General features: G+C 42.9%; 2 protein-coding genes across 3 annotated transcripts; one reads left to right on the top strand and one right to left on the bottom strand.

Annotated features, from left to right (window-relative positions):
• Positions 1–68,675: 68,675 nt before the first annotated feature.
• RPH3AL (rabphilin 3A like (without C2 domains)) lies at positions 68,676–232,170 on the bottom strand. Of its 2 annotated transcripts, XM_012549845.3 has the most exons (9): positions 232,097–232,170; positions 196,801–196,912; positions 188,378–188,521; positions 185,176–185,305; positions 157,280–157,366; positions 127,874–128,048; positions 76,176–76,277; positions 74,993–75,166; positions 68,676–70,261 (listed from the first exon to the last, which is right to left on the bottom strand). In XM_012549845.3, exons 2-9 carry the CDS (start codon positions 196,875–196,877, stop codon positions 70,227–70,229), a joined length of 924 nt encoding a protein of 307 aa, XP_012405299.1. In that variant the 5' UTR covers positions 196,878–196,912; positions 232,097–232,170; the 3' UTR covers positions 68,676–70,226. The 2 variants fall into 2 exon arrangements, with proteins under 2 accessions (XP_012405299.1, XP_012405301.1); XM_012549847.3 differs by lacking the exon at positions 157,280–157,366.
• LOC116423661 (basic proline-rich protein-like) lies at positions 231,624–275,068 on the top strand. The gene is made up of 4 exons (XM_031968739.1): positions 231,624–232,099; positions 273,075–273,308; positions 273,771–273,922; positions 274,080–275,068. Exons 1-4 carry the CDS (start codon positions 231,624–231,626, stop codon positions 275,066–275,068), a joined length of 1,851 nt encoding a protein of 616 aa, XP_031824599.1.
• Positions 275,069–288,358: the final 13,290 nt, after the last annotated feature.

The raw sequence follows: 288,358 nt of genomic DNA, 5'->3' as shown, positions 1-288,358 counted from the left end.
GCTGTCCATGGTCACACAGGTAGCAAGCAGCAGGGTCAATATTCAAATGAAGGTTATATATCTACAGGGATCTTTCTAGCATACTCTTAGACTCATCGATCATTGATAGGATGTTGTTTCAGGTGACTAGACAAGAGCAGATCTGTCAATGACTAGTGTATATTCATTGCCTTTCTGTCTTTCTTTGTCTTCGATGAGACAAGTTCACTATCCTTTCTAACACTCGAAGATTGCCTTCCAGTCAATGAATTTTGTAAATAGCTTCCCAAGAAGATAAGATATTTTCATTTTGATCTTTCTGTGCTTCCAGTGCCTCGTATACAGTAAGCACATAGTAAATGGTAGAAGAATTCAGTGGCCAACTTAGTCTGCCTCAACCTAAAGCAAAGAATTTGTCTTTAGTTACCATCCCCATTTGCCTGTCCTCTCCTGTCATCACTTCCTTTTCCCCATTCCTCTTCACTCCAATTACCCAATACCCTCCATAGTGGTGAGTCACTCAGACTTGTATCTTCCTGGGCAATGTCCCATTTTCCGGTTCTGCCCCTTTAACTTTCAGTGAATATTTAGTACAAGGAGATCCCCATTATCTTATTTAAATTCAAAGTATTCAAAGTTATAATTATGCAAAAGACGGTAACTTCTTCCAACCCAAAGGAAATAAACTGTGAATGCTAATAATGGGACTATTTCAGGGGATTCTTCCTTCTCACCAATCAAGACCTGGTCTCCCAACATCTTGTTCTCTTTTTTCCCAGGTGACAGAGGACCTCATCTGACAACTTCATCTATGCTGATGTTATTGTTCCTAACAAGGTAATGTGCCATAGTAGAAAGTTTCAGGCTCTGGAGCCAGAAGACCCATGTTCAAATCCCATCTCAGACAGTTACTGTGTATGAGACATAGAACCTTTCCTCCTCTGTAAAGTGAGGGGGTTGGACTAGGGGGATCAGCCAGTAACATATTTATGTCTCAAAAGGAGCCTTCTAGAGATGCAGGGTCATCATCAAAAAGAGGAAGTGACCAATCATAAGAATGGATTTCATTTGTGAAGGTAGATTATAGAAAAGAAAGGTTTTGGGGACAAGTGGGCCTTTCAGGATATGTGCCGATGACTTTACATGTTGCTGTATGGATCTACCATAGAGGTGGGACCAATATAGGTGATGGATATAATACTGAGGTGGATTGCTATAAAGATAGCACTGAAACATAACACTAATATTCTCAGCACTTTCAAGAAATCCTAGCTTTTGTATTCTGAGTGGACTATTTGCCCATCAATGATGATTCGATAGATTATATATAGATGAAAGTCGAAGGAGATGTTAGACAATTAGAGACAATAGTGGGGGCTTCCTTCCTTAACTGAGGGGAATTAAGAAACATCAGCTTAGGAAGAAAGGAAAATGGTAGTATATGGAGTATGGAAAGAGTACTGTAGCACTGAAAAAACAAGATTTCTTTCCTTTCAATAGAGAAGTGATGAGCTATGGGAATAAGATGCTGAACATGCTGTCAAACATGAATGATGTGTCTTTGGATTCCGTTTGTTAGAAAGACTTGTTTTTGTAGGTAGATTGTTGGATGTAATAAAACCTCCACATAAATCATTAATAAAACATATTTGTTTTTAATTTAAAGGAAGAGTGCTGATCTTGGATTCAGAACATCTGAGTTCAGGTTTCATTTTTTTCAAACTTTGGGCAAGTCATTTTCCCTCCATTTGAGAGCCAAGGACCAGTGCAGATCCAGAGGAAAGAGCCAACTTGAAATGATAGGATATGAATTCAAATTCTGTCTTTGTTCTTTCTGATTGTGTGTTCTGAAGGGAAATTCCCCCCTCTATAAAACAGAGGTGTTTTATTAGATGCCTCTGAGGTCTGTTGCAGTTCTAAATCTTTAAGGCTCCTTTTAGGACTAGAGAATTTGAATTAACCAAATGATGTTAAGTCTCTTGCTAGGTTGGGGCTGACTCTCAAGACTGAAGATCCCCTAGCAGGATCAGTGAGCTAAAGAAGCCCAGGATGGCCCTTAGCTTCACCAAAGCCAGGAGTCACCTTGTGTCCCCCCTTTTAAAACCTTACTTAGAACAACCCAGCAATAAAACCCCAAGGAGCGCAAGGGGATATTTGCTCGGGAAGTTGTTTCAGATCATCCTCTAGATGACAGGTAGTCCCATAAATGTTTAATGTGTTAAAGTATATGTTAAATGCAATATATGTATACATATTTATACAGTTTCTTGTTGCACAAGAAAGATTGGATTTAGAAAGAAGGTAAAAATAACCTGGGAAGAAAAACAAAAATGCAAGCAAACAATAACAGAAAGAGTAGAAATGCTATGTTGTGGTTCACACTCATTTCCCAGTGTTCTTTCGCTGGGTGTAGCCGTTTCTGTTCATTACTGATCAATTGGAACTGATAGGACCCTTTCCATAGGGGGACTAGAATGTGTGGAACCTCAAGAGACAGTGTGGTATGGTAGAGAGGAAACAGAAGGTAGAATTAGGAAGACCTTGTTTCAGATCCTGCCTCTGATACGTTGAGTGACCTCAGTAAATCACTTCATCTCTGTGTCTCACATTGGCCAAGGAAGGCCTTGGATTACACGACCCCCGTGGTTTCTTTCAGATCTAAATGGATGAGGCTCACTGTAGGATTGACAGAAAATGATCATCAAATCTGATGTCACCTCCCCACCCCACCCTCACTCCTACCAGAATGGGATAAAGCATTTGGATGAGATGTTCCATGGTCCCTGGGCTTTGTCTTTATGGATAACTGGCAGCTGATTGCAGTGCAGAGAAGAGACACACACACACACACGGTTTGGGGGATTATTGGTTCTGTGGCCTCCTATTTTACCTTTGTGGATAACCGGGAGCTGACTGAAAGCCCTCCCTGCCCTCTGCCACTATCAGCACGTGCTCGGATTAGAGGCTGAGGCTAGATCTTTACCTGCTGGGGAACGAGTCAGGCCTGGATTAGCTTGTCTCTTGCTGCGGATCAGATGCCAGGAGCAGATGATGCTGAACCCATGGGATGGAAGCAGCCAGAAATAACCTGGAGGCGGGCAGATGAGGACCCTGGCTGCTCACAGAGACGGAGGTGTACGGGCAAAAGGGGCCAAGCGGAGCCCGAGACACGGCCTCTGCCCTCAGTGGGGATCACAAAAAGGCAGCCTCGCCCCCTTCCCTAACACGCTGGGACTCACTGGTGTGGGGGAGCACGGGACAAAGCTCCAGATCTGTACACCCGGGAGCATGTCACAGCTCTGTTTCTCCTGCCCTGGAGAGGCTCCCCTACCCCTGCAACGTCCCCTCCGACCAGCACCTTGGACAGAGCCCTGGAGAAGACGGGCTGCATTGGATGCTGAGTACTGGACCCTGAGCAGAAGAACCGTGGACATCGTGGCCACAATAACAGAAAGGAAAAGCCTCGGCACTCTGACCAAGGCAGCTACCAGTGGAGCCTGGGGAGGGGCTGGATGTGGACTGGAAGGGACCCCAGAGCCTCCTTGTATAGGCAGAAGGCTGAGTTATTTGCCCATTTACAACTAGTACAAGTGTGTGAGGCAAGGTACGACCCCGGCCTTTCCTGACTCCAAAGTCTAGCACTCCACTCACTATGTGATGCTTCCTCTCAGATGGTAAAAATTTGTTAGAGAGAATTTCTACTTTGGGGCAGAAAAGGGCACGTGTTGTCAGGCAAGGACAAAATACTGGTTTGATGAGAGAGAGAGAGAGAGAGAGAGAGCGAGAGCGAGAGAGAGAGAGAGAGACTGACAAAAAGAGACAGAGAGAGAAGCTTTTGAGTAGTTACAGGGAAGGGATAACATTTTAAATAAATCAATAAAAGATTTTGAAAATGTAAAGAACTCTGGACTGAGAGAGCTAAGCTCCAGACCTTGCTTTGTCACCAACTAACTAGCCATGTGACACTGGACAAGTCATTTCCCAGTCTGAACCACGGTTTAATCCTCTGTACACTGAAAGATTAGAATAGAGTCTCGAAGGGCTCTTCTTACTTTGGAGCTCTGACCTCATTAATCTCAAGGCCTCTAGAAAGAAATAATGTATGAACCTTAATTTTTGTACAACCTTTTCTGCCTTCCTATCCTCAAATCCTCTCTTCTGAGCCACGTATATACCCAAACCACCATCATTTAAATAACCCACAAATTTCTCCCCATTCCAGGAGGTTTTCCAAGGCTGAGGAAAAAGGGGCATCCCCTTTCCCTCAGTTGGTGCTTCTCTCATATAGAAGAGAGGAAATTGTGTGTGGGAAAGGGGGCTGGATTTGGGGCCAGGAGTCCTGGTTTTTGATCTTGATGCTGCTATTAACTTTCAGTGTGACCTTGGATAAATACTTTAAGATCTCTGGGCCTGTTTCCCCAGTAAAAAAAAAAAAAAGGATTGGACTGGAGGGTCTCTAAATACCCTTGTCCTTCCCAATCCAACAATCTCCATACAATCTCTGTAAAGAGTGTCCAGCCCCGGATGTTCACCCTAAGGGAAGGGCAATCACGGGCTAGGAAGGGAGCAAAGCTATTAGTATTATATTCTTCACTTAGGGTCAAGTTTACTCACAGTCAGTCTGCTAAAAGCATCCTTTTGTTTAAAGCTGGGTCTCCAGAGAATCCTGCACTGGAGCGGGCCTGTGAGGCCAGCGTAGCCTTGCAATGATTCCCGGACAATGAGGGAGAATGAGCTCGGTTATCACCTCTGTCTCTACTGTGCTCCCTCCATATTCAGACAGGGGCCCAGCCTTACTCAGCAGTTGATCCTCCCAAGGGCAGTGCTCAGGGCCTTAGGGAAGCTGACAGAAGGAGTTCTTTCCCCCTATATTGGAACCTCTGAGGCTGGAAAAGGGTTTCTTTGATTGGCTCCCATTTTCCCTTTAACACTGTTTCTTTACCTCCTACCTCCCTCCTCTATCATGTGTCCTGTGCTGATCTGGCACAGAATCCTCACGAAATATTAATTTATACCAACCCACTTGGCTTTACTTGTCTTGGGGGTGCGATGGTCTTGCATTTTAGTTGAGTACTCCCAAAGATCCAAAGGAATGAAGCTCTCATGGTCAAATTCAGGTGTGGGTAGGAACAGGTGGGGAGATATTGAAGGGGAGGGGCTAGGTCCTACAGCTCCACTCACCATACCCAGATGGGGCCATCTACATTAGGCCCTGCCTCCCTGCCCAAATAGGATCTCCATTCTAGCCTCTCCTTCCTTGCCAATGCCCTCTTCCCCTTTCCTCTCTTGGCCAGATGTTGATCTCCTTTCCCCTTCCCCTTCATACCTGTTTCTTCTAGAGGAAAGCCAGAATCTTTTCTCTACTTCAACTCATGGCCCCACTCTCCTGTTCCCAATGATGAGGGCCAGTTCCCCTCTAGCCCTCCTTCACGCTGCAGGGCAAACATCTATGCACCTTAAGGATCTTTAGGGAGTTCATCTTCCCTGCATCTGCATCATAACCCTCCTAAATATGTTTTCCCCTTCCCATTAGAGTATAAACTCCTTGGGAGCAGGGACTGTCTCTCCCTCTCCATATTTATCTCTAACACTTATCACAGTGCTTGGTAAACATTAAGAACATAATAAATGCCTTTTCTTTCTTCACAAAACACAATCTAAGCATGGGCTATTATGTGGCAGACAGACCAGTCATCTTTGGTTTACTTTTTCTTCTGTTGCCCCACCTGTATTTAGACTGTAAGGTCTCTGAGGGCAGGAATTGTTTGCTTTAATCTCTGTATCTTCCCAGGGCTTTGCACACACAAGTGCACATAAATATTGGCGACAATCGATACTCCCTGAAATCAAGGATTCTGTTTTTAGGATTCTCTCCAATAGGGCTTGGTCAAAGTAGGTACTTAATCAGAGCTAGGAAAGATAACTAGGACAGAGCAACCAGGGATTTGTACCAGGCGCTGACATCTGGGTGGGGGTGTGGGGTGTGGGAAGCTTCCTCTCTGCAGTGGTTCAGAGACCATCTCTGTGGCTTAGTCTGCTAATATCTCATGAAGGAAGATGGGGGAAAGTGGGCCCTGGGTGAGATGGCAGGAAAGGGGGCTGAGGGATCAGCAGGTACCATTGGGATAGGAAGGGGACGAGCTATTGTGTGTATGCCCTTGGATTAAACATTTCTACCAGAATAGGTTGTCAATCCCACCCCCAGCTGAATCTGCCCTGACTGCTGGGCTTCCTAGTTACAGCTCTGCATTTAATTCTAGAGTTTCATTTTTAAAAGTCAGTGACAAATTTGAATGAATATATGAGCCAGGGAAAGGCAGGGACTGCAAGGATTATTTTTTAGGAAAAAACAACAACCGGACTTTAAGGAAAGGGCTGAATGATAGGAGGGCTTCAGAATGATGAAGGAAAATGGGGGTGTGAAGAGCGCTGGGGAGAGGATCTAGGTTGGGGAGGCTCAGGAGTCCCATCCCACCCCACGGTTATCTTTTTTATCATCCTCTCCAGCAGCATCATCAGCAACAGCAGCAGCCTCTGAGTTTCGACATTTAAAAGGCAGAGGAACTGGTGATCAATCAAACCCACACAGTGCCTCATCAGAGCATCCAGGGAGCTCAGGATGATGGTGGCCCCAGCTTCCATGTGCTGCCTCCTTTGTTGGCGGCCCCTCACTCAGGCAGGGAAGAACAGGAGCTGCATCTGGGAAATCTTCAGCTCTGGGGCTCTTCAGAGAGAAGCGGTGGCTGCTTCAGTAGCCGTTCAAACCTAATTTATTTCCACAATTGTTAAGCACCTATAAAATGGGCTAGACACAATGAGAAATTTCCTTTCAGAATTGACCCACGACTTCATTGATTTAGGGAACTTCCAGGTGGGAAAACTCCCTCTTCTAATACAGATGAATACGCTTGTATAATCTCTAGTTTTAGAGAGTTCTCCAGTTCATCGAATTCATTAAGTATCGTCCGATTTGAACCCGGCTCTTTCTGGTTCTGAGACTCTCTAGTCCTAATGTTATACTGTCTTTCAGAACTGAGGGAAACAGAAAAAAAGAATAAATAGTTGCTCTTTTCATTCAATTCAACAAGTATGCATGAAGTGCTTACTATGAAGCAGCTAGCTGGTGTGGTAGATAGAACACAAAACCTGCATCAGGGAAGTCTGGAGTTTAAATCTAGCTTCAGACGCTTACTAGCTGTGGGATCTTGTCACTTAATTTCTGTCTTCCTCAGTTTCCATAACTGTAAAATGGGAATGATAATAACAGCACCTACTTCCCAGCATTGTTGTGAGGATCAGATGAAATAATAATTGCAAAGAGCTCAAAGGATATAGACTTGGCAGAGAGAGTGCTATAGAAATGTTCTTTACTCCCATATAGCTATGCTCAATGCTGGGAATACGAAGTCAGCAATCACACGCTTTGGGTGGTTGTCTTTTATGTTGAAATAATCCCTGCCTTCAAAGGGTTTATATTCTACGGAGGGATACAATAATTTCCCCTCATAACTGAGATGAGCCCTTGCTGGGCTGTGGCCCTGTGGCTCTATACAGGTTCCCTAGACAAACGTTCTAGGGGAAGAAACAAATCATTTATTCACAGACATCATGGAGGTTGGCCATGCTCTGCTGTTTGTTCATTCATGCATTTTATAAGCATTTATTAAGCACCTACTGTGTTCCAGATACTGTGGTAGGTTCTGAGTATACAGAGACAAAGACAAAACATCTCCTACTCACAAAAGCTCACTTTCTATTCAAGATAATAACATACATACACACACGCATCCCTTACTTCAATATGGAGCATATACAAAGTAATTTCTGATACAATGGGGCGGACATTATCCAGGAAAGGCTTTCTGAAAGATGCTACTTGAGTTTTAATTGAGTTTTGAAGTAAGTTAGGGATTCTAAGAAGCCACAGTGAGGAGGGGGTATATTCTAACTGGGGAATGGGAAATGTAATGTTAGGCGTGGGGAAAATCAAATATATCAGTTCAGCTGGACTGCAGAGAATATGGAAGAGAGTAACGTGAAATAAATCTGGAAGGCTGGGCCGGAGCTAGAGCAAAACAGAGGAATTTGTCAATTCTCCCAGGGCCAAGAGGGAACCATGACGACTTCTTGAGTAGAGGAATGACACGATCAGCTCTAGACTTTAGGAAAATTATCCTGATGGTTCTTTGGAGAATGGATTGAAGGGGAGAGGGATTGTATGAATGGGAGTTCAACCTGAAGGGTTTTGTCCAGGCAAAAGGAAGAGAGCTTGAACCAGGGTGATAGTGTGAGTTGAGAGAAGGAGGTGAATGTGAGAATGGATGGGATTCAGAAGCTGATTAAATGTGAGTGTGAAGGAGAGGGAAGAAACACCAATGATGCCAGAGCTGCAAAGGTGGGAGGTTAGTGCTACCCTGGACAGAGCTAAGGAAATGAGGTGTGGGGCCATGGAGAAAGAATTCGTTCTGTTTTGGATAAGTTGAGTTTAAGAGGCTTGAGGGACATATAGAAAGAAAAAATAGAGGTGACATGGTCCTCACGGTCAGGAATCATGTTTGGGCTGGACAGCTCCAAGAGTAATCTCAGCAAGGCTGACCCAAGTGTGCTGATGAGCCGATGAGGAAAACATTGTTGTTTGTCCTTCATTTTTGAAGAGGATCAGTGACATCATGGGTGACATCTTGGCTTGCTCCAGAATTGGATGTAAGTGAGCAGAACTGCAATCATTAGTCTCACTCTCTCTTCCCGAGTCATCCAAGTCCAGTGGTCCAAGAAAGATGTCGTGGATGACCTTGACATCTTCAATGTCTGACCGAGTTTTAAGGGCTCCTTGGCAACCGCTTCAGCAGCTCCCACGGCTTTTGGAATAAATTGTTCTCATCTGTCTATTCCCTTGCAGAAAGTCTTCAAGTGCTGGGGGTAGACATCCCACTAACTCATTGATGGGTTTGAAGTCTATTGACTTCCTTCAACCTGCCAAGATAATTATTGGGAATGGCCACTGATCATGCTACAACTTCTTGGAGTCACCAAAGTGGCCCCCAAAGATTGAACAGTCCCAAAAAGGGCTCAGCCAGTCCTCAAACCAGAGGGGCTAGTTCTCCCAGGACACCCCAGGAGGAACCTTGAGTTACCTCCCCATCCAGGGGCAGCAGGGTGGCTGGGCAGCACAGGGAATAAATAGAATACTGGCCATGCAGTCAGGAGGACCTGAGTTCCAACTCAGCCTCAGACCCTTATTAGCTGTGTAAACTGGGCAGGTCCCTTATCCCTGGTGGCCCCATCTGCCAAATGAGCAGGAAGGAAATGGCAAGCCACTCAAGTATCCTTGACGAGAGAACCTCAAATAGGATCATAGAGAGTCGAATACAACTGAAATCACTCAACAATGGCTCAAGGAAGGACATGGATGATGATATAGCCAAGGAGGCTAGATAGGGAGGAGGGAAACGGGAGAGGGCAAGGTCATGAAAAAAGGCAAGAGAGAATAGAGACGCAGGGACTAGCCAGGCCATTGAGCATGGCTAACAGTGTAGCTTCAATGGAATAGTGGGATTGGAAGCCAAATCTCAAGGAGTCGAGAAGGGGGTGGTAGATGAGAAAATGGGGGCAATAAGTCTAGACAGAATTTTCTAAGGGTTTTTCTGTAAAAGGGAAGAGGGGTGTTTGGTTTTGTCTCCAGGACCCTGCAGTTCTCTCCTTTGTAAAATGGGGAGACTGGACTAGAGTGACTCTAAGATGGCTCCCATCTCTGACATTCTACAGTTCTAGATGTGTGTGTTTGTACAAGAAAGGGAATTGTGGGGAGAATCTGGTAAATGAGCAAGTAACTAAAAGTTCCTATTTCTTGCTTGTCAAACTAGAAGGTTTTCCAAACTAATCCCAGGAGCAAGGGGAGAGGTGGGCTTACAGGGTTTTCTGAAAAAACACCACCCTCTAGACAACAAGCATTTTTAAAAGATCTATCATGTGCCAGACACTGTGCTAAATGCATTGCAAATATTATCTCATTTGACTCTTACAACAACCCTTGGAGGTAGGAGCCATTATTATCATCTTCACTTTACAGGTGAAGAAACTGAGGCAAAGTGTAAGTGACTTGTTCAAGGTTACAAGATTAATAAACGTGTAAGGCCAAAATTGAATTCAGGCTTTCTGACTCTAGGCCTTAGTATTCTATCCACTTTACTACTTGTCTTAAATCTAGAGTCCTCCTGTTCTGAAAAGATGGGAGAGCTGAGCTTCACTCCTTCCCTGGGAAGTATTCCCAGCAGAAAACAAGAGGGAGAGGAGAAAAGAAAGGAAGGAGATGGGAAATAGGGGAAGAAGAGCCATGGCTTAACTCAGGGTCTTGATCATATATCTGTAAATAAGTATTATCGATGGAAAAATAAAAGAAATGAGTATAGTAGAGAAAGGGACAATATTATTTAATTCATCAAACAAATATTTAAATTGCATTTATAGAACTCCCCCTATTAGAAGCTGAAGGAGACATAATATGGAATAAGCCAGGATTTCTAACTTCAAGGAGCTTACCAGTCTAATGGGGCAGGTGGGAGAAGATGATCTATATTTATATTTACACAGACAAAGAGAAGTAAATGGTATCCCAGAGCATTCACGAGATAACCTGTTTCGAGCAAGCCCAACCAGACTTGGCCCCTGGTTCCTTCTTTTAGGTGTTGGGGAGTCTCTCAGGGCAGAGGATTGTGTGTGGAAGGGGTGGGGATGGGGGGAGACCAGCTGGGGACACTGAGGAAGAGGAGGGGAGGTTGGAGCGCTGGGTATTATCTGCCCCACAAACCCTTCTCTTACTAAACATCTTCATATCCTGTGCTAAATTAAGTCACATAAAATGGAAAATATGATTAACTGTAATCTCTAAGGGTTTGAATGAAACAAAACTATTTCAGGCTGTGGAGCAGCCCATTCCCATCCAGTCTAGCCCAAGTCAGTCCAGGTTAGCCCAGTCTAGTCCAGCCTGGTCCAACCCAGCCTAGCCCAGCCCAGCCTGGTCCAGGTCAGTCCACAAACACAAAAAGGAAGCCAGTCTCTGGGCCGTAACCATTGTTGTCCCCAGATCCTGCAATGTATCTCTGTGCTTTAGGCAGAGAGATGGGGGACTAAAGAGACAGAATGTTGGACGCTTTATTAGCTTCGGCTACTCTAGCAGATGCTGCTTTTGCTCAACTCTTTTTCTTTGTTAGAAGAAAAAGTTCAATGTTGGTAGAGGGATAGAAGAGATTAAAGGGCAGGAGCAGGGAGGAGGTTTACATCTGGCCATGGATGTGATGAAAAAGCCAACAGCATCAATAAAATGCACTTAGAAATAAAACAGAGCCAGAATTTTGAATTGTCCTTTCTGTCTGGTCCCATCCTCCCCTGTACTCCTGGCTCTCCTAAACCCCTGCCATCCCCCCTTTTCCTCCTCCCCCCTGCTGCCCTCCTTTCCTCTTCTCCCTGGGCCTTTACTATGTCTTCTCATCTCCTTCATCTCCTTCCCTCTGCTGTACTAAGTTAAATTATGCGATGCTACTCCGAGTATATCTCAGAAGTGTCCTCAGAGGTCTAAGGTCAGCTCATTGGGAAAGAATATGTCGCCAGAGGCTAAAGTCATGAGTTGGAGCACCTTGTGGACCAATTAGTCACAGCCGCTGATGATACCCTCAATCTCAGCAAGTCCTTAAAAATATTGAGAAAAGGGGTGAGGGAGAGAGAGAGGGAAGGATGGGGAGAGAGAGAGAGAAACAGAGACAGAGACTTAGAGATAGAGAGACAAAGAAAAAAGGGAAAAGAGAGACAGAGAGATAGTCATGGGAGAGGAGAGGAGAGGAAAGGAGAAGAGAGAAGAGGAAAGGGGGATGAGAAAGGGAAAGGGGAGAGATAGAGACAGAGACAGAAACAGATACCCAGAGAGAAACAGATACAGAGAAGGGGAGAGAGGGAGAGACAGAGAGGGAGAAGGAGACAGAGAGACAGAGAGAGAGAGAGATGGTTCAATATAGCCCATTCCCATGGCTAGAAATTCAAAGAGCAGCATCCTTTTGATGGTGGGTCAGAGTGTGACCTTCAGCTAAGAGTAGCAGCAGGGCCTGCTGTGTGCGAGGCCGTTCAGAGGCCGTTCAGATGAGGAAATCAAATCTTCCAGCCCTGCCAGAGCCCCAGGTTCCCCTTGGCCCCAAGTGCCATCTTGGAAACTCAGTGCACATAATGGACTCATTCTTCTCATCTGACACTCGCTTGGACACCGAGAGTGTCCCCCAGGATTGCTACGTTTCCTTATCCAAATCAGGAAAATCATTCTTTCCCCGGAATAATTTATCTTCTTGTTATTTCCATTAGCTGACCCTGATATAAGGATGTGAAGTGCCGAGCTGTTTTAATTCTCAGTTTGTTAGCATAGAGCCGGAGCTGAATAGCAAACGTTGCTCTCCCATGTGTGGATTTGGAGCAGGAATCAATTTGCTGGGAGAGTGGGGAAAGATGGCCCTCCCACAGGTGAGCCTCTCTCCAGCCCTTCCTCCCTCCTCCAGGCCTGCGTGAGCTCCTCTGACTGGGGAGGGTTTGGCTCTTTTCTAGAAAGGAGTTCTTTGCCTGAGGCTGGATACTTGGGAAAAACACTGCGGTTTCTGGATCCTGGGTGACTTTGGGTGACCCGCTCCTTCCTGGATCTCCATGTCCCCCTTTTATAAAAAGAGGGGGCTACTTTGACCAGGCAGTATGGGGCAGTGATAGCAAAAGATGGCTGTGTTTGGAGGCAGAGGACCTGGACTTCAGTCCAAGCTCCAGGACTTGCTCCTTGTGTGACCATGGGCAAGTCATTTCCATTATTTATCTGCAAAATTTGGGGGTTGGTCTAGAGGCTTCTTTGGTCAAAGGCAGCTCTAAGAAGACACTCTAATGCCTGCTAATGTCCCTTGGAGCATGAATTCTATTGTCTTTGAATACATAGCTTGGTTCAATGGTGTAAGGGATTATTCTTTTTCATCACTGATTCCCCAGAAGGGCTAGCGGGTTATGGACAATTTTGTCCCCAACAGCTCCTACTAGAGAGAGGTTTCCTTAGGCTGGTCCTCCAGGAAGCTCTAACTATGAATTACCCATCAGTATTTGTGGACCCTCTCCCCCATACCATTGAAATCACACGTCCAGACCCACAGGACAAAGCCCAGCATCCTCACCACTGTTACCTGGGTGTCCCAAAAGTCTTAGGGCACTCAATGCCTTAGTAAACCTAAAGATTTGCAAAATGTTTGTCTCCTTGCTCTTCCCCACGACTCTGGGAGGAAGGGGGCGTTACACCCTTGTGAAGTTCATACTCAACCTCAGCTCAGGCCAGGTCAGTTCCCAGAGCCCCTGGTCTCAGAGCTCAGTCCTTGGCTCTAAGCTGCACAGATGGAGATCTGGGCCAAGGTCTTTCTTTGTGCTTTGTTCAGAAGTGTTGTTCTTCTTGTTGTTGCTGTTTGTCCTTTATTTTTTATTTTATTTTATTTTTTTTCTCAGGCAATTGGGGTTAAGTGACTTACCCAGGTTCAGCTAGGAAATGTTAAGTGTCTGAGGTCAGATTCGAACTCGGGTCCTCCTGACTTCAGGGGCTGGTGCTCTATCCACTGCACCCCCAGCTGCCCCTTGTCCTTCATTCTTGAAGAAAATTATGACGTCAGGGAGGTGATGTCAGGATATGCAAGGAGTTGGATTGAAGTGAGGGGGGGCTGAGCCAGTCTCATTCTCACCCCCAGAATCCTCTGGGTCCAGGGGCCAGATAGAGATCAGGACAACTGGAGATGGCCCAGGATGCAATGGGAAACCTTGACCTTTTTAATTAAGTCTTTAATGGGTCCCAGTTTGACTGAGGCTTGGTAGAACAGCAAACATCTGTGGGGGAATTTTGTGGGTTGTTAATGCCAACAGATGCACCTTCCTCTGCCCCCTGACTCAGTGCTAAAGCCCTGCCTCTGGGTTCTTAGTTTTCCCTCCTACAAAATCCTATCTCAGGGAGGGAGGTGAGTATGAGAGGCTGCTACTTACTCTGCTGTCAGAGAGTTTCAGGGTAGATTCTGCAGAAGGGCTGGTCATGGTTTTACATCATTCTGAGCTAGAAGGGTAAGAGACCTCAGAGGATTTCCTCATGTTATATATGGGGAAACTGAGGCACAGGGAGAGGGCTTGCCCGAGGTCACACAGCTGCTACGTGTCTGAAGCAGAATTTGAACACAGATCCTCCTGACCCCACGTCTAGTGACCTCTCTATTCCTGTGTACTGGAATAATTTGGTGCCTTTGGTTTTACAAAAGGGGAAACTGAGACTCAAAGAAGATAGAAGCTTTGTTAGGATTTATGATCCTTTGGTATCTAGGGAACTTCTCACCAGGGGAGGTTGGCCCCTTACTCTAAATTACTCCAGGACTGAAGAAATATGTAGCGAAGGTCAGGGTGTTCCAGGAGACCAACTCCCGCTGCTCCTCTGGGCCCGTGGGATCCATTCTGGGCAGGGGACCCTCTCGGAGGGGGCTCTCTGCAGCTCCGGTCAGTGCTGGCCCTGCCTGGCTGGGCCACAGGCCGGGCTAACAGCCCATTGCTCAGGCGGTGGGGGGTTGTGGAGCCTCTCCCAACTGGCAGGGGCTCAGAAGGAAGGGCGCTTCCTTCCCCTGGTCTGTCACATGCTCGGCTTCTTCAACAAGAGGCAGAGCAAAGAATAAGAGCAGCCAGATGGCGTCCAGCCACAGCTCAGGACTCGGCCTCCTTGGGAAGGTGATAGGGAACATTGGAGGTCAGAGTGTTCTTTGGGGCACCCCTGCAGCTGCACCCCACTCTGGGAAGTCTCTTTGCTTAGGATTGCAGGAGGGTAGATTTAGAGCTCAGCCAGCCCCACCCACTCATTTTACAGAGAAGGCAACTGAGGCACAGAGAAGCCATGTGAATTAAGACTATAGGTCTGGAGATGGGGGAGACCAGCTAGCCCTCCCTCTCCCTGGAGTAAGTGACAAAAGCAGGATTCACCCAGAACTTCAGCTGCAGTCCACTGCCTCTCCTCCAGCTCCGGGCTTCCCAGATGCCCAAGGGTCAGAGAGCATGGGGCAAGTCCCTGAGGGAGAATCTTGACTCTGATTCACCTGAAGAATCTCCTCACTGGCTTCCCTGACTATGGATTTCCCATTTAAGTTCAACTTTAAATTTAATTCAAGTCCTAACAAACACAACTTAAAATTAAATGCTACTCAAAAGGGGGACAACTCTTTTGACAAAACTTTTTTTAGAGGATAATGAAAAATACAAAAACATTGGGGGGACTCAGTTTTCTCATTTGTAAAATGGATGACTTCTGAGATTGCATCAAGGGCTAGATCCATGATGCCAAATCTCTCTCTTCTCAACCCATTCTGCAAAGAGCTGCTAGCCAAAGGGTGTGACAATGTAGCTCCCCAATTCGAGAAGCTCCTCTAGGATCATATCTGGTCTCAGTGTAGAGTATTCCCAATCCCCTTCGTGTTCTTTTAGCCTCGGGATGGCTGTTCCTTCTGTCCCTTAGCTCCCCCAAGATAGTCCTGGTTTGTTTTTTCCAGAACTTCACTAGTAATTAAGACAACAGGAAACAAATTTACTGGAGGCCAGGATAATCAAATGAAAAAGCGTTGGGTTCACAGGATGATGGGTAGCGCTGGAAGGGACCTCAAGTTTAACTTCTTCATTTTACAAATGGGGAAACTGAGATCCAACCGTTCTGGAGAACAATCTGGAACCATGCTCAAGGGGCTATAAAACTTTGTATACCTTTTGACCCAGCAGCGTCTTTTCTGGACCTGTATCCCAAAGAGATCTTAAAGGAGGGAAAAGGACCCACGTGTGCAAAATGTTTGTGGCGGCCCTTTTTGTGGTGGCAAAGAACTGGAAAATGAGTGGACGCCCATCCGTTGGGAATGGCTGAACAAGTGGTGGTATATGAAGGTAATGGGATACAAAAAATGTTCTATAAAATATAGTATTCTATAAAATAGTTTATTCTATATTTATATAATATATGTATAAATTTTTATATAAAGTAGGTAATTCTATAAAAACAGAACAAGCTGATTTTAGAAAGACCTGGAAAGATTTACATGAACTGATGCTGAGTGAAACCAACAGAATCAGAGACACAGTGTACACAATAACAGCAAGGATGTGCTATGATCACCTGGGCATAATTGGTTCTTCTCAGTGGCTCAGTGATCCAGAGCAATCCCAATAGACTCTGGACAGAAAAGGCCATCTGCATTCAGGAAAAAAAAATTTGGAGATCAAATGTAAATCAACACATGGTATGTTCACTTCTTTTCTTCTGTTTTTTTTCTCTCCCATGGTTTTTGTTCAGATTTTCTCTCCCAACATGATTTATAAAACCATGTGTATTAGAAATAAATAAATTAAAAAGACAAATAGGGAAACTGAGGCCCAGGAAGGTGAACAGCTTTTCGGGATATACCTTTGGCCTCTCATCTCAGTCTTCCCTTTCCGAGGACCCTACCATTGGTGGAATGGGGAGTGGAGAGGGGCTGGTGGTAGGCAGTCAGGGAAGAAAAATCCTAGGACTGACTAGATCTAACCGGCCTTTTCCTGGCTGGGCTTGTGTACCTATTCTGTGCCAGAGTCCAAGAATACAATAGGTCTTTTTTTAAGTTCCCCCAAAGGCGGAAAAGGGTAGAGCTTCTGGACTCCGTCCCACCAGGCTGTCCTTCCAACCTTGGATGTCAGCTCTAGAAACAGGATTTCCTGGTGCAGGGAAAGTCAGCTCTACCAGGATGGGATTTACAGCAGAGTCACAGGCCCTTGGAGGGTAGGGGGAGCCTCCTGGAGAAGATGCTTGGCATCCTGGGGAGGTCTGATCTTGAAACTTCCAACTTCTCACAGCACTTTTTCCAGTGTGCAAAAGTTGGGTGTGTGGGGTGGAATCTGTTTTTATTTTTGTTTTGCATTTTGACAATTTAATATTGAAATAAGCTTATGCACAGGTGACCAGGCCAATTTATAAGTAATTTAGGCAACAAATAAGCAATTTGGATTCTAATCATCCCATATATAGAGAGGAAGGTTTGGAAGGTCAGGGGAAGAAGACTGAGTTTAAGTTTCTGCTTTAGTTTTGTTACAACCTTGAGCTAAATGAATCCTTTCTCTCCCTGCCTCAGTTTCCTCAACTGTGAAATAAGGCCATTGGGCTCGGTGATCTCTAAGGTTCTCCCAGTTCTGACATTCTCAGGACTTTCCCAGCTTTCATTCTGAGTGCTAAAATCCTTTGTAACTCTGAATTTTCATCTGACATGCCCTAAAGTAAGTCTTTTCCTATGACTCAGCAGTGTTTCTACTGGGCTTGTATCCCTAAGAGATTCGGAAGGAGGGAAAAGGACCCACATGTGCTAAAATGTTTGTGGCAGCCCTCTTTGTGGTGGCTAGAAACTGGAAACTAAGAGGAAACTCATCAGTTGGAGAATGGCTGAATAAATTGTGGTATATGAATATTATGGAATATTATTGTTCTGTAAGAAATGACCAACAGGATGAATACAGAGAGGCCTGGAGAGACTGACAGGAACTGATGCTATGTGAAATGAGTAGAACCAGGAGATCATTGTACATGGCAACAGTAAGATTATATGATGATCAATTCTGATGGATGTGACTCTTCTCAACAATGAGATGATTCAGGCCAGTTCCAATGATCTTGTGATGGAGAGAGCCATCTACACTCAGAGAGAGGACTGTGGGAACTGAGTGTGGACCACAACATAGCATTTTTACTGTTTTTGTTGTTCTCTTGCATTTTGTTTTCTTTCTCAATTTTTTCCTTTTTGATCTGATTTTTCTCGTGAAGTACAATAATTGTAGAAATATATATATAGAAGAATTGCCCAAGTTTAACATAGATTACTTACCATCTAGGAGAGGGGGTGGAGGGAAGGGGGGAAATCTGGAACAAAAGGTTTTTCAACAGTCAATGTTGAAAAATTATCCATGCATATGTTTTGAAAATAAAAAGCTTTTAATAAAAAAAAAATCAAGAAAGTTCTTTTTAGTCCTGATATTCTATATTCAAAATCCTCCCCAGATCTGACAGTCCACATTCTAAGGAGCTTTTCAGTTCTGGCATTTTATGTTTAATTCCAATTTCAACATCCTATTTTCTAAAGACCCTCCCAACTCTGACATTTAATGTTCTAAGTTCCCTTTTTGTTTTAAGGCCTCTTTCAGCTCGGAAATTCTATGATCTTTATTCCGTGACAGACATTTATTAAGTATGTATGGTATACATAATACTGGACTGGAACTTGGGGGAAATACTAAACATGTATTTTCTGGTCTAGTCTGGTCTGTTTTACATTCATGTGGTGTGTGTGTGTGTGTGTGTGTGTGTGTGTGTGTTGGGGGGGAGATGTGGTACATGAAAATTCAAAATGACAGATGCCTATGTAAGGGAAAGGCAAGCCAACTGTTTTGGGGACGGGGGTGTTGCTTCACAATAAGCATTCAGATATCAATGTCGACTTATGCCTTTGTTCCCTCTGATGGAAAAGGGCAGGGTATTAGAGTTTGGAGTGAACTGAAATTTTCAATTTAAAAAAATTTTAAATTTTATAATATTTAAATCTATTTTAAAAAATTTTTAATTGTATCTTTTGCTTTTCCATCACTTAGATTTCCTCTCTATCTCCCTCCCTGCTCCCCTTCCCAGAAAGCCGGACAACTTTTTGGAGGGGATAACATTTGAGTTGGTCTTCACAGGGTGGGTGCATTAGAGTGGGAAAGACATAGATAGTAGCATGGTGGGAAATACACAGATAGCTATATATGAGGGGGTGGTATTGTATCTATAAATCTCTATAACTATGTAAATATATTGAAACATATGTACATAGCTCCTATGCCTTTTTTTTTTAGCTTTGCAATATTTTCTATAGATTCTCCCCTTCCATAGTTTCCATGTTTGTATCCTTGTTGATAGCGCCACGTTTCCATTGCATCGTCAGGTCACGTCCATATGGCTGTTCCCCAGCACCAGGAAACTGGCTGGATTCTCTTTTTTCCCTCTTATCCCATAGGATAGCTCTATATCGCTTTGTGCGAAGGGTGTTTTTCCTTTTCAGTATTTCCTTGGGCTACATTCCCAGCAATGGGATCACAGAGGCGAAGGGCACGACCTGTTTTATGGGTCTGGTTGGGCTCCGCCAGATTGTCCTCCATCAGGATCCCATAGCAGTAGTGTGAGCGAGCGAGGGGTGCGTGTTTCCCTCCAGTCTTGCCAACGAGGACTTTTTCCTTGATTCTATTTATTATTGCCAATTTAATGTGTGTGAGATGGCACTTCAGAGTGATTTTAATTTGCATCTCTTTAATTACCAGTACCTCTAAAGGAAGCACATTGACAAGCTGGAGTGTATTCAGAGGAAGGGCAGCCAGGATGTCAAGGGGCTTCGATACCATTCAGACAAAGGCCGATTCAAGGAATTGGAGATGTTTATCTTGGAGAAGAGAAGCCTCCAGGGACGTGGTGGGAATCTGAAGGGCTCTCATGTGGAAGAAGGGCTAGTTTTGTTTTGTTTGGCTCCAGAGAGGAGAAACAAGAGTAAAGGACAGAATGAGAGCTGTCCAACATAGATCAGGATATTTGGGGAGGGAGCAGATTACTTCTCCCTCAAGGTCTTCAAGAGAAAGCCGGGTGATGGGTTGCTGGGAGTATTGTTAAGGGAGAGTCCCTGCACAGCTGAGATGATCCAATGATTAAGAGCTTGGACTCCAAATCCAGAAGATCTGGGTTCAAATTCAGCCTTAGATATTCACGGTCTGAGAGAGAGAGAGACAAAGAGACAGAGACAGACAGAGACAAAGACAGATGGAGGAGAGAGACTGAGAGACAGAGAGAGACAGAGAGATAATGACAGAAAAGACAGAGAGACAGAGACAAAGACAAAGACTGAGGAGAGAGACAGAGAGAGACACACACACAGAGACATACATACACAGACAAAGCTAGAGAGACACACAGAGAGACAGAGACATATATATATATATATATATATATATATATATATATATATATATATATATAAAAGATCCTTTATAGCATCAATCCTATAGATTAGAAGAAAGAACACTACATTTGGAATCAGAACCAGGATAAAATTCTTGCTCTTTTGCTGCTACTTCTGAAAGTCCAGGCAAATTACTTAACCTATGGACCTCCACTTCCTCCTTTATAGAATGAGGGGTTGGACCCTTTTAATTTTGGAGGTTCCTTCTAACTTTGACATTCATCTGATGATTCTAGGTCTTGGTAAATACCTCAAGAATGAGAAAAAATGCATTCAGAAAGCATATTTTGCTCTCAGCTTGTAGGCAAGAGAACTGTTCCAAGAAATATGGTGCCAAGTGATTAGGAGGTGGGAGTATTGGGATCAAAATGAAGAAGGCTTGGAATGGTGGTAGCTGAAACTTGGACTCCCATCCTCACACAGAGTGGCCCAAGTTTCCGAACACGCAAATAGAATATATGAGCCAGAAGGACTGGGACAGCGCTCTACCCAGGATTTAATAATTACAATCATAATAATAGTTAGCATTTACATAACACTGTAAGGTTTGCCATCTCTGTTATCTCATTTGATCTAAAATGATTTGGTGATTTAAAAAAGCATTATAAGAAATCAGACCCAGGAATATCACTCAGTTTCGGTCTGTTTATAGACAGTAGCAGGACTCCATACCAAGAGTAACCCTCTGCCATTCATAATGAGTCCGTGTGTGTCAATTGTCCCATTCTTTCTCTATAGTTCACCTTTTTGTTCAGTTACCTTGGCTTACACGGTGGGGGAGGAGGGAGAGGAGGGAGGAACTTAGTAGAAAGCTGTGAAATTCTCTCTGGTCAAAAGAAAGAAAATGGTTAATAAGGAACCTTGGGAGTAGAAGAGGTATTAGAATATTTTTCAAAGTTAGGTTGGAATAGAAAGAAATAAGGACAAAGGTTGATTACATATATTTCTACTCTGGGGAAGCAGATGGCCCTACTTGGTCAACAGAGTGGATAGAGTGGTGGAGAGGAGAGAGTACTGGTCTTTGAGTCAGGAAAATGGGTCAAAATTCTGCCTCTGCAGTTATTAGTTGTATGATTTGGGTGGATTATTTAAACTCTCTGAAAAGCAGTTTCCTCTTGGAAAATAAGAATGATTTTTTTCATTTCCCCCTTTTAAAAACTGTAAATCTTATTTTTTCTAATTGCAGACAAAAACATTTGTTTCTTTTAAAAATTAAATGCAAAATGAGAAAAAAAAGTAGAAAAAGAAAGACAAAAAACTCCTCAAAACATTATCATGTGCCCAGCAGAACATCAGGGAGTATTCAAAATATGTAATTATAAATTTCCACTTCAAGAAGGCATGAATAATAGTATTCACAACTGCCCATCTTTTCTTTGCTTCCGTGTAGGCTGTTCTTTTGTTCTCTGCTGTATATTTTTTACTTTATTCTTTTTCTCCCTTTCGCAATCTCTCCCACTTCCCCAAGCAGGCTACATTTAAACATGGATATGTTTATATATACATATACATATAAACACACACACAAATCCCTACACATATAAATATATCTATAAATACAATACATACACCAACATGCATACATACACATGTAGACATGTATCTAAAATAATATTAATATGGTTGATATAATAATATAGATTTTTTCTCTTGATTGAATCTTTAAGTTTGACTTTGACTCAGATCAATGATTACTAGTCCTACTAACCCTTTATTTTTTAAAATGTTGAGTTTCAAATTCTCTTCCTCCCTCCTTTCCCCCACCCTCCTTGAGAAGGCCAGAAATTTGATATATGTCGTGTTTTCTGCAAAACATATTTCCCATATCAGCCATATTGTTAAAGAAAACACAGACCAAAAAAAAAAAAAAAAAAGATAAATCCAAGGGGGAAAAACAGTTTAAAAAACTCTTGCTTCCATCTATATTCAGACTCCATCAATTCTTTCTCTGGAGGCAGATAGCATTTTTCATCATAAATCCCTCAGAATTGTCTTGGATCATTGAATGATTGGGAAGAACTAAGTCATTCACAGTTGAACATGACACAATGCTGCTGTCACTGTATACAGTGTTTTACTGTTTCTGCTCACTTCACTTTGCATCAGTTCATGTATGTCTTCCCCAGATTTTCCTGAAGTAATTATGTTTGTCTTTTTTTCTTTTTTAAAATAATAGCTTTTTATTTTCAAAATATATGCAAAGATAGTTTTCAACATTCACCCTTGCAAAACCTTGTGTTCCAAGTTTTTCCACCCCTTCTCCTCACTCCTCCTCTAGATAATCCAATCTATGTTAAATGTGTGCAATTCTTCTATACATATGTCCACATTTATCATGCCACACAAGAAAAATCAGATCAAAAAGGAAAAAAAGTGGGGGCAATTAGGTGGTGCAGTGGATAGAGCAAAGCTCTGAAATCAGGAGGATCTGAGTTCAAATCTGGTCTCAGAAACCTAATACTTCTTAACTGTATGACTCTGGGCAAGTCACTTAACCTCAATTGCCTCAACAAAAAAACAAACAAAAAAGGAAAAAAGGGAGAAAGAAAAAAAAAAAGCAAGCAAATAACAAAAAGATGCAAATACTATGTTATGATCCACATTCAGTCCCCACAGTCTTCTTTTTGGATGGAGATGATTCTTTCCATCCTTGTCATTTCTTATAATACAATAATATTCCAACCCAATTATAGACCACAACTTGTTTAGTCATTCCCCAATTGATTGGCATCCTCCAATTTCCAATTCTTTGCCATCACAAAAAGAGCTAATCTAAATATTTTTGTATACATAGATTCTTTACATTTAAAAAAAATCTCTTTGGCATGCACACCTAGTATTGGTTTTGCTGGGTCAAATGGTATGCAGTTTAATTGCCCTTTGGACAATTGCTCTCCAGGATGGTTGGATCAATTCATAACTTTTTATTATTTGTTATTAATATTAATATCATTATTAATATGTATAATATTGTATTAATACAGGTATTATTTTCTTTTTCTAAAAATTTCTGTTCATATCCTTTGACTATTTATCAATTGGGGAATGATTTGTATTCTTATTGATTTGATTCTGATCTCTATTTGAGAAATGAAAGCCTTTCTTAGAGAAACTTGTTGTAAAATTTTGGAAAATAAGAATAATAATGCTTGTAGTATTAATTCTCAGGGTTGTCCTGAGAGGCCAATAAGATAATCTAAGCTTTGCAAGCTTTAAAGTTTTATATTTATTAGTATGATCTAAATGGCAGGGATCCTAGAGAGAATCTAGTTCATTTTGTAAACAAAGAAATTGAGACCTGGGAGACAAAAAGACTTCCCTAAGACCACAGAATTTATAAATGGAAGAATCAGGATTTGAAATCTCCAACTCCAAAATCAGCTCTCTTTCTACTATTCCATTTCTTTTATTTAAAAACAACAAACATAATTATTTTTTGTTTTTATATCTTATAGCTTATAATGGAAGAATTGTTTTTATATTTGATAGCTTATAAATAGAAGAATCTGGATTTGAACTCTCCACCTCCAAAATCAGCTCTCTTTCTGTTCTTCTACTTTTTATTTAAAGACAAACACAAATAACAAACATATTTATTGATAGCTTTTGTTTTTATGTCTTATAGCTTATTTTGTAGTTTATAATGGAAGAATCAGGATTTGAATCCTCCACTTCCAAAATCAGCTCTCTTTCTGCTATTCCATTTCTTTTATTTAAAAACAAACAACACATTTATTGATAGTTTTTGTTTTTATATCATTTTTTTCCCAATAAATTCTTCTTTCCTGATTCACTTATCTATCTCTTGGAATAATGAATGAAAAAGTAATAAGAGACTTCTTAAAAATAAGATCATGGATTTGGGGATGAAATGAATCTTTGAAAGCCACTGAGTACACCTTTTTTTATTTTGCAGATCTGGAAACTGAGGTATAGAGAGGTGAAATTACATACCCTGAGTCACTGAGACAGGAATTGCACTAAGATTTTCCTGACTCCAAGTATAATTTGAGGGACTGGGAGGATGACTTGTGCCTAGGTAGAGTCTGGGATCTGGAAAACACCCAGTATGAGTGATTAGTAATGGATAGGAACTCAGGAACATCCATCCTTTCCTACTTATGGTGAGAGAGCTAATAGAATTTAACCAAGTTTCCTGGCTGGGCACCTACAATTCCTCCAGCCTCTCTTTTCAGGCTTCTTATACATTAATCCAGACAAATTGGTTTGGTCAATGTTTCCCGATCTAGGTGCCCCAGACTTCTTTTCCCCTTCTCCTCTTACAGTAGAATGCTCAGCTTTCCTCAAGACTCAGTTCATGGACTACTTCCTTTGGACAGCCTTTCCTGATTCTTGTGTCTTTCTCTCCTCTAATAACCATCTGTCCAATTCTCTTTGTATCTTTCCAGCAAAATGCAGCCCCCTGATGGGCAAGGACAGCTTTTACCTTTGTTTTTACATCACTGACATCTGGAAGGAACCTTTTTGTCATCTTCGTGCTTATGAAATAAACACTGGTTAGACTGGTTTTTTGATTGGATTCTGTGGCAGCTGGGGATGGCTCACTCAGAACCTTGCTCTCATTAGTTTAACAAAGGTCTAACTGGGCATCCAAAGGAGAAGGTGGGTTGCGGAGACTTTAAAGCAAATTTATGCTGTCTTGGAAAGAGTTGAGCCTAGGAATCTGAAAATCTGGATTCCTCTTGAGCTGTACAGTGACAAGGCATGTGGCCAGAAGTAGTTCATTATAAGGTTGGTCATCTTCTCTCTCTCCCCTTTACTTCTTTCCTTCCTTCTGGTTGTGCCACAGTTTCCTTGTATTGTTCTGCCTCAGTCTCCCTAAATTGTACTGCCTCAGTTTCCCTAAATTGTCCTGCCTCAATTCTTCTACTTTCAAATGAGTGCAAACAGGTTAAGAAGTCAAAAACCACAAGCAATTTTTTTATGCTAAACACATTTGCAACATTGAAATGACCGATTGTCAAATTTCTTAATCATTGTTCTTAAAACTTAACAAAGCTCTTAAATCAACAAAACAGATGGACAATTCACACAGAGTAGGGAACACTAATCACTCAAACATTTAACATATACAAGCTAAGAGCAAGCTCCTGAGACTTCAGAAATGCCCATGAGGGAAGTTTTCAGCTCGACACTCTTCCCTCCCAGAAACCCAAACGGAGCCTTTTTAAATAAGCTTCCAAACTTCACTTTGGTGCATTCTCTGCCTTCACAGAGAATGCCCAGAGGTAACCAAATAGTGCCAACAGGCACCCAGAACCGGATAGTGCTTAAAAACACTCGGATTTATTATCCAAAGACATTCAGACCAGATCTGTGTCTTAAAGGACACTCAGAAGAGATAGCATCACACAGCGTCCTGCTGATGGATCCCAGAAATTAACTCCTGTCGGCATCTTATTCTCTCTGGGGATCAAATGCTAGCACAAACAGACAGACGGACAGACAGACCAAATTGTGTCCTAAGAGACCCAGACGTATTTTCCTGTGGCCGAAATGGAGATGTCCTCAATGAGCCTTGCTGTGGCTGAAGACAGCTGTCCTTAGTGGGAATTCTGAAACAAACCAGGCCAGCCTCTCTAACAAAGAGCCCAGAGCTCAGCTGCCCCAAGGCCCAAGGCGGAGACCTGAAGGTCTCTAATCTCTAACCCTGTTCTCATATCTCGCTGGGAAGCCTCCAAAATGTAATGCTGGAGAAACTGAGGCAAGATAGAGATTTGAGGGTTTTTAATATTTTATTTGAATTTCTGAGAGGGAGAGATTTTCTGGGGACAGATCAGAATCCATTTTTCCCCCAGGGCTGAATTGGACTTTTGTCTCAAAGAATTCAGCATCGCATGTGAGATTCCAATGATTTTTATATGGGATAAAGGCAAGGGGTGAAGTCTGAACACTGGTGAGCCCGGGAATTTCCAGGAAGGGACCATCAATTTGGTTCTGACAGGTTGGGGGTAGAATCATAAATTCTGGTACATTGGGACTGAAGGGGGCAGTCAAACTAGAGACAGAAAGATTGGAACAAGAGATATACTTAAGTATCTCTAAGTAACTTATTTGCAATTTATGGCTCTATGGAATGCTAATGGTCAGAGTTCCCACGTCCTAATTATCTCAGTCCTAATGGTCAGGAAGTGGGGTTGCAACCAGGGGTACTGAGGCAGAACAATTCAAGGAACTGAGGCAGAACAATAAAAGGAAACTGTGGCATAACACTTCTCTCTCCCTTTCTCTCCTTCCTTTCCTCCTTCCTCTATTCTCCCCCCCCCCCCCCCCCCCCCCCCCCCCCCGGCTTTCTCTTTCTTCTTTTCCAACTCTTGAGGATTTTCTAAGTTACAGGGGGTTACAACCTACTTGAATGAAGGAAAAACTCATACCTATGGAATCACAGATTCAATCATAAGATCATAAATCTAGAGCTTCAAGGGACCCTTAGAGGTCACCAAGTGCTGGGCCTTCCTTCTCATTCTTTCCAGATGAGGAAACAGATCTGAGTGACGTATCCAGAGGTACTCAGGCACAAAGGGGCAGAGCTAGGATTCGAACCTAGGATCTCTAATGGTAGAGAAGAATGACTTGTGTCTCAGAGGATCCAGATGCAAATCCCAATTCCAACACTTCTCACGTGGCTTTGGGGAAGTCAGCACCTTTCTGGGTCTTGTTTTCCTTCTCTGTAAAATGAAGGGATTGGACACTATGGCCTCTGAGGTCCTTTTCTGCTCCACATTTGGATCTTAGACTTCAGATCCAAAGTATTGAAGTGAAAGATCCCAAGGAGACTATCTCAGGGTTGTGAGCTCTAGTTCCTCAGCTGTGAGAGCTCACCATAGGGCTACCGACCCTTAGGCTGCTTCTGCAAAGCACTTTTATGGCCTTGAAGCCCATAGATCATTTAATTTCCATCCCTGGGACCATAACCTCCTGGAAGGCAGGCTCTGCCCCCTCCACATTAGGCAGCATCTACACCTAGGAGGGGCTGGGCCCATTATCGGGGAATTGTTCAGTGCAGAGAATTTAAGATTCTGCTCTAGAATTCCCACCTTGTTTAGCAAACAATAAAAGGGTAATTAAAGGCCTGACAGGCCCCATTTGTGCAGATTAAATTACAAACCTCTTTGCCAAAGTAATTAACCTCCTCATTTCCTCCTACCAGGAAGTCAGTGCGAACTGGGTGGTGTTGAGGAGCCAGACTCCTTCAGGGCTGAGTCAGCCCCATGAGTCACACCAAGGTACAGACTCCCCCTCTTTCTCACCCCAAATGTCAAATGGGGAAGCTAAACATTGGACAGCTTTGCCACTTTTATCTGGTAGACTGGGAATTTGGAGACCCCGGGGGCTGCTGAGAATCATTTTGCCCCTTGGTCTCTCTGGCCTCAGTTTCCCTATCTGTAAAGTGGGGTTGGGGTGGGATTAGCTGAATTAAGAGTTTCTCTCAGCTCTGATGTTTGGTTTGGGTCTTTTCTAGGACACTTTGGGAAAAGGAGCTCTTTAAAGGAACTTGCCTTAAGTCAGGGGTCCTAGTTTTCATTTCTGGCTCCGCCCTTGTGTGACTCAGTTACTTCACAGTCCCAGGTCTCAGCTTCCTCATCTGTAAAATGAAGGGTGGGACTAGATCACCTTTGAGATCTAAATTTATGGTTTTTAGACCTAGCTGATCCCAGTCCCAGGCTGGGGCACTGATTCCCAAGGATTTGCCTTTAGATCACAGGATTTGGAGATGAAGGGAGTCATTCAGTCCAAACCCATCATGAGGCCCAAGTGACAAGGGGAGCCCCGAAACTCTCTCACTCTCTCTTGGACTTTGGGGGGAACTTGAGAAACTCCCTCAGGGAAGCTCTCCCAGAGAGACCCTCCCTAGGGAATCAAGATAAAGTGCTTTCATTCTGTTATCTGGGTGGGACTAGTTGAGTCCAGGACCACTCCTACTTAGCCCAAGCTGGAGATCTAGCTATCTCTATTGAGTTGGAAATTAGCCCAGAGACACTCATTCAATTGGAAGATGCTCTATTCTGATTTCAACTCAAATCGCTCCCAGTCCCCACCAAGAGCTGCCCATATAACAAGCTTCCTTCAGCTCATTCCTTGCAGAGGACCAAAAGCAGGAACCATGCCAGGCCAAGGGACCTCCCTTGGCACAGCTGCCTGTGAGGGACTCTCTGCCTGCTGAAAGACATTCTCTTTTCAGCGTTAACTCCCCTCTATCTCTCTCACCTATTTCCCTAACAGGACCTTACCCCTCTTTACCTTTCTGTCAGGACTTCTCTGCTAGACCTTTACTTCTCTGTCAGGACCTTGCCATTAAGGAAGTCAGCCTCCTAGCAAAAGCTGACTTCCCAGTGCCAATAAACATCTTTTGCCAGTCTAACTTTTCAGGTTCGTAATTCATTTACGCAGGACCTGCGCTGACCAGAAGGGGTTCCCACAACTCTCTGCCCTGTGCCAAACCTCATCGTTTTTGGCTCCCTGACCGGGAATTGAGGGGCGCCAAACCTCATCACAAGGAGGAGAATGGGCCTGACCAAAGTCACCCAAGATCACTCATGGCTAGAAATGGATGCTCCGAGGTTCTCTGTGGTCTCTTGGACTGAAACTAGGTAGAGCAATATTGAATCCTTCAAAAGTCTCTTGTCTCTCTGTCTTTCTCTGTCTCTTTCAACCCCAGTGGTCACACACTAAATATTACAATAGTTTATTTATAAAGGAAAATAGGACCATGCATCTGAAACTGGAAAGAAACCAAAATCCATGTAAAGGAACCTTTTTGTTTAACAAATGAGGAAACTGAACCATAACAAGGTTAAGTCATTTATAGGATCCTGACACTAGAGCTAGAAGAGACCTCAGAGGTCAGAGATCCAATACCTTCATTTTACAAATAGGGAAACTGAGGCTCAAGGAGGTAGTGTGGCCCATGGTCATACAGCAAAATTCAGATTCGAATCCAGGTTCCTTGACTAAAAAATCCAGCCTCTTTCCACTGCAGCAGGCAAAGATAATTTGCTTGGGACCCTGAGTCCCAACTCTAGACCAAGATGGGAGAACCTTCTGATAGAATTAACCTTAGAGGATAGTAAATAATTTGAATTATAACATGAAACTAATCGGATTTATATTTACAAAAATCTAAATTTAAAGACTTTTCAGAGAGAATAATTTAGAGTTAGGAGTAGATCTTGAAGGAGCAGATTTGACAACATGGCTATGGAATCCCAGTTTTCTCTTTTACAGAAAACAAAGCATATCTTCATATTCTCTCTGTATGTGTCTCTCTCCCTTTATATCTCTCCTTCCTCCCTTTCTCTCTCTTTCTTTCTCTGTCTCTTTCTCTCTCTCCCTTTCTCTTTCTCTTTCCATCTTTCTCCCCCTACTTTTCTTCCTTTATCTCCTCCTCTCCCTTTCCCTATATCTTCCCCCTTTTTATATCTCATTGATCAGCCCAAGTCTTTTGCTTTTCTTGTTGATTGAGAGTAATGACAACCCAAGTCACACAGGAGCGTGGCTTATCATCGAATACACAATGCACAAATTCAGAAATAATAGGTCCCAAGGTCAGACAGGTTATCCTACCTCACTATAGTTTTGTAGCTGATACTCCTCCATCTAGGCTGTTCACTTCTTGGGAGGCCTCTTTCAAAGCAAACCCTACTACCCCAAGTTGGGATTGGTTCTCCTGAGTGCTTTAGCTCAAGGTCATCGGTCCATTCTCCAATCCTAGAGTGAGCCTTACTGAGTACTTGTGGACTGACTCTCTAATCTCAACAACCGAGTACAGAAACAGGTCCTTCCATCATAAAGCCCCACTTACCCGTAACCACTGAAACGAATTCATTTCCAAGTGTTGTTCAGGCTCATTCAGAAAGTGGTGAACGGAAGGATGCTGGGAAGGTCCCTGCAGCCCCTCACGCATCTACATTACTCATTCCTTCCACAAACACTTCCGGAGCCTTTCCTCTGTATGAGGTACTGCTCGCCTGCTCTCGCTACAAAGATGAATAAGGCAGTGTCTCTACTCTCTGGGAGTTTGCAGGCTAATTGGGATTTATTTCCAATCTAGGCAATGTTCTGATAGATAGTGTGGCCGAAAAATAAAAACTTCTACCCTTTGAAGACTGGAGGCTTTATTTTTTCAGCTTTTAAGAGCTCCCTATTTTGTTACTTGCCTATGCCCCTAAAATAAGGCATTGGGGAATCATGGATGAAGAAATGGCCTTGGAGTAAGAGAGACTTGGGTTTGACTCTCCCCTCTGATAAGTCATGGTGGTGTGATGTTGGGTGAGTCATTTGCTTCCTCAGCATCCCAGGTCTAAAGTTTATCAGCTGCAGAATTCAGCTGACTTGGTAGAGAAAATCCATTATCTGGGGCTCTCTAGAAAGATGATCTCATAGCTCTTCTTCGTAAAAATATATTCCTCTTGGGAGATAGGTTGTATCAAAATTCAGATATTCCGACCTCATTCTTCTTGTTTTCATTTGACTAGGTGGGGCTGAAAATAGGATTCTAGATCTAGAGCTGGGATAGTCTTAGAGGCTGGTTCATTCACCTGCCTTGTTTTTCTTTTTCTTTTTCTTTTTTTTTTATGGTTGAGGAAGCAGAGACCCAGAGAAGCTAAAGCCTAGGATCACATGGGTAGTGAGTAAAATTTGAATCCGAGTCCTGTGACTGTATATCTCAGAACCTTTCTACAGTATCATTCTCTCTTCCAGGGAAAGAAGGAGGCGGAAGGGGAAACAACAGCCCACATTCCCACAGTTCATTTTTCCATAGTGTTCAATTCTATGAGGTAGTATAAGGGTATTTGTACCCATTTTACAGATGAGGACTCATGCCTTGAGTTTTGTGGCAGTCCTGGCTTCAAACCCAGATGCCAAAGACTCCCCCCACATGGGAGAAAGTGCCTGCTTAAGGCTTCCTCTGGGCTTTCCCAGTGAGGTAAGAGTCCTGGAGCAGGGAGCTGGACCCAGCTGTGGCAGCTTGCATAGATGCCAATGAGGATTGGTCTGTGAGCCTCCTGGGGCACCTGTGCCAGGACTTGCCAGCTTCTATCTGAGCCCTTAAGCCATTTTCTGCCAACACCTGAGTCAGACTTAATTGTCAGATATTTTCCATCAGAGCCAGGCCCCTTAGGATTGGGTCTTTGGATAGAGGGCAGACTGGAAAGAGGGAGAAGAGGAGGAGGAGCATTGAGGGATGATGATGGAGAATGGGTGGGCTTCCCCTTTGCAGGAGGCAATATGCTTTCTCTAGTCCCCTGCTAGTGTTCTTTTTTTTATTTAATAGCCTTTTATTTACAGGATATATGCATGGGTAACTTTACAGCATTAACAATTGCCAAACCTCTTGTTCCAATTTTTCACCTCTTACCCCCCCACCCCCTCCCCTAGATGGCAGGATGACCAGTAGAGGGTTAAATATATTAAAATATAAATTAGATACACAATAAGTATACCTGACCAAAACGTTATTTTGCTGTACAAAAAGAATCAGACTCTGAAATATTGTACAATTAGCTTGTGAAGGAAATCAAAAATGCAGGTGGGCATAAATATAGGGATTGGGAATTCAATGTAATGGTTTTTAGTCATCTCCCAGAGTTCTTTTTCTGGGCATAGCTGGTTCAGTTCATTACTGCTCCATTGGAAATGATTTGGTTGATCTCGTTGCTGAGGATGGCCTGGTCCATCAGAACTGGTCATCATATAGTATTGTTGTTGAAGTATATAATGATCTCCTGGTCCTGCTCATTTCACTCAGCATCAGTTCATGTAAGTCTCTCCAGGCCTTTCTGAAATCATCCTGTTGGTCATTTCTTACAGAACAGTAATATTCCATAATATTCATATACCACAATTTATTCAGCCATTCTCCAACTGATGGACATCCATTCAGTTTCCAGTTTTTAGCCACTACAAAAAGGGCCCCTGCTAGTGTTCTTACCTCTGAGATTGCCTTCTATCCACTCTCTGCCGACTAGGGTACTTACATGTTTCCTCATCCATTAGCCTGGAAGCCCCTTGAGGACAGAGACTTTGCATTTGCCTTTCTTTGTACCCAGAGTCCTGCCCATTGTTGTAATTGTTCAGCCATTTCAATTCTGCTCAACTCTTTGTAATGCCATTTGGGGTTTTCTAGGCAAAGACATTGGAGAGATTTGCCATTTCCTTCTCTAGCTCACCTTACAGATGAGGAAACAGAGGCAGCCAAGGTTGAATGACTCTTCCAGGGTCACACAGCAAGTGAGTGTTTGAGGCCAGATTTGAACTCGGGTTTCTTGACTGCAGGCCAGGTGCTCTATCAGGTCAGTGACGTGGGGTAAGGCTGGCAGGGGGCAGGGCTGGAGGAGGTGAGCAAATCTTCTAGCCAAACACTAAGCCAGACTACCCTCCCTGCTGGGCAGGACAGGTCGATCAAACTTTCCAGACTCAGTAGGCACTTAATAAATCTTTGCTAATTGATTCCTATTTCTTTCTCCTTCCTCAGATAATCTCTGAGATTCCCTCCCATTTACTCTAAATCTATCCAGTTATTTTACATGTTGTCTTCCCCATTCAACTGGAAGGCACTTGAGGGCAGGCAGGGACTGTGTATTTGCCTTCTGTGTCCCCACCCCTTGGTGCTGCCCCCAGCACACATGGAAACCCATAATAAACACTTGATATATATGGCTGTCACCCAGATGCTGAGGACATTGAAGAGGCTGAGGGAGGGTAGCCTGAAGAGCAATAATGATGGAGAAAAGATCCTCCATCCAGAGCTGGGAAGGACCATTTTACAGATAAGGAAACTGAGGGCCAAGAAGGTTAAGGGTCTTTGCCAAGGTTGATAAGACCCTAGCTCCAGAAGGAAGCTTAGAGGCCATAGAATCCAAATCCCTCATTTTACAGAGGGGGAAACTGAGTCTCTGGGAAGAGAAGAGACTTGCTCTTGAACCAGAAGAGAAATTCAAGGTCATCTAATCGAAGGAAAGTCAGGTCATAATTTGTTCAAGTTCACAGAGACAATCTACTGATTTCAGCATCTGATTTCAGATGCTCTTTCCAACGCAGGCCATCATCTCCCTCCCATCACGTGGGCTCCTCAGATTGCAGGGGCTGCTGAGGAAGGCTCTGGGAACAGCACATCCTTGAGTAGCTTTCCTTGCACCAGGCCAGGATCCCCTCCCTTGTCTTCCCTTCAAGCCTTCTCCAGTCGGCTTGAAACTTCCCAGCAGTCTGGGAGCTGTCCAGCGCTGAGCGAGCTGCTTTGGTGGCTAGTGAGGCCCCCCTCTTGGAGGTCTTCAAGCAGAGGCTAGAGGCTATTGTAGGGGAGGCTTGCTCAGAGAGGGGCTAGATTAGCTGGCCTTTGAGATTTGGGGGTTCCAGGGGACAGTGATGCTGGGAGTACCTGTGTAAGAGAAGTTACCTTTGTTACTTGGGGAAAAAAGAGGCGGATGTTACTTCAAGGAGGTCTTAGAGACCATACATTCTAATTCCCTCTTTTTATAGGGGATCAGGAAAGGACTTCATCACATTTGGTGAAAGGCAGAAAGTAGGGCCCACTCTTTCTGCTCCCACTGCACAGACCGTGGGGAGGGGCTGGTGTGTGTGTGTGTGTGTGTGTGTGTGTGTGTGTGTGTGTGAGGGGAGTTTGGACTAGCCACGTCAGCAGCGGGGATTAGCTGGCTCTCACCTGGGGAAGCGGTGAGCAAGGCCCTCGGGGATGGCTCATAAGACCCTATATTTAGAACTGGATGGCAACTCTGAGATTCAGTTCTAGGGTGAATAAATTGTGTTGGGTGGAGGCCGAGGGGGTGAGCCAGAGCTTGGGGTGCTGACTGGGCAGGACAGGGAGGTGGGGAAGAAGGCCAGAGCTGGAGGGAGAAGCCTCAGCAGGTCCTGGCTCCCAGCAAGAGGAGTCCGGACCCAGCTTTAATGACCTGGATGCCCAGGAGGGAAGGGACTCTGCCTTGGATTTGGCTGAAGGTCTTGCCCACGTCTTCCTGCTCCCTGCCAGGCTTAGCCCACTTCCCCAAGCCCAAGCTCCCGCACTCAGGACTGCTTTATTGCTGGCTCAGGAACCCAGTGGGGCCTCAGGCCCCAGAACACCCAGGAGCTGGGGCCGATTTAGACAGTAAGTAGGTTATGGATGGTGTGGCTGGAATTTTAATCCATTTGGTCTATTGGGGAGGGCCTCGGGCCAAACTGGGAAGCTGAGGGAGCCTGACCTCCCTCTCCTTGGCTTTCATCCTCCTCGGCTTCCCTCACACTCAGTCTTCCACTCCCCACCCCCAGCTTCAGCCTGCTCTCTCCCAGGCTGAGAGCTTGCTTCCCTATATCCCAGGACAGAGCTCTCCCCAGACTCCAAACTTAGCCTCTCTTCCAGGGAAGCTGGGAGATGGACTCAAAGTCACACAGGTAATGAGAGTCAGGGTGACATTAGAACCTGGTTCTCCTGATTCCAAAGTCAGTGTGGCTCAACCTACAAAGTGGGGGCTCAGAGGCAGGAGCACACAAGATGCAGAGTGTTAAAACTGCTGGAATGGTCACATGAGGAGCAACTGAAGGGACTGAAGCGTAAAAAAACTACAGGGAAGAAGGAATAGGACAACTGGTTTTTTAATATCTCAGGCAGCTGGTAGTGCAGTGGTTACAGCACTGGTTCTGGAGTCAGGAATATCTGAATTCAAATCCAGATCCAAGGCAATGCATAAACCTCTATCTGCCTCAGTTTTCTCAGCTATAAAAATGGATATAATAATATTATCTACCTCCCAGGAATATCTTTTCTTCCTTCCTTCCTTCCTTCCTTCCTTCCTTCCTTCCTTCCTTCCTTCCTTCCTTTCCTCTCTCCCTCCTTCCCTCCTTCTTTCATTCCCTTTCTCCCTTCTTTCCTTCCTTCCTTCCTTCCTTCCTTCCTTCCTTCCTTCCTTCCTTCCTTCCTTCTTTTTTTCCTTCCTTCTGTCTCCTCTCCTCCTTCCTTCCCTTTTTATTCCTTTCTGCCCTCTCTCTGTCTTTTCTTTCTTCTTTCCTTCCATCCTGCCTTCCATCTTTCCATTCATCCTTCCTTCCCTACTTTCCTCTTTCCTTCTTTCCACTTTTTCTTCTTTCTCTCCCCTTTCCCTCCTTCCTTCCTTTTTTCTTTCCTCCCTTTCTCCCTTCTTCCTCTCTTCCTTTCTTTTTTTCTTTCCTTACTCCTTCATTTTTTCTACATCATATGGAGAAGAATTCTGTTATCTGGTCCTAGGGGGCAGAACCAGCAGTAATGGAAGGAAGTTGCAAAAAGCACTGTTAGGTTCAATATCAGCCACAGCTTTCTAGCAATTCCAGTGGTCCCAGAGTGAGCTGGCTGGATGCGCCTTCATTGCAGTTCTTCAAAAAGTGGCTGAATGTCCATTTGTCAGCTGAATGGTAGTGAGGGTAGACTAGAGGCACAACAGAACATAAACCAAATCTCTAAGGTTCAATGAATTGGAAGGAGTCTGAGATCTGAGCTAGTCTGTCGTCATTTTATAAAGAAGGAAATTAGGGCTTAGAGAAGGGAAGGGAAGGGATTTATCCAGGGTTGCACAGCATCTTAGAGGAAGTGTCAGAACTCAAATCCAGATCCTCAGCTCTTCCACACCCAATCAGGTGTAGTTGTGCCAAAGGTAAAAACTCTGAACTAGTATAGTGCAGAGGAGAAAGCAAGGAGTCTAGGCTTGAGGTCACTGGTGATTTCAAATGATCCATCCTCATAAATTACTGAAATGTCCCCGAAATGCCAATATTCTGGTAAATAGTAACCGAGAATCAAGTCAATGAACATTACAGTATAAATACACTTAAATCCATGGTGTACTGGAGCTAGCTTTATAAACTTAGGTGGTTAAATTTTCACTGTGGGCATCTGTACCTTGACAACGAGCAAATGCTTCAAATCAAGGCTTGATTTATTGTTTTGTTGATTACCTAGACATAAGGTATGGAGAAAATATTAATGATGCAGACTAAAGGCAAAGATGCATTTTGTGGTTAGTTTTTCTTTTGGAGAAGTAGTTTTAAACATTTACCACAAATGTCTGAATCACAAAAGATTGAGATACACAAGGTGAACCTCAGATTCACGGCCTAAGCCTATAATCATTTAAAACCTCCATAATCAGGCTCCCACTTAGTTATTTTCATCTTATTTCAAATGACTCCCCCTTTCACATTCTCTATCCCAATCAGATCAGCATGAAAGCTGTTTTCTGTATTCTATAGTCAGTATCCCACCTCCAGCTCTTTGTATCTTCCTCCTTGACTGGAATGGACTTCCTCCTTTCCCCTATCCAGTAGTAGTTTCCCTCAAAGCATAATTCAGGTGACATCTCCTATGCGAGACCTTTCCTGATCCTCCCAGTTGTCAGTACTCTCTTTTGTAATCTATATGGTATTTTACCATATAAATCCATATAAATACCAAATAAATTTGAATTTATTTATTTATTTATATACAAAGAATTCTAGCTTCGAGAGCTAGGTGACCTTCAGGGGCTATTTAATTCAGCTTTCTCATCTTGCAAGGGAAGAAATTGGTTTTATTCCCCACTGGAACATCAGCTTCTTGAGGGCAGGGACGGTTTCATTTTTTGTTTTGTTTTGTCTTTATACTTTTAGCTCCTAGAATGGTTCCTGGAACTTAATAAGTACTTTATATGCTTAGTAAGTACTCTCTCTCTCTCTCTCTCTCTATATATATATATATTTATACTATATGTACTTATAAAGTACGTACATACATATTATATATATACTACATATATTTACATAATAAGTACATATATTATATATATATGTATATGTATATATATATATATATGTATGTATGTATGTATACTCATGTCTGGAAAAACCTGCCAACAGAGACAATCCACCCTAGTCTTTATCCTAAAATAGCCCAGAGCACTTTTATTCCTTACAGATGAATAGTTTTCTATTCACTAAGCTCTGCTGCCTTTTTAAGGGAATATTTTTATAAAAATATACATATAATATATATTATATTTTAAAATTATATTTTATACATATCTTTTAAAATTATTAGGATAGATTAGTTCAGCTTTAAGATCCACTCTAGTTCACAGAATCTTAGAGCCGGGGACCTCAGTGGACATCTGTTTAATGTGTGTATATGTATATATATGTTTATTTATACATATATACATATGCATACATGTATATATGCACACACATATGTGTGTGTGTGTGTATGTAATTTAACAAGAAGGGGCAGTGTATCACAATTGACAGAGAGCTGGGTCTCAGAGCCAAAAAGACGTAACTTGAAGTTTCATTAGGCTGTGTGACCCTGAGCAAGTTATTGACAGTGTCCATTTTAGAACAGGGCCACATTCACCTACAATTAGGAAGCAATAGACATAAAAGAGGTCGCCCAAGCCCAGGGTCAGGCTGGCTGAGGTTAAGGATATCACACAGATGAGTGCTTGGAAGCCAGGCGGGGACCAGGCCCAACCAACTCATCCTCAAGCTCTATGGAAGGAGCTCCACAGTTCTGGTCTGAGTCATAGAAAGAAAGGGAGACCTGAAGGGGCCCCCCTCATTTACATATACACGGAGTCATCAGCTCTACGGCCAATGAGGGGGCTCTTTGTCTTCCCAAAGATCAAGCCCTTCAGCCCAGAGTCCCACACACCCAGAAGCTGATCCCCCACAATTGCCGCCAGAACTAGGAATGGCGTCCCTGAGCTAACTCCGGGGGACGTCTCTCACCGAGCAAATACGAACTCTCAGGGAGGTGGCTAAGTACCAGTCACTGGGAAAGGCCATCAGGACTGGCCCAGCTCATGGGAGAGGTGGCCCTGGAGCTCAGCTCTGAAGGGAGCTGGGACTGTTAGAGGCGGCGCTCAGGAGGGACAACATCCTGGGTCTCAGGGATAGTTTCTGCAAAGGCAAAAGGAGGGAGTGTTATGGGGTTAACAGCAAGCGGGACTGTTTGGTTGCAACACAGAACATGTAAGGGGGAGTCCTCGTTATGTTCTGAAAATAACCATAGAACAGTATTATTAATGGTTTATTTTGAAATTTCAGTTTTAAAATGTGAATTAAAATGTTCAAAACAATCTCAGGAAGTTAATTTAATTAAAACTATTGTATTACTGAAAAACATGCAAAGCAGCTGGGGGAGATAATAAGTAGACTGTATGATAACTCCTCTCCTATTAAGAACAAAAGCTTATTGAGGAAGGGGATGATTTCTCCTTCTTTTCTTCCTTCCTTCCTTCCTTGCTCCCTCCCTCCCTTCCTTCCTCCCTCCTTTCTTTCCTTCCTTCCTTCTTTCTTTCCTTCCCTCCCTCCTCCCTCCTTCCCTTCCTTCCTTCCTTCCTTCCTTCCTTCCTTCCTTCCTTCCTTCCTTCCTTCCTTCCTTCCTTCCTTCCTTCCTTCCTTCCTTCCTTCCTTCCTTCCCCTTTCTCCCTCCCTCCTTCCCTTTTGCCCTCCCTCCTTCATTTTTCTTTCTTTCTCCTCCCCTTTCCTGTGTCAGTAGGCACTTAAGAAATGTCTATTGAACCAAACCCTGCTCTAGTCCCTTAGGGGTGATTCTCACAGGCTCTGTTGAGAAAGCACAAACTCCTGCGGTTCTTCCCTGAGATGTACCAGTTTTGAGAACAGACATTTTGTGCATCTGTCATTCAAGGACCTTGCTAGCTAAATCCTCGGGGCTCATCACCAGACGCTTGGCCCCCAAGGAATGGCTTTTTGTTTGTTTTTGGCTCTAACAGTTAGCAAAAACAATGTAGGAAAAGAGGAGGCTGAGATCTAATCCTCTTGGGTGAGGGATCCCAAGGCTCCCTCTTTCTAGTCTGAGGACTTTGCTTCTCTCAATGTAGCCTCAGCGGATGCCGTGTCACTACTGACACTCGGTCAGTCTCACTGTAGTCCTCTTAAAACTCGAATTCTTCATGCTTCTGGCCCTTGACTTAGTACCTAGCATGCAGTGAGTGCCTAATAAATGCTTGTTGACTTGGTTTGCTGACCCCCTTTTCCTGAGCCAGCCTTTTTGGCTGTTATCTGACAATGGTGTCTTTACCTCCTTATTTCCCACCAAACTTTTCCTCTTTGCTTGTTTCACCCATGAATAGGGGAATAAGTTCTACCGTCTCCCAAGAAGCTGAGGGGTTATTTGCCTTCTCTCCTAAAAGGCTTTAATGATATCTTAGGGAAGAGAAAGTGCAACAACTGCTGATCTTCAGACAAAGATTCCTCTTTCGATGGGCAGCATGGTTCAGGAAAAAGGACTGGATTGGGGGTCCGAGGACCTGAGTTCAAATTCCACCTTTACCACCTGCCACTTTGTGTGACTTTGGACAAGTCATTTAATCCTGCCTGGCCCTTGGTTTTCTTATGAGGGGTTGGATTTTATGCCTTTGGAGGACCTTTCCAGTCCAGTCCAATGATGTAATAGTATTTATTTGTTTTTTAAGTTTGTAAAGGAATCAAGAGAGCTTGGTGATGTCAATGGACTCTTGACTTAGAGTTAGAAAATGTCATGAATATATCCATATTCCGACAGCTAGGGGGTGGCATAGAGCACCAAGCTTGGAGTCAGGAGGACTCATCTTCCTGAGTTCAAATCCAGCCTCAGACACTTAGTAGCTGTGTGACTCCAGGCCAGTCACTTCCCCCTACTGGTCTCAGTTTCTCATCTATAAAATGAGTTGGAGAAGGGAATGGCCAACCATTCCAGCATCTTTGTCATGAAAACCTCAAATGGCGTGTCCATGTCCTCTGCCTGGTGAGAATAAGAGCTCCTTGAGCACAGGAAATCCACTTGTTTTTGTATCTCCAGTGCTGAGTACAATGCTTAGTAGGTGCTTAATTATGCTTATAAATTGATTGATTCAAAGACTTGCCTCAGACACATATTGGCTGCCTAGCTGTGGTGATCACTTACCCTCTCAGTGCCCCAGGCAATCCCCTAAGCTAAATGATTGGGTCTCTATCTGGGAGGGACAGTTTTCCCATTGGGAATTCAGCACACCGATAAAACTCCCAGTCCAGCAGGTATCCCTACATTTTCCAAACCTATTATCAAGATCCTCAAAACATTTTTTTTTTATTAGCTTTTTATTTACAAAACATATGCATGGGTAATTTTCCACCACTGACACTTGCAAAAAAACCTTCTGTTCCAACTTTTCCCCTCCTTCCTCCCACCCCTCCCCCAAATAGCAGATAGACCCATACATGTTAAATATATTAAAGTATATGTTACATACAATATATGCATACATATTTATATAGTTATCTTGTTGCACAAGAAAAATTGGCTCAAGAAGAGAAAAAACTGAGAAAGAAAACAAAATGCAAGCAAACAATAACAGAAAGAGTGAGAATATTATGTTGTGATCCACACTTAGCTCCCATAGTCCTCTCTCTGAGAGTAGATGACTCTCTTCGTCACTGAACAATTGGAATTTGCTTGAATCATTCATTGTTGAGGAGAGCCACGTCCATCAGAATTGATCATCGTAGTCTTGCTATTTCCATGTACAATGATCTCCAGGTTCTGTTCATTTCTCTCAGCATCAGTTCATGTCAGTCTCTCCAGGCCGCTCTGAAATCATCCTCCTGATCATTTCTTACAGAACAATAATTTTCCATAACATTCATAGACCACTTATTCAGCCATTCTTCACTGATGGGCATCCACTCAGTTTCCAGTTTCTGGCCACTACAAACAGGGCTGCCACAAACACTTTTGCAGATGTGGGTCCCCTTCCCTTCTTTAAAATCTCTTTGGGATATAAGCCCAGTAGAAACACTGCTGGGTCAAAGGGTATGCACAGTTTGATAACTTTTTGAGCATAGTTCCAAACTGCTCTCCAGAATGGCTGGATGTATTCACAACTCCATCAACAATGGATCAGTGTCCCAGTTTTCCCACATCCCCTCCAACATTCATCATTATCTTTTCCTGTCATCTTAGCCAATCTGGCAGGTGTGTAGTGGTATCTCAGAGTTATCTTAATTTGCATTTCTCTGATCAGTAATGATCCCAAAACATTTTAAAAAATCATATCGATGTATCTTATATTGATTCTTTATTAATCACTTCTCACTAAACAATCCACCTAGTACCTTTCCTAAAGCCAAATAAAACTTATCAATCAATCAATCAATAAGCATTCATTAAGGGCTGATTGTATGCCAGGTTCTGTGCTAGACACAGACGTTATGGTATGGCATGGGACAGTAGAATATGGTTGTTCACCATTCAAAGAGGGCCAAGATAACATCACTATGTGGAATCAAGGTAGTGTGTCCCATTGGGACTGATCTGACTGACATGAGCTTGGAAGGCTCTACCACAGGTTGGGCACAGATAGCCCACAAGAACATTTGGAACAGAGATGTCCCTAATTTTGTGCACCTCACATTTCTTTTGATCTCCTGCAATTCTACTTTGCTCACAGAGAACGCACCTTCTTTGATGTAGGCCTGCCATGGTGGGCGGTCCTTTGCCAGCATCTCCTCCATCTCACAACCAATTCCAAGTTCTTCAGGGAGACCCTGGGAATATCCTTGTGTGGCTTCTCCTGACCCCGACATGAGCGCTTCCTGAGGGAGCTCTTTCTAAAAGTCTCTTAGGCGTCAGACACATGTTTGGCACCCTAACCCCTAACGCATCTGAGTTGGGCTCTCTGAAGTAGAGTTGCAATGCTTGGTAGTTCAGCTGGAGAACATCCGGTACCTTCGTCTACCAGGCGATCCTCAGAAGCTGTCTAAGACAATCCAAGTGGAAGCGATTCAGTTTCCTGCATGGCCCTGTACACTGTCCACTTTTACGGGTCAGTACAAGACCTCCTCAGACCTTCAGTTTGGCAGTAGATCTCATATCTCTCCTCTCCCACACGTTCCCTCGGAGCTCCCCGAACACCGAGTTAGTTCTAGCCTCGTTGTCAATGTACATGTCCCTGGAAAGCGTCCTGCCAAAGTAAGAAAATTATCCCTAGCATTCAAAATTTTACCATTTGATCTGACCAGTGGTTATACACGTGGTCTGGTGCTGGCTTGTGGAGGACCCATGTTTTCTTGATGTTGAGTATTAGGTCAAAATTAGCACAAGCAGCAGAGAATTGATCCATATTTTGTCAAAGTCAAGGGTAGCAACAGTTCACACCCAATTCAAGATTGTTTTCTGGAAAATTTGAACCCCAGAAGATTTTTTAAAAAGTGATTTATTATAAACTTAGTATTGAACATCAATATAAGTAAATAAACTTTAAATTAATGGCTTCAGAGGAGCTTAATCCATCCCTATTAATAGTCCCCCATTATGCTTTGGGGGTTATCCCTAGGCAAGCTTGGCAAGCCACTGAGACTGCTTCCAGGCTGGATTGGGGCTAGCATAGCTGGGGCAAAGCTCCAGCGCACAGTGGGTTGGTTTTGTGGGGGGCCCTGTTGGTTTGCTCATTAGCTGCATGATTCTGGGCAAGTTACTTTAGATCCTACTTTTCTCATCTGAAAAATGAAGAGTTGGGGACTAGACCTTTTAGAACTCTTGTCCATGATCCTATAGTAAAAATCAATCAGCAAACATTTATTAAGCGCCCATGATGTTCCAGGCACTCTGCTAGGCTCTGGGCATGGGAATAGGAAGTAGACCTTGGATTGCTTTGGTATATGGACCTAGGTGAGAAAATTCCTGGATGTGGGTTGGGGATGAGGAGCTGAACAGGATGGTACCTGGGGGCGGTGCTGAGGAGGTGCAGTAAATGAGACTTGGCAGTTCCTTGAACATGTGGAGTGAGAAATAAAAGATGACCCTAAGACCACCTGGAAGGAAAGATGCACGGATGGAACTATTTCTGCCACTGTTTTATGATACTAGAAATATTTTAGCATAAACCCTAGGCTGAGGTTCAGAATCTGGTCAATGGCAGTTTCTTAACTTGTCCCTCTGTTCCATGACTCGATTGAGGAAGAGGAGGCTCTCCTGTGCAGGTGACAGAGAGACCTTGGTGAGACCTCCAGACCAGTGGCCCGGGCATAGCAACTCCTGGCAGGAAAATCACACAACCCACTCTCTTGCCGGCTAATTAAATTTAAAATGACCACACCTGTCGGCTATCCTGAGGGACACAGAGTCAGAATGCCTACCAAGTGCACCCGTGGGCTGAGTGCTGAGCATCTGCTCAAGGCCCTCCATGGAGTGTTCTTGATCTCTATGATGGACCCACCTTCTATCCCCAGCAGCCACATGCTCTTTCTCACAGACTCACACGGGGATCATGACTACATGGGGGGTGTGGATCCTGCCTGTCCTGACCCCTTGTGTTGTGGAAAAGGCTCAGGTTTGCCACCTTCCTCCCAGCCTGGTGCTGGCGTAGATCCAAACTTTGATGTTAAAATTAATCAGCTTTCCCCCAAAGGTTTCTCTGACTTTCTAAATCTAATTCTAATCCAGGGGAATCTATACATTTTTTTGTGTGTGTTTTTAAACCACGATAGGTTTAAAATTGTTTTTACATATAATTGAGAAAAATAAATTTAATTTTTTAACATTGTGAAAATTGTATTTGAATAGAATAATTTCCCTTTGTAATTATATTTATTTTATTTTGCCCATTTAAAACATTATTCTGAGAAGGGGTCCGTAGACTTCATCAGACTTCTGCCAGAGGGATTCAGGACTCCCAAAAGTTTAAGATGGATGAATAAGACAGTTTACTAGGGAAGAAATTTACTCACATCCCAGATCATAGGAAATCAATCAATAAACATTTATTAAGTGCCTATTATGTACCAGGCACAATGCTCAGTGCTGGGGATACAGGAAGAGGCAAAAGACAGTTCTTACCTTCAAGAAGCTTACAGTCTAATGGGAGAGACAACAACTAAATATATAAAAAGCAAACTATATAGAGGATAAATAGGAAATAATCAGCAGAGGGAAGGCATCAGGATTAAGAAGCTTCCTCTAAAAGATGGGATTTCAGTGGGACTTAAAAGGAAGCAGGGAGGTCAGTAGTCAGAGCAGATAAAGGAGAGCACTTCAGGAATGGGGCCACAGAACACGCTCAGAGCTGATAGATGGAAAGGCTTGTTTGTGGATCAGCTGAGAGGCCAGTGTCCCCCTGGATCTAGGAGTAAGAAGACTGGAAAGGTAGGAGACCTGCCAAAATGTAGACATGAAATGATCTTATCAATCATCTATCCCCCTCATTGCCCCTGTTGCCCTCCACCCATTTTGTAGATAAGATACATGGGGCCTGGAAGGATGGAACTCCCAAGATTAGAAGCTGAGCTCTCCTGATTCCCAAATCAGGGCCTTTTGGGTAGCCTTCCCTGCACTGTCAAAAGCCTGAACTCTGCAGGGTCTCCCTCCCACCCTTTGGCTCATCCCCGAGCCCAGGTCTCCTGAGACCTGGCAGGGGTTGCTTTAATCCAGACACCATTAGTGCCCTCCTTCTCAATCCCGGCAGAGGCTGGACACACACACACCTCAGTTCCTGCTTCCTCAATAAAGGACTGATCTGTGCATTTGGATTGGTTTTCTGCATGGGGAAGGTAGAGATTTAATCTCTTTCTGCCCAGCCCTGGGCAGATCTGGCTGTAGAGGTGCAGGGATGACCAGTGCACCTCGTGCCCGCCCTTGCTCAGCCGGCCTCGTGCCCGCCTGCCTGGCTCCCCGCCAGACCCACCAAACGCCCGCCTGCTACCGAAATCAAGCTGTAATTGAGACACCAAAAGGTTGGTTACTTAGCAGCTGGGTCTTGGCTCCAGTACCGGCTTCTCCTGTGGATTTTGTTTTCAGAATTCTGTCTGAGAACCCCCCTCTTGGGAGAAAAATTGCTAGCTAAAGGCAGACTCGGAGAATAGCATATTACAGAAGAAAAGCAAAGAAGCAGAAGGCATTTTTTTATACAACAGTCTCAGTTGTTAGGGGGCTGGTTGCTGGATGAAGTTATATGTCATTCTGCTCTCTTGTCCCAATGGTGTAATGGTGTCTTGAGGGGGTCAGGGCAAGGAACGGAGCATCCAGCCCCGTCAACCCCTTGCCGTCTCTCTTGTTCTCTCCCACCGTCTTTCTCCATTCAATTCAACTCTAAGAGATTCAAAGAATCACAGAATTTCAAGGCTGGAAGGACATAAAAGCCATCCAGTCCACCTAAGTAAGAGGTCCACCTTCAATATGGGACCATGGGATTGTGCGCTCTAAAAGGACCTTGGAGGTCATCATTTAGGCCAACTTTCCTCAAATCCAACCTCAGGCACTAGTTGTGTGACCTTGGGGAAGTCACTTAATCCTGTTTGCCTCAGTTTCCTTCTCTGTAAAATAAGCTAGAGAAGGAAATGGCAAATCACTCTGTGTCTCTTCCAAGAAAACCAAAAAGCCAAACCCAAGCTCAGACAGTGATTACCCAGCCTTTGTTTGAAGACCTCCAATAGGAGGGAAACCAAGGTAACAAATCCCACTTTGAGGTGGGTCTTTTTCTTAGAATGTTTCCTTCTGGAATTTGTCAAGGACTAATGTTGAGCCCTGGATAATAAGTCATAGCCACCCCGCCCCTTCCTTGCAATTAGGACTGGGAAAATTGAGTTTAGAAAAGAACCCAGGAAAACCTTGACGCTCCGACCCCCCTTTACTACCATTGTGCCATACATCCAGGTGCATTATCTCTATCCTCACTAGGGTAATTCACCCTCCTTTTGAGTGTTGCCCCTTGTCTTGCTGTCTCCTGTCCTTGACCTCCTTAGCTTGACCCCTATCCTGTCAGTTATGATCCTTTCCTGGAATTATGGCTTGTCCATCCTCCCAGTGTCCTTCCCCCCGACCTCCCCACCTTTGTTTCCCCTATAAGATTATATACTCAGGTTTTGTATTCTGTTTGCAAACCCTAGTTAGCTAAAACCCTATATAAGCTCTCTGCCTCTATTTATCTGCACTGAGTGCTTTGGACTGTAGTCCCATTTGGTCAGTTAGCTTTAACTCTTCACATTAAAATTAAAAACCAAAATCTATTTGCCTCAGTTTCTCTGGTATTATGCTAACAGCAAATCTAATCTCGCCTGTCCACAACAGCCTTTCAAATGCCCAATGAGGATGATCATTGTCTCTGAGTCTTCCGTCCTCCAGGCTACCCATCCCAGGTCCTTCAGCAGACCCTCATTCTTCTTGGGCCCTCCTCTTCAATGTCCTCCTCTAGCACAGTCTCCAACTCATGACCGTCTTTCCCTGCAGTGTCCGGAGTTGGTCCCAATCCCCTGGGTGGTCTGACCAGGGCTGAGGGCAACAGACCATCATTAACTCCTTCTTCCCAGAAGCTATGTCCCTTTTAATACGGCCCAAGTTTTCTTGGCTATGAGTCTTGTAGCCCGCTGCACATTTGTCAGACAAGCTAACATAACCCTGGAAAGGCAGGTAGGAGTTGAATTGTGGAGAGCCCTAAATGCAATGATGATGATTTTGTATTTTAAGAACCAGAGAGACTTTGAGTAGGAGGTGGTTGGAACCTGAGCTAAGCCTAGAGAGAAGGTAAGACTGAAAAGAAGTGGGGGTGGGGAGAGGGGGAAGAGAGGGAATTACTGATGTGGGAACAATAAATGGCAATGAGTTCTCACCTTGGGAAACTGTCAATGAAGCAGGTTCTCCCCCGGGAATTTGGGATTCTGGGAAGAAAAGGTGACAAATGACTAAAGACAATATGGCGATGTGGATGGATGACTGGCTTTGGGGTCAGGAGAAGGTAACATGGAGCATTAAAGAGTGTGCTGATTGAAGGCAGAGGGCTTGAATTCGAATCTCTCCTCTGATCCTCACTGTCTGGATACCTTGGGGAAAGCATCTTACTTTCTTGATTTCATTTTTCTTCTCTGTAAAATAAGAAGGCTTGGGCTGGATGGGGTCTGGAAACCCTTCTAATTCTATGTTCCCAAGTTCCCTAAGTTCAAGGCCTGCCTAGGTAAATATTGGTGGATTCTGTGCTTGGTGTGAGGGACCAAAGAGGTTCTCCTCGTGAGGCAACATCAATATGTGGTAGTTATTAGGAGAACCCCTATCTCAGTTGGAGAACTATGGTCTCTGGAGGTAGAGGGAGGAGAGTCTAAATCAAAAGGTGATCAAGTGCTGGAGTCAACACAAAGAGCTGATTGGTAAATTTTCTTTTTTTTTTAAAATTAAATCTTTTATTTTCAAAACCTCTGCATGGATAAATTTCCAACATTAACCTTTGCAAAACCTTGTGTTCCAATTTCCCCAGCTTTCCCCCTACTCCCTCCCCTAGATGGCAAATAATCCAAAATATGTTAAACATGGTAAAATATATGTTAAATCCAATATATTCATATATATTTATACAATTATCTTAATGCATGGGAAAAAAGCTCAAAAAGGACAAAAAATGAGAAAGAAAATAAAATGCAAGCAAACAACAAAAAGAGTGGACTGGTAAATTTTCAGCAGGAGCATTTAGACCCTGGCACTTGGAAAAGATCAGGGCTTCATTTATTGTTTTGTTGGTTGTCTAGACTTAATATGGAGAAGTAATGGAGAAAATATAGATGAAATTTAAAACTATGTAGATTAAAATGAAAATTATATTGTATTTTTTGGAGACTCAGTTGTTAACATTTACCAGCATACCACTGAAATCAATCAGCCAGCTGCTGGAGCAGAGAGTAAAGCTTCCGGTGCTAGAGCAGGGCTTCCAATGCAGAGGGTTCCAGGAAGCTAATTATTAAGTTCAATTTATCACTCCAAAATTTTACTTTTTTCCCCGATATAACAATATCATTAGTTCATGGCCTCTAATTACTCTGGCGGGTTTAGGGCACATAGGAGAAGCAGAGGGCTGAGGCGCTGGGCCATATTCCCCAAAGACAGGTCCTTTAGAACAAGACTTCTCAAATTTTTCCACTTTTTTTTGCCCAAGAAATTTTTACACCATCCTGGATCTATGGGTATATATGATAGGTATACAGAACAAACATGTACTGATAATAAATCATAAAGAAATTTATTTTAAAGCAATCCCTTGGTATACATATGATTTTACCATTTATTAAAAATGAAAAGCAAATTTGCACACTAATGAGATGGCTGTGCTTGTTCATTTTTACAGGAAGAATTAAATGCTGGTGGAATATTTGATATTACAGGACGTAGCATAGTCAGAAACCTTTTACTGTTGCCCATTCAGTTATGTGAATCAGAGTTTAAGCAGCTTTGCTTTAGCATTTGCTCCCTTGAATGGGAAGTCCTATCACTCTGAGGTCGGCATATTCAGGGTGGGACTTGTGAACCCGGTGGGGCCAGTGTGATTTTTTTATTTTTTGCTGTGGCAATTGGGGTTAAGTGACTTGCCCAGGGTCACACAGCCAGGAAGTGTTTAAGTGTCTGAGACCAGATTTGAACTCACGTCCTCCTGACTTCAGGCCGTTGCTCTATCCACTGCACCACCTAGCTACCCTGGCCAACATGATTTTGGGATTTTTCTGGACCTTTTCTGGGTTATTTTCAGAATTCCATCTTTCCTCTCAATTCTGTCCCTATTAGTAGTATCACTATTCCGCCATCACTGAGGCTGAAGCCCTTGGGAATCATCTTCACTGAGCTGTCTTTGCTTTCCACCTGGGTTACTTGGTCTATTAAGAGCTGGAGACATCAGATCTGAGTTTGGCTCATCTCAGCATAAACCCAAGAGATCTACAACAGTGGGGATGTTCTTTTGCTGAGAGAGACCCTTCCCTAGGGGCCCAGAAGATGCTACTTAGCCAGACAAAAGTGGGAAGCCTCGTTAATCCAAATGACTCTAGTGACTTGAATCGGCTGCTAGTTTCTTCCAGGATGAAGTCATTTTCTTTAAAACAAATTTAAAGCACATTTATTGACATATTTTATTCCTATATCAGCTTCATTTCAAATCTATTTCTCCCTTCTTGCCTCCCTGGAGAGCCATTCCCTGTAACAGAGTAAAAAAGAGGAGAAAAAAGATAATTCAGCAAAACTAATCCTCACATCAATTTAATCTGATCAATTTAATCAACATATACCATTTTCTACAGTTATGGTCCCCCATCTGTGAAAAGAAAAGAGAGATCCATATTTTCTCAATTCTTCTGGGGCTTAGTACAATGCCAGCCACACAGTAGATGTTTAATAAATGCTTGCTGACTTTTTCAGAGTCAAGCGTGATCATTATAATCATGTAGCATTTAGTTTCAGGGTTTTCATTTTTTGTTGTTGTTCTTGCTCACAGTCCCACTCATTGTCTATATCATTTTCCTGCTTTTTCTTCCTTTATTCTGTATCAGGGTAAAGAAATCTTCCCATGTGTCTCTGAATTCTTCATATTCTTCATAAACACAATTTGTTTAGCAGTTCCCTAATTTCTTGGTATCGATCTTGTTTTCATTTCTTTTCCATGGCAGAGAGTGTGGCTGTAGATATTTTGGTGTTTGGGGCCTTTCTTTGACCTCCTCAGAATATATACCCCAGCAGTGTGAGCTCTAGGTTAAAGTAATTTCCAGAGATTGCCCACTCGCAAAGTTGGGGTAAAATCATTTCTGGTGGGAAACAAAAGTCACTGGGCCAGCTTCAGGGGCACCCAATGAAGCCAGCAGAAGGGAGCGGTTGCACTGTGTCTCTGAGTTCCAGGGAACTCAACCCTGGAAACAGTTGACTTACTCTACCCGTCTCACTTCACCTTACCTTATTTACCTTTCTTTCTTTCTTTCTCCTGTAATCATAGTCAGTGTCTTCTGGGTTGGTTCAGCCCAGGAGGAAGCTCTAGGGCATGTAAATAAAGAGAAGGCACCTGGATGCTTTTTAAAATTATGAACTACAGCAGAGAAAGAAAGACAGGATGGAAGGGCCAGATGAGACTAAAGGTTTTCCAGATCAGCTGTTCCCCCCCCCCCCCCCCCCCCCAGCCAGGGAGAGGTGAAGAGGACTCTGGGATATATTTTATAAAGTGCTATCATGTATAACACTTCCATACGTTTGCTTGCATTTTGTTTTCTTTCTCCTTCTCCCCCTTTTTAACCTGATATTTCTTGTGCAGCACGATAATTGTGGAAATATGTCCAGAAGAATTGCACTTGTTTAACATATATTGGATTACTTGCTGTCTAGGGGGAGGGAAAAGGAAGAAAAAATTTGGAACACAAGGTTTTGCAAGGGTCAATGTTAAAATTATCCATGAATATGTTTTGAAAATAAAAGGTTTTAATAAAAAAACATTTCCATACTAGTAACAGTAATGAAAGAAGAAACAAATCAGAAAGAAAAAAAACACAAGAAAGAAATTGGAACAGGGACAATTAAGAATAAATGCAGCATTTATTAAGCCCTTACTAGGTGTGAAGCACTGTGCTGAGGGCTAGGGATGCAATTAGAGCTCCTCTTCCTAAGACACTGGATTCTTAGAGAAGAATTGCAAAGATGACAGGGAGCGGGAATTCTCAATGGCCCTCATCCTACAGGTTCCAACACTTGGGACCATCTTTGACTTCTTTCTCACCTTCAGTGCTATATCTTCAGCCCACCCAAAGCAGACACTTCCTTTGCCTTCCTTCCTCTCTCCTCCCACAAGGATGCTTATCCCCTGATAATTTGATCACCATAGCAGCCTCTGGCTGGGCCCTCCGGTTCTGGGCTCTCTCCTCTAATTAATCTCCACATCTCTGCAGGGCTGTCCTAGCAATGTTGACACCTGGGCAAGCAGCTTGAAATGGCCCTCGATCTGGGTGATGGAGTGGCTAGTGCTGGAGGCCACAGGACACCGTAGAGGGGAAGCAGGGGAGGGGTGGGCTAGGAGGGAGCAGCTGAGGTGTGGCTGCCACAGGAGGAAGTGTGCGCCATATGGTGGTTTCCTGTTTTAACTAATTATTCCTGCTAATTAGATGCTGAGTTATTTTGATGCTGCTGAAGGACTATAGCTTGGTATCATGGAAAGTGCTTTGGATTTGAAGTCCAAGGACTAGGTTGAGTTTTCCACCATTGCCATTTAATGTCTGTGTGCGATGTGACCTTTTGTCATCTGTAGGAGGGGATGAGATGACACATTTTAGGATTAGATGGTTTCTGGGGCTTCCTCTGGTTTTGAATCTATGATCCCATGACTCAATGACACAACTTTCCAAGCAGTATATACAAAGGTTCAAAGCCCCTCTGAGGGCAGAACTATAAGTAGGGGGTGTTGATCAGGGCTTTGTTCCAGATGCTAAGATTTAGAGGGGGCTGATAGCACTTCCCTATCTTTAGCAGTATAGAAACAACTGAACTTGGCCCCTGGTTGGCAAGAATCATTAGTTAAAATAGGAAACTACCAGGTTGTGCTCTTCTTTTCTGTCTCCACTGCATCCAAATCTCTTCCTATGGGACTTGGGATTGTGAAGTTCAAGGTCTTTCCCCAAAGCATTCTTCCCTTCCACATCTGAATTATGTTTTTAAAAGTTATTTTAGGAGCAGCTGGGTAGTGCAGTGGATAGAACACCAGCCCTGAATTCAGGAGGATCTGAGTTCAAATTTGACCTCGGACACTTTACACTTTCTAGCTGTGTGACCCTGGGCAAGTCACTTAACCCCAATTGTCTCAGCAAAAAAAAAAAAAAAAAAGTTATTTATACCATTTGTGCTGCAGTTATTGCCAGTTGTAGCTCTGCATACAGATATACCTCATGTCATTGTGCTTCACAGATACTGCATTTTATATTAATTGAAGGTATGTGGCAATTCTGCTTCTCTCTGTACATTTCCCCCAGAGCATGTGCTTATGTCTGACTCACATTTTGGTAATTCTTGCAACATTTCAAACTTCACCATTATTATTTTATCTCTTATTCTGATCTGTGGCCAGTGATCTTTGCTGTTGCTATTGTGTTTGTTCTGGGGCGCCCCATGAGTCCACCCACTTAATAAAGTGAACTTAATTGATAAATGTTGGGGTTCTGACTCCTCCACTCACTGGCAGTTCCTGTCTGACTCCCTCTTCTCAGGCCTCCCTATTTCCTGAGATACAACCATATGGAAATCAGGCCAATTAAAAACCCTTCAATGGCCTCTAAGCATTCAAGTGAAAGAAAGAATCGATCAATGCAGCAAATTTCATTATTGTCTTATTTTTAAGAAATTGCCACAGCCCCAGCTGTACCTGATCTAAAATTATATTATAAAGTAGCAGTCACCAAAACCATTTGGTATTGGCTAAGAAATAGATCAGTTGATCAGTGGAATAGGTTAGGTTCACAAGACACAATAGTCAATAACTATAGCAATTTAGTGTTTGACAAGCCCAAAGATCCCAACTTTTGGGATAAGAATTCATTATCTGACAAAAACTGCTGGAAAAATTGGAAATTAGTATGGCAGAAACTAGGTATTGACCCACACTTAACACCATACACCAAGATAAGGTCAAAATGGGTTCATGACCTAGGCATAAAGAACAAGATTATAAATAAATTGAAGAACATAGGATAGTTTACCTCTCAGACCAGTTGGAGGAAGAAGGAATTTATGACCAAAGAAGAACTAGAGATCATTACTGATCACAAAATAGAAAATTTTGATTATATCAAATTGAAAAGCTTTTGTACAAACAAAACTAATGCAGACAAGATTAGAAGGAAAGCAACAAACTGGGAAAACATTTTTACAGTCAAAGGTTCTGATAAAGGCCTCATTTCCAAAATATATAGAGAATTGACTCTTATTTATAAGAAATCAAGCCATTCTCCAATTGATAAATGGTCAAGGGATATCAACAGACAATTCTCAGACAAATAAATGGAAACTATTTCTAGTCATATGAAAGAGTGCTCCAAATCACTTTTGATCAGAGAAATGCACATTAAGACAACTCTGAGATACCACTACACACCTCTCAGATTGGCTAGCATGACAGGGAAAGATAATGATGAATGTTGGAGGGGATGTGGGAAAACTGGGACACTGGCACATTGTTGGTGGAATTGTGAATACATCCAGCCATTCTGGAGAGCAATTTGGACCTATGCTCAAATAGTTATCAAAGTGTGCATACCCTTTGATCCAGCAGTGTTACTACTGGGCTTATATCCCAAAGAGATTTTAAAGATGGGAAAGGGACCCACATCTGCAAAAATGTTTGTGGCAGCTCTTTTTGTAGTGGCAAGAAACTGGAAACTGATTGGATGCCCATCAATTGGAGAATGGTTGGGTAAATTGTGGTATATGAATGTTATGGAATATTATTGTTCTATAAGAAATGACCAACAGGATGATTTCAGAAAGGCCTGGAGAGACTTATGTGAACTGATGCTGAGTGAAATGAGCAGGACCAGGAGATCATTATATACTTCAACAACAATACTATATGATGATCAATTCTGATGGACGTGGCCCTCTTCAGCAATGAGATGAACCAAATCCGTTCCATTTGTTCAATAATGAAGAGAACCAGCCACACCCAGCGAAAGAACTCTAGGAGATGAGTGTGAACCACTACATAGCATTTCCAATCCCTCTGTTTTTGTCCACTTGATTTTTTGTTTTCCTTCTCAAGTTAATTTTTCCTTATTTCAAAGTCCGATTCTTCTTGTGCAGCAAAATAACTGTATGGACATATATACATATATTGTAATTAATATATACTTTAACATATTTAACATGTATGGGACTACTTGCCATCTGGGGGAGGGGGTGGGGAAAAGGAGGGGAAAAATTGAAACAGAAGGTTTTGCAAGGGTCAGTGCTGAAAAATTACCCATGCATATACTTGTAAATAAAAAGCTATAATTAAAAAAAAGAATACACAGTGAAAAAAAAAAGAAATTGCCTCAGCCACCCCGACCATCAGCAAACACCAACCTGATCAGTCAGTAGCCACAGCATCAAGACAAGATCCTCCACCAGCAAAAGATTATGACTTGCTGAAAGTTCAGATGACAGTATTTTTAGCAATACACACACACACACACACACACACACACACACACACACACACACAAATACACACACATACTTGGGAGGGAGGGATTAAGTGACTTGCCCAAGGTCACACAGCTAAGAAGAGTGAAGTACCTGAAGCTCAATTTGAACTCAAGTCCTCCTGACTTCAGGGCTAGTGCTCTATCCACTGCATCACTTAGCTGCCCTGCAATAAATATTTTTAATCAAAATATGTATATTGATTTTTAGACAATGCATTTGCATGCGTAATAGATAATAATGCTTAATTATAACAATAATAATAGTATGGTGTTTGTGCTTCAGTTTGGACGAGGACCAGTGATCTCACAGAGTGATGTCTTGATTTGTGTGGGAATTGGATTAAATGAGGTAGCCTCCCTCCCTCTCCTAGAATTATCAAAGTTCAGTAGCAAGACAAAAAGCAAGACAACTGGTGATGGCCCAAGATCTGGTGGACCACCTCTGATTTCTGACTGAGCTCTAAGCACTCCACAGCAGCTGCTGCAGCCCCTTTCATGGTCTTGGAACAAACTGTTCTCACCCTCCAGTCTGCCAGGGGAAGTCTTCACGTGCTTAGGGGAGACACTCCCTAACTCACCAGATGGTTTAAGTACCATCAGTTACCCCCAACCAGGTTTAGTCCATCTGCCAAAGTAGTTTACCGGCACGTGCATGGAGTCCCTTCTTGGGACGGCCAGTGAGAGTTGGGTGAATAAGCAGCCCTGAAAAGGTTCAGAAGCCTTTACCCCAGAAGTGCCGGTCCTCCTGAACACCCCGTACGCCCCATGGTGTAGTGTTAACATAACTTTTATATGCACTGAGAAGTCAAAAAAATTCATATGAGTCACTTTATTGTGATATTTGCTTTATGGCAGTCATCTGGAATGGAATCTGAGGGATGCCTTTATGTATAGACTGGGGATTCCCATGAATGATGAGCCATATGAGGGAGGCCCTCTGCTGAAAGGATCTAAACTTATCCCCATCCTCTTTTCCAGTCTACCAAAGGCTAGGAAAGCAAGAGACCTCCCGGAGGAGACGGTGTGACACTATGAAAAGAGTCTCCCCTCTGGAGCCAAAGAACCTGGATTCAAATCCCACTCTGACACCATTCATATGACCCCCAACAAATCATTTAATCTCCTTTGGGCTTCCATTTCTTCATCTGAAAAATACGTTCTTTCCAGCTCTAGATTTATGGAGATTGAATACTGCTCAGCCCCCCTCTATCCCTCCGACATGCAGCAGAACTCAGGGTTGGGCTGGCCAGCTCCTGGGGAGGTGGTTGGAGTTATAGCCTGTGGGGCGTCACCTCTGAACCCTTTGTCAGAAGGCAGAGTAAGATCATGGAAAGAGTCCCAGATTTGGTGTCAGAAGAGATGTGGGTTCAATTCCTACCTATGATACTTACTATTTTTTGTATGGCTTTGGGCAAGTCACTCCCACTTCTCTGAGTCTCAGTTTTGTCATCTGTAAAATGGGAAGCTGCCCTTCCATTATGAAGTTTTTGGGAGGAGGAAAGTGTTTGGTAAGTCTCATCTTGCTGGAGAAATTCACATTAATATTACTATATGTAATATAACCTGGGTGTTGGGATGAAGGGAGAAGGGAAACAAAATCTTTGAGGAGCCTGCCTTTTAATTAGGCAGATCAGGCTTCTCTTTCTTGTACTTTGACTCCAATGTTCTGGGTATGATATTAATTAAGTCTAGAGAGTCTCTGCTCGATACACTCCATGAATTGGTATAAGACAGATAATTTATTCTCCTTCATAAAAAGGAATGTTAAATAGAAAAAGAACCACATCATGTATTAAGCCAAGAAGTATTTATTAAGTGCCTACTATGTGCCAGTTACTGGGCTAAAAAAAGGCAGAACAATTCTTTCCTCCAAGGAGTTTTACAATCTCATGCAAACAGTCAAGTATAAATAAAATATATCCAATGTAGATGGACGGTAATCCCTGAGGGAAGGCACTAGCATTAATGGGGATCAGGAAAAGCTTCTTTTGGAAGGTGGGTTTTGAGCTAAGGCTCGAAGGAAGCTGGGAGGTGATGGAGAGGAAGCACATTCTGGCCTGGGGGATAGCAAGGGAGCTGGAAGAAGATGGAGTGAATGTATGGTTTGCAGAAAAGCAAGGAGGCTAATATCACTGGGCAGTAATGATACTGGAAAAGTAGGAGGGGAGCAGGTGATGAGAGACTTTGACAGCTAAGGAAGGGAGTTTGCATTTGTTCCTGCAGATAATAGAGAGCCAGAGGAGATTATTGAATGGCGGCGGACATGTGCTTTAGAAAGATCTCTTTGACAGGTAAGGAAAGGATGGATTGGAATGAGGAGAGAATTGAAGCTGGGAGACCCAAGAGCAGACAGTTGCAGAAGTCTGGGCAAAAAGGGATGAGGATCGGTGCCACAGCAGTCAGAGAAAAGATGGGGATGTATTTAAGAGAAGCTGAGAGAATGGACAAATCTTGGCAAGAAATCGGACTGGATGTAGGAGGGGAGAGAGAATGAGGAATCAAGGATGATCCCCTAGATTGTGAACTGGAGAGACTGGGGGAAGTTGGTGCTCTCTATAGACATAGCAAAGTGAAGAGGGGAGGAGTGGGGCGGGGGACAAAACACAAGAATTAGAAAAGAATTCAATGACCTCATATACAATTACGGTGTAATTGGTTGGAAGATTTTAATTAATTAATTAATAATCAAATTAATATTTAATATTTAAGCCTCATCAAAACATAAGATTTTTTCAAGACTGTTAACTTATATTTGACCTCTCTAGTGCTCTGAAACCACTCTGGGCCAAGTAAAATTGGGCCAGGGTTGGGTCAGTCCTTTTGTAAAAGACCATCTTCTCCAATGAAGCTTTCCCTGCTGTCAGCCATGGTTCTTGGGCTTCTTTGCCCTGCCATATTTAGTTCCCACCGGCTTACAACTTCCTAAAGTTTTCCCACTCTCGTGTGGGAGAGGCAAATTAGAGAGATCCCACCATTTGCCTTGCTCAAGAATCACAGCATAGAGACTGAGCCAGAAGCAGCCTATTCCCCAGCTGTTGCCAAGGCACCAGAAAAGACCAGAAGTTTGGCAAATCACTTTAAAATGCCGCTCCTTTTTAACAGTGGGTAACCAGATGGCTGGAAGCCATTTCAAAGCTCACAGGTGGTCAGATGAAGGCAAATCCAAGTATTCTATGCTCTTTACATGTAAATGAGCTGGGCCCGGACTAAATGGCCCCCTTCCAGCTCTATAATCTATGGTCTTACGAATATGTGTTCTGTTTCATGTCTGTTGTATCCCTGTTCTCCCCACTGTGCCAATACAGAGGGGTGAGCAGATACTCGATAGGATCCCAAACCTATAGGGGACATCAGAAGCCATTTAGACTTGACCTTTTCTCATTTTAAGATAAGTTAAGTGACTGGCTGGTCTATTCGTAAGCTAGTGCTTGGCACTGTGCTTAATAAATGCTTATACCTTGTTTTATTGCCCAAAGTAGAAACTACCTGAGTTGAGATTTGAACCCAGGTCTGTTGGCTCCAGAGCCACTCTACTCTCCATGATGCTTCCCAGAAGATGTTTGGCTCATCCACTCTATAACTCAGATGAATTCTGTTAAGATTCAAGCTCCCCATCTGGAGCCTAGCAGCAGTACCTTGGAGAGCAGCTGCCTTCCATGGCCAGTGGCCAGCGGCAAACCCTCTCTGCTCTCTCTGGCACCCTTATTGTGGAGAGGATAACTTCCCCAGCAGCCCTCCCATCTGCACACCTTCTGCTGGTGGATGTGCTCCCCTCCCGTGCTTTTCTTATTGGAGAGAAGGTGAGAAGTCATCCGTCTCTGCCAGACTCCAGGCTAGAGCTTCCAGCTCTTTGTGGATGCTGTGGATGCTGCTGGTGGCTTTTTATTCTTAAAGAAATACCTGCATGTTTCCTCCATCCCTCACTGCTCTTAACCTTCTTGAGTTGAATAGTTGATAGTCAAGGTCATGGCTTTGCTAGAAGGGACCTGGAGCTGAAAAGGTTTTGAATCTAACCCTCTTTTGGGGAAAACTAAGACTCAGGGAGAATTAATGGCTTATGGGATTGTGGGATCTCAGATATGGAGCTAGAAAGAACATCAGAAGCCAATTCACCCATTTTACATATGAGGAAACTGAGCTCTGGAGAAGTTAAGTGATTTATTCAAGGTTATTTGGGTATCCAGTCACAGAGTTAAGATCTATATTCAATTCCTAACTCCAGAGCCGGGTGCTACACTGTCTCAGTTTTCTCCATCGGGCTATGATCCTCTTTCAGCCAACTATTTCACATATATGTCTCTTGGACTGAATGAGAGAATGGGGATGGTTCACTGCAATCTAGGCTCATTCTGGAGAAAATGACACAATAAATAAGATCTTTCAAATAAAGGCAGAAGTATTGTTCTCTGCACATGTAATGTTAGGATAATAGTTCCCAGGCAAGTCCCATCTTTCACTCTTCTTATGGGTCACAATTTGGGTCAAGTTTACCCTTTTATTTTTCATTAAAATTATCTTTATTGATGACTTTTATTTGTTAATCACTACGATATCCCTTTAACCTTAACCCTCTCTGAAAACCATCCCATATGAGAAATAGTATTTTTTAGAGAGGAAAAAAAGTCAGCATGGATGATCAAACTGAGGCAAAGAGCTAGTCGGGGCACCTGTCCAGTTCTGGGGGCAAGAAATCTGACCTCCTGACTCCTAGTCCAAAGCTTTCTCCATACTCTGCTTTTTAACTAGTGAATAGGACATAGAATTAGGTACCTTAATCACCTTTCATCTCTTTCCTCTTCTGCTCTTCCTCCCTTTCTTCCTTCCTTCCTCCCTCCCTCCCTCCCTGCCTCCCTTCCTTTCTTTTTCTTTCTTTCTTTCTTTCTTTCTTTCTTTCTTTCTTTCTTTCTTTCTTTCTTTCTTTCTTTCTTCCTTCCTTCTTTCCTTCCTTCTTTCCTTCCTTCCTTCCCTTCTTCTTCTCTTCCTCCTCTTCCTCCTCCTTGTCATCCTCCTCCTCATCCTTTTTCCTTTCTCCTCTTCCTCCTCCGCTTCTCCTCCTCCTTCTCCCTCTTCCTCCTTCTCCTTCCTCTTCTTTCTCCTTCTCTTTGCTCCTTCTTTTCTCTCTTTCTCCCCCCCCCCCCCAACAAGTGACCACTATCTGGCCTAGCAAATAGAGAGCAGACATAAAAAAGATCTGGGTTCAGTTCCTGCTTCTGATATCTACTGACTGTATGACCTTGGGAAAGTCAGTCTGTTTCTCAGCTCCCAGTTGAGGCAATTCTCTAAGGCATCAATTGCTGCGAAGGTGCCAGACTGCAATGGCAGGAGAAGATTCCTCATCTGGGAGTTGTCTGTATCAATGAAATCCCTGGTGCAAGCTCTATCCCTAATAATAGCTTACATTCATATGATAATAATAAGAGCTAATATTTATATAACACTTTAAGGTTTTCAGAGTTCTGTACAAATATTAATTCTTTTGGTCCTCACAACTGCTGGAGGAGGTAGGTGCTGTTACTAGCTCCATTTTAGAGATGAGGACGTCGAAACTGAGAGAGATTAAGGGATTTGCCCAGGATCACAAGGTAGTAAATGTCTGAAGTAGAATTTGAACTTACGACTTCCGATACAGGGCTCTATTCTCTACGCCGCCAGCTGCCTCAAATGTATATCTGTCTTAACAGGCATTATAACACATAATCATCTGTTGAATTATGGCTTATTGACATTATTTCCTCATTTTACAGATAAGGAAACTGAGGTCAAGAGAAGCTAATGCCTTGCCATGGCCCCATAGCTACAGTAAAAGACAGGATTCAAATTCAGGTCTTTCCTGACTACAAGTTCATGGAACTATAGCGTGTTTTCATAAAACTGACAGGTGCTGGGTACGAGATGGCAGGGGCCCTCTAATTGTCAATCCCAAATCATTAGATTAAAGGACTGGGAAGTGTCAGGTACCTTAGAGATGACTTAGTCCAACTCTTCATTTCCCAGATGAAGAAAGTGAAATCTTAAAGGGGGGATCCTGAATTTGATCCTGGAGGACCTGGATTCAAATCTCACTATATTTCTTTACCACCTGTAAAGCCTCAGACACATCGTCTATTCCTCAGTTTTTTATCTGTAAAAATGAGTCTTCTTCCAATTCTAAATCTACAATCTGACAAAATGACTTGTTTAAAGTCACACAGTCAAAATAGTAGATTGGAATTTCAGTGTGTCTTTGGAGTCCAGGTCCAATAGCTTATCCATCACACATTTCCTAAAGGGAGGGTTCTTTTAAAGGCTCCTATTTGAATTTTTTTCATCATTCCCAGTGATGAGCTGCACTGGGTGCTGGGGAGAGGAGAGGGATGGGGAATGAGACAGACTGACAGCAGCCTGATTAAAAAAGGGAGAGGAGCTGCAAGACGGAGCTCGTGGGAAGATAAAGACAATTGCTGGAGTGTTGAGATGTGGAAGGGGGTGGTGGGCTGATGGAGGAGCAGGTTTCCTTCTCTCAAAGTTCAAGCTCCACTTTGATTCTGTACAGTTCACACTGCCCAGGGAAGGAGCAATGGCTTCAGATCCCAAATTGAATTCCACTCATTAAGTACCTACTGGGGGCAAAGCCTGGGTTGTTTCCAACAATCCTTTAAAAAAGGGTTTGTTGAACTGTTTCTTCTTTCACAACATGACTAATAATATAGAAATAGGTTTTACATGATTGCACATATATAACCTATATCAAATTGCTCACCATCATGGGGAGGTGGGAGGAAAAGGAGAAAGGAGAAAATTTGGAACTCAAAATTTTGTTTAAAATGATTACTAAAAATTGTCTTTCCACGTGATTGGAAAGAATAAAATACTGGCGATTGGTGAAAAGGGGAATTTCCTGGTTTTATGATCACAAAGAGATGGTTTATGGGTTATGGTTATGGGATGGATTAACCCCTGCCATAGTTTGGGGCTACAGTTCCAGGAAGCCCCTCCTTGCTTGTATCCTTGCTTAATCTCTCATAAACCACTTTGTAATCTATAGTTCTCCTATTCTTGTACCCTGAAGATGAGTAAGTTAGGGACAGCTGGGACCCATGATGTAATAAAGTTTTAGGACATAAAAAAACTATTCTGTTGCTTGTCCTTTGTCTCCATTAGACTAAGCCAATGGAGGCGATGCCCTTTTTCTGCAGAAATTGAATCAATTGCTTTCTGCTCTGGCTCTGAGAAACAGCTATTTGAATTATTTTGGGTCAGGGGCCGCTGTCCCACACTTAAGTTTTTATTTTATCCAAGGATACTGGGGATCTGCCAGTCTAATGATCCAGATCCAGTTGAATTTTGCAGGCATTTATTAAGCACCATCTATGCGCAAGACCCCGTTTTCAGGGCCTCAGATGCAAAGGTGGGGAAGAACAGTCTGTGTGCCCTGAGAGGCAGCAGAAGGGATGGAAAACCAGCTTCAGAGCCAGGAAGACCTGGGTTCAAGCCCCATCTCTGACACATTGTGATGCAACTCTGGGCAAGTCAATGCTCAGCTTCTCAATGCTTTATTTAGGTTTAAGTCATGGTCCTTTAAAAAGAAATTTGATCTATAAACTCCAAGATATCCCAAATCATTCTGATGCTCAATTGGCCACCAGTAGATCTCCCGCCCATCCCTCACTTGCTTATCTTTTGAGTCATTTCTTCCTTAGCTTTAATCACTAATGGGTGTTACCTCAGGCAAATGGAGACCTGGGAAATACCTTAGTTTAAAAAAGCCAAAGCTTTTCAAGACATCCAGGAGCTTGTTATCAGAAATGGTTCTCACCTGCAAGGTGCTTCCTAGACGCAGTGTCCTTATCTATTCCCTCTCCCTTTGCCTCCTTATCTCTGCATCCAGGGCCAGCGTCCTGATTCATACCATGTCACTGGACCCAAGTGGCTCTGGAGGAGAACATGGAGCTTGTGCCTGTGCAAAGCCCTCCCTTGCTTCCATCTAATTCATTTGATTGTCGTGGTATTACCTCCTTGATGTCATGATCCTCTTGAAGAACGAAAGACGAACAAGAAACAAAGAAAGAACAAAAATGCTTCATGCAGCTCCAAGACTCTTGCAAAGAAGCTGCTAATGGTATTGCTAGAGGAAGTTTTCTCATCTGGGAGTTCTCTTACCAATAAAATCATCCTGATTTCTTCTGTATTTTTATGGGTAGCCACAAAATCAGTGAATAAGGGGTGAATCAATCAAAAGCTCCAGCAGCAAGCACCTAGTGAGCCCCCTAATTGGCAGGCGCTGTGTTGGGTGCTGGTACAGAAATAAAAGTGACAAGGGCCTGCCATGATTAGACCTTCTTTATATGGATCATATGGATCATGGGAAAATGTCTGCCAGTCTCCTACCTTCCCAAGAGACTTAGAGTACATCAGGCAGACCATCCCATGGAGCATTTGGAGGGTGTCGACAGTAGTCACATGGAATGGAAAGGCACCAATGGGTTGCGACCTGTACTGTTGAAGGGAATGCCTATCTCAGTGAAATCATAGAACTATTGGTGGAAACGAGTGGGCATGGTCTGGGCACTGGGATGCAAAGAAAACCAACAGGATGGTTCTTGCCCATCAATCCTTATTTTTTAGAAAAGGCAATGTAATGCAGAGGCAAGAAGGGTGGACTTGGGGTCAGACTTCAAGGACTGGGGAGCAGCTAGGTGGTGCAGTGGATAGAGCACCGAGCCTGGAGTCCGGAGGATCTGAGTTCAAATCCGACCTCAGACACTTAACACTTTTTAGCTGTCTGACCCTGGGCAAGTAACTGGACCCCAATTGCCTCATAACCCTCCTCCTCAAAACAAAGAGACTTCAAGGATTGATCCCCTATCTTCCTTCTAATGAACCTCAATTTCCTCAACTGTAAAAAGAGAGGATTGGTTAGAAAGGCAAGTGCTGAGGCTCCCTTCAGCTCTCATTGTCAGTGCTATGATGCTATGAGCAGGGCTTAAATTCCATCTGGGATAAGTCACTTTCCGTCTCTGGCCCTCGTTTTCTTGTCTGTAAAATCTTCATTTTACAGACATTTTTCATTTTAACTAGATGGTTTTGAAGGTATGTTCTAAATCTAGACTACCATGACACAGAAGAGTTTTCAATATGCAAACCAGTAAGTAAATACAAGGGGACAGACAGAGAAACAAGATAGAAACACACAGGCAGAGACAGACAAACACCGAGAGAGACAGACACACACACAGAGACAGAGAAAGGGAGAAAGAGACTGAGATACAAAGATAGGAAGAGACAGAGACAGGGCAGACAAAGGGAGAAGGAGGAGAGAGAGAAACAGCAAGAGGCAAAGAATGAAAGAGAAAGAAAGAAGAAAGAAGAGAGGGTAAGAGGGAAATGGAGAGGGAGGAGGGAAGAAGGAAGAAAGGAAAGAAAAGAGGAAGGAAAAAAGAAAGAAGAAAAGATAGAAAGTCAAATTAATCATGGAGAATCGGGGAAGATTATTTACAGGAAATGGCTCCTGAACTGAACCTGGAAAAAAGTGAAGAGCTCCCAGGTGGCTCTGAGCAGGGAAGGCTTTCCAGGACACACAGTCCCAGCTTTCATGAAAGCAAGGAGACAGGAGATGCAATGTAGAGTTAGGGGCAAAAGCTGCCAGTCCATCTTGGGAGGCCCATGGAGCATCTGGAGGATTGCCAAAGGGACTAGGACCTGCCATTCCTAGCTATAGGGAACTTCCCGATGAAGAAAATATGGGTACCAGTGCAGATCCTCCTCTGTAAACTGCTATCTTAGAGTTTCAGAAAGCAGAGAGAGCTCGAGTGTCGCCCTCAGGGTTGCACAGCTAGTCTGGGTCAGACATGAGGCTAGAACTCTGTCTTCCCAGCTTTGAGACCAATCCCTCCTCCTCTGTGCCAGGCCACAGCTAGTATTTGGGGCATGATGTGAGGTCAGGCTGGCCTGTGAGGGCCAGCCTCGGAATGACATAAATGTTGGACTGAAATGTTTGTATTTTGTCCTAGAGGCGAGAGAGAAGCTCCAAGGGTTTATATTTATTTTATTTAGTTACACTGTGGGATCTGTGCCCTCAGAAGGTTATTTTGGCAGCTACATGAAGGATGGATTGGAAATGGAGGAAAGAGGGAAGACAAGGAGACCACTGAGTGTCCAAGCCAGAACTGGTGTGGTTGCTGAGGAGGAAGGACAATGATAATGACAATACTGATTACTCAGATTTCTATTAGATTTTTAAAAATGCTTTCCCATGGTAATCCTGGGAGATACTGTTGAAAATGGAATTATTAAAAAAAAAAAACAAAAAAAAAACAAAAAATGGAAGGATCCCCATTTGGCAGATGAGAAAATGGAGATTCAGAAAAAAATAAGTGACTCTCCCCAAACTAGTAAGTATCAGAGACAAATACAATCCTAAAGCTTTCTTATAAGGACTGACTGGAAATATGAGCTGAGGAAAATGGCAGCATCCAGATCCCATTCAAGGTCATGACTGTGGGCCATCAGGAGGATGGAAGGGTCTTGATGGGCATAGGGATGTTTGGAGGAGGGATGACATCAGGGAAAGGATCTCTCTCCATCAGGTGGACATGGGACATCTAACACTGTTGTTGCTTTGAGATAAACTCCATCTTGTGCAGGCTGGAAGAGCAAGGATACCCCAGTCCTGAGCAATGTTGACCCTCTCTGCCCTTCTAGCCCGGGCAAGATAGGGAGAACTGATGTCAAAGCAAACACAGGCATCCCTCTCCCTCTCCCGGGGCTCACCATACTGGTGCCAGACTCAGTGTGGGCACTTGGTGGGCTTTCCCCTTCCTCAGCTTTAGGCCTGCTGCAGCCCAGAGATCGCGAACCACCGGCCACTATCTCCCCACCATGGGTGGTGCGCCATTGCTGCTCAGGCTCCCAGGAAGATGTCTTCATTCATCTGAGCCCTTAATCTGAGCACAGCTCCCTCCTGTCTTGCACAGCTCACAAGGTCTTGGTTTTGTTGGAGCCAGACAAAGCCAAGTGGGAGGAAAAGGAGGAGGAGAAGGAAGAAGCTCGGCTGTTAGGCCTTGACAGCCTCCTTTAAATAAACAAGCCCATTTGCTCAGCCCTAAAGCAACTTGACCTTAAGGAAAGACTAGAAGGCAATTAATGGAGAAGAGTCAAAAGCTATCTCTCAGATAATAGACAAGTCTGGGGACCTTGAAATTCAAAGAAAGAACCCAGACTTGCGAATGTGTTTTGTAAATTGGGAAAAATAACAAGTTTTCATTGGTGGATAAACTGGTGATAAAAGGAGTACGCTGCTGAAAATGTGTTCATCATAAATGCTTTGGAAAAGAGAGAAGATAAGGAGGGGGGGGGGAGGAGGGATGCAGGAGTTCACATTTGGCAAGGAGGTCAGCGTAATGAGAGGCTTGGGCTTGGAAGAGACCTCAAGAGTCATCAAATTCACTTCCAACAGGAGGGAGGATTCCAACAGGTGATTGTCCAGTCTCTACCTGAGTATTGTCAGAGATGGGGAGCTCATTCCCTTTAGAGGAAGCCTCTTCCCTCATCAGATAGCCTCAACTGCTAGGAAATTTTTCCCAAATTGAGTCAAGAACTGACTCCCTGTAACCTGGATCTGAAATACTAGACAGAGATAGAAAGGGCTTTAGAGGCCAACTAGGAGGAGGCATTGTGGTCTAATGGAAAGAGCACTGGCATTGGAGTGGAGGACTTGGGTTCAAATCTCACCTCTGACATTCCCTATGTGGCCCGGGGCTGGTCACTTCATCTATTTGGTCAATTACTTTGTGTATAAATTGTGTGTGGAGGGTCTGAATAGATGGCTCTGAAGTCCCTAATAGCCTCTGAATCTGATGTCAAATCCTAGTTTCTTAGTAGGCTTGTGACTTGTGAGCAAGTTACAACCATCATCGGTGTGTTTTCTTCTCTGCAAAAGAGAAGTTTGGGCTAAATGGCTTTGAAGGTCTTTTCTAGCTGCAGAACCAACATCCCACAAATCCCTTCATTTTACAGAAGAAAACCCTGGTGCCTGGGGAGGCTAAGGGACTTACTCATGAACACAGTTAATAAGTGTGGGATTTGAATGCTGGTTCTCTCTAGTACCATTTCCACCCATTAATTCTGCCCTTCATATGACATACTTGAAACCATTTGTTATGGTCTCTCTTAAGCAGGGGCATGCTGGTAAAATGTTTAACAAGTGGCTCTCTGTTTTACATATTATCTGATACTTTAAAGAAAAGATGTTTAAAATTTTTAGATAAACTTTTATTTAAACATATTAAACATATTAAATCTATTTTAAAAAAATTTCAAAATAATGCCCTTAATAAGGCTCCCAAATTTTCAAGTCATCCTTCTGCAGGGGCTATACTAATCTCTAGCATTCTGACACACTTTTTAGCTTATTCTGTGTTATTAACATTTTTCTCCATCACTTTCTTAAGCATAGATAACCAACAGAATAAAAAAACAAACCCTGATTCATATATTCACCATCTTTCTGATGCGTAAATGCTTACACTGAAAATTTAACAATCAATTCTGATTTGCCCATTTCCAGTTTTTTTTCTTTTCCATTTCCTGTAACTCATGCTCATGGCGCATGGTTCACCACCCCAATCTCAGCCCTTCTCTGCTGCCACGTATCAAAGTATTTCTTAAAATAAGGTACCCCAATGCCTAAGTCCATAGGGAGCTGTCCAAGGTAGAGCACAGCAGGATCCTTTCCCTTGTCCTTGTTATCTATTAATACAGTTTAAAATCACGTTAATGTTTGCTTGGTAAGGGTGGGGTGGAGGATGTAACACTATTGCCTCACGTGGAGCTCACATCTACCAACCCCCCAAATCCTCCCCCCCACACACAAATTATCAGTTAGCCACATCTCAACACCCAATGACATATTGTCTCCCAAGCATTTCACAAACCTTCCATTCCGATTGGTGCTCTGTAGCATTTCATTCTTTCCATCCTTGGAGTTCAGGTAGAAACAGCCCCCGAAGAGTCTGCTATTTTGCAATCATCTTATTCTTTTGTGTCCCATGTTTTGCAGACCATTCACAGGGGGATGGAATGATCTCATTCACATCGGTTTCAATGGACTTACTATTATTATCATCTCCCCCATCTTGTGCTTAGCCAGGAGATTTTTCCTCTCCACGTGGAGAACCTTGCATTTATCTCTAATAAAAACCACCTCATCAGATCGAAACTATCTTGTCAAGCTCATTTTTGGAATCCGTTTGGGATCTTTTCACAGGAAGAGACCCGTGAGCCCTTACTGGAGAACATTACTGGAGAGACTGGTTAGTTCTGAAGGTCTGACCAAACCTGAGCTCTCGATCTTATTTGCTTCTGGACTAATTTTGATTAATCACCCCCTCCTGCCTCCGCTAATTTTCTAGATTTCATAATCATGCCTCAGCTGTGGCTTCGCACTGAAATTTCTCTCAGCACCTGGTGCCTTCTCAGCCTGGATCATCCCTCTGCTGTGCTGGCCCCTTCTTCCCTCTGGAGGGTCCTAAGCTGCCCAACCCTTATTCTCCACATGGATGCATGGATGCCATACTATGTGCCCTCATGTTCAAGCACTTACATCCCCTTTTTCTGCTCCGTTTTGTCTCATTGAGACTTTAAGCTCCTCGAGGGATGGGGACTCGCTTTCTTCTTGTGTTTGTATGTCTTAGCACAGGACCTGACACCCAGTTTATGGTTGTTCAGTCGTTTCAGTCATGTCTGATTCTTCATGACCTCATCTGAGGTTTTCCTGGCAAAAATACTGGAGTGCTTGGCCATTTCCTTCTCCAGTCCATTTGACAGATGAGGAAACTGAGGCAAAGAGGGTAAAGTGACGTGTCCAAGGTCACACAGCTAGTAAGTGTCTGAGATTGGATCTGAAGACGTTTCCCAGAAGATGAATTCTCCTAACTTCGGGCTCTGCACTCTGCACTATGGCGCCCCCTAGTCGCCCTTGGTGTGAAGATGAAGGTCCAGTAACCAAGAGACTAGTGAGATGAGAATCTGGCAGGCTCATTACCCTTTTAGGCGGTATAGTGCATAGAATGCTGGATCCGGAAATCCTGGGTTCAAATCCCAACTCAGTCATTTACTAGGTGAGTGAACCCGGACGAATCCCTTTCCCTCTGAGCCTCAGTTTGTTCATCTATTTAATGAGTGTGCTGGACCCAACAGCCTCTGCCAGCTCTAAGTCTATGATTCTATGGCTACATCAACGGAGTGTAAACCCTGATTAATTCCAAGCTGAATCTGCACTCAGAGGAACCGAGTTCCAATTCTGACGCAGTCTGTGTGATCAATTTATTGAAACTTTCTGGGCTTCAGCTTCCTTGTCTACAGAATGAGTCTCCTCAGGTTTCTGGTACTCAAAATCTGAGATCCTATGCTCTATAAACAGGGAGGCGTATGCTCTGAAAACAGGGGCGGGTGATCTTGTTTTTAAAAATATTTTGGTGACCACAATTTAATAGAGTTGAATCTATAGTCCCATTTTACACATTTAAAAATATGATTCTAAGAAAGAGCCCATAGGCTCCCCAGTCTGTCTGCCCAAGAGTCCAGGACACAGAAAAGATGGGGCAGCCTTGATTCAAGCCCAGGGCATCCAGCAGCAGCTGCCACATCTGTCTTGCAACTCGGGGAAATCAACTTTCTCCTTTTAGAGAGACACCAAGTGGCCTGATGCAAATTCTATTTTTTTTATTGTTTTCTTCTTGAAAGATACCTCGTCACAGGGAAACAGCAGGTTTCTGTCCCCAGATCTATTGTTCCAACAAGAGGAGAGCTCAGGTCCCCTGAGACCAGTCCGTAGCTAGGGTGGCAAGCCTCGAACCCGGGGAAATCAGAGGGGACGAGAGGAAACAGACAACGAACTGACATTAATTCAAACAAAGAAGGGGAAAAACACAAACCACCCACCCCCAAAGGCGTCTCGTTGGGGTGGATTTTTCCAAAAGAGTCTGCCAGCCCCTGTGAATCTGGTATTTTCCATGCCAAGCTGAAGCTTCTGAAGAAAATGAACCGATGGCTTCTGGGACCCACGTGTCTTGGCAAGAGAATAAGCCCCAAACTGGCTACTGAGGAGGAGAAATCTCTGCTATTCATTCCTGAGCGCTGTCAGACACCCAATGGTTGTCTTTGACTCTGGCTGAAGTGAGACTAATCAGGAAACCCGAGGCAGGAAAGGGGAGCTGAGGAATTTTAATCAGGCTGACCAAGGATGGGGAGGGAGCTTCAGAGAGAGCTCTCAATGGTGGCCCAGAGAGCAGGGGAGAGGAGGAGTGGGGGAGAGCAGCCTCTGGCAGGGGAGAGGAGGAGTGGGGGAGACAGCCTGGAGCAGGGAGAAGGGGTGGGGGAGAGCAGCCTCTTAAAGAATTTCTCCCTCTGCCTCCGAGTCTCTCTCTGGGTTTCTCTATTTATGTATCTCTTTGTCTCTGTCTGTGAATCTAAGTCTCACCTGGACTCTCCGCTCATTCTTTGGCCCAAGTTCATTAACTTCATCACTAGCGCTCAGATATGTTTTCCTTACCCTAAAGAGGCAGGTGTTGCCCTTGGCCCCCCTCCAAAACCAGTGGGTAGATCCCCCCACTGTTAGTTTGAAAGTCTCTCCATTCTGGGCAGCGACTTTGAGGGCTCATTCAGGGGTAGAAATAGGAGAACTGAATAAAAAAGAATAGAAAGAGACAGAATCTTCAGGCAGTGCTCCCTTCCCAAGTGGGGTAGAGACAGAAGGGTGATGAAGGCAGAACACTAGCTTTACCCCGTTCCTATTAATCCCCCACCCCTGGAGATCCAGCATCAACATCTGGCTGGGAGCCCTTCAGACAAAGGGTGATCCAGGTCCCAGTGTCCAGGAGGAAAGAGGAGGAGGCCAAGGGCGGCTGTCGCTCTCCTCTTCGAGCCATCCATCCTTGAAATCGGCTCACTTTCCCCGGGAGTGGGCAGTAGCTCTCTGAACTGAGTACAGGAATGGCCCAGTTACTGTTATAAAAGGACCACCAGGGTCTGTGGGGGCTGCAGGAAAGGCTGATCCTGTTCCAGCTCAGAGCGAATCCTCAAGGAAGCTTGGTAAACAAAAAGTTCCCAGGGTCTGGAACAGTATGTGAGTGTGAGTGTGTGTGTGTGTGTGTGTGTGTGTGTGTGTGTGTGTGTGTGTGTGTGTTTGTGTGTATTCCACAGGAAAGTCCAGTTTGTGTGAGCCTGTGACAAAAGCCAAGACGGGTTCCTTTGCCTGCATCAGCAACGGGGACTCATCCAGGTGTGCCTCTTGCCTTTGGGAACAAGAAAAAGACCATGAAAAAGTCAATAGGAAAAAAAACTCCAACATTAATCCTGTCCCCTGGCCGGTGGCAGGAGGCAGAAAGTGCCCTTCCTGAACCCGAATTCAAAATCTGGTTTTGCTGCTCAGTCCCAGCCAGCTCATCTGCAGAATGAGGGGAGTTGGATTGGGGCAGAATGGGATAGCGGGCTGGGGGCCCCACTCAGGCTCAGAAAGTCTTGCTTTTCTGCTCCTGCTTCAGGTTTCATCAGTTAGCTTGGTCAGCCTGGGCAAGAAACTTCCCCTGCTCAGTTTCTTCATCTGTAAAATGAAGTGGGTTGGACTTGATGGTCTCAGAGCTGCCTTCCAGCCCTGGCAACCTACAGGGTTGGTCTACGCAGCCTTTGAGGTCATGCCTTCTGGCTTTAGATTCTGTGAGCAAGGACCCTGCCACACTGACTATCCTGGATGCCCCCAGGGTTGGGCTGCACCCCACATGCCAGAATGGGAACAGAATTGTTCTTAGAAGTACCCATCTCCTGCACCGGCTCCTGCTACAGAAATGAACCTGTCAGAGCTTGGGAAGAGTTCTATGAAGGCAAGCAGAGTTCCTTGTTTCTGAAGATGGAGTCTCTGTCTCTGTTTCTGCATCTCAATTTCCCTCTGACTCTCTTTGTTTCTGTGTCTCTGTCTATATCTCTCTCTGCCTCTGTCTTCTGTGTGTCTCTCTGTCTGTTTCTATATCTCTGTCTCTGTCTCTCTTTGACTCCTGCCTCTCTTTGTCTCTTTGTCTAACTCTGTCTGTCTCTGTTTCTGTCTCTCTCTGCCTCTGTCTCTGTGTATCTGTTTCTCTGTGTGTGTGTGTTTCTCTCTCTCTCTCTCTCCCTCTCTCCCTCTCTCCCTCTCTCCCTCCCTCCCTCTCTCGTCTTCAATAAGAAAAGAGAAAAAATGGCCTTTGGATAGAAGGGTTTCTGTTGTCAGACCTTCAGGGCTACGACTGCTTTACAAACCTGCCTGCAGGGAAAAGGGTCCCTTGGGAAATGCCAAGGAAACAGGAGCTCCCCTTGAATTTTCAGATCTTTGACATCAATGACAACAGGAGCCCAGACAGTCACCAGTTAATAGTATCCTCCCAGCCAGTCAAGGTGGCCAACTTTTGAGATGGTTCCATGATCTTTGGGTTAGGGTTCTAGTCCTGTCCAACCACATCCTACTGTTACTTGTGGGACAGGGGGAAAGTCACCTATCTTCTCTGGGCCTCAATTTCTCACTTGTAAAATGAAGCTGTTGGACTAGAGATGGCCACCATGACACTTTCTGCTTCTAAATCTATGCTACCATGACTTGCCATTCTCTTAGATTCTGCACCTCATTTCCCATCTCCTTGCTTTACTCTGGCTGTATCCCATGCCTGGAGTGCACTGCCTTCTCACCTCTTCCTCCTATGGGAAACCTTTCCTGATCCCTCCAGTTGGTTCCTGTTGTATTCCTCTTAAGTAAATGTAATCTTTCTGGGCGTCAACTTTCCCATCTGTAATCAAAGGGTTGGACTGGATGAATTCTGAGATATCTCCTAATTCTAAATTTATGATCCTATGATCAATTAGTTAATTGCAAACATTAATTTTAATTTAATATTAATTAATTGCACTTGTGTACAAGGCACTGTGCTAAGCATTGGGATCAAGGGTTGTCTCTGGCCTTCTTTTGCATCCCTAGTGCTTAGCACAGAACCTGGAATATAGTAGGAGTTTAATAAATGCATTTAATAAAATGAAGCCACTGACAGGAGGTCCCTCTACTCTCATCCTCTCTACTTCGGACCTCTGCTGATCCCCATTCTTTCCTCTTTTCTGGCCTCAGGGACCCTGCTCTTGGAGGTGACAATTTTGCTGGAGGCTCTCAGTCCCTTTCCTCCCAGTACTGGCCAGCTGGGTCCTTAGTGGTCAATGAATATTGTCCCCTCAGGCTTTTAGAGGTAACACTGGAAGCAGGTTTTGGAATTGTATAGTATAGGTATTTGATAAATGCTTCTTCTATTCCACACAAAAGGAAAGGTATTGGGGTACACATAGTAAGCATTTGGTAAGTGCTTCTTATATTACACATAAAAGGAAGATATTGGGGTAATACAGTAAGATTTTGATAACTTCTTATATTCCTCATAAGAGGAAGGTATTGGGGTGCATATAGTAGGCATTTGATAGATGTTTTTAATATTCCTCACAAAAGGAAGGTATTGGGGTGCATACAGTAGGCATTTGGTTGATGTTTCTAATATTCCACATAAAAAGAAAAATATTGGGGGTACATACAGTAGGCATTTGATAAATGCTTCTTATAATCCAAATAAAAGGAAAGGACTAATAGATCCTAAGGTTCCTTATCCCTTTCAATTATAGGACTGCAATTTAAAATGGGAATAAAAATGGCACCTACCTTCCATCATGGGGACCAAATGAGATGATAATTATAAAGTGCTTAGTCTAGTACCCAGCACAGAATAAGTGTTCTATAAATGTTAGCTCTCATTTTTTTGTGAGGATAAAATAAGATAACATATGGGCAGTATGCTGTAATTCGTAAAGCTCCATATGAAGCATAGATCAATAATTATCAACAATTAAATATTATCAGTGGCTAATTAGTAACTAATATGGCAATTGCTGATTAGTCATCAATAATTTTTAATTGTTATCAGGTAGCCAACAATAATACTTAATTAGCTTCATAAAGATATTAAGTGTAGCAAGGACAGTTGCCACAAAAGAATTCCCCCCAAACCTGGAGGGATGCTTCTTTCCCAAGCTCTCTGTGGAGAGTGAGCTCAAACTTGGAGAAGCACAAAGACGTGGATGGCAAAGGGCTGACAGACTTATGGCTCAGTCACTGGGAGCCCTTTTTTTCCCACTGTAGAGTTACAGGGTTTCCGTTAATTACTTGCTTGTCTGTAAGAATTGGAGCCTTTGTAAAGCCCGACTTCTCTCTTCCTTGAAGGGTCTCTTCCTGTAAAGCTGCCTTTCCTTGGGGAGGGGTCTCATTTGTCCTCTGCCTCTCAGTCCCAGCTCTGCTGAATGGGGCCTCCAAATATTCTGATCTTTTCATGTTCATCAGGTTCTAAGCCTCTGGACACTCCTTTCCCGCTTCTTTCAACTTCTAGCTGGACGTATTGTCTCCTACTATCCCAATGTCCTCCACAGCACCATCAGGGGCTTAGAAAAGTCCTCCCTACTAGGCTAGCTTATGATTTTTATACGTTAGCCTAAGAGGATCCATCTGACTTTTTTCTTTTTCTTTGCAGCATCTTCTATCTTTATCCAATGGACCCCTCACCCCTATCCTTTCAAATTTGTTAAGGATTTATTCACACTAAGTTTACTTTTGATTGCTTGGCTGATTAAAGCGAGATGCCTGGACTTTCTGTAATTAATTACAGCCCGTGAATTAAAGCTTAAGCAAGACTCTTTTTGTTGTTGTTGTTGTTTCCCCCAGGTAGAATATAAAACCCTTGAAAGTAGTAATTTGGGGGGGGGGGATGTTATCCCAGAACTTAGCACAATACCTGGCATACAGTAAGTGTCTAATAAATGCTTTTTCCATTCCATGTAAAATGAAAGATTTAAAAATGATGACTCCTAAGTAAGATGACGCCTACTTTTAACCTACAATCAGATCAATCAGACTAATCAACAAGCATTTATTAAGCACCTACTATGATCCACCGTACTGGGAACTAGGGTTATAAATATTTTCTACTCTCAGAGAACTTAGAGACAGTGAATAGTTCACTGGACTTGGAACCAGAAAGACTCATCTTTATGGGTTCAAGTCCAGCCTCAGACACTTACTGGCTGTGTGATCCTGGGCAAATTACCTGAGTGCAAATTGCCTCAGCTTCTCATTTGTCAAATGAATTAAAGAAGACAATGGCAAAGCTTTCCCAAGAAAACCCCAGATGGAGTCACAGTTAGACCAGACTGAAATGACTCCATAACAACAAAAGTAGATAAGGAATAAATTTAGGGCCTCCCAACAGTCTTAAATATGATTTAACCTTAAAACAGCATTAAGGCTGTTGGGACACCCTGTACGAGGAGAACAAAATGCAGACAAATACAATGTGGTTAAATAGAGGGGGTTGGAAGGGAGGGCACTAGCAGCTGGTTGGTTGGTTGCTGTCCTTTGTTCTCGGAGAGGACCAAAATGACATCGATCTATTAGACTCAAATTAGGGTGGGTCCGACTGTGGCTGCAGGGGATCAGGAAAAGCTTCATGTTGACGGTGAAGCTTGAGCCGTGCCTTTAAGGCATGGAGGGATTCTGGCAGGTAGAGCGCTTTCTGAGAGGTAGAGTGCATTCTGGGAGGCAGAGCATATTCCTAGCATGGGCACACAGCCAGTGTAATGGCGCAGTTATGGCAGCTGGCGTGCTGAGCATGGAGAACAGAGGGAAGGCCATTTTGGCTGCAGAATGTGGGAAGGAGAGAGTGGATGACAAGGCTGGAAAGAGAGGCTGGGGCAGGTTGTGAGTGCCCCATTCCTTCCCCGCCTGTTTGAGGCTGGATCAACATGGATTTCGGGGATGATGGGAAATTCTCTGTTGGGAAGCAGTGGACTCTGAGGAAGAGTTGGTGGGAAAGCTCAGCTTCTGAGAAGGCCCTTTATATAAAGAGAGAAGAGGAGGTGAGGACCCTGAGCTGGGTCAGGGAGATGCTCCAAAGGGGAGAGAAACACTTTCCACTTACTGGGAGCCTTGTGAGTGTCGCTGTCGGAAGCGTCCCCCTGCCGGTCTCCCGGGCCACTCTCTGGGCCACTGTGCACTCCCCCAGCCTCGCTGCTGAGGCTGGTCCCACTCTCTGAGGGATGGCTGGGAGGCAGAGCCTGGCCTTGGGCTGCTCTGGGAAGGTCGCTGCTGCCACCTAGAAGAGACCCGACACCAATTACCCCTTCAGAGCTTAACGTGTTCTTCTACCCCCTTCCTGAGATTCCTGTCATCAGGGTCTTGCTGGTTCCATCAGTCAACAAGCATTAACTAAGCACTCACTGTGTGCCAGGAATTGTGCTAAGTACCAGAGATACAAAAAAATGGCGAAATCTTTGCCTTCGTGGAGCTTATTTTCTGACAGGGGAGTCAACTGGCCCACCAAGAAGTACCTATGAGATAAGTTAGCCTAAGAGGGTAGAGACACTAGTATCTGCAGGGAGGGAGTGGCGCAGGAAGTGGGTCCAAACCCTCCACTCTTAAACCTCAGAGGAGAATTGAGCCCATACATAGGAGCCCTTCCTCCTCTTGCATTTTGACCCATGTGGGTCCTGATGAAGCTTCTGTGTCTTCTCCTTTTTTGTTAAATCAAGGGGGATGAGCCAGAAAGCCTCTAAGGTCCAACTCTAGAGTAAGGGTCCCATCTTACCCCCTTTTCTGCACTGCCTCCCTGTAGAAGGGTTATAATGATCAAATGAAGAAACATGTGCATTTTTGAAACTCCAAAGTGCCAAGAAAAATGTCTGCTTAATGTGGTTAAGTCAGGCTCTAGCCCTTTCAACGAAGACCTGGCTGAGTGCCCTGGGAAGGGGGAGGCTACCCTAGGTCCTCTGACTCCAAACAAGGCATTCTTTCCAGGGGGTGATTCCCCATCACTGGAAGTCTTCAAGCGCAGACTGGATGACCCCTTGTCTGGGATATTGCAGAGAGAATCAATAGTCTGGACCAGTTCAGGTTGAATTGGATGGCCTCTGGGGTCCCTTACACTTTGAGCTTTGCCTTCCTACACTGTTCCCGGCCCTGAGTTAATGGTGCATGGATATTCACTGAAGTGTCCCCTAGAGAGTTATGTTCAATTCAAGGATACTCTTCTGTAGTCTGCCCCTCCCAGCCCTGGGGCTTCTCAAAGCTCAGCCTCTTGGCAGGGGCGACCGCCACCTCCTTACCTGATTCTGTTCTGCATTTGCTATCTTTGGAGCTCTTGGCCCCCAACTCTTCCAGGCTGGAAGAGCTCAAGGTTGAGTCACTGTCGCTGTCACTAGAAACCACTAGAAGAGAAAAACACAGGCTGAGAATGTTTATTCTTGTACCCGTTGGCTCACACCGGGCAGGGGACCAGCCTACTCACTGGGCGCCCATCTAAGAAGGAAGGGATTCTGCATGGGGGAAGGGGAAGTAGTTGCTCTTGACATCCCCAGGGGACCGAGCAAGAGGCAAAGATCAGCTCCAATTAGAGGCGAGAGAGATTGTGATCTCGGTGAAGGAAAAACATCCTCAGTGTCAAAGGGATAATAGGCTGGGATGGGTGAGGTGGGGAGAGTGCTGAGGCTGTGTCTCTGGGGACCTTCTGGGAGCAGCCCTGCTTATAAACATTTGTTGATGCCAGTCATTGTGACACTCCATCACATCCTGCCTTATGTGATGCCTTAGTTCCTTTCCTCGCTGTCAGGCCTGTCTCCCCAACTCAATGATACCACTGGATATTTGTAAAAGGCTTACAGGTTACAAAGTGTTCAAGTGACACCATCTCCTTGGATACTCTAAAAACAGGCAGAACGAGGAAGGGGCTAATCAATCAATCAACACCCATTTCCTAGGCACCAGGCATTGAAGGGATACAAAAAAATCAAGAAGCATTTATTAATCACCTCCTGAAACTATGCCCCAAGGCTATTAAACTGGGCAGTCCCTTCGATCCAGCAGTGTTTCTACTGGGCCTAAAGGAGGGAAAGCAATCTACATGTGCAGAAATGTTTGTGGCAGCCCTCTTTGTAGTGGCAAGAAACTGGAAACTGAGCGAATGCCCATCAGTTGGAAAATGGCTGAATAAATTGTGGTATATGGATGTTATGGAATATTATTGTTCTGTAAGAAACGACCAACAGGATGATTTCAGAGACGCCTAGAGAGACTTACAGGAACTGATGCTCAGTGAAGAGAACATTGTACACAACAAGATTATGTGATGATTAAGTCTGATGGTCATGGCTCTCCAACAATGAAATGATTCGGGCTAGTTCCAATGATCTTATGATGAAGAGAGCCATCTACACCCAGAGAGGACTGTGGGGATCACAACATAGTGTTTTCACTCTTTTTGTTGTTGTTTGCTTGCATTTTGTTTTCTTTCTCATTTTTTTCTTTTTGATCTGATTTTTCTTGTGCAGCAAGATATTTGTGGGAATATGTGTAGAAGAATTGCACCATGTTTAACATATATTGGATCACTTGCTGTGTAGGGGAGGGGATGAGGGAAAAGGAGGGAAAAATTAGAACACAGGGTTTTGTAAAAGTGAATTTTGAAAATTATCTATGTATATATTTTGAAAATAAAAAGCTTTAATTAAAAAAATATCTCCTAAGCTTTCAACACTACAGTAAGTACTGAGAATACAGAGGAGACAATAAATAATTTCTGCCCCCGGGAAGCTTAAGTTCCACTGCTATTTGGCCCAAATGTTTAAGAGAGGGGGAAGAACGAGTCCATTGTCTGTTCCATTCGCCCCAAATCTCACTTTGTAACCCTTCATTTTAAGTAAATATTATTATTGATAACTTTTGGTATCCCTGTCCCTAGAAAGACATCTCCTATGAGACTTTTTTGAAAGAAAAAAAGAGAAAAACTCAGCAAAACCATCAAAACTTAGAAAAACACAACCTGATAAGGCATGTCATGTTCTTTACCCACAAACCTCTATCTCTCCAAAGAAGTGGACGTACTCTCTTCTCATATGTCTTTTTTTCGGAGGGGGGCATGTTTGTTCTTTGTCATTTTGTTCCTTTCATCTCTGATGGTTTTGTGACATTCCCTTGCATTCTGAATTTTGCCAAATTAGGAGGCAACTTATCAATTTTCATCCTCAATCTTTTCAGCATATATTCTTACCCCAACCCACCCTAGAGCTGCCCCCTCAGTCATTCCATCTGTGTTGTCAGAAAGAGACCAGGGCTGGAAGGATCTAGTCCAAACACACCAGAAAAGGGACCTTCTCTACTACCCTGCCAGCTTTAATTTTAATAAACCTATGATTTGCTCAATTAGATTTCAAAATACACTAGAAAACAATAATTACAAAAAAACCTGATTGGTACATTCATTCGATTCAACTTATTAATTCACTCATTCAAACAATCTATTATTAAAAGCACCTACTATCCATCAGGTATCCTGCAATTCACTAGTGATAAAAAGGCATAAATGAATCAGTCCCTGACCTCACAGAGATTACATTCTATATACACAGTTAGCTCTTTCTTTGAGAATGTAGATGGAATCTTAGAGAAACTCTGGGTCCTCACCAGGGGTATCAGACCCTGCTGTAAGAACCGTAACTATTAATTTGGGCAGTTGGAGCAAGTGACAGGAAATGTTCCCAAGGCAATGTGAAAAACATCTCAAACCAACTTTTTAGAACAGTCACTCCAGCAAGGGGATGTTGGAATACAATTCCCTGCTGTGAGGAGGCAAAGATCCTGGCAGAAACCACAGGACAAAGGAAGATCATCATGAAGAGGAGAAGGAATAGGGTCAGGGATGGGAGGAACTTAATTAGAGGGGAAGCAGATGTTATGTGGTCCTTTCCTAATTTTTAAAATAATAGCTTTTTGTTTTCAAAATACATGTAAAGATAGTTTTCAACAGTCAGTGTTGCAAAACCTTGTGTTTCATATTTTTTCTCCCTCCCTTCCCCTTTCCCTAATCCAATATAGGTTAAATATGAGCAATTTTTCTATACATATTTCCACATTTATTATGCTGCACAAGAAAAATCAGATTAAAAAGGAAAAGAATGAGAAAGAAAAAAGCAAGCAAATAACAAAAATGTTATTTGTTGTGATTCACATTCAGTCTCCATAGTCCTCCCTCTGTATGGAGATGGCTCTCTTCATCACAAGTCTCTTGGAATCGCCCTGAATCACCTCATTGTTAAAAAGAGCCATATTCATCAGAGTTGATCATCACATAAACTTGTTGTTGCTGGGTACAATGTATTCCTGGTTGTACTTGTTTTGTTCAATACCAGTTCATGTAAATCTTCCCAGGCCTTTCTATAATCAGCTTGTTCATCATTTTTTATAGAACAATAATATTCCATTACTTTCATGTACCACAACTTGTTCAGCCATTTCCCAAGTGATGGGCAGCCACTCATTTTTCCAATTCTTTGCTATCACAAAAAGAGCCACTACAAACATTTTTGCACATGTGGGTCCTTTCCCCTTTTTAATGATCCCTTTGGGACATAGGCCTAATAGTGACACTGATGAATTAAAGGGTTTGCACAGTTTGATAGCCCTTTGGACATAGTTCCAAATTGCTCTCCAGAATGGATGGCTCTGTTCACCGTTCCACCAACAATGTATTAGTGTCCCAGTCCTCCCACATCTCCTTTAACATTTATCATTATCTTTTCCTGTCATCTTAGTCAATCTGAGAGGTAGGTATCTTCCTATTTTAACTAATTATTCTTTCTAACTCCATCCTAGGCTCAGTTGTTTTGATTAACTGAAGAAATACAAGTATAATTGCACCCTCCACATTTCTATGTCCTGAGGAAAAGCTCTGATTGCTCCACCCTAGTTATAGCTCTTCGTAAAAAAATACCCTAGTAGTCCAAGCATCTGTGATTTTATCAGGATAGATACTCCTTTTACTAGAACAAATCTTAAGCCTTCTGTGGCTTAATAGATGGTCTTTGAGAGAACCATGATAAAAAAAGAAAAAAATCCTAACCCTATGGGCAACGTGATGATGAATTTCTCTAGGTTTTAGCTGGGTTGGTCTATAGACAACAGATACTGGTTCATAATTGAAAGTTTAGGACCTGCAGGTGCCTCTGAGAGTCTGTGTTCCTTTGCCCATCATGAGAAGGCTTTGGGGAGAGACCTTGATATTTTCTTAAAAATTCTTATTTCTTTTGCTCAAGAGAATCAGTGAATTGCTCATTTCTTTAAAACAAAAAAGAGCCCCCAGGAGTTAGTCTGACTGCCTCATTTCATAAGGATTTTCCATTTTCCACAAAGGTTCTCATCTGATTTTCACAACTGCCCTGGGAGTTAGGCGGGCACAATATTTCACAGATAATAATGATAAGAGGAAGCAGAAGGTGGGAGACTGAAAGCTGATCTTTTAGCCAGGAAGATCTAGATTCATTTTCTGCCTCGGACATATAACAACTTCAACCTCCCTTTTCAAATTTATTTCACATTGCTTCCCCAAACATGAGGCAGTATGTCACACCGGGGTGAACTGGTTTCAGAGACAGGAAAATCTGGGTTCCAGTTCCAACTTTGACACCTACCATTGGGGTGACTCTGGGCAAGTCCTTTAACCTGTCTGTCCCTCAGGCAACCCCCTAGTAAAAAGCTGCAGAGAAGATGCTAATCTGCCTTGATGGAGAGTTTCCTTACTTGGGAGCTCTCCATATGCATACATGTGCACACATAAATATCGGTTCATGTCCATGACTGTCCTACAGTTAAGTGTCTGAGGCTGGATTTGAAGTCAGGGCTTCCTGGATTCAAGTTCCGGGCTCTATCTACTTCCCCATCTAGTAGCCACATTGCTCTCAAGTAAATCTAATTCTCCTCTGTGAGACAAATCACATATCTGCATTTCCCAAATAGTGAGTTCCCACATACTGATGAAATCATAAGTCAGAACAAAAATAAAAATATAAGATGTGAAGAGTATGGTGAAGGAGGCCAGGATCACTGAACCATAGTTGTGTTTACATAGAAAGTATTGATCAGTTTTGATTTGAACTGAAATTCATAATGGGAGAAGATTACTTATTATTATTTTTTAAAACAAAAGGCAGAGAACAGAGTCCAGTGGGGGCAGTCTGGCTTCCACTGATGCCCCTGGATCATGCAGGTGCTTTTGCCTCCAGGGATCATTTCACTCACAAAGGTCACAGAGAGAAGGGTACCCAGCTGTCAGAAAAGGTTCTTGCTTTCCCAGCAGCTCCCCCTCTACCACATCTTCTCTCATTGTGTCAGAGATTTCAAGCTGGGATCAGGCTAGAGCTTAAAGGGCTTTGCAGCAAGGGCCCCCAAATCCCATTTCTAATCTACTCTAATAAATTCTGCTAAAGAAACAAACTGAAAAAAGAAAAAGGAAAGGCAAGGAAAGTTTGCAGTATCTATGCCCAATGCTGAGGCGTCAGTGTCAGTGGGGAAAAAGATGCTTATGATCTGCCAGAGGGATGGGAGTTCCTGGATACAAGCCCAATGCACACAGTTCCCCAAATACTCCTGGCTTCCTTTAGGGAGGGGGCTGGGGGGAACCCGTGTTCCAGAAACATCCCCATGAAACCCACGCCTGTCTCATCTGCCATTATTGTGCCTCCCTCCCTCTGCAGTCCAGCTCATAAATCTTCTAGGTCTATTAAACAAAGCTTTTAGGCTCATAAATCTTTCGGTCCCTGTTTTTCCATTCTTCCATCCTCAACAAATGATATTCATTTTCTCCCTCCTTCTCTCTCTGTCTCTTTCTCTCTTTTTCCTCCTTTCTCCATTTATTTTTTGTATCCTTTGCTGTTTCTGTCTCTCTCCATCTATGTCTCTGTCTCTCTATCCCCCTCCCCTTCTTCTTCCTCATCCTCTCTCCTTTTCTTTCTCTGTCTCTTCCTCCCTCCTCCCCTCTGTTTCTATCTGTCTACCTCTGCATCTCTTTCTCCCATTCCCCAAATGATCACACTGGGATTACAAAGCAATGAGACCTTGGGTGGGGTCCACATTTATTTTTTGGATTGAAAAAGAGAAGGAATGGCCCCTAGTGCCTTCTAAATAAGACAGTTTGGGTTACTGGATAGCGAAATCTATCTGATGAATTAATCTAGTCTGAACTAGATTAAAATGTAATTGTAATTAAAATGTAATTGGAAAATATTTAACAACATAAATAAAACGACACAGAATTTAAGTAATGCTAACATTTGGTTTTCTGAGTCAATATGCCTCCAGCAGAGATCCTTATCCATGGTCCCCCTCCCAATTTGTATTTGAAACCCCCTAGGATACTGGGCTGGAAGACCTGGCCAAGAGGACCTGGATTTGAATTCCACTTCAGATTCCTATTACCTGTGTGGTTCTGGGCAAGACACTTAATTTCCCTTGCCCTTAGCTTCCTTATCTATAAAATAAAGTTGGACTGGGTGTCCTCTAAGGTCCCTTTTAATTCTCTATCTGTAATTTTATGTAATAGGTCCCTGAGCCTTAGTTTTTCTCATTTGTAAATGAGAATCGAAGGAAACTGATCCCATCTCTGCCAGTACCCCTCGAGACATTTTCCTTTTTTTCTATTTTATACCCACCTATTTGTAATCAGGTGATTTCCCTCAGATTGTAAATTTCTTGGGGAGGAGCTGTTTCATTTTTGTTTTTATAGGCTCCTTGTCCAATGGTACTTGGTGCAATAGCTAGTGCTCAATAAATACTTGTTGATTGATTAGATGTCCAGTGTCAAATACTGTGTCGTGCATAAATAAAATACTATGAATATTTTGAAAATATTCTTACTCTTACAGCACTATGTAAATTCACTTTGTGGTGGAGATGTCACTCAAAAGAACCTACCCTACTGCCCACCTGGACTTACAGGTGATAGGAGGAGATAGTGGGCGGGGGCAGAAGAGATAGGGAACTCTGCCCAAGGTTCTCCACAACTTGGAGTAAGAGACAGTGCTACCCCAGTGACTGCTGGCTAGCTGCTGAAAACAGAAGCCCAGGATTCAGAGCTAGTTGGTAACCCCTCCGTCCCATTAATCACCACCCTGTACTTTCTCCTGCCCAGGCTTTCTCATGGTATTAGCTAGGAAAGCACCACCTGGGCCAAGCAGCAACAGTCCCTTTTTTGGGGCCAGGCCAGTTCTGTGTGCCTGGTTTGCTCTTAAATGGATTATCAGCTTGACTGTCACCATGGAAACTCTGAGTCTTAGTACTCAGAGGGGGAGAAAAAAATCTCTCTTTTTAAAAAGAAAGTCGCTCCTGACTGCTTCAAACAAAGAACAGGGACAACAGGGATAGAATGCAATCATTGGATTTGGAACTTGAAGGGACTTAGATATCACAGATTGAGAGCTAGAAGGGACTCAGAGGTCTAGAATCTCTAAAGGGGTCACCTGTCTCTCATCTTACAGAGAAGGAAACTGAAGTCCAGAGAAAGAAAGACACTTGCCCAAAGTTTAACAGCTAAGAAGTAACAGAACCAGGATCACAGGCCAGATTGTGGATCTCCAGATCCCACCATTGGATCCACTGTACCCAGCTGTCTTCCTTGCAGGAGTAAAACTAACCCTGGATAACTCAGCCAAGCATCAGCATCCAGCACAGTACAAGGGTAAGTAGCCTAATCCGGGCATCAGTAAACCTGGGGTCTGGTTCTAATCCTGCTATTCATGTACTGTGTGACCCTGTGCAAAGTATTTTCCTTCCCTGGGACCTAGTTCCATCTATTATAAAAAGGGATTAGGAAATTGAAAGCTGCATGATGTATAAGGATCAGGTAATAGAAGGAGCTTTTCTGTAGTCAGTCCAAATCCTACCCATGAAAATTACTCCAAATGACCTTGGGCAAATTATTTTATTTCCCTGGGCCTCAGTTTCCTCAGTTGTCAAGCGGGTGAAGGAGGATCATTTCTGAAGTCTAGAGCCAGAAGTAAGGCCGTGACATTGTCAGATCTGTTATAGGACCATCAATCATACAGCTGTGTGGAGGATGGACTGAGGAGGGGAGAGACTAGGAGACACCTGTGAGGAAGTTTCCTCAAAGGCTCCTGCCTGTGGTAGAGAGGTGAGAGACTACAGGGACAAGATGTCACACACCATCTCTGCTGGGATTGGTTTGTCAGCCTTGGCTGATGCAGATGAATTGTGCTTTAAACCTATCTCTGTGACAAGAGAAGGCTTGCTCAAGGCCAGGAGAGGGGAGATTCTGAAATGAAATGGGATATAAAATGGAACATCTATTAAAACTTTTAAAAATGCAAAAGAATTAAGAAGGTTGGACGAGGTGATCTTGAAGAACTCCTCAAGCTTCTAACCACCTTCTGACTCTACTTTAAGCTCAGATTCTCACCCATCACAGCACAAGCACCCTTGACAATTCTCAGGACTCTCCAGGTCTGAGCTACATCTGGAAAGCAGGGCAAAGACTATTTCCAGGCCCTGTGTGAACTCAAGGTGGCCAGCCCAGCCACGGACAAGAACTCCAGAGCATCAGAAGCAGTTAACATGTTGACACCATGTCTCAGTGTTTCCAACCCCCCCCCCCCGAAATTATGGGAATTAGGGAGGTGCTGAGATATTTTCAGCAAACATGCCGCCAAAGCAAAGCAGATGGTGGAAAATTTCACAAGCTGAAAAATAAAACCGAAAAAAATGCAACCGAAAGAATAGAAAAGCTGTGGGGACTCAGAGATGTTTCCTAATTAGCCCCTGCCCATCTCAAGGGATGGATGGCATTGTAGGTTCCATGTTCTGCTAGGGAGCTGTGCCCTTCAGCACCACCATCACCATCACCATCTACTTCTCTCACAGTAGGAGCTGTCCCCTCAACATCACCATCACCATCATCAAATACTGCTCACACAGTAGGAGCTGTTCTCCTCAGTACCACCACCATCTTCACCGTCAAAAACTGCTCTCACAGTAGGAGCTAGTCCTCTCCTCAGCACCACTACCATCATCATCACCATATACTGCTCTCACAGTAGCTGTCCCCCTCAGAATCACCATCCTCCCCATCCTCATCTCACACAATAGGAGCTGATCCTTTCAGCACCACCGTCATCATCACCATCACCATATATGCTCTCACAGTGGGAGCTGTCCCCCTCAGCACCACCATTCTCCCTATCCCCATATACTGCTCACACAGTAGGAGCTGTCCTCTCAGCACCACCAACTTTATCATCAAATACTGGTCACACAGTAGGAGCTGTTCCCTTCAGCACCACTATCTCCATCATTATATGCTGCTCACATGGTGGGAATCTAAATACATCCAGGTTAAAGGATCACTGTCTCTCTGAGTTATTTCTAGCCTCCTTCTTGGTTCTTCAAAAAACATAACCACTGGAACTTCTGCCAGCAACTCCTCGTTTCTAGTGGTCTAATTGAGCTCACAGATGCTGTAGAAATGAGTGACTTAGAAGCAGAATTAGGAGAGAAGGAAGAGTCAAGTCAGGTTTGTTGTAGAGAGAAGGCAACTGTAGGAGAGAACCACCACTAGATGGCCCAGTGGCTTGAGTGCTAGATTTGGAGTCATGAAGACTCCAGTTCAAATCCTGCCTCTGAGAATCGTTGGGAAGGGATTCTTTGGGCCTTGTTCTTCTCATAAATAAAACAAGAGGATTGACTCATTTGACTGTAAGGTCTCTTCCAGTTCTAACTCTATGGTCCTTCCCTAATTCATCAGGAATTAAAGGTAACTATTATGCACAGGGCCTAGTATTTAGTAGGTACTTTGTAATTACTTATTGACGTGACTCATTACATATTTCTATACCTATCCTGGCTCTAGATTTCCCTGTTTCTATTGAGGATATCATCCTTCTAGCCACCCAGGTGAGCGCTCTTCCAGATCATTTGATCCCAGGGAGCTTTGGAATCACTTAATTCCACACTCTCATTTTTCAGATGAGTGAAATGAGGCCCAAAGAGGTTAGCCATGCTTTGGCTTTTCAGTATTTTTCCTGGAACCTAGATATGGGCATATCACTACTACAGGATCTGAGCAAGGTCCAGGGAAACGAAGCGGTCTGATCAAGACCACAAGCTACTCAAGGACAGAGGCCCAGACTAGAACTCAGGATTCCTGACTCCTAATTCAGAACTCCTTGAGCCACAGACAAGTTCTGCTTCATCACCCATAATACTGACTTTGTGGCTCAGGATGGAGCTGGGATAAGCACAGTGCATTTGTGCCTGTATCAAGATATGCACACTGCCCAAGTCCTGCCCACCTGCCTGTCTACCCACTGGTGCTTTTGCTCTATTTGCCCACTCAACCTTGCTGAACCCTGAATCAATATCTCCACCCCATCATGGGGAGCAGAGTTTTCTAGCATTAAAAATGGCTGTTTTCGTCTTTCAGTTTTTTTAGGTGTGTCTGACTCTTCATGATTTCATTTGGGGTTTTCTTGGCAAAGCTACTGGAAGGGTTTGCTATATCCTTCTCTAGCTCAGAAACTGAAGCAAACAAGATTAAGGGACTTGCCCACGGTCATGCAGATACCAAGTGTCTGAGGCCGAATTTGAACTCAAGAAGATGGGCCTTCCTGATTCCAGGCCCAATGCTCTCTACCCACTGTGCTACCTAATTGCGCTGTATTAAAATAGGTTTATTTATGAAAAATAATCCTATAGTAGTGAGCAAATAAGCTGTCCAGGACAAAAGAATGCTCCTCTAAAATGAGATTACTTAGAAAGGAAAACAATAATGATGACAATAACTAGAATTGTTAAAGCACTTTAAGGTTTACTATGCCCATGCTATTTCATTTGATCCATACAACAGAAGACCTGCTCAGAGGCAGGTGCTGTTATAAAACCCATTTTAGAGATAATTATGGTTGAGAAACTTGAAATGACCTGCTCAGGATCATAGAGATAGTAAGTGACTATGACAGGATTCAAACTCAGGCTTTGATAATTCCAATCCCAGTGATCTACACATTATGCCATCCAGTGACTGGATACACTGGAACAAAATCAGCCCATGATGATAGGATCATAAATGTAGATCTGGGAGAGACTCCAGAGCCCATCTAGAATGAATCCCTATTTTATACATGAGGAAACTGAGGCCCATGGACATTAGATATACCTTAGAATCATACTTTGGAGATTATCTCATTCAAATCTTTGATTTTACAGAAGAAAGTGACTTAGGATCTGAGATTTAGAAGCAGGAAGGACCTCAAATCCTCAATGTACACATGAGGAAACTGTGGCCCAGGGAATTTGTATATAACATAAGATCTCAGAAACTTTCAAAATTCTCTCTCTCTCTTTTTTTTTTTGCTGAGGTAATTGAGGTTAAGTGACTTGCCCAGGGTCACACAGCTAGGAAGTGTTAAGTGTCTGAGACCAGATTTGAACTCAGGTGTTCTTGACTTCAGGGCTGGTGCCACCTAGCTGCCCCAAACTTCTCATTTTAGAGACAAGGAAAATAAGACCTGGAATGAGAATTTGCATCTGAGTCTCTCCTAATGTCAAGCCTAACACTTTATACCATACCCCACTGTCTGAGGTTGTTGAAGATAAAAATCATCATGCTATGTCTCAGTGATGTAGAAATGCGAGTTATTATAGTCACTTCTACTGTTATTCTCATACTAAGAGCATATGTAGAAGTCACATTCGGGTTTTACACAAACCAGAACTAGGGAAAAGTATGACATACTCGTGAACCAGAGACGTAACTAAGGTAGAATGGCCAGTACTTTGACCCAGGGTATGAAATTTAAGAGGGCAATGATAGTAACTGTCCTATCAATAGTACCTCAACAATTAGAAACAACTGAACTTATCCCACCTAATTAACAAGAATAATTAATTAAAATAGGAAGCTAATAAAAGGTATGCTTTCTCTTTGCTGTCTCAAAGTGTTTTTCAATGTCTGTGTCTCTCTTATGGATACTTTTCTTGTAAGGAAAATCTCAGGATGTCCTATCTGCTTTGTGGTACTCTTTCAGGGCCCTAGAATTGCTCATTATGCCTCTATATATAACTTTTAAGAATCCTTTATACTTGGCCACTTGCTTCCTTTATTTCCTTCCCCAAATTTCTGGTCCAGGTTTTGTAAGGAAACAGCAAAAACTGCAACATATCACCTCAGGGTGAGAAGATTTAATATCTACCACATACTTAAAAAGATATGATCAGAATTACACACAAGGAACTTGCTATTCCTTATAAACTAGATGATAAATTCCTGTCTAGAAAGGCAAACTCCCAAATACTCTTGAGAATTCAACAAATGGACTCTTGGAATAGGAGTATTATCAGAGATGAAGTCCTTGCTTACCGTGCTTTAGACCTAACATTGATCCATATTAAGTAACTTAAGGATGATGTTTTAAAGGGATGTCAACATGGATATAACCTCCAAACTATGTGTAATGAGACACTTTCAAAACACAGAGTCCTTTTGATCAGAAGAGATTAAAACTACATGGGAAGAGGCGCATATCATCCCTGTCATCCTATCTACTTCCGGAGTTGCCCTCAAGTTTCTTTCCATGATTCTACAGATAATCAGGCCTTGGAAGTCTTTCCCAACCCGTCTTACTTCTAGTGCCTTTTCTTTCAATTATTTCCTCTTTATCCTGTATGTAACTTGCTTTGTACGTATTTATTTGCATGTTGTCTCCTCTTGTTAGATGATAAATTCCTTGAGGGCAGGATCTTTCTTTTGTCTTAGCACATTGTCTTGTACATAGTAGATGCTAATATCTATATAAATATAGATAGATATAGATATGTTTATTTTATACACACATATATACTTTTATACACACACACATATATACATGTGTTTATTTATCAATTGACTGACTGAAATAACTTACAGTCCAGTGCTTTTATTTAACTATAAAAAGCAACCATTTTCTCTACCTGTACTAGTTTGCTGATCATTGTATATAAAAAAGCAAGAGCAGGCTGTTAATTTATCACAAAACTGTTTCTATCTGATCTACTTTTAATGTAAGAGGACATAAAGGAGAATAAAAATGACTAATAATAATAATAACTAATACTTATTTCATAAACTTTAAGGTTTCCAAATGCTTTTGTATACATCATCTTATTTGAGTCCCACAACTACCTGGTGGGACAAGTGTTACAGATTTTATGATATCTGTTTAATAGATGAATAAACTGAGATACAGAGATGAAATTACTTGGGCAGGATCACACAGCCAGTAAGAACTGAAGGTGAGATTTGAAGCCAAGACTTCATGACTCCAAGTTCCAAATTCAGGTTAACTATTTCATGCTTGAAGGCAAGAGGATTTGGGGAATAGCAGGTTCTGGTCTTAATTTTTTTGGAAAGGTCCTTTTCTCAAAGCCCTATGCCAATGCAGATCCACGGTGGGGAGGAGATGCTGGGTTCCTTAAGGCTATGCTGACAGAATGCAAGCTCTGGCATGTCTCAGCCAAGAACAAAGGCTCTGAACCTAGAGCTTATGGAAGACTGTGTGTCTATCATCTGAGGTCCGGCCAGTTAAATTCAGACGCTCACCATCAGATAATTGGCTATTAGGGGATTAGTCTCTTGGTTATAGGAGAGAATGCCCAGGGACCCTTCAAGTTGGAAATGACCCTTTGGGCAAAGATCTATATCTCACACTCCAAACCAAAATAAGGTCAAAATGGATACATGATCTGGACAAAAAGGGTGATACCATAAGCAAATTCGTAGGGCAAGGGGTAATTTATCTATTAGATCTTTGGAGAAAGGAGGGATTTATGACCACAGAAGAACTAGAGAACATTATAAAATGTAAAACAGACAACTTTGATTACATTAAACCAAAAGGTTTTGCACAAATAAAACTGATATAAACAAGATTAAAAGAGAAGTACCAACCTGGGAAAAAATCTTTACAGGCAATTATATTATATATTTCTATATATTCTATAAATATATATTATATTGTTTATATTCTATAAATATAAATTATATTATATATTATTTTTCTAAATATATAAAGAACTGTGTCAAATTTATAAGAATATAAGTTATTCCCAGTTGATAAATATGAACAGACAATTTTCAGGGGATAAAATTAAAGCTATCTATAGTCATATGAAAAAATGTTCTACACGATTACTGATTAGAGAAGTGCAAATTAAAACAACTCTGAGATACCACCTCACACCTCTCAGATTGCTAAAATGACTGGAAAAGATAATGATAAATGTTGGAAGGGATGTGGGAAACTGGGATATTAATACATTGTTGGTGGAACTGTGAAATGACCCAACCATTCTGGAGAGTAATTTGGAACTATGCTCAAAGGGCTACAAAACTGTGCACACCTTTTGACTCAGCAGTGCCATTACTGAGCCTTGTGTCCCAAGGAAATCATAAAGGAAGGAAAAGGACGCACATGTGGAAAAATATTTGGAGCAGCTCTTTTTGTGGTGGCAAAGAACTGGAAAATGAGTAAAAGCCCATCAATTGAGGAATGGCTGAATAAGTTACGGTATATAAAGGTAATGGAATCTTATTGTTCTATAAAAATGATCAACAAGCCAATTTTAGAAAGGCCTGGAAAGATTTACATGAACTGATGCTGAGAGAAACAAGCAGAACTAGGAATACACCATACACAGGAACAGCAAGAGTGCGCCATGATCCACTATGAAAGACTTGGTTCGTCTCAGTGGTTCAGGAATCCAAAGCAATCCCAATATAATTTGGACAGAAAATGCCATCTGCATCCAGAATTATGAAGACTGAATGTAAATCAACAATGCTATGTTCACTTCTTCTTTCTGTTTTTTTCCCTTTCTTGTGGTTTTTCCCTTTTTTTCTGATTTTTCTCTCTCAACACAATTCGTAAAGAAATGTGTATTTAAAAAGTTAATATACATGTGAAACCAGAAAATAAAACAATTAATAAAAATTTTTTTTAAAAGAGGGGGAAAAAGAAGTGACCCTTTAGCTGTTCTGGGCCCTGACTTTTGAGAACCGAGTTGCCTGAGGATCAGAAATCTCTTTTTCACTTTTCCTCTCCATGGGAGTTCAGTCCTGACTAGGTTACTAGCTCCCTGTTTGATCTTGGGTCAATCATTTCCTTTCCTTTGGAGCTGTTTCCTCCTGTATGGTGAGCTGGTAATAGAGTTCATAATGTTCCGAGTCAATTCCAGTTCTGACATTCCACGAATGCTAGTGGCTGGCCAATCAGAACCAGGGAACAACACGTGGATGGCCCATCTTCTCTGGGAAGAGAGGAGACTGGGGAGGCTGAGGGTAGAAGGACTACAGGGCCAGAGTGGGGCTTTTTGGAGAACCCCCTGTGACTCCAGGATCACAATGCTCTGCAGACAATTCACTGGAAACAACCACTGCCACAGAGGGAAAAGCACAGCGACAACAGTCCAGGCCCCAGCTTCCAGGACAGCTTTGTCAGCATTTGAAAGATAAATTGAGTAGCCTGCCAAAGCCTAGCTGGGTCAGCTGAGGCCATCTCTGTTTACCCACCAACAGGGAGGTGGTGGCTGCTAGCTGAGAGACACAGGGACCTCTCTGGGAGGCACGACTGGCTCAGCCCAGCCTGTTGCTGCTTCCATGGATGCTCATCCTGGCTGTCTGCTGGCTCCTCTCAGGGAAAGGCTGGGAGGAGACAATTTTGGCAAGTCCTGGAAAGGCAAGGAAGTGGGAGGAGAGTAGAAAGAGGGAGCTATGGAATCAGACCTATCTCTTAAGAGCCCACAAGGAGCTCCTAAACTCTGGAGCTAAAAGGCATATAATTAATCTACAGATAGGGAGACTGAGTCCCAGAGGAGGGAATCTGACTAGGGTTACATAGCTGGGATTATGGATTCAGAATTGCAAAGATAAATTAAAATTATTATTAAATTATTTTAATTAAGATTAAATTAATTATAAATTAAGATAAATAAGGATTAAAATTAAAATCAGCTAGTCCAATTTTTTTTTATCAACAATAATGCTTTGAGCTGGTTGCTCCTCTGCTCAAAATCTCTCAGTTGCTCCCTATTATCTATATCAGCTTAAACTCTTGGATTCCTTAACCGTATATTCAAGATTATCCCACTATAATCTGACTTCTATTTCTGGTTTTCTGTCTTCTTATTCTCTCAGTTTAAATCCTCTCCTTCAAACCAAATGAACAAGCTGTTGTTCTCCAAACATCGTGAACATTTCTGCCGGTGCCTAGACCACTCACCTTTCCAAGAGATAATACATGCATAGCACTTATACATAAAGCACTTAATAAATACCTTTCACTTTTCTCCCCTTTCCTTCTTTTGGAATGACCTTTCCCATTATTTCTAAATGAATCTCACTTGCCTTTCAAGGCCAGTTCAAGTCTCAAATCTTTCTTTTAGTTCAGGCAGGAATCAACTTCATTTGTCTAAAACTTGAAGGGATCTTAGAGGCTTTCTAGTCCCCCACCCCCATTTTATAGATAAGGAAACTAAAGCTTCCTGGCTGAGAAAGCTCCTTTGAAGTGCTTTTACTGGAAGTACAACAGATCTTTTAAGCAGGGGATGTCTCCTAATTCCCTGGTCCAGGGATCTCTTCTCTGGATTTCTTTCCTCCTCTTGGGGTCCTTTTCTCAAGAAGGCAGAGGGACATATGTTCAGAGACAGTTGAGTTTGGGGGCAGGCAGTGTGCCCTTTCCCATTTGGGGAGGGAGATTCTGAAACCTCAGTAGCCCGAGCCAGTCCCTTGTCCCCAATCAGTGTGGCTGGGGAACTGGGTTATCCCTGGATGATGTAAGAAGTTGCCTTGCCCCTCTCCTCTCCCTAGCCTGGGAAATCCAGACCATATAACATCATTTTCCTTCAAATAGCCTCACGCTTGCTGCATGACATCAAGAGACCCATACTACTGCTTGAGCCAGCAGAGTACAGAGGCGGCCCCGTGATAGCCAGGGGTCAGCAGTGCTATCTCTGGAGGTTTGTTTGGAATCCAGGCTGTGACAATAGGAAGCAGCACATAGTGGATAGGACACAGGCACTAGAGCCAGGGTTCTGGCTGGGACCTATAGGCAAATTACCTAGTTTCACTTTAGTCTGCTCATTTGTAAAATGGGAGAGGGAGGTGGACCTGAGAGCCTCAAAGGTGCCTTATAGCTCTAACCCTGTGATTCTGTATCAGGGGCTTAATTTATTCACCTAAGTTACACCACAAGAAGAAGCTGAAGCAACATGGGCCACGCAGTTAGACAGTGCACTATTGTGCTCTGAAGCCAAAGGAAGCAGGCCCAAATCTCCTTCCCAGACTGCTCCTTTGACCTCCCTCAGCCTCAGTGTCCTCATCTGTAAGGCAACGAGTCAATAATTCCAGAAGACTGATGATGGGAAGCCTGTTACCCAGCTCCTGACAGAGAGGGAACTGATTTCAGATCAAGAATGAGGCACGCAATTTTGGATGTGGCCGAAGTGGGGATTTTTCTTGACTGTATTTTATTTTCCTTTTTTTTCTCTTTCAGTTAATAAATAGAGGGCTGGAGTAAAAGAAAACAAATGCTTGCTAATATATATTTTTAAATAAGGATTTTTTAAATGAGGAAATTAGACTCATTTAATGAGGGGACCATGTCACCTTTTCCATTATGCATTATGCCCGAGAGGCCTCAGAAAGGGGGAATCAGGCTCTGTTCTGGCCCTTGCCCCTTTGCCAACAGTCCCTCTTGGGTTCCATGTTTTTGATGAGTGTGGATTCATAAATGCAGACTCCTCCCATCCAAGCCTGGCCTCCTGGACATTCTACTCAACAGGGAGAAGCTGTCATTTTCGCTTGTCTTAATAAGAGGGGACAGCTAGGAACAGATGTGTACCTAGCCCAGATGCTACAGATAATGAGTCCCTTCTGCTCCCCAGGAATGGATGGTTGGGAAAGCCCTGAGCCAGGCGACATAATGAGATGAAGAGGAAGAATATGAGGCCCAAGGACAGCGGAGGAGCAGGCAGCAGGCAATTAGGCCTCTGAGCACAAGAGGTTTTCTCCATCCCTGGGGTGGGGCTTGTCAATTAGCTCTCATTCTGAGGACATTGGGCAAGCATTTCTAGTGTATAGCAATTACCTCAAAGAGCAAAGGAAAATTAGTTTGTTGAGGAAGGAGCTGAAAGGATTTGTTTGTTTCAGTTTTTAAGGAAAATCTGCCTAGCAATGATTTCTCCTAAGCCTTGTGGGAAGTTTCAAGAAGTCTTAACCTCTCCTATTCTGTTTTCACCATCTCTCACTCAATCAATGCTCATGCTGGGCAGGAGGCTTTTCCTGAGGAACTCCACCATTTTTGGATGTTCCCGTAACTGGCATTTATTTCTCCTTCAGCATTCTGGGTACTGGATTTATAACTGTGACTTTACTGATGTGTTGGGGGAATGGGCAAGGGAGCAGGACCAGAATGTGTTCCTTTGGCATAAAAAAGTTCTATTGAAGGGAATCCTTTCTAAAACTAAAGGTCAGAGAATTCGCTGCAATTTACAATCCAAGAGTTCTCTGGGGGCATGGAGAGGAAAACTGACTTGCCTAGAATCACATGGTCAGAGATAGGACTTAGAATTTAGATCTTCCTGACTCTATCAACTGTATCAAACTGCTTTCTATTGCCTTTAAATATCCTTAATTAGTTAAGATTAGAGCTCTGACTTTTATATAATTCTGTCTTTATGAGAGACAGCATACATATCATTAAACCCATTTTGCAGATAAGGAGATTGATACTTGGAAGGGTTTGGTGATTTACTGAAAGTCACAGAGCTAGGAAATATTATGGGGATTCATAGGATCTTGAAGACCTCAGAGACCAGACCTTTATTTTATAGATGAGGAAAATTAAGTGATTTGTGCAAAAGTCGCATCTGTAGTAAGTGTTAGAGTTAGGTTTTGAGCCTATTTTCTCTGAATCTGTTTTCTCTCTTTCCCCCTCTCCTTTTGTTTTCCTTCTTTTCTTTATTTCTCCTTGTTATTTCATTTCTTAACTCCAAGTTCAGTGCTCTCCAGCACATCAGATTTTTATCTTGTTTGATTTTGTTTGTTTGCTTTTTTAACTCATTTGTAAGCTCTTCCAGGCCAGGATTTGTGCTTCATATACTTCTTTTCTCTCTCTACTTCCTAGTTGTCTCATATGAGGTATGATACATTTGCTGAGAACAGGTAATCATCCCTCTTAATCTAACCAAACCCCTTCTCTCTTCCCCCAGGTAGCCAGCTTTTTCTTTCTCAGCTATTGTTAAATGCCCCTGACATTTCCAGCAGCACATAGCTATCTGGTGACCACTTAGGAGGAAGGACCTGCCACATCCAAACTCCACCATGAGGAAATCTTCAGATTTTGGGAAGACTTGAGCAAAATGACTTATATTAAATCTTTGGGCTCCTTGACATTGAGTCCCAGCATCTGTGACTTTTTTAGTCATTGCAGAAAAATATGCATTAAAAAATTGACACTCACAAACTAAACATTTCTATCTTATGACTAATGAAAGCACTGGATTTAGAGTCAGAAGTCCTGTGTTCAAATCTCAGCTGTCCTATTTATGACACCTGGGTGATCTTGGGCAAGTCTTTTCTGAGAGGCAATATGGCTAGTCTTAGAATAAGGAAAATCTGGGTTCAAATTCTGCCTCAGATACTGTGTGATAATGGACAAATCTTCTCATTTCCCTGGGCTTTCATTTTCTTTTTTCTTTTTTTAATTTTTAATTTTTTTGTTTTTGTTTTTTTAATTTTTTCATTTATAAAATGAAGAAATTAGATTCAGTGACTTGGGTCCTTTCCAGCTCTAATGGTAATGCTATAATCCAAGCTGTCAGGGGTACAATCTGTACCCAAAGCGAAGAGCAAAATTAAGGAGGTCTTCTTGTCCAGCATGGACCTTACTCTTGTTAATGCTAGCTACTAGCCAAGCCAGGAAACCCAAGACCCCGGCCAAGATGGAAGGACATGGGCTGACTTCAGAGATTGGAGGAGCGGAGACTTGGCTGAACTCCCCCAACCAGACCAGTGCCAGGCCATCCTTCTCCATGGGCTCCAGGACTGACACTGGCACGTCAATAGTCCTGGCCACAACCACCACCTTGCTGAGCTGGCATCTGATGAAGGCCCCCGAGAGGGGCTGTGTCTAGTGCCAGTCACATCACAATCAGGAATATGGGCATTTGCAGGTGTGAACCAGAGGGAAGGGAAGGCGTCTGAGGAGCTGCTGCCAAAGACACCTTTGATATGTTAATTAAGACGGTGGTAGAATCTGCATCTCCTTGGCTCCAGCTCCCCCCTTCAATCTGAGCAGCAAATCGCAGCCCAGGTTCTGCAATACCCCAAGGGAACTGAAATTCTCAAAGGGGCCAAAGAGTTCTCAAATTTTATTTTAATTTGCATAAAGTGCATATATTCCATGGGGCATTTTTGTAGAAGAGGGGGAGGGTGGCAAGGTGGAGGACCTGAGCCATCCTGCTCATCTGCCTGCCTGCCTCGCCGCCTTTGAAGCATCTAGAGCTAGAAGAGACCTTAACTGTATGTTGGATGACGTAACTAAGACCCATTTTGTGGAGGAGATTATCGGATCACTGATCATGGCTCTACACAGCTGGAAAGGACCTCAGGGATCATACATCTCAAACCTTTTAACTTTAGAGGAGAAAACTGAGGTCCAGATTATGTGATTTGTTCAAGATTCCATAGATTGGAACTTAGAACGTCTGACTTCAGACAGTGTTTTTCTACTATAATATTCTTCTCCCTGTCTCCCCCTGTCCTTTTGTTTTCTCCCTCTCTCTCTTCCTCCATTACTTCCTCTCTTCCTTCTTTCCCTCCTTCCCTCCATCCCTCACTCCTTCCTTCCTTTCCTTTTTTCCTTCCATCCTTCCTTTCCTTCCTTTTTCTTCCTCCTTCCCTTCCTTCTTTTTCTTTCTCTTTCTTTTCTTCTTTCCTTCCTTCCTTCCTTCCTTCTTCTCTCCCTCCTTCCCTCCTTTCCTTCCTTCCTTCCTCCCTCCTTTCCTTCCTTCCTTCCTCCCTCCCTCCTTTCCTTTCTTCCTCCCTTTCTTTCTTCCTTCCTTCTTCCCTCCTTTCTTTCCTTCCTCCCTCCCTCCCTTCCTTCCTCCCTCCTTCCTTCCTTTCTTCCTTCCTCCCTCCCTTTCTTTCTTCCTTCCTCCCTCCCTCCTTTCCTTCTCTCCTTCCTTCCTTCCTTCCCTCCTTTCCTTCCTTCCTCTCTCCCTCCCTCCTTTCCTTCCTTCCTCTCTCCCTCCCTCCTTTCCTTCCTCTCTCCACAAACATTAAATGCCTACTATATGCAGAACTCTATATTAGGGGAGATATGAAGTGGAGACACCATGCCCTTATTGAGCTTCAAACCTAGTAGACAGATAAGGCAGAAAGCCAGACTACTCTAACCCACAACTTAAGTCTATCAAATTAACCCAGAACAAAGGACCATATGAAGTTCAAGATGGGAAGTTATCACAGATGGGGAAGGCATCATGGCTGCTTGCCTGGAGGAGTCAAAGATGGCATCTGAGTTGGATTTTAAAGGATGAGTAAAGGCTTGTAGGCGCCAGCCGGGCTTTGAAAGCTGTAGGTCAAACTTATTATGTACCATAAAAAGAAAAGTCAGCTGTAAGAAGTGATAACTGCAGTTTAAGGTTTAATCTCTTTTCCCTCCTATTCTACAACATACATACAAAAATACTTTGTGTTTGGTATATATTATGTTCTGAATATAAATATAATCTAATAGGTTACACATTATGAATGTTTACAATAGACTGTTATAAAAATATTTATAATACCCAAGCTATGTATTATAAATACATTATACTATAACATGCTATTTTAAATGTAAAAACTTTCTAAAGTCAGAAAATAAATTTGAGGAGGAATAAGAATTCTATAGGTAAAAAGAAGGTAGAAGGAGCCCAATCTTTAATAATAATAGTAATGGCCAGCATATATGTAGCGATTTAAGATTTGAAAAGCACTTTACAAATATCTTGCCATTTAATCCTCCATGGCCATGGGTGATGCTATTAATCTCATTTCACAGATGAGAAAACTGAGGTAGACAGAGGTAAAATGACTTGTTCAAAGCTACCAGGCTAGTTCAGGATCTGAACTTGGGGTTTGCTAGCCAACACTCTATCCATGATAGTAACTGTGTAGATTATTAGCTTTTCTCTGATCCTAGCCACAGACTGAAGGCTGATCTCCTCCATCACGGATTATGAGGAGGCTGGTGTAAGAGTAAAGATGTCTCCTGTGAGTCCTAGTGCCCTTGGGTGCCCAGCACAGGGTATAAAAAGCACATTCAGCACTTGCTGATCATACAGACATTCTGGGTCCCCGTGCATGGGCCTTCTCTCTCCCAACCACACCAATGCTCCCCAAAGGAAGGAGGCTCATCTTCTAGCTCCTCCCCAAGTTAGAGACTACCTACAGAGTTCAATGCCAGACTGGCCTGGGGATCAGGAAACCTGAATTTTGGGCACAGAAGGGCTGAGTTCTAGAGCTGGAAAGAGCTCCACCCTCTCTTATTACAGATGAAGAAAGGTGCTTCAGAGGCTCACAGATCCGGAGCTGGAAGGCCGGGTGTCTCGTCCAGCCTTCTCATTTCACAGACTGACTGAGACTCATTTGACCCCAAGTACCTTACCAAAAAAATAATAAAAAAGAGGATGACCTAGACCAGGCTTCAAGTCTTGACATCCCAAGGTTCTGTGTTCCTGACCAACTTGAGATCCAAGGCTCATAGGATGACAGATTTATCAATTTTGAGCCTTAGAGATGATCTAATTCAACCCTCTGTTTATCAATGAGAAAACTGAGGCCTACAGAGATGCCTTGACCAATGCCAAGCCCAGGATGCAGCAGAATTAGGCTTCTAAATCAGATTTAGCATCATAGATTTTCAGCAAGAAGGGACCTTTAAGACCCTTCCAGCCGTCTCAATTTACTGTTTTGAAAACTGAAGCCCAGAGCAGGGAAGTGACCTTTCTTAAGGTCGGGAGCCTAGGATGAAGAAGTTCATGTGGGATTTGAAGTCAGATTCATAAACTTAGAGATAAAAAGTCACCATCAAGGTCATTCAGTCCAACTTGTTTGAGAATCAGGCCCTGAAGAGAAAGTGACTGGTTCAGGATCACAAAGATTAGGAAGTGAAATCACAGCTTCTGACTGAATCCTGAATGCTTTCCGTGACACCACACTGCCTCCTGTGCCTTCCCCACCCACACATGACAGCACATGGTCCCCGACCTAATTTTCTCTTTCTTTCCCAAAAGATGAATCAATCACCATTTTGTAATCACTCCCTCATTCCCCTAAATTGGTTTCTCAAGTGCCGGTGAGGAGATCTCTGGCTGATGGCAGAGGTGGGCACCCAAGGCGGGTGCTGTCACTCAGCCCGATGGAGTCTTCTGTTCTCACTGCGTCTCTGAAAGCGGGGGACGCTGTGTCACAACATGTCACATCCGTGCGCCCAGGCAGCCAGGAGCCCACAAAAGGGGAGCGGAGAAGGCGGCAAGGAAAGCTCTTCCCAGAACTTTTCAAAGAATGATGGGGAAGGCCAGAAGGAGGACTATGGGATGGATCCCCAGATCAGGCAGCCTGAGGGGCAGCTCCACTGCCGGGAAGTGGGCAAACAGGTGCCCCCAGGGCTCCATTCTTGGCCAGTCCTACAAAATGTGAACTCGGTGCAGGGTCTCCAAGTGACACTGTGCAGCCAAGGTGACCTCGGATTCAATCTGCTTCTGATTTTTCCCATATCATCTGGTGTAAAGAGAACTTGCAAGCCTCTTCAACCTTAAGAAGATGACTTTTTTTCAGAGATAAAATATTCATAGAACCTTAGTGATGAACCCTAAGGTCTTTTAATCCAGTTGCCTGCTCCAGGCGGTATTGCGGCCGGTACCTCAATCACAGGACTCGCCCCAGGACCCAGAAAATGCTAAGAGATTTTCTATTAAATAATTTTCTCTGATGTTTCTGTTCACGTGTTCAGAATCCTGATAAACTCCTAATAGTCAAGAGCTATAACTTAATCCAGAAACAGATCATTAAAATAACCATAAGAATAATTCAACTTAATTTTAGAATATATTTTTGCATTTGAATTTGTGTTTTATATTTGAATATGACCATATATGCCAGACGTCCTACAAAGTCAAACTAAATAGTAGAAAGAACTTTGGGTTGAGAGTCAGGCAACTTGGATTCAAATTTCCCTTAACTTTCATGGTCCTCCATTTTCCCTTCTGTAAACTAGGAGATAGAAAAGGGGAGAGAATCTCTATAGTCCCTTTAAGCACCTATGAATCAATGAAGGTTAATTGATTTAGGAGGGGTCACAGAAGCTTTAGTCTGGGTCTCTACCTTTAGAACCAGTGGGATCACCTCTCAGACATATAATATAAGCCACTAGGTTAAGTGCAATTTCTCTTTTCCCTCTTAATTAAACTTTCTGTCTTTCTGGCTCAGATCTTTTCAAGGACAAGAGTGATAATCGGGCGTCTCGGGTGATCATTGGACATTTGGGATTAGAAAAGTTTTAATTATATTTCCCAGGGACTACAGGTGCATATAGGTGGCAAAAAATTAGGCAAGGGAGTAATGGAAGCCACATCTAATCTCATTATGCTGAACAGGTGATTGTTTCAGCTTGAACAAGCAGACCACAGTAAGTTGCACAAGGGAAGAAATCATAACATAAACAGAAGATACCATTCTTATCCTGGGGGAACTTCCAGCTGGGTTCAAATGAGATAATGGATGTAACGCACTTTGGAAATGAGATCATGGGATCATAGGATCACAGGATTCAGAGCTGGGAAGGACCTCGGAGGAATTCTGGAGATTATTCTAGTGCAATCACCTAATTTTACAGATGGGAAAACAGAAGCCCAGGGGGATTAAGTGATTTGCTCAAAGTCACATAGATTAATAAAAAAGGGAGGAATGGATGGATGAACAGATAGAAGAACAGATGGAAAGACACACAGATGTATTGCTAGGTCGATGGATGGACAGATGGAAACAGACGGAGAGATAGAGAGAGCGATATTTATTAAATGTTTACTACATGCTAAGCATTGGGGATATGAATACAAACAAGCAAGATGGTCCCTGTCCTCAAGCAGCTTCCATTTGAATGGGGGAAGACAATCCATAAAGATTTCATAATGGAAGGGAACTGGCTGTGCTGTGATGTCATGGTTTGGAGCCGGTGGCAGGAAGATGAAGGCCTGGACCTGAGCAAGATCAGGCAAAAGCTCACCTATGGGGGCCCAGAATTGAGGGTAGAGTTCAGAGTTCTGGGAAGGAGCCCAGGCAGAGATGAGGAAGATGACCAGAATGCAATTGGCATAGAATGGAATAAGTGTCAGTTACTTCTCTTACTTTTCTTAGCACCACATTTATTTATTTAGCCATCTATCCACTTATTTATGTAGGTGAGGCAATTGGGGTTAATGACTTGCCCAGGTCACATAGTTAGGAAGTGTTAAGTTTCTGAGGCTGAGTTTCAGCTCAGGTCCTCCTGACTTGAGGACCAGAGCTCTATCCAGTGCAACATCTACCTTCCCCTTACCACTATAATTAGTGACACTTAAAGATGTGCATCGCACAATAATAGTGTTTCTAATGCATTAAATGCCAGGACAGGGGCCACAAAGTGTGGAGAGGTGGCGTGGGACTCCAGAATGGAGCTGGTCTTATGAATGACTAGCCTGTCATGCTCCTAAAGATTCCTCAGGTACCCTTCAAGAAGAAAAAGCCCACAATTTAAATATACTATACCAGTTGATCAATCAATCAATAAGCACTTATTAAGCATCTTCTGTGTACAAAGCACTGTTCTAGGTGCTAGGAATAAAGAATAAAACAGTTTCTGCTTTTAAGAAGCTTATATTCTAATGGAGAGATAAGCACATATATAAGTAGATGAAGATATCCCTAAAATCTTAATGAAGTTTTGAGCTTCAAGAGCTTAATACAAATTTATACAAAATAAGTTTGGGATGAACTCTGAGTTTAGAGTTCTCATCAGTGATCTTTCCACTCAGCTAATTATCCTTCCATCCATCCTTCCATCCATCCATCCATCCATCCATCCGTCCATTCATCCATCCTTCCTTTCATCCATCCATCCATTCATCCATCCATCCATCCATTCATCCATCCATCCATCCATTCATCCATCCTTCCTTCCATCCATCCATCCGATGAGGTTAGTGGCAGTGAGAGAGTTGTTAAAATCCTCTTATGGTCGCCGCAAGTTTTTCATGAAAGAATTCATGAAACCCTGAATTATTAATTGGCAAAAATGAAAGTTTATTGTTGGACAGAAAGCCAGTTTTGCTAAGAGACTGACTTCTTCGGTGGCAAAGTCCTATTAGGGAAATGGAGTCTGGCACTGAGAAGAGAATGCCTTCTCCACATGCAGGATCCTAGCAAGCTGCTTTGGACCTTCTGTAAGGAGTGAGTTTAGAAACTGCCCTTTAAAAGGAGTCTTGGGGCTTCAGGAGCCAAAGTTCCCAGGCCTAGATGCTTATCAGTATTCACCCCAGATCTCCTATTGGAAGTAATAACACTTCAAAATAGGAGGATATCACTTTTTGACCAGAATTTCTAATTGAATCAAAGGCTCTGGCATCCCTGAAAGATAACTCATCTGGGAGGTGGGGGGGGGGGAGGACTCCCAAAGGGATCACAGATCAAAAGGGAATACAGTTTCAGAGGGATAATCTTAAAGGAAACACAGCTTCAATAAAGGGAACAGTTTCCCTCCCCCTTCACATCCATCCATGCGTCAGTCCATCCATCTGACTGTCTGGGACACGTAAGGATGAGGAAGAGGAGGTAATAGCCACCAACTCACAGGCTATAACTCTATGTAAATATCCCCACCTCACATAGACCACCCAGGGGAAGGAGAAAGCTCTAGTTCTTTTTTCCATTGCACTTCCTTTCTGTTTCTCCAAGGAAATAAATGCACACTGCCTCTCCATCAGCACAGTAAACATCGCCTCTTCTTCTGTTCTGAGCTCCAGCACTTACTGCACCAAAGCTGGCTTCCAGCCACCACTTGCCACACACACCAGCACTCTATCTGCAGCAGCCTCCACCCAGCACCCCATGAACACTAATTAATTGGTCCCCTTTCCATTCACCTTTGCAGCAGCAAGTGTTGGGGAGGAAATCTTGTTCCAGTGGCCCCGGCAGCATCTCTCTTTCCCATCCTACCTCCCAGTGTCCTAGTCTTCTGACACTGGGCAAGCCTCCCCCAATATCTACCCTGATAACCATCATAATATCTGGAATTCTGCCATTAGCTATCCCTTCCTTTGTATCTGAAGGATTTGGGGTCTCCAGGAATCCTCTTTTAAAATGCAAAACCCCAGAGAGATAGGGAGAGATAAATTTAAAAATGCAACAAAAGTAAAAGCAAAACAATAAAAAATAAAACGAATGTGAATAGCTGAGCCCTTATAGCCAATAACATTTCAGGTGGAATTAGGACAAAGACTGAAAGTGGATACCCAAGATATAGCCCAGGAGGGAAAAGAAGATGTACTAAATCGAAAGGTTAGGAGGACAATAACTTCGTCTATGAGACAATGTACCCAAATAAATCAAGCTGCTCTGGCAACTAAGAATTCACTAACCCTTGCCCTGAGCCCAGCTTCTTTCCATTCATTCCTGCTCTGGGTTTTAAGATCCTATTCCTCCCATCCCACTCTAAGGGTAAAAAACCAGTCTTTTCTTCCAGTCTTCTCCAGGGCTCAGTCCCACTCTGCTACCAAAGGTCACAGTGCAGTTACATGACACAATGGACAGAGCACCAGTCCTGGAGTCTGGAGGACTGGAATTCAAATCCAGCCTCAAGACACTTATCAGCTGTGTGTCTGGACAAGTCAATTAGCCTTGTTTGCCTCCATTGTCTCATCTCTCAAATGAGCTGAAAAAGGAAACAGCAAAACTTTGTCAAGAAAACCCCAAATGGGGTCATGGAGAGATGAACGTGACTGAAATGACTCCATAACAACAATAGGTCAAAGAATCACAAAAAACTGACTTTGGGCCAGAGAACGCTCTTCCATCAGGGGATGTTGTACAGACTGGATGGCCCATGGCCCACTGAAACTGCTGCCTTGTTCTTTCTGCTCCCTGTTGCTCTGGCCGGCAAGACATGCATCCCCAGCCTCACTGAAAGCCACAGGAAATCCAGGAAGGGGAGCTGATACCAGCACAAATGTCAGCATCCCTGAATATATGGGAAGCTCATGGGGTGGGAGGAGGAGGAGGATATCAAGAGGATATCTTAAGTGATAATTTTCTGCAGAATAAAAAAAAAAACAAAACCCTGACTGAACCAACAAGCTCCAAGAGGCTCTGGGCAGTGAGCAATCCCATGTCAAAGTAGCAGATTTTATGATCCAAAGAGCAGCTTGTTAAAAATGAATGAATCGGATACTTCCAGTGCCAAGATGCTGGTTTGAGGAAGGAACCTTCTGAAGTCCTCCCTAGTTCTCCTCCAAACAACTAGAAAACTGCCTCAGAATTGATCTAGGAGCAGAAAGGTGCTTGCCAGCAGAGCACTGGGGCAGGAGGGGAGGGAGATCACAGAACATTGGCTTCATAGCAGGGACCTGCAGTAGGGCCCTTGTCCCCCAGCCTGGGGCACTCCAACAATGAGACCCCACCCTTCTGCAGACCAGTAGCCACCTAGACTAGTGAGCATGTGCAGCTCAAGCAACGCCCCACCCCAGCAAGCCCCTCCCACCACAAGCCAACAGAGAAGCCTTGACCACAATGCTGACCAGAATTGAAGCCCTCTCCAAGGATCCTGGCCCTGGAGCCTTCCAGCAGAGAGACCTTGTTTCCATAGCAACCTAGCAGCAAGGGCCACCCCAAGTTCTCTTCTCCAAGGCCAGCCACCAGAAAGACTCTACTACCATAGTAATCTAGCAGCAAGGCCCTACCTCTAGAGCTTGCCAACAGTATAATCCCACACCTAGGAGAAGCCAACAGGGTAGCCCCACCCCCAGCATAAGCCAAAAAGGAACCCTATCCTCCCGAGAAAGCCTGAAGCCCAGTGAAAGCCAGTCATAAGATCCAGAGCCTCAGCACAAAAAAGCTTGGGCCAGGGCAGGACCAGAGCTGGGCCAAGTCACTAAAAAAGGCTGAAAAAATTAGGAAAAAAACAAAAAAAGAACTTGAGTATAGAAAGTTATGGTGATAGGGAGGATCAAGGCAAAAACTTGGAAGAGGGGAACAGTATCAAAATGGCTAAATGTGAAGCCTCAAAGAAAAATGCAATTTGGTCTCAGGGCCCAAAAGAATTCCTGGAAGAATTTTAAGTGGATTTTAAAAAACAAATTAGATGGGGCAGCTAGATGGTGTGGTAGATAGTGTACTGGCCCTGAAATCAGCAGGATCTGAACTCAAATCTGGCTTCAGACATATAACACTTACTAGCTGAGTGACCCTGGGCAAGTCACTTAACCCCAGTTATCTCAAAAACAAACAAAACAAAACAAAAGCAAATTAGAGAGGAAAAATTTGAAAAAGAAATGAGAGTAATGCAAGAGAATCATGAAAAAAGAGTCAATAGCATTGAAAAAGATTACACAAAAATTATTGAGAAAAATAATTCTCTAACATATAGAATTAGTCTAATGAGAAAAGCTCACTGAAGAAACTCCTAAAAATTAGACTCAAACAAGTAGAAATTTATGAGACATCAAGACTAATAAAAACAAAATCAATAAAGTTAAAAAAAAATAGAAAGAAATGTAAAATTTCTCATTGGAGAAAATTGACCTAAAAGATATAGGAGAGAAATATAAGAATTATTGGACTACCTTGAAACCATGATTTAAAAAAAAACCTGGACAACATTTTTCTTTTTCTTTCTTTTTTAAATTAAAGCTTTTTATTTACAAAACATATGCATGGGTAATTTTTCAAGACTGACCTATGCAAAACTTTGTTCCAAAATTTTCCCTCCTTCCCCCCACCTATTCCCCTAGATAGCAGGTAGTCCAATACATGTTAAATATGTTGAACAATATTTTTCAAGAAATTATCAAAGAAAACTTCCCTGATATATTAGAACCAGAGAGCAAAATAAAAATAGAAAGAACTCATCAATCACTATCTACAAGACTTCCCAATAGGAAAATTCCTAGGAACATCCTAGTCAAATTTCAGAGTTCACAGATCAAGGATTTCTCCCTGCAAGTATTGTAAGAAATAGTTCAAAGAAATAGTTCAAAATTATGGGACTACAGTCCACAAAGGATTTGGAAACTTCCATATTAAGGAACCAGAGAACTTGGAATATGAAATGCCAGAAGGCAAAGGGCTATAACAAGAATCACCTACCCAACAACATCGATTAGAATCTTTTTTTTTTTTGGGGGGGGGGGGAATGGACATTTAACAAAATGGAGCACTTTCAAGCATTTCCAAATAAAAGATCAGAGCTAAATAAAAAATATGATCTCCAAATACAAGACTTAAGAGAAACATGAAAAGATTTAAAAAAAGAAACAAGAAAGAGAAAATAAGAAATGCAATAAAGTTAAATTGTTAATATTTCTATTTAGCAAGATAAGATTTGTAACAGCAATTTTATTACTGTAAGAGCAATTAGAAGGAGTATATGTAGACAGAGGGTGTGGCACTTTGATGGGATGAAACCTCCAAAAGAAAAATAAAGGGGTGAGAAAGAAAATTGTATTGGAAGAAGGAGGAGGAGATTGAATGAGAGTAAATTATCCCACATAAAGAGGCATTAAAGAGCTGTTATAATGGAGGGGAAGATGAGGGTAATGGTGGCAGGCAAAGCTTAAACCTTATTCTCATCAAAATTGGCTCAAAGAGGGAATAATGTACACCCTCAGTTGGATATAGAAATTTATCTTACCAAAGGGACAGGGATAATATAAGAGAGTGGGGAAATTAATTAAAGGGAGTTTATATTGGGGAAGATGGTGACCAGAAGTAAAGTACTTGTGAGAAGGAAAAAGGTGAGGGGTAAGAAAGACAGGGGGACAAACAAGTGAAAGATAGCATGGAGGCAAATAGACAGTTATCGTAACTATAAATGGGAATGGGATGAACTCACCTATCAAACAAAAGTGAACAGCAGAATGGATTAAAAACCAGAATCCCAGGATATATTGTTTACAAGAAACACATTTGAATCAAAGAAATACACACAGGGTAAAAGTAAGGGACTGGAGCAGAATTTATTATGCTTCAACTAAAGCAAAGAAAGTAGGGCTAGCAATCATGATCTCAGACAAAGCAAAAGCAAAAAGTAGATCTAACTAGAAGAGATAAAAAACTATCTTGCTGAAAGGTACCATAGAGAATGAAGTCATATCAATATTAAGCATATATGCATCAAATAGTATAGCATCTAAATTTTTGAAGAAGTTGAATGAGTTACAGGAAGAAACATAATAATAATTTTTTAAAAAAGCATACAAGTGAGGGACCTCAACTTTCCCCTCTTAGAACTAGATACATTTAGCTAAACAAACAAACAAACAAAACCAAGAAAGAAGTTAAGGAAATGAATAAAATTTTGGAAAAGTTACACATAATAAATCTCTGAAGAAAAAAGAATGGAATAAAAAAGAATATACCTTTTTCTCAAGAGTGCATAGCACCTACACAAAACCTGACCATTGATTATTACATTAAAAACCTCACAACTAAATTCAGAAAAGTAGAAATAGTAAACCCATCCTTTTTAGATAATAATGCCATGAAAATTTCATTCAATAATGGATAATGGAAAGAGAAATTAAAAATTGATTGGGAATTAAATAATCGAATCCCCAAAAACCAAGTGAATCAAAGAACAAATCATAGAAGTAACTGATAATTTCATTAAAGAAAATGATAAAAATGGGACAATATGCCAAAATTTGTGGGATGTAGTCAAAGCAATACTTAGGGGGAAAATTATATCTCTACTTGCTTACATCAATTAAATAGAGAAAAAACAAATCAATGAATTGGTCATCTAACTGAAAAACTGGAAAAAAGAACATATTAAAAATTACCATTTAAATATCAATTTGAAAATCCCAGAAATCAAAGGAGATATTAATAAAATTGAAAGTAAGAAAACCATTTAACTAATAAAATTTGAAATTAGTTTTATGAAAAAACCCACAATAACAAAACCATTTGTTAATTTGATCTAAAAAAAAGAAAGAAGCAAAGCAAATTACTAGTACTGAAAATGAAAGGGGTGAATTTACCATCAATGAAGAGGTAACTAAGGCAATTTGTTAGAATTTATTTTGCCCAATTATATACCAATAAACTTGGCAATCTAAATGATATGGATGAATATTTACAAAAATATAAATTACTCAGATTAACAGACAAATAAATAAAATATTTAAATAACTCAATCTTAGAAAAAGAAATTGAATAATATAATGCTTAAGAATGAAATGCTTAAGAAAAAATTCTCAGGACCAGATGGAGTCATAAGTGAATTTTATCAAATATTTAAAAAACAATTAATCCAGTACTATATATCCTATTTGGAAAAAGAGGTGAAGGAGCCCTACCAAATTCCTTTTATGACACAAATATGGTGCTGATACCCAAATAAGAAAAAGATAAAACAGCAAAAGAAAATTATAGACCAATTTCCCCAATGAATACTGATGCAAAAAATTTAAATAAAATACTAGCAAAGAGAGTACAGCAATATATCACAAGGATTATACGCTATTTATAAAAAATACAAATAGTCAGAGCACATGAACAGATAGTTTAGACAAAGAAATCAAAGCTATCAATATGAAAAAATGCACAAAATTACTATTGAGTAAAGAAATGCAAATTAAGACAACTCTGAGGTACCACACCATATCTATCAGATTGGCTAATATGACAAAAAAGGTAAAATATTGGATTTTGGAGGGGAGGTAGGAAACTAATGCACTATTGGTGGGGTTATGAACTGATTCAACCATTCTGGAGAGCAATTCAGAACTATGCTTAAGGAGCTATAAAACTGTATACCTTTAGATCTAGCAATACTACTACTAGGTCCATATCCCAAAGACATCCAAAAAAAGAGAAAGGATGTATTTGTACAAAAATATTTATAGCCACTTTTTTTTTGTGGTAGCTAAGAATTGGAAATCAAAGGATGTCCATCAATTGGGGAATGGCTAAACAAGCTGTGGTAAATGATAGTAATGGAATATTATTATTCTATAAGAAATGATGAGCAGGTGGATTTCAGAAATACCTGGAAATACTTACATGCACTAATGGTGAGTGAAGTGAGCAGAACCAGGAGAATGTTGTACACGGTAACAGCAACACTATTATGATAGACTTAGCTCTTTTCAGTAACATGATCCAAAACAATTCCAGAAGGCTCATGTTGGAAAATATTTGAGACTTCTTGTACAAAATGACTAATATGGAAATATTTTACATAATTGCATATGAACAACCTATATCTGATTGCTTACCATCTCAGGGAGAGAGGGATAGAATTTGGAACTAAACACTTTAAATAAAAATGATTTTTAAAGTTGGGAGGGGGAAAGAATGGATGAATAGATGGATAAAAATAGCATTCATATTAAGAAGTAGGGAAATGGCAAACATAGTTGATAGAATAACTGCCTGAGTGGAGCTGATGATTATTAATAGTACTGGTTGGCACATGCTGCTAAAGAGAGAGAGGTCACTGGGAGAATTCTCAAAGAGCTGTGATTGGTTTCCTTGCCAAGGTGTGTGCCATGATCGCAAAGGGGTTGGGAGGGAAGAGGCAAGCAAGAGTGTGAATGCTTTACTGCTGTCCATTCCTTACTATTGAGGGACATGAAAGATGGCAGCTTCTAAGACCCTGATTATCATTAGCTCCTTGGGAGAAGGAATTGTTTTAATCATCATATTTGTAATCCTCAGTAGCCTAGCATTGCCTGGTACACAGTAGGTGCTTGAAAATACTTCCTGAATGAATGAGGTCACCCTTTTGTGATAAAATAATAGAATGGCAGAGCTGGAAGGAACCTTAGAGTTTGTCTAGTCTAGTCCACTTTATCTTACAGAGGAGGAAACTGAGACACAGAAAGAGGAAACACCTCATCTCAGTTCAAAAAGTCATAGAGCAAGGCTTTGGACCCCACTCACCTGACTCTAGTTATTTCCTACTACACCATGCTAAATTTGGAAGGGTCCTTAGAAATCATTTAATGTAGAATTGACTCCATGCTGTCCCTGATGGATTGTCCATTAGCCTCTGCTTGAAGCATCAGGAAGCTCACTCCTCCTGAGGAATAAGGCAGCTCATTCCATTGTTGCAGACCTCTAATTCTTCAAAGAGCCTTTGAAAGAAGATGATATGACTGAATTATGGAGTCAAGGAAGGCACCAATGTGTCCATGGAGCCACCAAGGTTAGATGCAGCCAGAATACTTATTAACAAGAATACTGTAATGCTCCTGGATACGCTCATCAATGTGCTATTCCTTTCCAGCAAGGCAGATCACAAGCTCTCCATGCTTCCTCATCCTGTCATTATTGTCCATGTCCTATAATTTCTCCACTTACTATACTAGGTTGCCTTCCTCTAGTTTTCATGAAATTTTATGGTTAGCAATGGAGTTGCCAATCCATATTGGTAGAGGGAGCTTTCCCCCCCAGGAACTCCCCACATTGAAGAAATCACAGGTACATGATTTTTTTTAAAAAAAAAAAGGTAACTCAGACACAGTAAGATGGGGAGGATCAAGCACTAGCTCTGGAGTCAGGAGGACCTGATTTCAAATCAAGTCTCAGACACTTAACACTTATCTGAGCAAGTCATTTAACTCTCAACAACAACAGAAAATAAACAACTCAATTTTTGTGATGGTTACAGTTGGGGAAGCCCTTACCTGGGAGGTAGAATAAACATTTTTGGTAATTGTAGCCACAGAATCCTATAGATACATTATAGCCAGGAAGTTTGCTATAAGGAGGTGGCAAGGCTGTGGAACAAGGGGTATTTCCCCTGTATATGAGCTCCACGCTCCACTAAGAACCCTCCCTTTTGGGAAAGGAAATTAGCAAAGCAAATTCCAGTGGTGTCCCCTGGGATACATCTTACACTCAGCCCTGAGCTGTTCATCTGCTTGGCAGTTAAGAACGGCGGAGAATGGCCAAGGGTTAAGTCTGTGTATCCAGTCTCTGGAGAGGCATAAAACTGACCAGGGCCTTCTAAGGTAATTCTCATTCTCGGAAAGGGTCTAATACATGACAGTAAATGTAAGATCTCTCCCATTAATCTGGCACATATCATTTGCTGTCTTTCGTTACTGTTTTATCTGCTTGATAAAATCATATTCAATGTCTCCTTAGCTAAGGAGTTAGAGTGAGCTCTGGAGACAGATGTCTCTGAGTCAGGACAAAATCATAACTGCTTTGGCCCAAAGAGTTTGGAACTGAGTCTCCAAGGTCTCTGTCTGTCTGTCTCTGTTTCTGTCTGTCTGTGTCTCTATCTCTGTCTCTCTCTCTCCCTCCCTCCCTCTCTCTCTCTCTCTCTCTCTCTCTCTCTCTCTCTCACACACACACAGTCCTAAGAGAGGAAAGAGAGCTCAAGAGCATTAGAGAAGTGAGAGAAATCTCTCTTTTAGGGAAGTGGGAAAAACGTCACATCTCCAAGTGCAACATCACAAAGGAAAGAGAAGTCAATAACTGTAACCACTGAACCGGATCTCTGACCAGAACTGCAGGGTGTTACAGGACTGGTCCAGTTGGTAAGGAGGCCTTACTGATGCTCCATTGTGGCCCTCCTACTCACACCATCATAGTCCCTACGTCAGGACTGAGATATGAATCCAGGAAGGGAGGGAAAAGGGACTGTGTAACATCGATTCAGAGGTTGGCTGGTCCCTCTTCCATGTCTTGCTACTTTCTGGTTCTCCAAAAGGAACAAGAGCCCAACCACTTTTTAAGAATTTGTTTACTTTCTATTATGGTTTCTCCAAGAGTGTGAGTCCTTGGGAGTTAAATGCAGGGGAGGGGTGAGGTGCCCAAAGAAATAAAGGCAGAGTTTCAAAACTGGTGGGAACAGCCCCAGCATGGGGATTTGAAGGAGACAATTTTATTGGCCCGTATTTATAATAAGAGGAGAGAAAGTCTAATCTAAACTTTCAATCTTGACTACAATCTAGACACAGTTGAACCTAAGGCAGCCCACATGGGGGTAAATGAACTAGAGAAGGTCTTTCTATGACCTGGTTGTCTTAGGCACCCCTTAGTTTTCTTGTAGCAGGTCAGTCAGTCAACTAGCATTTTTATTCAGCACCTACTATGCGCTAGGCTCTGTGCTAAGCACTTGGAATAAACAACCCCTACTCTCAAGGATCTCCCAATCCAACAGGGGAGCCAACATGCAAACGATTATCTACAAACAAGATCTAGCAGGATAAACTGGGGTGGCCTTTGATAAATGGGAAGTTAGGAAGAAGGAAAGTTTTGGGGGAAAGATGATGAGTTCAGTTTTAGAATCCAGAGTGAGATACTAATACACAGTGGGAGATACAAGAATGGAGGTTGGGAGAGAGATTACGCCTGGAGTAGGTCTAAGAGCCATCTGCATGGAAAGGATCACTGAAATGGGGAGCTGATCAGACCATCAGAGAGAGAAGAGAAGAGGGCCCAGGACAGAACTTTTGGGAATCAGCCATAGCTAGCAGTTGGCCAGCATGACTTGGATGAAGATCCAGCAAATGACAAAGACAGAGCAGTCGAACAGTTAGGAGGAAAGATAGGAGGGAGTATCAAGGAAGAGGGTCTGAAAAGATGCTCGGCCTCACAAGTGACTGAGCTGAGAATGCAGACTTTAAAGCCCAAGCCATGCCTGAAAGAAGCTGGCAGTGAGTGATACTGCCCAGATGAGGGGGAAGCTGGCTCAGGGGGAGGAACCAGTTCTGCTTACCAGCCTTTTACCTCCTACTCCACACACTTCTGGGAAAATGAAAACCTACTATTAGAAGAGTCAAACATAGAATCACAGAATATTACTGCTAAAAGGGACCTTAGAAATTGCATTTTTATAGCTTCGAGGATTAAATAACCCTTCACAAATCTTGTTACAGTTTCCCTTTATAGAGTTATTTTACCTTTTACCTTATAGATTTATTTTATCTGACTTTATAGACTTACAGAAATTATTTCTCTTTCTATCAAAATGTCCTACTTTCCCCTCACATGCAGCATTCCATCGCTTACGTGTTTTTTCATCACCTCCACCTTTTAGAGACTGTTGCTTATTAATCAATTAATGACTCATCAAGCATTTATTAAGCACTATGTGCAAAGAGGAGATGAAAGAAGGAAAGGAGGGGAGGAAAGAAAGAAAAGAGGAAGGAAGAGAAGAAAAAGAAGAGAGGAAGGAAGGGAAGGAGGAAGGAGGGATGAAAGGGGGAGGAAAAAAGAGAGAGGGGGAAGAAGGAAGGAAGGAAGATAGAAGGTAGGAAGGAAAGAAGGAAGGAAGAAAGGGAGAGAGGAAACTGTGCCATCTAACTGCTACTGATGAAGAGAAAAAGAGAAAACAATCTTTGTCCTTTCCCCTATATCAGACCCTTATTTCTCTCAGCTGCTAGCACTTCCCCACTGAAATCCCCTTGTATTTATTTTGTCTCTAATGTAAATCTACTCATTCTCTGTATGTGCTCTCCAGAGCTAAACTAAACACATAGTAGGTGCTCATTAGATAGATGCTTCTTGATAGATGGATTGAATTCAGTTCCAACTAGACAAATATTTAGTAACTATCTACTGTGTACCAGATGCTATATAGGGTCCTGGGCATACAAAGACAAAAATGAGGAATCCCTGTAATTGGGGAACATAACACATTCTACTAAGACATAATAGAAGTTTCATAAATATGGCAGATAATCTAACGCTCTCCTGATATTTCATCAGTATCAGTAGAAGAAGGAGTTTTACTACTACTAGTAGCATCAGCAAGGCTCATCCCATCCTTGGACACTGTTTTACAATTTACAAGTCCAGCATGCTTTCTGCCATTTCCCCCAAACATTTAAGATCCTAGAACTAGAGCTGGAAAGACCCAGAGTCCATCTTGCCTGACCCCTCCATTTTATGGATAAGGAAACCTAGACCCAGGAGAGATTACGTGCCCAAGGTTACAGAAATAGGTCAGTTGCTGACCCCAGGGCCAGTGTGTTTGCCCCTGCAGCTGTTTCCACAGAAGAAATAATAGGTTCACAGAAGACCCTCGCACTGATTCCTGTTTTGCTTTGAGTATGCTGCATGATTCAGCCGGGAAGGATAGCCCACGGTGGAGTCTGGCTCAATGCCTGTGGAGAGACTGGCTGAGACAGTCCTCGCCTTGGAGATGATATATATATTTCACAGAAAAGCAAGTGCACAGCTCAGTGGACAAACACTCATTTTGTCTGATTTGTTCCACAAAACTAGAGTAACATCCACCAGGGAGATGATGAGAGAACATGTAGCCCATCATGGGACATTCATCATGTTCCCCTCACCTCAATGACTTGGCATTTCCCCAGGAATTCAGGTTGCAGAGCACACAAGGACTAAGACCAACAATCCTCTCTTTTTGCTCTTAGGTTAAGTAGCAATACGAGCAGAACACACATCCAGCCTAGCTTCGGGGGAAAAGGATGAAAACTGCTCCTCACTTGACTTTCACAAAATAGGATCTGTAGTCCCAGCCTCTACTAGCACATAGTAGGTGTTCCTGGGACACTAATGAAGTGTTGTTGAACTGAAATGAGAGGAAGAAAGCATTATCTATGGGTTCCATTGGGTCAACAGCTTCCTAGGGAAGAAAAGAGGGAACCTGTATAGCTACCTCACACCACTGGTTGGGAAAACTAGAGTGAAGACTGAGAAAGCACAAGAGAGAGGTAACCAGAAATTCTCAACTGAGGCCCCCTTCTGGAAAAGCTCCAGAAACAGAGAACAAGTGAACAATGTTGCTATGGATCCTTCAATGGATACTGAAATCTAGAAAAAGAATGGACAATGGAGGAGGACGGGGTGAGAGAACCTTATAATGGGCACCTCTGGGTGACTCAAGACTCTAGGCTCACACAAACTGGACTCAACTCCAGGGGCTTTTTCAAGAAGATGATTTTCCACTTTTTGGCTTCTTGCTTATACTTAGAATTTACTTCAGGAAAATTCTACAAATATAGCTTAGATATAGCTCGTAGGTAGGTAGTGCAGTAAAATGGAGCCTGAAAGTCAGAAAGACTTACTTAGTCATATAATTCTTGGGAATTCAGCTAACCTTTCTTAGCCTCAGTTTTCTCATCTATAAAATGGAGACAATAATAGTAGCTACCTCTCATGGCTATTATATTCATTATTCCAGTGAATCCCTTTCCTCCACAGAAGAAAAAAGCTTCTCTTTTCCCAAAACATTCAATCCTTTAACTATCAGCCTTGAGAACTCTCAGACTTAGGGTCACTCTTAGGGCAAGTTAACAGGGTTAGACCACCAAAGGAAGCTTCTTTCTCTGATTAGAGATCCAGATTCTTATAGGCTCCTAGATTTAGTGTTTAGTTTTAGAAGTCAAATCAAAACCCTGTAGTTTACAAATAAAAGAAACTGAGGCTGAGAGAAGCTAAATCACTTTGTTTAGGGTCACACACCTAATAAGTATCCGAGGCGGAATTTAAATTTTGATCTTCCTGATTATAAGCCCAGGGCTCTACCATATTGCCTCTGGGATCCCACTGCCTGGAAAACTAAACTCTCCTCTCTTCCACACAGGTGATGATGTAATAGAAAACTGTCTGGGACCTGTCCCGGCAGTCTGTGTCTGATTCCATACGTGCTTCCAGGTGCTCTATCAGCACTCAGTCTGCTACTCTTTCGGAGGCTGAAAAGTTCACTTTTGACATTCTCGTAGGTTATGAGATTGAGCACACGCTTATTTCTGTCATGTTCTGAAGGGTGTGTGTGTAAATATCTCTCTTTGCAAAGCATCTGGAAAAAGGGAGTAGGGAAAAAAAAGAAAAGGTCATGAGAAATATGACATACTCATTAAAAGGCAGCTCTTCCAGCCAATAGCTGGCCAGTAATCTTGGGAGCAGCCCCTGAAAAACTCCCAGAAAGGTTCCAGAACATTTCCTTACTTTCCACGGGGCAGCTTTTTTCTGAGCTCAGACAAAAGCCCCTTAAGCAAATTGATCGGAGCCGCCTCAAAGTTCATCAGATTGATCCCTGTTCACCCCTCATTCTCCGGTCGAGCGTTCTATGCCCTTCATTATGAGAGGCGGTAAGGAGTAGTGGAGAGAACTGAATTTGGAGTCTTGACTAGACAATCACTTGTCAGGGCATTGTGGGAGGGATTCCTGCAATGCATGGGGAGAATTGGATGGCGATGGGATTAATAACAAGTTCTCTGACGCTGATGACTACTTGATAAATGGACCTGTCCAAGGTGACAATCCCGTGTTTCACACTGTACTCTTTGTCATGAACCCTGTCACAGTCAGGTGACAGTCATGTGAGTCACATGAACTCATGCCAGTCAGTGATATCTAGGAGACCTGGGACAGGGAGAGTGGACCACTGAGATTACTGACAACTAGAAAAAAAAATAAAAGCCCGTGACACCTGAAAACACGTTTGTTCGATCTGATGAAGACTCAGGGGTGATTTTTACGGGTAGAGGACAATGGCAGGTTCTTGGCTGGACAATCACTTGCTAGGGCATTATGGGAGGGAGTCCTTTGGTGTAGGGGGAGGATTAGATGGCCAGTGAGCTCTCTCCCTGCTCAGTGCTGAGACTCTCCTACGGAGATGTTCAGAGATAGCTGCTTGTTAGGGAGGCTAGAGCCACAGAGGACAGAGCGCTGGCTTGTGAGACCAAGGCTTTGAATCCTGCCCTGAATCTCAGGATCATAAATTTAAAAACCTAAAAGTCTCGCTGGGGCTGCAGGGCCCATGGCTATGAAGCTTGGTGACTGCCAGAGGGAATCCCAGCAGCTAACGGGCTCTGGGAAGAGCCACAGCTGGGTGAGGATGGAGCAGCAGGGACTGCTCTGAGGACACTCGCCCCAGCTCTCATTAGGGAACCACCATCTGCTCATGTGCAGCATGTGAGAGTCTGGTCATTTCTACAGAGCAAAGTCTGCTCACAAGGGCACCCTGAATGCTGGGGGTCTGAGCCATCACCAGGCAGGAAGGACAGGTTGGGGTTTGTCCCGGGGGGCTGACAGTCCTCCCTGAAGTAGCCTACTGGCCACTTTTACTTGGGCTCCCTTTCCTGGCGCTGCCCAATCCATCTCCACCATCTCCTTGGGAGATTGAAACTGTACCTGGCAGAGTGTCTGCCTTCTTCCCCTTCCCCTCTGCCCCAGGCAGGAAGGGACCCCAGAAGTCTTTGAGTTCAACTTCACTTTTACAGATGAGGAAACTGAGGACCAAAACAATTGCAGTCCCAACTGTCAGGGCTAAGTGTCAGAGCCAGGATGGGGTTCTAGGTAACTTCTCTAAAGATGCTGGTGTGGCACAGGGGACAGAGCACTGATTTTGCTCTGTGGGGCAAAAGGGCAGAGGACCTGTGTGTCCTCTCTGTGACCTTAGACAAGCCACTTTATCCCCGTATCTGTAAAGTGAAGGAGATGGCCTCTAAGGTTGAACCCTCAGCTCCAAACTCCTCCCCCATCTCTGTCTCTCCCTTTATTCACTCTCATTCCCTCCATTCTCTCTCTCAAAGGCTCTAGGCCCAAATCTCCAAGAGATCTCTCTGACAGAATATCACCTCAAACTTATCTAAAACCAAATTTATTCAGCTCCTTGAACTGCCTCCCCCTCAAGACTTCCTTAATCCTCGAATCTCATTGCTCTCCACATGTCTCCAGTGTGAAGTTTCAGGCTCATCTCTGACTTCTCCCTCCTCCCAGCCTCTCATCTTATCATCCTGGTGGGTTCTTCATCTGAAATGTGGCTCGAGCCTCTTCCATCCTCCCTATTCCAACTGTTCCCACTACGAGACAGCCTTTCACCTGTGGGGCAGTCAGTGCTCTTAGGGCTTCACACAGGGTCTCCTGGTCTTCCTTCAAGACCCACCTCAAATCCTACCTTCTGCAGAAGACGATTTCTGGCTAATTTCCTTGCTTTCTGTCTCTCCCTCTCCGGCCGTGATACTCCCAGTCCCTAGATGCATCCTGCTTTCATCTGGTCCTCTTCCTATTCTGGATTCATTAATGCCCCCTCACTGTCAACAAGGTAGAGGCCAGACTCGGCTCTGAGCGCTGGATGAGAAAGGACCTCAGTGGCTAGCTAGTCTGAGAGCCTGATTTTAAGGAGTAAAGTGAGATCCGCTTAATCAAAGTGGGGTGTCTTGTCTAAGGTCACGCAGGTGGTAGCGGAAGTGAGATTTGAATCCAGAACCTTGGACTCCAGAATCAGTCTTCTATCCACCATATCATGCTGTTCCTCAGCCCAGCATCCTGGCTCTTCAATGACAGAAATCCTTCTGGCCAGCCAGCTTGGGTTTACAAACTTTTCCCTGCTCAGTCTCACCTCCACACCTCTGCTGGTGCTGCTTTTCCCATCCAACACGTCCTCTTCTCAGTTATACACTCTCCTGGGTTGTCCAGACCCCACTGCCAGTGCTGGTATACAATTAACAGAAGCATAACTGGGTCAACAATTCAACAGGAATTTATTAAGTTCTTACTGTGTACAAGTATGGAGAGCAGTGATATCTGTGAGCTAGAGCTAGGCTTCATGATTCTATTTAGAATTCTAGAACCCAAACTGCCTCCCATACAAGACTTCCTCATGTCTTCCAAGTTTCATCACTTTCATAGTTTTTCTGATCTGGAACCAGAGCTGGAATCAGCCAAGCAATCAACAAACATTTATTAAGCACCTATTATTTGCCAGGCTCTGTGCTAAGTACTGGGAAAACAGACAAAAATAAGGCAGTCCTTGCCTTCACAGAGCTGGCCACATTCCTGTTCTCGTAGGTGGGCAACACCCAACCAAGTATCTCCTCTCCCACGACCCCTTTCCCATCATGCCAGCCTAGAGTCTACACTCTCCAGTAAGCCCCTAATGGGCCATACTGCCTGCATCCCTTAACTATCTGAGCCATGTGATATTTAGTGACTTGCGTTCTGCCTCTGACACATGCTGGCCATGTAACCTTAAACATTTTTAATCTCTCAGTATAACTCTCTGAGACCATAAATTGCAGAGAAATTGCCAATTTGCCCCGACAGAGGGCATTCTCCACTGGAAGTTCTCCTTACTTATTGAAGTTACAGGTCCAGTCCCTCCCTTTGTTTCTGCTTTAATGTGTGTCCATCTTAGGTCACCCATGAGATTTAAAATTGCTTGAGGCAGCCATGTTTTGGTCTAAATATCACAATAACCCACAAAGCCCCTAGTACAAGGCTGGGCCCATGATATGTTCCCTGTACGTATGTGCTGAAGTAACATCAACTTATCAATCACAAATATTTATTAAGTCCCTGCTGTTATCAAGCATGGTACTGGGTGCTGGGGAAACCAATGAGAGAGATGAATCATCCTGCTCTCCCAGATTACACAGAGCTAACAAGTTATCTTCCAGGGATCATAGATCCAGACCTGAATCACGAGGAAGTCAAAGGCTTTCTAGTCCAACCATCTTCATTGTACAGCTGAGGAAACAGGCTCAGCAAGGAACAAGTGATTTGTCTAAGTTCACCAAGGTAGGATATGAACCCAGGCCCTCTGACTCCAGAGACAACACCCGTATCCCTACTATACTGATGACTGCTTCTATCAAGCAGGTGTAATCTGAGAAGACTTCCTAAGAGAGGTGAGTTGTGAGCTAGGACTTCAAAGAGATGAGAAATAAGAAATGGCGACATATGGAGGAATGGAGACGATATTTCAGCTAGAAGGAAAGTTCTGTTTCTGTCTCTGTCTCCCACTAATTCAGCCTGAGGGATTACCCCCCCACCCCAGATCTTTCAGTCTCACAACCAGGGACATGACTAAGGCAGAATTTAGAAGGTACTGTTAGGCTTTTGGTAAATAGATACCAAGCTCAGTATCTAGTTAACAAAAAAGACAAGTTATGGAGTTAATAGAGAGTTGCTTTTTCTATACTGATCCCTCTTATAGCTACTGCATTCTAGGGCAACCCCAAGCCTCCCATAACCTATCTTGTGCCCTTTGCTTTTGGCCTTCTGGTATACCAAGGCCCTTGCTCTCTTGCCTTGTTTCTCGAAAACAATGAAAGTCTCATTCATTTCCCTTTTCCTGGGCAGAAAAATTAGGAATATCACTTTTCCTGCAACTGTGGAGTCTTCCTGGACAAAAACTCAGAGGGCCTCACTCTGCTCTAGGTGCCTCTTCTTGTTCCCAAGATCTTGAGTTGGTTTTAAACCCTTTGCTTTTGAGGGAAAATGATGCAAAGTGCCCGTCCCTGCCCTTCCCATCATGTAAACCCTTCTAATAGATGGTGAGCTAATTCTGAATCTGTTGTACACCAGCCTTACACCTAATTAAAAGGCCAGATGACTCTCCATCTGTGCCTCCCTGGAACATCTCTGGTGAGGTGATTCCTTCATTCTCTCCATCCCCCTGGTTGGCACATGCCCAGAGCTGGGCAGGACTGAGCAGCTGCTGACCCCGGAGTTCATGGTTCTGATGAGGTACGGAAGCTGGCAGAGCTGGCCAGATTTTTAACATCTTGAGAGGAAAGAAAGACCAGCTCTTATAATGCTGTGCCAGAGTGAGATGGCTTGTCCCTAGGAGACTAGGCTCTGGCCTTGGGGTTCAGGGCTTTTGATCTTTCCCTATTGGGGGAATGGGAGGTCGAGGGATAAACAGGGGGGATTCCCCTCCACAAAGGGGTATGCTGGAGCCAGCTCAAACCAGCTAGCTAATTGTTAAATTTTCAGTGTGAGCATTTATACCCCAGAGATTGGTAAATGCCAAAATTGGTTACAGTCAAATCAGGGCTCTTTTACTGGTTGTCTAGACTAAAGAAATTAATAGAAAAAATATTAGTAATGCAAATTAAACTTAAAAGTGATTTGAGAGTACATGTTTATTTTCCCTAGAGAACTGGTTGTTAAACATTTATCAGCACACCCCTGACTACAAATTACAAGTCATGGGTTTTGATGTTCTCTCATCCAATACTTACCCCAAACTTTGTCATGTCATTAGCCCTATAGGGCTACCTATTGACTCTAGGAAAACATACAAATTAATTAGCTTGACTTCTAAGGACCTTCCCAATCTGGCTCCAACTACCTCTCTTGTCTGTTTTCATATTTCACCCCTTTTTGCATTATCGGTGAACTACATGGTATTCCTTGAAGTCCTGCCATTTCCCATTTCTGTGCCTTTGTGTAGGCTGTATGATGGACTTTATGATGCATGGACTTATAAAATCACTCTCTCCTCTTCCCTCCTTCCCTTCTCTCCTTCTTTCTTTCCCTTCTTCCTTTCTTCCTTCATTCTTTTCTTCCTTTTTTCCTTGCTTCCTCCCTCCCCTTTCCCCTTTCTTTTCATCCTTTCCTTTCTTCCTTTTCCCTTCCTTCCTTCCTTCTTTTCTTTCTTCCTCCCTTCCTTTTTTCCTTTCTTTCCTTCCTTCTCTTTTCTTTTCCCTTCCACTTCTCCTTCCTTTCTCTTTCCTTTTCTTTCAACTGTTTTATGTTCCTCCTTCATGATGTTTTCCCCTATGCTAGCCCAGCTGAAAGGGATCCTTCCCTCCTGAAAGTTAGAGCACTTTGCCAGATCTCACCTTTACCACTCTCATACCTTACTCAGTATTAGAATTATTTATGAATGTGTTAATATGACCACTCTTTCCTCCACTGCAATGAATTGAATTTGAGTATCTTGAGGAAAGCCATAAGCAGAGCAGAGGGACCAGGCCCGAGCTCACTCTCCTGTCTTTTCTCCACAAACTAAAATCAAGTTGGCCACAATGGCCTTCCCTTCATATACAACACTTTCTCTCCTTTGCCTTCGCACAGACTGTCCCCATGGCTGGAATGTCCTCCTCACCTCCACCTCTCAGATTCCTTCAAACCTTGCCCCAAGTACCATCTGCTGTGTAAGTACTTTCCAAGTCCCCTCAACTGCTGGAGTCTTTCCTACAAAACTAGCCTTGCTTTGTACGTGTCTATGTTGTATGTGTCTGTATATGTACATGTTATCTGTCCGACTAAAACATGAGCCTCAAAAATAAATAAATAAATAAAAAGAACATAAGCTTCTTGAGGCCAGGAACTCTTCTCCAGCACCAAGCACAATGCCTGGTATATAACAGGAGCTTTAAAAAGTCTTGATGATTGTGCCAAATATGGAAATACGTTTAAAAGGATTACATATATCAGATTTATTTCTGGCTGTCTTGGGGAGGGGGAAAGTAAGAGAGGGAGGAAGAAAAATTTAGAACACAAAGTTTTACAAAAACGAATTTTGAAAACTATCTTTACATGTAGTTGGAAAAAAATAATACTGAGAAGAAAAAATCTTGATGGTTGACTGACTGATTGAAGATGCTGAAAATTAGAACGTGTAGACAATAGTTTTAGATTTGCTCAGTATGGTAGAAAGAATTACATTTATTCTGGTTTAAGAAAGCCCCATGATATGTATTTCAACATATGTAACATGTATGGGACTACCTGCCAGCTAGGGGAGGGGATGCGGAGAAGGTGGGGAAAATTTGGAACAAAAGGTTTTGCAAGGGTCAATGTCAGAAAAATTACCCATGCATATGCTTTGCAAATAAATAAGTAAATTAATTAATTAGAATTTTAAAAAAAGAAAAGAAAAGAAAAGAAAAGAAAAGAAAGCTCTATGATAGCCTATAGGGGAAATCCTGATCTAAACTTTTTAGCTATTGATTTTATTATTTTAAATTTTATTTATTTATTTATTTTGCTGAGGCAATTGGGGTTAAGTGACTTGCCCAGGGTCACACAGCTAGGAAATATTAAATGTCTTGAGGTCACATTTGAATTCAGGTCCTCCTGACTTCAGGGCTGGTATTCTATCCACTGTACTACCTAGCTGCCCCCATTTTATAATTTTTGTAAAAGCTTGATATAGGGAATACAAATCATTACTTTAAAATATTGTAGCACTGAAAGAAGCACCTAATTTGATTTTAACATATTTTAAAAATATTTAATATTTATAAATGTATTGTATAAATATATGCATCATCTACAAATATATGATATAAATAATTACTATAATATAATATAAATATAAATAAAATAAACTTTATTAAATGCTCCAGAAAAGTTCCAAAAGCAAATCAGGAGGAACAATTAATTTAAAAAACCAAAGAGAAATAGATAAGTGTTTCTCTATCTGGCCTAGGTGTACACAAGAAACCTCCACAGGAGAAGCAGAAGGTTACAGAGGCTCTGGCCGGAGCCACAGCAGGAAAAAGGGTCAGGGCAATACCTGGGTAGGGAAGCACAGCAGGAGATGAGTCCGGGGCAGCGGCCAGGCAGCAAAGCATGCTATAACAATATGCCATTTTGGGCCTATCAAGACCTCATTAAGAGATGGAAGCGACTCCTAGAAATATAATTCAAAAAAGATGAAGAAGGGGCTCAGGCCAAAACCTGAGCAAGTCAGTGGAGCTAGAAGCCAGGACTTGTGCAGAGGATGGGGCCTGATCTTAACCATCTCCTCCAGGACAGCAAAGGGGCTGGCAGGAGGAAGAGAATTTCTAGCCGAAAATAAAAATTTTAAACTCAACAATTAATGTCAGAAGTGTAAATTCTTCATACTTACAAAAAATTTGGAAGGCTAATTACTTAAAATTCCAGAACGTTGGTATATTTCTTATTAAAATTCAACACAACTACTTTCTTGTGCTATATATTGCTCCAGTCCTTTGCTCCATCTGAGTACTACAGAAATTGAGGTTAGAGATGTGAGTAAATAAAAGAAAATTAAATCCATAACAAAGAAATACTGTGGGTTGAGATAAACAACTAAATGTAAGCTTCTAGTTCACAAGGATAATTGCTTAAATTATATCCCAGGTGAACGTCACCACTGAGCAGTCTCTGTGTATGTCCTAGGATCTCAGTCACCCTTATCCCCAAATTGATTTTAATTTAATGAATTTATTTTTAGAATGCTTTTATACTGCTTCTCCTGGGCTTGAAAAAATATAGCTATGGCTTCCTTGGAAGTCTGATGTCCATGTGGAAAATTATTCTCTATTTAAAACATGCTGCCATACTATAATGTCAAGAACAACTGTTACAAAATGTGCCATCTTTCAGAGAGACACTATGCTTCTGCCAAATACTAAATCCACCATCATCATTCTCAAAATAGAGCTGAGAAAGGCTTTCAAGTCAAAGAGGGAAACCTACTAAAATGTCATCTTAATTAATATATTTGAATAGAATCAGTTTTAAGGTTCCTCCGAAGGCACATTAAATAGCTTTTTCACTTCCTAAAAACCTTCTCCAATGATATCAAAATGTCATTTGGACACTGAATGTGCATCAAAGAAGAACAGAGAGAACTGAAGGTTTTGAGCTTGAACCTGAAGGTAAAATTAACCAATGGATTAAAGGCAATGCATGAGATATTCCTTGGTCTTTTTCAGGCCAGTTACACCAAGTACAAAGCTATCAAAGAGAAGCTCAAACTGACTCTGTTAAGAGACAGATTAGCATCCTAAAGTCAAAGCTTGATGGGAAAAGCACATTTGGAGTCATTATACCTGTCTTGCTGTATCGTTTTAGTTTCATAAATGGAAGACAATGGTTCTAGAATGGATCCAGACTAAAATCAATGCAATGTTAATGAAAAGCAGGGCTCATTAACCTATGACAGCTATAGAAAATTAAATATTTTCTTGCTAAAAAGGTGGAAGAGGATTGACAGAAGCTCTCAAAAGATATGATAAATAGGAATGCTTTTGGAGCTTTAAAAAGACTTTAAGAAACAATAGAGGACAAATGTAGGTGTATATTACTGGATTTACTGAATGTGATTAAAAAGTGCTTATTCTCCAGATGCATCCTATGACATTGCTATGGTCCAAGAGTAGAATCAAAAGGCCCTCTATGGGTGACAACCATGTAAACTCGATCAATAATACTGCAACAAAGACGCCTCAAACAAATGACTGAATCATGCATGTTTAGGAGCTGTCACCAGAAATTATTTTTAGAAAGACTGACCTTAATAAGTGTGGATCTATTGATCAAACTAGATTATGCAATGAAGTAATATCTCATTTTCTTGTGCTATATATTGCTCCAGTTGATTTTCAAGTTTTCTAAAAACTTCCATCAGTTGCTTCTTAGTAACTGAAAGAGGTGTATTGTTAATCTTGGCCTTGAGTTACCCAAACAACAAGATTTTGATATGAACTTCATAAGAATCCCCCTTAATGGAGGTAGATCAAATGACTAAGGTGGTCAAACAAGAAGAACTTCTCTCTCCATCCATGACCCTAAGAATGCCATCCTGAAAACTGCAATGCAGTACAAAAGGACAAGGTACTCCATTCTGTTAAAATTAAAATTTATTTTTCAAAATGCACAAAACTAAATAAGAGTAAAATAAATTTTGAAAATTAGACTTTCAAATGGTAATTTTGTAAGTTTTGTAATAAAATAAAGTATTAAAGGTAGTAAAGCCTAAATCAGCACTAAGACTTTTGGGACTCCTAAACCATCTCCTATGCTCACCATGCTTTAAATTAATAAATAACATATTCCTCATAAAACCTCAGACAATCCTGGAGAATTCAAGTTTCTTTAGAGTGTAAACTGTTGCCCACCATTGCTCATACTATAATATATGTGATCTATAAAAATTTCAGAACAGAACTTTTAATAAATACCGCCGCACCAAACATTCATAGTTTCCAAACTACACAAAATGAAAACTTTCAAAATATAGAGATCTAACAGGAGAAATTACAACCCCCTGGGAACCTTGTCCTGACAAGGACATCTCTTTTTCTGCCCACTACTCGACTCATTCCAAAGATAATTTCTGTGAGTCTGCAGAATATAAGCTGACAAGCCAGTACTTTTATTCAAGTAATAAAAAGCAGCTACTTTATCCAGCTGTGCAACAGTTTATCAACTTTTAAACATACATAATAATAACAGCGTCTTTCTCCAGAATTGTTTCTATGTGAATTTCATCAAAGCGTGGTGATAAAAATGAGATTAATACAAAACATACAAATTTAAACGTAGTCTTTTAAAGTTTACAAATTGTTTTCTAGACAATTCATTTGGATCTCACAAAGACCCTCTGGGGCAATGCAAATATTATTCTACCCACATCCCAGATGAGAAAACTGAGGCTTAGAAAAGTTGTCTTGCCTGTGGTCACATGGCTAATAAGTACTAAAATCCATACTTGAAGCCAGAACCCCTGAGCCTAAAGGAATAGCAAATCATGTTACCTTGTCAGGTTTTAATTCCCTCACCTGTAAAGTAAGAGGGCTGGATGAGAAGTCCTTTCAGCCCTTGACCCCTTAGCTTATGATCCTGTGGATGAATCACATGTGGCTGTCCGGGGGCCACAGGACGAGGCACCTGGGCCAGGGCGCCCCAGTCAGCATCACTAACAAGTTGACATGGAGGGGGACCGTGAGGCAGGTATCAAACCCAGCGTACTTGTCAGTGGCTGAGAATCCTTCCATTAGGCACAACCCTCAGACATAGTCATTGAGCAGAGAGGAAATAAAACTATGGGTCTCTTGGATGAGACACATCTTTAATATTTCACAAAAAACATGAAAAACCTCCCAAATTTCCAAATGATGGAGACTGTATTTCTCCAGAAATCCATGTAGCTGTCTGAGGTCTCGCCACCTCCACTCCCCAGATCAATGCTTATTAGAGTGATGGGAACCAAGCTGCCTTCTCTGGCTTCCAGCCGAGCTTCTCTGCCTGTCAGAGGCAATCCTTCTAGCCTGTTTTCTGCTGGCAATTAGAGGCTGCCTCCTCATGCCAGATGACTGGGTGGCAAAGGGAGGGAACAGGAGGGTGTGGAGAAGAAGCCAAGGGAAAATCTCAGAGATTCAGACTGAGTCCATTTAATCTTCATTTTCTGAGTACTGGCTTTTTTTTAAACCATCACTGTTATTTTTTATTTTTACATCATATTTTTTATCCTAGAAATATCTCCATTCTCCATTCCCTCAATCTCCCTTGAACTCTCCCTTGTTGTTACAAGTTAAGTAAGACATCCAATATACAATGACTGTGTCTGAAACCATATATAGTATTCTCTCCTGGTCCCCATCTCCCTGCTCAGAAAGGAGCCAATCCAATCAGAGGATGCTGGGGTTGTGGGTCTGGAAAGGATCCTTGGAAATAAGGGACTGATTCTGACTTTCCTTGGGCAGCATTATGAATGTAGAAATATATTTGGAAGAATTGCACATGTTGGATTCCTTGTGGTTTTAGGGGAAGGGGGAGATGGGAAAGGAGGGAGAAAAATATGGAACACAAGGCTTTGCAAGGGTGAATGTTGAAAACTATCTTTGCATGTATTTGGAAAAATAAAAAAAACTATTATTAAAAAAATAAATATAAAACACACAAAAAAGAAATATAGGATCATTGATTTGGAGCTGAAGGGAACTTTAAAGGCTCCAAGTCCAATCATGCCATTTTACACAGAAGGAAACTGAGGCCCTAAGGGGTTAGGGGATTGGTCAAGATCACATGGCCTCTAAATCCTGGATTTCCAGGCTTCCCACAGTGCTCTTTGACATTGGGGGGGAATGGGTGGGATTTTTTTTGGGGGGGTTCTTCATTTTTAAAAGATAGCTTTTTATTTTTTAAGTATATGCAAAAAGATAGTTTTCAGCATTCATGAGGGTGGGTTTTTAGAGGAGGTGGGGAACCTACCTTTCCCTCGGGCCCAGGAGTAGCATCGACTAGTGCTGATGTTCCTTGGATCACTCATGGGCGGTTCTATAGGGGGGAGCCTGAAGTGGGGTTCACTGGCTTGGCCCGGTATCTTCAGAGGCAGTATGTATTTCGGCAGTGCTTTGTAGAACCAGGCCCCGGACCTCTTCCACACCTAGGGATAAGGCACATGTTTGCAGCAGCTGATACCAGGGAGGCCCCTCTTGTCCCCAAGTTCTACTGTTTTCATTTTAGCCTAGACCTGTGGCCCAGGGAGGGCCCAGGGGATAGAGGCTTTACCCCTGCCTGCCTCAGTTTCCTTATCTGTAAAATGAAAGTGATAATCTAAAAATGTTGTGAGGATCAAAGGACAGAACACACCTAATGTGCTCTGCAAACCTTAAAATGCAATGTGAATCCTAGCAAATACTGCTAATTCTTCAATGGAGAGTCTCTGGGGTGGGATTTGATTTTGGAGTCTTCCTGGCTTAAAGCCTAGTACTTCATTCACTGATCTACATCGCTAAACAATGAAATCACAATGTCAGATCCCCTTCACCCCCAAACCTAATACAAACAGAAAAATATGAACTGTGAGTGGGATTTTTACATATTTCTACAATCACGTCCCTTCTTTACTTCACTGCTCAAACTAGCTTCTTCTGCAGGGAAGCACAAATTTGCTCTGAAAGCAGAGTGGGATGAACTTGTCCTCAATTAAGTCAGGCAAATTCCCAGAAAGCCAGTTAGAATGGCTCGCTATGTGCCGGACCCTTGTCCATATTGCCCTTGGGCACCTTCTATGTCCCCATCTTGACCCAGTACAATGCCCCACAGCTTCCCCCACAACTCTCTTTGGTTGTTCGGTCATTTCAATCACGTCTGAGTCTCTGAGACTCCCATTTGAGGTTTTCTTGGCAGAGATACTAGAATGGTTGGCCCTTTCCCTCTCCAGCTCATTTGACAAATGAAGAAACGGAGAAAAGAGAAAAAAACAGCTAAGTAAATGTCTGAGGCTGGACTTGAACTCAGTTCTTCCTGAGTGCAGGTCCAGCCCTCTCTCCACTGAGCCACCCAGCTGCCCACTCACTGTACCTCTCCCACTTATCTAAGATCTGCCTGTGATTGGTGCATCTAGAGAGGCCATAATAGCCTGGGGAATGCTATCACATTGGGGCTGAATCATGTTATTTGGAAACTCATCTTGAAGAACTGGCTGAGAAAAATCAATTTAGAAAGCACCCTTGAAAGGACCCAGAACACGAGATGGCCCAAACTGCAGCACTAACCACAAATTAGAAGGCGAGGGAGCAAATGAGATCAGGGCCATGGGCTTTCCATGCCTACTAATCCACTGGGGTTTTTCAGCAGCATTCCCTGCAGTGGGATGAAGCAGTGAATAATGAAGAAGGAGAAAAAGGGTACAGGCAAATAATCGGGCCAGAAACCAGCCTGGAAAAGCTAAGGCTGCCATCTGGAGTACCCAGGGGGGTCTGTTTGGAAGCTAGTCATCCAAAGGTAAAATATTTTGCTGCAAAAGAAGAGACTGAAGACCCGGAGAGTGACAAATCTGCCCCAACACTCTGGACAGCAACAGAACTGGTGGAATACTGGGCCTCCCTTTGTTTCTGGATAATGGAGCTTATGGTTTTCTAATTGCCTTTATTTCAGTTTGGGTTACCTTCTGAGATTGGAGAAGTATCAGCCATGCACCAACTGTCTTCCCCCAACTCAAGCAGCGCTGGTTCTTTCTTGCTTGCTTGCCTTTATTTATTTTTTTTTTTTGAGGCAATTGGGGTTAAGTGACTTGCCCAGGGTCACACAGCTAGGAAGTGTTAAGTGTATGAGGTTAGATTTGAACTCAGGTCCTCCTAATTTCAGGACTGCTGCTCTATCTACTGTACCCCTAGCTGCCCTTGGTTCTTTCTTTCTTTAAAAAAAAAAGGAAACTTTCCTAGAGATTTCAATGGCTTGGGGGCACCCACACCCCACAAACAAAAGTCAGATCACTGGCTCAAAGTGCTGATCTGAACTGATTGTCTTTTCTCCCCCCCAATTTTTTTTAACATTTTAATTTAAAATTCTGAGTTCCAAATTCCATCCTCCCATCTACTCTTCCCTCCCTGAGACAATAAGCAATGGGATATAGGCTATACTTTCTGTAAAACATTTCCATATTAGTCATTTTGTACAAGACCAGAAGAAAACAAAAAATGAAAGAGAGTGAAAAAGAACATGGCATTCTAGATTCAATCAATATCAGTCCTTTCTCTGGAGGTGGAGAGTATGCTTCATCATTGGTCCTTTGGGATTGTCTTGGATCAGTGTATGGCTGAGAATAGCTGGGGATTTACTTTCCTTTTCGAGAAATTCTCCATACTAATGAAATCAATCTGTTCCTCTCTGACTCCACTCACCCTCCCTGTAATATTCCAAACCTAAAGGCACCATTTAAATTCTTTCATTCTCATTCTCTGTCTGTCTGTCTCTGTCTATTTCTGTCTCTGCTGTCTCTCTCTCTTTCTGTCTTTCTCTTTCTTTCTCTCTCTTTGTCTTTCTCTCTGTCTTTTTCTTTCTCTCTCTTTCTGTCTTTCTCTTTCTTTCTCTCTCTTTCTCTTTCTGTCTTTTTCTTTCTCTCTTTCTTTCTCTCTCTTTCTGTCTTTTTCTTTCTCTTTCTCTCTCTCTCTCTCTCTCTCTCTCTCTCACACACACACACACACACACACAAACAAACACACACAAAACACAATATAAACTCCCTGAGGACAAGAATTAATGTCCCTTTTGTTTAGTACACTCTTAGGCACTTGGAAAATGCTCAATACAAGATTTTTCCTTTTACTCAATGGGTATTAACAAAAAAAATGAATAGTGTTCAGGATAGAGTCCTGGCCATACCTTGGGACCAGGAAGACTTGCTCCTCACTCACACTAGCTGTGTTTCTCAGAGATAAGTCACTAACCCCTCAGTACCCACAGGGGATACTCTGGGACTTTTAAGTTACCAAGGAACTGTCCACAGCCAGCAAGTTTTCACATCTCATAATAATCATGACAAGAATGACAATGATAGTGAACATCTTCATAATATTTTGAGGTTTGCGAAGTGTTTTATACATATTATCTCATTTGATTCTCCCAACAACCTCAGGAGATAGGGATTATCTTTATTTGACAGCTGTGGAAACTAAGGCAGACAATGGTTAAGTGACTTGCTCAGGATCAAACAGCCAGTAAGTATCTGAACTAAATCTTCCTAGTTCTTTGCATGAAAGATATAACATCAGTTCTCCCCAGCTCCTGGGCCACAGCTCTGGCCACTTTATCACCCAGCTGCTTCTAAAGCAATTAAAACACAGGTCTGGATGAAAACAAAAGTTCGACCCCTCGACCCCCAAACCCAAACTCTCTTAACAGTTCTCATTTAGTAGCACTTGATGGGACTGGCCATAGGAATGAATAATGAATGAATGAAATCATTCTTAACGAGCTGCTACATCCATGATCTTTTAACCACACAACATTGTGGACAGTGCCACAATGAAAAGGGCAATGTGTAGAAAAGAAGGAAGGAGAGAACCCAGAAAAAGAGGTGTCTCCTTGCTTATTCCTTGTTCTGGAGGAGTTTAGTCTATTCTGGAGCTAGGGAGGATGCGAGGGGCTCCTGTCATCTAGAATTCTCCTACAATCAGGAGGATGAAAGAAAGACGATCCATTGCCTCCTTCCCTCCCTCCAGTCTCCCTTTCCCCCTCCCCTCACATTAAAGCCCAGATAGATCCCAGGGTCACTAACAGGTTATTTCTGCCCACCCCCACCCCCAATGCCAGAATGATTCTCCCTGCTCTGAACTTTTAGGGCTTGCCAAGTCGATTCTACAATGTTGATATATGTGTCTATGCTTCAGCTCCCCAGCCAGTAATAAAACCAATTCCTTCCATCTGGGCCAAATTGTAGAGCTTATGAGGCACCTCACTGGGGGTGAGTCAGTGAGCGATGGGTGCTCGGTCAATATTTGTAGATGGGCTGACAGTCGCTGAGTCCTCGCTGGGCATTTGTTGGAATGAGCTTTGATCCTAGCAATCTCTGTCTAAGGTAAGAAAGGCAGTGGATGACGGATGGAGGTGCTGGAGAAGATGGGGGTCAGCTTCATTTTATTCCTCCTTTCCCAAACAAGAAATGTCTCTTTCCTTCCCCAAATAGGAAACATTGCCTTGTTTTAATTAAATGAAGCGACACACTGAATTATTATAGGAGAGCAACTAAAAGAAAGGAAATGGAGGATTCTGGGGGAATTCTGGGGATGATTCTAGGGAAAATGACTTTTGACCGACCAAGACAATTTTTTTTCAATTAAAGGAACAAGCCAGAAGGGTGGGCTGCAGAGCCAATCAATCAGTTATATGCTGGGGGAGGCACAGAAAAAGGGCAAGAATCTGCTCTCAGGGAGCTTACATTCTAACAGGAGACAAAACATGTCAATAACTATGGATATATAAGATACCTATAGAATAGAAGGAAGATATGATCTCAGAGGGGAAGAAATGAGCAGCTGAGGAGACTGAGATAGTTTCCTATAGAAGGTGGCATTTCAGCTAGGAGGAAACCAGGCAAACTGAGTTATTTTTTCTTGTTTACTCCAGGAATAGTTGGCCAGTGAAGCTGGACTGCAGAGTTCAGAGGAGAGAAAAGTAGCAGAATGAGTCATGAAGAGCCTTAAATGTGAGACAGATGACATTCGATTTGATCTTGCAGAGAACAGGAAGCCATTAGAGCTCAAAGAATAGGGGCTGTGGGGTAATCTAGTCAGATCTAAGCTTCAGACAAATCTCCGTAGCAGTTTAGCAGAGGGTGGATTGGATACAGAGACCGGAAGGCTACTGTGAAGAGTCCAGGCAAGAGATGATAAGGAGCTGAACTTGAAGAAAGTCAGAGATTCTGAGAGGTGGAGGGAGGGAGGAATAATATTCCAGGCCTGGAGGACGCTGGAACAAAGACACGGAGATGGGAGATTGGGCATCATGTGTGAGGAACAGATAATCGGATGGTGTAACCAGATCACAGACTGCATGGGGACTAACAATGTGGAAGGAAAGAAACAGGAAGAAGTGTGAGGAACTCAAAATCCCAGAGAAATGCGTATTTGTTCTTAAAAGTTAATAGGGAACCACTGGAGTTTGTTGAGTAGGGGGAGGAAGGTTGTGTGAAATGTTCAGACTCGTGCTGTGGTCTCTGCCTCTTGGGGTTTCTCCTTGCCCAAGAATCTGCCAATTAAAATTTATTTACATATGTGTGTGTAGATAGATATCAATATAAATATATAGATTACAGATAAGTAGAAATAGTGGAGCTGTCCTAGGAGTAAAAATTACAATGGATAGCTCTGAGTAGGGCAGCCAGATGGCATCATGGATATAGTACTGAGCCTGGAGTCAGGGACACCTGAGTTTCAAATCCATCCTTACCCGCTTACCAGCTGGGTGACCCTGGGCAAATCACTCCCCCCTTTTGCCTCAGTTTCCTCATCTGTCAAAGGAGCTGGAGAAGGAAATGGCCGACCACTCCCGTACCTTTGCCAAGAAAATCCCAAGAGGAGTCGCAGACCGAAAACCAGCAAAAACATGGTTCTGAGCAAAGCCTACCTTCCTTCTTTGCCATCTAACCAACCTGTCAGAGTGATCCCAATGTAGGCGATCTAACTGACCCTTCAGGACTACCATAGTGCCGCCCTTGGATTGTCCCCAGGTGGATAGCTGTCTCTCCTACTGTGGACTCTGAGGGGATGGGGTCTTTTGGGGACTGTAGGAACCAGTGATCCTTCTCTACTTCCCAGCGAAGCAAGGAAGGACAGACTATATTTCAGAGTCCACCTGATGCACTCATATAAGATTCAAGGCCAGTATTTTAGAAAGTGCTTTGTATGTAGTAATCAGGGCTGGGAAGAAATACGGGGGCACGTTCCAGCTGAGCTAGTCTGAAGCCCCTGGCGCTGAAGGGAACCTGGGCAGGTCCCTCCCGCATCACCCCACTGCCTCTCCAACCTGAAATCCATGGCTGGTTTCTAACAGACACCATGCAGCACAAACAGGTGTGTCTACCCTGAGAAGCTCAACCCGTTCCCAAAATAAACACTTGGCCGTGACAGTAGCAAAATTTGGCAGGAAAAGCCCTAGGTGGGAATTAATCCCCGTTCCCCTCTTCCCTCCCAGTAGTACCATCCCTCCCGGCAACCAGGGCTCCGAAAATGTTCACATTTCTGGAGGGGAAAAAAATCCAAACCTTTGCAATTCCTGCAAAAGCCATAATCTTCTTCTCATGTGTGCTGGATTGTGATAAGGCAGGCAAAGCAGCCAGCCTTGAAAATGGCATTTAATGAGAAAAAGACAGACCAGAGCTGGACGGAGCTTTGGGGAAGGGGCGAGAGGTAGAAAATTTCTCTTCATGTTCTTTTAGCTTCCTGCTTCCCAGAGGCGGCTAAGATTTCATTACGGCTTCAGCTCACGGACCATCTTGGCTCTGGATGATCCACATGGATATTGGCCAAATTGTTCCCCCGGAGTTTTAATTACTGTGATAACCATCGCTAATTATTGGCATTTCCTTAAATGCAGTGGCTCGGAGAAGGTTGTAATTGTAGGGATCTTGCTGAATGGAAAGGGGAAGGACCATCGGCTGGATGATCATCTGGGGGTGACGGAGGAAGAAGGCTAAGCTCTAGAAAGAGGGAGTCAATTTTCTGATGTCTTCTATGTAAATTGTTATTTGTCCTTCAGGTTGGGAGGTGACATTTTTGTGTCCCGAGTACGTTATGACCTGTGTTTCCTAACATATCGAGGGGCACTCTTAAATTCTCATAGTCAGTCAGGACAAAGCTATCCCCCAAGATGAAGGTATTCTATGGATCTGCATTCAATCAGACTCATAACTTATGAGCCCCTATCAAGATGTCACTTTTTCTAGTCAGTCACAGGCAATAATTAGTTCATAGTGAAGGAATTTAATGAAAAAATTAAAAAAAAAAACATGGTCAGAAAAGTAGCAATACAAGTTTCCTCCAATAAATCTAAGGTGAATACATACACTATCCCACAAAATACATATCATCTGTGGGAATTGGGAACATGTAAAGAACATGCTTGGAAGATACGTAAAGGAAATACATTTGGCCAAGGCAGATATATGGCAGACACGTACATAGGAAACCTCGGTATCCAAAGCACATGGAGGAGCAGTTCATTATATATGCCGTGCTACCGTGTTCCCACTGGGTCTGTTCTCCACTGGTCTTGCATAACATATAGTATCTACCAGATGAATAGTTTCCGTCAGATGCTTGGGAATTTTGGGTTAGCTTTATTCTGATGTTTCCATAGTCACTGCTGCCCACTGCCAGGTCCAGTTTCACTGAATATGGGGCTATAAGTTTCTTTCTGATTTCAGTTTCTAGTCCTGGGTGTGTAGGTAGGGGTGGGGAGAGGTTAAGTAACTTTATCCATAAGTCTTTTAGCTTAAAGTCTAGAGGCTTTCCCCCACTATAGTTCTTTTGAAAGGAAAAAGCCCCAACACATCCAGTCATTTGAAAAGGAAGAAAAATAACCATCCTTTGTGCCTTTTTCCTAATTAGAGATTGACCATTTCTCTAAGTCTTAGTAGGAAAGGCTAGTTCTTCCGAAGGAGATTTCTCACCCTAGACTGAATTTATTGGAGTACAGAGATAAGCCACCATAGTTACCAAATGCTTTTAGGCTAAAATCTCTCATTATCTCTATTTCCTGGGAATCAAAAATAAAGACTCTCTGTGAGACATTACTCTGACTTAGGGTTAGAAATTCTTGTTGTTTAATTCTCAATGGCTAAATTACATCTGGTCAAAGTCCATTTTAGAGTTTTCCCTTCCAACAAAATTCTAAGAGTTCTCAAGTTTTAAGTCACCTTCCCATATCATACCCCACACCATCATCCCACTCCTGCTCCCACCATTTTTCAGTATCAAAACTCCTTTTTCCATATGAATCAGTAGAAGGTGGAAAATAACTGCCTCCTTAAGCCCATGGGGTAAAATTACTGTCCTCTTCCAGCCTAGCTACACTTTTGACTTTATTACATATATATGGACAACAGCAAGTCCTCTTTCCATATGAGTTTATATGGCTGCTAACTACTTCTACCTGTTTGAAGAAATTGGATTTGGAATCAAGAAAATGAAAACTCTTTGAAGACAGAGGGTGATTTTGACTTCTCTTCGTAACCTCAGTGACAAACACAAGAGGAGGTAACACTGGATAGGGCACTGGAGTCAGGAAGACAAGAGTTCAAATTCTGCCTATTATCTGGAAAAATCACTTAATTTCTGTCAGCCTCAATTTCTTCAACTACAAAATGAGGATATTATTATCCCAGGGTTGTTATGAGAATCAAGTGAAATAATACTTGATTTCTTAAGTGCTCAGCACATTGCCTGGAACATAATAGGTACTTAAAATATACATGTTCTCTCTCCCTTTTAAAATGTTTGTTGGATTAGAAAGAAATCTAAGAATCTGAATTCAAATCCTGTTTTAGTCGCTTATACTTGCAAGATCACAGAATTTAAACTGAGGAGGGAACTTAGAAGTCATCTAAGACAATATAGTCAAATAGGTAGAGAGTTAGACTTGTAGGCAGGAAGAGTTGGATTTGATCTTTAACACTTGTGACCAAATATAAATGATTTTCAGTCTGAGCTTTAGTTTTCTCATCTGTCAAATGGGGACATTAATACCCATAAGACCCTATCACACAGGGCTTATGTGAAGTTCAAATGAAATCATGAAAATAAAGTGCTTACTTTATATAATTTAGTTCACCATTCCCCCCGTCCAATTAACATTCAGTTAATAAATATTTATTGATGCCTTCTATATGTGACAGACAGAGGAGGGCAAAACTCAGAGGTCTGTGACATGGGGTACCCCATAAGAGCATCAAATATATATTCTTGGTCTTAGTAGGACCAGTTTCTAACCAAATGGGCTAATGAGTCCCAGATTAACATAACTTTAGAATATAACCAGGAATTTCACTCTATAAATAGCCACTCTAAATTCCACCTCTACAAAAACAAAAAGAATAAGGTGATGTCTTCTCAGGAAGCCTGAATTTGTATTATAAGTGAAAATTAATAATGACAATAGCTAATATTTATATGGTATTTTAAGGTTCGCAAAAAGCTCTACAAATATTATCTCATTTGATCTTCACACAATCCTGGTACGTAGAAGTTATTATTATGCCCATTTTTCAGATGGGGAAGGCAAAGGTGATTTGCCTGGGGTCACGTAACCAATGAATATCCAAGAGTTTCAGCTCAGGTCTTCCTGGCTCAAAGGCCTGTGCTCTGTCCATTATATCACCCACTAGCTGCCAATATCTCAAGTCCTGGAGCATGAGAGAATCACAGCTATTGAGCAGAAGAATCTCAGAGGACATCAAGCCCAATCCCCTAATTTTACAGATGAGGAAACTGAGACCCAAAGAAGGGTCAGGAGCTAGAAGAACTTTAGAGGCCATCTAGCCCCATCCCTTCATTTTTTCAGATGAGAAGACTGAGTCCCAGGGAGGCTAACTGTCCAGGTTTGTGACTCATGGAATAACCTTAGGTTACATACATTTGGAACACTGAATCATAGAAACTGAAAGAGCTTGAAGAGACCTTCACAGTCTTCCTCTCTTGCTTCTCTTCTGATGTCATAATTCTCATCACAATATGCCTAACAGCATGCTAATTGTAGAAATATGTATAGAAGAAGTGCATGTGTTTAAACATTGATTAGATTACTTGCTGTCTTGGGAGGGGAGGGAAGGGAGAGAGAGGAAAAAATTGGAACATAAAGTTTTGCAAGGGTGAGTGTTGAAAACTATCTATGCATGTTTTGAGAATAAAAAGCTTTATAAAAAATAAATATAAAAATATGCCTGACAGATCACCCTCTAGTCTCTTTGATGATACTCAGAGAGAAAAAAGGACTCACTATTTCCTGATGCAGACAATGGTACTGATTAGAATGATCTGTCCAAGTCTGAGTTGAAGCCAGGATCCTGAGACCTTCATGAATCTCACGAACATTGACAAAGAGTTAATTCTGTACAAGTCACTGTGTTGTATTATAATTATACAACAGATAGTCTGGTTAGTAACCTGATGTCCTGTTAGTTACACGCGGACACACACAGGTAGCACAGTTTCATCTGTCCCGTCTACTTCATTTAGGACCTTGGAAGAGGATATGAGATGTCAACAGCAGGTTAGATGGAATTCAAGGATGAGATTTATTTTTCTGGACCTTGACTTTAGACATCAGAATGATGACGGAAAATAGGAAGAATCTGTTTGACTACAGACGCAGTTCTTTAATCAAGAAAGCTATAAATCAAAAATACAGGAGGATGGAGAAACTAATAGGTAGGACATAAAAAGGAAGAAAATGGTACAGGATGCAGCAAAACTTGCAAGGTAGAAATAGCCAGGAAGAGGGATTGGAACAGTATTTATGATCTCAAATATCTATATACAAAGTACAGCAATTACTTATTATTATTTATTATAAATAAGCAACTATCAAGCACCTATTATGAGTCAGGCACTATGTCAAACACTGGGGATGCATAAAAAAGCAAGGCAGTTTCTGCCTTCAAGGAACTCACAATCTAATGGAAGAGAACATGTAAACAATTGTATACAAATTATATGTGTGTGTGTGTGTGTGTGTGTGTGTGTGTGTGTATGGGGAGAGAGAGAGAGAGAGAGAGAGATTGATTAAATTGGAAATCATCAACAGAGGAAAGGCACCTGGGGTTTTATATGGACCTTGAAAAATGTCAAAGAAGCCAAGGCAAAGATGAGGAGGGAAAGAAATCCAAGCATACAGATCAGCCAGTAAAAATACTTGGAATTGGAAGATAGAGTTTCTTGTGTGAAAAATAATGAGGAAGCCAGGGTCATTGGGTTTTTAGGAGTATAAGAAGACTGAAGAAGTAGAAAGGAAAGAGGTTGTAAAGAACTTTAAACACCAAACTGGATTTTAGAACCTATTCTGGAAGTGATAGGGAGTGTATGTGTGTGTGTGTGTGTGTGTGTGTGTGTGTGTGTGTGTGTGGAGATGACATGGTTAGATCTGTGCATTGGGTCATCTTTAGGTAGATTAATTTGACAAATGAATGGAGGAGGGATTGCAGTAGGGAGAGATTTGAGACAGAGAACTAATGAGGTAGGACTTAATAGGATTGAGACTTGATAGGATTATGACTGAAATTCACTAATAGATAATCATTATTCAAAAGAAACCGATCTGAAAGAGATGGCAAAGAAGAAATAAATATTAAGAAGCTATATCACTGCATAAAACCCATAAATTTGAAAGGAGAGTACTTTGGATATCATTAGAGTGATGATTAAAGAAGGAAAAGTCACGTGATAATAATAGCTCTTAAATTTTATTTAAATAAGACTAAATTTTATGAAGCACTTTCTTTAAAACAATCTTCTGAGAGGATCAGTGAAAAGTATTAATCTTCCCATTTGACAGGCAAGGAAAATGAGGTTTGGAGAAATTAAATGACTTGGCTCTAGTCACAAGGCTAATTTCAGCGTCAGAACTGAGACATGAACCTGTCTGTCGCTGCTTTTTTAACAAGAAGGGATATCACAATGAGAGTATTCTCCAAGTCCTTTGATCAGATAGGATGTGGATAATGCTTTCCTGAAACTGATTACAAAATGAGTACACAACAATAGATAGCAACATAATGGATGTCAATTATCCAGACTCCTGTGTGTCATTTCACTTAAAAAAAAAGAGCATTTGAAAATCTCTTAATTAACTTCTACCTACTCCAATAAATATTTTAAAAGAGAGGGGAGCTTAGTACTTATGAAAAATCTCTTATGTGTCAGGCAATGTGCCAAGTATAAATATTATCTCATTTGATCTTCATAACAACTCTGAGATGTAGATACTATTATTATCCCCATTTTACAACTAGGGAAACTGAGGCAAACAAAGGTTAGTTTTTTAAAGTAACTTTTCCAGAGTCTCACAGCGAATAATTCATCACATAGCTGCGTATCTATTCAATAGATAAGGAGAGTGATAAGGCAGATTGTGATTGTGGACTTAATTCCAACCCATAAGGAGAAAGTGGTAGAATAACAACAAAAATAAGCAAAAAAGAGAAATGTAAGGAGAAAATAATACTGTCATCTTGGAGACTGCAATAACTAAGGAGATAAATACTGGGAAGATGTATACACTCAGCTTTAGGAAAGATGATTCTGCATACATTGAGAGAGATGATAGGTATTACCTAAGATTCTAAAAGGAAATATTACTCAAGAGAAATGCAGGGATAGAACTAAATTCTGATCCTGAGTGATCCCACTGGGTAAAAAAGACAATGCCAACTAAAGCCTCCTAGCTCTATGAATCTGAGCAAGTCACAACCCCTTTTATTGTCTTTCTCTCTATCGAGTAGAGTTCATAATGCCTTTTCTGCCTCCTTCAGAGGATTGCTACAAATTTTAGATGGCATTTAAAAGTGTTATATATGGAGAAAGTGCTATTCCATTGTAAATTATCATTAGCAAACCCTCCTAATTTGGGGTCAGTTTCACACTTAATAACAAACATCCTGTCGTCTAAAACGCACTGGTGGGGGCTCATGAGCTAGGATTTAGTGGCTGCAGACCACAAAGCCACTTGCTTCTGGAATAGCTATCTGGGAGACCCTCCCTGTGAGGAAAGAAGAAGAGTGGCCCACACATTATAATTCTGGGGGTTTTTCTGAATTCATTCCGAATTTCCTTCTCTGGACTTTTTCTGCTTCCCCCATCCACTCCCCATCACCGTCACAGAGTTGACAAGGCTAGGGAGGTTTGAACCAGCAGAACAAGAGATTTTCTCATTGCTTGTCAAGAGTGGAAGAAAGGCACAAAGCTCCCTCTTCATTTCAAGTGAGTTTTTGTGCCAGCAGGTAGTTTTGAGAAGGCAGAGACCTAGCAGCATCATGGAAGCAAAAGGGAAAAAACAGAAGGGAAACTGCTGGAAAAAATGCCCTCAGGGTGCCATCCGTTTCTCTGACAGATATTTTAAACACCTTAGCTAGATTAGTTTAGAAACCAGAAGAAATGTTTCAGCTTCCATTAACCCCCTGGTCAGATGCTCTCTCACGGATAATGGCTTTGGCACAATTACCAAAGGGCTCTCCACACACAAGCAGGACCTGAAGCATCCAAAAAGGAAACCAGGAAAAAGCTTTGATGTCATGGGTCCTACACAAGCTCCATGCATGGACCCGGTGGGAGGAGGGAGGTTTGGACAGGGCAAAGCTGGTCTGGGGACTCACCTTGCCAGGGAAGTTTCTCACATTTCTCTAACGTCACAAGGTTTTTCTTGAAGCAGCCCTATAAAGTGCTTAAAGTAAATATTCTTCTCCTCATTTATAAAGGAAACTGAGGCACAGAGGGGTGAAAGGAGGCACTATGATGCGGTGAAAAGTGGATTGAGGTTGGAGACAAGAGATTTTGTTTCCAGTCTTGGCTTAGCCACGTACTATAGGGGAAAATCCCTTTATATCACCAAGTATCATTTGTAAATGTCGCTAAGTATCCTCATAAAATAAGGTGAAATAGACTAAGATGACTTTCATAAGATTTTTTCCAACTTTAGATTGACCATAATTTTGCCAACATGGAATGCAAAAACTTTTAAATGACTAAAACTCACAACTGCCAGGAAAAGAAGGGAAACTCTAGCCTTTGAGGGGCACTTTGCATCCTATCTCTGACCAGGGTCTTATGTCCAAGACACAGAGGTCTAATATAAGTGATCAAGAGCCACTCCTAAATAAATGAGTGACCAAATGAGTGATGATGGATAAACAGTTCTCAAAAGAATCACAAACTGTTAGCAACCATAAGAAAGAGTATTCTTAACCACTAATAAGAGAAATACAAATTGAAACAATCTTGAGGTTTCGGGAAACTGGCAAAAATGACAAAAAATGAAGAAGACTTGATGCTGGAGGAGCTGTGAAAAGATGAGTAGGGAATTGGTTGAATCATTCTGGAAAGCAACAATTCTGTTCTATTGTTGTTCATCCTTCATTTTCAAAGAGGACCGATGACATCATGGGGAGATGTCCTGACTTATGCATGAATTGGGTTTAGGGGTCACAAAGAGTAAGACATAACTAAAATGACTCAAGTAGAGAATTACACTAAGAAAGTGACTAAAATGACTATTCCCATTGACCCAGGGAGCCCACTGTTAGGCAGACACTTTGGAGGAGTAAAGAACTGGAAATAAACTAGATACCCATCAGCATAGTGCAGTGGTAAGAACACAGGCTCGGAAAGTCAAGGCCTTAGATTCAAATATACCTTTGACATTTACTCTCTATGTAATCTGAGCAAGTCATTTATTCTCAATTTCCTCATCTATCAAATAAGGGAGTTGCCCTAGATGGGCATCTGATTTATTCAGGCTCAATAGATCACAGAATATGAATGTGATTGAATATCATTGTTTTATCAGAAATTAGGAATATGAAGAATAAAGAGAGGCTTTGGAAGGCTCACAATGAATGGCAAAAAGTGAAATAAGCAAAACCAGGAAAACAAAATAAACCATGATGACAACTATGACAGAACAGCAACAACCAATTGAAACGAAATATTATGCAATTATGATGATCAAACTTAACCTCAAAGAAGAGCTATCAGGATATCTTTCCCCCTTTAAATCAATCAATAAGACATCCACTACATACTAAAAATGTTCTAGCTGCTAGGGATGCTAGTACAGTGAAAGAATCCCCATTCCAAGGAACTTGAATTCTAATGGAGGTATGTCTAGATACAAATATGATGCATAATTATAGAATAAATAAATGTAAATACATCCAAAGCAGTTAAATAAAAAGTAGTTTGGAAGGGAGGCCACTAGCAGTTGAGAGTATCCAAAAAGCTTCAGTCAGAAGATAGTATCTGCATTGCATTTCCAAGCTGGACAGGATGGAGCTAAGATTAGATAAGGTTAGAGGCAGCAACCCAGCCAACTCTCCCAATAATCTCCTTCAAAAATTTTCTAATAATGCCTCAAATCAAATTTTAGAGTGGCAAAGCCAACAAAAGGTTAAGGTAAGGCAACTTTTCCCATCCTAATACAACTTAGGTCAGCAGAAGTTGTTCTGGATCACAGTTCCCAGGTGGGGAGAAATACTTCTGCTCAGTCACAAGGAAGCATCTGGTTGCAGTTCCAAGCCAGAGAACAAAACTAGTAATTGTGATTACAGGAGAACAAGGAACCTGCTTCCATGTCCAAAAGGAATACTAGCCCTTGTAGTTGCAGGGGAGCAGGACCCTTCTTGGATGAAAGACCAAGAGAAGAGTGACCACACTTCTTTCAACATCACACTGCCTTGGAAACCTCAAAAATGAAAGAATCCCCAGAACTAACTCTGAAAAGAACAGCACAGAAAACCTGAAGCCCTCCCACTATCAATCCTCCCCCAACCATCCCATCCCCAGTGAGCAGAGCCCCGCTTGAACATAAAGTTCCAAGTGAAGAAATGAGCAAAACAACAACAACAACAAAGAACTTTACAATAAAAAGCTGTTACAATGGCAGGGAAGACCAAGATACAAATTCAGAAGATAACCATGTGAAAACAGTTATCACCAAAGGCTCACAAAATGTCCAACAAGAATTTCTGAAAGAGTTAAAGAAAGAGATAAAAATAATAAAGGAAAAATTGAAAAAAGAAATGAAAGTGATATAAGAAAAATATGAAAAGAACATTAACAATTTAGTAAAAGAAACCAAAAATAATGAAGAAAACAATATTAAAAAAAACAAAATTGGTCTAATAGTAAAAGAAGCACAGAAATTCACTGAAGAAAAGAACTCCTTATAAAGCAAAATAGGGCAAATGGAAAAAAAAGAGGTACAAAATCTCCCTGAAGAAAATCATTTCCTAACAATTAGAACTGGGCAACTGAAGCTAATGACTCCATGAAACATCAAGAAACAATAAAACAAAATTAGTAGGTAGGATGTCTTCTGTGAAGAATATTAAAGAGATCACTAGATTTCAGAATCTGAATTTAGTTCTTCCTAACTCCCATACCCAGTACTTTCTCCACCATACCTAAGGGTATTCCATTACATTCATGCGCCACAATTTGTTTAGTCATTTCCCAACTAATAATCACTGTTCCTATTTATTTGCTATTTTGAAAAGTGTTACTGGGAATATTCAACATAAATAGGATTTTTGTTTCTGTCTTTGACTTCTGGGGAGTGGGGGAGAAAGGAAATCAATATTCATGGAAAGTTTTCAAAAGAAAGAAAAAGACATTTTCTTTGTTCTTGGTAAAGGTAACCAAGAAGATGTGAGCAACTATTGACCTACATTCCTGCTGCTTCCTGTCTAAAAAAATCTGAGATGGATTTGTCCAAATATCACATCCAAATATGAGCAGGAGATAGGTAAGTTTCTTCTACAGGCGATTTTCTGCAATGGTCCACATTAATTTCCATCACACAACTGACTGAGAAAGAGAGAGAAAGGATCCCACTGTGTCTATTGATTGTTGATTTTTGAAGGCGTTTGATATTATGGACGATGCTGGTGCCATACTTTAAAAGCTAAATTCCTCACATATGTCCTTTCTCTTAACAACTAGTAAGTTATAACAGTGGAAAAATGACAAGCAAACACGTTTAGTAATCAAAATCACACCATCAGGCATTGTTAACCATTTGTAAGGAACGTGCCTTTTGGAGGTTTCTTTCAGTGTTTGTTGGGAAGTATCTGTTGCGTCAAAATAAAATATATCAATAATTGCTTGAAAAGCATTTGACTCGGCAAAACCAAATATAGCTTCAAAGACTCTCCTTGGGCACAATGTCTCCCACACACATGTGAATACTACATGAAATTTTATGGTAAGTTTGGCTACAAAGACAACTATGTTCCGCTATGAGTATTGTATACTGCTAATTGAGTAAAGGAAAAAATGGAGAGCTCCCCACATTGTTCGTGAGGATCATGGGAGCTACCTGTGACATGGCGGAAAGAGGTTAAGATTTGAGAGGCAGGTGATCTGGGATCAAAGCTCCCAGTCCCTCACTACTCCCTCTCCAAGACTTCAAGCAAAACATTTCATCTCTCTGGGTCAGTTTTCTGATCTGTAAAAGAGACAGTTGAATTAAAAGACATTCAAGTTCCCTTTTGGTTCTATGTGTATGGCATTATGGGTCTGTGTTCCTAGAGTTATCATCTTTTAGACAGTTTGGCAAAAGAGATGGATCTGGGTCTATGTGGGTGAAAGCCTTGTATGACATCTAACAAATATTCACAAAGATCTAACTCTCCAAATTAATACTTGTTACTTCAAGAAATGGAATTTAACATCTACCTACCTCTGGATCCCTAGTGTTATGAGAAAAGGGGGAGAGAGAGAGTGTGTGTGCGAGAGAGAGAGAGAGAAAGAGTGTGTGTGTGTGTGTGTGTGTGTGTGTGTGAGAGAGAGAGAGAGAGAAAGAGAGAGACAGAGACAGACAGAGACAGAGAGAGAAAGAGAGAGACAAACACACAGACACAGAGAAAGATGCACAAGGGACTCTTTCAGGGCAAACTGAAGGGGACAGCTATGAAGGATCTCTGTGTGCAGACACAAGCATGGAGCTGGCTGCACCTGGATGTTTCAGGCAGGCATCAGACTGGAGGCTTAAAGTGGAAAAATTGATTTACCGCCCCCTCCCTTCATTATATTTCTGGATCACCAGTATACACAGTAATAGCAAGTCCAGCTAAAAGAATTTACCAGCTTGTTTGGTTCCTTCATGAAGAAGAGTAAGCAAGTAGGAATGACCTGAAAGCAACTCATGGGGGTCGAGATCCTTGCCTAAACCCGTTGGCTTCACAAGAGAAGCCACTTTAAGTTCCTATTTCCTTTTTCTCAAAAAACCCCTCATGGGTCCAATCACTTTTTTTTCCTGAGGCAATAGGGGTTAAGTGACTTGCCCAGGGTCACACAGCCAGGAAGTGTTAAATGTCTAAGGCCAGATTTGAACTCAGGTCCTCCTGACTGCTATCCATTGCACCACTTAGCTTCCTGCTCCCACCCCCAATCACTTTTGTGATGTCTCTGCCTCTGAATGTTGTTTCTCTACAGTTGCAATTGACTGGTTAATTCAAATTGGTTGGAGCAGAGATTAGGAGGCTGTGATCACAGATTCAAACTCCGCCATGAAGCAGTTAACTTCATACAGAAACTCCATCCCATTGCAAAGCATTATGCCAAAGATGGGCCAGTTATCTCCCAAAGGCATGACTTTAGTTATAAGAGATACCCTGACTTATAGACTTAGAGCTGGAGGGGACCTTATACACCATTTAGTCTAACTCCTTCATTTTACAGATAGGGAAACTGAGGTCCAGAAGGGTGAGGTGACTTGTGCAATCACACAAGTCACAGATTTATAGGATAATAGATTTCAGATTTTAATAGAAAGGGACCTCATAGGCTATTTAGTTCAAATCTCTCATTTTGCAGATGGGGAAACTGAGGTACAGATTAGTTAACTGACTTACCAAAGATAATCTAAGCAGCTGTAACAAAGCCAGAGCTCCTCTGACTCCGGATATAACACTCTTCCCACTACAGTGGAACCATACACTGTTGCTTCCTTATAGAGAGGGACAGAAATTGGCTCCAGTAACTTTCTTACCACCCTCAGGAGACCAGAATGCAGCACTTCGCATGTGCGCCTGTTTGGCAGAGCTGTGGAGGCGTGGGAGGCGATGAACACACAGAGGAAGTGTGGCTGTCCAGGTCTCCAGGGGACAGGGTGACAGAAGCCCCAGGAGAACAGCAGATGGCACGGAGAAGACGCCAAAGCTGCCCTGCCCAAGTGTCAGCCACCCACTCCCAGGAGGGCCTCCACATTTACCCTCTCCTCCATTTTTGCAAATCTATTTGCAGGAAAAAAAAACACCAAACAGCAAGGTGACTGCAGGACCAGGAAAGAAGAGAAGGAAAACAGATGGCAACTGCTGTCACAGTGAGCCCCAAAAGGCAGGGGCAATGGGAGTGTGCTGGGGAGCTTGTAGACATGCAAAGAAAGCCTCTTCTTAGCTGGGTTTTTCCCTTCCGTTTTTAAAATCCATTTTACATTTTCTGACTGGTGAGAGGCAAGGCAGGGCAGCCCCTGAGGACCAGGCTAAGGAAGCTTCTGTACCCAATAGGATGAACTCTAAGCTAGGAAGAGGAGAGCTCAGCACCACGGACAGTGGCTGCCCCAGGCCACTCTCTCAGCCCCAGAGGAATTGACCATAGGGCTTGTGTCAAAACAAAACAGAACAAAGACGGCACCACATCGCTGTCCCTGATCAATCAGATCGCTTTCCCCAAGGGAAAGCCCTTGTTGCAAGTCATAAGAATAAATTTCCGGGAAATCATCAGGGGAAAGGTTGGGCCCACAAGAAAGAGGCCTTTTGGAAGGAGCTGAGTCACTTTTCTGGTCGGCAAATTGAGCTCCAACTCATTATTAGGGCAGCTAAAACTAGTTAACACAGACAGAGGAAGTGGATGTGAATCAGTGACAGTTAGAATGATCTCCCCAAAAATGAAAGGAAGGGAAAGAGGGGGGAAGAAAGGGGAAGGGAGGGGGAAGAATAGAGATAATTATCTCGCATAAAATAGTTAGAACTTCTACAATGGAGGGGAAAAGGGGGGAGGAAAGATAAGCAATGCTTTCTCTCATTCTCAGCAGAAGTGGTTTAAAGAAGAAAGAATATTTATGTATATATGCATTTACATACACAAGTATAAATTAATCTTTCTTTTTTATTTTTATTTTTGCTGAGGCAATTGGGGGTAAGTGACTTGCCCAGAGTCACATAGATAGGAAGTGTTAAGTGTGAGGCTAGATTTGAACTCAGGTCCTCTTGACTTTAGGGCTGGTGCTCTATCCACTGTGTCACCTGGCTGCTCCCAAACTAATCTCTCTTAATAGCCCTTCAGCTATTCAAAATGGTGACCCTGTCCCATCTAATCTTTCCTGGATCAACATCCAGAACCTGCTATGACATAACTTGCTTTCCAAGCCAAGTCAGTCCATCTCAACATACATTAGGCGCACATTCTGTGTCAAGAGCTGGAAATAGTAATGAAAAGAATGAAACAATCCCTACCCATAAGTAACGACTTTCTAAGTCCTTGGGCATCCTCGGTTAACCTCCTCTGGGTACATTTTAATCTGTCCCAGATGTGCCTCCCCACCCCCCACCCCCCCAGTCTTAGACACAACTCTTCCAGTTGTTGTCTACCTCAGGGAGAGGAGAACAGAAGCATCACCTCTTAAGTCTCAGATACTGTGAGTCTATCATTGAGACCTCAGTTTCCACTGATGAATCATGTTTACAGCATCACCAAAAACTTTTTCCTGTGAATAACCATTTAGCCACATGCCCTGATTGGCCTGTGGGGCCAATCGTCTTTGGAAAAAAAAATCCAAACGTCTTTAAAATCCTGTCCCAGATTTGGCCCCTCTGTGGAATCTACCAGAACTAATTCCAGTCCATTATTCCAATCACTTCCATCAATGATAGAATCACGAATAATACATAAGGATAAACATTTGACAAGACAGTAGCTGGCATTTTTAGATTCCTTTAAGGTCTATAAAATGAGTAAGTTCTTTGCAAACTTTAAAGTTGTTACACAAATGCTACCATTATTGTTTTATTATTACAATCTCATCTGACCCTTACAATGTGGTCCTATCAGATAAGTGCTATGAGCATCCCCATTTTTCAGATGAGAAGATTAAGAGGTTAGGTGACTTGCCCAAGACTAGTAAGTGGCTGGGGTCTTCCTGGTCCCAAGTTCAGCATATTCTGTGCATTGTGCACACTCAGCAACCATCTAGAGCATAGACTTCTCAAATAATTAATCAGCAAGCACCCATTAAGTGCCACCAAGACATACAGCAGGTTCTCTGGTGGGTACGAGAGATACAAAAACCAAGATGAAATAATCACTATCACTGAGGACTTTACCATCAACTGAAAGGATAACGTGCTTCAGAACTGGAAGTGGAGCCTTCTCCTTTGGAGATCAGCTTTCACATTTTATAGGAGACAAAACAGAAGTTCAGGGGCTAAGGGACTTTTTCCACATGGCCACACAGGTAAGAAAGTAGAGGAGTGGATCCCAGAGGCGGAATGGAGAAGGGCTCCTCGTATATAGACTATTCCCCTGGATTGTTATCTCAGTACACATGAGACTAGTTAAGGGCATTCAGTATGGAGTCCATTGCTTGCATTTACGGGCATCTTCCTTTGTGGCTGGTTAGCTCAGTCGGCTGGGGTCTGGTACCAAAATCGCGGGCTCAGTTCCCATGGGGATCAGTTAGTTTCCTGCTGTTCCTGTGGCCCCAGATAGCACCCTGACCAGTGCTATATAAAAGACCACTGATTGAGAGAGCGAGCTCAGCACCGTCCATCCCTAGTCCTACTGTGGGAAAAGAACAGTCCAAAGGGCCTGAGTAACAAAGACAGTTCAGAAGCATCACCTTTACATGTTGGCCTGGACCATTTCAAGAAAATACAAGACTCCAAGTTTAACAAAAGAAGCAAGGGGAAGCTAGGGGGCACAGTGGACAGAACGTCATCTCTGAAATCAGGAGGACCTGAGTTCAAATCCAGCCTCAGACACTTAACACTTCTTAGCTGTGTGACCCAGGGCAAGTCACTTAACCCCAATTGCTTCTGAAAAAAAATAAAAGAGGCAAGTTGGGAGCTGATGATCTGAAGACTAAAGTCTCACTGAGACCTTCTTTAAATACTGCTTCTTGTCCTTTCTTGTCTCTAGCCCCTTAGGGAAGGTCCCCAGATTTGTTCTTCCCAGGGCAAAGAAAGAACTCAATGTGATGAGTTACAGGAAGCTTGCAGGGGTCAGGGAAGGAGGAGAGAGCCAGTACTCATACCTTTACCTCTTCCCAATGGTGCTCCCCCAACTGTCCTTATATATTTGTAACTCTTCCTCTATTCCCCGGGCTTCAGGTCCAGAGCTAGTCAATGGCACAACGTACCTTCAAGCCCACCACCCACTGACCTCAACCTCCTTGGAGATCCCTCCACATGACCCTCCATCGCCGATGCCGGGCAATGTTACTGGCCGTCTCCCACGCCTGGAATGCCCTCCCTCCTCATCTCATCTCTATGTTTTGGCTTCCTCCAAGATCCAGCTAAAATCCCACTTTCCAGAGGAAGCCATTTCTGAGTCTTCCTAACACTGGCACCTTCCTCCTGGGCTCATCTCCAATCTATCCCATCTCTATCTTGTTTGTATAGAGTTGTTTGCAAGCTGTCTCCTTTATTACACTGTGAGTAACTTGAGCAAAGGGATCATCTTTCAACCTTTAGTTGTCATCAACAACACAGGGCATCTAGTAGGTGCTTAATAAATGCTGACTGACCTAGGGAAAAAGAGAGACCAGGAGTGAGTGAATGGATCACCTAACAACTGCCCGGTCCTTCTTTCTTTAGTCTTTAGGACTGGAAGCCCCAAATCTGAGACTGAAAAATAAAGCAAAGTCTAGCTGTAAATTTTCAGTCACACTTTTCAGTTCCTTGAGAATCTTTCTTCACGATCCCTCACAAACTTTTTGCCCTCTAGATCCCCAGGCACAAGCAGGCGGATTCACTCACGGCACTCTTTGGCTTTAAGCAGCATTTATTAGAAACTCCAAAAAAAAAATGGCAAAAGAGATAAATCCTTAAAATTCAAGATTTCAATTTACTTTGCCATTATTTGCTGTGTAACCTTTAAGGCCATCTTGGATCCACGTCTCCCTGCGCTCTGGCCTTCTCTTCCTCCCACGGGTCTGATTCATGAGCTCTCACCCTCTCTGCCCATGGTGCACTTTGAATACCTCCAACCCAAGCCAATAAGCTCATCCCTTCCCTCTTTATTTCTTGTTCTCTTTACATGCTATCTTTCTGTATTAGAATATAAGGGAGGCCTGGGACTCTCTTGCTTACTTACATCCATACCTCGGCACTTAGCCCAGTGCCTGTTCTAGAGAAAACCCTGAAGAAATGCTTTTTTATTCATTCATAATAAACCAGCTTATTTTATTTTCTTGGCTAATGGAGATTGAGGCCTCAGAGATAATGAAAGTTGTTGAGACTGATGGCAAACTAACTTCCTCTTAAAAAAAAAATGAAGGGAGAAAGGCAGGGAGAAAACTGTGTGAATAAGGAAGCCATAACTAGAGCAGGGAAACTGGCCCTTTGTCTCAGGGTACTAAATTTCAAGAATCCTATTCAGTAGCAAAAACCAAACCCACAGTAATTAGTTAGCAAAATGGCTTAGGGATGAGAATGGATCCGTGATTTCAGCAACATAACAAACTCTCAATGAAGACTCTCCTCATACCAATGCAGGCTGGCCCCTTGTCTACAATTTTTAGCCTTACAGTTTCCTGGGGCACTGAGAGTTTTCAGGGTCCCACAGCTAGTTTGTATCAGAGGCAAGACCTGAATCCAGGTCTTCCTGCTTCTGAGGCTGGCTTCCTACTCAATGTAACCACATCCTATGGTAGTCTTACAAAGCAAGAATCATTAGTTAAAACAGGGAATCTGGGTGTTTCCCAACTGAGGATCTGCTCTGTAACTGCTGGGTGTTTGCTATCCATCTTCTGCTCACTGGTGCATCCCCTGCTATGGTCAGCTACCCCTTCCCCTGCCAATGACCTTGGCAGTGCCCTTTACATTCAGGATCTTCCTGCCCACTGGAATACTGTTTCCAGTGCTCTCTTCTCTTTACCCTCACCTATTTCCTTAACCAAACTTTTACCTTATTTTCGATCCCCATAATAAACCTCTTTTATCAATCTAGGTTTTCGGGTCTGTAAATTCCTTTACAGAGGATCTTGCACCACCAGAAGGGAGCTCCCCAAAACTCCCTACCCTTGCACCAAATCCCAAGGGGGTGCAGGGGAGCCAAACCTCTCCATTTGATTCCAATTTGAACTCTAAACCTGCCACTAGACCTCATTTAACTCCCTGACCACCAGAAACCCTAATTTCATTTGGGTTTCCCAAACCTGAACCTCAAGAGACTGACTTCTCCAAAGTCACCCAGGGAAAAAGCATCAAAGGCAGGGCTCAAAGCCAGGGCTGCTTCCTTCAGAGCCACAGCTTTTGGTCTAAGTTCGCCAAGGGACGTTCCCCAAAAGAGTGAGGTATGGGGGGGACCCGCCTGTGTCTCCCTCATGCTCTACCTGAAGGAAGTGATAAAGAAAATCTCAAGTATCCACCCAGCCGCTCTGGGGACTTCCAGCAACAGCCAATCCATTTGCTGAGGGAGGAGGGAGTGGGGAATGCTCATAATTACTCCAGGAGATACAGAACTGAAGAGGCAAGAGGGAAGGGAGATAAGAGGCCTTGGCGGACGAAGCATGAGGGTTTTCATCAGAAATGTGAGTTCTTCCATTTAGGACTTGGCGGCTGCTGGGGGACACAGCTCGGAATTTTTATCACAGAAAGAGCCACGTGGAGCACTCCGAATCAGACATTTTAAATCGTTCTCTTATGTTGAGTTATCTCTACTTTTTGATTAGATTTTTTTATTTAAAAAATGGGGGCATTTAAAGAAAAAACCAGTTACCCTGTCATGGAAGAGTAAGTAGACAAGAGGGATAGACACAGACACGAGACCAGCCGCAACCTCCCTGAGACATGTGCAACAGACATATGTCGGGCTTAGCAGAGTGGAACACCCGGGCACAAAAGGGGTATTGTCTGTGCCCAGCTCAGAGAGTCACTTCATCCTGGCCTCTACAAACCCGCGTCGGCCTGGCCACAGGCAAACCAGACGCAAACCAGTACAAAAATGTCTTTGACGTCTCCCTTGGCTTTTGTCTTTGGCTGTTAGCACACCATGGGGAGGCGGGTATCCCTGGTAAGGGAGGAATGGAGCATCTTCTGGCTCGGCCAGATAGAAAGCCTCTCAATCCAATCCACCCAAAAGACCATTTATTAATAATAATAATAATTATTTTTAAGACATAATATTAACTCTATTATGTGTGAGGTCCAAAGTCCAAGCCTAGATAGGAGTGCATTCAAGTCTTGCCTCTAACATATACTGACTGTGTGACCCTGAATAAATCACTGCCCCGAGGAGGCTAAGACCATAAGTTATAAAAACTGGCATATAGAGAAGGAATCTCCAAGTAAGAAATTTATAATCTCATATTACACAAGGGCAGCTAGATAATGCAATATATATAGCACCTGGCCTGGAGTCTCTCCTAATCCCCTTTTCAAGCCCCAATTCCAGCATCCTTTCTCCTCAGTAGCTCCACCTCCAGCTAACCAATCTCTCTAAGGTATTAGGGAAGAACAGCTCAAGATCCTTCTCCCAATCATTTGCATTTTAAAAGGGGATTCTAGAAGTACAAAAACCTTTGAGAGCCTCAGAAAGCAAATGACAGAAAAAGAATTTCAATTTTATCCCAAGGGCATTTATTTAACTCCTACTTGGGAAGGAAGACAGGGAGTCAAGCATTAGGAATATCAAAGTTTAAAAAAACATTCCCAGTCTCCTTGCAATGTCATTGGATTGCACATTGAATCCATCTATCTACAAAAGGGCCTTTATTTATTTGTATTTGCTTTTGTTTGTATTTTGCTTTATTGTTTTCATTTGCTTTTTATTTTGTTTACTCTTTTTTTTTTTTTTTTCTTTGAACCCAGTCATTTTAACACTTATAATAATCTGGTTGATCATAGAGAGGTATCACTTAGCATTGGGTCTTTAAAAAAATAAAGACTGGCTTATATTGCCCATGTCCACTCATGGGCACTCTGATTAGCATGGGATTGTCCCACATGAGCCAGTTTCCTCTTCCTTAAGTGGAAGCTCCCATTCCCAGGGCTCAGAACTGCAGAGCTCAAGAAACCCACCAGCCTCAGTCTCCCCGACCACAGAGCTCACCGGTCAAAACCCACAGATTGAATGCTTACTCTGAATCAGGATGAAGAGTTGGACAGGACTGAATGACTGAACAGCCTCAGACTCAGGCTATGTGAGGAACTGGAGATCCAAGAGTTAGAGTAAATCATAAAGTCCTATGTGGAGAGTCAGCAGCGGCCCCCAAGGCCATCTAGTTCAATCTTTTATTTTTATAAAGGAGGAAACTGAGACCCAGAGAAATTGCATTTATCTGAGGGAAGGTCCAGAGAGACTTCCTCAAGAAGGTGGAACTCTGAAGGGAGGTTCTCAAGCATAAGGAGGCAGAGATAGCGCAAGTCGGGTGTAGGGCACAGCCATGGCAAAGGCAAGGAGGTAGGAGATGGAAGGAAAAGTTAAAGGGAACAGCAAGCAAGTCAGTGTGTCTGGAACACAGAACCCATGAAATAAGCCTATCATGGGAGGAGGAAGGCCCTCTGGGAAGAGCTTTACATGCCAGATGATGGAGATTGATATTTTATCCTAGAACAGGGATGCTTAACCTGGAGTCTGGCTGTAAACAATATTTTGAAAACGGTATTGCACTACAATTTATTCTCTTTCTATTTTGTAGTGTCACAAAATCATCCAGAATCTCAGGAGTTAGAAAGGACCTCAGAGGCATCTGGAGCCACCGTTACTGGGTCAAGACCCATTCTATCATCTCTCTGAGAAGTGGCTGTCCACTTCTTAACTACGTGGCACAGTGGATTGAGTGCAGAATTTGGCTCCAGACTTGGTTTCAAATCCTGACTCAGATACTAGATGTCCATCTCTGTGCAAGTCATGAACCACTGTGCCTCAGTTTCCTAATTTGTAAAATGGAGGGAAATAATAGCAGCTACCTCCAAGAGTTGCTGTGATGATCAAATGAAAACATGTGAAATTGTTTAGCAAATCTTCAAGAGTGCATATAAATATCGATTATTGTTATTATTATTATTTATTGTCATCCAGCTTCTGCTTGAATTCCTTCAGTAACAGGGAACTCATTACCTCTCAAGGCAGCCTATTACTTGTGGATAGCTCTATTAGAAGTTTTCCTTACTCATGCTACAGGATGGATATACTTGGCTGGAAAATGAAGATAGAGAGATCTTAACTGTAAAATCAATAAACAAACAAAAACCAATGCTATCTAATGATAATGACCAAGCCTGGTTCCAAAGAAGAAATTCATGCCTTTCTCTTTTGGGCAAAGGTGGGACATTATGAGAACACCACAAATGTCATCAGTGTCTTGACTGGGTTTGCCTCTCTGACTTCTCCCTCTTTTTCTCTTTTTTTCCCCCTTTTCCAAGGCTGACTGCAGAGCCAGGATACTTATAGCAATGCAGTAGGAGTAAGACTGGGAGATTGTTGGGAGTCAAAGTGATGGGACTTTGCAAGGTTCCCTATGAACAGAAGTGAAATTGGGGAAGAGAGGAGAATAGATTTGAAAATGAAAGTGATGTAAAATCCAAAAATGTTATTTTAGGTAAAATAAAGAGGCTTTAGGGTTCTGACTACTGATCCACTATATTATTCTGGACAATTCAATTAATCTCTGAGTTTGGCTTATTTACTCACAGAAGCCAGAGCAAAAGGGGCTTAGAGATCACCTAGTCCGATCAACAATTCAATCAACCAACAAGTGTTTAAGTGTCCACTATGTGCTAGGGGCCCAAAGATAAAACACCCCAGACTCTTCATATCATTCCCTGACGACTGTTTCAAAAAAGGAAAATGTGTGGGGGCAGGCTCCGAGATTCTAAAGTGTCACATAATTGCATCATTAATGTTATTTTCTCAGCTAGAGCCATGAAGAGGATGTGACAACTTTGTACTTCGCAAAAGGCCAGGTCTCCTGGGGTGGAGGAGTCTACCGAGCGATTTGAGTGGTATAGGAAGGAAAGGAGGAGGAAGGGGGGAGAAGAAGAAGGAAGGGAAGGAAGAAAGGAAAAAAGGAGAGAGAGAGAGAGAGAGAGAGAGAGAGAGAGAGAGAGAGAAGGAAGGAAGGAAGGAAGGAAGGAAGGAAGGAGAGAAGGAGGGAGGGAGGGAGAGAAGGAAGGAAGGGAGGAAGGAAGGGAGAGAAGGAGGGAGGAGAGGAGGAAGGAGGGAGGGAGAGAAGAAAGGAGGGAGGGAAAGAGGGAGAAAAGGAAGGAAGGAGGGAGGGAAGAGAAGAAGGAAGGAAGGAAGGAAGGAAGGAAGGAAGGAAGGAAGGAAGGGAGAGAAGGAGGGAGGAGAGGAGGAAGGAGGGAGGGAGAAGAGGGAGGGAGGGAAGAAAGGAAGGGAGAAAGGAAGGGAGGAAAGAAGGAAGGAGGAAGGGAGGAGGGAAGGAAGAGAAGAAGGAAGGAAGGAAGGATGGGAGGGAGGAAGGAAAGGAATGAGGAGGGAGGATAAAGAGGAAGGGAGGGAGGGAAGAAAGAAGGAGAGAGGAAGAAAAGGAGAGAGAAACAGAGGAAAGAAGGGAGGAAGGAAGGGAAGAAGGAAAAGAGGAAGGGAAGGAGGAAAAGAGAGACTGGGGAGCAAAGGGAAGGAATAAAGGAAAGAAGGAAAGAGGGAGGAAACTAAGGAAGGAAACAAAACAAGCATTTATTAAGCACCTCCTATGTTCCAGGCACTGTGCTAAAAGCTTTACAACCTCATCTCATTTGATTCTCACAAGACTCTTAGGCAGCAGCTGCTGTTATTACCCCCTTTTTTACAGCTGAGGGCACTGAGGCACAGTTCATAGGGCTGAGGTCCAGCTGCTCTCCCTGACTCCCCGCCGGCCTCAGAGAGGCTGCCTCAGGCTTCGGAGTCCCCGAGTGCAGTCTTGTTGTTTCAGCCCCCAAGCCACCTGCCTATGAGTTATGGGGGAGGGAGAATGGAGAACACCATAGTGGAACACAGAGAGAGCCACAATAACAACAGCAGCCAGTGTTTACATGAAAGTTTTGAGGTTTGCAACTTGCTTTACAAATATTATCTCACTGAATGTTCACAACACTCTTGGGAGACACGCTACTATTCTCTCTTTTTTTGGTGAGGTAATGGGGGTCGCACAGCTGGTAAGGAACAAGGGTTTGAGGCCAGATTTGAAGCCAGGTCCTTCGGGGCAGGTGCTTACCCACTGTGCCATCAAGCTTCCTCACTAAGTGCTGTTATTATTATCCCCATTTTACAGATGAGGAAACTAAACGGATGGTACAGATTCTCCCACCCACCCCCAACCCAAGTCCCCTATTAAATACCTGAGACAAAGCCCAGCCCCATCCCAGTCAGCCCTCCCCCACCCTTCATCTGGCCAGGGCCCCCCAGAGATACCCCCCCATGGCCAAGAGGCAGCCCCTGTCCCCCAGACCCCTGGATACTCTACCTCTCTCTGCTCACTGCATATCTTACACAACCACAGAGTCCGCTTCTGACTGCTGGATGTCTCAATCCCACATTTGGTGCAGACTTTCTATGAGAGAGAAGAGAGAAAGAGAGGGAGGGAAGAAGAGAAAGAGAGGAGAGAGAGAGAAAGAGAGACAGAGAGAGAAAAGAAGAAAAGAGGAGGAAGAAGAGGAGGAAGAGAAGAACAGAAGAGGAGGAGGAGGAGAGAGAAGTGGGAAAGAGACAGAGAGAGAAGAAGGGAGGGAGAGAAGATAGTGTAATGTAAATACTTTCTGGACTCTCAGTCTCCTCAGAGAATCGCTTTGGACCCTGTGGGGTAGGGATGGGAGATCTCTGGTTGACTTATTAATAATAACACCACCACGTAATGCCCACAAAGATCACCCTTGTTCTGGAAAGCTGGGCGCTCTCTGATACTGAAGGACTTTCAAATTGATGACCTCAACCACAAGACTCTAATGGGCAGCCGGAAGGGACCTCAGAGATCATCTAGACCACTGGTGTCAAAGTCAAATAGAAATGGATCTCTGTGGGCCACTTATTGACTTAGAAAACCACAAATTAGCAGTATCTGTGTTGTATTGTATTTTTGCTCATTTTTTCTTTTTAAAATATTTTCTTATATATAAATATATATTATTTTTGGTTGGGCCACTTGGGCCCGGTCAACTTCTTTTGACAAAGTGGGAAACCATTTAATCAATGAATGAGCATCTATTTAGGGCCTACTATGGATCAGGCTTTATGGCCTAGTGCAGGGGTCCTCAAACTTTTTAAATAGGGGTCAGTTCACTGTCCCTCAGACTGTTAGAGGGCTGGACTATAGTAAAAACAAAAACTTTGTTTTGGGGGCCTTTAAATAAAGAAACTTCATAGCCCTGGGTGAGGGGGATAATGGTCCTCAGCTGCCGCATCTGGCCCGCCGGCCGTAGTTTGAGGACCCCTGGCCTAGTGGAAGAAGAGCTAGCCTTGGAGATGAAAAGGCCTGGAGCCAAAGCTTGCCTCTGACACATAATGATTGTGTTTCCTTTGACCAATGGAGTAGTTCTAGAGTCAGAGGACATGGGTTCAAATTTTATCTCTGATATTTGCTACCTGGGTGACCTTGAACAAGTCCCTTCCCTCTCTCATCCATAAAATGGGGGGGGGGGAGATTGCATTAAGCCTAAAGTATCTTCTAGTGCTCAATCCTGTGACCTCTCACAGGTCTATAGAAATTTTCTATAGAAAAAGTGGCAATCTGCACTGGTAGAGGGAATTTCCTCCCTGGAAGTTCCCTACCCCAATGAAATTGTGGGACCAAAGGATGGGGAGATATCAAGCTGCTGCTGGAGACACAGAAATGAAACAACACCTGCCCTCAGGGAGTTTACATTCCATGTGGAGAACCAGCATGTACTCATCTAAGTAAACACAAAAACTGACAGAAAACAACAGCAGACTGGTGGGGGGCATTAGGGAAATCCTGGCAGAGGAAAGGGACTTCAGTTGGGTTTGAAGCAAGTTAGAGCAGCAGAGAGGAGGAAGAAGTGCCTTCTGGGCATAGGGGATAGTGTGTGCAAAGACCTGGAAGAGGGAGATGGAACAACATGTAAACTAAATAGGTTAGTCTGGCTGGGAAGCAGAGCATGTGAAAAAGTATGACATGTAATACGCCAGGAGCCAAATGCCAAAGGATTTTAAGGGCCCAGAGTCATCCAATCTGACTTCCCATTTTACAGATAAGGAAACTGAGACCCAGAGAGGCAAGACCCATTGACTAAGGTCACAGAAGTACTAAATGGCAGAGCTGGGATTTGATCCAGATTCTTGGACTACACACACACACACACACACCTTTCCACTTTAAGGTTTTGTTTCCAACAAAGTGACTTGCTCGTGTAACTCTGCTACAGAGTCTGGATCCAAATCTAGGGCTCTCCCCCATCCCTATTTGGTGCCTTTCCTTAAGCCAGATAAGTCCTATAATGTCAATTTTACAAAAGGACTAATTGGAGAAGTTGAGATCTGAACCCAGAACTTCTGCCTATGATCAGGGCTTATTTGGCTACCCCAGCCTGAGTGAGAACCATGATCAGGTTGCAAGTAGGATTTATAGTTAACTTGTGATATCCGCTAGGCTCCTTTCCTCTCAGGAAAGTGGCTTAATATCACACGGCTACTCTGCCAAAGAGAAGAGGAAGAAAGAAAAAGTGCCCTCTCCCAGCTCCCAGGAAACATCCCCCAGGCTCCTCTGTCTGCTGAGCCCTGAGCCGCTCGCTCCAAAAGAGAGGGAGTCACTTGTCCCAGCAATCCTGGCTCTCCAGGGGCCCAGGAATCAGTCATTTAACCTGTGAGCTCCCCCAGGAGTGAAATGTCATAGACCCGATTCTGAGAGCAGGGGAGGGAAGGGGGGGGGGGACTTGCCTGCAGGCTCCCTGTCCTGAGGACTGTGGGAGGGGAAGCAGTGACCTGGGATTCCATGCTGGGGTAGGGGAAGGCAGGGCTCCATACTAGAGATACTTTCTCATAAATCCACACCCATTGCTCTCTGTGCCACACCGGAAAGCTCCTGGCGTTCCTCCTCCCTGGAGCTGCAGCAGCAGCAAAGGTTCGTCCTTCTTCCCCCCCCCCCCCCCCCCCCCCCCCCCCCCGACCTCCTCTCTACAGGTGTATGTAACAGTGTCCACTGGGAGCATCTGATCCTTTTTCCTGGGGAAAGCAGGACTGGCAAGGATGTGGACGCAGGAGAAGGAGCCCAGCAAGGGACTGATAAGACCTCATCTCTGCCATGGCTTAGCACATCAGCAGGGATGATTTAGTCAAAATTCACAGGTCATGCTTTTCCTCTGGATAAAACTGGATCTTCTAGCTGTTATGATCTGTCTAATAACGGATTTGCTCTAAGAATTCAATATCAGATTTTGTGCTGAGAAAGGGAACTGAGCCCGTGTTGGGGACAAGGAGCCGGGGCCATCTCTTCTGCAGTGTTTCTGTGGCTGGGTACGATGCCACCAAGAAGAAGGGTCCGTGTCAGTGGCACGTGGCCCTGCGAGCCACTGCCCACCGCCACTAAGTCCCACCAGTGCAGGCTGTGGGTCAGGCAGTACAGCCGACCCTCTGCCCTTCCTCTGCCTTCCAAGGCAGTAAGAAAATAGAATCCCAGAGCCCCACTCCAAGTCTGGCCCTCGCCTTCCTCTAAGTTCCTCCCTTTGCTGCTAGAAGCGCAAAAGCCGATCCAAGAAAAGCAGAATGTCCGAGGTGGAAGAGACTAGTTTCATCTCCTCAGGGGAACTGACAACTAGAACTAAACCCCGGATTTCCTTACTCTCATTTCAGTACCATTTTCATGAGATTTTTTGAAACGCACTAAGCTTTCTGGAGCATGTGGAGGTTCGTAGCTTCAGAGGCAGCAAGGTGGAACAATGGATTGAGTACTGGGACTGAACTCAGAAAGACCTGGGCAAGTCATCCTTGTCTGCCTCAGTTTTCTCTACTGTAAAACGAGCTTATAAAAGCACCACACTTTCAGGGATGCCGTAGGGATCAAATGAAATTATATTTGTAAAGTCTAACTTATCCCAATGTCTGGCACGTAGAAGTAAGCTTGGTAAATGCTTATTTTCTTCCTTCCTAGAAGGGATTTTAGAGTCTAACTGAGCCCAACACTTTGATTTTCTAAATGAAGTCATTGAGCCAGGAGAAAACAGACCAAAAATTAATTGGAAATTAAATAATTTAACCCTCAAGAACGAATGGGTGAAACAACAAATCAGAGACACGATCAATAACTTCATCCAAGAGGATGACAATAATGAGACAACATACCAACGTTTGTGGGCTGCAGCCAAGGTGGTTATTAGGGGAACTTTTCTCTCTCTAGATGCTTAATTGCATAAAATAGAGAAAGAGAAGCAATGGACTGGGCTTACAACTAAATGAGGTAACTGAGGGCCAGGGGGTTGACTTGCTGAAGGTTCTTGGCAGTGAGTGGGAAAGTCAAGATTTTAGGAGTTGCCCTGCACCATAACTGAACGCTGACACTACTGTCACCAACTCCCAAGGGATGTCCTTGTCTCCAGCCAATCCACCCCCCACACCATCACAGGCTTTTATCACTCCCCTGCTCACAAACTATCCATGGCTTCTTCTGATCCAAAGAATCAAGTTCAAAATCTTAGCTTTGTAACAAGTCTTATCTAAGAGCATAAGCTCAGAGATGTGTGTCAGAGATATATTTGTCCCTCTGACCATCATCCAAGTACCCGGCTACAGGAGTTCAGGAAGATTCATCAGCAGATGGCTCACAGAATGACAAATTATCCAGTCCTGAAAACTTTCAAAGACAATTTAAGTCACAAAGAGGGTGGTGAGCCGTACCTTGAATGGAATATCAATACCTATGAATTCACAAGCCTCAATTTTCTCATCTGTAAGATGAAAGTGGCTTCTGAAGGTCGAAGATTCCCCCCCCCCTTACACTCAATATATCTTAGAGATACATAGTTGTTTTCATGCTGTTTTCTCTATTAGTAGTAGTAAAAATAATAATAATAATAGCAATAATACTTTTAAGTTCTTTGAGGTTTGCAAAGTACAAATATTATTTCATTTGATCCTCACTTAAAACTACCCTGGAAAGTGGGAATTATGATTATCCCCATTTTAGAGATCAAGAAACTGAGGCGTTTAGAGATTAAGTGACTTATCCGGTCTACTTATTAGTATCCAAGGTCTTCCTGACTTGAGGGCCAGTGTTCTCTCTGGTTGTCACAGTGTCTGGCCCGTATGAGGCACTTAAATGTTTGCTAACCGACCCAGGAGGGTGGTGGGGAGTCCTCCCTCTCGGGGAGTGGGTCCCTGATACTGCCCAAGCAAACCACAACCATCAGTGGCCACTCCACTTGCCACTCCCTGCTGGCGTCCATTTTCTCCTTCCCATGTGCTGGGGGAGGACTATTCAGGAGAAGCAGGGACTCATCAGAAGCACCGGCCGGCTAAAACATAATTTGCTACAGTTTATATAGTATCTAACTCTCTATTCAATCTCAGATCAATAAGAAAATGGTGACTTTTCCCCTTATAGCTTTAGACTTTCCTCCCGGTTCCAGTCTAGGAAGTTCAATAGATAGATCATGTTTAAAAGAAATCGACACAAAGGAGTGAGGGACGGGGCTTTGCAGGGATCCATCAGACTCAAACGAAGGGGCAGGTTAACATGGGAAGGCAAAGGGCAGAGCCCTGGACAGCACCCACCTAGCAACTGAGCGTAGCCAGCCGAGGAGGTCAGAAACCCCGGAAGCTTTCTCGGCTCCCAAACTGCCACTCCTGAGGCATGCTGAAAATACGAATAACCTCAGAGCAGGAGCAGCAGGGCTGGAAAGGAGAATGTTCTGGGTGCCCGGACCTGCCCTGGAAGGATCTTCATTCTGTATACAGGTACCTAAGGGGGGCACTCACTGCTCTGGGTCTGGAGCCCTGGCCAGGGTGCTGAAAGGGTATGTGAAAATTACCTGCAAAAGAAGCCCGTGTAGGGCTTGGGGTTTAAATCTAGCCGCTGATACTAGCTGTGTGATCTTGGGCAATCACCTCTGCCTCAGTTTCCTCCTTTATAAAATGGGAAGGGTGGGTTAGCTAGACTCTGTATGTTAATTATACATATTTCATATATATTTTCTAAAATGTGTCCTAAAACTGAACCCAGGCTGGTTCCTAGACTAATGACCCTGTGGCTTCTAGGGGTTCTATTATGGAAATCTAGATTTGGGGGCCAAGAACCTGGATGCAGATTCTACCTCTACCACTTCCTACTTGTTTGACCTTGGCCAAGTCTGTTCCCTTTTTTAGGTCTCACCTTCCTCTTCTGGAATGTAAAGGAACTGGTCATGGTATCAGGGGCCCCTCCCAGCTCCCAATCTGATGATCCTTCACATAGAATGATTGCACAAAGGGATAAAACAATCTCTTAGAAACTCCTTATTCTCCTCTCTTTCTTCCTTCCTTCCTCCCTCCCTTTCCTTTTTCCTTCCATTCTTCCTTACTCCTTTTTCTTCTTCCATCCTCCTTCCTCCCTCTGTCCCTGATTCAGTTTCTAAGGAAAAACTATTACTTTTTGAAACACAAAAGAAAGAGAATAAAGACTGACCCTCCCTACTCCTGCTCATTAGGGCACAGAACAAGCTCTTGGGGAGACAGAGGCCAAGGTTTCACTGTGTCTGAAGCTCTCAGTACACAATGTCCCAGACTTCAAATACCTCCCAGGGAGCTCAGACCCACAGAGGGGAGCTCAGGCCCCTCTCTACTGTTCTGTGATCAAGGTTAAAAAAATAAAGGATTGGAGGAAAATTCCAGGCCAAGTGAAGGGCAAGGACAGGGGGGAGGGGTGGTGGAAGGTTATACTCTCTCGCTCCAGTCTCCCAGCCAGACCTCCTCCTGGGGAAATGTAGAGTCCTGCCCCTTGCCCTCATTACTGTTGCTCTCTTCTGGGCTTTATTGATCGACTGGAAATGTTATCAAGAACAAGATTTCTCCTCTCCCCCCAGTGCAGCGGCACAGCAGGCAGACTCCCCAAGGACCAGCCAGTTCCCTTCAGCAGCCCCTCCTGCCCAGGCAGAGCCCGGGCATGGAGAATGAGCTGCATGCTAAGCATCTCCTCACCCTGCACACTCTCCAGCTTAAGTGGCTTCCGCCGGATCAAGGGAAAAGACTTTCCATTCAGGGCTACCCTCCACACATTGAGGACTTGGTTTCTATCTCCATGTCAAGAGGCAGTCATTTCCCAGGTGCATCAAGGAGAGCAGCAGAAAGTGCAGAAGATGGTCTTGGATTTATTTAGTCATTTTCAGACAGGACCAAACCTTCATGACTCCATTTGGGGCTTTCTAGGCCAAAATGCTGGAGCGGATTGCCATTTCCTTCTCCAGTTCATTTTACAGATGAGGAAACTGAGGCAAACAGGTTATTTGCCCGGGATCACACAACTAATAAGTGTCTGAGGCCAGTTTTGAACTCAAGAAGAGAATTCCTGACTCCAGACTCTGTGCACGATGGCACCACCCAGTGGCCCTTGGAGGCAAAGAATCTGTATTCAAATCTCTGCTGGCTATTTTCTAGCCATGTCCTGTTGAAAAAATCATTCCTGTCTCTGAGCCTCAGTTTTCTCATCTGTAAAAGGAGGGTCTAGGACTTCAATTTTAAACCTATGACCTTTGGTGCAATAAAAACGATTTCCATCTGGTTTTGGAAAGCAATTTTATACTAAAAAGTGAATGTCTGATATTATGGGAATTCATAGCCTAGAGAATATAATGTGGCTCAGTGAAATCAGAAGAATTCGATTTCAATCCGGACTCCATTACTGATTAACTGATTTTTAACAAATTTTTTATGATTTAGATGATTTTTAACAAATCACTTCCTTCTCAGGGTCTCATTTTTGTTCTCTGTAAAAGAAAGGGGACTGGCAAAGATGACCAAAAAAGGGAAAATAGCAAATTCTGGAGGGGCTGTGGACAAACAGGTACATTCATACACTATCGGTGGAGCTGAGAATTGGTGCAGTCATTCTGGAAAACAATTTGGAAAAATGCCCCCAAAAGTTCTCAAACTGCACATATCCTCTGACCCCGCGATACCACTATTACTCTATAATTATAATTGAGCTAGCATTTACGTAGGGCATGTTATATGCTAAGTGTTTTACAAATACTACCTCACAAAGGCAGCAAAGAAAGAAGAAAAGGATATGCATATACAAAAATATTTATACATCTCTTTATGTCATAGTAAAGAACTGAAACTAAGGGAGTACCTATCAATTAAGGAATGGCTGAACAAGTTTCATTCTGTAAATGTGAGGGAATACTGTTGTGTTTTAAGAAATAATGATGGAGGGGAGGATTCTGGGAATCCAGGTTGGTAAATTTCAAGCTCCTCAGATTTCCCCCACAAATAGGTCACATTTGCCTATCAGGGCGAACATAGACTGGTGAAAAATCAGGAAGAACCGGGGTCCTCTACATACAACCCAGAAGGTCTGAAGAAAGATTTGGGCCTGGGATTAATCCGAGGGAAGTGCAAACACTTGGGGGTTAGCTCCTTAGAAATACCAAATGGGGAGCCCCAGGGCAAGCTGTTTAGGCTGGAACTGCAGCAAGAACTAGAGACTTTCACTTCCCTGATTTTGTGGAGTTGGGGTCCGAGTCCCCAAGAAGTCCCAGAAGACTGAGGGAATCTTGGCTGATTAGACATGTCAGCCCCCGCTGTGCTACAGTGACAGGGCTCTGGGCAAGAAGGAACCGCAGGTGAATGCAGAGGCAAGGGGGCAGGGACACAGCTGGCTGTGAGCACTTGCTGGAGGGGTGAGCTCTTGGTTTGGGGTTCCTGGTTATAGGGAAGAGCTGAGGTAAAGCTAGAGGTATCCATCCTCTACCCCAGGATTAGAGATGCTTATATTAATGCTTCTTATTTTTTTTTAAATGAACTAGCAAAGAAGAAACAACCCACCAGAGAAACTTTCTATGGGAACAGGGAATACAGGATTCATATTCAGAGGAGCACACTGAAATAATAAAAAGAAACCCAAAGAATAATGTGAAATGACTCCCTGCCCAGAAAAAATTCATAGAACTTAAAAAAGAAACTGAAAAATCAAATGAGACATTGAGTAAAAACTAATGCAAATAAATAACTAAATGAAAACCATCCAAAAAAAACAAGAAGATTATGAAAAAAAAGTTAACCAACTAGAAAAGAAGATACAGAGTCTCAAAGATGAAAATAACACTTATTAGACTTGGGCGAGGGGAAGCCAATGAAGCAGCGAGAGAACAAGAAATAACAAAAGATTATAAAGAATGAAAAAATAGAACAGAATGTGAAATATCTTATAAAAATTATGGATCTGAAGAACAAATCAAGTAGAGAAAACATAAAAATAATTGGAAGGTCTGAAAATTATAACCAAAAAATGGACCTTGAAACAATAATGCAAGAAATAATCTAAGAAAATTTCCTGGGGGTCAGCTAGATGGCACAGTGTACAGAGCATCATCCCTGAAGTCAGGAGGACCTGAGTTCAAATTTGACCTCAGACACTTAATACTTCCTAGCTGTGTGATTCTGGGCAAGTCACTTAATCCCAATTGCTTCAGAAAAAAAATTTGTTTAAAAAAAAAAAGAAAGAAAATTGTCCTGTAGTGATAGAACATGAGGGGAAAGTAGAAATGGAAAAAAAAAATCTATGGATCATTACCTCAATGAGATCCTGTGTGGAAAACACATAGGAACATTATCGCCAAATTTCGAAACCTCCAGATCAAAAAGAAAATTTTGCAAGAAATAAGAAAAAAATCAATTCAAATATGCTGGAGCCAAAATTAGAATTGTACTGGACTTATCCAGGACCACAGGTCCTGGAATCATATCTATTGACAAAAGAATCCAGCAAAATTATCTATAATATTGAACAAGAAAAAATGAACATTCAACAAACTTGTAGATTTTCAAGACTTTCTATCAACCAAAACTGAACTTAATAGAATCAATAAATCAATTTCAAGTAACTCAACTTGGACAAATTGTTTATATTTATGTTTTTTAACACAGGAAATGCAAACCATATGTTTAACATTGACATCAACAATAGGGCAGCTCAAAAGAAAAATTGCAGCAAAGTAAAGATAAAAATAATAATTATGCCATACAAATGAGGTACAGAAAAAGAATAAACAGAGGCATTAGAGGGGGGAGAAGGGCTCATAGTTCTGAAAACCTACTCACGTCGGGAACGAGTTATATAGGTAACAATATAGAAATGCCATGAAGGGAGTAGCATCCTCCAAAATCTGTAAAGAAATAAGGGGAGAGGGATGGCAAACAGGGAAGCAGAGAACGAGGGAAGAAGACAAGGGAGGAATCCATGAGTGGGGGGAGATTAAGTAATTAATAGCAAGGCAGGTTAGAAGCAGAATTAAAGTAAAGAGTCAGGGAGGGTGTGTGTATATATGTATGTATCTATGAATGTATACACAAATATGTCCTTTCTTTACTATAGGCTGCTTGAAGGATCAAAGGGGAAAAAAATAAAGTAAAAAAGGTGTGCAGCAGAGAACAAAATAATAATTTATAAGGAAGTAAAGAAAAGATGGATACATGAATATAATTTCTTCTACTAATATATATATACACACATATATGCACATATGTATGTGTATATATATGTATGTATATATATATATATATATATATACATATACTTTCTTGATTTAGCAATTGTGGTTACATATTTTGAATCCTCCCTGATGTTCTGCAGGGCACTTGACAATGCTCCTTTTTGTTTTGTTTCATATTCCTTTTCTGTTTTTCTTTTTTCTTATTCTGTTTTTTTTAATTAAAAAAAAGAAATAATGATGGTTAAAAAATCTGGGGAAATTTTTTATAAATTAATACAAAAAAATACAAAATTGAAGTGAGCAGAACCAAAAGAATAATTTATATAATAACAATAATATTACAGACCCAACTTTGAAAGGCTTAGGAATTCTGAATAACCAGCCATAATTCCAGTGGAATAGTAATTAAACAAGACTACCTGCCTCCCAACATTTCTCTGTCATCTCAGTGTACCTGTGAGCCTTATCACTTCTCTAATGGACCAAGCAGAATGCAACATTTTTTTTAGACATGGCCAATTAATTTTACTTCTCTATACACATCTGTCATAAGAGTTGTTTTTTTTTTTTTGTTCCCTGGGAGGTAAGTGGAAGAAGGAGAAGGAAGACAGGGTGGATTGTAATTATTTTTTAAATTAAAATAAAATGAGGGGATTGAACTTGATCTCAAAAATATCTTCCAGTTCTAATGGCCTCTGCATGATCCAATCAACTGCAAAAACCTTTTTAAAAAGATGAAGCTGCATTGATTTAGGAAAGATGAACAGCTCTCTACTTTGTCTGTCCTACTCTTCTGCTTATCATTGTTTTCCATACTGCCAGTCAATAGTCTGACCTCTCAGACCAGGGTCTAGCACTTGTTTAAGCAAGACTTTATTGGAGTCTGATATTAATCTGGAGTAACTTGGAAAAGGAATGAGTTGCTCTGCTTTAAAAATAAATAATGTCTGCCCTTCCAGATGCTGCTGGGCTATAGGAGAATTCTGCATTTATTAAATGGAGATGTTGTTGAAATCCACAGTTAGATCAGGTGATAATGTCAACAAGAAACAGAAAGGAACATTTAACAAGATAAATGAGACTGATAATCCACCTGGGGACAAGGAGCAGGGGTGGAGAAGAGCAAAATAATTCCATTCTTTCTTTCATTCAAACTCAAGTTCAATGAATGGAGGTATCCAAATAGCGGTGTGCATCCAGGCTGGGCATCTTAGCATTTGCCCTTCTCCCCCCGACTCTCCCTACCAGGATCAGAGGCCATCCTGGAACTGGGGGAAGTAGGGAGAAGGGGGGAGAGTAGGGAGTTAGTCCCCTCAACTCTGAGATCTCTCAGGGCAAAAGGGCCCTGGTGTGAAGAGCCAGTCAATCCTCATCTCGTCCTGGTCCTGGTCTGGTCCTGGTCCTGGCCCAGATCCATGGGACGGTCCATACCATCTAATAGGATACGAGGATCTAGCCAGCATTTGCTCACTATCTAATGGGAGAGTGTCTATGTTTGTGGGGAAGTTATCCTTAAATTTATAGGGATGGGGGAGAGATCCTCTAATGCAATTTTTAAAAATCTAGTCATTAAATGCCTTTGTTTTGAATTAATTATGTTCTCTGGCTAACAGTTAAAGACAAACATCTGAGGGGGGGGAGGTTTGTGAGTTATGCTTTTAGGCATGTGTGTCTTAAAACTGAGATAGCTCTATTTTGGGAGAGGGAAATCGCGGCCTGAAACAGCTAAAGATACTCCTCGGGTATCAAGGAGTATCCCCTTCATTTTCTGCCTTTTTTTTTTTTTTGCTGGGGCAACTGGGGTTAAGTGACTTGCTAAGGTCACACAACTAAGAAATATTAAGTATCTGAAGCTGGATTTGAACTCTGGTCCTCCTAACTTCAGGGCTGGTACTCTATCCACTGAGCCATCAAGCTGCCCCATTTTCCACCTCTTACTCAGAAAATAATGATCTGATCAATACTGCCAGACGACAGGAAGGAACATGATAATCTGCTCTACACAGAATTCTGAGTAGGCCAGCCCTAAATCAAAGTTTTGATCCTCCACCACAGAACAGAATATAAGTTACTTGAGGCAGGGAGCAACCCATTTTTTTCTCTGTATCCCCAATATCCATCACAGTGTCTGGCATGTGGAAGGTTCCTAAGTGTCCAATAAATAACTGGCTGAATGAACTTTCTCGGCAGCAAACTTCCTGAAAGTGCTTACTGTACGTCAGGCACTTATTAACTAGCTCTGCAAATACAGATATTCAAAGGTAAAATTAGACCTGCTCTCAGGGAGGGTACACTTTTAATGTGGGGGAGAAGGGGAGGAAGATGAGACACAAGCACACAAAGAACGGGGTCACAGGCAGAATGCTTCAGGTGCTGAGATGTTCAGACAAATTAGGGAGACACGGCTTTTACCCAGAGTGTTAATCAGATTGAACAAATGTTTATTGAATGGCTGCAATGTCTGGGGCTTTGCTGAGTTTTGCATCTCCGGGCACAAATCTAATTGGGCAGACAGGGCACATAGGCATGAAAATGATTAGGTGTACTTATTTCGACATGTGCAAAGCCAGAAGAAAAGCTCGCTTCCAAATGAGCAGAAGTATGAAAAAACAAAACAACCAACAATAACCAAGGGCTGGCCAAGGCTAATAGGGAGGGGTTCCTGAAGAACAGAAGCTATGGTAGCGTGTTTGGAGGGGCACGTCGCTCAGGTTCTCAATCGACTCTGGTCAGTTAGCATTGAGCTGGGTTCCACTGAGGCAGAAGAATGATTAAGCAAGGAAAGGGGAAAGAAGGAAGGAAAAAAGGAAGGAAGGAAGGAAGGAAGGAAGGAAGGAAGGAAGGAAGGAAGGAAGGAAGGAAGGAAGCAAGGAAGGAAAGCAGGACGGGAGGGAAGGAGGAAGTAAGCAAGCCTGTCGTCCTCAAGGAGCTTACATTCTACTGTTAGGTACTCAGTAAATGCTGCCTTTTGGTCCCAGGCACAAGACAAGTGAGGACATAGGAAGAGAGCACCTGGTTGCTCTTGATGAATTCCAGTTACTTGGCCCAGATGAAATGAACTACTCAAACCTACCCCCTTGGGTTGTTGTAAGGCTGAAATGAAATCATTGTAAAACACTTAAGCACAGAGCCTGGCACACAGTAAGTGCTCTAAATACTAATTTTCACCACCATCCTCAGGTACGGAAAGGATGAACATTACTGAATAATGTCAATGATATTTGAGGGATCATGGGAAATGGCAGAGGTGTAGAAGTCTCCTGGAGCCAACTCAAACTGGTTCTGGAAAACTAACTGTTAAATTTTCAGAGAAAATATTCACATGTTGGAAATTTATATTTTGCCGATTGACAAGATTTTTAGAAAACTGATGGATGACATGTTAATTATGCAGATTAAACTTTAAAATGTGTCCCACCAATAGTAGAGAGCCAAGAAAGCGGGATATTTACTAGCATACCCCCTGGAGAGATGCCGTAATATCAAATAAGAGGAAATGTCCCAATTTTGAGAGAAACAGAGAGGGAGGGAGGGAAAGAAACAGACAGAGCCAGAGAGAGCCAGAGAAAGAGACACACACTGAGAGAAGCGAACAGAGTAGACCCAGTGTGCTTGAATTTAATTTTTGGGAAAATTCTACAACAAATTATTAAAGACATGAAAACTACCATGAGAAGCAGATTTAACTAAGAATCAGCACGGCTTCATCAGAGCAGGTCATGCTAGACTAACCTCATTTTCCCTTTTGACAGGACTGCTAAACTAATAGATGAAATTCATGTTGGGGATACAGTTTGTCCAGATTTGAGTGAATCTTTTAATATTAGGATCTCAAAGCTCTTTGTTGTGAAGAGAATGGAGAGCTATGGATTAATGAAAATTCAAAGTGATGGATTCTGCATTCGTCTGATGGCCAGACTCTAAAAGTGCTTTCTGAAGTTTAATGGCAACATGACAGATTTTCCCCCTTAATTAAAATGGCAAAACACTGACATGATAGGAGGTCCTCAGAGAAATTGTGCTGAATATTTTTTATTAATGACTCAGATAAAGAAAGAGACAGAGTGCTCATGAAATGTATAGATGACATAAAGCTGGGAGAGAAAGCTAATGGGTTTGGGGTTGTTGTTTTTGAGTAAAAAAATCTCTTCAATGAAAAAATTAACTGACATGTATCATATAACACACAGAGTTACTCCACAGAATCTCTGGCACTTGCCACACCCCTAATCTAAAAATCCCAACCCTAGATCACAGAGTAATGGAGATAGAGTTGGAAGAACCAAAAAGGGAGGGGCATGCTGATAAATGTTTAACAAGCAGCTCATTGGTAAATGTTTAACAAGTGGCTCACTGCAATTAATGTGTGTTACTAATATTTTATTCCAGAACATTTTAAGTCTAGACCAGAGGTATCTGGATGCTGCTACAGTCAGTGGCCTGACAGATGTTCTAACAGAGAGAATGGGCGAGAAAAAAGAGGGAGCTTAGTGCTGCCTATCTCCACTGCCAGACATTCGATTTAGAGATGTTGTCCTTATGGCTGGGTCTGGAGGTTGGGCTTAACACAGCTAATACATTTTCATCCTTAACACCAGAGCAGAAGGAAAGTGGAGGAGAATATTAAACAAACCCAGCTCCCTTCCCTCCATCTCTGGTCCTCCTGGGCCCCATTAGCATTCTTTGCCTTCATTAAGCCTTGGCAGAAGCCATGACCTCCCATCATCCTTCCCTGTAGAGGCCTGGCAGTTTGCTGTTCTAAATTCTTCCTCCCGGGTACAAGTACAGCTCAGAGTCCATTTGGGGTTTTCCCACTTCCTCCCCAAAACCCGCAAGTGAAAGGTTCCTTCCCTGCCAATGAATTTCTCTTCCCTTCATTCTAAAGGAAAAATAACAAGGTCATTTTGGAAAACTCATCCAATGGGCAACAAGACAAGAGTCATCAAGCATTTCTAAAATGGTGCCGGCTACATGCCAGCCACTGCAATAAGTGGCAAGGATACAAACGGGGGCAGAACTTGGGTTCCTGCCCACAGGGAGCTTCTGGTCTAGCAAGAGGAGACAACGAGCAAATAACTTCACACAAGTTGGGAGAAATCAGAAATAATAAGCAGAGAGAAGGCCCAATATTACAGGGATCAAGAAAGGCTTCTTGCAGAAGGTAGGACTTTAGCCAAGACGTGAAGGAGGAGAGGCTTAAGAAAACAAGAGGAGGGGTGGGCATCCAGGTCCGGGCGACCACTCTTCTGTCTCCCCCCCCCCCCTTGCTTGCCTAAGCTATTAAAGCTTAAAACTACGGTAGGACTTTGGAGAGAGAGAGAAGAACTAACATGGGGCAAGGAAGAATTGGAGAAATGCCTTGCTCAGAAGAGGGCATCTGGGCTTCACACTGAATCAAGGCAGAGGGAAGGGAGCCTCCTCTTGTCCTGAACTCCCCATTTAGGTGGGCAAATGTAGACCACAGATGTATAGATTTGGAGCTTGAAGTCATCCAGTATAACCTTGTCATCATACAGACAATCCCAGAGAGGCTAAGGATTTGCCTATCATACAGCTAGCAAAGAACTCTAATCTCTGACTATAGGATCAGTGTTTTTTGTTTGTTTGTTTTTTGCTGAGGCAATTGGGGTTAAGTGACTTGCCCAAGGTCACACTGCTAGGAAGTGTTAAGAGTCTGAGATCAGATCTGAACTCAGGTCCTCCTGACTTCAGGGATGGTGCTCTAGCCACTATCCCACCCAGCTTCCCCTAGGATCAGTGATCTTTCCATTGTACCACTTCCCAGATGGGAGGAGGGAAGGCAGGAGCCCAGATTCCAAGTGGGAAGGGACCTCAGAATCCATCCAGTACAGCCCCCAACAGTACAGAGTCTCCCGGAGGTAACGGGGTTTGCCCAGGCTCCCGCAGGTGCCCTTTGGAGCCGGGTCCCCCGACTCCAGGCCACATTGCCAAGCAGATGTTCCCACAATGCCTGAAATTTGAAAGGAAGCAGAGTGGCAGCAGCTTGGGTGAGGAGGGGATTTTTTTTTAAAAGGTGATATTCAAGAAAGATGCCGAAATACCAGGACTCGAAAGCACAGCAGCTTGCTGGGCACCGGAGGCCCTGCCAGGAAGAGTGGGGAGCCATATGTTCAGCAACGTGTGGCAGGAGAGGACTGAGAATGTTATTATCTGTTATTTACCACAACACAGCATACAAGAGACGGCACAAAATGACGGGGCTGGGAACATGGCTAAACAGATTTGCCAACAATGCTTCCTGCTGCTGGGCCTTTGTCATCGATGCCCTGGGCTGACCCCACAGAGAAAAGGAGCCGCCAAGGTCTCGGGGCTGGGCTGCCTTGGTTTGGAAGCAGGGGGAGGAAGACAGGGGCTGGGGGAACCTTCGGGGAGCACTGTGTCTGGGGCCACCCATGCCCTGGCTCCCTTGAGGCAATATTCCTATTTTGTGAGGCGTTTGACATTGCTGACCACCTTCTCCTCCTGCCCCTCCCTCCTGGCCACTCTCACACTCTGGCCTTTTAGAGCTTCCTCCCCCTCCCATTTGTCCGACCATTTCTCCCGAGTCTCCTTTGCTGACTGAATGAAAGACGGCTAGCCTGGGAGCAGACTCCAGCTTTCTTACTAATTCTCTAGGTGACACTGGGCAAGCCTATGGGCTTTGGCTTCCTTCTACAGTGATCTCTCTGTCCCCTTCTCTATTGCTTCCCAAACATTTAGGAAAATAATTGCTAACATTTATCTAGATTTGCAACCATCTCATTTGAAATTCACAAAGACCCTGGGAGGTAGCTACTATTATTTTTTTTTACAAGTGAGGAAACTGAGGCTGGTAGAAATTCAGTGATTTGCCAAGGGTCACCCATTAATGACTAAACCAAGACTTGAAAGATAATAGAAAGAAAGAGGGAGGGAGGGAGAGAGGGAGGGAGGAAAGGGAGGGAAGATGGAGCAAGGGAAGAAAGGAAGGAAGAAGGAAGGAGAAAGAAAAGAAAGGAAAGAAGAAAGAAGGAAAGAAAGAGAATGAAAGGAAGGAAGGAAGGAAGGAGGGAGGGAGGGAAGGAAGGAGGGAGGAAAAGAAGGAAGGAAGAAAGCAGGAAGGGCTAAATTAAAATGGAACTCACAGAAAAGTGAGGTTCCCAAAAAGGGATTAAGCACTTGGGGAGTTGATCACTTAGGATCTTTAGGCCAGCAGGTAAATCCATTCTTATAGCCTTATAGTCCATAAGGATTTCAGACATGCTGTCTGGGCAGCAATCCTAGTAAAAGTGAACAATCCAGGTCTGCTTAAGAGCAAAAAGGAAAAATTATTCAATATTTGTCAGGTATCACAGTGTATTCTAGGCAAACTGCTAGCATCAGTATTTTAGGGATGCAAAATTTATCCTGCTAATATAAGCCTCCATACTTGTAAAGGATTCAGTAATATGACAGGTATTACTATTTAAGCATTCAAATCAGCAAAGGTCAACTCAGAGGAAATGGTCTGACTTTTAAAGGAAGCAATGAAGAAAATACTGTCCAATGGCAGACTGAAACAAGAGAGAGGGAGGGGGAAATGAAAACCTCAGAAATTTTATTCTAACATATTCAAGAAGCCCAAATAGAGAATCTCTCTGGTAGATCTTTGCAAATAAGAAGGACCCCAATATTATCCCAGAATGAGAACAGTGCAGCAGCCTTTGGGAGCTACTTCCCAATTCCCACTAGCAATGACAGGCCAGTTCCTACTACTACTTCAGAGTCTGACTATTAGCACTATCATTGTTGAGCTTCCACCAGTCTGTTTTAGATCACTTATTAGAAAGGTTTGGGTTTTTTTTTTTTTTTTTTACTTAGCAAGGACAGTTATTACAGAAACAGTTTCCCAAAATGGAAGTACATTCTCCCCTTTTATATACAATGTTTGGGGAAAGCAGGCTCACACTTATAGTAAAATAGTAGTGAGGTAAATGTATGGAAATCAATAGAGTAAAAGGGTTCTGGTTGTTAGATGTCTTGTTTTCCTTTTGGCTAGTTCTCATGAAGTTTTTCTTAGTGATAACACCTCACTGGGCTCGGAGGGTCTTATAAAGTCTTAAACTTGTCTTTCCTCAGTCCATCTGGTTTATCCTCAAGTGTTTTTCAAACTCCCAGTGTAGACACTGTCATCAGTCACTGTTACCATCTACGGTGAACACAGCTATTGAATCAGAAAGGAGGTACAGGTCTTCTGACTTTTCAAAGTTCACATGGTCTCTATCTTGTTAATTATCTCTCTGAATCCCTGATAGCTTTTCCCAGGCTACCTTCTGTTAACTCTCAGCATGTTTTTACTCTTAGTATAATACAAAAACACTCTGATTGATTTTCTAGGGACAGCAAATGTTTAGGTGGTGGGGGAGAGGGGAGAGAGAAGATTTGAATGGCAGTCAATCCCACTCCAATTCATCACAGAAGGTCCAAATATTATGACTTAATACATCAATCAAAAGTAAACTGGATAAGAATGAATCTTTAATCAATTTGAAAGGCTGATAGGGACTTGGAGCTATTGTCTAAAGATAGGTGAAGCCATATAGAAAACATCTTACACTCTTATTAGTCCAGTCTCTCCAGTAATATGGTCAACATGGAGGAGGGAGCACACTCTTTCCCTCCCTTAAAAGCCATCCTCTCTCAGGATACTGGAATCCTTTGCTCCCAAATTTAGAGTCTTCCTTCAGTCAACTAACTGGTTCCAAACTAGCTCAATGCTTTCCTATGTAGTCTAAGAGGTGCAACAATCTTTAGCCAACCATAAGATATTTTCTATGTGGCTTCATTTATTTTTAGACAATAATTCCAAGGCCCTATCAGGCTTTCAAACTGAGCAAAGACTCGTTTACTTTTATTTGATCCATTCAATCAAAATGTTGGGACCTTCTGTGATGAATTGGAGTGGGATAGACCGCCATTCAAATTTTCCCTCAGTTCTCCCCCCACCTAAACATTTGCTGTCTCTAGAAAATCAATCTGAATGTTTTTGACAAAGTCTGTAACTCCTAACTCTAATGAGCTCTCTAGTGACTTTTAGAGAATAACCATTGCTCTTTCTTAATGCTTTTCCCACTGCCTTCCCCTATAAATCTTAGGAAAAGTATATCAGAAACATTTCATAAACAAATCTGGACATTTACATTCTTCCAAACTTCTAAACGTATAGTATTTTTACTTAACAAACAAATATCATTGGTTGTCACCTGTCTTGATACTTGCAAAAAGGCGTTTTTCAACCCCAAAATAATTTTTGGGGGGATGAGATAATTGGGATTAAGTGACTTGCCCAAGACACACATTTTAAGGCTGGATTTGAACTCTTGACTCCAGAGCCAGTACTCTATCCACTATACTATCTAGTTGCCTCCAAAAAAAAAAAAAACAATTAAAAAAAAAAGGAAAATAAAAACTAGCTTCCCATGTCAGAGGGAAAGCCATGTCTGTCTGAGCTAACAAAACATATTGAATTACCCCCACAGGGATTAGGAATCTGGAGTCCATTGACGACACTCCCTCACCCTTCAAATGAGAAACCAAAATGTTCTGGGTGAAAACACTTCCCTACTTCTCTTCCATGTCATCTTCTGCTGGCCACGCCTCATTTGGAAGCAACTGTGGTGGGATGCTAAGTTGAAGTCGGTTCTCCCTGAGGACACAGGTGGTGAGGGCAGAATGGTCTCCAGGTTGTGGGGGAGCTGGGATCAATGTATTTCTGTTCTTGTTCTTTCAGAGAAAATGATTCTCTGTAAAACTTTTACAATAGAAAAATTGGGGGGGGGGGAAATCCATACATGGCGCTATCTTAATTGGAGGCTGAATTCCTTCCAGGTTCTTTATTTGTATAAGGAATAAGGATAGAGATAGGATTTCATTGGTTTAGGGAGCTCTCAGATGAAGAAACTCCTATCCACGAAGTCTCCAAGAGTTCCCCAGCATCCTTGGAGGCAAACAAAGCATCTGAAACTGCAATTTCCTCGCTCTGAGCTCTGCTCTCTACACTACATCACGCTGCTTCTAATGTTTTTAAAATACTTCAGAGAGCTTATGTGCTATAGGTTGTTGTTTTAGTTCGGTCAGGTCTGACTTTGTCACCTGATTTGGGATTTTCTTGGCAAAGGTCCTGGACCTAGTTTGCCATTTCCTTCTCCAGCTCATTTTACATCTGAGGAAACTGAGGTAAACAGGGAAAAGTGCCTTGTCCAAGATCACATTTGAACTGGTGCTCTTTCCACAGCACCACCTAGCTGCCTTATATAAATGTGCTATACAAATGTCAGCTACTATAGTTTTTATATCACCTGACCCTGTATCAGTGCAGACTATATATTAAGGTTTCTACCCTCTCCTCCCAATCATTGGGATTTCCCTCCATGGCTCCTACTCCCGCATCTTGGTACTACCTCTGTTAAAATGTTTGTATCTCCAGTTCTAAGCACAGTATATGGTATACAGTAAGTGCTTAGAAAATGTTGGGTGTTTTTTTTAAATCTACTCCTTCCCGATCTCCCACTCATGATATGTCTCACTTGTATTTATATTCCCAGCAACCAGCACACAGTAGGCTTTTTAACCAAACCCTCGTTGGTTGGTGGATAGATTGCTTCATACTGCTGGCTTTCTGGGACTCCATGTACGCCGCTTCCCTAAGGGCCCATGCTCTGCTTCCCTCGTCTAGAAGAAGGAGGTACAAAGAGGAAGCTTGACGGAAAGCCTTCTCTCCCCATCCACCTCTGTGGCAGCGGGCACCCCAAAGGGAAGAATACAGCATGGCAAGAAAATCACCTGACGCTGTATTTGCTCAGCCGAGCCCAACAGCTCCTGCCTCCGCCAGCAGACAGGTCCCTGCAAAGCAGATGACTTATAGCATCTTTTTTGTTTGAGAATTTAGGAAATAAAATCTGCCTTCATAATAAGGAACAAATCAGGGCACCAGGCAATCTGAATTAGGCCCAGAAACAGATTCAGGCATAGCTCAGATAAAACACTATTAGTCTAGGACCCTGTTGCTTTTTATCAGACCGAGCCGGAAGAGCCCAGCAGCGAGGGATTAGCGTGTGGGGGTCAAGGGGGGGACCTGAGTGCTCCCACATCCATCAGCCACCAAATCAAGACAGAAGAAAAAACCTCTCTCGTTCTATTTTGGGAGTGCATACTGAAAGGCAAGTTCCTTTAAGGCCGCTGATATTTTTCTCCTTTCATTTAAATCAAATTCAACAAACATTTATTAAACACTTTTCATGCAGGGCCTGGACTCAGGAAGACCTAGTTCAAATCTGGCCTCAGCTGAGTGATACTGGACAAGTCCCTTAATCCTATCTTGCCTCAGTTTCCTCATTTGTAAAATGAGCCGGAGAAGGAAATGGCAAGCCGTTCCAGTATCTTTGCTAAGAAGAGTCAGACACACTGAGTAAAACGAGAGGATGAGACCCGCTTCTAACCTTGTGGTCCCATCACGGGGATATCGGTTTTCGTGAAAGAGCAGATTGTTTCCTGCGTCCATTCCCTGAATGACTATGATCTTTGCCTGAGGCCAGGCCCACGTGCTGTTAGTGGAAAAACAGCCCTTATCTGAAATCTATAATTTTCTAAAGAAAAGTCTTCTGGGAAGAAGAGTGGGGCAGGATGCTCAGGGCTTCTAGGAAGTCAGTTTGCAAAACACTTCCTGGGCTCCCCACACAAAGCAGTCCTCAGAACACACAGCTGAAGTGTTCTGGGTCTCAGGAGCTTTCTTGGCCCTCATCCACATGAGGAGAGAGAACCAACCTCAAAACAGGAAGACCGGAAATTCAGAAAGTCCTGCTGCTTATGCGACTTTGGCCAAGTCATTAGCCTAGGGCTGGACTGGAAGCTGGGTGATCTAGTGGATAGAGTGCAGGCTTGTATAACCCTAAGCAAGTCACTTAACCTGGAATATAATCTCAGTTTCCCCAATTATAAAATGGGGCTAATAGTACCTATCTTCCAGAGTTGTGAGGACCAAATGAGTTAATATATGCAAAGTGCTTTGTAATCCTTGCTAATATTATTATTATTCTTTGACTTCTGTGTCCCAGATAACCTCTGAGACTATAAACTGCAGACCTGCATTAGTGGAGGGCTTCAGTCCAAAGTTACAGAGACCACTGAGGCAGGTTACCAGTGGGGGCTCTCCTTGCCTCGGTGACTTCCTCTGGGGCAAGGGGACGGCTGATGACAACACTGAGAACAGTGGTCCAGGTTGGGGATTTCAGCACGTAGGGAAACTTCCAACTCATGCAGATGGGAAAGTCATCCTTGATTCTGAGACCGAGATCTGCCTGGGGCAGTGAGAGATCCCGTATTTCTGTGGATCACAGGAGGCCAGCCTTTTTATTTTAGGAAACAAAGGCACTTGTCCAAGGTCATTTAGCCAAGTATCTGAGGCTGGACTTGAATCCAGGTCCTCCCATCATAGTCAGCCACTATCTCCTTTGCTACAGAGCCTCTATTAGAATAAACACACTGACATTCCCAAGAATAGTATCTTAGAGCTGGCAAAGGGACTTACAGATAATGGCTCTTTTTAGCCCCACAATCATCTGCAGTTTTTATTATCTCTATTTTCCAATCAAGCGATCTAACACCGGGCAGCGAGGAGATACAGTAGACAGAGCGCTGGTCCTGGAAGACCCGAGTTCAAATGTGGCCTCAAACACTTACCAGCTAGCTGTGTGACCCTGAAAAAGTCACTCAGTCCTGTTTGTCTCAGTTTCCTCATCTATAAAATGAGCCAGGGAAGGAAATGGCAAACCCCTCCTGTGTCTTTGCCATGAAAACCCCAAATAGGTCATGAAGAATTAGACACAAGTGAAATGGTTGAACCACCACAATAAGCATTAATTAAGCACCAACTGTGAGTTGTACCTGGTCTAGCAGTGGAAAAACTGCAAGAAGAGTGATATACAGTATCTTTTTTGTAGGCAACATTTTTATTTTTTAAATAATAGCTTTTTATTTTCAAAATATACACAAAGAGAGGTTTCAACATTGGCCCTTGCAAAATCTCGTGTTCCAAACCTTTTCTCCCTCCCTTCCCCTCACTCTGTCTCCCAGACAGCAAGCAGTCCAATGATATACAGTATCTTAATCCTGGAAAAATAGTGTCAGAGAGGGATAGTGTCTTGCCACCCACAGCTACTAAGTATCAGGATCAAAAGAGGAAGCCATATTTTTCTGACCAAGAGCCTCATTCGACTACAACAACTGCCTCTCTGATGACCTTCTGGAAATAGGAGAGATACTGGGTGGAAATAGGGCCCCAGAACCTTGCTGGGGACTAGACTAGTATTAGTCTAGGACCCTGTTGCCTTTTATCAGACTGAGCCGGAAGAGCCCCGCACACTAGAGGACTTCCCTTCCAGCCCTTTGGAGGGCAGAGCCCCAGACAGACCATGTCCCACCACCCCATGGATGTGGAGACCCAGACAGACATAACCTCTGCCCAGATGCCGCCACGCTCTCTCCCAGCAGCCCTACGTGCACGTGGTATCGCTTAAGCCCAGCATCCTCCCAGACAGATGGGATGGAATGCATTCCTTTTCAGGAGACTGAGGAAATCCGGTTCTCTCTGTGTGCCATGGGGCAACCCCAGACAAGCGGCTTTGTAAAGCCTCAGCCACCGGATCTCCCACCCATCCGGGTTTCAAATTAGACGTGAAAGCCGGCTGATTCGACTCCTGAGCAATCAGCACACTGAGAGCTCCCCCATTAACTGACCTGTCCCCCTCCCTCCCTGCTGCAGCTCAGAAGTAATAAAGCCCATGCAGAGCGGGCACCAGTGGGCACAGTTACAGAGACGGGCTAAAAGGTGAGCCAATTCCACCCAAGAGTCATGAGCTACTGATGGCTGGGACAGTCTTTGCTCTCCCACCAAGGCCGGGCACCCTGACCCCAAGGAGGAAAACCATGGCCCGTATCTGTTTCCCATGCTCCCTCTAGTGGATTCCTTCTCTGCATCCTTCTCACATATGGTGATGTCCCTCAGGCACAGAATCAGTCCCCCTATGATTTGCCACTAAGGTATCACAGGGAATATAGTTCTTCTTCTTCTTCTTCTTTTTTTTTTTAAACAGTCTCCTACCATTCACAAATTCCTCTCTGGGAACACATGGAGAATTGGGGGAAGAGCATCAAAAAAAGAGAACTATATCCATTATGATATTGTAGAAGCAAATCATAGGAGGATTGATTTAGAACTTGGACGTCTCAAGCCACTATCCTGATTTTATAGAGGAAAGATCGGGGATGGAGAGAAATGTCTTGTCCAGAGTCACTGCTAGGAAGAGAGTAAGGCAAGATTTGAACACAGATCTCCAGATACTTTCAGCTGCTTTAGCAGCCCCAGCTGGTACTACTACGTGTCATACTTGGATAACCATAAAAGCCTTTGTTGAAATGAAAGTCAAAAAAACCTGGGTTCAAAGCTGCCCCAGACACATCCAGTCTGTGTGATTCCAGGTAAGTCACTTCTCGGTAAGCTGGCTCTCTCAGATCAAAAGATGTAGAGATGGCACTGATTTGCACTGGGAGAGGACACTGCCTAACCGAGAACTCTTGATGACAACAAAATCAGGCCTAGTTGCCCTTTTTCCTCTCTCTCTTTTTCCCCTTAATCTCTGTTTAAGAAAAAGTTCTGAGTAAGATGATCCATTATGAATTCTTCCTATTGGCTCAACTCAAGAAGCACCTAGTTCAGAGCTGTCTATGCACAGAGGGGCTCCATAAAGTCTTGCTACTTTCTTTCTCTTTCTCTCTCTCTCCTTTCCCTCCCTCCCTCCCTCCCTCCCTCCCTTCCTTTGCTCTTGCAAAGCAGGAGCTGCAAATGTCCCTCATTCACTTCTTCTCTCTGAAGAGTCTCTCTCCCTGCTCCATGTCCCCTCTGTGGGCAGTTCCAATGGAACTGCTTGAAAAAAGAGATCCCACACTTGGGCACGGCTACACCATAAGGCAGATAGGGGCGTTGGGGTGGAGAACCTGAGTGCAAATGTGGGCCCTCACATCCCACAGACCTCGTATCTGCAGCACCTGAGCTAACAATCTTTCCGCCATGTTGATGCAGGCCATCTTCCTCAGGGGATCCGCCATGTTTGCCTCTCACCTGCCAAGGACCCATACCCACCCGCCACTCACTGCAGAACACAGAAGGAAAGACCTGTTCCTATTACACCAACAAACTCTGGCCTTTACACAAGCGGCAAATCAAGGAAAAAGGAAAGAAGGGTGGAAGATGTGCTTTGTTTTCTCCAACCCTGTCCCCATCACCCCAGGGAGAAGAGGAGGGATGGGGATTCTCCTCCTTAGCAATTCTCTGCTCCTGTGATTAAGACTGCACAACCATGGGAAACAAAGTTCAAGAAGCATCCCGAGCTTAAGTAGTTCTGAGCCCTTTGCTCCCAATGGAGTAAAAAAAAAATTATGAACCCAACATAGCATTTTCACTTTTTGTTGTTGTTTGCTTGCATTTTTTTAGTAGTTTCATTTGATGCTTTGTGCAGCATAATAATTATAAAAATACGTATGCAAAAATTGGATTTAACATATACCGCTATCATGTTTAGCATGTGTGGGACTACTTGCCATCTGGGGAGGGTGTGGGGAAAGGGGGGATTGGAACACAAGGTTTTGCAAGGGCTAATGCTGAAGAATTGTCCACACATATGCTTTGAAAAATAAAAAGTTTTAATAAAGAAAAAAAAAGAATTTTGTTCTGCCATTTGGTTCACAAAAAAGAAAAAAATTACGAACCATTGATATTCAGGTGCTGCTTCCTCCTCCTTTTTGTTAGCATCTCATTTCCTTATCTTTTCAATGGTGGGTTTTAAATGTGTCATATATGTATATATATACATATGTGTGCATATATGTATATATATACATATATATACACACACACACACACACACACACACACACACACACTATTGATACTATTGGGTAAAATTTCAAAGTTTACAAAGCACTTTGTAAATTTCGTTTTATCTCTAAAGACAACCCTGGAGAGTAGATATGATTATTATTGTATTGATAATTTTAAATTTGAGCAAAGAGTTTTACAAATATCTCATTTGATCCTCACACTCACCCCGGAAGTAGGTGCCATTATGTTGTTCATTTTACAGATGAAGAAACTAAAGCAAACCAAAGTTAAATCACTTAGCCTCCATTTGCCTCAGTTTTCCCATCTGTAAAATGGAAATCATCATAGTCCTTACTAGGGTTATTGTGGGAATCAAATGAAATAATATTTGCAAAGGCCTCTGCAGACCTCATATGCTTTGTGAATGCCAGCCATGAGGAGGAGGAGGATCTCCATGGTTTAGAGGTTTTGAGCATGGTGCGATGACCTCTGTTCTCTAATTTCTCTGGAACAGCATCAGGGTGGCTGTAGGCGGCAGTTCTGTCTGTGCTGCACTTCCAGAGAGGCTTATTTACAGAACTGTCAAGGATATTTGGGAGGCTTGTATTTGTCATCTTGCATTTGTCAAGTAACTGATAAACTCGTGTTTGTATTTGTCAGACGCTTGCCATGTCAGCTTACAAAGGACGGCGAGCTTCGGGTACAGGATTCTAGTTACTTAAGTGGGCCTTTCTAGGAAGGAAAGTGTCACGCTAAAACACCAGCTGCCCAATTCTTGCAGCCTCCTATGACACTAAAGACCATCCACACCAGTTTGCCACATAACCTGCCTTGATAAAGAAGGACATGCTCCTTAAGGACAACCAGGGGCAGTGACCGGACCCTGAGTCGTTCTCATAAACCTTCATTTCTAGAAACAAATCCACCAGACTCGGCCATCCGGGAGACGCCTTTGGTGCCCTCCTGTTGGTCGAGTTCCCGTGGTTGCCATCCCTGAATGGGGCTTTTGAATCTCTAATATCTTCCAATTCTTTGACCCTGGGATTCTATAACACCTGTTCACTCGGAGCTTCCAGAACCCTGAATAAAAGGGGAAGGGACGACTAGAGACAAACACCCAGCTTAGGAGCACAGCCCATGCTGAGCTAAAGTCATCCATCACCTCCTCTCCCTCCCCTCCTCCCCCGCCCCATGGCACTCAGCCAGCAGCCACCAGGAAAAGCAATCCCCCTTCTGGCTAAACCAAACCTCTGTCTCTCATCTCTCTTCTCTATCTCTGTCTCTGCTGTCTTTCTCCCTTTCTCCTCCCACCCCTCTTTCTCTTAATCAAGAAGCATTCATTAAGCACGTATGATGCCCCAGCTACTGTTCTAAGCAATGAGGATGTAATAAAAAAACCAAAATAGCACCTGCCCTCAAGAAGCTTATGTTCTAACGGGGGAGAGAGAATGGCTGTTATAACATTTATATAGTGATTTAGAGCTGCAAAGTGCTTTATTTCTTTTGATTCTCACAACCTAAGAGACAGCTACTGTTACTATTCTCCCTTTTTTCCGGATGAAGAAACTGAGGGTGGGAGAGGTTTAGCTGATTTGTCCAAAATCTCACCTTAGAAGCGTCTGAGGCAGGAATTGAATTTTAAACTACATATTTACTAGTCTCTTCCCTGGGTCTCCCAGCTGCCTCTTTCTATAAGTAGATCTATGCAGGCTGCCCCCCACAGGAGCCACCCCTTTCTCCAAAGAGGTTCTGGGGAGGTGAGAGCGGGTATTGGCCAACTCGTACACATCCCTCGGTGTGCACTGACCACGTGTGTCTGCTCGGGGGCCATACCTTCTTACAGTCCTGGCAGAGGACGGAGGAGCTGCCCAGGAGGCCCAGGGGCTCCCCACACAGGAAGCACTGGGAGACACCGTTGCCCATCACGTTCTTCCTCATGTTCTCCAGCCTCTCGACCAGCTTCCTGCAGAACAAGGACAGTTAGAGAATCAGGAGGGTCTCTGTGGGAACCCACCCGCCACGCTGCCTCCCTGCTACCCAGAGAAGCCAGGTCCCCACACCTTGAGCTCGGGACCCAGACTCATCTTCAAAGGGAGAGTGCCCCAGAAAGGCAGCCCCAGCCATGGCACTGAGGAAGGGGTGAGTGGAGGGGAAGAGATGGGCAGTGAGACCAAAATGATCCTTACCCCCAAACAACTAAGAGGAACTGAGAAGGCCCCCACTTCTCCCCTAAAGCTACTCTGCTTTCTAAAATCCCACTGTTCTCCCTTCTTTCCTTTATGGTGGGAGGCAGCCTTACAGACAGAACAGCGAGCAAGCCTTAAAGCCTTTTCAAGTCTTACCTCTGTCACATACTGACTGTATGTCCCTGGACAAGTCACTTTAAGTTCTATGTCCTGGACAAGATTAAGAGACTATAAACAGGAAAGATAATAACTGTAGCTCTGGTAAAGAAAGTATCCTCAATAGGATGATATCTATTTCCATGGAAGTATCCAAGTTCACTCAGCATCACACTATGTGATATTGGGCAAGTCACTTTACTTTCCTTGCCTCGGTTTCCTCACTTGGAAAATAAAAGAACAGAACTCCACATCTACAGTCTCAGTTCTAAATGCATTCCAAGTTTCAGTTGTAAACCAGTTCTGAGCCCATGCCCCTCCAAAATCCATCAAGTTAAGTCAAAAAGTATTTACTAAGGGGACTGGCACTGGCACTCCTGTGCCAGGAGTCACAGACACTGCAAAGAGACTGGATGTGTAACCAGCCCCACAAGCTCCACGGAGCTAATTTGCCAAAGACTCCTCAGTCATGGCAGCATCATCCAAAACCAGGAGAGCAGCTTAAGAAAAGCCTTTCCTCTGCAAAAAGAAGTCTCATTTAGGGGAAAGGTGGTAGAAGGGGGGGAAGTCTCATCTGGAGCCTGGAGAGACCCTGATTCAAATCCTACTTTGTACCTACTTACCACGGGACCACAGGGCGAGTTCCTTTCCCTCTCATGCCTCAGTTTCCCCATCTGTAATGAGGTTTTACTGAGAACAAAATGATGTATCACTAGACGGGACTTTATGGAACTAGCCATACAATGCCCTCATTTCACAGATTAAGAAACTGAAGCCCAGAGAGGCTGATGAACTTAAATTTGGAACTGGGGGACTTGGGTTCAAATCCTTATTTTATGTCTGGCTGGGCTGGATGGCCCTGAGGTTCCCTTCAAGTTCTATTTTTAAAAATAAAAGCTCTTGATAGCTTTTGTTTTTTACTTGTATTTTTCTTTTTTCCCACTCCCAGAGAGCCATTCCATGTAGGATTTTTTTTTTAAATTAAAAGAGAAAGAGGAGAGAAATCAGCAAAATCAATCAAAACAAAAAAAGACCGATAATATATTCAGTGTTGCACACCTGTGAACAACTCCCTTCTGCAAAGCCATGGGTGGGGAAGGTATATTCTCAAAGCTCTTATTTGGTTCCTAATGTGTTCTTTGTAATTTGCAAAACTCATATTTTATTGGTTTTTTTTTTTTTTTTGCTTGTTTGTTTTTTGCTGAGGCAATTGGGGTTAAGTGACTTGCCTAGGGTCACACAGCTAGGAAGGGTTAAGTGTCTGAGGTCAGATTTGAGCTCAGGTCCTCCTGACTTCAGGGCTGGTGCTCTACCCACTGTGCCCCCAGCTGCCCCGCATATTTTATTGTTGAGTGGCCAGTCTTGCCATTTACTTTGTTCCAGTCTTAGTTCTGCTTGCTTCACTTCACATCAGTTCATATAAGGCTTCCCAGGTGTCTCCGTATCTATCACCTTCATCATTTCCGACAGCACAGTAATATTCCATTACATTCATGTACCCATTCTCTAGCCAATGGACATATACTTTGTTCCCAGTTTCTTACTACCACAAAAAGGGCTGTTACATATATTTTAGAGAATATGAAAACTGTCTTATAATAGCCTCCTTACCTAGTAAGAGACTCTCTGGATCAAAGGGTATGGACATTTTACTCACATTATTTCAAACTGCTTTCCAAAATGGTTGTACCATTTCACAGCTCTACCGACAATGTATGAGTATGTCCATTTTCCCATGATTCCTCTAGGACTGATGATTGCCTTCTTTTATCATCTTTGTCAATTTGCTGGGTGAAATCTCAGGGCTGTTTTGATTTTACATTTATATTTTTAGTAGTTATTTGAAGCATTCTTTAACATGGTTGTTAATAATAATAATCTAAGATTTTATGTCCTATGACTTGCCCAAGATCACAGAGGGCAGAGTAGAGACTTGAACCCAAATCCCCCATTCTTTCTACTGCAAATGGGGCCCTTCAAGTTAGAGGAAAGTACTCGGTGACTTTGAAAAGCAACAGCTATTAGCATGGTTCCTCTACCAGCCTTCTTAAGGGGCCTTCCACACACAAAGATAGGCTGAAATGGGGAGAGACTTGCGGTGGGCTATTAAGAGCTCAGGAAGCTATTTTCAGCAATACAACGATCCAAGGCAACTCTGAGGGTCTCCCATCCCCAGAAAAAGGACTGATGCTCTCTGAATGCAGATTGTAACCCTTTTTTTTAACCTTTATTTTTGAGGGATTTTTTAGTCTACACTTACTTTTACAACATGTATAGTAAGTAAATGTTCTGCATGACTAAAAATGTACAAGCTACATCACATCGCTTGCCTTCTCAATGAGGGGGAAGGAAGGATGCAAATTTAGAGCTCAGAGTTTTAAAAATAAATGTTAACAATTGTTTTTACATGTAATTGGAGAAAAATAAAATACTAAATAAAAAAAGATTCCAGGCAGCGACTTGTCCAGGGTCTCACAGTTAGGAGAGTGTCTGAAGCAGGATTGCTCTTACCGACTCTTCCAAACTCAAAGACCAGTGCTCTAACCATTATGCAGCCTAAGCCCAAGAGGTCCCAGGACTAGACGGTGGCAGAATTCAGGTCCTCGGCTCTTGGTCGAGGTATCTCCCCTTCCTACCCTGGCTAGCAGCTCCGTCCCAGTCCCAACCCCGGCCCAGATGCCCGTGGCTTTTACCCAATTCTTTGCTGCTCCATGATGTCCATTTTCTCAGCCCTCTGGATCACCTCCAGGATGGCCTCCACCTCCTCAGCACTGAGGCTCTGGCTCTTCCTTTGTTTGTCCGTCTGGTACGTATGTACTGACCATCCACTTTGCAGTCTGGAGATGACAAAGGAGAGAATGCAGAGAAGGCCGCCATCTTGAATCCACCCACAGGGCCATTCCCCGGTTTCAGAATAAATAAGGATTAGTTTGAGATGTTTGTCGAAGTGGCTCATGGAGAAAGGGGGCAACACCATCAGAGGGAAGAGAGGCCTAGGAACTGGGATCACTGAAGAGACCTGGGGGTGAATCTCGCAGCAGACACGCTGTCAACATAACCCTAGGGATCTCCTTTTCATCCTCTGTCTAATGAGGGCCTTGGGATCAATGGCCACTAAAAGCCCTCTCTGGCTAATTATAGGATGACCCAGAATCTACTCCAAACTCATTATTTTACAGAGACATAAGGAGATTAAATTACTTATCCAAGGTCACACAGAGAGTAAAGAAGAGACAGAATTTGAACTCAGGTTCTTCATACGCTTTCAGTTCCCCCATGAAATCAAAGAATGAAGGAATATCAGCTAGCAGGGCCCTCAGAGTTCATCTACAACTTATTTCATGAATCAAAATCGCTTCTACCTCATCCCCAACAGGAAGCCATCCATTTGCTTGGAGACCCTCACTGATGGGAATCTCATTACCTCCCCCAGGCAGCCTATCACACTTTTAAGTGCTCTAATTAACAGCAGGAAGCTTTTTCCTGACATAAATTCTCTGCTTGCCTCTTCCCTGCCCTGATCCTAATTCTTCCCTCTGAAGCCATGCAGACCCAATCGAATCTCTCTTCCAAGGACAGTCTTTCAAATACTTAGAGACTCTAGGCCCTTCCCACCGTGATTGCCGCCCCCGCCCCCGACTGCTCTCTAGCTGATCAATAGCCTTTCTAAAATGCAGCCCCCAGTGCCTCACTTCTAGTTAAAAGCATGATTAGGGGTTATCTGGTCCAGGTCCTCCTTTTAGTGATGAGGAAACTGAGGTCCATAGAGTTGAAATGAATTACCAGGGTTCCCCAAAACAAAGGTCAAAGGGGACTGTACAGACTCTTTTCCATGGAAACATCAGGTGGATTCTAGCACTGGCTACACCGACAGCTTGCTACGTGACCTCAGGTGAGTTTGGCATCAACCAAAATGAGACCTTACAATTCCAACTGGCTAAGAACCCAGCCACCTCAACGGGAAGCCTTTTCATGTTCAGAGGGAAAGGAACTGCAGGAATAGGAGAAAGGAAAAAGAAGAAAAAAAATGGTGTAATGCTGGAGAAACTGAGGCAAGATAGAGATTAGAGAGTATTTAATATTTTATTTGAAAGGGAGAGATTACCTGGAACCACATGGATCCATGGTTCGGTCCCAGGGCTGACTGAGACAATGATCTCCAAGAATCCAGCAAATAATGTGAGTTCTCGATGACATATATACACGTGGCTCACATACAGGGGGTAGACCGAGGCAAGGGCGGAGTCTGGGTGCTAAGAGCGGGATTCTAACAGGGTGGGGGGAAGGCACCAGAGATGACATAATGGGGAGAGGTACCTCAGAGATGGGGAGAGGCATCTTGATAAGAGGGTATCTGACATTCAGATAGCTTGGGATGGGGAGAGGCATTCTGATATTCTAAAACATAAGATCTTTTATCCTTATCAAATATTCTGATGATTAAGAGGGAGGGAAGGTCACAGGATTGAGCAGAACAATTGTGAACTGAGGCAGAACAATTAGGGAAACTGAGTCAGGATAATAAAAGAGAACTGTGGCACAACAATGGGAGCTCATGCTTATGAAAAAGAAAAACAAGATTTGCTGTTTGTAGATATTTTCTTTCCATTCGACTGGCAGGTGAGTAAGAGAATTATAAATATGTATAAAATGTAAACACTTTTTTTTTTAATAACAAAAGTCAGTGAAGATGAAGTGAGTTCAAAATATATGAAGCACTTTGAAAATCTAAAGGGACAAACAGAGCTAGAGGCACAGGGGAGGCAGGGAGGAAGGGTAGGAGGGGATATTTAAAATGTCCTCACAAAGGACCGACAGCAGCTGGTAGTAGATCGGCATCAATATTTTCCTCGGTGTTGTTCTAGAAATGATCTGAGCAACCCTGGCAAGATATCACTTCAATTCAATCCTACCAGTGCTTAGTGAGCTCTTGGTCTGTCCCGGGAATTGTGCTGGCACTGGATACAATGACAAAAACCAGAAACCTTCCCTACGAGGAGCTTCTGTCACCTGTCCAGTCTGTGGCAAGTCGTATATTAGGCCGTGGGCATCCAAGACAAAAATGAAGTCATTTTTCCCCCTCGAGAAGCTTATATTCTACTGAGGGAGGGGGGTAAGGCAGAAACAATATGTATGCAGAAAAATACAGCGCAGATACAAAATAAACACAAAATAATTCTGCCGACGAGAGCACTAGTAACTGAAGGGGGAGGGAAGGTAGGAGGGACTGAGGAAAAGCCTTCTGCAGGAGACGGCACTTGGGACTTGGAGGAAGCTGAGGATTTCCAAAGGCAGACAGGAGGAGAGAGGAGCCTTTTGAGTGCAGGAGCATCTGTGTAAAAGCATGGAGACCAGAGGCGGACCAGTAACCCGGCTGGTTCTCCTGGACAGAGGGTGTATGACGGAGCTAATATATAAGCAGCCTGAAAACAGGACAGAAGCAGATTCTGAAGGGCTTTATAAATAGCCAGAAGCGAGAGCGAGCCACTGGGGCCACTAGTACCACGGACAGAACTGTGCCCGGGGAAGGTTATTTGGTAGCTGTGCAGAGGATGGTTTGGAGAGGCCAGAAGCAGGGAGGCCGGTTGGAAGGACTTTCAAATAACCCAGGGGAGAGGCGACGGCACCAGCCCTGGGTTTGGTGACGAGGGAGCTCCCCTTTCCCTCAGTCACATGCTGGATCCCATTTCTCCTTCCACAACGTCTCTTGCACTTGTCCTCCTCTTGTTCCTCTCTAGCTCGGGTCCTAGACTAGCCTCCCTCCTTACAAGCCTCCCTGCCTAAGGTCTCTCTTCTCTCTAATCCAGCCTGCGCTCAGCTGTGTGGGGGATTCTCCTAAAGCTCTAGCTACGGCACTCCATGACTCAGCACACACCACTGGCTCACTGCTGCATTAGGATAAACTCCCCTGTTTGGCATTTAAAGCCCTTCATAGGCCAACCCAACCTCCGTTTCTAGCTTCATTACACATTATGTCCCTCAGTGCACTCTGTAGTGCAAACTAGCTCATTTGCTGTTGAAAAAACCCATTCTCTCTGCCATCTCTAAGCTAGAATATCCTTCCTACTCCCTAAAACTTCTATCTTTCCTTAAAGCTCAAGGGATACCTTGAGTTCCTTGTGAGTTCTTATCTGAGCCCCCCCAGATGGCTCCCTCCATCTCCCTCTATCACCTTGGATCTCTCCATCTCTCCATATCTCTCTCTCTCTCTCATACACACACACACACACATACACACACACCAATTCCTCCCCAATAGAATTTAAGTTCCTTGAGGGCCGGGACCATTTCATGTCAGGCTTTGGCTAAATACTTATTGACTGCATTGTGTCCTCCACACCTGGTATATAGTAGCATCTACTTGTTGATCAGTTACTTTCTTTATCCCGACTCTCATTGGGAGACAAAGCACACACACAAATGATGAAGATATGAGAGCATCTTATCCTTTAAGTGAAGGTTTGTGCGTGTTTTATGTAGGTTAATTCATGTGATCCTCAAAACCAACCTGTGGGATAGGTACTATTATTAATCCCATTTTACAGGTGAGCAAAGTGAGGTTAAGAATGAATAAGTGGCTCAGGGTCACATGGCTAGTGTCTGAGGCAGAATTCTAGCTCAGGGCTTCTCGATTCCAAGCCCAGTACTCTACCTACTGTTCCATCTAGCTGCCTAAAGCACACCTGAGCTGTCGGAGGATCTTGCTTCAAATTCCAGCCCGTACCACTCACTACCTGGAGGACCAGGGACACCACGGAGTGAAATGTTGACTTGCACATGGATCGGATTTAAGGGAGGTAGAACTGTATCAGCCTAAATCTGCCTTCTAGTCATTGAAGTCCAATAGCGGGACAACAATTCAAGATGGCTGAGATGACCCTGTGCTTTTGATGTCTGACCAGGCTCCAAGTGGCCCACAATGCCCGCTTCAGCTGCCTTCACGCCATCACTCCACACATTCTACCAGGGTCACACAGCCAGGAAGCTTTAAGTGTCTGAGGCTAGATTTGAACTCAGGTCCTCCTGACATCAGGGCTGTGCTCTAACCACTGTGCCACCCAGCTGCCCCTCTTCCTATGTTTGGAGTAGACATCTCCCTAACTCACCAACAGGTGAGACCCTTCGGTTAGCCCCGCCCACTTTAACTCCTCTGCCAGAACAGTCTGACTGAGGCATGGCTGCTTGGAGTCCCAGGTGAGAGCGGGCGGCGGGTGGGCAGCAGAGGTGGAAGGGCAGTCCTGAAAAGGGCCCCTCGGCACTCACCCCACTCACAGAGCTGATTCTCCCCAGCATCCCGCACCCCACACTGCTCTAAGTCTCTATGAAGGATGAGCCAAGTTGAAAAATGCTCACGAGCAGATTATTAAATTTCCACCTTGACCATTTAAACCTCCCAAATTGGCCAACGAGCCAAATCGGGGCATGATTTATTCTTCTGTTCATCATCTGCTCTTAAGAAAGCAAAGGATAAAATGGTCATAATGCAAATTAAATTTAAAAGTGTTGACTGTGAATATTTTGTTCAATATTTATCTTTACCCTCATGAGCCCAGGGACTCTCTCCCCTCCCTGAAAAAGTGGTTCCACATTTTCCTTTAACTACAAGCCATATTCTTTTAGTTTTAAAGTATGGACTGCTGTATTATGCTTCAGTTCAAGTACTTATTCTTTCTTTCTTTCTTTTTTTTTTTTTTTGGCTGAGGCAATTGGGGGTAAGTGACTCGCCCAGGGTCACACAGCTGGGAAGTGTTAAGTGTTAAGAGTCTGAGGCCAGATTTGAACTCAGGTCCTCCTGACTTCAGGGCTGGTGCTCTGTCCACTGAGCCACCTAGCTGCCCTCAAGTACTTATTCTTTAGTTGGATGAATAAAAACGTCTTTTCTCATTAAGTTTTTGATAAATGCTCTATCTTTTAAAAACACAATTCCTTTATATAAATACCCAAATGAAATGTATTGCATGGTGGCCATGCTTCCTGTGTGGCCCTGAGCAAACAGCCTGACCTCTCTGGGCCTCAACTACTTCAACTGGAAAAGGATGGGGCTGAAGTGGATCACCTCTACAGTATTTTTGTGTCTAAGTCTTATGAGCCAGTAAAATGTAAGCTTCCTGAGGGCAGGGATTGTTTCACCTTTGTCTTGGTATCCCCAGGGAGACGGCACCTTGTGCACAGGATACTTAGTTATAACTAAGAGCCTCTAGAACTAGAGACACTAGTTCTGGGGGCAGGGACCCTCTCATTTTTGTCCGTGTGCCTCCAGTCTCTAGCACCGTGTCCATAGGGCTCCATAAAGATTTGTTGAATTAAATAGAATTGAGGGGTCCTTGAATCTGTGTCCCCATGACAAGGAAAACCGGGGCCTTATGGCTTCTCTGGGAGTTTGGGGTGAACAGGGAAGGGGAGGCTGGCTGGAGGAGCCATGTCGGGAAGGAGGAGGAGGAGGAGCTCCCAGAAGCACCAGGCACTAATGGCCCGAGACCACTTTCCATCTCTACCAGGAAGCCTGCCACAGGAGAGAAAGATGAAAAGACATTTGCAGCTCTAAAAAGTGCCACTGGCTTTTCTGCATTGTTGCGGAGTGAGAATGGGGGTGGGGAGGAGAAGGAAGCAGAGTGGGGGGCGGGGAAGGAGAGAGTGAGGAAAGGAGGGAGGGAAGGAGACAACAGGGGGAAGTGAGAGGGGGGAGGAAAAGAGGGAAGGAGAGACAAAGAAAGAAAAAGAGGGGGGATGGAGAGAAGGAGTAAAGAAGACAGACGGGAGAAGAATGAGGGGGGAAGGGAGGGAGGGGGATAAAAGGGGAAGGGAGAAGGGGAAGGGAGAGAATGATTGATGAAGACAGAGAGGGGAGAAGTAAGAGTGGGGAGAGAGGAAAGCAGAGAGAGAAAGAGAGAGGGAGAGAGAGAGAAAGGGAGAAAGGGAACAAGAGCCACCCCAGCTCTGAGATCTCAGCTCTGGATCAAGGGAGGTAGCCAGTGCTGATCTTTCACCAGCTCTCTATCTAAACAGAGGGGAAAAGAGAGGAGAGAGGGAGGGAGGAAGAGAAGAAAGGGAAGAATGAGCAAATGAAAGAATAACTGAATGAAAAAAAGTTTATTAAGCACCTACCCTGTGCAGAATCTAAAGCTAAATGCTCCTCCCAAGGAGCTCAAATGGAGAGAAGCCATTTAAGAGACCTATTTGACTACAAGTTGGATAGAACTGTTGTTTAGGGTGCAGTGAGGAGGAAGAGACAGGGAGTGGGGAAAAGAAGAAAAGGGGGAAGGGGAAGAGAGAGAGGAGAGGGAGAGAGAATGAAGGAAAGTGGGAGAGAAGGAGGAATAAAGAAGAAACGGGGAAAAGAGACAGACTACTACAAAAGAGGAAGGAGGAAAGAAAATAGAGGAGAAAGAATAGATGAGGGAGAGGGGAAAAAGACAAAAGCAAGGAGAAAGAAGGTAAGGAAAAGAACATAATAAACAGAGAAGGAGGAAAGAACAAAAGAATGAGAGGAAAGCAGAAAGGAAAGGAAATGAGAGCCAGCCTGGGATTTTCTGCAGTCTGTAGGGTTGGGGATGGGGGGGGGGGAAGGGAGGCGCATCAAAACTGAAGGGTTTTCATTGAGGAGGCAATCCTGGGGGAGTGATAGGGGCCAACATGCGAGTCGGCTGCAGAGAGGTGCAGAAATACTGCCTCTCCCTTCTCTCTACGCTTCCTGGGACTTCTGCCCCTGCCAACTGAAGACTCTGCTCCACTGCCACGGTCCCCTGCGGCCCGGCCCTGGCACGAGCACAGGGCCTAATGAAGAATTCCCTCCATTCTCTCTCCGTTTTAGGACACCATGTTGTGTCTGAGTGTCTGACTGTTTCTGTTTTGATCTAGGCCCCCAAGGGACTGAGCATTGAATCTGGAATCAGGAAGACCTGGGTCTAAATACTGACTCTGAGACTCACCAGCCACACCACCCTAGACAGGTCATTTTACATCTCAAAGTCTCAGTTTCCTCATGTGTCAAAAGGACAGGGTAATGTCCACCTCACAGGATCATCAAGAGGCTCAAATAAAATAATGGTTGTAGTTTGTAAACCTTAAAATTTAATAAAATTGGTTATTATTATTATTAGAAAGTCTGTCATCACATAGAACACTGACCTCCAAGTCAGAAATAATAAGGATAGTTAACATACATGGCACTTTGATGCTTTCAGGGCAGGTAGATGGTGCAATGGATTGAGGGCCAGATCTGTAATCAGGAAAATTCATCTTTCTGAATTTAAATCCAGCCTCAGCCACTTACTAGCTATGTGACCCTGGGCAAGTCACTTAACCCCACTTGCCTCAGTTTCTTCATCTGTAAAATGAGCCGGAGAAGGAAATGGCGTCCAGTATCTTTGCCAAGAAAACTCCAAATGGGGTCGTGAAGGATCCCACATGACTGACAAACAATTCAAGCTTAATGCTTCAAAAATGATTTAGACATATTATTTCTTTAATCCTCATAACAACTCTGCCAGGCAGGTGCTATTATCACCACCATTTTTACGAAGGAGAAAACTAAGGCCAAGATTTAGTGGCTGTCCCAGAGTCCCGCACCTTGTAACTGCCCGAGAAAGTATTCCAGCTCAGTTCTTTCTAGTTCGAAGTTCAGTGTTCTACCTCCCATAATCCTAACCTGGGTTCCAACTCTACCTCCAACATATGCTGGCCATGGGATCTTGGCACTTTCCTAAGATCATAAATCACAGAACAGGTGCTGATTTGCATATGCAGACAACTCCCAACTGGCAAGGGCAGGGAGGAGCTAATTAATGTTTAACAACTAGCTTTAAACTCCAAACACACGTTTAAGTTTAAACTGCATTGCTAAGATTTTCTCTATCATTTCAATGACAAAACAATAAATCAAGTCCTGACTTTGCAGCATTTGCTGATTTACGAGATATAAATGTTCACAATGGAAATTTAACAATCAACTCTCCCCAAAGAGCCATTTTGAGCTGGACCTAAAATTATTCTTTTCATCACCACCTCATTGAAAAAGGGATCTGGGCTGCAGGGATCCTGACAAAGGAGTGTCAGGTGGAGGAAGGAAAAGCCGGGAAAGCCCCACGTGATCCCTGGCAAAATGGAGGGCACTCACTTGGCTCGGAGGGCAAGCTGTCGATCATTGGGGCATACCCACTGGTCCTTCCCACTGCCAAAGATGGTTTCAGCCATGTTTGAGGAGCCGAGAAGGGAGCTGGCTGTCACATCTGAAAGAGAACAGAGTGTGGGGAAAGAGAAAGAGAAGGGGTCACTATGTAGGTTGTGAAGGAGCCAATTACCAGAACTGAAGAACGGCATGCTGGGGGCATTGGACATCTGGTTCTGATAAGGCCACCTGTGTACACGATAAGCAGCTGTCCATGTGATGTGTGTGAAGTGTGGGAGTCTGGCTCCAGTTATTGGCCCTCTCCATGTCCCATGTCCCCATATATCTCTCCTTACTTAGACCCAGAACTCTATCATTAGAGATTCATTTCTTTGTGTTAAGCAGTCCCTTCTTTAGGATCCTCTTTTAAAAGAGGAAATACTTAATAATTATAAATAAGTAAAAACTAAAACAAAACTTAAAATATAAATACATATTTAAATATCCGACATTTGCATAACACTTTTAATATTTACTTAGCTCTCTATATCATTATCTCATTTGCTCCATAAAATTAATTTATTCCTTACCCCATGCATCCATCCATTTAACAACCATTTATTGAACGAGGGTTCCATGAGGGGAGAGAGAATATTAACAATAGTTGACATTTATACAAAGCACTTTATTGACATTCCCTCATTTGGGCATCACAACAGTCCTGTGGGACTCATTTTACAGTATAATGAGGCTCAAACAAGTTAATAGTCTTGCTTATGGTCTCACAGCTAGAAAGCGTTAGAGTCGCTGCTGATCTACCCAAGTCACCATTAGCTTGACATGTCAGGAGTTGATCAGTTTCCCGAGGGAGGAGATGTACAATTCTCCCCTCTGCATCAGGAGGTGAGAGAAGCCTCCAGACATGGAAAATCCACATAAAATTGTTTTGGTCCTCCCTTTGAACCAGAGAAGTCTGAACTATTATAATAATAAAATATAATAATGTTTATGTTGTATATAATATATATTTATATAATAAAATTTAAAATATGTTGATACTATATAATACTATACATGTATTTTGTGCATTTCTGAGTTTCCAAACTTCTTCTGTGTCATCTGCCAGAAGCCACACAATTCCCCCAAAGGACCTGTATGTGCAAGAATGTTTGTGGCAGCCCTCTTTGTAGCGGCCAGAGACTGGAAACTGAGTGGATGCCCATCATCTGGGGAATGGCTGAATAAATTGTGGTATATGAATATTATGGAATATTATTGTTCGGTAAGAAATGATCAGCAGGAGGATTTCAGAAAGGCCTGGAGAGACTTACAGGAACTGATACTGAGTGAAATGAGCAGGACCAGGAGATCATTATAAACTTCAACAACAATACTATATGAGGATCAGTTCTGATGGATGTGGCCATCTTCAGCAATGAGATGAACCAAATCAGTTCCAATGGAGCAGTAATGAACTGAACCAGCTACACCCAGCGAAAGAACTCTGGGAGATGACTATGAACCACTACAGAATTTCCAATCCCTATATTTTTGTCTGCCTGCACTTTTGATTTCCTTCACAGGCTAATTGTACACTATTTCAAAGTCTGATTCTTTTTGTACAGCAAAATAACTGTATGGACATGTATACTTACATTGTATTTCACTTATACTTTAACATATTTAACATGTATTGGTCATCCTGCCATCTGGGAGAAGGGTTGGGGGGAAGGAGGGGAAAAATTGGGACAAAAGGATTTGCAACCGTCAATGCTGAAAAATTACCCATGCATATAACTTGTAAAGAAAAAGCTATAATAATAATTTAAAAATTCCCCCAAAGTTCCCATTTAATTTCTGAGCCATGCTATATCAAAACCTTGAAGGGGAAAGTCGAGATGTCGGGGGGAAATGACTGAAATAGGTATCGGGGAACAGATTTCTAGAATGCAAGAGGGAGAAGGGAGATTACAGAATGCTGGCAGAGGATCAGAGATTCTGAGCAAAGGGATTCATCTAATCCAACCTTCTTATTTGTTCACTGACTTGTCCAAGGTCACAGATAATAAGTGGCCAGTGTCTCCACAGCCTGTGTCATGCTGTCTCCTTTCACTTAAGATACTAAAATTTTACCTTCCCATGGCCTGAGGAAAAGGGGGGAAGGTCTGATTCACGCTGGGAAGCATATGTGCAGACAGCTCAAGTACCATAAGACACATAGTCAACTGCTAAAAATTTATAAGCTGGGGGAAAATAGCCACTGTGACTTAAAGATAAGGGAAGGGAATTAGCATTTATTAAGCACCTACTATGTGCCAGGCACTAAACTAAGAGCTTTTCAAACATTATTTAATCTAGGCTAAAAGGAATTTTAAAGGCCATCAAGTCCACTTCCCTTATTTTACAGAAGAGGAAACTGAGGCACACAGGTTATGTACTTGAGCAAAGTCAGACACCTATTATCTGAGGTGAGATTTGGAAAGAACGAGAGTGCCCTGCTGTCAGTTTCCTTTTACCTAAATGGCCAAAAAGAGCTCTTGCTGCCATTTTGGCTGCGGCATCAAATGTAGCCTGGCTCTTGCCCCTTTCCCGACAATTCTCCACTACAGCTATCTTTCCTGCCATTCCTGACTCATCCATCACCCCTAGAAAGCTGAAAGCTGGCTCCTGAGCCCAGTCCATTCTTTGTCCCAGGACAGGGCATGGGTTACAACTCACTCCCTTCTTCCCAATAACTCAATCAACAATAAGCATTAACTCAATGCCTACAACTGCGAGGCTCAATGATAGAAACTGGAAACGTGGGGGCAAAATTTATATGGCCCCTGCCCTCAAGAAGCTAACGCTATAAAAATGAATAGAAAAGTAATTATTAAATGCCCAGTATGAGCCAGGCACTGTGCTAGCTGCCAGGGGTACAAATACAAAAGGCATAACAGCCCCTGGGTAAAAGAAGCTTACACTCTAATATTGGAGCCAAGAGCAGCACAACTTGCTTTGCAAATGAGCAAATGGGTTTTAGCAATGGTTAGGACTAACCCAGTATTTTAAAAATGGCTAATAAGAGAGGAACTTTTCATTATAGCAAAGAACTAAAAACAAAATTGGGAAATGGCATTCTGTGGTCCAAGAATATAACGAAATATGACTGTGCTGTTAGAAATGATAAACATGAAGAATACAGAGAAACAAAGGAAGACTTACATGACTTGATGCAAAATGGAGGAAGAACCAGGAGAACAACACATACAGTGGTGAAAAGTAAACAACAGCAAAAACAATCAAAAGGAAAAGCTTTGAAATTGCAATAGTCAAGCTCGACTCCAAAGAAGAAATACAAAATTTTACATAACACACACACACACACACACACACATATAAAGTTATCAAATAAAAAAAAGCTTTTAAAAGGGATACATGGTATCCAGAATGAGAGCTTTGTAAGTTACAGTAATCCTGATACGCTGCCCTGATCACATGGCACCTAGACTACTTCTGGTCACTGAAGATTATGAAGAATACCAATAAAAGTTACCCCAAATAAGGGTGACAAAGATATTCACCTCAAAACTATATCACAGTCAAGTCATTTGAAAGGTTTGGGGGAAGTTTAACTCAGAGAAGAAAAGACTTATGGGGAAAACACATCTATTTTCTTTTTTTAAATATAGATTTAATTTGGATTTTATACACCTTCCATTCTCCTTCAAGAAAGTCCTTCCTTAATGACAACCATTTACCAAAGAATAGTTCATTCCTTGCTTTTGTATCACCCATTCTAACCCATTTCCTGCCATACCGGGGACCCAATAAATATTTGTGGATTGATTTCTTAATCAATTAATGTAACATGATGTGCCTGGCACTATGCTAAGGGGCCAGGGATAGGAAGAGCAAATAAGGACAGAACATGTTAGCAGGGAAGCCAAGAGAAGATAGCCAATCTAATCATATAAAAAGGTGCTCTAAATCCCTAATGATCAGAGAAATGCAAATTAAGACAACTCTTGAGGTACCACAGGTACCACTGCATACCTCTTAGATTGGCTAAATGACAGGAAAAGATAAGGATAAATGTTGGAGGGGAGGTGGGAAAACTGGGACACTGACACATTGTTGATGGAATTGTGAATGCATCCAACCATTCTGGAGAGCAATTTGGAACTATGCTCAAAAAGTTATCAAACTGTGCATATTCTTTGATCCAGCAGTGCTACTACTGGTCTTATATTCCAAAGAGATCATAAAGAAGGGAAAGGGACTTGTATGTGCCAAAATGTTTGTGGTAGTCCTTTTTGTGGCGGCCAGAAACTAGAAACTGACTGGATGCCCATCAGTGGGGAATGATTGGGTAAATTGTGCTATATGAATGTTACTGAGTATTATCATTGTGTAAGAAACAACCAGCAGAATGATTTCAGAAAGGCTTGGAGAGACTTACATGAACTGATGCTGAGTGAATTGAACAGGACCAGGAGATCATTGTGTATAGTAACAAGATTATGTGATGATCAGTTCTGATGGACGTGGCTCTTTTCAACAATGAGATGATTCAGTCCAGTTCAATGGTCTTGTGATGAAGAGAGCCAGCTACACCCAGTGAGAGGCCTGTGGGAACTAAGTGTGGACCACAACATAGCATTTTCACTCTTTCTGTTGTTGTTTGCTCGCATTTTATTTCTCTCATTTTTTTCCTTTTTGATCTGATTTTTCTTGTGCAACAAGATAATTGTATAAATATGTGTACATATATTGGATTTAAGATATATTTCTACCATGTTTAACATATATTGTATTACTTGCCCTCTAGGAGAGGGGGTGGGGAAAAATGAGGAAAAATTTGGACCACAAGGTTTTGCAAGGTTCAATGTTGAAAATTATTCATGCACATGTTTTGAAAATAAAAACCTTTAATTAAAAAAAAAAAAGAAGAAAATATCCAAGTAAGTATGAGACAAGCCACGGGGAGATTCAGGCACATGCTAAGAGAATACTGGAGAGGGGGAGGTCACATGTGTCCAGTGCCTGTCCGGTCCTGCTCCCTCAGACCTGATGTCTACAGCCTGGGACCCAGTGGGAGGAAGGAAGGTGAATGGGGGTGGAGGTTGTAGCATAAATCAGCTTCCCAATTTTGCCTATTTTAATCTGTAGCCATTCTTATGAAAGACACTTTATAATATAAATATTATTTATAATATAAATATTTTGTACAGGTTTATTGATTCCTCACTGGAGTGGGGCATGGCTCCTTCCAGCCCAATTCATTCAACCTTGTGAGTCTCCGTGGACCTTCCCTATACCGTCTCCATCAAATACCCACCAACACCCCACTGATATTTCCTCCCTTGCCTTTATCCTTAAATAGCACTTTTTTCCTCTCTCTGAGCATGCCTGATTAACTTTTTTAAATGTTTTTTTATCGACTTGTGTTTATGTCAGCTTCATTTCTGAATGTACCCCTCCTTCTGCCTCAAGAACCATTCCCTATAACAGAATTTAAAAAAAAGAAAGGCGGAAAAGTGTTCAGCAAAAACATTCGATTCATCAGCCATATATGGCAATGTGCTCACCCTTCTGCTTCCACAGCCCCCTGTTTCTGCAAAGAAGGGAGGGAGATGCATTTTCTCAACTCTCCTCTGAGACTAAGCTTGGTCATTAATTATAATTAGACGGCATCACGCGGTGTCCGGATGGATGGTATCTGGTGTTTTGTTCTTTCTTCCACCATTGCCTTTAGTATTTATTGTTTTCTTGGTTTCAGTGACTTCCTTCACCCTGGATCAGTTCACATGGTTTTCAGATTTCTCTGAATTCTAATTCATAGTGATTCTGTTTTACGCTGATCGCCACAATTCGTCCAGCCATTTCTTAAACCAAAAGCTGAGCGGATGCCCGTTGATTAAGGAACGGGAAAGAGAAGATGTTTGGGTAATCTATCCTTGGAGAAATTGACATGGAAGCAGATTGAATGTCTCTCCCCACGAGGAAGGCAGCTGCGGTTAACCCTGCAAGTGGCAGAGGGCCTGGTCTGGACCTCAGAGAAAAGGGGAAAGGGGAAAAAAAAAGCCTCCATTTGCAGTCAAATGGGCTGCCCATTTGATGGGCATTTTAGTGAGGTTAAGCAAAGCCTGGGTACGCCCACAGAGGAGAGCTGTCTCTCCCCCCTCTGCTTTGGGGTGAGGCATTCCATGCCATCCCGGACAACACCATCTATTTTCCCCTTTCCCTCCCATCTATTTCTTTCAAGAGGGGATCTATTTATCATCCCCAATGGCAGTACAAGGGCTGCTCCTCAGGACCAAGAAACACTGAAACGAAAATCCATCAACAGAGAGAAAGCCACATCCCGGAAAGTCAATTAAGCCCAGACTGCGTGGGCAAAGGACGGGGGAAATGGGGGAGAACAGGGAGAGAACACGGCTCAGATGTCCTCCCTTCCTCTCTTTCGTGAGGCAGTCCCCAGGGCCTGGTGGGCCACAGAAAGCAGCCCCTTGGGCCAGTCGCATCTGACTGCAGCAGACTGTTTTCTAACCTAGGGCCTGGGAACAAGAGCATCCCTGAATGCTCCTTGCTTGATGGACAGAGCTTTTTCTAGCCATCGTGGCCACTTCCGAAGATACCCAGAGGACAGGAGGGGCAAGGAAACTCCAGTGGCAACATCAGTTCTGTGGTCCCGCCTTCTCCTGACCCATTCTGCCTACACCAATTTACCTCGAGTCAGAATCCTGTTGATCCTGTTGAGGGTTGGAAGTACTGGTGCTGGCAACTTCAATTTGATTTTTTAAAAGCTAGACAAAAGATTCCTTGGTTTATGTAATAATAATAATAATAATAATAATTTCAGACTTGGAATTCTGGGATCAAATCTCACCTCTGATAATTATTAGCTGTATGACCACTTGGCCACAAGGCGAGTTACTTGATCTCTCTGAACTCCCCTCCCCTTTGTATATAGTAAGGGCTTAATAAATGTTGGTTGACTATCCATAGGATAGAGACTATCCTTTCCATGGATCTATAAATTGCCCAGTCTGTGCTTGAGCAAAATCCTGCAAGAGATATTCAATGAATACAGCCTGTCATTATATAAAAACTTGCATCCTTTCATGGGTCATTTATCCACTTGGAACAACGCATTTGCATTTTGGCTATGCCCTGCCTCGGCGGCCGTGGAGCAATCTTCTCGCACGGTGTCTTGATGGAAGGCACTTTCTAAAAGGGGAAACCTGCCTGTACCAGTCATAGGTGCTCAGGGTTACAACGCTTCTATCAGTGACTGTCAGTTTTGCTGACATGCATGTTAGAGTTGACTAAGGGCAAAAAAACCCATTTAGCCATCTAATTAAGAGAGAGCTTCCAATAGCACATTTCAATTAACATTTTCTCGAAATGCATTTGTTCCATGGAGAAGTACATTTATTTTGGAAGTCAGACGAGGTTAATCCATGTACAAAACTGGTACTTCCTCCCAAAGGCCTTTACTGATTCCTGTTCCCAGCCCCAAGGTAACAGTGTATTTATTTTGTACATATTCTCTTCTTATCTATCTGTAAACATGTTACAGCTTCTCCTGAGAATATTAGTGTCTCCACTGCCTAGAACACTGCAAGGTGCCTAATAAATAGCTTGTTGGTTGACTGAATCAATGAACATTTATTAAGCGCCTACTGTGTACTAGATATTGGAGAGAAAGAGGTAAAACAAGATGACTTATAGATTCTTTCCTCTGAAAAACAGGCTTAATACCTCTAATAATACCTATCTCACAGGACTGCTGCATGGATCAAATGGGAATAATGTTGGTAAATCACTTCACAAACCTTAAAGCTCTATATTCCATTATTATTATTATCATTAATGTTGGGATTGGGAGTAGAGAGCCATTGGTCATGAGATTTTTTTTTTTCTTTTGTATTGGGACAGGATTAAGAAGTTTCAGCTGTCACAGTAGGATTTTAAATGGATCAAACAAAGGAACTGGATAAGAAACAAATCTTAATTGTTAGAGAGCTTCCTGTTTTGCAGGAAAAACCTAAGCTGAAAGATCATAGACACAGAAAGGCTGAGAACCACTTTTTGACAGAGGGATTAACCTTTACAGTCACAATACAGATAAGTGGGTCTAACTAAATGCTGTCTGGGGCAAAGAGGTTAAGAGAGAAGGAAGGGGAGATAATGGGAAGATGCCACAAAGAGGGTCTGAGAAAACCCACTGGGAAATTTCAATTAATTGCATGCAAATCTACTGCAAATCTAATACATAATAGACACTTAAGAAATATTTATTGATCTAACAGTTGAAATTAAAACAAGCCCATGGGGTCACCTCATCCTCTTAAAATTGTCAAAAATGACAAAACATGGGAGTTGTCAATGTCAGGAACTAAATACCCCACTGATGGAGTTGTGAACTGGTTCAAACAAAAAGATTCAGAATTCTGCTTGAAAAGGAATTAAAATCAGGGCAGCTAATTGGCGCAGTAGATAGACCACCAGTCCTGAAGTCAGGAGGACCTGAGTTCAAATCTGACCTCAGATACTCAACACTTCCTGGGTAAGTCACTTAACTCCAGTTGCCTCGGGAAAAAGGTGTCTAAAATGTCCATATCTTTGACTCACAAATCCTCAAGGAGAGTCATATGTCCCAAAGAGGTCAAAGATAGAAGGAAAGATCTCATAATTACCAAAATTTTTAGAGGAGCACTATTTGTGGGAGTAAACAATTGAAAATTAAGTAGATATTTGTTGATTAAGTAACGGCTAAACAAATTGTGGCACATTAACATAAAACAATATCATTCTGCCATAAGAAAGGATGAGTCTGAAAAACATATGAACTGATCCAGGATTAAGGAAGTCACTAAAACCAGGAAAACAATATATACCAAATGCAACAATGGAAGAAAGAACAAAACACCACATTTAATGCTGTCTAATTATAATCGACCAAGTTTAATGTCAGAGGAGAGCTGAGAAAATTTATCTCCCTCCCTTCTTTGCAGAAATGGGATGCTAGCTGTGGGATGTTGAACACATCACCATTTATGGTTGATGAACTGGTTGTTTTTGCTGAGCAGTTTTCCGCCCTTTCCTTTTTTTAATTCTCTGTTATAGGAATTAGTTCTCAAGACAGAAGGAAGAGTACATTGAGAAACGAAGCTGACATAAACACAAATCGATAAAAAACATTTTTTAAAGTTAATTAGGTGTGCTCAGAATGGGGGGAAGGCTATTTGAGGATAAAGGCAAGGGAGGAAACGGCAATGGGGTGTCTATGGGTATTTGGAGGTTGCCACATGAAATGCCCACTGGTACTCACCAAGTTGAATTGGGCTGGAAGGGGCCATGCCCCATTAAGTCCCCCTGAGTGGTCAAAAAGCCCATATTTATGTCATAAATATTTATGTCATAAAGTGCCTGTTAGAAAAACAGCTACGGATTAAAATAAGCAAGGAAAATGACTTGGCAGGATGGAGTTCGGAACAAGGACAGCATCCACTGTGAATTCCAAGGATAGATTGTGCTGCAGATTTCTCTCCTCTTCCGGAAGTGAGGGATTTCTATAGGTGTAGAATGAATTGAGCATTATCAGTCATCCTTAACCAGTAGATGATGGGATGATGATCTTGATGATCTCAGTTTCTTCATCTGTAAAATGGGGGTGGGCGGCCCCCATGATCTCTTCTAAGGCTAGAGCTGGGATCCTGAGACCTCAGCCTCTCCCTTCCTACATCCTGTTCTATTCTCCCCCCTTTCTTTTATTATACCCCTTTCTCTCACCCACCTTCTATCTTCTTATAACCAAGAAGCTTGGTTTCCCTCATAAGATCCTGCAGTCTTTCTAAGACTAGCTGGCAGGAGAACGATTTATATAATAACTACCAAATTGTAAAAACAGTCAACTGTGAAAAACTGAGAAATTGAGCTAAATAATGCTCACTGAAACTCCAAAGGATTCACGATGAAACCACTAGCCACTTCCAGATAGAGAGCCGATAAATCAAGAAAACTAAAAGTTTCTTTCCTTCTTTCTTTCTCTTTCTTCTTTTTCCTTTCTTTCCTTTTCTCCTTCCTTCTCTCCTCTTCCTTCCTTCAGCTCTTCCTTCTTCCCTCCCTCCCTCCCTTTTCAGGGAGCATGGTTAATCCAAGAATTTGTTTTGCAAGACTACAAATTTCTAAGGGGGGAGGGGTTGGTTGGTTTTTTTTGTTGTTGTTTTTTTGTTTTTTTTTTTTTTTTGCCTTCTCAGTGGATGGGAAGGAGAGAATTGAGAACTAAAAATTAAGTTAAATTCAAAAAATAAAATAAAGATACTTTTAAAAAGAAGAGAAAGGGGAAGAGAACTCTGCAATTTGTAGAACAATGAGCTGACTTCAATTCCTTGGGAAATTTGAGAATGGACTATTAAAGAGATAGCTGGTGAACCATCTAGAAAAAGAGATCATCAGTCTTGATGCACCATCATCAAGAACATTTCCTTATTTCTGTGTGTGATTGGTAGGAGAAGGGAACCCTATAGAAATAGTTTACCTAGATTTTTGCAAAGTATTTGATTAAGTATCTCATAGTATTATGGGAAAGACAGAGAAGATGCAGACTATATAATGTCATCCTCTGATTCAGAATTCAAAGAAGAGTCATTAATAGTTCAATGTCAACTTGGCAGGTGTCATCTAGTGGGATGCCCTCAGGGATCCATGCTCTGTTCTGGGATGTTTTTCATTTTTACCATTGAGTTTGGACAAAGACATCTATGACTTGCTTAGCAAATCGCAGATGACACAATGGCTGGGAGGGAGAGCTAATGCTGGGTGACAAAGTCAGAATCCAAAAAAATTTTTTCCCAGGCTAGAACAGTGAATTAAATCCAATAAGATGAAATGAAATGCACAGAGATAAATGTAAAGTCTTATTCTTGGGTTCAAAAAATCAATTCCCAAGTACAAGAGTAGAAGAGACTTCATTAGACAATTTGTCTGAAAAAGATCTGAGGGTTCTCCTGCATTGTATACGGTAGCCAAAAAGCTAAGATGACCTTGGGCTTCATTCAAAGTAAAGCATTTAAGAATAAGGAAGTAGCAATCGATTCTACCCTCTGCTCTGGTCAGACTAATCTGGCATCCAGTTCAGAGCACAGATTTAAGAAGGTCATGGAGGAGATGGAGAACATCCAGGGGAAGGCTGCCATGATGGCTTTGAGTCTATATCACAGGAATATCAGTTCAAGGAACAGGAGATGTTTAGCCTGGAGAAAAGAAAACTCAGAGGAAATAAGATCACTTTATTCAAATATCTGACTGTCCTGTAACACAGAAGGAACTAATTAGCCTTATTTGGCCTGAGTTCAGAGGGTAGAATAGGAACTATGGGTGGAAGTTACCAAGAAGCAGAGTTAGACCTGATGTCAGGAAAGACCATTTAACAATTAGAACTGTTCCAAAAAGGAATGGGCTACAAATGAGGGGCCAAGTTCCCCATCCTCGGGAATCTTGAAACAGGCAGGACAACCAATCATCATGTGACTGGGGGAATTTCTTTCAAGTATGGGTTGGACTAGATGGCCACCAAAGTCTCTTCCATCTTGGAAGTTCAGTGACTCTCGCATTTTGCCCATCACCCCACCTGCCCGTTTTCTCAGTCCCTTATCCTATAGTGGGCTCACTTTCCTCCATTTATAATCTTGACTTCTACAGGGAGGTCTCAATGAAAGTCGATAAGGAATCTCTCCACATGGTCCCATTATTAAAATCCACACTTGCTATTTCACCAGGGACCACCTTTTTCATAATTATGATCTCAAATAGTTTGAATTCTGAATACAAGTGACCCTGTCAGAAGATTAGTATTCACAACAAGGGGACCTAACCATAGTTAATCAGCTCCTCCCCATACTGTCCTTAATACTTGAATCCCTTGCATTTTGTCCCATCTCCACCCATTCTTTTGTAAACCCTGACCTTGACCTCCGGTTACCTCCACCATCTTTCTTCTCAGCTCCCCCTTGGATGCTGCTGAATACCAGCAAAGCAAGAGCTTTCAACCTACAATGGGGAAACTCAGTTTCTTAATGGTTTAATGGACTTAATATATTTCAATATAATTGATTCCCTTTGTAATCCCATGTATTTTACTTTATTTACTAAAACATTATTCTGTTGTATATGTTTAACCTGTATCAGATTGCTTGCCATCTTGGTAGAGGAGAGGAAGAAAAATTTGGAATGCAAAGTTTTGCAAAAGTGAATGTTGAGGGATAGCTGGGTGGCTCAGTGGATAGAGCACCAGCCCTGAAGTCAGGAGGACCCGAGTTCAAATCTTATCTCAGACACCTACCACTTCCTGGCTGTGTGAGCCTGGGCAAGTCCCTTAACCCCAAATGCTTCCGAAAAAAAAGGCTAATTTAGTCACTGATAATTCCAAATGCTACTTGACAGTGATTAGTTACTCTTCAGAAGGGAGAGGATTAGGCCACAAAGAAGTGGTTGTGGGCAATATACCCACTTTTCCCTGATGCAGTGAAGAAAAAAAAAAGATGGAGGAGGCCTGAGGGAAGGGGAGCAGAATGGGAAGGCAATTGTGTCATGGTCCAACATCTAGAAGAGGAGGAGTAAGGAAAACCATAGGATGGACCAAAGGTCAGACAGACGGGTCAGGATGGACTGGTTTGAGTAGGGGTAGAGGAGGAGTTTTGTGGGTTTGAGCCCTTCAGGATAGTCTGGAGCCAGGTCCCAGAATGGCCCCAGAGAGCTGACCTCAGATTCCCAGAAGCACCCAAATCTGTTTTGATGAGCCCGGCTTAAGAAAAGTCACAGCTGTCCTCTGGCATACAGGGACAGCCCCTGGACAGATGGAGAAGAGATCAGAAAGTCCAACTCTCAAGTGGAAGGAAGAGGTTTGGTTGGACACTAATTTGTCTGAAAAAGTCCTGTGGGTTTTCCTGAATTGCATATGGCAGCCAAAAAAGCTAAGGTGACCTTGGACTTCATTCAAAGGCAAAGCATCCAAGAAGGAGGTAGGAATCCCTTCTATGCCCGGCCCTGGTCAGACTAATCTGGCCCCAATTCAAAGCACCAATTTAAGAAGGTCATCAAGGAGGTGGAAGACTGCCCTGATGGTTAAGGATCTTGAGTTTGTCACAGAAAGATCAGTTGAAGGAACTGGGGATGCTTAGTCTGGAGGAAAAAAGAAAAAAAAAAAAAACTCCACACGGGGACTTTGCGTCTCTTTGCCAAATGCTCTGGCTGACAAAACACAGCCACCTGTCCCGTTCCAGAGCTGATGGATGCTCCGACTTTGCACATGCTCAACTTCATCTGCTCCTCCTGCTGCCCAGGATCTGGCCGTTTCCCTGCTAAAGTTCGAGTCCCTTCCCTGCTGCCACCAGATTGTATGTAAGCCCAAATGACCTTCCTACAGCTCTTCTTCAGACACCCTGACTTCTCCATTATTATTGAGAGAATGGCACCATGGAAAAATGAATACCAAATTTGGAGTCTAGGGATCTGAGTTCAAATCCCAGTCATGTACTACCTAAGTGACTCTAGGTAAGTCACATGCTCCCTTACAGGTTTCTCATCTGTAAAATGGGTTTGTCCTAGATGGCCTTCAAGGACCCTTGTTCTAGGATTTGAACACAAATCTCTCTGATGTTAATAGCCTTGTAACCTTAAAAGTTACTTCTGCAAATTCAAATAAGCAGCGGTTGCAAATTGACTTAGAAAACCACAAAATACATTATTCATGTTGTATTGTATTTTTATTTATTTTGTTAAACGTTTCCCAATTGCATCTCAGTCTTGTTCTGATCGCAGTTTTGGAGTTTAAGGTCTCAAGACTAGACCATCTCTAAGGTCCTTACTGGTAAGTGACTCTATGACCTTCAGATGGCAAGGCGCTGATTCTAGGGAATGAGAACAGCACTGACTGTTTGACTTTTGGCAAGTCACCCCAGTTTCCTCATCTATAGATCTATAGATAGACCAGATGGCTTCTGAAATTCCTTCAGGCCTTGGATCTATGATCCTTTATCAACCTGCATTCACTTCTCTGATCTCTCCTTCCAGTTTAATTTAGTGAGAAATGATCACACACACACACACACACATGGTCCATCTCCAAGACATGGAACTTTAAAGTTCTTACAGCTTCTTGATCTTGCACTTGTCCTATCTCTTTCATGCTTCTTGAACCTGTTCTTCATCCTCAGCAGGTCCCTCTAAGCCCCTGTGTCTTCTCAGTCCAACACACTGCTCTGGCCCTTCTTTCTTCTCTCCATGGTCTCAAGTCTACAGCTGAGTAACCTTTGGCACCCCACCCTCATCTACCTTTCCAGCTACGAGACACCAGAACTACTGGATGAAATAATCACTGACTGAGCCCACTACAAATTTAATCAGGCCCCTTGATGCTTCAGAACAACCTTTGTATTCTTCTTTGAGCAGCTGTTACACTCCTCATCACAGCTCTTCCACATCTCCTCTTTCCCTCAAGCACTCCAGTCCATTTCTTCTCTCACCAATTGTATTTGCTTCCTGTTTTACTGAGAAAGTCAAGGTCATCCATCATGAGCTCCTTTATCTCTCCTCCTTTATATCTCAACCTGTCCTGTCCTCTTTTGCTACAATCCCTGAGGAAGAGAAGGGTCCTTCTCCTTGTCAAGACCAATCCCTGTGCTTTTTTCCCCATTTCCTTCAAGAGACTGTCCCATTAATCATTCTCTCTGTTATCCTCAATCTCTCCCTATCTACTAGTTCTTTCTCCCACTACTCACAGATATGTTTTGATCTCCCCTATCTTTAAATAATTAATGTAATCACAGAAGACTTAGACAGCTCCATTAAATCATTTAGTCAAAAGTATAAACTAAATGTGAACAATTCCTTAATCAGTTTCAACTTATTTGATCAATAAAGTGCTTTGATCACCGAATAAAGACACATGACAAACCAAAGGAAATATCTTGGGACTGGCTGACTCAGACAAACCTTGATAAAAAAACAGAAAACTTTTTCTGGGCAGTCAGTTGATTGGTGAAAGACCCCGAGATCCCAAAAAGAAATGGCCCAGGGGAAGTGAGGGGAGAAGTCTGTCTTTAGTCTATTCTTCCACATATCGACAAGATTATGACCTTGTGGACTTTGATGTTAAATAATCTAACAGTGATGTCCAGACCAGGGGATGATAACAGAGAAATCATCTGAAGATATATGTACAAATGCCCTGATTCTTGGAGCCTGGCAGAGAGCTAGGAGGGAACTTCATGAGAATTCCATGATGGGAGAAAAGCACTCTCACTAACCAATAACTTTCCAAGTTATCCTTTCGCCACACGTTCTCCACACTGTGTACCTCACTATCATTTTACTATAAATTTAAACCCATTCTTCTTTACAGAACTTGTGTATGCAAGCGGAGAATGCCCTTCCAGTTTGAGGGGATTGTTCTTGCTATACCTTTCTAACAAGCTAATTAAGTCTGATAATCAATAGAAAACACACTAGTGGGGACCCATGAGTAACAGCAGTAGAACACCCCAGCCTACAAGATTACTTCAACAGGACTCTAAGAAAATAATCATAATCATCCCTCAGAGAACACCAAGCTGCCAAAGCAAGTAGGAATTTGAGAAGTAGTTAAGATAAGAAGTAGATAAAACCTTCCCTTGCCTCCCTCAAGCTGTTGCCCTAGAGCTCTCCTCCCTTTTAATAGTGAAACTCCTCCCCAAAGAATCATCCACTTTTGTCTTTCCCTCCCATTCATCCCTCAACTCTTTTGAACCACTTTTTGGACTGTACCACTCAGGAGTATGCTGGCAAATGTTTAACCACTGGCTTGCTGGAAAATTAACAGTCAGCTTAGGAATTCATAGGAGCTGGTTCCAACACATCCTTGCCACTTGACTGAAGTTACTCTCTCAAGATTGTCAATGGCTGTTTAACATGTATTGGACTACTTGCCATCTTGGGGGAAGTATGTGTGTTGGGCAAAGCAGATCAGAAAAGAAGGTAATCACGTAAGTCACATAAAATAATATTTTAAAATATTATTTTATTTTTAAACTAAGCTGTTGATTTGAGAGACAGTCTGGTACAGTGATCACAGGCTTTGGAAACCGAGGAGCTAGGATCAAACCCTGCCTTTGAGAGGTACTAGCAATGTGGTCTCAGTTGTTTTCAGTAATGTCTGACTCCCTGTGATTCTATTTGGCATTGTGTTGGCAAAGATACTAGAGTGGTCTGTCATTTCCTCCTCCAGCGCATTTTACAGATGAGGAAACTGAGGCAGAGTGAAGTGACTTGCCCAGGGTCACACAGCTAGGAAGTGTCTGAGACGAGATTTGAACACACAAAGATGAGTTCAGGCCAGGCACTTTATCCATTATACCACCAGCTGCCCAATAAATGCCCATTTATCTTCTCACAGAGGAAAGCATTAATCAATCATCTGACCTCTGACTCCAGCCAGGGAGCTACTTATTGGCCCCAAATGCACAGAGCACCAACAGTATACATGTCTCTCTCTTCAAATCAATTCAACAAATGCTTGTTAAGCACTTATTTTGAATATTATGGAGAATACAAAAAAGAAAGAAGATAAAAACCGATCTGAAGAAATAAACAGGCCACTAAATCCCTCCCAGCAGACTGTAAACTCATGAACACTGGACTTTCCCATTTCCAAACAATGAAAATAACAAAGAACCAAGAACAACAATACAGGATATGCGAGTCTAAGCAGAGCACTATGGGAAACTCAAGGAAGAAGAGATCCCTTTTCCAGAGGGAGGCTTAAAGGGAGTGCAGAGAAAGAAGGCTTCGGGGAGGAAGTGATACTTGCATGGGGCCTTGAAAGAAAAGAAAAGTACAGAATTCCTGGCATTGGGTTACAGAGTTGGAGCTGAGAAGGACAATAATGGGGAAGAATGAGTTCTGCTGAGAGCTAAAGATAAGGGAAGGAATGTGAGATAACGCTGGGAAAGTTGGCAGGAACCAGACAATGGAGGGGTCTTGAATGGAAAGTAAAACACTTTCCATACTTGGTCGAGGGGAGCTCTAGAGCACATGACTGATGGAGGACTGGCTATGGCACCTTCATCAGGGACAGAAGGCACTGACTGAATCGGGGAGAACAGCAGGGGACAGGAGGCCCCTGAAATGACAACCACATGGGTTTCTTAAAGGCTGGCTGTACATGAAAGCCAGTGTCTCTTGGGGTGGCCAGCTGGGCTGAGATACCCACCACGTGCAAGCTGGAGTCCACTCCTTCCAGCTGACGTACTTGAGCCTCCAGGGCCACGGCTACTACATGACATACTTGGGAAAACCGTCCCTTCATACAAACAGCTGATTAATTTAACCAACACTCCTCAGCCCCCTCCTCCCCAACCTCAGCTCTTCTCAGAGTGAGTGACCACAAACAAGTTCAGTTCTCTGACTCACGGAGAGGGCAGCAGTCAGCCGATAACAACAGAAGGGCCAAAGGTCCGAAACAAGAGAAGATGAATCCAGGACCCTTAGCCTTGGTTTCCTTCATGCATAAACAGAAGGGGCTGGCCCAGGTGATTTCTACCGCCTCATTCCATCTTTAATTCTACAATCCTGTCTGCAAAAGCTATGGGTCCAAACCCTAGAGCCAAGAAAAAACGAATTTTAAACCCTTGAAGGATTAGGGGAAAACTTTAACTTTACAGATCTAGAGCTGGCTCTCTGGACTTTCCTCACTCATCATTCTCATTGCCACTCAGACCATCTTCCCCTCTCAACAGATAAACTGAGTCACTCATTAATTAGGGATTCAGGAAATTCTAGTGGTTCTGTGTTACCTCCAGGATCAAATACAAAATCTCTATTTGGCTTTTAAAGGCTCTTCCCAAATTGCCTTCTTCCCACCTCTCCAGTCTCCGGTTATAACCGGCATACTCAGCAATGCAGGGTCACTGATCTCCTTGTTGTTTCACACACAAGACTCCATGTCCCATCTGGGCCCTTTTCTCTGGCTGTCCCTCATCCCCAGTATAGTCTCCCCTCATCTCTTCTTCCTGACTTCCCATCTAAAGTCTAACCTTTTGTAAGAAACTTTCCCCGTGTCCGTCAATTGGAGAATGGCTGAAAAAATTGTTCACTATCAATATGATGAAATATTATTGTTCTATAAGAGATGATGACGTCAGAAAAACCTGAAAAGACTCACATAAACTGGTGCTGAGTGAAGTGAGCAGAACCAGGAGAACACGGTACACAGTAACATCAACTGTACAATCATCAACTGTGAAAGGCTCAGGTCTTCTAAGACAGTTCCAAAAGGACTCTGGAGTCTGAATGCAGATGGAAGCATACTATTTTCACTTTTTTTGTTGTTTTTTTCCTTTTCTCATGGTTTTTCCCTTTCATTCTGATTCTTCTTTCACATCATGACTAATGTGGAAAGGTTGAATATGCTTGTACATGTATAACCTTAAAGAAAAGATGCTTCCCCAGGCCTTCATCTCAGTGCTTTCCCTCTGAGACTCCCCCTCAATTCTGGATTGCCCTGTTTGGAAACAATAGTTTGCACATTGAGGTCCCCCCACTGGAATAGACATTCCTTGAGGGCTGTTTAGCACAGTGTCTGGCACATAGTAGGTACTTAGTAAAAGTAGTTTTCTTAATAATAATAGCTACCACTTATATGGTGTTTGGGGATTTGCAGAGGCAACTGGGGCTAAGTGACTTTCCCAGGGTCACACAGCTGGGAAGTGTTAAGTGTCTGAGGCCAGATTTGAACTCAGGTCCTCCTGACTTCAGGGCCGGCACTCTGTAGCTGCCCCTGCAGAGCACTTTTACAAGTATTATCTCTTTTTATCTACACAATAATTCTTCAGTCAGTAACTGAAAATCCTATCAGATAGGTGCTACTATTATCTCTACTTTGCAAGGGAGACAACTGAATCTGTGAGAGGTTCCATGACCTGCTCAGGGAATGTCTGAACTCCAGCTCCAGTGCTCACCCCTCTGCACCACTTAGCTGCCTCCAAATGAGTAGGAAAAAAATTAAGGACTCTTCCAATTCTAAATCAATGATTTTACAATTTTATGAGAAAGCAGATAGGGGTGCAAGAACACTTGTACCTAGGATCATTGATCTTAGATTATTGTTTTGTTATTGAGTCGTTCTTTAATTGTGTCCAGCTCTTTGTGACCCATTGAGGTTTTGTTGGCAAAGGTTGGTTTGCCGTTTCCTTCTCCGGCTCATTTTACAGATGAGGAAACTGAGGCAAACAGGGTCAAGTGACTTGCTTAGGATACACAGCTAGTTAAGTATCTGAGGCTGGATTTGAACTCAGGAAGATGTGTCCTCCTGACTCCAGGCCTGGTGCTCTGGGCACTTTGGAGTTCCCTAGTTGTCATCTTAGATTACAAGATTATGGATTTAAAGCTAGAAAGGATGCCAACATTGCCCCCACTCCTGGAGCCCACTTCCAACCTCCCATTTAATAAGAAGACTGAGACTAGAAAGACTTGCCTGAGATGACACATGCAGTCATTTTGGCCAAGAGGACTTGGATTGGCTCACAACACCCAGCCAGGCTACCAAGGAGACCATGGGGGGGTAAAGTTCTATCTATTTGCCACAGCCTAAGAGGAGGCTTTGGGGTTGACAGGAAGAATGCCAGGGAGAAATACAAAAACAACCCTCAAAAAACTTACCCCTCTCCCTCGTGAGACTCGGGTTCCGTCTCCCCTGGGCCCTCCAGCCACCCCGTCATCCAAGGCAGAACCGGGCTATAAATCCTCAGACACTGAGCAGTCAACAGTGCTGGCCCAGGGAGGCCCTAGCAACGGGGACCGACATCCATTCGGTTACTAAGACAAGGAGAACATGATAGGAACAGGGAGATAAGGACAAATCATTATGGTCCCTGTTCCTCCCCCTTCCATCAGGGGAATAGGAACACCAGCCAGGAAACCCTGATGGACTGCCGGAGTCCAAAAAGCCTGAGGCACCACTTCGAAACCCTTTCTGCTCCCAGTAATCGAACTGGGGAGGAGGGGACTGGGAAGAGGGGGATGGGAGGAAGAGAGGAAGGAAGAAAAGAAGGAGGAGGAAGAGGAGAAAGAAGAAAAGAGGGGAATGAAGAGAAGAAGAGGAAGAAGGAGAAAGAGGAGATTTCACATAGAGAAAGAAATAAAGGCAAAATGATAGCAAGAAAGAGACAGAGCAATAAAAACAGAGAGAAGGAAGGAGGCAAAAAGAGTCAGAGAGCAAAAGAGACAGAGAGATGGGGAAACAGAAAGAAGGAAGGAGAGAGAACACTTTGACAGTGACAGAGAAAGATAGAGTAAGACAAAAATAAAGAGAAGCAGAGAGAGAAGGAGAGGGAGAGGGAGACAGACAGAGACACAGAGAGAGAAGGAGAGAGAGAGGGAGAGAGAGGGGGGAAAGGAGGGAGAGAGAGAGAAGAGAAGGAGAAAAAGAGAGAGGGAAGGAGGGAGGGAGAGGGGGAGAGAAAGGGGGAAGGAGAGAAGAAGAGAGGAGAGAAGTGAGAAAAAGGAGAAGGAAGGGGAACAGGGAGAGAGAGAAAGGGAGAGAGGGAGAAAGAAGGAGAGAGAGAGAGAGGGAGAGGGAAAGGAGGAGGAAGAGGGAAAGAAGGGGAGGGGGAAGGGGGAGACAGAGACAGACGATAAACCACCAAACTGTTTCTTAAAACTCTCCTTGGTCATTGTGCCACAGTAGATCTTGGAGGGCAGCAAAAACAACCCTTCTTCATTTGTCCAGGGTTATCCAGCTCTTATTTGGAAAGCAGAACAGAACTTCCAACTGACCCCTCCTCCTGCCACACTCATTTCTTTCTCCCTGCTCCCCTCCTCTAACCACCAACCCCAAGACCCTGACACATGAGAGATGCTTAACAAATGCTTGTTGACCGCCCTTCGATGCCCAAACCAGCCATGCTTGGGAGGCAGCTCTGATTTTCTATTAGACATGCGACTGAGAGAAGCTCGTGATCTCTAACCAGTCACTCAGCAAGCATTAAGCGACTACTATGTGCCTGGTCCTAAGAGTATAAGTGGCTTACCTCCACTGACAAAATCACACGGGTACCAAATAAACAAATAAAAGAGCAGTCAAGCTTCGAAGCACATACTGATTAGGGGCAGTACTTTTTCCTTCATCTGGCAAAGAGGAGAAAACAGGACAAAGAAATGAAATGAAGCCTTTGAGGTAGAAGGGAGTCCAATTCCCATACCCAATAGTGACTCTCACCTATGAGGTCCTTGGCCAAACCACCCCACCACGTCCAGTGATGGAGGACTCACTAACCAGTCCACTGCTAGGGAGCGCTACCATGTTCTGAGCTGAAATATGCCTCCCAAAAACTTCCATCTCCATGATAGGAGATGGATATCCCACCTTCAGGGGCAAGCAGATTTGTTAAATCTCTTGTGAACATGCTAATTCATGTATCTGAAAACAGTAAATATAGCCCCAGTTTAGTCCTTTCTCTTTTAGAATAAACATCCCCAATTCCTTCAGTAAGTCCCTCTTCAACTCGGTTTCCAATTCCTTCTCCATTCCAAACACCTGCTGTGAAAGTCAACTCCAATGAACTGAATACAACTCAGCAAGCATCTATTAAGACTTTACTATGTACGAGTTCTAGACAGTGGAGTCACAAAAACAAAATTAAAAACAGTGGCCCTTAGATTCTACAGGGAGGGATGGACCAAAATTTAAACACAACAATTAAATATAATACATAACTTGAGGAGAGAGACTATTAATGCTTAGGAAAATGAGGAAAGACTTCCTGAAAGAAGGGATACCTAGGCTGAACCCTAAAGGAAGCTAAGATTCCTAGAAGAGATGAGGAAGAAGTACCTTAAAGAGGAGGAGTGATGTTGAATTTGGGGAACAATAAGTAGAGAGTGAATGAGGTCAACAAATGCAAATAAATTTGAAGAGATCAGTTGGAATTATACTGAGAAGACTTAAATGCCCAAGTTGTATTTTATCCTAGAGGCAATAGGGAACCACTGAAAATTCTTGAGCAGAGGCATGACTGAGGCAAATCTACACTTTAAGACGATGAATAGGAGAAGGGTTTGTTCCATGTTATCAATGAGGTGCCTAGAATATGATACCACAATCCAAATACGGTCTGACCACAACAGACCAGCAGCATATTATCCATGAGCTCCCTTCTCTAGACATGATATTAGTATATGACACCAGCTTATGGTTAAATACCCTCTTGTGGCTTCCACATTTCACTGCCGGCATCCATGGCTGGATCTTTTTTGAGTCTGAGTCCACTGATACTTCCAGGTCTTTTTTTTTTTTCACATATACTGCTAGAATCACATCCTCTCCTCCTCACTTTTTTCCCATCTTATAATTATGCAGTTGATATTTTTTTAAGACTAGAACAACCTCCTCATCTCAGGAGGAACAGTATGCAGGAGGATTAAGTTCCAACCCTAGCCCAGACACCCAACTGGCTTTGTGCTCCTGGGCACATCATACCAACCACACTCACTCCAAGCCAGGCTCAGCCCATGACTCCCCAAAGTACTTCTCTACCATCCTTTTCAGCTCCCTTTTCTGTGCTGTCTTTTCTCATTAGAATGGAGGCTCCTTGAGGATAGATCCCTATAGGAGAACTGTCCCTAGAAACTTAGCATCAAAGAGAGTATATATCTAAGTCATTTAAATTCTCAAAGTTTTAATTCCTCATCTTGAAAATGAGGATAATACTGGCACTATTCATCTCACAATTGCTTTGCAAAAACCCTCTGGAAAACTTAGAGTGCCATATAATGAAAACTGACTATTATTATTTTATAGGCGAGGAAATAGCAGGTCAGAGAAGTAGAGAAGAAGAGGGAGGCCCAGTACTTGCAGGCTTGTGAAAGATTTACCAGCTAATACGGATGAGATTCATCCCGGATGTGCCTTGGAGGGAGAGCCACATGGATGAGATGGCAGCCATCTACAACTGGGTGCAATGAGCTGAATGACACTGGATGTATGAAAAAAGCAATACGGAGCTGTCCTCAGTACCTCATAATATCCCTGGCATAAAACAGACACTTAATAAATGCTTATCATTTAAATGCAGATTAGAAAAATCACTTAATCATCTGTTTTTTCACCCAATGAGGGTGAAAAGGGAAAATACAGAGAGAAAGATTCCAAATACTCAAAGAAGTAATAGCAAAGAACTGTAATCAGAGGTGGTGAGGAAGAAGACGGTACCCACTGATTGAGGAACAACTAAGTAAAGTGGAGTACACAAATGTAACGGAATGTTTCTGTTCTGTGATAATGATCACAGATGATAGAGGGAATCTAGGGAAAATCTGCATGAACTGATGCAGTGAGGAGCAAGAAGAAGCAAGAAAACAAAATACATAGTGAAACAGTAGCATGAGGAAAACCAAAGCAGGATTAAAATCAGCAATAACCAATAGCAATTCCAGAGGCCATATGAGTATGACACATGACTCATCTCAGTAGAGAGGTGAGAAGTTATGGGCACACAATGAACTATATACTCCATCAGTTCTGGTCAATGTATCCATTTGCTTTATTTTATTATAATTCTTTATTCCGAGGGACAGTTCTGCAAGCAGGTTGAGGAAGGTTATTGGCAAGAGATAGCAATGTTTGAATTGGAAGAATACCAAGTGCTCATGGGTAGGCTGAGCTAATATAATAAAAATTTCAATTTTAGCTAAATTAATATACTTATTCAGTGTCATACTAATTAAACTGTCAAGCCATTACTTTATAGAGGTAGAAAAATCATAGCAAAATTCATCTGGAAGAATAAAAGGTTTCAAGGGAATTGATGAAAAATGCAAAGGAAGATGGTCTAGCTAAACCAGACCTAAAACATATTATGAAGCAGCAGTCATCAAAACCATGTGGTACTGGCTTAGAAATAGAGTAGTCGATCAGTAGATTAGGTTAAGTTCGCAAGACACAATAGTCAATGACTATAGCAATCTAATGTTTGATAAACCCAAAGACCCCACTTTCTGGGATAAGAACTCACTATTTAACAAAAATTGCTGGGAAAACTGAAAATTAGTATGGCAGAAACTAGGCACTGACCAACATCTCACATCCTATACCAAGATAAAGTTGACATGGGTCCATGATTTAGACATAGATTTATAGCATCAATATAAGCAAATTAGGAGAGTAAGGGTAGTCTACATCTCAGATCTGTGAAGAAGGGAAGAATTTATGGCCAAAGAGGAACTAGAATACATTATGAAATGCAAAATAAATAATTTTTATTACATTAAATTAAAAAGGTTTTGCACAAACAAAACCAACACAGCCATGATTAGAAGGGAAGCAGAGAAATGGAAAAAAATTTTTACTGTCAGTATTTCTGATAAAGGCCTCATTTCTAAAATATGTAGAGAAATAACTCAAATTTATAAGAATACAAGAGACTTCCCAACTGATACATGGTCAAAGGATATGAATAAACAATTTTTAGATGAAGAAATTAAAACCATTTCTAGTCATGTGAAGAAATGCTCTAAATCAAAACTGAATTAGAGAAATGCAAATTAAGATAACTCTGAGGTATCACTTCACATTTTTCAGATTGGCTGACAGGGAAAGATAATGATAAATATTGGCAGGGATGTGGGAAAACTGGGACACTAGCATTGTTGGTGGCATTGTGAAATGGCCCAACCATTCTGGAGAGCAATCTGAACAAAGCAACATGCACAATCTGGAGAGCAATTTGCACAAAGGGATAGCAAACTATGCATACCCTTTGATCCAGGAGGGTCTCCAGTGGGTCTCTATCCCAAAGAGATCATAAAAGAGGGAAAAGGACCCACATGTGCAAAAATGTCTATAGCAGCTCTTTTTGTAGTGGCAAGAAACTGGAAACTGAGTGGATGCCCATCAGTTGGGAAGTAGCTGAATAAATTATGGTGTACAAATGCAATGGAATATTATTGTGCTATAAGAAATGACAAGCAGGCTGATTTCAGAAAAGCCTGAAAAGACTCACATGGATGTTGAGTGAAGTGAGCAGAACCAAAAGAATATTGTACACAGTAACAAGAAGATCTTGTGACGGACTTGGCTCTCTTCAACAATGAGATGATTCAAGGCAATTCTAACTGCCTTGTGATAAGAGAGTGCCATTCACATCTAGAAAGAGAACTATGGAGATTGAATGGGGAGCAAAACATAGCGGCTTCCCCATTTTGTTGTTGTTTGTTCTTTTTTCTGCTCATGTTGCTTTTTTCCCCTTTCTATCTTTTTCTTGCATAACATGACGAATGTGGAAATACATTTAGAAGAATTGCACATGTTTAACCTATATCAGATTGCTTACTGTCTTGGGTGGGGGAAGAGGGAGAAAAATTTCGAATACAAGGTTTTTCAAAGGTGAATGTTGAAAATTATTTTTGCATATATTTAGAAAAATAAAATACTATTAATTTTTTTTAAAAAGAGAGATAGCAATATTTGGTCTGGATTGGTTTTAAAATCTCGATAAAAACTATTTAAAAAGAGTGACCCAGAGCAGAAAGTCATCATCTCAGGCTCCATCCTACCCCATTCTATGATCCATCACAGAAAGAGGGGAGGTGCCTTTACCCAGGTAGAAACATGGCCCCAGCTGTCCGCTTAGATAGTCAGCCCATCAAACCCCCTGCAGCTGATTTACCCTTCTATCTGTGGGCCAGCTGTCCTTACACATTAGTGGAAACACAAACAGACGGCAGCCCTCTCCTTTAATATAATTCCAAGGTTAAATACAGCACCCCAGAAGCAGCTGCCATCTTCTCTCTTGCTCTCCCCACTGCTCTTCCCATCCCCACACCCACACACACTCACTCACCTGGTCTGCCTGACAGACACTTTGGCTTCCTAACAAGCAGGGATTTCCCAGCTGGTTGGGAGGTGGAGGGATGTGGAAGTGTGTCTGAGAAAGAGAGGAGGGAAAGCACAGCTGAATCCCAACCAGGTGTCCCTGGGAGGAACCAGCCATCAGCAGCCCTGGGCCAATTTGAATTGCTAATGAGCCAAAACAGCAGCGAGCAAGGAAGACAGGGGGGAGGGGATCCTTGTATCCTTGTGTGTCAGGGAAGACTGAAGCCTGTCTGGCAGGTAGTGGGATACTGAGAAGGATGGGCAGGATGAGCAAATTACAGAAAGGTACAAACAGGACTGCCAGCTCCAGGCCTGGGGCTTGGGCCAGTCAAAGAAAGGAGCACATCTTCTGTCTTATATCTGGAGGGGACACTAGAGGAGCAGAGGGGAGAAAGAAGGAGGGGAGGAAGGGGAGATGGGATTCAGGGAGGGGGGCAAGGGAAGAGAAGGGAGAAAAAAAGGAGAGAAGGTATGGAAGAAAGAAAGGAGAGGAGGAAAGAGGATTTGAAGAGAAAGAAAATGGAGAAGGAAAGGAGGAGGGGAAAAATAAAGAGCCCCCAAGATAATCAATTTGGATGGCTGCTGCGCATCCAACATGGATGCAAAAGAAGTAAAACAACAAAACAGAAACCCACTGTTCTTATCTTCAAAATGCTTATAGTCTTCTGGTATAGTCTATTTGAAAGACCTAAGATGATAAATGTAGGGAAAGGACAGTAACTCTCCCCTCCTTAAATTTTTTCTTTTTTTAAAAATATAAACTTAACAAAGATGAACATTTCCATGTGAAACCGTGCATTTCTATTATATATAAATTGCTGCTTCTTTTTTTGCTGAGGTAACTGGAGTGAAGTGACCTGCCCAGGGTCACAGAGCCAGGAAGTGTTAAGTGTCTGAGGTCAAACTTGAACTCAGGTCTTCTTGACTTCAGGACTGGTGCTCTAACCACTACACCAACTAGCTTTCCCTAAATTGCTTCTTTTTAAAGTATCTATACTATTCAATTTAAGACAGGAATAGGAGAGGGACAGAGAAGATGAACAAAACTGCCCAGCTCTATGCAGTCTCTCTTGAGTCTTCACTCTAGGAGTGATTTCCATGGACCACAACTGGGGTGATGGGAGCAGAAAGGAACAGAAAGGAATTCTTGTACCAAATGAAATAATATCATGATTTGCAAAAATTAAAGCATTATATAACTGTTGGCTAGTATTTTATAATGATTAAATATAATAATTTGCTTCTCCCTAAGCTCAATCTACAATGTGCAGGGTCAACACCTTTGGCCGATTGCCTTTCTCTCTCTCCCCCCTCTCAGCCTTCTTCTATGGGAACTGGGATTGTCCTCCAGATCACTGGGGTGTGAGGCTGGACCAGGGGGGCCGATCATTCCCGAACATCCCCAAACACATAAGACCATCTCCTGAATCCTTTTTAAGGGCATTTGCTCTGAATTCAGTTCCTAGCTGTGGCTCTGGTTGTGAAGATGAAATGCGACTGTAGACATATGACCCACCATGATAAAAACATGACAAAGGAGTCAAGGTATTTCTCTCTCCTCTCCCTCTTCCCTTCTTCAATCACCATTCACAAACATTATATATGCTGCTATTAAGTGCAAGGCCCCCAGGATGTAACAGAAGCGGTTCCTACCCACAAGCTGCTCAGAATCTAGTGCTAGACACAGGTTAAGTACCTTACAAGATAGATATCTGTCCTCTTCTCCTTACCTATTCCCTCTCACTTTGCCTCCTCCTCTCTGCATCCAAGGCCAGCTCCAGATGGCCTGATATCTGATCACTGGAATCAGATGATTACCAAAGAGAAAGTGAAACTGGTGACTTTGCCCAAATCCCCCCTACACACACACACACACACACACACACACACACACACACACACACACACTCTCTCTCTCTCTCTCTCACACACACACACACACACACACACACACTGTCTCTGTCTCTCTCTGTATGGTGTGTGTGTGTATGTATATGTGTCTCTGTCTCTCTCAAATCCAATTCACTTGCATGTCATGCCTTACACTTGTATGTATCCTGCATATATTTATGTATGTATGCATACATTTTATATATATAGGATGTCATGGTCACCTTTGAGAACAAAGGACAGGCAAACAGCAACTTCGCCACCATCTCTGCACCATATTAGCAGGAAGCACTCCCCTTTCTGCATCATCTTCCATCGTTAGAATAATGTAAGGCCCTTGAGACCAAGGATTATCTCCTTTGTTGATAAGTCCTTAATGGAATGCCTGGTACATTATAAGTGCCCTCTCTCCTTTTTTCTGCCTTTGTGTCCCTATCTGTGCCTGTTTTTTTCCACACAATCTATCTTTCTCTTTCCCCCTCCTATTCTCCGTCTCTCCCTCCTTTCCCCTTCTGTCCCCTCTCCCCCAAGGCAGTCATCAAATTTGTTAAATCCACTCAGAGATTCTATAGAACATAAGAGAAAACTTAGGCCCCTCATTAAGAATGTCATTAGAATTAGCAGATTGACACCTTTTCCCTCATTTAATGGAATAGGATTTGAAAAGGCATTGACCTAGAAAGTCATCAAATTCAAAACCACATTAGGCCAACAACTTGGTGGATCAAGTTATTTAAATTAGCTTCTAACTATCTTAATCAAAAACATTGCTGCAACTCATACAAATATTGTTTGTCGTATTTATTAAGCACCTTCTATAGGGAAGGAACTTTACTAGTTCAAGCTACAATGACAAAAATGAAATAGTGCCTACCCCCAAGAGGTTTACATTCTCCTAAAGAAGGTTCAATAGATGGGATAACCTTGAGTGACAAGAATTAAAGGGATACGTTAATATGATTCCCATACAAAGCCAAGAATAATAAGAGTTTACATTTATCCAGCACTTAAGATATATAAAGCTCTGGGTATCCATTATCCCATTTGATTATCATGATACTTTTACAGGTAGGAAAATGAAAACTCAGGGAAATAAAGTGATTTATCCAAGATCACATAAAGGAAACATAGAAGAATAATTAGATAAACCAACATCACACTAAGAAACATTCATAGAACAGTCAAATAATGGAACAAATAGAGGATTTAAATGTAGGTTACAAAAGTCACAATGCAAAATCTTCTCCAAAGGCCAAGGAATTAGAAAAGGCCTCCATAGACACTCAGGACCATGGGACTGATTGGGAAGCCCAAGTGAGATGAACAAAAAATAAGCAGAAATTAGATCTCAGAGGACAATAAAGGAAAACCAGCCACTTCTACTGCAACACTTTCTGGTTGCCTTTCCCCCCCCAAGGAATCTGCAGTCATATAGGCTACAAAGTCAGTGCTGAGCTGCTTTGTGGCAGGAGGACCCACAGAATTTATGACTCACTTTAGTCCTTTTACCAAAGAAGGTGGTTTATCTTGGCTTGGGGAAAAGTAAGATGTTATGCACTATTCCAGAGGCCACCCTAATCAGTCTGCACTTTAAATTCTAGTTGGATAATGAGGTGATTCCAGGCAAATCCAGTATATTTATGATGGAGAGGCATCTGCATCCAGAGAGAGGACTATGGGGACTGAATATGGCTCACATTGTAGGATTTTCACCATTTTTGTTGTTGTTTACTTTTTTCTTTCTCGCTTTTCCCCTTCTGATGTTCTTTTTTTTTTGTACAGTATGATAAACATAGAAATATGCATGTTTAATCTATATTGTTCAAACCAGCCCAGCCCACATGCTGCTTCATCTCCCAGTTCTGTGCTTTTGTATTCACTATACACCACACCTGGAACACTATCCCTCCTTCACCTCTTAAAATTCTCCTTTTCCTTCCAAATTCAGCCCAGGGGTCACCTTTCTGCAGGAGGCCTCTACCTGATCCCTCCAACTCCTATCTCTCTCGGACTACTCTGTATCTATTTTGCAAGTATCCTGCATATATTTATATATGTATATATGTGTACATGTAATATGTAGTACATAATATATAATGTATAAAGATATATAATATCCTTTCCCAGGTTACTTTATATCTATTTTGTATGTATCCTGCATATATTTATGTATGTATGCATACATATTATATATATATATAATCTCCTCTCAGGTTACTTTGTATCTATTATGTATATTTATATCTCTGTGTGTGTGTGTGTGTGTGTATATATATATATATATATATATATATATATATATATATATAAATATCTACATGTGTTTGTTTTTAAAATTATTTATATATACATACACACACACATATATATATGTTCTCTCTCTCTCTGTATATATATATATATATATATATATATATATATACACACACACACACACACACATACATACATCGATGTTGTCTTCCCTATTATGAAAGCTCCTTAAAGGTAGAAACTCTTCCTTTTGGTCTTTGGTCTCTGGAACCCTAATGCCGAACACAGGCCTGACAGATATACTTGGTGTTTAGTAAATGCCTTTTGATTGCGTGAATAAACCTCTCTGGGCCACAGCTTCTCCAATTGTAAAATGGAGTGTGGTCATCCCTCAGCTTCCCGTTATCTGGACGTGGGGCTGAGATTAGTGACCCTGACGGGCGAACCTCAGCCCCCTCTTCCTGCTGGCCAAAGGGCTCGAAGCAACAGTGATAAACGTTTCACAAATGCCCTCATTTATTTCCACTTGCCCAGGGATGGGGGTAACCGAGGCATTTCTTAATCTCAAGCGAAATAAGCAGGGCCTTCTGTCTGACCAAGCTTCCTGCCCCCTCCCCCTCCATCCTCTCCATGAGAGTGCTCATAAATGCTGCTCGGCTACAGATGACAAAGTCACACTGGAGGGTTGTCAGGTGACAGGTGACAGATGTGCTGGGAGGGACAGAGCTGGAAACGGAATCACTGTTTAGTTAAGTGTTCACCAAGACCTTGTGATAGGGCACAGGTCCAATAGGGAGCTAATCGCTTTGGGGTTTTATTTGAGGGACACAAAAAAGGGCCCTGAACATTAAACAGAAAAATCTCTCCCCACACCGAAGCCTGAATCCCACCTTTTGGAATCCATGCTTTTGGCTTAAGCCTTGTCATCTCTGACAACCAGACCAGGGACATAGTGAACGCAACCCTCGAATCTGAAAGTGCTTTCACCCACTCCCAAGAAAGCGTGGCTCACGGGCACCGGTCTCCTAAATCACTTTTGACTCAACTACTCCCCCTGCCTTTCCATGCCAACTTTTCCCAGAGAGATTATCTTAGAAAGAATCCTCTCCCATATGCTTTGAGCCCTGGGGGAGAGGCTAAAGCAACAGATCTTCCCCTTTTCTTGTATCTTGGATCCCTTTGGTAAAGCACATAGCCCTCTTCTCAGAATCATATTTTTAAAAATTGAAGGAAATGCTAAGTTTCTGATCCCTATCTGCAAAATAAATTTGCAATTTTCTCCCATCCAAGTTCATAAAGCCCCCCTGACATCTATCTATGGGTCCTTCCACAGAGTCCAGCATTTAGAACAGTGCCTGGTACAAACCAGGTGCTTAATAAATGCTTGTTGGTTGGTTGATTAGTTGGTTTAAGATCCTTTGTTTTAAGGAAATACAAAGTACTACCTGGAAAAAAGTACACTGGGGGTGATTAATAAGTGCTGGTAGTGGTTGTAAAAACTGAACCCAGGTCCTCTATGTTTCTGTCACGATTCTTCCAAATCCACTCTTCCAAAACTACTCCCTATTGAGATGCTCCCAGCACCATTTTCTTCAGTCTTCCTTGTCAGCCCTCTTTCTTTTCCTCATTCCTTGAGGATGGCTCATTGAAATGTTATATGGAGAGTCTGAGGACCTGAATTCAAATCCCACTTCTGCTTATCAGCTGGACAAGTCACTCTAAGCCTCAGTTTCCCCTTCTGTAAAATGCAGAGATTGGTCTAGATGACCATCCTCTACTTCTAACAACCTCTGAAAAACCTATGCCCCAAAAGACCAAGAATCAAAATAGAATCTGGAGAAATATCATTGTTAAAAATGGTTCTCTATGGTCCTATCCCCCCCCCCCCCACTCAGAACAATAATTGGCCACTGTCACTCATTCTGGTGGGGAAAGCACTCCTACACAACCAAGGGTATGCTAGAGTGAGCTCAAATGGGCCCACCAGAACCAATAATTACATTTTCAGTATGAGCATTTATATCTTGGAAACTGAGGAGTGCTATATATAACCATAGCTCACTTTATTGGTTTTTGATCATCTAGATTTAAGAAAGTGATGGGGGGGGAATATTATTAATGCAAATTAAATTTAAAAGCATGTTATGAGGACATTCTCCTTCCAGAATGCCAAGTAAGCATTTATCAGTACCTGGCTACATATGAGCCCACAAAAATCTGCACAGGAAATCCCCTGGGGATGACAAAATTCAACAATGGAGGGAAAGACTTTGCTAACCTTTGGATGTTAGATGAATGCTGATTACTGTTAACAGGATTCAATAACTCACTGTGTGACCCAGGGCTAAGTCAATGAGATTCAATTTAGCAAACATTTGGAGATTAGCAGAAGTCAGAAGGATCTGGATTCAAGTGCAGCCTCTCTGAGTCCGTCACCAGGGCACTTCACCTCTCGATGTTCCCGATAAGACTCTTAGTTGTCTGTAAACTTACAGATAAATGGCCTTCCTGAGTCTTTGAAGGGGCCTTTCATACCTGGAGTTCCTTGAAGTGATGAAATATCCCCCCTCCCCCCCACACACACACTTTCATTTCCTTATGTGTACACATGTCATCTCCCCCCAGCAGAAAATAAGTTCCCTGAGGAAAGAACCTGTTTTTCTTTTGGCTTTCATGGGAGGGCGTGTGGTCCAGTAGAAAGAGCTCTGGAGCAGGAGTATTTAAACCAGGATGTCAGGAGATTGATCTGTGAACTTGGATGGAAAAAAATTGACACCTTTGTTTCAATAAAATTGGCTTATCCCTTTGTGGTCCTAGAAACTTTGTGTATTTAAAAACTCCCTTCTGATAAGGGAGCCATAGGATTCACCAGTTTGCCAAAGAGGTCCATGACATCTCTCTCCTTTGGAGTCAGAGGTCCCGGGTTCAAATCTCACCCATACTTGTGGTATCTTAGGCAAAGTGACTGACCTTACTGAAGCCTCAGTTTCCTGCTCTGTAAATGAAAAAAACCAGTGATTTGTGGTGTCTTAAGCAAACCGACTGATCTCACTGAAGCCTCAGTTTCCGGCTCTGTAAATAAAGAAACTGGATGGGATGATATCTCAGGTCCCTTCTAGTTCTGAATCCAGAACCTAAAGTTGTGCTTTAGACTACTAGACTCTTGAAAAAAACCAGGAGTGTCCTCAAAGTCTTAGTGCAGTCTTAAACTTGTTTGGGCAAGAAAACTGGGGCCAGCACTCTTCCCTCTCCTGCTCTGAATATATGGGGGGAAGGAGGACAAGGAAGAGAAGGAGGGAGATGGGAGGGGAGCGTTTAATTGTAAGAGGTTGGAAGTTCTTATTGAATTATTGTCAAGGACCATTTATCAGATGGGACCGGGCAGATTTATGCTGGGGCCAAATCCCAAGGAGAAAGGATCTAATCTCCTCATTTCCTCCTCTTGGGGAGAACACTGAGCTAACAGACACAAAGAAGGCTTCCTTTCCCAAATCAGCTCCACCAAGAGAACTTCCTCTCCTCGTATTGTGTCTGCCCAGGCAATCACGGATACCTAAGAGCAACGGAGGAGCCAGGTTATTAAGTAGTTTGCAGGGCCTTAGACTTGAGTTATATTGTCCTGCCCCACGCCCAAAGCTATTCCCAAAAACGTTGCTCCTCTGACCCCAGATCAACAGACAAGTGCGGCTCCCCCTGGGCCGCGGCATGGTCCACAGCACTAAGGGCACCTCCTGGCATTCTTTGAGGAGCAGGAGAGGATCACAAATGTCAGCTGGGAGGATCTCAGTGGCCATCCAGACAAATCAACACCTACAAGTTACAACTTTACAACATTTGAGGAAGTTAGGCAGTATTTGCTGTACTTGGAGACAGAAAATGCCGAGTTCAAATTCTGCCCCAGACACTCGGAGCCAGTCACATCCTTTCTTTGCCTCAGTTTCTCTAACTGTACCAAAAGGAAGTTGAATATGATGACATTAATGTCCCTTCCAGTTCGGCCTCCCAGGTGATCATCCAGCCTCAGGCTGAAAACCTGCAGAGGGAGCCAACTCTGCTTAGAGACTTCAGGAACCTGCATTGGTCCTAGTGACTCCACCCAAGCCCCTCTTATCGGCCTCTGGCGCCCAGCAGAACAAAGCTAACCTCTCTGGTCCCTTCTGACACTTGAAGAACAGTCATGCTCCCTCCCCCCCATTACAGCCTTTCCTTCTACAGACTTAACATCCCATTTCCTTTAGTCAATTCGACTATGATATAATCTCTAGACCTTTTAATATCCTAGTTACCTTCTGGATGCTCTCCCGTTGACCTTCCGGGATATTCAAGACCCAGATACTAGTTCCATTTTTACATCAGAGCCTCGGAGCCAAAAAGAAATTCAAGGCCATGTAATCCCACCCCCTCACACAACACAATGTACAGATGAGGAAACTGAGGCCCAGAAGGTGAAGGTGACTTGGCCAAGATCACACAGCAAGCAAATGGCAGGACTGGGATTCAATTCGAGGTCCTCCGATTCCCAAACCCGCCCCCTTTCCACCACACTTGCAACTTGCCCAACTCCAACTACCCCCCATCTTCCCAGAAACTGGGCATAGTCCCACCCCCCTCTCCGGCTAGCTCACTGTGCCCGTCCTTTGCATCCGGCAGCCACAGATGCCCAAGCGGTCTGGCAGACAGACCGGTGGCTGGCGAGGATGTCTGGCTTGGGGGTGGGGAGGAAGTGGCCACGGGCAGGGGCCGTAGTAACGGGGCTGCTGAATAGGCTTTCGGCCCACATCTCATCTGCCCGGGGATGAAGGAGTCCCACATTTTGATTGGTGGGGGCTGCCTGTTGCTTCCCGGCCGCCGCCGCCCAACAGAGCGGCCCGGCCCTTCTCCCGGTCCCCCTCCCCCGCCCAAATCAAGAACTAGCCACAGGTGGCCGCCAGTGTCTCCCGGGGTTGCCAGTGACGGCCATCCCCCTACGCGAACCCCACCGAGTCGGAACTCCCCGGCAGCTCCTGGTGCACGCTTCCCCGGGCAGGGAGTGGAGCCCCAGAAGGGCCGGGAAAACCGGAAAAAACAACCTCTCCACAAACTCTCAGGCAGCTCCCCGCTCTCCTCCCCCGGCAGGCACAAATGGACACCCAAGGCCGGCCTCCTCTGGGAAGGAAAAGCGAAATCTCCGGAAAAGCAGCGTTACTGCGGACACCCGCCCCCCGCCCCCTTCCCCAAACCCCGCACGAGGCGGCTGCCCCGGGGAGACAGAGACTTGGCTCTACCTACCAGGTATCCGGGGGAGGGGCAAGGATCTACCTGGGGAAGAGGCCCAGGGGTCTCGGGCTCCCGGGAGGATGTGGGAGCCGGGGAGTAGAGCCCTCCCCTGTCTCCCGCAGCCGGAACCCTCTCTCCTGATTGTGTCGTCAGGGGCAACACGAGGTGCTCCAGACAATTTCAATTACTCAGCCCTTGAGTAAACATGTGGCAGGCGGCAGGGACCTGGGCAGCTGGAACTAAACAAAGGCCTGGATTTCTCTGGGGAGCCGAAGGGCAGCTCGCTCCCAGGCTCAGGCTCGCGGCCCCGGGGGGCTCGGGGCGCAGGGGGACGGGGCGGGGCAGGCACTCGGGCGTGGGCAATGCTTCTCCAGGGGGTGGGGACGGGGGCCAAGGTGAGCCGGGAACTAACCCATCTCCACCTCTGCTCCGCCCCCGTGACATCTTCTCACCAATCACCGGCCTCCCTGCCGGCCCAAGCTCCTCCCAGAAATCATGAAAATGTGTCCGGCCTGTGGGACCTTGCAGGTGACTTTCCCCCAACTGCTGCTCTGGGAGTCTGGAGGGAAATCACATGATTAGAGACCTCGAACTGGGAGGGGACCGCAAATGCTACCTGGTCCAACCTCTGCGTTTTACAAAGAAAGAAACTGAGGCTCGGAGAGAACTGGCCCAAGTCTCACAGCTAGCTTGGCAAGGGGCATTCGAACCGAGGGTTTCAGACGGCAGAGCCATCCCTCTGTGCTAAAGCACCTACAGTTCCAGGGCTTGCTTTTCCATGTTCAGGACATCCATTCCCTTCCCGGGCCGCGGAACAACAAGGGAACCATCACAGCAAAAATACATTCCAAACTACTTGACATGAAAAGCTCACGAAATGTAGAGATTTACGAAAGAACTCAAAACCAGGAGAAAACTGGTTAAAGAACATAGTTTCTCCACTATTCCCTCTGCTACTGGGAAGGTCCCAAGGAGGTTTAAGTGAGCCTGCAGGAACAATCAATCAACGTTATTAAGCACCTGCTATGTGCCAGGCACTAGGGTGGGTAGGGATATAAAAAGAGGCAAAAGACGATCCCTGCCCTCAAGGAGCTTACAATCTAACAGGAGACAACATGCAAACAAATATATACAAAGCAAACTATACCCGAGATCAACAAGAAATAATTCATAGAGAGAAAGCACGGGAATGAAGAGGACTTAGGGAAAGTTTCTTGCAGAAAATGCGCTTACACCCCTAATACAGTAATTCAATTGCTTTCTTTTATGTGTTGTCTCCTTCCGTTTGAGTGTGAATTCTTGAGAGCAGAGGCTGTCCTACTTTTTCTATTTGTACTCCCAGCATTTAGTGCACTGCTGGGCACATAAACCCTTAACGTGCTTTTTTCATTCACTCATTTGCAAAAATCAGTCATTTTAAATGCCCCCCATACTATTCAACCAAACTATATAAAAGAACAATAATAGAGCAGAAACTTTTGCCAAAACAGTTCCTAGTAACAATACTAATAAATCATATTTCCACAATCTTTAGGGTTGGTAAAATACTTAGGAAGAAAATTGTGCCAGAATTATTATTTCCATTTGATAAGAAAATGAGGTTCTAGAAAGGTGAGGTTTAATACAGTGGAGAGTGTACTGTCTCTGAAGTCAGAAGACTTGGTTCCCCAATTACTACTACTATGACACTGGCAAGTCACAACCAGGGCCTTGATTTCCCCATCTGTCAAATGATGGGACTTCACTAGTTGACCTCATAAATCCCTCGATTATAGATCTCTGAGCCCAAGTGACTAATTCAAGTTCACATAGTCCATGAATGTAAAAGCTGGGATTCAAAACTAGGTTTCCTGAATCACTGAATTTCAGCACTGGAAAAGACCTCAGAAGCATTCTCTTCCAATATGTACAATAAATTTCTACAAATGAAGTCAATTCAGTGAGTATTCACTAAAAATTTACTGTGTGCTAAGCATAGAGGTTACAAAGACGAAAGCAAAACAGAAAGAAATAAAGGAGGAATCCAAATAAATTTACCTTTTAACCTCCAGCTAAAGTGAGGAGAGCCCGATTACCTCCGGATAGCCCACCTTACTTTGGTTTGGAACAGTTCTCAAGGTTGAAAAATGCCTGCCATCTAGTAGCAATTCTGGTCTCAGATCAAGCAAAAGCAAAAAATAGATCTAATTAAAAGAAATAAGAAAAGAAACTACATCTTGCTAAAGGGCACCATAGATGATGAAGTAATATCAATACTAAACATATACGCACTAAGTAATATAGCACCCGAATTCCTAGAGAAGAAGTTAAAAGAGTTGCAAGAAGAAGTAAACAGCAGAAGTAAACAAGTGAGGAATCTCAACCTCCCTCTATCGGAGCTAGATAAATCGAACCACAAAATAAACAAGAAGCTAAAGAGGTAAATAGAATTTTAGAAAAGTTATGTATAATAGACCTTTGGAGGAAATTGAATGGAAAAAGAAAGGAATATACTTTTTTCTCCATGGTACGTGGAAACTACACAAAAATTGTCCATGTGTTAAAGCATGTGTCCATGTGTCACAATCAAATGCAGAAAGGAAAAAACAGTACATGCATCCTTTTCAGATAATGATGCAATAAAAATTACATGTAATAAAGGGTGGTGGAAAAAAAGACCAAAATTATTTGGAAATTAAATAATCTAATCCTAAATAATGAGTGGGCAAAACAACAAACTATAGAAGCAATCTATAATTTCATCCAAGAGAATGACAATAATGAGAGAAAATACTAACATTTATGGGAGGCAGCCAAAGCAGTTCTTAGGGGAAATTTTATATCTCTGGAAGTTTACATGAATAAAATAGAGAACGATAAGATCAATGAATTGGACATGCAAAAAAAAAAAGCTAGAAAAATAATAAATTAAAACTCCCCAGTTAAATATCAAATTTGAAATTCTGAAAATAAAAGGAGAAATTAATAAAATTAAAAGTAAGAAAACTATTGAACTAATAAACAAAACTAAGAGTTAGCTTTATGAAAAAACAACAAAATAGCTAAACCTTTAGTTAATTTGATTAGAAAAAGAAAAGAAAACCAAAATTGCCAGTATCAAAAATGAAAAGGGTGAACTTTCCACCATGAAGAAATTAAAACAATAATTAGGAACTATTTTGCCCAACTGTATGCCAAAGAATCTGATAACCAAAGTGAAATGAATGAATACTTACAAAAATATAGATTGCCCAGATTAACAGGAGGAAATAAATTACTTAAATAGCCCTGTTTTAGAAAAAGAAATTGAACAAGCTAGTAATGAACTCCCTAAGAAAAATGCCTGCTATTCAGTTGAAATCCTTCTTTCTGAAGCATCCCCTCTCACCTTTTATTTGATCCCTGGTTCTGCCCCTTGGGGCCAAATAAAACAAATCTAATTTCTTTTCCTCCCACAGGGGCCTTCAACTATGAGAAAATAATCCCCCTTCCCATCCATGCCTTACCATATTTTCTCCTTTCCAAGATAAACATCTCACTTCTTTAGCCTGGTACTCAAATGAGGTTGTTTGCCATTGTTGATGCTCTCCTCTAGACTCCCTCTAGTTTATCCATCTGTTTTTACTAGACCTGTGATCTTGTAGGGATTTCCTTGCAAAGTAACCTCTTCTACCAAGGGGTATCTGTTCTATAGCTTAAAGAGTTGCCTGGGAAGTGAGAGATGAAATGATTTTCCCAAGGGCACACAGTTTCTATGGCTAAGAGGTTGGACTTCACCACAGCTTTTCCTGACTCCAAAATCACCTCTCTCTAGTCACTCTAGGCCATGCAATCTACTGATGAGATTAAGGGAACAATTGACACCAAATGCTGAGGTTCAGTAGCAATTCACACATAAAGAATTTACAATGGCTTTCTCATTGCCAACCCACCTAGTGACCCAGGACTTCCTCAGCCACATCTCAGCTTATAGACATGCTTTTAAGATGTGGTACTCAGAACTGACTGACTGTGCTCATATAAACTCTTACCTCCACCTCCAAGAAACTGGATCATAAGCAGCAGCAACACCCCCAACCATTTTGGCAGATGGGCTAAACCAGGTTGAAGGTAATCAAATGATAGTAAAGGGGATGTCTACCCCAAGTATGAGAAGATTACTTCCCCCCGGGAATGGGGGAAATACAGTCGCTTGTATTTCTCTTCTCAGTCTTAGCACGACACCTGGAACCCAGTAAGCACTTAACGGTTTATTGACTTGATCTGACCTAAATATCAGTTGCCAATTGATACCTCTTCAATATACCAGAGAAGTAACTAACATCAATTAGTTTTTACAAAAGGATATTTAATGAATAGAAGGACAAATTGTGAGGAAATAAGGGCTAAGTGACTTGCCCAGGGTCATGTTGCTAGTAAGTGTCAAGTATCTGAGGCCGGTTTGAACTCAAGTACTCCTGACTGTGGGCCAGTGCTGCAGATTAAATTTAAAAGGAATTATATAAACCTATTTTTATTTCTTTTTTAGTAAAACATTTTAAGTTTTAAAATCGTATTTATTTTTAAATAGTACTTTCCAATTACATGTAAAAACAATTTTTAATATTTTCTAAATAAAATTGTATACATTTTCTCCCTCTCTTGCTTCTTTCCTCCCTCTCTCTCTCTCTTCCTTTAGATGTAAAACAATTTGATATAGCAAACCTATTTTTTCAAAGAGCCTCCTTTGCCCAAAATAGGTGGATTGAGACAGATTGATCCCAGGCTCATTCAGGAAAGATATCTGATTTTCCTGCCTCAGATACTTGTGACCCTGGGCTTAACCTCTCTGTGCCTCAGTTTCCTCATCTGTAAAATGAGGGAATCATGATTAATTTCTCAAGTCTCTTACACAAGGGGATTGTGTTGGTAAATGTTTAACAACTGCATTCAAGGTCATGACTTCAATTTCCTATGTTAGCCAACAATTCCTCATTGAGAGGAAGGACTTCTACTCAGCCACTGAATAAACCCCCACTCATCTAAATGAGCTATCTTGAAGACTCACAGTGGTGCCCCTGCTGGGGCTAAAAAGTCTGCTTGTTCTTGACAAGGTGCCCACACAACTTGGGAATCAACTTCCACTGAGTGGGAGTGTTCTCAGCATCCTAGAATGGCGGAATGGATGAACTTGAGAGGACCTTTTCTTCTTATCAATCAATCAACACACATTTATAAAGAGCCTGCCATGGCTCAAGGACTGGGCTGGGATGAAAATGAAATGAAAGGAAAATAAAGTTTGAGTACAGGAAACACATAAGCCAGAACTGAGGACTGACTGACTCCGGAGTAACTCCTACAGCTGAGATAGTCCTTGTCTAAGTGGAAGGTCCATTCTGGCCGGTACACTTTCAGGGTCTTCATGCCAAGGACGTCTTTCTCCTCCCTCCCTCCATCCTTCCTTCTCTCTCTCCTCCCTTTCCTTCTCCCTCTCCCTACCCATTTCTCTCTTTATCTTTGTCTCTGTCTCTGTTTCTGTCTCTCTTTGGCTCTCTCTATCCTCTGCCTCTCTCTCTGTCTCTGTCCCTCTCTGTCTGTCTCTATTTCCTTCTGTCTCTGTTTCTGTCTGTTTTCTTTCTCTCTGTGTCTGCCCTCCTTTCTCTCTCCAGTCCTCTCCCCAAGAAGTATTGTTTGCATGCTTGTTTTTTTCTTTCTCATCGTTTTTTTCCTCTTTTGATCTGATTTTTCTCACACAACATGACCAAAAAATGAAAATATGTTTAAAAGAATTGGAGAAAAATGTTTGTGACGGCCCTTTTTGTAGTAGCAAGGAATTGGCGATTGAGTGGATGCCCTTCAGTTGGAGAATGGCTGAATAAATTATGGTATATGAATATTATGGAATATTATTGTTCTGTAAGAAATGATCAGGAGGATAATTTCAGAAAGGCCTGGAGAGACTGACATGAAGTGATGCTGAGTGAAATGAGCAGGACCAGGAGATCATTAAAAATGTCAACAAGATTATATAATAATCAATTCTACTGGATCTAACTCTTCTCTCTCTCTCTCTCTCTCTCTCTCTCTCTCTCTCTCTCTCTCTCTCTCTCCTGAGGCAATTGGGGTTAAGTGACTTGCCCAGGGTCACACAGGTAGGAAGTGTTAAGGGTCTGAGGCCAGATTTGAACTCAGGTCCTCATGACTTCAGGACTGGTACTCTGCCCACTGCACTATCTAGCTGCCCCTGAACCTGGCCAGATGATTCAGGCCAGATCCAATAGATTTGTGACAAAGAAAGCCATCTGCAACCAGAGAGAAGACTGTAGGGACTGAGTGTGGATCACAACCTAGTTTTTCACCTTTTTTATTGTTACATTTTGTTTTCTTTCTCATTTTTTCCTTTTGATCTGATTTTTCTTGCACAGCATGATAATTGTAGAAATGGTAGAAAAACAGTACATGGTTAACATATATCGGATTACTTGCTCTCTGGAGGAAGAGGTGCAAAACCTTGGAACACAAGGGTTTGCAAGGGTGAATGTTGAAAACTATCTATGCGCATGTTTTGAAAATAAAGAGCTAAAATAAAATAAAGAACTGCATATATTTAACCTATATCAGATTGCTGGCTGGCTGTGTCAGGGGGAGATAAAGAAGGAAGGGAGAAGAATTTGGAACACAAAGTTTTACAAAAATGAAAACCTTTATATGTATTTGGAAAAAATAAAATACTATTAAAAACTGGAAAAGATAAACAAAGACACAAATCTAGAGCTAAAAGGGTCTTTGGAGTCTATTTAATCCAAACCCTTCATTTTACAAATGAGGAAAGTCAAATCCAAAAAATGAACTTTCTCCAGATCAAATAGATGATATACACACAGAGGTAGGATTTGAATCCACGTCCTCTGCCTCCAAAGCCATGGCTCTTCTTCCTCTTCCAGACCTCCACATGTGCCTTCCATCAAACATCCTCCCAGGTCCTTCTCAAAATCCCAGCCTCTCCAATTCCTCCATCTCACCCTTGCCCAAATATCCAGGAGACCCCACACTCGGAGCTTCTATTCATGGCGGTTAAAACAAGGAGCCAATCCCACACCCCTCTCAGTGAGATCTTCCCTAACAAGGAGAACATTCGATGAAACAAAATGGGTAAACACAGGTGCCAGGCATGGGCTCTGTTCACAAAACTGAAGGAGATTACAGTGGGGTTAACCAGGAACGCTACACCCAGGATTGGTCCCAGCTCCATCACTACTTTAAGTGCAAGGCACAGTGGCGCAGTGGAAAGAGCAGGTCTTTAGCATTCTGGGGCTGCCCCAGATCAGCAATGAGCTGGGGAGGGATCTCAAAGCCCCCAAGACCCGGGGAGCCCCTTCACCTCCCCTATGGTGAGTTGGCTTCCAAAAAACCCACATCTCATTTTATTTCTCTTGAGCTCCTCAGATCATAGATGTAGAGCTGGAAGAAACATCAAAGGTCATCACGACCAACCCTTTCATTTTACAAATGAGGAAACTGAGTCCCAGAGAGCGGAATTTGCCCAAGATCACATAGGTAATAAGGGTTCAAAGTGAAATGTGAACCCAGATTCTCTGACCCCAAGCTCAAGATTCTTCCCAGTTCTGTTTCAACCATTTCTCTCCATGCTGGTCAGCAAATGCCCCACCTAAATCACACTTATTGTCTGATTAAAGAGACTGCCAGCGAATCAGTCTTGTGGCAAGGTGCTTCTGCTTTTTTGGTGGGTGAGAGGTCAAGCCAACCAGCCTTTTTTTGTTTCTGCCTGAGTGTATGTGAATTTGAAGCCCAGGCCATGGGGGACAGACCTGTGGTCCCCAACAATTGAAGAACTCCCTCAGTGATTCTTGTCTCCACAAAATCCAAGGGGTCGGAGGCCAGCCAGCGATTGCCTGCCAGCCACTGCCTTCATTCCCCTCCACGGATAGGACGGAAGATGCTCTTGCACTTCCTGAAGGATCCCTCTAATTACCAGGGCTCAGGATGGGCCCGTCCCCTGTTTATTTCCCTTCCAAATTATTTGTTTTCTTCTGTCACAGTAGAGAAGGTTGGTTCCCTGTCTCACAGCTGTCCAGAAAACTGGGATACAAATGTTGATATTAAGAAAATGGATCTGCCCCTGCAGGGATGCTCACTTAATGCCTTGCAGCTGGAAGGCTTTAGGGTGTCTGGAGGCCTAGATGTAAGCAGAGCTGGAGCAGGGGGAAGCTGGTCTCCAGCTGTCCCTCACCACTCAGGAGTCAGCTGTTGCCATGGAGAAGAAGGGGAGGCTGGGGTGACTGACAGGGAGAGAAGAGATCTATTCAGTGGAAGCTGACAGAGACTCAGCACTAATGTGTGGTGGACTCCCCGGTACTTACAGAACACCTGACCCTGGCTAATTGGGAGAGCCCAGTAGATCCAATACCAGCTTGCTCCCTGGGGACTGAGCCTCGGCAGTGATCAGCCTTGGGGCTGCCTCTTGCTAAGCCTTTCAGAGAGATCTTTGCTGCAGACATACATGTGGTGGCCAACTTCTGTGTCTAGAGCCTAATCTCCGCTTGCTTGGACCATGGTGCTCCTCACTTGTGTGGAAACTGCTTCCCATTTCCACAATGAGAGGACGTGTGTCCACCTCAGAGCACCGCCCCTCCAGCCCCAGCCAGTCATGGGTGCTGGGCAGGGCATCCATCTCCCATGATGCAAGGAGCAGCAGAGCCAGGCAGTAGAGCACTAAGGGGCTGGGAAGGAGGCCGACTCCAAGGCATGAGCTGTGTTATTATATAACAGCCTTGAATGGCTGACTACCTCTACAAGTATTCTAAAGGCAAAAAGGAAAATGTCGTGGACGAGGGATCAACCTGAAGTACCCAGGTGAGAGAAACAGGGCAGACAAAATAATCAAGTTTTAAGAGCATTTAATACTGGTCAGGACTGATCTCCCAACACCACAATGGGAAGGGAGGGGTCAGTAATGAGTGGTCTCAGGGCCACATATGTATAGAAAGATGAGAGAGAGACATCAAAATGTTTCTTGATACATTATAAAGGAATAATAAAAGGAATTTCTATTCTAGACAGGAGGCAAAGGTTATCACTCTAAGGGTGTCATTCCCAAACAGCAATAAGACAGTATTTCTTTATGTTTATCAAGTTGTCAAGGTCTTAGGTTTTTTAGGACCACACATCTGGGGGTGTAAAAATACCATCTGCATTAGCGTGGGAAGAACTAGTAATAAACTTCTAACTACAAAGATTCAAGATTATGTTTCTCACGGTCCCATTTGGGGTGCTTTTCTACTTCAAACCCAAGATCCAAGTATCACTGTTCTCCTGGATGACGGACACAAATCTAAGCTCTCTTCAATTCTAGACTCGGAATCCAAAAGGGCACCCATCCATTCAAACTGGAGGGACCCATTTGTCAGCCACCCCAACAGCTCCACCACTCAGTGAGTGGTAGAAATCATGGCATGAAAAAGGAGTCCGGGAGAGCGGTTCCTCCCATTAAACAATTAGCAAGTATGGTGGCCTACTGTGCATAAAACACTGGGGTGGGCACTGTGGGAACAGACTGAATTTGAGACTTGGAGCAAGAAAGACCTGAGTTCAAAGCTTGTCTCTGATGCTAATTTTTTCTCAGGGTTTATATATATAATTTCATGATGAATCATTGCATTGATCAGTGTTTCTTTTTTTTTTTTCTTTTTTTTTTTGCTGAGGCAATTAGGGTTAAGTGAGTTGCCCAGGGTCATCCAACTATGAAGTATTATAGGAAGTATTAAGTGTATGAAGCCAGATTAGAACTCAGGTCCTCCTGACTTCAGGGCTGACACTCTATCCACTGCACCATCTCGCTGCCTCCTCTGATGCTAATTTGCTGTTTAATCATGGGTAATCACATGATTATTTTAAACCTCGGTTTCCTCATCTGAAAAATGAGGATATTCATAGTCGAGTACCCATAGAACCCGAATACAATGTCTGCGTTAACCATGCTTCTGACACCATTGAATGACCAGCCAGGACAACTTTATTAAGGAGGAACAACCTTGTGAAAGAATGATTGAAATCAAGAGAAATACAAATCAAAACACTTCTGAGGCTGCACCTCCAGAAAACTGGCAAGAGAGCTCACCCTTTTCTGGGTCCTGTACTCTCTAGGCAGCCTGGGGAAGCCCACGCACCCTTCTCAGGAAATGTCAAATTTTAATGAGAGTTTACCAAAAATCAAGATGTCATTTTTTTCATCTAAATTCATAGATGCTCTGAAATCTTTCCATGGGCCCCAAGTTAAGAGCTCCTATTTTAGATAGTCTCCAAGGAGCCCCACAGCTATCATCTTGAACCAGAACTGGATTTTTCAAATGCACAGAGGAAATTTCCTCAGGCAAGAGAATTCTCCTATAAAGTGAAGGATTCTTTGCAATGGAAATCATCACCTTGAGATTAAACCATTTTATAAATGGATATAAAACTAGAATTAACAATAAAGTCTAGAACCAACTCCCTTGTTTTACAGATGAGCAAACTGAGACCTGGAGTTGGGGAGCAATTATAGTCGCACAAAATGATGGTAAATAGCAGGGTCTGGATTTGAATTCAGGTTCTCTGTTTCTTAATACAGCCATCTCTCTACCAAACCACATTGACTCCATGGCAATGAGACATCTATAGTTGGATATTAGCTGTTTTCTTATCTCATTCACTCAATTCTCCAGTTGTAGCTTGGTTGGACAGATTTAATCTTGGAAAGACAATCAATATCTTTTTCTCTGAAGAACAGGATGATTTCAGGAAAACCTGGAAAGACGTGAATTGATACAAAATGAAGTGAGTAGAAACTGGAACATATTGTACACAGGAACAGCAACATTGTATGATGATCGATTGGGAATGACTTAGCTATTCTCAGCAATATAATGTCCTAAGACAATTCCCAAGGACTCCTGATGACAAATGGTATCCCCCTCCAACAAAAGAACTGATTGAGTCTGGATGCAGATTGAAGTCTACTTTTTTCTTTACACTTCATTTTTTACTTGCCTTTTTTTTTTTTTTGGTCTGTCTTTTCTTTCACAAAATGACTAATGTGCAAATGTGTTTTCCACAACTGCACATGTGTAACCTATCAAATTGCTTACTGTGTCAGAGAAGGAGGAAGAAGAGAATTTGGAACTTAAGCTTTTTAAAAACTCATTTTAAAAATTTAATAATAGCTTTTTTTTATTTTCAAAATACATGCAAAGATAGTTTTCAATATTCACCCGTACAAAATCTCGTTTCAATTTTTTCTCCCTCCCTTCTGCCTCCCTCCCCCAGACTGTAAGTAATCCATTTTAGATTAAACATGTGCAATTCTTCAAAATTCTTTACAATATTTCCACATTTATCATACTGCACCAGAAAAATCAGATCAAAAAGGGAAAAAATGAGAAGGAAAAAAAAGCAAACAAATAACAACAAAAAGGGTGAAAATATTCTGTTATGATCCACATTCAGTCCCCGTGTGCCAGGTGTGGGCTGATCAAGGCAGAGAATAGTGACTCTCTGACCTCTTTATTTCCTGCCTCTCAAGATGAGCCAAGATCACATTAGCTGCTTCAGCTATATTTTTACAAAACTTTCCACATTCAGTCTCCAGACTGATGACTTTGATTTTTTTTTAATCCAAGATGAGACTTATCTCTATTAATTTCATCTTATTAGGTTTGGTCCAGAGTTTTAGCTTGTTATGATCTCTGAACTATCATCAAGTATTAGTTACCCCCCCTCCCCAAACACACACACACACACACACACACACACACACACACACACACATGTTAATGGTATTGAATAAAACCAGGTGAAGATTTCTCAAAAAGCCTATGAGATAGATAAGGCTAGACCCTAGGCCTAAGTCCCAGGAAGTAATGTGACCCGCAAGAAGCAGACAACATTGCTGACCATTGCTCAATGGTTACTTCCTTTTCAGTCCATCCAATGAAAAGACTTGGGTCTTTTGGCTATTTAACCAAATTCACTATTTCCGGGTCCCTAGGCAGGCAAAATGCTGGAAGATGGGAGCTGAGAGTCTCTGGGTCTGCTCGGTTGGGGTGCTTGAGCCTCTCTTTGCAAGGACCCAACAAATGCTTCCTCTTTGTATCTGAAGATACTTCTGAATAGTCAATGTGGATAAGGAGCTCTAGCACCCATCCCACACAGCATCTGCTGATTTGGTAAGCATGCCATCTATGCCTTTATCTGAGTTCCTGATGGTTTTTTTAAAAATGTAAATAGTAAAGGACCAAACACAGCTTCCTAAGGACTTTCCAATGGACACTTTTCCCCTCACATGACAATGGCTCATTAGTTAGTCAATAAGTATTAATTGAGGAAGAGGCAGCTAGGTGGTAAGTGGATAGAGCCCAGAATCTGGAGTCAGAAAGGCCAGAATTCAAATCTGGCCTCAGACACTTATTAGCTGTGAAACTCTGGGTAAGTCACTTAAGTCTCAACCCTCCTGAGAAGAAAATGGCAAACCATTCCAGCATCCTTGCCAAGAAAACCCTGCAGACAATATGGTCCATGGAGTATTGAAGACTAAACACCACGATGTATTTTTTAAGATTATACACATATAACCTCTATCAGAATGTTTGCTGTCTTGGGGAGGAGGGAGGTAAGAGGAGGAATGTTGAGAAAACTCTACATATAACTGGAAAAAAATAAAATACTGCTGACTTCAGGGTAAGAGGGGAGTATTTATTGAATACTTACTATGCTCCAGGCACCATACTAAGCACTGGGGATAAGAAAGGCAAAAGACAGTCCCTTCCCTCAAAAAGCTTATAGTCCAATGGAGAAAACTACAGGCAAAACCTTTGTACAAACAAGATATAAACAAGACAAATGGGGAGAAGAGAGGATGGTAATCCCACAGGAAAAAAGCCATAAGAATTAATGAGGATAGGAAAAGCTTCCTATAGAAGATGGGATTTAGGTTAGACTCAAAGAAAAGGTAAGAAAACCAGGAGACAGACCTGAGAAAGTTGCAGGTCAGGAAGGGAACAGTTAGCAAAAATAATTGGAGTTGGCAGATAGTGTGTTGTGTCTGTGTGGTGCGGCAAGTCCTAACTCAAAATGACTACTCAGAGATTTTTCAAAATGAAGAACAGAAGCTTTATTAGCATCTCATGAGATGTGGACGGTCCACTCACTGGAGTCCTCCAGAGAGAGAGGAAGCTGATTTCACAGAAGTTAAGGGCGATTATATAGTCATAAACCACAAGAATCCATGACCCCCTCCACTTATCTGGTTAATTTTCACTACCTTGCTCAGTGCTTGCTCAAGTGGAAGTAGCACAGGTTTGCTAAATTCTAGTCAGGCCCAATTAGTTGACTTATTGCAGATGTGTTTACCTAAGTTTATGGTGGTCAATTACAAATGCTTGCAGGTGTGTTTGCCTAAATTTATGGTACTTGAGCTAGTCTGAGCATTCTATTATAAGGTTTGTACAAAGAATTTCATTTTCCAAAGCCATCAAACCTTCATAAACTAAATTTAGATGATAGGTTCAATCTATTTTAGTTACTAATTTTATGAGAAATCACAAAATCCCTCACAATAAGGAGATTTATTTAGAGGTAAGTAATCCATTAAGCCAGAAGAGTTAGAAGGTTTCTAGAATAACTAAAGAGACTTAGTTTACCTCAGGCTCTCCTCAGTCAACAAATAGAGATAACTAGTTTGGAGACTTTTTGAATATCTCCAGGCCATTAAATAATTAGTCATGTTTTTCTCTAGGCAGTTAAGTAAAGGTCCAGGAGGTTAGGGTATTGCTGCTAGAAGAGCAAGTCTTTTGCTCGTCTTCTCAGAGCCTTAATGATTAACAGATCCTTGGTGCTGAGTCTAGAATTTCCCACAGTTATTATTCTGAGAAGTCCTCAGTTTCCCATTTCACTCATGTCTGAAAAACAAGGAGGTCAGCATCACTGGATCATGGTGTATGTAGTAAGGAGTAAGGGATGAGAAGTATGGAAAAGTAAGAATGGGCAAGGTTTTGAAGGGCTTTAGAAGCTAAACAGAGGATTTTATCTTTGATCCTTTTGGTAATAAAGAGCTCTTGGAGTTTACTAAATAGGTAGGGGTGGGAGAGGGGGATTAGAATTGCAATTATTTTTGTTGTTATTACTGTTGCAGCAACATCTTGATGTACTAATTCCCTAGTGACTTAAGAGTAGAAAGTCCCTAACTCCTGTTGAAGAAAAAAATAAAACAAACTATGCAAGGATATTATGTCAAAAGTGGATGGTCTCATCCATTGTTGTGACAACTACTTTTTGTCCTTGGATAAAAGATTCTGAAGTTTAGTTTAAAAGGCTTGTTTTTTAATTGTAAAAGTATTTAGTCACATTCCTTTGTCTCCTGCCCTTCGACAGAGAATGTTGTGCAATTCTAATAAATAAATCCTGCCAATTGCATTCCAAAAATATCCTCCTTCCTCCCTTGACTGATCCTCCTTTCTCTACCCCTCCTCATCTGTAAAATGCTTAATTTATCTATCCTAAATTGATGCACAATGATGTTAATTAGTTACATACATTAAGTAGATCTGAACAGTTTATAAAACTGTGGGAAACTGAAGCTATATTCAGTTAATAAATTGCTTTGCTTTCAGCTTGACCTCCCACCTTTCACCCACAGACAGACACCAGCCCCCTATTGATAGGTACACTTCTCCCTTTGGGTCCCAGTCATCTTGGTTGAGATAATTTCCCAACAGGGGTAAGGTGGTTAGACTTGCTATTTAAGAAGATCAATTTGACAGCCAAGTGAAGGACTGACTAGAGTGTGGAGAAGCTCGAGGTGGTCATTAATGATTACTCCATGGGTCCAGTCAACCAAGCAATTATGAATCCAATCCACCTATCATCTAGCCCACATCTCTCCATCTTTTCCAAAAGAACAGCATGACTTACTTTATCAAAGTCTTTGCTAGAATCCAGGTAAATTCTATCCACAGCTTCACCCTGACCTACCAGTTTAATAAATCTGTCAAAATAGGAAATAAGGTCAGCTGGGCATGGAGCCAAGGATGGCTCTTTGTGAGTCCTGCTTCTCTTTCTGGGAGTTCACTCACCATCACTTTAATAATATGTCTAGAATTTCCCCATGAATCAAAGTCAAGTTTATTAGTCCATTGTTGGCAGACTCCTCCTTCCCTTTTTTGCAAATTGAGACATTTGCCCTTCTCCAGAAGTTCAGTGCCTCAGTCTCTAGGATCATTCAATTGAGGGCTTACACTGACAATACTTTCAGTAGCAGAAGACATAACTCCTCTGGACCAGATGACCTTAATTCAGAGTCAAGACCAGTGGTATACAATATATGCATATATAATAGGATACATAAGTGCTTAATAAATGCTTTTTTCATTCATTCATCCCTCTTTATTAGCTCCTGATTTATCCAAGTTATCCTTTCCAGCTACCAATCAGCTTCCTGTATTCCCTCCCTTCCAATCCAAAGGTCATTCTCTTTGACAGAGAAAACAAGCAAAATAAGCATAGAACAATTCTATCTTCTCTCGGATCCTGATTATCATTGTCCCATCTACCCCACATCTTTTCCTTTCTTTGAACCTTTCTCTTTGCCCCAACTTAGTTTTTTTTTTTAAGCAAACTTTTTTTTTTTTGAGTTGGGCAGAATACATTAAATTCATTAGATGGGACGAGGAGAACTGTATACAAAACCCACAAACAATCACTGAGCTAGAAAGGCTCTATGAGGCCAACGGGGCCAGCCAGCAACAGAAAAACTGCAGCAGAAACATAAGTCAAAACAATGGAATATAGAGAGACAATTCAGAGACTATGCAAAGACACAGATTTTTTTTTTTTTAACCATTTTCACTTGGAGATGATTTCAAATTCATCCTTGACCTTTTCCTGGAGGACTCTGAGAATGGCGTCTTCTCCTTGATCAAACACTCTCTCCCAAGCCCTGACATTAACATTAACCAGGACAAGCCCAGTGACAATCCCAAACCCCACTTAAATTGGGCCATTTCCCATCATTAATCCCTTCGATGCTATGACATTAGAAGAGGCTAAAGAATTAATTCTCCCTCACCGCCGGCTAGCTCAGCTGCATACACTTTTAACAAACTTTTTAATGAGGCTCCATTTATACCAGAAGAATCTAGATGTTAAGCATTAATAAGTTCAAGTCCTCCAAGGAATTGATGTTAACAACAATTTCGGCCTCAATCCCTTGTTTTTCTGAAAATTATTCTCAACACCCTTTTCACCTAATCCCTCCTTACTTGACACCATCAAGCGAGCAAGATAAATCTGGTATGAGGGAATTAACCCAGGAAAAAGAGGATAAACTTTCTTTTACATTTCACCTGCTCAATTCAATGTCAGTCCCCGTGGCTGTGGGATAACTGCCCACTGGGAACCAAAGGGAAATGGCTTAGAAACGAGGAAATTGCATACGCCAAAATATTCTGACAGAAGCACTATGGAGATAGGAAAAAACTGGGAAAAATAGGATATAGCCAGTGGGGTATGGCCAACCAAATTGTAGGATGTGAATGCAGTGCAATCTTACTATAAGAAGTGAAAACTCTGAAGAGTAATTCCAATTTGCATGGGAAGACATATAGAATTGTTTGGAAGTAAAACCAGGAAAGCAATATACCCAATAACTACAGAAAGGGGGAAGAATGAAATGGAATACTGTATAAATACAATGAGCAAGCTATGCTCTGAGAAGAGTTGAGGAAATTGTGCCCTCCTATGGGACCATGGCCTATGTTCTTTTATTATTATTATTTTTTAATAATTATAACTTTTTATTGATAGAACCCATGCCAGGGTAATTTTTTTTACAACATTATCCCTTGCACTCACTTCTGTTCCGATTTTTCCCCTCCTTCCCTCCACCTCCTTCCCCAGATGGCAAGCAGTCCTATACATGTTAAATATGTCACAGTATATCCTAGATACAATATCTGTGTGCAGAACCAAACAGTTCTCTTGTTGCACAGGAAGAATTGGATTCAGAAGGTAAAAATAACCCGGGAAGAAAAACAAAAATGCAAGCAGTTCACACTCATTTCCCAGTGTTCTTTCTTTGGGTGTAGCTGCTTCTGTCCATCATTGATCAATTGAAAGTGAATTAGATCTTCTCTTTTGTCGAAGAAATCCACTTCTGTCAGAATACATCCTCACACAGTATCATTGTTGAGGTATATAATGATCTGGTTCTGCTCATTTCACTCAGCATCCGTTCATGTAATTCTCTCCAAGCCTCTCTGTATTCGTCCTGCTGGTCATTTCTTACAGAACAATAATATTCCATAACATTCATATACCACAATTTACCCAACCATTCTCCCATTGATGGGCATCCATTCATTTTCCAGTTTCTGGCCACTACAAAGAAGCTGCCACAAACATTTTGGCACATACAGGGCCCTTTCCTCCTTTAGTATCTCTTTGGGATATAAGCCCAGTAGAAACACTGTTGGATCAAAGGATATGATGGCCTATATTCTACCTGGCAATGGAATATTGCACACACGGTCAGAAACAGTTCATGTGTAGGCTGCTTTACTGGATTGTTTTTCTCTTTCTTTTTAAATATTTGTTATATGACATAGCCCCCTTGGCAAGGGCATGGGGATATATCAGCAAAGAAGATGATGTTTTAAAAAAAGTTATCAAGAAAAAAATAGAAAAATTTTTAATTGTAATAAAGTTGGAAGATGAGAGAGGAAACTGAAATATTTCAGTAAATCTGGGGCAATCTATAGCTAGATAAATGGATACACACACATACACACACACACACAAAACTGAGAGGTGCTACTATTCAGGGATTCCCTTGGAATTATTCCAGTTCCTTGATTTTTGTTGCTTTGAAATAGCTTGGGGAAGTAGGAGGATCTGACGATCTCAATCTCATCCCTGCTCAACCCAAATGGATACATCACTCAAGCCTTTGGTCCTGAATATGTACAAGCTCCAGAGAAAGAAGACCTGGGAAGTGCTAGTTCTGCCTCTTTTCTCACAAACACACAACACTTTCTGAAAGCTGCCCCCAGATCCCATCTTTGCTCCTTATCTAGGGGGCAAGGGTTCTCAAAGTATGGTCCATGTATCTCTGTGGGTCCCTGACACCCTTTCAAGAGGATCTGCAAAGTCAAAATTATTTTCATAATAATATGAAGATGCTATTTACCTATTAAAACATTCCTTCCTTTTCAAATGACTGAGGTGCTATGTGAGACACATTTACCTCTATATACATTTATTATTTTTATTTATTTTTATTTTATTTATATTATGTTGTTTATTATTATACATATACATATATGTATATATACACATGCATACACACGCATGCATATATTTATATATACATGCATACAGCTTTATATACACATATACATACATTACCATATGTGCATCTGCATATACCTCCATATATATGCATATACATACACTTCCATATACATACATATATATGTATGTATGTATATGCATCTATATGCACCTGTATGTACAAATACACACAGAAGGGCATGTATATATGGATAGATATATGTATATCTGTGTATGTGTATGTAAAACTCCTCAGGGCAAAGGTTCTCTCTTTTTTGTCTTTGTGCCCACAGCACACAGCTCAGCGCTTGGCAAGGAGTAGGCACTTAATAATTGAATTGAAAAAACTGAATAATTAAAAATTGATCAGTTAGAGCTAAAAAAAGATTTTGAGGTCTCCTGGTCACAGAATCTGAGTTACGGGATTCCTCAGAAGCCATCTAGTCCAACTGATATCTGAACTTGAATCTCCTTGTACTGTATCAATCAACAAACAAGTATTTATTAAGCACCTATAATATACTAAGCAGCAAGGTGGCCCAATCAATAAGAGTCACGGATCTGGAGTCAAGAAGAGCCCTCTCAAATTGAGACTAGTTGTGTGACCCAAGACAAAATTGTCTGCCTCAAGTTCCTCATCTGTAAACTAGAGATAATAATAGTACCTATCTCTCAGGGAGATATTAAAAATAAAATACTGGCAAGGGATTGGAAACTGAGTGGGTGCTCATAAGTTGGAGAATGGCTGAATAAGTTCTGGTATATGAATGTTATGGAATATTATTGTTGTATAAGAAATTATCAGGAGGATGAATACATAGGCTTGGAGAGACTTACATGAACTGATGCTAAATGAAATGAGCAGAATCAGGAGATCATTATACACGGCAACAAGAAGACTTTACGATGATCAATTCTGATGGACGTGGCTCTTTTCAACAATGAGGTGATTCAGGCCAATTGCAATGGCTTTATGATGGAAAGAGCCATCTGCACCGGGAGAAAGGACTGTGGGAGTGAACGTGGATCACAACATAGTATTGTCACCTTTTTTGTTGTTGTTTGCTTGTTTATTTTTTCTCATTTTTTTCATTTTTCATTTTTCTGATTTGATTTTTCTTGTGGAACATGATAAATGTGCAAATATGTATAGAAGAATTGCACGTTTAACGTAGACTACTTGTTGTCTAGGAGAGGAGGTGGGGGGAAGAGAGGGTTCTCAGAAACAAAAGGTTTTGCCAGGTGAATGATGAAAACTATGTATATATTTTGAAAATAATAAAATAAAATGCTGCTGCTTCTGCTGCTGCTGCTGAATAGAAATCTCTACTGAAGAAGCTCTTTACCAATACAGCTCAGCACCTTCTCTGAAATACACAGGCCTGGAACAGGTTCTTTTTTAACCATTTTTATGTCCTGGATGCCTTTCACAGATCAGTGAAATCTATGAACTCCTGGGAAGAATGTTTTTATATGTATAAAATAAAAATCTGTGGGATTATAAAGGAAAACAGTTACATTGAAACAAAGTTACCAAACTATTTTAAAAAATACAAGTTCACAGACAACCTTCCCAATTCTTTCCCATCCATTTAGAGAGTTGCCTAGAATAATGAGATGTGGCACTTGAGCTAACTTTGAGGATACTGCCTTTCAAAACAAAGGAAAATAACAAGGTCCTAGAGTGAAGGCCACTGTTGGCGCTTTGTGCTGAGCTTTGGAAGGAAGCTGGGGATTCTAAAAATTGCAAGTGAAGAAGGAGTGCACTCCTGGGATGGAGAGCAACAAGGCTCCAAGATGGCAGGTGGACTCTCTTGAGTAAATGACAAGATGTCTCTTTGGGCCGGGCTATAGATCTGTAAAAGACTAGACATTAAGACTAAAGGGACAGCTGAGAAAAGCTTTGGATTTAAAAAGAGTCAAGGATTATCTTCACTATAGAGTTCAGCTGCTCATCCCAACGCCATCCCTTGGGCCACCGAGTTTTAAGAGGTCCCTTAGACCTCTTCGGGAGGATCCTAAGCTGTCTTTTAGCTATTCAATCCCTCCTGCCCAAAAATAAAAACTGGATACAATCTGAAGCATTCTTTTTTTACTTCACTTTTCTTGGAGTTTTTTTGGTGGATGTGTTTTCTTTTGCAATTCAGTTAATATGAAAAAATATTTTATACAACTATGTAATCTATAACAATTGTTTTCCTTCTCAAGCAGGGGGAGGGGAAGAGGAAAAGAATTTGAAATTCAAAAATTTTGAAAACAAATGTTAAAAATGTTTTCTAAGTAATTGAGAAAAAAATGAATTCTTTTAGAAACCATAAATTGCCTTTGAGAACTCTTTTTTTTCTGTAGCTCCGTATTCCTGTCGTATCTAGATCTATACAAGGAAGCTCATCTGAACCAGTCTTGCCCAGTATTATCACAGGAAGCATTGGGGCGAGGAGATCTGTCTTGGGAGGGATCAGCTGCCCATCTGGTGTATACTCAAGAGATGTATTTGCCCCTGCAAATATCAGCCAATGCAAACTGTAATTAGGAAAGCAAACCTGCTTTAGGAAAAAGAGTCCTGTGAGGCAGGCCAAAGAAATCCTGTTTGTGTTATTGGTTGCTTGGGATTACCCTTGTTGAACCATTTTTATTTGATTTTTAAAAATTTTTCTTTAACATAAATATCTTTATTACAAAAGAGGTAAAGACATAAAAGAACAGCTGGCAGAGTGGATAGAATCTCCAAATCAGGAAAACCAGACTTCTGATACATTGTGGTTGTATTTCTGTCTCTTTGTGACCCCATTTAGGGTTTTCTTGGCAAAAATACTGGAGGGCTTTGCCATTTCCTTCTCCAGCCCCTTCTGTTGATAAGGAAACTGAGGCAGGGTGTGACTTGCCCAGAATTACATAGCTAGTAAGTGTCTGAGGCCAGATTGGAACTCAGAAAGAGAGATGAGTCTTCCTCTCTAAGTGCTTTCTGCACTATGGCACTACCTGGTTGCCCTACATCTAGTGGCCAGGAAGATCATAGACAGAATCCCATAGAATGTAAACTCCCCAAGGGCAAGCCTGGTTCACTTTTGACTTTGTATCCTGAAGGCCTGGCACATAGCAGGTGCTTAGTAATAACTGAATTAAACTCAATAGGATTTTTAAGTGAGGGAGTTCAGAGCCCAGCTAGATGAAACATTCTTAACTTTACTGGGTTCTGGACCCTCGAGGGTCTTTAGCAGAGCCCAAGAAGCCTTTCTCAAATTCATGTTTTTAAAAGAATAAAATTGTGGTGTTCTCTGGGAGCAGGGAGAAGGGGGAGATTCTGGAGGTAGCCTTCCTTTCAGTTCAGATCATTAATCACTCCAAATGCAGCCAGCTGTTAAAAGTTCAAATCCTTCATTGTCTCTTCCAAAATAGCCCAGTTAGTTTTCTTAGAGGCCTATCTCCCTCCTTGATTCCAAGAGCTCTTGCAGCTTCTCCTTTGTCTCTTCCAGCTTCAGCTTCAGCCTCCAGCTCCCTCCGAATCTCCAGTTCTACTGAATTCTAGCTCTCAATCTCTTCAACTGACTCCTCCACTGACTCCTCCTGACTGAGGCTCTAAGAGCTTCTTATATATGATCTCTTAAAGGTGTGAACCCAAAGGTTGACTCATCCTCTGAGAGAGGGATTGTGGGAACTGTGACTTGTGAACTCTAATGTGTGAGCTAATGTGGGAACTCTCAAAGGTGTAAACTTAAGCATTGTTTCTATCAATTCCAGCGAGTTAACACTTTGTAAGGATTCTAACATAAAATAAAATTATTCTGAAACAGTTATCAAAATATTTTTTAAAACAAATTTTATGGGCCCCGGCTTAAGAATCCCTAATAGTCCAAACTCTTTTTTTTTTTCTTTTTTCTTTTTTTTTTTTTGAGGATAGTGGGACATCTTCTTGAGGATACACAGATCATATAAAATAGGATGGGCAGATCTCAGAATTAGAGCTGGAGAGAGCTCTCCCAGGCCATGTAAGCCAACTCTTGCTTTTACGGAGGAGGGAACCAAGGCTCAGAGAAAGTGACTTGTCCACATTAACACCAATAATGTAAAGAGAATCTCTCTCTGAGGTGCCTTAAGAGATTCATACCTACCAAAATGTTTGTGGGGGCCCTCTTTGTGGTGGCTAGAAACTGAAAATGAATGGATGCCCATCAATTGGAGAATGGTTGAGTAAATTGTGGTATATGAATGTTATGGAATATTGTTGTTCTGTAAGAAATGACCAGCAGGATGAATACAGAGAGGCTTGGAGAGACTGACATGAACTGATATTGAGTGAAATGAGCAGGAGATCATTATATACCTCAACTATGATACTGTATGAGGATGTATTCTGACGGAAGTGGATTTCTTCGACAAAGAGAAGATCTAACTCAGTTTCAATTGATCAAGGATGGACAGAAGCAGCTACACCCAAAGAAAGAACACTAGGAAATGAATGTAAACTGTTTGCATTTTTGTTCTTCTTCCCGGGTTATTTCTACCTTCTGAATCCAATTCTCCCTGTGTAACAAGAGAACTGTTCGGTTCTGCACACATATATTGTATCTAGGATATACTGTGACCTATCTAATATGTATAGGATTGCTTGCCATCTGGGGGAGGGGGTGGAGGGAGGGAGGGGAAAAATCGGAACAGAAGTGAGTGCAAGGGATAATGTTGTAAAAAATTACCCTGGCGTGGCTTCTGGCAATAAAAAAATTATAATTATTTTAAAGAGAGAGAGAGAGAGAGAGAGAGAGAGAGAGAGAGAGAGAGAGAGAGAGATTCACACCCAGCTCCTCTGATTCCCAATGCAGGACTCTGTGATACACCATGTGCCTATTAGAGACAATCATGCAGATAGCTAGCCACATGGGGAATGAGGGATTTTCAGAGGGCACCAGAAAATGGGGAGGGGATTGGAAGTCATTGACAACCCAATTAAATGAACTGGGAATGTTTAACCTGGGAATAGAAAATTTCTTTGGTGGGGATAGCGGAAAGTGATTGCTGCCCACAAATATTTGAAGTCATTCAGAAGGGGGTCACTAGGTGGTGCCATAATGGATAGGGCACTGGGTCTGGAGTTAGAAAACTCATTTTCTAGAGTTCAAATGTGGCCTCAGATATTTACTAGTTGTGTGACCATGGGCAAGCATGTTTGCCTCCCTGTTTGCCTCCATTTCCTCATCTATAAAATGGGTTACAGAAGGAAATAGCAAACCCCTCCAGGATCCTTGCCAAGAAAACCCCAAATGGTCCCTGAGAATTGGACATGACTGAAAAACAATCGAATAGGAAGTGACCTCGGAGGGGAGAACTAGGCACCTGACATAGAAATGACAAAGAAGCTCTTTTTACATCCAGACCTCTGATTTCAGGAGAGTGGGGGACTTCCTGTATGGAAACTCCTTCTGCCAATGCAGCAGCTCATCTGGTCTCCAGAGAGATTCAGTGCCTTGCTCAGGGTCACACAGCTAGTAAATATGTCAGAATCCAGATTTGAATTCAGGTCTTTCTAACTCCAAAGCCTTCCCTTTCTCCATTAGGCCATTTCAAGCCAATCATTCAGCCAAATAATATTTATTAAGCACTGACTATATGCCAGGCACTGTTTTAATTACTGGGGATACAAAGAAAGCTAAACAATAGTTCCAGGTCTCAGGGAGCTCATTATCTAATGGGGTGGACAGTATTTGAACAACCATATACAAACACAATGGAGACTGGTTAAATTGGAAATAATCAAGAAAGGTAAGACACCTAACTGAAGGCGACCAAAAAAGCCTTCTCCCTGACCTTGCGTTTGGCTTTCTAAATTATCTGTTTGAATCCTCACAAGTATTCTTGTCCCCACCCCAAATGAGAAAGCTGAGGAAATTAATTGTCTTGGCCAAAGTCACACTGTTAATAGATATCAAAGGCAAAATGTGAACCCAATTCCTCCTCCTCTAGGGTCATCGTACCATATCGTGTCTGATTCTAAATCTGGGACACTGGGATCTAAACGCCCCTGCCATTCCATGCTTCTCTAAGTCCATGTCCAGAAGTTCAATGTGCCCAGATCATTTGACTTCTCAACCTCCCCTCCAGGGCAATTAAACAACCTGGTGTCTTTGCTCCCTAAGATTGGAGATTTCTATGAGTTACATGCTTAAGTCCACAGTCTCTGATGACGACTGAACAAGAGCAAAAACACTCCTCGATGTGTTCCCCTGTCAGGAAGAAGCCCATCTGACATTAGCAGATGTAATCCATTCCCAGACTATCCTGGTTGTGGAGTGATGGTGAGGATGGAACTCTTTTCCAACCCCCATCATCTATCCCCCAATCTCTGGGCATCTTTAAACAACCTTTGAGATCTTGATTAGTCTTTTAGACATGTCTGGGTCTTAGCCTGTCAGGTGCCTTCCATCTGATTCCTTGAACCCTCCCTCTAGATTCCTACCTCTACCTCCCTGATTTCTCTGAGAAATCCCCAAGGCTGCATCTTCCCTAGAAAAGATCCTCTCAGGTTGAAGATCTTTGCTAAGGTCTTTCAGGGCTAAGCCCTCTATAAAGTATTCTCTTTCCTCTCCCTCATAAAGCCTTCACTCTAATGGTATCTTTCTCCTTACCATACAGCTAACTTCAGTGAGTCTCCTAAACTCCTCTATGAAACTAACCTGCCAGTCAATGACCCGCTGAGCCTCATGGGATATTCCTCTGAGATCCATGGAATATTCTTCCAAACTCCTTTCCTTGATTGAAAACCCTATTGCTCTCCCAACTCTATTTCATATCTGCCACTCCTGATGTCTGTTTCACCTCTTCCCCTAAATAAACCCACCTTTTGCCAAAGAGAATGGCCACTGGGAATCTGTCTCAGGTTTATTTCCAACTAGGAATTGCTACCCTGACCTCATCACCTCCACATGTGAGATCTAAGGGAAGCTTTAAAAACCCCTGTCAATCACCCGACTGGCTGGATATCCAAATGGGAACAAATTACTCTAACTTTCCTCTTGGGTGCAACCCTGACGAATCTCACGTGGGCTTTTCTTGGCAGAGATACTGGAGCGGTCTACCATTTCCTTCTCCAGCTCATTTTACAGATGAGGAAACTGAGGCAAACTGGGTGAAGTGACTTACCTAAAGTCACATAGCTCGTAAATCTAGGGTTTATAAACCTGAGTAAATCTGAGACTGGATTTGAACTCACAAAAAAGAGACTTCTTGACTCCAAGTCCAGCACTCTACACACTGCCCCACCTCACAGCCCCATAGCAGTATCTACAAGTATGCAAATTAAGGAGCAATATTTCTTTGCATGCAAATTAGCCATCATTGTGACTTTTTTTTTGCAGTTAGGGAAGTGCTTGATGTGCAAGTATTCATACTGGGCTTCAGGGCTGTTTTATGTGCAAATTAGGGATCGACACTTTCTTATTCAAATTGTATATTGAATAAAGCAGACTGGGAAATGTGTTATCAATATTGTTTGATATGCAAATTTCATATTAGGCGTTCGAGCTGGTGAATATGCGAAGATATACATTTTTTTTAATTTCCAAAATACACGCTCATAGATTCAGAGCCAAAGAAGCCTCAGATGTCACCATACCCCATTTTGCATTTGAAGAAACTGAGGCACAGAGAAATTAACTTGTTCAGGATCATTCCAGAAGTGCATGAGGTAGGATTTGAACTCAGATTACCTCTGACTTCAATTCCAGAGCCCTGTGCCCTGGACCATCGACTGCATGCATATGCAAATGAGCTATTGATAGTCTACTATGTTTATTAGGCATCAATACCACTGAAAATTGGATACCCACCTATTTTATATTCAAACTTTATATCCATAAGTTTTGTACAAAGATATGCAATAGAATCATGAATCCTGCTTTAAATGCTTTTATACATATTAGGGATCAGTGTTGCTTTATATACAAATATGTAAATTCTTGCTTTTTTATGAGATTGTAAGTCTCACTGCTTTGCAGATATACAATTGATTTATCAATCCTGGTTTATGAGTCACTGATCAGAGAAGAAATAGATTTAAAGGAAGGGGTCTAAGAGGTCATATATTCCAAAACCCTCATTTTACAATGAAGGGAAACTGAGGCACAGAGAATTAAGATGATTTGTCAGAGTCCGGCCAGGATTTGAATTCTGGTCCTCTCGCTGCACATGCCGAGCTCTTTCTGGTCTACCACTTGGAAAGCACAGTTGGTTTTAGTTGATGAGCTCAAACCATCTCCACTGGGAACAGTTATCTGCTAGTTTCCTAATAATTCCCATGTTGGACACTGTGAAAGCAAAGCTCTCCTCTCTCCATCTGACTTACATTAAGTGCCTTTATATAAGGATTCAAGTATACAATTACGGAATTACATAAGGCTTGAAGGTATTTTTAGATGCTCATAATGGGGTATGAAATGTTGGTTACTCGCCCTGCCTTCAGTGCGGCTCTGCTGGCAGCAGAAGCTCAGCTCGGCGAGGGGGTCTGAACCACGGGACAAGCCGGATCTGCTCTCGGTGTCCCCGTGCTGGCAGCAATGGGGGGAGGAGGGCTTGGCTTGGAAAGCCAGAGAGAGAATGTCAAGGATTCTTCCATCATTCCCCTGCCCTTGGATGAGAACCAAGGATTGGCCCCAGGAAGCCTTTCCTGCAGGTAACCCAACCCCCAACCCCGACACACATGTGGAGGGGGGAATGACAAAGATCAAGGAGCCAAGAATGGAATCACCTCTTCTCTGAAGCGTGAGATTAAGGTTCCTCAGTTCTGTATAGCAGAGGGACCCCTCATTTATTGGGTCCAGAAAACCCCCCATGGAAAAGTACATGAGCCAGAATACATGCTCATTTCCAGGAGAAGCCCATCGCCCCATGAGTCCAGAAAATTGGGAACCCTCCGATTACCTCAATCCAGGAACACTTAGTTTGGGGAGAGGGGATGAGGTACTGCAAGCACAAGCAAGTAGGTGGGTACCCTTCTCTTTTCTATCAAAATATATTCTGGAGTCTTAAAAGCAGAAAATATAGTTTAATCTTTCAAAAACTGAAGCAAAAAAAATCCACCTCATAATTTTAACCTTTCCACATAATTTGTATAATGCTTATAAATTATATAAAAACACACACATATATATAAATTATATTAAAATTATAATAAAAATATAAAATCATATCATATTTCTATAATGCTTTAAGATTTACAAAGTTCTTTAACACATATGAATTTATTGTGCCACAGTTCTCTTTTATTGTCCTGAGTTTCCCCAATTGTTATACCTCAGTTTCCCTAAATTGGTTCTGTCTCAGTTTCCCTAAATTGTTCTGCCTCAGTTTCCCTTGTTCTGCCTCAATCCCCTTAATTGCAACTCCCCCTCCCCTCCCTTCATTAAGACTGATATAACTCAGGGCTATTTGCTCTAAGGTTATAAATTGTCAATGTGTAAACTCAGAAAGGAGGACTCCAGACTTTGTGTCTGCAGTCAGACATTTTCTTAACTCCTAGATTGTTAAAATTTATGGTCCTACCCCCCAACCTGTTGGAACCAGATTTAGGGTTCCTGCCTGGAGATTCCCTGCTCACCAGAGTTTGGACTCCACCCCCTGCCTTTGTTTAGCTACCATGTATAAATATGTTATCGAGAACCGGCATGGGCTGCTGGATGCTGCTGGAGGCTGGATTCTTAGAGATGATAGACTCATTCAGCCCTGGGTCCAAACCATGGATCCTAATTTGGTCCCAGTATATTTCTCCCGTTCAAATAAAATATTAAAAACTCTCTAATCTGTATCTTGCCTCAGTTTCTCCGGCATTACAAATTCACTTGAACCTCATACCCATCCTGGGAGATAGATGTTATTATTATCATCAACACTTTACAGATGGGGAAACTGAGGCAGATAAAGGTTAAAATAACTTGCCCCGGATCCCACAGGTAGTAAGTAAACTGTCTGAATTTGGATTTGAACCTAGGTTTTCCTGACTCCAGGCCCAGGTGTTCTATCCATAGAGTCGGCCTGCTGGGTTTGGCTGGACACATCTTTGGGCGCCTTCTCAGAATCAGGTTTTTAAATGCAGAGAATAAAATGCACAGAGCGACAAAGGAAACCGAGTATATAAATAATTTCCCCTTGTTTGCTTCAGTTTCCTCATTTGTAAAATCTGCTGGTGTCTGTCAAGAAAACACCAAAGGGGTCCCAGAGAGTCGGATGTGAACCTAGGAATAACCTATGAAGTCCCCTCTCTGCTCCGGGCCTCAGTTTCCCGATTGGATTGGATGAGATCAGTGAGATTACTGCTGAAGTCCCTTTCAGATTTCCAGCCCCAGCACAGCCTGGGCTCAACATCCTCCAGGCCCCAAGACCCTCCTGGGCTGCAGCGACTTTGCTGGCAGTAACTGCATTAGGAGAGGGAGGAGGCTCCCCACAACAGTTTTGGCTCAGCCTCATGGCTCCCCAAGGTACCAGGTTGTAGCCGGGAGTACTTGAAGCCCACAGTCTTCATCCTGGCTCCCCAAAGACTTGCCTTAATGGCCCGTCTGCCCCCTTTCCGGCCTTCTCTGGCCGGGTGAGGCTCAGGACTCTCGGCTTCCCCCCATGGGCTTCAGCTCCCACATTAGGGACAGAGGACAGGCCATCACTCACAGTGGTCCTGGAGGCTTAGTCAAATGCACACAAGCTCTGACATTCCCTCCTCAGTGCAAAAATCGCTGCCCGAAAAGCCTTGTTAAAATGTCACTGGGATGAGAGGGAAAGGCTGAGGGAAGGGAAGCCCCCACTCCTGGTACCCCTGTGTGGAAGCCTGTTCCAACTCCCAGTTGCCATGACAACAATATTCTGCGGCAAAGTCTCATTTTCATATTGAAGGTGACCTGTGGAAAACGGAGAAGGGCATCTCCTCCAGAAACTTAGTTTGGCAGGGTGACCAGGCTTTCCCTTTCTTGCAGAAAACCATTTTAAAGTAGTTTTAAATAAAGGAAGCAAACTGCAAGTAAGAGAATAGTCATTGTGCACAGTAAATGCATGTAACCGATTATTATTGTGCTATAAGAAATGACAGGGCAGAGAAGCACTGAGAGACTTCCATGAACTGATTCAGAGAGAAGCAAGTGGATACAATCAATGGCCACAACAGGGAAACGGAAAGGACAACCAACCAAAAACAACCGAAAATAAATGTTGCAAAATTACAAAAAACAAGCTTTGTGATGACCGCGTATTTTAAAATCAGCCGGAGTCAGGAATTCAGGTTAAGGGAAAATCTTCAATCTTTATTCTCAGTAGAGGTGAAGAAGGATTGGAGGTGAAGGGGGATCGGAGGTGAAGGGGGGATTGGAGGTGAAGGGGGGATCGCGATGGCAATGTGTGCAACTGTGACAAGAAGCCAGCCAGCAGTCTCTTTCTGCTTCTCTCTCCGCCCCTCTGCCTCCACCCATCAAAATCATCATTTCCTATACAACACATCAGGACTTGCACAGAGAATGGGCGGGGGCCATTCTTTCTCCAAGCATATATATTAATAAAGTATGGTCCAATTACTATTTAGTCTCACGTGCTTGGGACCTCAGTGTATCAACTTGAGCTTCAGCCCATTACAAAGCTTGGCCACAAAGGACAAATAAGAGGGGAACAAAGCTGTCCCCATTTTTGCAGAGGTTGTGAGGAGAATAGGACATAGGTGTGGGACATTGCATATGTTGTCAGATTTTCTCAAGGTATTGTTTTTACTGATATTTTTCTTTTTTCTTTTAAAAAATTATATATTATACAAGCCATTCTCCACTTGACAAATAGTCAAAGGATATGAACAATTTTCAGATAAAGTTAAATCCATTTCCAGTCATATGAAAAAATGCTCTAAATTACTATCTATTAGAGAAGTGCAAATTACGACAGCTTTGAGGTACTATTTCATACTTCTCAGATTGGCTAAGATGACAGGAAAAGACAATGATAAATGTTAGAGAGTGTATGGGAAAACTGGGAAATTAATATTGAGAGTTTGGGTTTTTTTAATTTTTTAAAATTTATTTTATTAAAAAACTAGATTATGAAAAAAAAAAACAGGAAAGGAATACAAAACAAAAGAAAATAAAAGAAAACATTGTCGTCATGTGCCCAGCAGAACATCAGGGAGGATTAAAAATTACCAAAACAAGAAAGCTTATATATTAGTAGAAGAAATGATATTCGTGAATGTCTATCTTTTCTTTACTTCCTTGTTAATTGTACTTTTGTTCTCTGCTTCGCACCTTATTTAGTTATTCTTTTCCCCCCTTTTATCTCTTCCCATTCCCAGCAGGTTATAGTTTAAAGAGGATATATTTATGTATACATTTGTAGATATATATATATACATACACACATCCCTCCCACATATTTTTCCTATCCCTGATGACTCTTTGCTTTAATTCTGCTCCTAACTTGCCTTGTTATTTCTTAACCTCTCCTCACCCACAAATCCTTCCCTTGTCTTCTCTCACCCTTTGCTTCCCATTCTCCCATCCTTTCCCCCTTATTTCTTTATAGATTTTGAAGGGTGATAGAACCTTCATGGTATTTATATGGTGTTGCCCAGTTAACCCATTCCCGATATGAGTAGGTTTTCAGAACTACAAATCCTCCTTCCCCTTCTAATGCCTCTGTATCTATTCTTCCTCTGCACCTCATTTGTATGCCATAATCACTATTTTTTACCTTAACTCTGCTCCAATCTTTCTTTTGAGTTGCCCTTTTGTTGATGTCAATCTTAAACATGGTTTTTATTTCTCAAATAAAAAAAAAAAAACTATAAACAATGTTGAGTTCCTTGCTGTTGATCTTTGATATTGGTTCTTATATATTAAATTTTCTCTTAAGTTCAAGTTTGATTGACAGAAAGTCCTGAAAACTGCAAGGAAGGAACATTCAAGGAATATCCACTTTTTCTTGTTTAATATTAGATAGTTTTGCTGGATATGATACTTTTGGCCACAGGCCTAGTTCTTTTGATTGTCAGTAGATATGATGCCAGGACCAGTGATCTTTTATTGTGGCTGCTAAATCCTATACAATTAGCTCCAGCTTAAATATTTTAATTGTTTTTTCTTGTTTCTTGAAAATTTTTCTCTTTGAACTGGGGGTTTCAAAATTTGGCAATAATATTTCTATGTGTTTTCCACAAAGGATCTTGTTAAGATGGTGATCAGTGGTTTTTTTCTATTTCTACATTTCCCACATTCTATCATTCCAGAACAATTTTCTTGAATTATTCCTTGCATTATTGTGTCAAGATTCTTTTTTTGTTCACAACTTTCATGTTGTCAGTTTTGAGCAATCCAATTATTCTTATATTTTCTCTTCTTGATCTGTTCTCCAGATCTCTTTTTTCTTATAAGATGTTTCACATTCTGTTCTATTTTTTCATTCTTTATAATCTCTTGTTATTTCTTGGTCTCTCATAGCTTCACTGGCTTCCTCTTGCCCAATTCTAATTTTCAAAGTTATTTTCGTCTTTGAGACTCTGTATCTCTGTTTCTAAGTTGGTTAACTTTTTTTCTCATAATCTTGTTTTTCTTGGATGGTTTTTATTATTTTTTTTTGTTTTTCCTCAATATATCTCATTTGATTTTTAAATTCTTTTTTGAGTTCTTCTATAAATTTTCTCTAGGCAGGGAGCCATTTCATGTTACTCTTTGGAATAGAAGCTTTTTTTACTTCAGTGTTCTCCTCTGAAGATGAACCTTGTTCCTATAGAAAATTTCCATGGTGTGGTTCTTTCTTCTTTGCCAGTTCATTTTTTAAAAGTAAGATGTATTAGTGTAAGCACGTCTAATCCGGGGGGTGGGGAGGGAGGGTGCCTCTGGCTTCACCTCAGCTCTCCCCTATGACCAAGAACTCCAAATCAAGAGTTTCCCCCCTCCAGCAAGTGCACACAGCCAGCATCATCCCTTCCCTCCTGCCTCTGCACTCCCATTGTGCTGCTTCCTTCTCACTAGGACCATATCTGTGCAGCACAGCTGAGGATTAGCCTGTGCTAATTACTAATCAGGAAGGCTCCTTCACTCTTCTGGGACTTGGATCTCAACTTTACAAACTGTCCTGGAGGTGAAAGTTTCTGTGAGTCCTGCTGAGGCTCCAGCCACATCCACGTAGCCCAGAGCTGTTTGCACGTTACTTGGGTTAATCCAGGTCCAGGTCCTTTCTTAGGTTCTTGTCTAGTTGTATCTGGAGGACCCATGTTCTGCCCCAAGTCTTCTTGACTTCTCAACAGTCTTTGTTTGCCCTGAAGAATTTGTTGTGGGGAAAATCTGGAGACTTTGAAGTTTAGCAACCTATTCCACCATCTTCCCAGAATCCTCCCTCCACTAATACATTGTTGATAAAGTTGTGAACTGATCCAACAATTCTGGAAAGCAATTTGGAACTGCGGCTAAAGGGCTGTCAAGCTGTGCATACCCTTTGATCCAGCAGTGTTTCTATTGGGTCTGTATTCCAAAGAGATCATAAAAGAGGGGAAAGGATCCACATGTGCAAAAATGTTGATAACAGCCCTCTTTGTAGTGGCAAGAAACTGGAAACTGAGGGGATACCCATCATTTGGGGAATGGCTGAATAAGTTATGAAATATGAATGTGATGGAATATTATTGTTCTATAAGAAATGATCAGGAAGGTCTGGAGTGACTTATACAAACTAATGCTAAGTAGAACATTGTATACAACAACAAGACTATGTAATCAACTGTGATGGACTTGGCGCTTTTCAACAGTGATTCAGGGCCATCTGCATCCAGAAAGAGAACTATGGAGATTACAACATAGTATTTTTCCCTTTTTTTGTTGTTGTTGTTTGCTTGCTTGTTTTTTTCTTTCTCACTTTTTTTCCTTTTCGATCAGATTTTTCTTATACATATGATAAATATGAAAATATGTTTAGAAGAACTGAACATATTTAATCTATATTGGATTGTTCGCTGTCTAGGGGAGGAGGGAGGGAGGAGGGAAGGAGAAAAATTGGAAAATTTTGCAGGGATGAATGTTGAAAACTATCTTTGCATATATTTGGAAAAACACAAAGCTATTATTAAAAATAAATAAAACTATTATATAAGATGTATCTCTAAAAGTAAAGAGGAAAGGAATATAGAAGGAAATTTGGGCAACATAAAAAACAAAAAAAATTTTTTTGAAAGAACAGAAACTACCTATTAAATTGAAGGTCAAACCTTGAGATTCAGTATCAAAGGGACTCTGACAAGTCAAACTGTCTAATTCTTCTGCTTCCAACTAAACCATCCCAGACAATTTCTCTTCCTTTGTACTAGAAGACTTATATCTGAAATCAGATGATCTGGAAGGGAAAGAGGGAAGGAGGGAGAGAGAAAGACAGGGAGAAAGAGAAGGAGAGGGAGAGGGAGAGGGAGAAGAAGGAGGGGAGAGAGAGGGAGGGAGATAGGAAAGGAGGGAAAGAAAGAGAGAGGGAGGGGGGAGGAAGAAGAGGGAGAGGAGAGAGAAAGGGAAGAAGAAAGAGAGGGGAGGAAGGAGGGAGAGAGGAAGAGGAAGGAAAAGAAAGGGGAAAGAGAGAAAGAGAGGGAAGGAGGGAGGGAGGGAGATAGATGAGGAGGGAGAGAGGAAAATGAGGGGGAAGGGAGAAAAAGGGAAAGAGAGACACAGAGGAAAGGAGAGAGAGGGGGGAGAGAGAGAGAGAGAAGGAGAGGGAAACAGGGAAATAGGGAGAGGAACAGAGAGGGGAGAGATCAATTCAAATGCAAGCACTCAGGCTAACAAAATGTCAAATATAGAACAGGTTTTAACTCAAAAATATTAAGGATTTGTAGCTGAGCCCATGAACTGTCAAGATAACCTCCCCAGTGCGCCCTTGCTTAAACATCAAAATGTCTTTTCTAGACCCCTTAATTGTTAGTGCTTCCTCTCTGAGATAACCTTACATCCCCCCGTATACATTTTGTATGTGTGGAGCTGTTGGCCAGTTATGTCAATGCAAGCTCCATGAGGAGAGGGGATGTTTTTGCCTTTTTAAAAATAGTTTCAGCCCTTAGCCCAGTGTCTGGCGTGTAATACTTCTGGCTGACTGACCAGGCTCTGTTATAACACTACCCCCCATTCCCTAAAAGGACCCCGGGTTCCCAGAGTCAGCCCCATAGTTCTCTCCAAGCCCTGCACAGCCCACCTGACTCTGAGTACCAGAAACAGGCCAAGTCCAGGTTTGCCCCTCCTCCTCATGACTCTACATTTCTTACTTACTGCTTCTGACTCCTGATGTTCCCGGCTTCAGCTAAGTGGGAGCTTTGAGGGGGAGAAGAAAATAAGTATCCATTAAGTCCTGTATAAATGTGATTTCATTTGATCTTCACAACAACTTTGCATGATAAATGCTAGTAATACCCCCTTTTGCAATCAAGGAAACGGAGGCAGACATCAGTTAAGTGACTTGCTCAGGATCACACAGTAAGTAGCTAAGCTTAGCTTTGATCTTAGGTCTTCCTGAGTCTACCCACTGTGCCACCTAGCTGCCTACGTTGTCCAGGAATTTCTGTCACTCCACTGTGGTGGCTCCATTGCCAACAGTTCACCCATCCTTGTAGATCCCAAGTTAGTCTAGGAATGCTAGACGAACATAGGCTCTCCTCCATCTGCTGCCATCCCTAAGAACACATGGTTCCCTGGAAAGGTCCCATGGCTGCCAGTCTTCCTCCCAGAGATTCCAATTGGTATCTGCATTCAATCAGTTTCTCCTCCCTAACCTCCCTCCCACCCCCCAATCTCTGTGTTTCTGTCTCTCTCTGTCTCTGTCTCTGTCTCTCTGTCTCTGTCTGTCTCTGTCTCTATCTCTGTCTCTCTCTAGTGTGCTTCTGTCTTTCTGTATTTCTTTCTATATGTCTCTCTCTCTTCTCCTTCCCCCTTCTGTCTCTGTCTCTCTATGTCTGTTTCTGTGTCTCTGTCTCTGTCTTTCTGTATCTCTCTGTCTCATTTTTCTACCCAGCATCAAGCTGGCCCTCACCAAACACTAGGACCCAGAACAAGACCCCCTTTTCAAAAAATCAAAATCCAGGCATTTCACAACTGGCTTGGGGGATAGCAGAGGGGGGAGGGATACACTCTTCCTTGGAGTGTATCGAGGCACACACAACTACATGTCAAATAAAATAGTTGAATGCCAACAAACAAACATAAAAAGGAAGTCAAATGTGATGTAACTGTTAAAACTAATCTTAGCTGAATATAGGAGGTGGGGGCCTATGAGCAGAGAATACAATATATGCTGCCAAAGGTAGTGGATATGGTTTCAGCTCAATACCCAGGTACCAATGAAAACCAAATACATCAGTAGAACCTTAAGAAATAAAATAAAATAAGGGGCTTGGATGATCTCTACCATCCCTTTCATTTCAAAATTCATGCTTAAACGTCACAGTGCCTTGAATCACTTGTTCCCTTTAAGGACCAACCTCACTATCATTATCATTTGTACATCATCATAATTTAACAAAAAATCAATTAACAAACAAGTATTTAAGCCCTTTCTCTGTGTCCAGAACTGGAGGCAAGAGAAAGGAAGGAAAATATGAAAAAATTATGAAATGCTATCTCTGCCGGGAAGAAGCAAGCAAGGAAGGGAGGCAAGAGGGGAGAGAAAGAGAAAGAGAGGAAGGAAACATTTATTAAGCACCTACTATATACCAAGAAAAATGCTAAGTGCTTTACAATTATTTTCTCAATCGATCCTCATAAGAATCCTGAGAGTTAGGTGCTATTCTGATCCATTTTACAGCTGAGGAAACTGAGGCACACAAAAGTTAATGACTTCCCTAGGGTCACACAGCTAGTAAGTGTCTGAGGCTGGATTTGAATTCAGGTTTTCCTAAATGCAGGATTGAAACCCAGGTTTCAATCTCATGATTGAATCAGATGTTTATTTAATCATTCATGCATTTCTCAGTGCCTACCATAGTATCTGGCACATAATAAGATATTTAATAATGCACTGATGGACAAACATTGAGAATCTTCTCTATCCAGAGCAGGGCTTCTTAAACTTTTTCCACTTAAGAACTCTTTTTGCCCAAGAAATGTTTCCGTGATCCTAAGTATGTAGGTATATAAAATAGGTATACAAATCAAATATTTACTGATAATAAATCACAATTTCACAACCCCTCATTCAGTTAGGAGACCCCATTTGGAGTCACGAACCACAGTTTAAGAAGCTGGGGACCAGAACACTGTGCTAGATGCTGAGAGATGTGAAATATAACTAAGGCCCAAGCCCTGCCTTCTAGTAACAACTAGAGTCACTAGTACTAAGTCAGGGAGATTAGCCATAAACAATCAGATACGAGGCTGGAAACTCTATGAAAGAGGAATTGTCCTTTAAATAAACTTCCCATCTCTCCCAATACTCGGGACAGTGATCTGCTAGATATAGGAGTACTTCTGTTCAACCAAACAATGAATAAACTGACAAGTGCTGCAGAATTCTATATACAACACATGCTTAGTAAATGGTAGTGGAGCAAAGGAAAGAACAAACAAATGAATGAACAAAAGAATATGCAAATGAACAAGTACAGTAGGAGTTCAAAGGAAAGAGAGATCAATGGAAACTGGAAACAGCCAAAGAAATCTTCAACCTGAACTAGGATTTCAATAGCCAGAAGGAAAAAGGAAGGGTATTCTAGGAGAGGGGAACAGCATGACCAAAAATATAGAGGTAAGACAAACCATGACCCATCTCTGTCTAGAGATGAGACTACTTACTAAGGAACAAGGGGCAAGTTTACTATTATAACAAGAACTGGCATTTGTATAACATTTTAAGTCTTATCCTTTAAACACATTTCTCTTGTTTGAGCCACATAATATTCTTTCAAGGTCAGCACTATAGATATTAGGTATTATTATACTCAATTTGCAAATGTAAAAACTGAGGCTCTGAGATAGTGCCTCGACCAAGGTCATTGAAATGGAAAGATAATGGATTCAAATCTAGATTTCTCTCAAATTTAAATTTAAATTAAATTATTTTTCCAGCACCTTCCAGTAAGTATGCCTTCAAATCAAGTCAGAGAAGTTTGGATAGGGTGTAGTAGGAAAGATAGGATGAAGCCGTTAATATTTTTAGAAATGGGAGTAACATGATGAAAGCTGTGCTATAGGAAAATTAATCTAGTGTCACTATCTGTTTTATATACATATATATATGCATATGTATGTATGTATGTTTTCTTCTCCATTTGAATGGAAGCTTGCTAAGGGTATTCCAGCATTTAGCCTAATACTTGGTACGAGGTAAATCCTTAAAAGTATTTCTTGATCAGAGAAGTCTTTTGGGAGGTGATTCAGCAATAGGACTTGGGCAGAAGCAGGAGGAAAGGGAAGGGCAGACAGGTGCAGGCAATGGGAGCAAAGAGAAAGGGAAATATATGGCGAGTATGTTCAATTAAAAAAGAGAGAGATTTGAAAGCTGGACGTGAAAATGAGAAACAAGTCAAGATGGTCCCTAAGGTTTCAAACCTGGAAAACACAGTAGTCACAGAAGAGAACATCAGGACGGGAAATTCAGTTATGGCAGAGGATGAGATGTTTCAGTTCTGGACTCAGTAAACCCATAGTGACTCTACGACATCCCAAATCCAGAAGGCTTTAAAAAAATTACAGCAAAGAATAAGACAGGCCAGATTTGGGAACTGTTAGCAGAGAATACAACAGTTTTCTGGTGGTGATGACTCAAGGAGGTAGAAAGGGCCAAGCATAAAGCCTCTGAAGATGTCTGTGTTTAAGAGGTGGCAGAAGGAAGAAGAGGCAAAAAAGGAGGCAGGGAAGAGAAAGGAGAAGAGAGGGAGAAAGAAAGAGAGAAAGAAAGAGAGAGGCGGACAGAGAGATGGAGACAGAGCAAAGAGAGAGATAGACATACAGAGAAAGAGACCAACAGACAGAGACAAACAGAGAGACACACAGAGAGATGGAGTCAGAGAAAGAGCGGAAAGACAGACAGATGGAGACACTGAGACAGATAGAGATGGAAAGATCCAGGGATAGAAAGAAAAAAAACAGACAGAGAGACAAAGACAGAGAACAAGACAGAGACAGACACAAAGAGAGAATGAAGAGAGAGACAGTCGGAGAGATGGAGACAGAGCCAGAGCCAGAGATGGAGACAGACAGAGACAGAGAGAAATAGATTTAGAAATGTTCAGCATCAGGGGCAGCTAAATAACACGGTAGATAAAGCACCAATTCTGGAGTCAGGAGGATCTGAGTTTAAATCCAACCTCAGACACTTAACACTTACTAGCTGTATGACCCTGGGCAGGTCACTTAACCCCAATTGTCTCATCAGAAGAAATGTTCGATATCTCCCAAAACAGACAAAGCAGGACAATGCAGTCAACAATGCCAAGTATGGCAAAAAGAGCCAGGACTCCGAGGATCCTGAATTTAGAGAGACCATCTTGTCCAATCCATTTTCTAGATGTGCAAACTGAAGGCCGGGAGAGTGCAATAACTTCACTAGGGTCACATCAAGCATCGCAGGAGGAACTTGAAATCAGGGTCACTGACTCTTGAATTTGAATGCAATTCCATTTAATGAACATTTATTAAGCACCTGACATGAGCAGATCCTTGTGCAGACCCAAGGCTGCAAAGATAAAATCACCCACATAAATAACCAAAGTCCTTTCAAGGAGAGAGCTGACTAACCGGGTGAGAGACCAGGAAGGGAGTGATGGGACCTTGGCCAATGAGCTGGACCCTGGAGGAAGCTAACTGATGACGAGACATGAGATGTGGCTCCTGAGGACTTCAAGGGAGGAAGTTCCAGGAGAGATGAGAATGTTGCAGGGCATTAAGAAGAGTAGGAGCCAAGAGGAAATGGAGGCAGAAATCAGACAATGAAAGGAAGGATATAGGTTAGCTGCAGGCAACGGCAGCTGGCTCCCAGTAATGTTTGTTTGTCTTAGGCCCCTCTGAGGGATTAAGATAAGGGAGATGAGAATGCGGAAAATCTAAAAAAGGAAGAACTCAAAACAGGAGAGAAAGTGATGGAGAAGAAGAGATAAATGTGAAAAAGTCCTCCAGGAATCAGATCATGGAAACCAGAAAACCTGAGTTCTCCTTCTGCCTATGTACCTTAAGTTTCTTCATCTGTAAACTGGGATAGGCAGCATGTTTCAGTGAAATGCTGTAATTGTAGCCAATGGTTTCATGGTCAAAAACCAACTCTACCACTTACTCCTTGTGTGACTTTGGGCAAGCCATGTCTCTACGCTGGGCCTCAGTTTCCCATTCTGTAAAATGATGTGGGAGAAGGTGTCATGGTTTCAGAGAGACCCCAGAAGCCAACTAGTCTCAACCAAGCACTTTGCAGGAAAGGAAACTAAGTCTAATTAAGCACCAAACAATTATTAAGTCTCTACCATGTGTCAGATACTGTGCTACATGCTAGAGATATAAAGATTTAAAAATGAAAACAGCCCCTGTGTTCCGGGAATCATAGTCTGGCTGAAGGAAATAACATGGACATGTATACGTTATATACATTATATACAAAGATATAGACAAAGTAATGGGAGTGGGGAGGGTATAGTAGGCAGGGGGGATCAGAAAAGGCTTATGTAGGAAATGATGTTTGAGCCGAGCCTTGAAGGAAACAAGGGATTGTGGGAGGCAGAGATAGGGAGCAAGTGCATTACAGGTATTAGGGACAGTCTGGACAAAGATCCAGAAGTGGGAGACAGGGGGCTAGATATGAAGAACAGAGAGATTAAGTGGGCTGGTGTAAGGTTACAAGGGATGACTTCCTGCTCTAAATCAAAGCTACCATGAACTTCCCTAGGTCTCAGTTTCCTCCTTTGTAAAAAGAGAGTGAGAGGAAACGAGGGAAAGGAGGTGGACTTGATGACTTCTAACTAAATGTATGGTTCTGATATCCATCGTACCTCACATGGTCATTATTGCAAATGAAATGACTGGAGTGAGATTTTCCGAAAACCAACTGCACTGAAAAACACCAAACATCATTACAGCTAAAGATAACTTTCCTTGGGTTTTACCAATCCTATGAGAGGCAGAGAGATAGAGACGGAAAGAGACAGAGACAGACACAACAGAGACATGGAGAGGAGTCACAGAGAGAGAGCCAAAAAAAGGACACAGAGGAGAAATACAGAGATAGAAACATAGATAGGAACAGAGTAACAGATGGAAGAGACAGAGAGGAGAGACAAAGAAATTGCAGAAAGACAGGAGAGGCAGAGAGGGGAGGGACGAGGAGGGAAGTGGGGGCTCAGTCACTGCTGAGGTTGGGGGGGCATAGATTTGAAAGGCGAGGCACAAACACTGGGGATTCACAGACTGCAGGGCTCTCCCCTCCAAAAGGCATCTTTATTGAGGAGAAAAGGTCATGGACAACATCCAAATATGATTTTGGGGACAGCTTTGGGAAGGGGTGATTTTATAGTCAGAAGGAAGGGGGGCAAAACCAGGAAGAGAGCTGGGAAATAAGGGAGGCTTGAAGGAATCAGGGAGGAGCTGGGAGACAAATGAAGCTTGATAGCATCAGGAAGAAGTGGCTTAAGGATTTCGGCTTTAGGGTTTGAGTTCCCATCAGTCATCACTACTCCCAACCCCCCATCCCCCAAAACCTCCAGAACAATCCCTGGCTCCCTGGGAAGAGCTGACCTGAGCAGCCTCCGGGACTCACTCCTGCTCCCATCAAGCGGAGCAGCAGGCGCGCGCCCGAGCGCCTGTGTTAGCCAGCAGGTCCTGCAGCTGCCACAAAGGGGGTGCCCCACACCTCCTGGAGGCCTGAGCACAGGTGGGAGTCGGTCTCCCGAGACCTTCGACTACAGCAGCTTCTGCCGCAGGAAAAGCCCAGCGCTGCCGTGAGAGGACCCGGCTGGCCAGCAAACTTCCCGCCTGCTCAAGCTCCCACGTCCCCCTTCCCCCATTCTCGCCCCCACTGTCACCCTCTCCCAGACCCGAGCTGGAATGACTTTGCAAAGGCCCCTTCCCCTCTCGGAGCCTCAGTTTTCCCCTCTATAAAATGGGAGGGTTTGGGGGGCGGGCTGGACCACGTGCTCCCTCCCCCTCCAGTTCTCAATTTACCCCCTTATGTAGTAAAGCTGCGTATCATAGGGAAGGAAACCGAGACTCGGGGTGGGGGGGAGGGGCGGATGATTTCTCCTCTTTTTACAGGGAAGGAAACTGAGGCTCAAATGGTGGGGGGGTGATTGACGCTCATTCTACGGAAAAGGAAACTGAGGTTCGAGGGAGGAAGATACCGGGCCGCTGTCACGCAGTGCAGTGAACCCTACGTGTCACGGCTGGGGCTTTTCCTTCCCCAGGCCCACGATTACTAAATCTCGCTTGGAAAGGACGCAGGGCGGCCACAGCCACGCTGACGAGCACGGGCGCACACTCCCACGCGCGCACTCGGTCACTCGCGCAGCCAGCGCCGCCTGGTGTCCGCGGCTGTCCGAGCGGCCCGCCCCAGCAGGTGCGGGCCCCGCCCCGACCCTTCCCCGCCCCTCCTGCCCCGCCCCAGACCCTCCCCCCTACCCGCCCACCCAGAACCCCCCCGCCCCAGACCCTCCTCCTCCTCCCCCCCACCCGAACCCCCCCCCCCCAGACCACTCCCCCTCCCTGCCCCCCAGTCCCCCCGCCCTCTCCCCCCTCCAGCCCCCTGCCTGAACGGCCCCGACCGAGGGCAGCCCCGCCGAACTCCCGCCCCTCTCGGGAGCCGCTGGTTCCGGGGAGCCTCCGGGAAGTTCGGATCCCCGCAGCGTCCGCGCTCGGGCCGGGGAGTGTCTGCGCTCCCCCTCTACGGCCCCGGGCCCCCACACGCCGACCTCAGCCCCCGGCCTCGCCCCCCAGCATCCCGCCCCATCCTCGGGGACTTCCCTGGACTTCTGAGAACTGGCGGGGGGCCGGGCCCCCCCGCGTGCTCGGCGCCCTCTGGCGGCGGCGTGGTCCCCCCCCGGCCCAGCCTCTCTGGCCTGCCTCGCCCGGGGGGATGCGCCGGGGGCGGATCCAGGGCCGGGATCGCCGGGGCGGGATGCGAGGGCCGGGATGCGCCGGGGCCGGGATGGCCGGGGCGGGATGCGGGGGCCGGGATGCGCCGGGCCGGGATGCGCCGGGGCGGATGGCCGGGGGCCGGATCGCCGGGGGCCGGGATGCGCCGGGGGCCCGGGATGCGCCGGGGGCCGGATGCGCCGGGGCCGGGATGGCCGGGGGCGGATGCGCCGGGCCGGGGATGCGCCGGGGGCCGGGATGCGCCGGGGCGGGGATGCGCCGGGCCGGGATGCGCCGGGGCGGGATCGCCGGGGCAGGATGGCCAGGGGCCGGGATGCGCCGGGGCGGGATGCGCCGGGGGCCGGATGCGCCGGGGCCGGGATGCGCCGGGGGCCGGGATGCGCCGGGGGCCGGGATGCGCCGGGGCCGGGATGCGCCGGGGCCGGGATGCGCCGGGGCCGGGATGCGGGCGCCATCCCCGGGGCGCTCCGCAGAGACCGGAGGGGCTCGTGCTGGGCCGGTGCCGGGCCCATTTGGCGAAGCGTCCCGGGCCCTCCTCTTTATTAAGGGCCAGAAGCGCTGCCTTCATCTGGAACAAAACGCCGCCCCCGCTGAGGCGCAGCTGCTGTAAGAAGGCCGGAGGGCAGCGCGTTCGGCCCGGGACCTGCCAGTAACGAGGAAGCCCGATGTTGCCTCTTGGCCGCTCCAGCGCGTGCTCCCGGGCCGTCCCAAACGGAACCAGTTTCTCCTTCTTTTGGGTCCGCCCTCATTCTGCACACCTGCGGCCCCTCGGTCTGTGCCCCTAGCAATGAGCAATCCATGGCCGGAAGCAGCTGGGACCGTCTGCCCGGCATGAGTCCGCTACCTGAAGGGTTGTCCTGTGACCGATGGACTCGGCTTGTTGGGCCTGGCCTTGGAGGAGAAGCCGGACCCGTGGGTGCCCATTTCCAAGCGGCGAGTCCAGGTCTCATAGAAAGAAACACTGGCCAAGAATCGCAGCTTCCTGAAAATGAAATGGGCGGCCCCCAAGGACACGGCTTCTTAGCCAGGGAGCAGAGATCCCCAGCGCCTGGTCTTCTGCTAGCAAAGGATTTTACTCCCCTAAGGGTCTTCCCCAACTCCGCGATCCTGTGTTTGCCGCTCTCTTCCCAAAACACCAAGTCAGGCTCAAGCCAAATAAGCTGCAAGGCCACAGTGGGACCAGGAAACAAGGGAAGCTGGGAACCTCACCGTCATCACCTGCTCCCCGGTGGTCAGGCCAAAGGCCACGCGTATGAAGGCATGCTTAGGAAAAGGTGGGCAGAAAGGGCCCGCCTGGCAAGAAAGGGCCCTGCAGAGGAGGCAAGCACCTGCCCCCTTTCCTCTCCACCGTGAGCTACAATATTTGATTTTTAAATGGATTTTATTCGTAGTTTTTCTTCTTAACCGTAGAATTCTCCCCATATCTCTCCCCCTTTCCGCTCCCAGGGAGCCCATTCCTTATAACAAATTTTACATATTTAGCAAAACAATATATAGAAATTTTAACATCATTGTCAATGTTATGCATCCAGATAATTATTTTTTAAAGCTTGATATCACCTTATAATTATCTCATTTAAGTGTTTTAATATCACATTCATTTCTAAATATATCCCTCCCCCCTGCAGGTACAAAATGTTTGTGGCAGCCCTTTTTGTAATGGCAAGGAACTGGAAAGTGAGTGGATGCCCATCAGTGAGGGAATGGCTGAGTAAGTTATGGTATATGAATGTTATGGAATATTATGGTTCTCTAAAAAATGACAGCAGGATGATTGTAGAGAGGCCTGGAGAGACTGACATGAACCGATGCTGAGTGAAATGAGCAGAACCAGGAGATGAGGCATAGTGATAAGATTATGTGATGGTCAATTCTCATAGACATGGCTCTTTTCAACAATGAGATGATTCAGACCAGTTCCAATGATTTTGTGATGGAGAGAGCCATCTGCACCCAGAGAGAGGACTGTGGGAAGTGAGTGTGGATCACAACATAACATTTTCACTGTCTCTGTTGTTGTTTGCTTGCATTTTATTTTCTTTCTCATTTTTCCCCCTTTTGATTTAATTTTTCTTGTGCAGCAAGATAACTATAAATATGTATGCATATATTATACACATGCATATATGCATGTAAATATATTTTTAAAATATAACACATTGTATAAATATTTGTGTATTAACTTATATGTGTATTATTATATGTATTATATGCATAAATAAATATATATTTAACATATTTTTACCATGTTTAACATGTATTGAATTACTTGCCATATCAGGGAGGGGGAAAGGGGAAGGGAAGGAAAAATTGGACCACAAGGTTTTGCAAGGGTTAATTTGAAAAATTATCCTTGCATGTGTTTTGAAAACAAAAAGCTTTAATAAATAAATAAATATAGCCCTCCCTCCTCAGAGAGCCATTTCTTGCAATAAAATTTTAAAAAAGAAAAAAAAACAGTTCAACAAAACTAATTGAGATAGCAACCAAATATGATACTATTTATAATGTTTCACACCCATAATCCCCCATTTCTCTGGAAAGAGATACATTTTCTCCTTCCTTCTTTGGGATCAAGCTTGGCCATTATAATTATTCAGTGTTCTGTTTCTTGTTTATATTTCCCTTTCTCTTAAATCGGAATTTAACAGTCAATAAATACAATACAAAGTATTTCAATATACATAGTAAATAAGTATTAATCTCCTATCAATCTCCATTATTTTCGTGACCATAGTAATAAGCATTTATTAATAAGCACCTGCTACACATCAAGCCTTATGCTAGGAGACACAGGTGCACCATTTTCTCATCTATAAAACAGGAATAATAATTATAAGCGTTGTTGTGAGGATCATATGAGATAACAGATACACAGTGTTTTGCAAACATTAAAGTGCTGCTATATAAACACCATTGCTCTATTGTATAAGATGATGTTTACTGTGAAGAAACAAATCTGCCCTCAAGGAAGTTACAGTCTCTCAAAAATTGTGCCCTTCTTTCTCCTTATTCATTCTGGTTGCATCTGGCTTTGTCTGGCTTTGTGGGGTTTGGGGTGGGGCGTTATAATTTGGGCTTTCTAAACAGGAACAGTTCAATAGGGACTTCAGGTGAGAAAGGTCTGAGAAGACAAAACACACATACACACACACACATACACACACACACACAGGGCCAAACACCTCCAGCTTTTACCTAACTGGGTTCCATGTATGTGAATAACAGTTCCACAAAGAAATTGTTGTACCAACAATATTTTCTTCTGAAATATTTACTATATGAACTCATATATAATTCAAACATTCTTGTCATTTGCAGCCATTCAAATGCATACAAATGGAATTAATATCCTCCTCTCTGCTCCAAGATTTCCCAGCCTCCCCTCTTAGTTGCAGAGGGTCCTTCATAACAATGGGCTCTTCCCTTCTACCCCTTGCTGAGCTCACCCCCACCCTTCAGCTGAACGTGGATGTCTTCCATCAGTCCATCCATCAAAGTGCTTTGTAGTCAAATTAATTTAAGAAACTGACTTAAAAAACAAATCAACAGCTGCTTTAGGGGGAAAAATGTATAAATAAAACCTAAAACATAAAGATAGAGGGAAATTAGAGCATCATTATACATTTAGATGTAGAAAAAACTGGGCTTAAGATCTCTAACCCTTTCTTTAATACTCCATCCTAGAGTTTCCCTATGAGTGAAAGTCAAACTCACTGGTCTGTGGGTTGCAATGAACAATTCTGTTTATTTTTCTTAAAAGGGGGGAGGGGGAGAGGACATTTGCCAATCCCATGCCATCTTTTTTGTCTCCATAACCTTTCAAATGTCCTAACATTCTTCACAGACTTGAAGCTGTAATCCATCTAGGCCCAGTGACACGATTCAAGGCCCTGTTCTCCCTTACTACTGGTAGATATTGTTTTTGTCATTTCTAACACCAAGTTCATTCTCCTTGGCACAGAAAGCAGAATAAGGATAAAGATGGTGTGACTCAGGCTTCTCTCCCTTATCATTTACCATCCATCCCCTCCACCCCAGCAATAATAGTCTTCTTTCTCTGCTCCTCATCTTTTTCCTACTATAACTTGACAAGAAACCATTCTTGTCCTCCACTTTCCCCCCGGCTCATCCTGAGCGATTGGGACTGCTGATTTCGACAGATTCATGCAATCCTCATACTCAATCTGCTCTTGTTTCACTTCTGTAATTTTTCTCTAAAGTCTAAGTTGGTTGGTGAGTGATGCATTCACATCAGTCTTTTCAGACAAGCCCTAATTTTCCTCCTCAGTAAAATTGTTCCTCTTTGCCATCAACGAGGCAGACAGGTCAGCCTGGCTGAAAGCAGCCTTGAAGAGACAATGACAGTCCTCAATCCTATGGCACCCAGGACCACACAGCCAAGTGATCAGAGTTCCTGGGTGTTGCCTCTCTAGCAACTCCATATTTAAGACCCCTGCCATTCAGCTTTGTAGATAAAGATGGGAGATTTCCCAGGCAATATAATTCCCCCAAATCAGCCTTCTAGCTTTAGGGGGAAAGGTCCTGGACAAGGTCAGTCATGGATGTTGCTTCACAAGTAATTACAAGTTCAAGAATGTAGGTATCTGCCTTTCTATAGAGAAGAGATTTTTCTGAGCATTATGTCTCTTGAAGAAAGAACCTCCAGGTGGCTAAGTGGTGCAGTGGATAGAGAACCAGGAAGGAAGGAAGGAAAGAAGGGAGGGAGGAAGGAAGGAAGGAAGGAAGGAAGGAAGGAAGGAAGGAAGGAAGGAAGGAAGGAAGGAAGGAAGGAAGGAAGGAAGAAAAGAAAAGAAAGAAGGAAGGAAGGAAGGAAGGAAGGAAGGAAGGAAGGAAGGAGGGAAAGGAAAGGAAGGAAGAACCTCAGAAAGAACATGTAATGGGAGGTCAAGGATCTTGATTGTCTCCATTCCCCACTTCATATTATAGTGAGTCATTCCAGTGGTATAGGATTAATGGGGAAGCAGGCTTATGTTCCCCCCTTTTTTTCCCAGAGTTTTCCCTCTGAGTAAATCAAGAAGGGGAGTTTTCAACCAAAAATTCTGCCCTGGAGGGAGGGGAGGAGTAGGAATTGCCAGAATGGCAGGGGGTGCCCAGTCCCAAGAGTTCCTCTCAGAGGGGCATCCAAACAGCTGAGTTCTGGTATTAGCCTGGAGAGCTTTACGATCTTGTGGAGATTAGAGAGAGGAAGCCACTAGAAGGAGAGTAGAATTTTTTTCATTTCCTGTAGAGTGGAAGGAAAGTTGTCTTGCCTGTGACATCTGCATTGTTACCTTGAGTTCTTGGGCAAGTTCTGGAGGGCCTTCCACCTCCATTTGTGGAAGCTTCGACACAAACTGTGTTTGGAGATTTTCTCCAGAGTAAACTTTAGGGTAAGGACATAATGAAAGGTCCATGTAATCACAGAGCTTGAGGGTCTTGGGCCATAAATTACAGTGGTAAGTCACCATGATTCCTTCAAAGAGCACAGGCCCTGTCAGAAACAGTCTCCATATGCATCCAGGAAAGAATTCTCTTTCCCAAAAGCCCCTTCCTCCCCCCCCCCCCCAAGATGATGGATAAAAAGTATAGAGCAGGGATTTCTGGGAAAGGAATGAGGGCTTTTAGTAAAGAATAGCCCCAAGGAAATGGTAGAGACCAAGACATCAGCTGCCAAACAAGAGGCCAGACTCAACAGGGGACCTTCACTGAGGCCCTGAACTCCACTTATGGGGCCACGCCAGTAATGGGGTGAGTTTACAGGGATTGTGAACACAAGTGAGAGTTGGGAGAGAGCAGTGGACAGGGCCGGATATATAACTATCCCCTTGCCGTCCGGGGTTGAGTGCAAGTCTGATTTCTACTGTTTACATGGTTTGAAATCAATTTCCTTAATGCCTCCTTCGAGTTTGTTGCTCCCCACAGGATTCTAACTATCCTTAAGGAAGGACTAGAAATAAACCAGATTCAGATTCTGCTGTTTCCAGGGAGTCTCTTGGGTGGGATAAATCCTGGCTTTGCCAAGAGTTATGAGAAGGAAGTCCCCATGATTTAACCGGTTGGTCTGTCTGCCAAGAGGAGGCTGTTCAGAAGCCCTGCTTAGCGGATGGATCCCCTTTAACTGCAGGATGTCCCCCTATGACATGTCAGCTGTAACCAGGAATTTTGTGTTCCGGGCAACTCCCCTTCTGGGGTATGAAGTTAGCCTCCGGTAGGGAAGGAGGGCAGGGAAGGAGCTCACCCCACAGGAGGCTGGATGGAGGAAGCTCTCACCCCCCTGCCCAATCCACTCGTAAGTTCTCCTTTTACACAATTATTCTTGGTACCTGGGTGCTAAATCCTATTGTTTCCACACTACTGAGGCTTCTACTACTTGAGGATCCTGATGAAATGGGGACTAAAGAGGCAGGAAACTCTTTATTTGGGGCTGAATCCAAGGAGATTGTGTAACCACGTCTTTGTTGGGCTCTGCTTTAGGGGTGGACAAAGTCCTGAAAAGTGGTACCTGCTATAGCCCTCAAACCTCCCAGGGAGAGAGCCAAGAGGTAAGAGGATCCATTTCCATTTGAGAGAGAGGGCAGTCGAGTCCCAAAGGGCACCCTCAGCTCTCCTTATCCATCCCTAACAACACGTGACCCATTGCTGGGCACTGTACGAGAGAGGCTTGAAAAGCAGCCATGACACCCCCATGGTCTGTCTTCCCCTGCCAAATAGCTTGGGCTGATTTTTCCTGGAAAGGTTATGAAGCTGTTCCAGGATGTGTCTGCCCAGGGGTCCCTTGGCTGTGGCTTCCCGCCACCCTCCCACTGTACTGATGTGGCTTCCTGTCCCCCGGAGGTCTAACAAGCCACCTCTCCCCTCACCCACCCACCCAGAGGAGTCGGGCCCTTTGCACTTAACAGTAGTTCCAGTACCTTCCTCGGCTAACTCCTAACATAATCTCTCAACTGAGGCAAGGTCATTTCTACCCAAGCTAAATGCTGTAATGTCCTAGCTAAGTATCTTCTCTTCCCTGACTCCACCCTCCACCTCTTTCTAAATATCCTTTCCATCCCCTGTCTTACTAACAGCCAACCTGAACAGTCTTTATGGCGAGCTCTTGTGTCCTGGAAGTCTCTAGCCTGAGGAGTCTGTACCAGAGAGAGAACAACATAAAAATGGACCTGAAGCTCAAGAGAAAGAACTATGGCAGGGAAGGGGAGCCCCCCAAACCCCAGCATCACCGTGCTTCTGCTGCTCTTCCCCCCTCACCATGACCTCCCAGAAGCCCTCTTTTCCTTCATTACCCACCTTCATCTTCTGTATGAAGTCTTTCCTGGTCCATCCTCCCAAGCACCTTGTACTTAACTGCTCTGTATACATAAAACACAGACTCTGTATGTATACCCACCGGCATATATAATACACCCCACATATGGCTATTTGCACATGCACACTCTATATGTGTATACATATACATATACCTGTACAAGCCACACGTGCATGTATGTATATAGACGCATACATCTATGTATAAGTACATGTACATATAGACATATAGTCTTTTCCAGTAGATGCTAAGATCCTTGCAAATGGGGGTTGTTTTATTCATCGTATTTTTGTTCCCAGCATCCTGTGCAGGTAGGTTCCCAATAAATGCTTGTGGATTAACCTCTCTGCCCCCCAGTTTCCTCCCATTTCCACAAGGGGATTAGATTCAGCGGCCTCTCAGGTCTCCTTTAGCTTTATTTCTCTTCTTTGATTCTGGGATCTGCAAGACTGATGGGCCTGGTACAAATCCCTGGGGTGAAAGAGAGACCCCCGGAATGTGGGGGAGCTGCCTCTCTAGAACCCCATCCTAGGGAGGGCCAAACCCCAGGATGGCACTAGAAGTCAGGTGGACCCTGACTAAGGGGTTGCTGGGGAGGCCAGCAGGGCTCACCAGGAGGAGAATCAAGGGTCTGAGTCTATGGATTTGGAGCTAGAAGCACCTCCTCAGAGGCCATCGACTCTTCTATCTGTTATGGAGGAAGCAGACTTGCCCAAGTTCACACAGCCCATAAGAAGGGCAGAGTCAGCACTCACTACCCCAAACCCAGCCTTTCTCTTGTGTTTGCTCATGTGGATTTTATCAATTGTTTATGAGCCACTGCTGAGCCCTTGGAGGGGAGGGTATTAAGGAGTGAAACAAAGGCCTCTGGGGACATTAGTGCCAAAGGACGGCCAAGCAGGACCTTCAGTCATCCCCTTCTGTCTCACTATAATCATCCGTCTGCCGCCGCCGGGTTGCTCTCCATAAGGCTCCTTGTCTCTCTCCCCCATCCCTTTTCCATCAAAGGGTGACAGCCCCGGCTTTCTGGCTCAGCAGACTTTTCCCCTGGGAAGCCCAAGGACAAGGTGAGAGGTGGTGGTGTTGGTTGGTTGTTTTTAATTGAGCTGCGGTGTACCTGACAGGTGTTCTTTCAGTGCTTCTGTATTTATGGGAAGGGAAGAACTCTTGGTAACCATACATCCGCCTCTAGGCAAAGCTGAACTATTCAATAGACTTTCATGTTTTTGTGGGTAGGGAACTAAGAAAATAACCCATAAAGAAATGGCAAAAAAGAAATTGAGAACATCAGGTGACCGAGACAGGCAAGAGGCGGCCTACATTGGGGTTGTCTCTCCACTGGGCTTTGTCCAAGAGACGAACATCAGCCATCGATTCAGTTTAAATTCAGCAAATGTTTTGTTAATCGACTTTTTACCAGATATCATATTGGTTCTGGGGATGTAAAGACAAAAATAAATCTACTCTGGGGAGTTTCTACCAAGAGATTCAAGTGTTGGTCTTAGTTTCCTCATCTGTAAAACAGGGATCATCAAAGCACCTACCCAGGTGCTTATAGTTAGGATTATAGTTAGGAGCAAATGAGAACATATTTTTAAGCATTTAGCACAATATTTGGCACACAATAAGCACTTTAAAATGCTAATTTAAAAAACTAAGTGGCTAAGTGGATAAGAGTGCTGAATCTGGAGCCAAATCTAGCTTTAAAGACTTACTAGTCATGTGACCCTGGGCAAATCATTTAACCTTTCTGCCTCAGTTTCCTCATCTGTAAAATGGAGAAACTTATAGCATTTACCTTCAAGGTTATTTTGAGAATCAAGTGAGATATGCCTGGCACATGGTAAGTGCTATATAAATGCTAGCTATCATTCTTATATGTACATAGAGAAGCAAATACAATTTTGAAAAAACTCAGATTCATTAATAATCAAATTAAAAGAACATCAGAGTGTCACCTCAAATCTATCGAAAAAGAAAAGAGTAGCAATGAAACTCAGGATCAGTGAGAGTTTAAGAGTCACAAGAGCACTCATACATTGGTGGTGGAATTGCAAATATCACATCTTTTAGGAAAACACTCTACAAATAGATAGTTAAAAGTTACTTCCCCAAATCCTATATTCTAACCTAGCAATTTTATTGTTGCCTTGGCTGTCCCCCAGGATCAGAATTAAACCTGACTTCACTTCTGCTTCTCAACATCCCTTATTTCCCTAAGAGCTCTGCTCCAATACCACCTTCAGCATGAAGCTATTTCCAATCCTCCCTAATACTTGGCCCTTTACAAACCATAAAAATTTATATTGGAAGCAGCTACTTGGTGCAGTGGCTAGAGCACCATCCCTGGAGTCAGAAGAAACCGATTTCAAAGTTGACCTCAGACACTTAACATTTACTCTTCATGTGACTGCACAAGTCACTTAACTCCAATTGTCTCTCCTGTCCCCCCCAAAATACCTTGTATGTTTGGGGGGAGGAGATATGGTTTAATTAGCTCATCATTTTGCCTAACAAAATGGGAGCTCCCTGAGGGGACTATTTCATTTTGATCTGTGTCCTCTCCACTCTGCCCAGCATCTGACCTCAGTATGGCCTTCAAAGGACAAACAGCAGCAGCACATAATAGGTCATTAATAACCATTTGGGATCAATTCGCTGAGTGATATGCCCTGAAAGTATAAAGAACAAATAAGCAAAAAGAGGTATCTGTAGGGAGAATTTTCATGGCTGGCATCGTGTGTGATCACAAACAAACCAGAAACAATCTAAATGCCCAACAAGAGGAGATCTAGTTAAGCAAATTGCGGTACTTTGCTGGAATGAGATGCTCAAATGCAACTAGCCATGAAAAATAGAAGCTATAGGAAGAAATCTGAAAAGATCTTTATAAACTAATGCAGTGCCTGGCTGGGGGGAGAAATGGAACTGGAAATAGAAGAATGGACAGTACACTATACAGTAATATATATATATTATATAGATACTTATGAGTATATATAAATATATGTGAGTATTTGTAAGAAGAAAAATGAATACGCAAAGTATCCTAATGCCGTCTTACAGAGAATGAAATGATGTAATGTGCTGAAATTGTGAAGGGGAGGTTTGCTGGGGTTGCCTGATCAAATTGAGGAGTCCCCCCCATCAACCTGATGAGATTATGAGTTTGGGCAATGGCTGGGATGCAGGAACTCATAGTGATTGGCTGACTCCAGCAGCATAAAATAAACTTCTTATCCTCTGGGGCTCTCTACCTCTTTACCTTTTTCCTTGAACCCCCTTTCAAAATGCAGTGGAGTGAAGGGGAGAGGAAAGGGGCTTCTTCTCCAGACCCCCTGCCAGGAGCAGTAATAGCCACTAGGAAAGCAGATGTTTCAGGGCATGGCTTGTCCATGGCCTGAAGGAGTGACTGAGAACATTCCTCCTGAACCCCGACCTCCTCTATGGAGAAGAGGAAATTTTGAATTCCCTAAGCATGGCGGTGGCTTTCAAAACTTTCTAGAAAAGGATTTCTGGAGCAGCACCACCCCCTTCTCCTTTGAGAGTGGTCTTGTGGATAACTTCAAGAGGAAGAGTTTCAGAATCTGACCCCTGGGTCTTCTAGAGAAAAATTTCCTAATTCTCTCTGCTCCTGAGAGAAAGAAAATCACTGCCTCCATTGGTCCTGCCCAGGATCCTATTTGGAAACCAGAGCCAGTGAGTCAAATTGGGCAGATATATAAGGGGCTTCTGAATTGGTCAACAGTCATTAAGTATCTCTGAGATGCCCAGTAAGAGGCACCTAGCTGGGCTCAGTGGATAGAATACAGCCTCAGACAGTTACTAGTTGTGTGGTCCTAGGCAAGTCATTTTACCTCTGTCTTGGAGGTACCTGGATGGCACAGTGGATGGAGAGCTGGGACTGGATTTAGGAAGTCCTGAGTTCAAATCAGTAACTTTGGGCAAGTCACTTAACCTCTGTTCCCTTAAGCCACTGAAGGAGGAAATGGCAAACTACTCCATGGTCTTTGTCAAAAAACAACCCATGGACAGTATTGGCGTGCAACGGTTCCCAGGATCCAGAGCTGGGACACAACTGAACAACAATATGTCAAGCACTGTGCGTGGCTCCCAGGATCCAAAGAAAAAGTAAAAACAGTCTCTACTCCAAAGGAACTTGCATCTCATCAAGGGTAACAACATAGAAAGACATAACAGCGAGATACAGCGAAGATCAGTGGTTGCCAACATTTTTTGTTCCGTGAACCCCTTTCAACAACAAATTAGAAATTTTAGTGTGAAACTCAGAATAACTTAATATACTAACTACTTACTGCTTAGGGTATCTTTAATTTATACTGAGAACTCCTTAGATTGTCATCACAAATCCCAAAGGGGTTCTCAATGTAACCACTGAGATAGATAAGAGAAGTTATCTTTAGAGGGGAAGGCACTAGTGGCTGGAGGAACTGGAAATGGTTCCCTGCAAAAGGTAGCATTTGAGCTGAGCATTAAGAGAAATCATTGATTCTAAAGTAGAGAGGTGACAAGGAGAACGAATTGGTTAGGGTGGTGCAAAAGGATCGCCTTCCTCCAGTGAGAGGCCAGTTGAAATTTTGTAACAGGTTTGTAGTGGCGTCCTCACATTTCACAATTTTCTCTTGCTCTCTTCAGCAACACATGAATTGAAGTAAAACTAACAGATGGTGGGAGGAATCCAAGATTGGGATTTGGCAGCATGTAATGTGATATATAGTAAGTGCTTAATAAATGCACATTATTTAATACATGTTGGAGCTGCATCCGTCTCTGCATCTTTTATTTCTTTTGTTTTTTCCTAATTGTGTAGGTGGATCACTATCCAGACATCAACCAGATCAGGTGAAGATCTTTCAAAGGTCTTTAAAAGAGCCAGCTGAGGGCCCATACCCAGAGTGAACAGCCACATTTGATCAGGAGCCAGTGCTGGGCTGCAGCCCTGGTTCCCTAAACCAGTCGATCAAAGAGCCAGAGAAGCTGAAAAAAGGAGCAACTCATCTCTCAGCTATGTCTCCCCCAATGTATATTGAAATGACTTCTATTGAGGGATGGATGAACAAACTGTTGGTGTATCAGTGAAAAGAAATATTATTGTACTATAAAAACACTGCAAATGTGAACTCCAATTCTACTTATATCATTATATGTGGTGAGTCACAGTATACTATAATCTGTAAGGAATAAAAAATGTGTTTTACACAGAAGGCATCGGGGATAAGCATAAACAGGCTCCCACCTGGCAGCTCACAGTAGTTTTTGCCTCAGTTGAGTGAGGGAGAAAAAAGGAAAATCTATTCATCCAACTTCATGAGTCCACAGTTTCAGGTCAGCATCCTCAGGCAGAGTTTTGTTCTGTGACATTGTGGGGAAGGTCTCCATTATGCGAGCCTAAAAGGTGGCTTCTCGCTGCCCTTCACTCTAAGGACTGAGCACTCACTGGCCAGCTCTCTGATACAAAAGCATAGGGTATTCCTTTTACAGATGTAATGGCCCTCAGAGCAATAAGCAGAAAGCAGAGTTGGAGAAGGAGGAAGAGGGTAAGTTCCCAGCAGGCACACAGCACAGGTGGAGGCCTGACATTTAAGGTCAGCCCATAGATGCCGGCGGCTAAGAGAACTCAGTCACTTGCCTATCAACTGGGGTGGGCTCTAGAGTGGAAGGATTCCCTTCCCCAGGATTTGGAACTCCAGAATCCAGGTCCGGTACAGAGCTTTCACATCCAGGTGGTGTGACGCAGGACAGTGATGACAGGTGTCCCAGGTGGGATGCAAAGCAGAAGACCACAAAGCTTCAAAGGATTGAAGTAAAGGACATCAAGGGGAAAAGAGATGATGCGGAGGTGAGAGCAAAGGATGGGCATCCACCGGTACCCTTGCAATATCGACACAGGGGCATGGATGGGGGCCACTTACACTGATGGAGGGAACGTTTCTATTAAATTCCAATGCACTTGAGTGACAAAACAGATTTTATATGATGTGATAGAGAACCACCCCTCAAAGATTTAAAAGAACACAACATTAACGCTCTTCTTTGATGTTTCAATGATACGATAGATATCTCATTGTCTTGGGTCCTTCCCCTGATGCTTACTTATCCCAGAACGTGACTCTTGCCCATAGGAGATAGGGCCTCTTGTCAATATTCTCCCATAAACCCATGGGGCGTTCTACCCATGTTGGGTACGTTCTTCTAGATTGCGTAATATGCTCTGGACTCCAATAGAGGCTTTTTTTTAAGGTAGAAAAGCAATCGTAATCACTAGAGTCAATCTGTGTCCTTCATGGACTGCAAATACATTTTTAAAAATAGCAACAAAGCTTTAAAAAGGCGGGGGAGGGGTATGATGGATAGAGGAAAAGTGCTCAAATCTGGAAAAACCCAAGTCACTTAAAGAACCAAACAGGCCCTGCTCTCAGACTGTCTTTCACTCCGGGAAACACCGGCACACACAGAGCAGCATACGCTTGTGTCTCATTAACAGCACGAGGCAGGTGACCGGGTGGGGCTGGAGAGCCAAGGACGGGTTTCTTCTGAGTGGCAGCTCTTGAAGATGATGCTTGAAGAAAG

This window comes from Sarcophilus harrisii, chromosome 4 (genome assembly GCF_902635505.1).
Source record: "Sarcophilus harrisii chromosome 4, mSarHar1.11, whole genome shotgun sequence".
NCBI classification, from domain to species: domain Eukaryota; kingdom Metazoa; phylum Chordata; class Mammalia; order Dasyuromorphia; family Dasyuridae; genus Sarcophilus; species Sarcophilus harrisii.
The sequence above is the reverse complement of the archived record's forward strand: the minus strand, read 5'-3'. Positions and strand labels throughout refer to the sequence as shown.

Excerpts from the sequence above, each read along its gene's own strand:
- LOC116423661 (XM_031968739.1), top strand. The coding sequence starts at position 231,624 with ATGAAGGAGTCCCACATTTTGATTGGTGGGGGCTGCCTGTTGCTTCCC. Across the intron at positions 232,100-273,074 it reads GACTTGGCTCTACCTACCAG|AACAATCCCTGGCTCCCTGG; the intron begins GTATCCGGGGGA and ends CAAAACCTCCAG. Across the intron at positions 273,309-273,770 it reads AGGAAAAGCCCAGCGCTGCC|GCCCACGATTACTAAATCTC; the intron begins GTGAGAGGACCC and ends TTCCTTCCCCAG.
- RPH3AL (XM_012549845.3), bottom strand. The coding sequence starts at position 196,877 with ATGGCTGAAACCATCTTTGGCAGTGGGAAGGACCAGTGGGTATGCCCC. Across the intron at positions 188,522-196,800 it reads CAGCTTGCCCTCCGAGCCAA|ACTGCAAAGTGGATGGTCAG; the intron begins GTGAGTGCCCTC and ends TGTCATCTCCAG. Across the intron at positions 76,278-127,873 it reads CTCCTGGGCCCGAGGGAAAG|TGGTTTCTAGTGACAGCGAC; the intron begins GTAGGTTCCCCA and ends TTTCTCTTCTAG.